Source organism: Leptosomus discolor, chromosome 4, assembly GCF_034619465.1.
Source record: "Leptosomus discolor isolate bLepDis1 chromosome 4, bLepDis1.hap2, whole genome shotgun sequence".
NCBI classification, from domain to species: domain Eukaryota; kingdom Metazoa; phylum Chordata; class Aves; order Leptosomiformes; family Leptosomidae; genus Leptosomus; species Leptosomus discolor.
The window spans coordinates 80,683,740-80,922,200 of record NC_141394.1 but is presented as its reverse complement, the minus strand read 5'-3'; the positions used below and the strand labels follow the sequence as shown (position 1 = coordinate 80,922,200).

General features: G+C 46.8%; 2 protein-coding genes across 3 annotated transcripts; one reads left to right on the top strand and one right to left on the bottom strand.

The window, feature by feature from the left end:
- Positions 1 to 17,952: 17,952 nt before the first annotated feature.
- LOC147415699 (kyphoscoliosis peptidase-like) lies at positions 17,953 to 30,300 on the bottom strand. Its single transcript, XM_086463731.1, has 6 exons — positions 29,665 to 30,300; positions 26,541 to 26,658; positions 25,737 to 25,854; positions 25,146 to 25,337; positions 23,670 to 23,860; positions 17,953 to 19,271 (listed from the first exon to the last, which is right to left on the bottom strand). The coding sequence occupies exons 1-6, from the start codon at positions 30,298 to 30,300 to the stop codon at positions 17,953 to 17,955; spliced, it is 2,574 nt and encodes an 857-aa protein (XP_086319857.1).
- Positions 30,301 to 85,438: 55,138 nt separating this feature from the next.
- SLC4A11 (solute carrier family 4 member 11) lies at positions 85,439 to 224,470 on the top strand. 2 transcript variants are annotated; one of them, XM_086463929.1, is made up of 21 exons: positions 85,439 to 85,580; positions 148,220 to 148,270; positions 159,865 to 160,017; positions 169,664 to 169,710; positions 173,948 to 174,179; positions 174,822 to 174,884; positions 175,424 to 175,505; positions 184,428 to 184,551; positions 188,861 to 189,067; positions 194,019 to 194,103; positions 201,728 to 201,853; positions 202,493 to 202,606; positions 203,491 to 203,623; positions 203,938 to 204,011; positions 208,566 to 208,815; positions 209,571 to 209,677; positions 210,831 to 210,999; positions 214,051 to 214,224; positions 218,980 to 219,175; positions 221,300 to 221,469; positions 224,323 to 224,470. In XM_086463929.1, the coding sequence occupies exons 1-21, from the start codon at positions 85,439 to 85,441 to the stop codon at positions 224,384 to 224,386; spliced, it is 2,763 nt and encodes a 920-aa protein (XP_086320055.1). In that variant the 3' UTR covers positions 224,387 to 224,470. The 2 variants fall into 2 exon arrangements, with proteins under 2 accessions (XP_086320055.1, XP_086320054.1); XM_086463928.1 differs by lacking the exon at positions 85,439 to 85,580 and adding an exon at positions 134,460 to 134,685.
- Positions 224,471 to 238,461: the final 13,991 nt, after the last annotated feature.

Sequence of the window (238,461 nt, the reverse complement as noted above, 5' to 3'; positions counted from 1 at the left end):
ATTGTGTGATTGAAGCTTTTTGCCTAATGTATTTATTACACAACTTGATTCCGTAAATATAAAATGACCTTTCCATTTATTTTTGTATTGTTTTACATGTTTATACCTGCAGTTTGTGTGACTTTTACACCTGTAACTCAGATGTGATGGAAAGAACCAATAAACAGTATCCATCGGCTGCCCGTCTTTGACTTCTTTAGTAAACTGACTGTTTCCTAAACTTGGAATTTTTAAGCTTTGAGTGATTTTTTTTTTTTCTTTTAAAATATGTTAGCTTTCTAAACTGGCAGCAAGGTGCCTAGTTGATATTCAAACTAAAATGTGAAGATTTAAAGATTTAAGGAGGGTTGTGGGGTTTTTTGAAGCTGCTATTTTAAGTTTAGCCCTTCTTGCTTGAGCTTCCGATTGGGTAAAATGTAAAACCCATCGTAGGGTGCAGGGTATTAATCCGCTCCGTGGCTGCTGTCTCTGTCTCTCAACGACTGTACGTCAGCGTAAGGTGACAGCTGCCTGTGCACGAGGACAGGAGCTGAATCCTCCTCCTGGCACTCCTGTGAGTGAGGACGCAGTTTCAGGACCAGCCGCCATCGAGAGGGCGACCCCACCTTACCCCCTTACCCCCCTTTTGCTGCTTCGGTGGCTGACGGGGGAGGCTGGGCGGGAGTCGGATGGGTTTGCTGGTTAACCTGAATCTGCAAAGGATTTCTCTCTGTTGGACAACGCTTTTGCGTTATTTTTTTTCTTGGTAGGAGGGTTTTGCGCTCGATTGATCTTTTCCTTTTTTTTTTTAATGAACTGTTTGTGTTACATTCAGCCTGTTTTGCAGACTCCAACAGTGCGCACAAGAAATAGCAGCTTCTGATTCACGGGCTTTTGTCCGAAATCCAGGAATTCTTCCCTTGCTCTGCAGCTAGGTTTGGAAAGCGTCTTCCACCTGTCGATGCACTTGGGCTGCCTCCTCCCCTTTTTTGGGCTGCCTCCTCCCCTTTTTTGGGCTGCCTCCTCCCCTTTTTTGGGCTGCCTCCTCCCCTTTTTTGGGCTGCCTCCTCCCCTTTTTTGGGCTGCCTCCTCCCCTTTTTTGGGCTGCCTCCTCCCCTTTTTTGGGCTGCCTCCTCCCCTTTTTTGGGCTGCCTCCTCCCCTTTTTTGGGCTGCCTCCTCCCCTTTTTTGGGCTGCCTCCTCCCCTTTTTTGGGCTGCCGAGTACGTGCTGTTTCCTTGGACTTTGAGGTACGGCCGTCAGCACCACGGCAGACGACTTCCCTGTCGCCGTGTAGCGACCGTCTGAGAGAAGCAGCCCGTTGTCGTGTCAATGTTAGGCCACAGCCCCCCCAAATCGCGCCCGTGTCGGCTTCGCCGAGGGCGCCCGGCGCCCGTCACTGCTAACGTGGGCACGTGTTCTCGGCACGAGCCTTCGGGCTGGATCTTAGTCTGGCCAAGCGACTTAGGGGGGTTTCCAGCATCCCTCAGGTGCTTGAGTAGGGAAATCTGGAGTCTCAGCCCGTGGCTTTTTTCACGCCTCACCGTGTTGTTCCTAAGACGCTCTTCAAATGCAGCAAAATTGCTGAAGGTCAATGAAAGAAAAGCGACTTCTTTATTACCTTTGCCTGGATTGTCTTTCAAGTGAGAATTTTGCCCTTTTCTCTGGTGCTTAACTCCGCTCACTACCTTTGTGCCCTGGTTTCTGCATCTTTCATTCACTCTGCATTCTCAAGATTTAACCTGAGATCAGTTTGCGGTTGATGATTAAAATGTAAAAGTCATCACCTGACTAGGATTTTAAGAGATGTTCTTTGCAAAGAAGTGCTGTTACAGGAAGGCTACAGAAATGTCAGCTCAGTACACGTAGTTCTTCGGAGCTCCGGCCGGGAGGAGTGCATCTCTAGAGCTCTGTTCCTAACAGCCCTTTTAGCTGGAGTGGGAAGAGAGAAACTCTGTGACAAGCGATGAGCTGTTAGTGATTTGGGAATTTACAGAAATTATCCCAATACCGGGATTTTTTTCCAGAAGAGACACGCCCCTCACCAGACTAGCTGCAAAATGTGGTGGTGGAGACCACTGGCTTAATTACGATCCCCCTGTGAACATGACATAGTGTTAAACAATCGTTTTGGCCTGAATTTGGGATGCTCTCCTCCACAAAAACACAACTTGCAGCTTTCTTCTGTGCCCATCCGATGCTGGGCACACTTTTAGTTGCCCCCTAGAGGCGCAGTCAGCAGTGCTGGGTGCTGAGCAAAGCTGAGAGCTCAAAGCTGTTGCTTTTGTGCCTCTGTCCAAGTACATGTTGCAGGCGTCAGCCCTGGGCTAACGAAGGCGCGTTGCAGCAGAGTTGTCCTGAGCACTGAAAAGGAGGAAACATCACCTACAAATACAGGGAAAGTTGGTTTTTGTGGGGTTTTTTTCTTTGCAGATGCCAATTTCTGCCTTTACAGTTTTATTAGTTGTACACACTTGTAATGTACCGTGAGATTTGTTACGGGGAAGCTTTTAAAGCCAGCCCTGTATTGCCTCTTTACTTTCTTTTTGGTTTTTTTAGCTCCTGATCCCCCTGCTCCTGTGCTTCCTGTGACTCTTCCATATGATGTGCCTTTCTGCCCGTGTCTTTTGTCCCCTCTATTGTCATCCGGGGGTGCTCCATCCCACTGGATTATTTTTTCCATGGCAAAACTAAGGGAAAACGGGTTTTCTCCATCCCAAGAATACTTGGCTTAAAGCTTTCCCAAAGCGGTGGTTGTAGTTGCTAAGCTTTGAATCTCGGTGATTTCTCCATGGAGACTCCGGTTTAGTTCTGCTCCTGGTGGCCCAGTTTTGTGAACGTTTGCTAAGACACCTCCTGCCACCCAGCGGGATTTAAGGTGTCTGTGAAGGTGTGACCTCACGTCAACAAATCTTACAAGGAAACAGCCTTTGGGGGAAATTCCCGTGTTACAGGATCGGAGGAAATATCCTTACATTGGTGCGTCAGCAAAAAGTAAGAGAGCAATAGAAGCTTTGAGGAGGAGAGTACCCAAGGTGTGATGGGTTTGTCTGCTCCCGTTTTTAAAACCCTTGGCCATCCTCTGGGCAAACCAGTGGAGCTGACTCAGGGCTGTATCTCGCTCGCTGCACTCCCCACTCGCTGCCCGGCCCCGCTGCCCTCGCCTTGGGCCCTAATCTTACAGCTCTCTCCCGCAGGCTGCGGCTGTTGAAATGTCGGTTTATTTTTAGCAGCCGAAGCTTTAGAGGGAGAGGGTGCCACACATCTAAGACACTGCTTGCCATTTTTACAGTCGCCTTTTTTTAGGAACAAAATATAAAGGTCGAAGAGGTCTCTTCTTTGATCCACCTCCTGTAAGGGGCTGTGCAGGTGCATCCTTTTCCACTTGGTCTAAGTAGCTTATTCTTCTCCCCTCCCTCATGCTCTGCTCACTGTGGAGCAGAATGGAACTTCCCAGCTCATGTATTTTTACTCCTCTCACGCTGCCATTCAGCTTCAAAGGTATGGGTCCCGCTGCTCCCCACATCCTTGTTCCAGTCCACTTAAAACTTCACGGCTTCTTTCCTCCCCTTCCCTTCAAAGGAGGATCTCCGCCCCATAGCTGGGCATCTCCCTCCTTCAGCCGCTCTCCTTTCGTTTTCGCTTTCGGATGGGTCGTCTCATCTGGTGGGATCTGCGGGCAGAGCTAGGGTGGAGCTTGGGTTGTCAAACCCATAGCGTGGATGCCAGAAGTTGAGCCCCAGGCTCCTGGGCTTCAGCTGCTTCCAAATTTGACCAGCTGAGGAACGTTTATTTACGTAACGTGTCTCATAACCACGTTTTGGTGCTGACATGGGGAATGTAACAGGTAAAATCTCTTGTTGTGGCAGGTCGGGCACGATCGTAGAATCGTAGAACAGTTTTGGTTGGAAGAGACCTTTGAGAGCATTGAGTCCAACCTTGGTCCTAGCTCTATCAACACCACTAAACCATGTCCCTAAGTCTGTCAAAGCAAGACTCTCAAGATCTTTTCTGCCTCAAAAATCTTAAAATTTAGTTTGGTTTGGTTTTTTTGTTTTGTTTTGTTTTTTCTGGTCCAAAAATAACTTCTTGCTGCCTACAGACATGAGTGGAAGGGATGCACAGGTGAGTGTCCTAGGAGCTGCAAAATCTCGATTGGGAAGGACCTCATGAGGTTGGCTGGCTTGTCCCTCGTATCATTCAGACTGTTCCCTATGAGCTTGAGTTTCTCCTTCAATAACTCCTTTTCTAGGCAAAGGAAACGTGGAAGATCTCATCTACCTGGACTTGGGCGGCATATTTGGTATGTTTTCAAGATGGGAAGCTGTTAATTTGGAGGATGTTGGTGGAAGAGTCGCAAGGTCAGTCAGGAGTTGGCGGAAGGTTTGATGAGAGTGGTCAGCGTTGCAGGAGAATTGCGCGGAGAGAAGGTCACTTTTTGGAGCTCACGAGGAACGTGCGCAGTGAACATTTTACATCAATTATATTATTCACAAAGGGTTTTGTAAAGGAAGTTCACTAAAGCTGTAAAGTAGAGGAGTATTATGTATACAAAGGAGGGTCAAGAAATGGTGGAGAATGAAGCAGAGGACCTAGGGGTAGCAATGAAAATCAGATAATGAAGATATTGATAGAGGGATTTGAGCTCCTATCACCCAAAGAACTGAGGAAGAAAAGCTGAATGTGAGGCTGGTGCAAAAGCACCTCTGAAAGATGCAGATAAGTTCTGGGAATGGTGCTGGTATTTCCAGTGTGGTAGGAGATGACCTAGACACTTATAGATCATGGGTAACCTGTGCTTTCCTGGTCGCTTGTGCTCAGAAAATAAATACTCCAAAAAACACACAAGCAAGAGTGATCAGGGTGGATGGAGATCCTTTCTCACCCAGGGATGCTAAAAACCAGCCTTACTTTGGCCTGCCCCCAAAGCGGGGATGCAATGGCCAAGGATAAAAGCAGATGAGATGCTGGGAGGAAGGTCTCAGGTGACCGGCCGGAGCGTCGCTCTCCCTTGTGAACACGAGTAGGTGACGGGCAACACCCTCAACTAAGGTAAAGCTTCAAATGCTTTGGAAAGGGATAGATAATGGGGATGACTGCTGTAGGAGTTCCATTTCCTAAGAGAGATGAGTTATGTTCTCCTAGATAAATCTGCCCACATCCCTTGTGTCAGCGTTTTCAGTCCTGTTCCTTGCTCTCAATTATCTCTTTTTTTTTTTTGGGGGGGGGGGCGAGTCTGGTAGTATCTGCAGAGGTTTCCAGTTCTGCTCAGTTTTTCATGAGCTCCTCTGCCTTCCAGTGTGAATTCATCTGGAATTTCTTCGCTTACGTGTCCACAGACAAATGGTGCCTTGTTAGCTTCGTAAGTTGCTAGCCTAATTAAAGTAATGAATTCACAACAGGAATCGCATGAAAATGGAGCGCTCGTTAATTGAATAGCCCTGGGTTCGGCTCCCATTGTACGCTTCCAACAAGGTGCTTGTGTGATCCCTCCTATTGAATTTGCTTAAAATAAACCTTCAGGGTAGTTTGATGTCTTGGTAGGAAAGAAAACACCCAATGGGCAAGGCCTGGAGGATTTCAATAGCTTTATTGCTCCAGGACAGGCAAAAAAAAAAAGCATGGAAAGTAAAATCTGAGTGACCCATTCAGGGCTAGGAAATCATTAGGCACACAATGTATTGTATAGATCACTGTAAAACCGCCCGACACGAGTAAAACAGGAAATTTATAATGGTTAAAATTGAGCCTTCAGTTAACCCCACCAAAAATCTTCTATTTTTCTGTGTTATCAAAGTTAGTTCAATATTTGCTTTATATACATCCTGTTCCGGACTTTGAGTCCTCTATATAGCGCACCTTCCTGCCTTCTAATATCTGATTTATTGCATAACCCTTTTTCTTCTGAAGCTTTTGCTTTGCCTGCTTTAACTCTTTATCTTGTCAGCAGAGAGCTGGTTTTGTCCGTGACGTTTCCTCGTGCCTCTGCTTCCTTTGTGAAGCCTCGGAGAAAGAGCAACTGAGGAGATGGCAAAGAGGGGAGGATATAGAGGCTGTAAGGCCAGGATGGGTAGCAGGATCTTCTGGAGGGACATGTAGAGTATCTGAGGTGGCTTGTGTGCATCCAGTCAGAAGTTGGGTGGGTTTGTCCGGGTTGTCTCTGAAGTCAACGGGTTGCGAACGCGCAGGATGCGCTCAGCGTCCAGCTGCTGGAGCTTGGCACAGGCAGGAAAGCAGATCCCAGCCCCCCGTGTCCACCCTCTACATCAGGCTCCTCTTCCCTAAAACCCAGCGTCGGATGGGGAGGCTTCACGCGCCCTCCCGGCTGTGGCGCTGGGTTGGGGACCGCTGCCCTCCCGATGCTCTGGGGCTATTTGCAGGCTTCGCCACGTCATGGGGAGACGGGGAGGAAGCGCTGTGCTCGAGGTCAGAAGGGATGTCACCAGCAGACAGGGAAGGTCCCAGAGGCAGGTTTGATGCTGAAGACTGTTGAAAGATGTGTTTCCTGTGCAACAATAGAGAATTTTGTTGTATTTCCCTGTGGAACCTCTTGAGATAAGGGCTAAAGTTCATCCTGTACCAGCAGACACATCCCTTCTCCCTTTGTTGGCATGAAGAAGAACACAAAAGACAGAATTACAAGTTACTGTGCCTCTTATATGCCTTGTGCTGGCAGAGGTGACCTGCCCCTTTTTAATGTATGTCACCCTGAACGGACCACCAGGGTGACATGCATCCACCTAACGAGCCTCTTCATGTGCTCTCGTGACCACAGATGCTGTTAGAAGTTGCCATGGAGAGAACAGACTTTTGCTTTAAATTTTGGGAAGAAAATGAAGAAGTTCCTTGCTGTTCCTGGCCTTGGCCTGTCCTGAGGACAGCAGAAAGAAGAGGCAGCAACCAGCCTGCTCGCAGGGGAGCATCTTTGCATCCTCCCATGCCTCTCAGCTGCCGGTCCAGCCCAGGGTAGGGATGCAAGGGTGGCTGGCTCCAGCTTTCTGCTCTTTAGGACCGCGCAGCTGAAGGTGGGCACGGCTCAGATCTCTTTCCTCTGCAGAAGCGGTTTGGCTATGTGAGCCTTGAGCCCTTCCTGCAGACCCACTTCAGGTTGGCCAGGAGCTCAGAAGGTGCTAACGGAGAGCGGCAAAGCTGCAAACCGCTCCCTTTCTTTAAGGAAGAAATTGTTTACGGTGAGGGTGGAGAGACACTGGCACAGGCTGCCCAGAGAGGTGGTAGATGTCCCACCTCTGGGAACATTCAGGGTCAGGTAGGACGGGGCTTCGAGCAACCTGATCTAATGGAAAGCATCCTTGCCCATGGCAGGGGAGGTGGACCTTTCAAGGTCCCTTCCAACCCGAAACATCCTGTGGTTCTCTGCAGTCCCTGAAGCTTTGTTTCTTCAGGAGATGGGGTTAAAAAGCTCCTGGAATTATGCCCTTTTTTTTATTATTCCCCCTAAAATAAATCTGCTAAAAGGCCGTGTTGTCCCCCTGCACAAGAACCTGCTCCCTGGCAGTGGGACATGGTCATGATAGAATGGGGCTGATTGATAAGGGATTTCTGTTCTCAGAGCAAAGACCTATGGCTCTTTTCTCTCCCTCTGGCTGCAAGACTGGAGAAATAAGTAAAATCCCGAAATTCTCTTCCCTAAAATGAGAGAGGGAAGCAGGGAAGGGATGACTGTGTTTGCTTGGTTTGTGCTGCGGATTAAAATCGCTGCTGCAAAGCGAATGAAACACAAACATTTTCGGTTTGGCTCGGTTTGGGAAGGGTGTCCCTTCCGCCAGCGGCTGTTTGTTTGGTTAGGTTAGGTGGGTGCAAGCTCTAACAATAAACTTTCCTGGGAACACGATGGCTCACAGGGAGGTCAAAGCAAAGGAACGAGCCCGCGGCAGTGGATGGGATGCTGTGGGGAGCGTGAGAGGATGGGGTGGGTGCAGTGTTGTCATCCCGTCGTCCCTGTGCAGTGTCTGTCGTCTTACGTGTCTTGCAGCCAGCGGTGGGCGTTACTTTGGCTCTTGAGTCCTTTCAACCTCTTCTCCTAAGCTAAGTGGTCATTGAAGGGCTTAAAGGAGCGTAGAGTGAGAGGAGAAGGGATGAAGAGAAGGATGGGGAGACCCATGAAAAGCCATCTTGTTTTTCCCCATTGCCCCAAGTCACTGCTTCTCCGTGGGCATCCAACCGTGGAGTTCTCTCCACCTGAACTGCATATTGCCTTATTCCTCCCTAAAAAACACTTTTCTTGATGTCTGGCTCGCCTGCCGGAATGGCAGAGCTGAACGGAGACCCCAGGAGGCGGAGGAGCAGGGCCTTTTGGTACAGCCAAGCAGTCTGACTCCGAGTCCCCGCCACATGCAGCAGCACAGCTCCTGTGAGCTGGTAAACAACCCTTGGTGCAACTCCTCAACAAACACCCGTAGATCAGCTCTGGGGCAGTATCGCCTGTGTAGGCTGGGAAAAGGTGGTGTGAACCCTCAGAGCCCCTGGTGATGGGGCTGGCTGTCAGGATTTGCTGTCCTTGCTGGGGACCCTGTGGAGCTCCGCGTTCCTGCTTCTCACCGACTTCAGCATGAACAAGCAAACTATTGTTTGATTCATGAAGTGGAAATATCTCCCAGGTATTTGAACGTGGATGGTGCAGATCTGCCAAAAGTGGACAAAAAATGAGAACAGCACCCCTGGAGTGAAGAGGGGCAGATTGGCCGTGGTGGGTCAGGTATGTCTAATTGCTAAGATTCATTGGAGCAATGTGAGGTATGGGGGTGTTTTCGTGGTCTTAGCTGGTTTGGGTTGAAAGGGATCTTTAAAGGTCAAGCCATGGACGTGACTGCCTATATAAGTGCATCTACCCAGCTCCTTGCAGCGATGTTAGCCAAAGGCCAAGCCCAGATCAATGCACCCAAGCAAGGAAAGTCTCTGCCTTGATTCCATTTGCAGGAAAACCCAATGGGGCTGCTTTGCTGCGTTTGGGGAGGAAAGTTGTCAGGATTCACTACTAGAAGCATTGAGGTGTGCAGCATTACCCTGGTGGAAGCCTTCCTTGGCTTTGTTGGGATGGGCGTGGTGTCAAACGGACATGATGGACCAATGAGAAGCTCAGCGTGACCCGGCAATGTGTGCTCGCAGCCCAGAAAGCCAACGGCATCCTGGGCTGCATCCAGAGCAGCGTGGGCAGCAGGGCGAGGGAGAGGATTCTGCCCCTCTGCTCCGCTCTGGTGAGACCCCCCTGCAGGGCTGCGTCCAGCTCTGGGGGCACCAGCACAGGACAGACATGGAGCTGCTCGAGCGGGTCCAGAGGAGGCCACGAAGATGCTGAGGGGCTGGAGCAGCTCCCTGTGAGGACAGGCTGGGAGAGTTGGGGGTGTTCAGCCTGGAGAGGAGAAGGCTCCGGGGAGACCTTAGAGCGGCTTCCAGTGCTGAAAGGGGCTGCAGGAGAGGTGGGGAGGGACTCTGGATCAGGGGGTGGTGACAGGACGAGGGTTTCTTGCAGGTTTCACACTGCAAGAGGGGAGATTGAGATGAGATCTTGGGAAGAAATTCTTCCCTGGGAGGGCGGTGAGGCCCTGGCCCAGGCTGCCCAGAGCAGCCGTGGCTGCCCCCTCCCTGGCAGGGCTCAAGGCCAGGCTGGATGGGGCTGGGAGCGACCTGCTCTGGTGGGAGGTGTCCCTGCCCAGGGCAGGGGGGTTGGACTGGATGGTCTTTGAGGTCCCTTCCGACCCAAACCATTTTGTCATTCTATGTCCCAAGGCAGCACTGTAGGACAGGGCTCATCTCTAGTAGGAGGAAGGGAAATCAAAAATGTTGGAAGCCCAGGGCTGATACCTAGGAAGGGATTACAGCACTGGGGAGCAGGGTGAACGTCTTTTCATGTGGCTAGAGCCAAGGGGTTTCTTTCTCCCTGCTTCAACCAGACTCAAACAGCAAGTTTCCTTCCTCACAGACCTGGATGGCAGCCCACTACCCGATGCCATGGGACATGGTAACAGAGGAGGGACATCCCAGCGTCATCCAGGATATGTTAAACTCCGTCCTGAACTCGCCAGTCTCTCTGGGACGGACGGAAGAGTTCACTTCTCAGAGAATTTCTGATTCAGCTGGCTCGCAGACAGCGCTGAGTTCACCCATCTGCCGCTTTCTTGGCAGCCGGTGAGGGTAGGAAAATAACCATCGTTTTCAATCAGATTTTAGTGTGTGCAAAAAGCAGCCCGGAGGACTCCTTTGGCAAAGCCTGCCGCAGGGGAACACAGCTGCTGGAGTGGGCCAGGAAGGCATTTTCCCCCTGCCCTGGGTCAACTTCTTTGTTCTAAGTGAACATTTCTGATTGTCTGCAGCAAGTCTACCGTGGCCAACTGTCTCTTGCTCTCCACAGAGGTGTCCCCATCCCTTTTCTGCCTTCGGTAGTCCTGCCCGTCTGACACGTCCTGCACAATTTGTGCACTGTTGCAGACAGCCTGGTTTTGGGGCTCATGATCTTCTGCCTGGGTCTTTTCCCAGCGGCTTTCCCATTGCTATCCAGGCTAGCAATCTACACTTTACAGGACTGTGAGGCGTAAATCAGTATTTTCTTCATGCTGTGGACATCTCAGAGGTTTTGTAATTGTCTGATTGCCTGTTTTTCTGCTCTGCATGTGCACTTGTCCACGCAATACTGTCCCTACCCATGTTCTCCTTCCTCACCATTGACCCCAAAGTCCTTCCCATGAAGCATGGGGGTTCCTGGAAGTGGCCGTGCTTGAAGGCGAAAGGAAAGCTCGGTAAACGAGATGGATACTTTTAGCTTTACCTGAGGAAGGCATTTCTTACTGGGTTGCAGCAAACCTGGAGGCTATCAGTCAGCCCTTGAAGAGTTAACTGATACCTGTACAAGACTTAAGCTCACAGAAAGCTGGTCTCAACCTGTCAACTAGGGCATCACGCCACAGATTAATTTTTCTAACTGAATTGAATTGGCCTTTTTTATTTTTCTCTTTCTTTTTTTTTTTTTTTTTTCCCCTTTTGTCTCTGTATGTCAGAGTCTTTCAATTAATTACGTATCACACGCAGCCAGATTTCCTCTTTCATTTCCAATGGAAGAAAAGGGAGCTGGTGAACCCTGTTCAGAAAGAAAAGCTGCTGAGCTCTGGGGGAAACGACAGTTGCTGATCCAAAGTAAAACCCTGGTGCTGAGCTGTCTGCGCCTTTGCCTCATCGCCAACTTTTTGCCGCTGTATCATGCCTGGTTCGCACGATTTGCCTGGTAGCACCAGGGCTGCCGATGGCTGCCCTTAGCTTGCGTGGCTTTGCCACCTTCTGGGTTCGTCCTTCCAGCTCTGCTTCCCCCTAGCTGTGGTGCACATGAAGACTCTTCCTGCTCTCCAGGGATGTGTTGAGGCAGCCGTGCTGCACAGAGGGGGCTTCGATCAATTCTGCTGTGTTAGAAACACGCTCGAAGCCTCAGTGCTGTTGCAGACCTGCCTCCCGTAGGAGAAAAGCAGGAAAGAAAGCAAAATAACGGGCAAGAAGTGTTGAACAAATCTCCTCTCTGGCTTGGAAGGAAAAGAGCAGCTAAAGAATACTCCGAGCACCAACCCCCTTTTTTTTTTTTTTACCAGATCCTGCTTTCTAGTTGACCCTACAGATGATGTAAGGAGCGGGGGACAGCCTTGATTCAGTGTGATAAATCCAGGTCAATGCGCTTGTGAGACCCCAGCCTGTGTCTGAAGCCGTGTAGGGCTGCAGATCCCTGCGTGGAGCCCTTCCCCCAAATTAGCAGAGTACTGCAAGGCCAGGAGCAGAGGTTACTCTGTTCTCCTCCCAGGTGAAGATAAAAAAGAAGGTAGGAGAAAGAAAACAAAGTGCACAGCTGTTTCCTGGCTTCTGTGTTGCCTCTCCGATGGCAGCTATTTTTGGGATCTGAGCTATGTTTTGTTCCCGTTTTGAGATACCTGAAATGTTCAATTCAGACTGTCTTTGGGGGAGGCTTAGGGGAAAAAGAAAAAAAAAAAAAAAGGACAGATTAAGAACATTTCTAGTAAAGAGATACTGAAATAAAACCTGAATTTAGATATTACACAGTGGGACTGTGACAATAATGTGACCTGAAAATGGGCCCCAAGCCTGGCTGTCCTGTCTTGTGATGCCACCTTGACCACAGGGGATCAAGTTCTCCAGGAAAGGAGCATTTCTGGAGAAAAAAACCCTAAGAAATGTGACCAAAAAAAAAAAATAGTTTCTGCTGTGTTTATAAAGCATAGATGAGCAAAAGGTCTGTGGACAGAAGCTGGATGTTCCCTCGTGTCCTCTCTCAGCTCTTGGAAAGGGGAAACCAGACACGTGCTTGGACATCCTTGGAGTCTAAGGTCAGAAAGGGTCCATCAGGGTTAAAGAGCCCGAGGAGGAGGTTTGTTCACTGCTGGCCGCCTTGTTGCTACTTGAGATCATCCAGCCTCTTCCCATGAGATTCACGGGTGCCTGGTCCTTGCTGCTGGATGGTGCTCGGCTGCGCGGAGCTGAGCGCCATGACCAGCCAAGCCCATTGTGGTGAGGAACGAGGGCGCAACATCCTCTCCTCCAGCCAGATCGTTGACGTTGCCATTAATCCATCGTCACACACGAGGACTGAGTCAGTTCTCGCTGCTCCTTGCAGCAGCAACTGCCTCGAGATCAGAAGACCCCGCCGCCGTTGACCTGCAGAAGCAGTGCCGTGTTTCCCCGCAGGGCCGGGTTTAGCTCCTGGGATACTCTCTGGGGTCTCTGCAGTTCAGCTCAGGATCTCCTCGCTATGTGACGCACAAGCTGCAGCAGAAACGTTCCATCAAGAGCCGGTAAGAACAACGGAGAGGCAAACTTGGTGTCCGCCAGGGCGGGGGCTGCAGATTGCTGGAAACCAGACTGGTGAGGCGTGGTGACCATCACTGGCTCTGGCTCCTGCCTGGCCTTGGTGAACCCCTGGTCTGATCCAAGGCAGCTATCGCACCCGAAACCCCTCAAGACAAAAAGAAAATTAGCGATATGTCCGTACCACCCCCGGTGTCCTTCTGCAAAGGCAGGTCCTGGGAAGAGTTGAAAGGATCTTCCCAGGGCCGCAGCACTGTTCCTGGAAGACCTAGCAGGGTCGAGGGGACAGCTGGGCCGGCTTAGCTTGTCCTGGAGGTAACTGGCCAGGAGGCACTGGTCTCCACAGCCAACGTGTGAAGGCTGCCAATGGCTGGAGCATCTCACGCCAGGCTACCTGCTTGTTTCTTGGCTGCAAGGTCTGTTGGAGGGGGCCCATCTTCCTGCGCTCAGGGTTTAGTACAATGGAGTCCTGTTTCATCCGAGGAATTGCTGTCACTGCACCGCCAAAACGAGGGGGGGGGGGTGGGGGGCAGTTGTTGGTTTCTCTGGGAACAAAAATCACAGGAGGAAAACCCAAGTAACCTTGGTTACCACACTTTTATTCGTGGTAAACAGCACGGTTGATAGCATAAGTCCTTTTCTTATGTATGTACTGAGTACGCAGTGTACCCACGGGTGGAAAACAGCAGAGCAAAGACTTTGGTAAAGCAAGGAAGACGTTGTAAATGTGATGTCATGGTTTTCTCATCACTCGAGTGCTCTTGGCGAGCCTCTCCAAAGGAGGTCGGCTCTTTGATACAACGGGAAGTCATTTCTTCTCTCTTTTGTTCTCACCCAACTTACGTCCCGTGGCGATTTGTTTTTTGCAGCTCCTGGAGATAGAACATCTTTGGCTGCAGCCACCAAAACGCTAACGAGGTGTCCATGGTTGGATAGCTTTGTAAAATGGGTTTGTAGCTTAAATCCTTAATAACGTGGGATTTGGGAGATATGTTTGCCTGGTGCTTTGCCTACCCAGGAGCTAATCTCTCGGTTCTGTTGTTATAGAAATGCCCTTTGCGGCTTTCCCACCAGCCTTCAGCTCTGGAAGTTTCTGCACGCCCCTGCTGTGTGTAGAAATGCCTGTTCATCATTTCCTCCTTTTTTTTTTTTTTTTTCTGTGGAAAGTGGGACTTCCACAACCGGAATCACTTGTGCTCATCCTCATACTCTTCTTCAGGGATTTTTTTGGATTCATCTTTACAGCATTATCAATATTACGTTGACAGTCTGGAGAGGAGGAGCGGTACCTCCAGCAGAAGTCTGTTTATCTCCAGTCCCTCTTGCACGCCAGCCTGCAGAGACACAAGCCGCAGCCAAGATTTCTCTGAAAAATATTTTTAACCCTTCCTCCCTCCCACTCGTCCTCCCAGCCAGATCCCTGGGGACTCGCTGAACAAGGTTGTTCTTTCTTACATGCCTCTTGTGACTGTATGAAAGAGCTTAGCTCTGCTTTGAAAAATACACTTCTTACCTATATTCTTCTTGTCTATACCCATTTTTTTTCTTGCATCTTTGCCGTGAAATCCCAGTTGTCAGGACAAAGATGAAAAGTTTGAAATCTAACTGATTTTTTACTTGGACTAAGTTACTTTTTTTTTTTTTGTCTTTCCATATTTTGAAGACATTTGGGCAATGTAAGGGCTGTTTTTCCTGTCATATTCTCTGACCTGATTGACTAAAGTACAGCGGGTTTTGTGCTATTCTCATACTCCTTTTGGGACTTATTTGATCATGTGCAGGCATTTAATCTGGTCTGATCTGGTCTTTCAAAGTCAGCGAATCCTTCCCCAGGGCAGATGTCCCCACAGCTGGATGCTACCCTCGATGCCGAAGCATGTCAGAGCAGCACAGGATGCAAGGACATCCGTGCCAGAGCTGAGCCAGGCTGGTTTGTGATGTGCATGGACACGCAGTGCACATGTAGGCGTAGGTGCACAGCCACGACCTGCTCCAAGGGTGGAAGAAGTGTCGTTGTATTGCCATGCTGACTTGCAGTACTGCAGTCTTGGCATAACCTCCTCATCCAGAAAACCCATGGACACACATGGACAGGGCTGTACTCTGAGCACACAGTTCATCCCAACTGTAGCATGCACATGGGAAGACTTTAACTCCTGTCTTACTCTCTCACTGTTCATTTACTGCAGTCTGACAGCTAACTGCACACCTCTCTCTGATTCTGCAAACTTCCAACACCTTTGCTCCCCATCCAACAAACTCAACGAAATCCAAACACAGGTTGGAAAGGATGATCACCTCAGATTTTAATAGCACTGAAGCAAAGAAGCACGAGAAGCCAAAGAAAACACAGTTTGCATGGACGTCTCGATGAGACAGACTCAATGGATAAATTCAGCCTAAACAAGTATTAACGTAATTTACACTAATGACCAGATAAACACATGCATAGCACAGGAAAGCGTGTGAAGCCAAGGAGTCTGGACGCCACATTTTGTGGATGTTCACAAGACAGAGGAACATGAAAGCTCAGTCCAGTTGGTGACTGCTCTCTTGCCTTATGTAAAAAAGACACATGTTTTCAGTACACAAGTCTCTGGTTCAGCCCTCCCTGCTCTTACCTGCTTTGGTTTTGGTTGTAAGGCAGCTTCTCAACCAAGATGGCCCGTAGAGTTGGCTGCAGCCTCCTGTTCAGTTTTTGGCTGTCCATAGCTTGACGCATGCCTGGAGGCCTCCTAATGACTTTTTGAACTAAGTTTGCTCAGAACTAGGTGTGTTTTATAGCTACAGGTATGTGTTGTAATCTTATCTTTACCTAATCTAATCCTGCTGGCAGAGGGGGCGAGAGGAGGAGAGACGTACAGGTTTGTTCTTTTGCTTATCACTGTTTTTTCATGAGTGATGCTTGCCCCAGGGCTGTTATTTTTGGAGAGCTGGTGCTCGTGTTTATTGCGAAGGCTTCTAGAGCTGGGAGCACAGGCTTTGAGGTATGTAAATCTAAATGAGAATGACATTTAAAATAGGTTACATGCTCTACCCGAATGTGCACAGAGAGGAAATACGAGTAGATTGACTTCAGATCCTTGAAGTAAAAAATCCCCCGTGGGAGTATCATTAAAGTTCTCAGCACCTCCAGGTAATTATATTCTGACATAAATTGTTTGGACCCCAATTCAAGGTAACTCTAATCTGGACCTCATTATGGTGGATAAAGAAGAATTAATCACTGAGCTGGAAGCTGGATTTTCCCTGGAGGCATGTGATCATGACCTGCCTGCTTAAATTTGGGCAACGATGGGACCGTTTCAGCTAGCAACGTGTGTGTACGCACGGATGCGTAGAGTGGCTCGACAGGGTCAGAGGGGCACAGGTGAGAAAAGTGAACAGCAAAACTGGCTGGAAGGGAAAAGGACATGGAGAGGGAGATGGCAGTGGGAACTGCGAGTCATTTCACTTGTCAGTCATTTTTGCCAAAACATTTCCACAAAACGTAAGCAAAAATACAGACTTTGGGACTGCAGATATGATTTCACTACCGGTGCTGCCTGTGGACAACACACAGGTTGGGGAGCACCAAGGAGGTCTGGAGAGTTGAGCTCCTCATTGCTCTGGGAGTACAGCGTGGTCAGAAGACCGTTGGTCATGGAAGGTGCGTGCAAACGTACTCAGCTGATGGAGAGAGTTTGGAGGCCAACACCGACTGGCAGCAGCTTTCCAGGCTCTGACTTTTGGGGCTGGGCTCTGGATTGTCTGCTCAGTCTCACAGGGAGCAGAACTTTTTTTCTCTATGGTTATTCTGAAAGACATACAAGGGAGCTGAGTCACATCATGCTTCTCCTTCCCATATCCATCCAAGTGGATGGCCCAATACAGAGAAGCCAGAACATGGGTCAGAAGAGAAGATCCAGAGATCTGTACTACTTAACTTGTTCTCTGGCAGCACAGACAAGAGTTTAGCCTGTGTCTACAACTGCAAGTGCTTCCCTTAATTAAAAGTAGTCCTTGTACTTTGTTCTTCGGGGGAATCTTCCAACATGTCAGTGTGGTTCCAACAAGTTTGGTGTGAAATGCGGATCCTGATACCTTAGCTGTGTTAACTGATTTTCAGGCCCAGAAAAGGTTCAAATCTACTTGAACTTTTGCTACAAGTCAAAATTAAATTGCCAAACCTGAAGAAAGCAGGTCGCGTTCCCCCACTATTTTTTGTGCAGCATCCGAAAAACAACCCACAGTTCTTGTTCTTCGGTGCTGCAACCAGAACCCCCATTTCCAGCATCAGTCCGGTGTGGCTATGGAGAGAAGTGTTTCCACTGTGTATTTTCTAGCCCATGCTCTTCCACCTAAGTATGAAAATCCAGTTTGCTTTCAGTAAGTCAGTGTTTGTGGTGCCTTGCAGCATGTGTCAGAGTTTAGGAGCAGAGTTGCCTGTGCTTTCTGCTCAGCTTTGGCTACAGAGCTGCTTCTTTGCATGCTCCCTCTCTTTGTTTCAAGCCCTCAATGCTCTTAAGTATGTATCTACATGTCATCCTTGATAACAAAAAGCTAGAAGATATTTTGAAGACATAGATGGTAAAATGCAGCATCTCTTTACTTCCTTTCTGCTTTCCTCTGCCCAAGCACAGAGTCCTCTGCAAGGAGGTCTTACTTGCTTTACTATAAATTTAAATTTTAAAAAAAACTTACTGCCATCTGAAGTGGTTGGCTCCAGTTTGGGCTTTTTTTGCTTTGAGTTTTTTTGTTTTGTTGTTGTTGTTATCTTCTCGAGAGAAAGAAATTGTGTGGGTTTCCAAGTTCCTGAATGAATGTCAAATAAAACATTCCAAACAATTATTCAAGCTGGTAATAAGCAGTGAGACATCCTTCCTGTAGAGAAGCTGAACAATGGTTTCCTCTGACAGAAGCAAAATATTAGGAGCCTTCCATATGTTGGTGCTGATCTAAATGGCGGCAACGTCTCCAAGTGGGATAGGAGGCCCCAGAAAGTATCTGGATATCCTGCGGGAAGAAAAGCTCTGTGGGTAACACCCAGTCTCCTCCCGACATGCCACAAAGTTCGGGGAGTTTCGTCCGTGTGTCCTCAATATCCTCCAGTTTTGAGAGCGTTTGCTTCCTTCCCTGGCTTTTTTACTCCTTCCCAGCACATCCAGCACTTCCGTGGCTTACCCCGAACACCCCAGGGAGGCAGGTGAGCCACCCTCCACCTCAAATGCCAGGATGACCTCCAGGGAGGAGCAGTGCTGGCTGAACTTGGCTGCCAGTTTGACCTGCGTCCCCACAGCCCCGGTGAACACATCCCCTTCCCAGACTGCGTTTGGGGTCTGCTGCAGCACCGTCTTCTCTTGCCCGAGGACAACCGCTTGGTAGGCTTTTGGCACCTTGACCCTGAAGCGGACCCAGCTCTGCTCTTGGAGCATCCCCGTGCGCGGCTCTAGCAACACGCACCCTCTCCTCCACAGGCTGTACACCCTGGGGAAGGGAGGCCAGCTGGGGTCGGAGAAGCAGCGTACAACGTAGTCACAAATATGGACAAAGTCCTTGTGGTCCTCGCTTCTCCCAAAAAGCCCCACTTTGTAGACACCCGACTCGGGGAGGACAACGCACACGCTGACTTTATTCCTCAGGTGGGTGACCAGGACGTACCTCTCCAGGGGGTACTGGGCACTGATGACTTTGTCCTTACTCAAGCTGGCGGTCACCTCGATGTCGGCGGGCGTGTGGAAGGTGATGTTGCACTTCCCCAGCTTGGTGGTGATGATGGGGGCGGAGTGGCTGGGGTTGGAGAAGCCGTGGCTGCTGGAGCTGATCCCGCTCCCGCAGTGCATGCTCAGCCCCAAGGGGAAGAGTTCGTTCTGGTTGACGGGCCTCAAACAACGAACGAGGAAATTAGCTGCGTTCCTGAACGTGATGCCTCCTAAATCTTTCACGAACACGGAGAGCCGGTAGTGACCCTGGAAAGGGCAGAGCACGTGGCAACTCAATTTCTCCTCCTCAGCTTGAGCAGCCAGGCATTTCTTGCTCAGAGCAGCATCTAAATCTTTATTAACCAGCTGGTACATGGCAAGCAAGGGTCGGGATGTCTGGAGAGTCAAGAGCCAAGTTCCCTGTGGAGCAACAACCAGCTCCCCTTTGTGGCTGCTCTCCTTGATGCCAAACTCTCTCACTTTTTGATGAAGGCCCCAGAAACGAAAAGGGTTTTCAGGCAGTTTCTCTCCAATGTGTGGCTCCAGGCATTGGATCTGGTAAGAGCACACCCAGTTGTAAGGGTCCTGAGAGTCGGCGTGGCGCGCGAAGATCATGAGGTCGAACAAGCCCTCGGTTGGGGGAGTCACTTTGATGGTCATGTTCTTCTCAGACATTGTCATCATCCCATGAACTGCACCTACATCCTCTCCATTTGTGGTGCCCTCGAGTTTGGAGAGCTGGTAGGTGAACTCTGTTGGGTGGGTGCTCCCCAGCATCACTGACACCTCCCCATGGGCTGTGGAAGGGTGAACAAAACAACTTTTACAACCCTTTTGTAACGCATTCACTTTTGCAGTGACGAACCAAATCATCTGCACAGGAGACAGAGACCTGATTCTCCTGGTTTTGCCTCTACCTGCTGAAGGACCTTAGCAAGACCCTTCTTCACCTTTGACTGTTTTTCTCCCCTTGCTGAAAGAGAAATGGTGATACTACTAGATCTGGAGATGAAGGGGATGGGTACCAGTAGTTATCCTTTGGGCCCCAAGACACCCAAAACTAAGCTAATGTTGTCCCATACGGGGTCATTCTTGCATGGCTTCTTGAGCTGGAGTCATTCCTCTAAGCTGCAGGTCTTACACTGTGGTGTCAAACTACCAAAGCAGCTGTGAGGATCAAAATATCCCAGCCTGGCTGGTAAGAGAGCCTACATCACTGCCACATTTTAGGAATTAATTTAATTTTTCCCATTATTATTATTATTCAAAAATTCTTTTCTAGATTTTGGCCTCACCAAATCACAAAACTCCGCAAGCTTCTGGCTTAGAGTGTGTGCTAGCCAGGAAGGAGGGGAGAGCAGGAGGTTGAAAGGAGATGTGTGTTGGTACAGGTACCTGCTGGTGGTACCATGGTGGGTAGGTGCTGGGGTTCGTTCCTGTTGAATTTTGTTCCTCAGGTGCACATAAGCAGTCTCCTGCTCAGGGCCACCACGCACCACCCAACGCCTCCCCAGCAGCAAACCAACCTGCTCCCCCAGGCAGAGCAGAGCAGGCGGCTCTAAAGCAAATCTGAGCCCACCTTCACACCTAGGAACAAAGCACCTTCAGGGAAGGTCACCATGGAGAAGTGTCACGGTGGCCTTGGTTTCACCCCCCACACTCCGTGTGCCACGTCTTGCTGCTTGTAATATACCACAGTAAGAGGGTTTTCCATCTGCTCCTGGGCAGAAGAGGCGGTTGGTTGATTTTGCAATGGAGACAGGGCAAGGTTTCGCAAGCCCTGAAGTCTTGGCCCTGAAGAAGACGGGACAGACTAGCCAGCAGGCTCCTTTCAGCACCTGGTGAGCTACATCATCCCATGTGAAGCCGCAGGTACTGGGGCAGCCTGGTTAGAAAACCCTGGTTTGACAGTATTTTATACCTTTTGTTTCTCCAGGTATAGATGAAAGCGTGAGAAAGGTGGCCGCAGAGACCAAGGCTTCGAGTCCTTTTGCCCTTGAAGGATCCCAGAGTGCTCCACAGAGCCTGGCACTGGCACACAGATGTGCCGAGATGCGTGCTTATACTCACCATCCTCAAGGTCTGCAAAAATTAAGCCTGCTCTTTGTTACCCAGGGTCCTTAAGTGTCCAAGGAGGGTTTGTCTCACGTCCAGAGTGCGGCTGCTCTGCATCATCCTATCCTCACCACGGTTTTGCTGGAGAGAGGGGAGTCCCCAGCAATGGCACCACGGGAGCCCACGGCTGGTATCAGCACCCGCGCTGTGCACAATGTTCATTTGTTTTGGGTGCTAACACAAAATGACAAAAGACTCCAGATCCATGCTGAAAAAATTGTCCCTTGCTAATTATTAGATTATGAAACACGTTTCATAATCTAATGAATAATGTGGGGGGACGACTTTTTTTTTTTCTCCCCTGTTTGAATCTGGATTTTTTCATTGTTTGCCCCGCAGTTTTTGTTGGTAGGTTGAAACAGAGATGTGAAAAGAATGGGAAGGCTGGGTTTTATTTGTGCCTTGCCTGTTAAAGCTGTGACTTGGCTCACACAGTAAGTGCAAACAATTCTCTCCTGGCAAGTGTTCAGTGGAGACATTACTGATGACAGACTTTATTAACTGCAGGTTTGCTTGTTATTAAATTCGCTCTATGCTAGTTTCCGAAGCTGCTGGCCTGGCCGGCTGCATCGTATTAGGATCTTTAGGAAGAAAGAAAAGAACAGAACATTGTATGCAGCGGAGCCAGCGATGATGAGATAGGGAAGCCAGCGCTGCATTTTGCTGTGGGAAGGAGACCTAAAGAGATAATTAATGGCTACGTTTAAAACAAACATTTGTTTGCTTTATTGAGTTAATTCAAGCCATGTGCTAGAGATTCCTGGTTTCCAGGGAAGCCAGGTGAAGCTGGGGATGCGTTCCCATGCCAGCACGCTCAGTGCTGCAGGAGGTCAATGTATGTTGCGTTAATCGTTTGGGGGGAAATAAAACCCACCGTTAAAGCCCAGGCATGTTTCTAATTTCTCAAAGCCTTGTTTAAAAGTCTTCCCTTCCCCTCTCCCACCCTAGCCATTGTATCTGCAGCATGCCACCGATGACTGCCTTTCTGTAAAAAAAAAATAAATCTTATAAACTCTTAATTCTGTAGGACTGAATGCCCTTCATCACTGCACTTACCAACCCAAATGGCCCCGGCAACATCGGCAATTAAAAGGGCTGGGTTTTCAGAGAGTGGGTGCCAGGTATTTCCTGAAAATCAGGTCTCTTTGCAAGGTGTCCCACCCTCAGCTCCCATCAGATAGTGATTTGTGGGAGGAGTCTTGGCTGAAAGCAGCTAAGCATTTTAAGTAGATGGGAGCTGCTCAAATATAATAGAGCAGGAATTGAGCCAGAGTAGCCCAAGAGGGAAAATAGGCTGATTCGGCGCCGAAGGTGTCGAGGTTTTTTGCACTGACGCTGCCTTAGATGCCAAAGTGTACCCAGTAAGGTGACGGCTTACTTCCATCAACCTCGATCAATACAGCCATAATTTGGCATCAATGGAAGCAGACATCTGGTTTGGTTCACAATCTGGATTTGCAATTTGGTGTGTTAAGCACAATTCTGATATGAGGCTGGCTGTTGCGGCTAATTGCAGTTGTTAAACTGTTCAGGTTAGGTCCAGGAATACAGCTCTTTCCCTTCACGATGACGAGAAATTCATAGGGGTACAAAGACGGCATTTTTTTTACCCTTGTTTTAATGGAAAAATCTCCTGTCATCACAGTTTTGGAGGAAAAAAGAAAACTTGTGCCTGTAGCTCTGGTCTCCTGGTGAGTTTTGTGGTTGAGGGACAGAATTTCCTCCAGCCAAGGGGGTACAAAAGAATGATGTAGTTGGGATGTACCAGGCAGGTTTTCTTCCCTGACATCTTTCCCCACGTCCGCTTTGGCTCATGGTAGCTAGCGGCCAGCAAGGATCCAAAGCCTTGAGCTGCTTCTGGGCTCCATTCCTATGTTTTTTGGCTATCAAAAACTGGGATAGGGAGGGGAGAGAATAGTGAAATACTTGGTTTTCCCTCATTCTTTCCTTTGGGCTTTTGTACCACCACTAACGAAATTTGGTAGGAATCTATGTTTTGCAATCTATCGCTTTGGCACACAGATGAAGGGACTGGTTGGACTATTGATCTCCTCTTTTCCCTCTGAGACCACAGATGTTGTGTTGTTTGGTTTTTATGTCTTGGAGCCTCCCTGGTGACCTGGACCTGAAAGGGGTTTCTCCAAGTCTCCGTTCCTGCCACGTGAGTGTGTGTGACCTTGGGTAGAGGTAGACAAAGCCCCCTTCCCAGGAAGCTCTGAGGTTCTGCAATGGAGAAGCACAACAAGGGCTTTGCATAAAAGGCAGCATCACCCTTTCACCTCTTCCCAATTTGATTTGCTTTGCACAGGTCACTTGCCGCTCAAAAAGTGCATAATGGCCCGTCTTGGCAAAGCCCCAGCATCCTGGAAATACTGGAGGAGTTTGATTTCCGGGTAAGTAATAATGTCTCTTGATCAAAAGCTTTACAGGGTGCCTTATCTGTTGTACGTTTATTTTCTGTAAGCCTGACAACTCCCCTCAATCTGAGTTTGCTTTATCTCCTAGCTTGCTGTCTTGATAAAGCCAATTGCAGGAAAAATCCAGATATTCTTGGGACCATCCAAGGGAATGGATGTGCAAAGGGTGTCCAGGCAAAAAGAAGATCGTGTTGTATCCAACCTGAAAAATTGTCACGAAACTACAATCAAGGAAGCCCAACCCCACCTCCCTCCCTTCGTTTTTTAAAAAATGGCACGTGAACATTTCAGGCCATGTTTTATCTGGGAGTCTCCCTCCACAGCTTTTGAACACAATGAAGATTGTGTCTCAGGTACGTTGAAGCTATTTTGCTGCTGTTGGTGAATTTAGATGGGAAAAGCTAGGCACTTAAGTAATTTGCCTCAATTAACTCTAATTTATGAATCCTAATTCCCAGTTTACTAATCACAGTATCACACAATGGCCATGATTTCAGAAATTGCTTCAATATATGCCTCTGCTCTACTAGATGTTAAACATGTGCGTAAAAATAGAGAGATGGACCACTTTTGAGGGAGAAATGTTTTCCTCAACCCAAACTAATTTCTTAAAAGCAAGCGAGCTTTTATATCACTGGAATTCAGCCCTTGCTTTGCATTTACCTGTTTTGAGGAGGGAAGTGTTTGGAGACAGGAGGGAGAGCTGAAGTCTGAAAAACTCTGAAGTTTTAAAAACTCTCTGCTCGAAGTCTTCTCTCAGGACAGGGGGTTGCAGAAGCTGCCATTGGGGGTCCTCTGGCCAGTGGGTCTCAATGAAGTGCTCAGGGTCAGTAAGGAAGAAAAAATCGTCATGCCTGCAAGGTGAGAGGAGAAGACACCATGGAAGGAGCAAGAAAACCCTTAGCATCCTGAGTGGTCAGGATGCACCACTGTAAGGGAAGGGAGCTTCCTCCACATCATCAGAGCTGCAGCAGCTTCGGTAAGGGAGAACCGAGCTCTCATTTGCCATTTCATTTTTCTGCTGCCTTTTATTTTCTCTCTGTTTTTCCTGCAGAGATGCCCAGAGCTGAAACTGCTGTTCCCAGCCCTTTAACAGACCTCTTCGAGCAACCAGATGACCATGTGAGCTGCAGAGGAGATAATTCTACTGAGTGATTCCTCTACAGAGGCCTCTTACTTGAGGATATATTTCAATATAATATCTGATCTTGGTTTAAGGCTCTTCCAAGAATTTAAGTATGATTTAAGAAACAAAATGCATCTTGGTTCCAATGTGAACATGCCTAACCTTTCCAAACATCACCCCTGCTTAGGTGTTTGCTGAGCAGGTCAACCTGCAGATGCATGCTCAGCCTCATATTGGGATCATCCTGCACAGCCCTGCTGCATATGCTGACCTGAAGTTTTTCAGGACACTGTACTGGACCCACAAGAAGCTGTTATCTCTGCCTGTTGCTCTAGGTGATGTTTCATTCTCCATCTCCTCTTTTCTCCGTGCTCAGCTAAAAACAACCCACACTCATTGGTGTTTTAAACTGTTCTCAGCAAGATAATTACCTGCTAGAAATGCCACAATTAGTTCATTATGCATTATTAGAGAAAAGAAATTTAAAATGCAGTCCCATAATACTGTTAATGGAAATTATTAAATTGTACAAATAATTTTCATGAGAGTTGTTATTTGCTCAGCATAGGCTGAGACGTCTCAAGTGATTACATATGGAACCACATCAGAGCAAAGCTGCTGTGAAAATGAGGATTTGTTACTTCGTAAGCGACGCTCATCGCAGTTTAAAAACAAGTTGTGGGGGGAAGTTGTCATCTGAAAAGTTACTGCCCCAGCTAAGGGAATAAGGCACTTAATGTAGATGTTTACATGTAGAGGGTCCATGGCTGCATGAGGTCCCTGAGCACCCACCACAGTTGAGGCTGAGCAGAATAGCTCTTCGGACCTTCTGCAAGTACCTGTTGGGGGTGTACCTGAAAATAGGGGCTCAAGGCCCGGTGAACCCAGACTTTAAGGAGTATATTGGAAAGGTTGGGATGGCCATTCTGGGGTGTATCCAAAGTCAGGTTGAGCCTTGTCCATTTGTGTTGGGGACCATGTCTCCAGTGATGGCAAGGGAAGAGGTGTCTCACCTGGGCATGAACAACCTGCTCTCTGCATCCACGGTCCCTGCGCCCCAGCAAGCATCCAGGAGGCACCACTGTCCTTCCAGCTCCACCGCGTTCCACATGTGGCTGCTCTTCTGCTGCTGGCACCACCGGCCTCTGCGGGAGCCCGGGCTCCGGCCAAACCCTGGGACCTCCACACAGCTCAGACCCGCCTCCCTGTCCAGGGAGAGCCAGCAGGGGAGATAACTGCAGCCCGAGCACTGCTTTGTGCTTGCTTGCTTAGAGAACAACCCATCCTGCATGGTAAAGAAAACCTCCTTCTTCTTAAAGCCAGGGCCCCACTCATGCAAGCTTTTGGCCAAATTCAGCTTTTATCCAGCCCCCAGCTTTCCCCATAGCTAGTCCCAACCCTCATCCCTCATATTTCTGGTTCTGGTTAAACTGACAAAGCCATATATACTTCTCCTTTGAAGCAGAGGAGGATGGAGGCAGCTGCTGTGCCTGGGGACGTGGTGGGTAAGTGATGCTGGTTTTGTGGCAAGCCCCACGCTGCATGTATGTCCCCACCTCAGATCTTCAAGGGGGCAGGAGAAGAAAGACCGAGGTGAGTTTTACCTGCACATTTCCCGGCATAAATGAGCATAACCAGAACACACAGCTCTTCCCGTTTGCAGGACCTGCTCTGGCATGTGGACCTTCTGAGACAGCCCCAGGAAGCCATCCACATCATATTCTAGGAAAGGGAGAATACGATGCCATTTCAGGCCAATGTAAGGGCTTATGTCCAAATCGATCCCATTCCTTCTCCTGCCCAACCCTATTTCTGTGTCTACCCACCCTGGAAGCCATGACAGCTCTTCTACCCATCATTATTCAAGAGTTTGACAATTCCCCATATAAGCAAAGAATTGCCAAAGCCTTGGGGGAGTTGGGTTCCCAGTGCATGCAAACAGCCATTGCACCATTCAAGTGAGGTACAGTGACAATCATATTGTCTCACACACATGGATGTAGTAGGGTAAAGTAGCACGAAGCGACTCCATTGTGCTGAGATTCCTGTGTCCCCAGATGACTGCTGCCAGGCATAGCTCAGCCTCGTTGAATTCGCATTATCAGGGAAACAGCCTCCGCTGCGTTGAAGCTGAGCGCACTGGAGGCAGGTGGTCTTTACCAGTGTCTCTGGGGGTCTGGCACTGGAGTGCCAGCGAAGGAGGTGTCATTTCCAGGATGGAGGTTCCCTTTGTGGGAACCAGTTCCTACTCCAGGCATTTTCCTGAATTCAAGAGGGGGACGTTTCGATTTATGACTGCAACAGGGATACTGTGGAGTCTCTGCAGGGCGTGAAGAGCCTAAATCCACGAAGTGGCGTGTGAAGAAAGGGCTTTTCACATCTCTGCAAAACAGCGGGACCAGACTTACCAATGTTGTGGCAGAGCCAGAACCATATGGCCCGCACCGTCTCCAGTTTGCTCTGGGATTTGGCGGTGATCAGGGGAACGATGGCCTGGACGGACAACCCGGCGTGCCCAGACTTCAGCTGCAGTGGAGAGGATGGGTGAGTTAAAGGGAATCTGGGTGTCACCGCCGCGTGGGTGGGTGACCGCTCCACGTGGCAGGCTCGCTGGAAAGAAAATGTATGCCACAAAAACCCCAAAGCTGCGTATTTCCTCCCCCCAGAAGTTAAAATGCAAAAATACTGTTTGTGGTAGAACAGAGTGTTTTCCCCATTCCCCTAGGCATGGTTTTATAAAAGCCCAAGGGCTGGAGTTGCAAGCTGGTGGAAATGAAGGGGCATTTCTCATTCCTTTGGAGCTGCTGGTTGGGACATACAGTGTCATTGCTCTCGTGCCCTCTCTGTCCAGTCTAACGTGTCCTCTGGCCCAGAAGGTCTTGTCCTAGAGGTGAGTCTCTCCAGTGGTGCTACTTTGCAATACTTAACCAGGGAAAGCAGGTTTCCAGCCCTGCCCAATTAACATCTTAATGTATTTACATGGAAGAGGACAGGACTCATGGCTCAGATACTCTTCTTGAGGCTGTGAAACCTCGCTCAAACCCATGTACGAGAATGAGTGGAAAGATTTTGCCCGTACCACTAAAATGTCACTAACTTTTTAATCCAAGCCTGACCCCAAAGAAAGCCTTTCTAGCCCTTTCCTCCCATTCATGCATTCACATTTCTGGGCTCTTCCCTCCTTTGTGATAGCACAAGCATTTTTAGCAGCAGGCTTTTCTTTCACTGGGATAAATTTAGTCCAGCTCGTTTCTCCAGCGTCCTGCCCCTGCTACTTCATTCCTCAATGACTTTCCTGCCCCAACCATCTGTAAGATAATTTCACATAGATGGAGATTTCTTTCTGTTCTCTTGGGAAATGTTGCCTTTGTAAAGGTCAAAGATTTTCTTTGGGATGTGGGTTTAAAAATGATAACGCAGCCAGGAGAGCACCTATTGCAAAATGATGCTCCTCCTGCTGGTCCCTTGCATTTCTGTCATGAGGTTGTTATGAGTGTGCAGCTTCTAGGCAAACAAATGATGTGAATAATTCCCAGGGGAAAAAAAATAATAGCCATTAAATATCTAGCTACCTGATTCCCTTTTGGCACACCTTGGTACAAATTCAAACCAAGTCCATCTTATCGTTGTTTCAGATCGGGACATTGAAAAGTAGATCCTAGGTTGAGATGGAGAGTTGCAATGTTCCCCAGTAATCCCAGTCCCAACTATGCCTGAGGACCTTGAAGAACCTGGTCACAGCACCTTGTGTGCAGTAGCTTCTGGCCCCACTGAGTGTTTGGAGTTGCAGGATGGAGCCATTTTCTCCAAAACCACTCAGACAATGATCTTGCCAAGACTTTTTCACATGGTTAAGGTGGATGCATGCAGGGAACCCACGGGCTACTCCTAAATGGCCAGGAAACACGTTCAGCTTTGTGCTTGCGCTACCTGGGGCTCTGCCATCAACCACCTTCTCCCTGGGAACTGGCAGCAGGGCTTGGTGCCTGGGGAGAGGGGACGATCCTGTATCCCCCCAGTACCACTGGCCAAGCAGCAGCCATCACCAGAGGGTGATACCCTACTCGTAGGTGGTCAGTAAACTGCTCTGCTGCTACTCTTAGCACCGATAATTCATGGCTAAGAGGAAGAGACAAAGTGCACCGGGTTTTAGTGCAGCTAGCACACTGAATAAACAGGGAAACAAGTTGTTCCCATGAGCCCCCCACTGCCTTGGAGGTATTTTTGGTTGTTTATTACCGTCTTTTTCGTATCTTCCAACTCCCTCCCCCTCTCTTTTCTTTTTAATAGACTAGGTAGACTCTGAAATCCTCGAGCATCCTTCTTCCCAAGGGAGATTAGCCTCAGGCTAGGTACAAATTACAGGTTTCAAAAATAACGGAGAGCACAATTACTCCTTATGCCTCTTCGCTCTCGCTAACGAGTTGACGTGTAAGCTGCAAGTGTTGCGTTGGCTCAGCATTCGCTGCTTAGGCAAATTGTGCTGACCCGGGTGCGGGGGGGGGAGAGATTACACCAAGAGCGTGTGGTTCAGGTAACAGGGAGGAATTACAAAATTCAGCGCTCGCCTTCTGGCCTCCTGAGCATGCAGAAAGTGGTGGCGTTGTGTAACGGCAGATGGACTCAGCAGAGGACACCACCAATGCCTCCTGCTTGAGAAAAAGCGGGACTTGGGCTGCCGCAGATACGAAGGGGTTGGTGGACACGGCCAGACCACGTGGTTATTGCTGGCTCCTTGTGCTTTTTATGCAGGAAGCACGTTGGCTCGCCAGCTCCCAGGCTAACTAAACCCAGCCTGAGCTGCCTCGGGGTATCCTGTGATCTAAGCCCTTTCCTCTTCCCCTTGCACCCTTCCTAGAAGGTTCTCCAGGATCCTTCTGCCCCACGGCAGTCCTGTTTGGGACCCTGAAAAAAAATCCTGTCCCATGATGAAATCATCCTTTTTCTTCCCAGTTTTGGGTGGTGAGCTGCTGCAAATGCTGTATATCGCAGCTACACACCGGTGCTGGCTGGTAACAGGCAGCAGTGGGTCCTGGGCGGGCAGCAGATCTTCAGAGGTAGCAGAGTGATCTCTGGTCATGGCTAGGGCAAATTCACAGCCCAGGGCCTTGTGAGATCCTCTAGTTTTGCTGTAAGTAAAGTACTGTTCTCCCAAATTCTCCCAAGTAACTAATGACAGGACAAGAGGTGATGGCCTCAAGCTGTGCCAGCGCAGATTTAGATTGGATATTAGGAAAAATTTCTTTACTGAAAGAGTGGTCAAGGGTGGTGGAGTCACCATCCCTGGAGGTGTTCACAAGATGTATAGGTGTGGTGCTTAGGGACACGGTTTAGCGGTGGGCTTGGTAGCGGTAGGGTAATGGTTGGACCTGATGATCTTAAAGGTCTGTTCCAACCAAAACGATTCTATGATTCTGTAAGGCACCACCCTGTCACTGCTGTCATCAGAGCACATGGTGAAAAGCTGGATGTTAGGATGTGGATCTGCTGATGGCACCATCTGCGTTCCTGTTGAAGGGCACTAGGACCTACCTGCTGGCTCACGTGTAGGACATGGGTGTCGACATGGCTGAAAACCTTCGAGTCAGAGAAGAGATCACTCCTGGTCTTTCTCTGGGGATTTTTAGCCTGCTTTTTTTCCTCCAAGCTAAGCCCTTCCTCAGGAAGGAGGGCTGGAGAGCAGCTTTCTGCAGTCGCGGATGACTTCTGCAGTAGCTTTTGGAACGTGGTGGTTGTGCTGCTGTTGTTAAGTTTGTTGGCCCAAAACATGAAAACTGCCTTGGAGGGGGAATCCTTGGGCTCATCTCTAATTTTCTGTGTAGCTAAGACTTTCTTTAGCACCCCCTCCGTGTTCCTGTTCGCATTGGTGACTCGATGAGGGAGCTTCTCTGAGGTCTTGCAGCTGATCTCTTCAGAAATGCGTCCCAGGGGAAAGTTGCCATTACAGACATCTGACATCTGAGCTCCCCTCCAGCCAGGCAAGAGGTTTTCTGCCCGGGATGGCATCGCGTTATCTCCATGGTTCCTTGGATGGGCCCTTCTCGATGTGCTCTGGGTGGTTTGTTTTTCATGGTGGTTGCTATTCCTGGAGCCAAGGGAAGGAATCGTCTCATTTGCTTTGATAGTCTGGGATTTGGATGACTTGCCTCTGTCATAGCTGGTCTTCATCCGTGCAGTGGGTAAGGGGATGAAGAAACCACGGAGGTCTGCGGATGGAAAGACAGATGATTTTTTTTTCAAAAGAACAATGTGGTCTGCACCGATTACTTCAGAGCCTGCCTGTCTATATGGTTAATTACAGCAAATCAAGATTTGGTCAGCTGGCTTTAGCCAAAAGTACTGATTTTTTTTCCTAATTCCAGAAGTCAGGTGGGGTGGCAATGCCACAGAGAAGCCCTTGGCCTTTTTCCACATGCAAATACTTTTCTTTTTTGGATAGCTGGTGATCCAGTGGTGGGCATCAGCAGTTACATCTCTGCACTGGAAAAAAATGGAAGAATCAGGGTTGTTCCTTGCACAAAGAAAAGGCAAGGAGACATTTAGATGTGTCGGAAGGGTCTGCAAGTGGGTGCAGGGAATGGATGGCTGCCTCAGTTTCCCTGCATGAAGCTAGGACTAATCACGTAGCATTTCTCCTTGCCCCCAGAGCGAGGAATCAAGGAGAAGAATTAATATAACTACTGTTTTGGTGCTCCCGAGAGGTACATCTGCCAGAAAACCTTTCCATTCGAGTGACCCCCACCTCCCACCCAGTATGTTTTTGTTTTGCTCAGATTCACTTCTGCCATTCATGTTCTGCAGAAAACTGTCATTCTTTCTATTATTGCTTTGCACTTGAAATGTAGGTGTGTTGAGTGAGAAATTTGCAGGAGAAAACATGTGAAAAAGTCGAAGGAAAGGTGTAATCCAGGATTGATGAGGTTTTGGGGTTAAAGCTGTGGGTAGAGCCAGCTCTTGCACGCCCTCAACATCTGCACAGCGCTTGCTAGTTTTATCTTGGTTTAGCTTCTATTTGCTGTTGTTGTTTTTAATCATAAAATGACTATTTGTGCAATGCAAATAGCAGAGCCTGCTGTGAGCCACTTAGCATAGCCCAAAAATGTCACTCTCCGTATTCATCCAGCCTCTCCCATTTGGAGGCAGACTGGGTTTTCAACAGCTGCACTGGGGCACTGGCCTCGTTCTTCCAGGAAAGTGGGATGTCACTCATCCCTCTGTCTGCTACCCTTGTTTTCCCCTCCCTCCTTGGGACTGAGGCTTGCAGAGGTAGGACAGCCTTGTCCAGAAGGGATAAGAGACCATGACCACTCCAGATTTGCCAAATATTTTTTCTCATTAACACACCCACGCACGTGCAAGCATTGAGAGGACACAACAAGCACCAACCCAGTGCTGGATGCTCAGATAACCAGAGGGTGCCCCAACGGGAGGATGTCCCCAAGATAGGTCCTGAGTCCGTGGGATGTTTTTCTTTGCAGGACGGCCACACCGGAGCCCAGACCGCCCCGTTGCCGTGGGGTTTTTGCACGGCCTGCCGAGGCCGTACGTTCTCTATTTACTCCCGGACCACATCTGAGCCCGAAGAGACGAATTGTTCATGCCCAGCTGTTGACACGTTCAAGCTGTCCTTGTGCGTGTGAGCTGCGGTCACTGCTGGGCTGCTCTCCCTTCCCCGGGCACAGACACCCGCTGTCACAGGCAGAGAGGGATTTTGCCTGCCACTTTCTAAGTGAGCAACAAGAGGCCACTTCTGAATCTATCATGGTCATTACCTGACATGAACTGGGGCATGGTAACTTAAAAAAACCCCCGAATCCCAGCAGATGCCAGGAACACCAGCCTTTCTCCCCTTGCTGCAGCAGGGCTGGATCCTGCAAAGCGCACCCTGCGTTGGAGGGATCGAGGGGCTCTAAGTCCAATTTTTCTATAGCTGTGCTTTCTAAGCACAGGTCTCTGCTGCCTCCCCCCATGGCATTTGGGAGGGGAGTAGGCTGGGACTGGGGTGGAAGATGCCGCCTTGGCCTTAGCCACAGTCTCAGAAACACTGGGGAAACAGGGTTTTCTTCAGATAACTGAAAATGTGAAAATACTCACTTGACCACTTCTGGTTTTTAATCTAGGAACTTTTTCCTGGGTTCAGACCAAATGCCTCATTTCTATTCTGTATCGCTTCTGTATATACGGCTTCAAAAGAAATTTAAGCAAAAGCACTCCTTTGATATTATCCTAAACAGTTTCCTCTCCCATACTTTAAACACAATGCTTCATACATAACTCCCACCTCAGAAATCCCTAAATCACTGCTTGCCGACAGTTGGAAAAGAGGATAATGCTGCTTTCTTACTTTCTCACAAGTTCAATCTGTGATCAAAGAAGACAAGTCTTTGAAACCATTGATCTTGGTGCAACCTCCACTTGCACCCGCAGGGTGGCCAGCCCCTTCCCCTTGCCCTGTAGTGCCCCAGAGATGATAACACGTTAATCCATGAAACACCAGCTCCAGAGGGGATGTTTCAGCCCAGAGATACCATTACAGAGGGCTCCAGGAGAGGTGGGAGAATGGCTGGCTGCTGCTGGGGTTTGAACAGGAGAAGCCCCCCATGCCTTCCCAGGGATGGCTGCGTTATCAGCAGGCTCTTGACTCACCTTCCCAGGCAAGCGTTTTGGTCTGCCCTGACCACGCTCCGAGAAGAAAAATGCAATTTTAAAGTACCCCTGGCGACATCATCGCCGGCAGCTTTGTGCAGTTTCAATGTCGGGAGGACAGGAATTGCTTTGCCTTACGAGCTGCAATGGCAGCAGCTTAGAGGTATAACGGGTCGAGTGGAAAACCTCCACAAGATGAACAGAGAGAGACCATCTGACACCCCTGCAGCATCCCTCCCGTGGTAACCAGCCTGGCAGGGGGTGGAGAGGGGAAGGGAAATGCCTCGGGGAGTGCTGAGTTGGCAAAAGAGCTGTCGGGGCGCGGAGTGTTTGCGGTGAGGAAGGTGGAGGTGGCCAGGAGATAGGTCGAGGACTGTAAAGAGGCCACCAAAGCAAAGCCACGCTGGACCCCTTCCACTCTACACAGGGATGTGGCACTTTGTCTTGCCATGGTACAGGCAAGAAAATGGATGGAGCCGAGGGAATAAATGCAGAAGGGTGACAAAACCCTGGGACATGATCTCCAGAGGGTCTGTGTGGTGGTGCGTGTCCCTGGAGAGACCCAGAGCAGCGTGCACAGGGGCTAAGAGCAGAACCTTTGAAAAAAGGGGGACGTTCCTACTCACCCTGCTCGCGAGACAGCCGTGGCTCCCCACCGCTTGCGAAAGGCAGGCAACTCCTGGCAGCCCCCTATCCCTTTTATATATGTGCCAAATCAGGACCGTCTTTTATCTTTTTGCACCTTGCTAATGTCAGGAGGGCTAAAAATACTGTAAAGAGCCGGTGAACACGCTAACGCTGCTGCTGCCAACCAAAGCCTCTGCAGGCTTGACACTTCTGCAGAGCGTAGGGGCTGGGGTGTATTTACAGGAGGGATAGGGGAGAGATAAGAGGCTTCCCCTTATCAGCAGCCAGGCTTTGGCAAGGCAGGCTCTGCCCGGCTGGCTCGTGTCCGTGCCCCCTGCCTGGGGAGGACAGCTGATTGCAGGAGGTAGTGCAGCGTTTTGGTTTGGGCATTTCTGCAGTGTTGCTCCTGCCTTGTGTGTTTTTTTTTTTTCTGGGCACCTCTCACTGTGTCCTCCTAGTGCTTTGAATTTCACCATCCTGACTTTGCCTTGGTAGGGATCTGGGGAAAGCCAAGAGCAGAGGTATCCAGCGAGCTGGTGGGGTTGTCCTCTCTCCCCCTCTGCTCACTAGCACTGCTTGGAAAGATCTTACTGTTTTGTGAGATGGGCAGGGAGCAATTCACACCGCCTTTGCAATCATCTGCATCTGCCCTGAACTTACTGCATCCCTGATTTTCCTACTCTTCTGCAAAATTCCCTGTGCCATTGGGCTGCATCTGCAGGATTGGAAGGGGAATTTTTTATTCTGGCTTGGCACAGCACAGGCTGGTTTGCAACCCTTGTCTTCAGCTTGGTACCCTGGGAAGTCCCCAGTGCGCTTTGGGATTAAGAACACCAGCCATAGAGGTGACCAAAAACTTGAAACATGGATGTTGGAATATTGTTCTTTATTATTATCTAACTATGTTCCACTAAGTGGCATCCTATCCCTTGTTTCTGTTCACTCGTATTAACTCTGACTCCAAATATTGAAAATTTTCTTAATCAAACAGACAGGAAATAATAAGGGAAGAAAAATATTTGCCAACTGAATGGAAATGTATTTTTGGAAGAATTTTTCCCGTTTTTTGGCTGGAAGGGGTGTGTGCGTGGAGGTGGAGATTGCTTTAGAAAAGAGGAGAAACGTTTAATTTAAAGTCCCCCCAGATCTTAGTCCTCCAGGCTCAATCCCTTTACCTGGGGTTCAGAAACCACAGCCTGCCGATGCTGCAGTTTCCCCCCTCCCCGGCTCCCCTCCTGGTGCAGGGTTGGCTCTGGTTTGGATGCAGCAGACACCACACCCGGCTGCTGGAGAGCACAACGTGTCATTTGGGTCCCAGCAACGAGACCTTCCTAATTTGCAGAAAATGGTTTCAAAATTAAATTTTCACAGCGAGTGGGTTTTGGCAGCAGACGTTGGCAAAGGAAGGTTCTGGGTCTCTGGGGAGAGAGCACGAGATGCCACAACTCAAAGATGTTTCCAGTTATGTGTGGCCATTATTGAGGCTGTTTTGCAATTAGTGACCCTGCACTGGTCTCTACCTGATCCACAGACCTACTGAAACACTTCAAAAGGCTCTGTAAGTCATTATACCCCCCTCACTAATGTAGTTTTGGAGCCAAGGTATGAGATCAAGCCTCTAGGCAGACCTATGGACAGCAGTCTGGCCATGGTGGAGCCCACTGTCAATGGGACCCTGGTTCTTTAGTCTGGGAAGTCAGTGACATCTCACCTGGGTGCTGGACACGTCGTTCCACTGGCTACAGAAACAGATGCACCTCGTCCGTGTTCCCCAATGAGACAGCTAAGGTAAGGTTGCTCTCTGATAAGCAGCAGGTTGTCCCTGTCCTTGCTGTGGGACTCCTTCATTAGATGATGTCCAAAGGGGGAACTAAAAACTTCTGCAGTTGAAATAGAAGGGAAAAACCCACAGCAGACAGACGAAAGGATTCACCACAAAGTGGTGAGCCAATACGAGTCACCATGGCTGGGCAGCTCGGTTGACCTTCTAACAGAGACAAAGGGGTTTTGCGGGTGTTGCAGCAAAAGGTGAGCTTGCAGGGAGGGTTTGAAGCAGAAAACAGCTTTGCTGTGATGGTATTTGGGGGCTTTTCTCAGCATGCAGACAGATGGGGAGAATAGCACAAGGTTGCTGGCTTGGAGATTCAACAGCTGGTAGAGGATGAACCAGGTGAGCCTGGAGTTGGTGCTGGGAACAGAGGTGAGACAGGAAGGGGCATAGAGGCCTTAGATAACAAAGCCAAATCACTTATTCTCTCCCTCCACAGGAGAAACAATGGAAAGAGAATCAAGATCCAGAAAGAGTTGACCTGACCAAGGCAAGGAGCTAAAAACACTCTTACAGAGAGGTATTTTGCATGTGCAATGAAGGCAAATTTGCATCAGATAGGTCCAGATAAGAGGCTGTGGCAGTAACCCTGTGCAGAGACAAGGGCCTCGATGAGCTGGTGGGCTGTGTGGGTGGGGAGGGGAGGGCATCGCTTTGAAATGCCAGGAAATGTAAGAAATGTAAGAAAAACTGCTCACACCAACTAAGGCTGCTACAGATTGGACCCTAATTATCCACCTATGGCAGGAAGGGCCAATTTCTATATTCAGCTGTTGCTGTAGGTGGGTGTTTGCGGGTCAGGCCAAGACAGATCTAGCTGCGCCATCCCCACCTTGGTTGCATGGCATGGCGGAGAGCAGATAGAACTACCCCGTTGGGTTGGATGCAGCCCCCAGGCCATACCCACCCCTGAGCCGTAGCATTGCTAATATCGCTGAGCAAGGAGAAATTTCAGACAGACAGGTATCTGTCTCGAAACCGGGGCTGGTCTCATGCTGTTTGCTTCATCTCTGCAGAGCCACGAGCAACGTGGGAATTGCAGGACCGGAGTCAAGCGCGGTGCCTCTGAGAGGGACGAGCCGTGGGCTCCTGACCAAGGCGTACGGATCGTGGCAGCAGTTCTGCAGCCTTCTCATGCAGAGCGTGGTTGACAAAGTAATTTTCATTGTAATCTTTTATTTTACTTGTGAAGCCTTCCAGACTCAGGGAGTCTCTTGGCTCGAAAGCTGGGAGCTGGTTTTTGGGTTATTTTTTGTTTTGGGTTTTTTTTTTTTTTTTTTATAAAACACTCAGCAGGAATCCAGAATTTAAGAGACGGGAGAGAATTGCTCACTCTTCAGATTTTGGCAGCGACCCGCTTTTCCAGTTTATTTCCCTGGAAAGAGGGGATAAATACATGGAAATAAAGCAAAGGCAGTATTTTAAAATCCTCCAGACAAGCACCTCCACCTAATGCAGGTCTGGGCTGGCTTTTCAAGCCAGCAGCTTTCCTAGCCTGGCAGATCTCAAGCCCAGAGCAGGCAGGGCAATCCACAGCTGGGTTTGAAAGCAGCAGTGAGCTGTGTTTGAACAACAGCGTGTCTTTCAGGAGGGAACCCCAACTCAAATCAAAGCATCCAGGAGGGGCTGAGTTCCCCCCAACCACTCAGAAACTAACACCGTGTGGTTCTTGCAGCTAAAACCCCCCGGTTTACTTGAAGTCTGCAGTTTTTCAGTCTGCAAGGGACAGCCGCTGGACAGTGGTTACCCATCCACCCACTTAATTCAAAAGCCATTGGCCAAGATGTGCTCTTTTTGTGGGTGAAGGCCACCTTGTTGTTCTGTTTGTACAGCACCTGCTGGGTTGGGGTTAGTGTTTAAGTGATGCTGCTCATGTCCAAGAAGTTTACAGCAATCCCAGCTGGGGTGGCCTTTGAAAGCGTGAGATTTAAAAAACAAACAAACAAACAGAGGCAAACAGGCGATGTTTTCTGATTTGGAGGTCTCTCTAACACTGTATTTTTAAAGTTGTTTTTTTTACAATATTCAGGAAAAGAAGAAATCAGAAGACCAGAAAAAAAAGAAATTGAAAGCTGGGATTCCTGCTTTCTCATCTGAGGCTGGAAGATAAACCGCAGACGCTTGGCGTCTCCTAATCAAACGAGGAGCGCTGGTGAGAATGCCCATGTTTCTCAGCTTCTTTTATTGCACGCTTGCAGGGACTGGAGCTCACAACCTCCTGCTCTGCCTGTGCCTTTGGCTGCTCGAAACATGGGACCCAGTCTCAGGTAGGACCTTTCCCCGCTGCTGCAGCACAGGGAGCAGAATTACAGCCTTGTGCGAAGACCTCTTGTTGGGAGTGAGCTCCCGTGTGGTAGAGCTCACCCATCTGCAAGTGGGAGCTGGAGCTGCTGTGGTGCGAAGGTACCTTTTAAAGAACAATACAGGAAACAATGCATCAGGCATGTCTGTCACCAAGTTGCCTCATCTTATGCATCACTGTCTTTGATGACCTTTTTCAAGTGCTTTCTCTTAATGAATAGTTATTTTTCACAGACTGAGGAAGAACACGGTTTTTCACCGTTCCCTTCTGTCACAGTTTCCTTTCCTTTTCTTTGTTTTGTTTTGTTATTTCTTTCAGGTGAATACTTGAACCAGAAATGAGTCAAGTCTTTTTTTTTTTTTTTTTTTTTCCTTTTCTTTTTTGATCCAAACATGAAGTATCCCGCAGAGACTGGGCAAATTCTGCTTTCTGAACTCACAGCACTGGCATCTCACAACGACGATGATGTGTTTGACGAACTCCTAATAACGCTTCAAAGAGCCATCCCCTCTTGAAGCCCACCTCCTGGCACCAATCTGACGCTAAAATCTTTGAAGCTTCGACAAGCATTTAATTGACATCACTGAGCTGGCCCGGATCTTCGTGCCAAAGCTGTCAAGCTGCTGCAGACAAAGTGAAGGAACAATGTAAGTGACCTTTTTGTTTAGAGGAGGCTGGAGTAGTGGAGAACAGCCAAGAATTAGAGCATACATGCTCCCTGGTGCGTTTCCACGCTTTGCTGCCCTACAGCATGTCTTACCATGCCATACGATCGTAGAATGGTTTGGGTTGGAAGGGACCTCAAAGATCATCCAACCCCCCCGCCATGGCAGGGACACCTCCCACTAGACTAGGTTGCTCAAGGCTCCATCCAACCTGCCCTTGAGCACAACTTCCTTAGGCAACCTGTTCTAGTGTCTCACCACCCTCAGGGTGAAGAACTTCTTCCTTGTATCTAGTCTGAACCTGCCCTCTTCCAGCTTCCAACCATTACCCCTCGTCCTACCACTGCAGGCCCTTGTAAAAAGTCCCTCCTCAGCCTTCTTGTAGGCCTCCTTCAGGTACAATCCCATAAGATTTCCTGACAGTCTGGTAATATACACAGCAGTAGGGCTGGTTTTGGCTGTGGTTGGTTGCCTGGAGATATAAAAAGTCCCCATGGCTCAGCTGATGCGCAAGGACACACAAAGGTTGCATGCAGGTCTGCCAGGGAGAATGATTGTCCTTTATCTCTGGTTGCAGGTCCCAGTCAGGAACTGGTGCACCGTGAAAGACTTCATGATGACGCAGCATCCCAAAAGACATGAGATGTTCTGGGTATCTAGTAAGGCTCTCAGTGTTGGGAAAATTTCCAAACGTGAGTGTCAGGGAAAAGGTGGGGAAAATTATGGACCAGAGCTCTGAGTCCTTGAGGTCTGTTTGCCAGACAAAGGCAGAAAGTCCATGGGATTCATGTGAACGCCACAGCAGGTTTCCAGACATGGTGTTGGGCTGTGACACTCTGCAAAACAAAACTGCCCATACCACCACCAGCACATCTGTCAGCAGAAGAGGCCACGCGATGCCAACGCGTGTGTAAGGGTAAATACACCTCCCAGCTTGCACTGGCAATGTTCACCATGTTGTATCTTCTGGTTTTGCACTGGTTCTTGTCCCCTTTCCATCCGCTGTGGGTCGTGTCTGAGTCAGAGCAGACAGGGGAGGCTGCGACAAGAGACGAGCTCCCAGAAATGTGCTGCTGTTGTTTATTTTTACTCGTCCTTGCTTTGCAAGGATGAAGCGTGTGGGAAGAACAAACGATCTGTCCTTGCAGATTGAAAGGGAGGGAGAAAATAAACAATATTTTACTGCAAGATTGTGCTTGAAAACCAACAAGCTTGGATTTTAGGCTTTGATTTGGCTCAGAGGTGACTTTGTAGGAAAAATGGACAACTTCTAGTCACTGACACAACTGCCAGGCAGGAGAAAGCTCTGAGACAAGTAGCCAGCCCTGCTCCAAGAGTTAAGTGGAAGGATTCACCTTCCTCAGGAGCTTGGCCATCAGCACGGCAGGTATTGGCTGAGCTTGGGCTGTAATGTTGGCTTACGGTTTCCTTCGTGGCCTAGTGGTCCCTAAACAACAGAGAAGGGACCTTGGATGCCATCTATTGGAGAGGTGGAGGAAGGAAGAAAACAAGTTGGCTTTATCTGTGTGGGTGATAAACTACCACAAATGAATTGGCTGTTTTGGCTCAAAAATTCACTTCCCTCTGGAGTGAGTGGGTAATAAAGTGTCTCGTCTCTGTTGTACAGCAATAAGGCAAAGGTACCGTCTGTAGTATGGGGTGATCAATGTGGACATCATCTCAGTCAAACCCTCTTGGCGAACAGAGCAACACAACAGAGAGATTTCTTAGCAGGGAGTGGTTTGCTGATGCTGTATCTGGGCAAAGGAGAAGAGCCAAGGCCATGGCTGGCTGGTTCTGCTCAGCGGTTGTGGGGCTGTTGTTTGCTCTGAGACCAGAGACTTGCTCCCGTCCTGGTGTGGTGACCAAGGAACGGCACACAAGCTACTGACATTGTGGGGCTGGAGTGTAGGACTGTGTCTGATGTAACGTTACCTTGATGGTCCCATCGGTGTCCAGGAGATCTGAGACAGCGAACTGGCCAACAAGCTGAGCAGAGGGGTGCTTTTACTGTGCAACAGGGTTCAATTTAGTGTAGTGCCTTGTTCTTTTCCTCTTGGGTCATGCAGGATTTGTGGGGACCCGGGGATGCTGCTTAGATTTTCCAGGGGTTTTGCTCCCTTTAAGAAGACCATGCGTGTATTTGGTGCTTAAAAGCAATAGTCTGATTCCAGCTGGCATCAGCTAGGGATCCAATATACACACCCCAGGACTATTTTCACTGGACTAATTATTGTTGCTAGTGCAACAAGCGGCTCTGTAATCATAACTTGTTCTTCATGGATCTCCATGGACCCGTTAAACCCAATTGTAATCTGAAGGATTCCCTGGGGTACATGAAAATTAGTAGCAGTGCCTATGCATTACAATTACCACCAGGCAAAACTCACAAATTCCTTTTTGCTGGAAAGTCTGATTCTCTGGAAAACAGTGATTCAGAATTACCGACTCTTAGGAAAACAAGAATCCTGAAATAAAAGTTTAGAAATCCTCTTTCTTGGCTTTTCAAAAACTGCACGTTGAGATTCTCTAAGAGAGATCAGCCTCTCTTTTTCTTTCAATTTACTCATAGTGTTATATTAAAAAAAACCCCAACCAACCACAAACCAGCTGCTACTCTAATTAGTAGTGAGTGAAACAGCTTCTTTTACCATCTAATTCAAATTGTCAAACAATTCCCTTCCAGCAGCAAGACACACCTCAGACAAGCAGATAAGATGTTTAATTAGAGCAGTAGCTGCCTTCAATATTGTGGAAAACTGATTGCAGGCTAAAATAAAAGCAGAAAAATATGGAGCTGGACTGGCAGGCAGGCTGGAGAAATCAGAGATGAAGTTAGCACCCAGCTGTTCTCCCAGACAGACCATTAGGTGCAGGGTTTTTTCCTTTGTTTTTTTTTTTTTTTTAAAAAAAAAAAAGTGTTCTTGTTTGGTTGTGTTTTTTTTGTTTTGTTTTGTTGCTTTTTGTTTGTTTTCTGGCAAATTGATTGATTTCCAAGAGAAAATGTCAGTCTTGCCAAAACTTCATTTTCCTGAGCAGCTGCAGTCCTGATAAACCTGCAGCCAACAGGGGAACTCCGTTTGCAGTGAAGTACATGCAGCTCCTCTGCAGACCCCCAGGAGACGGATGGGACCATCTGTTTTCTGCCCATTTTACAGAGAAAGAAACAATCCATGCATGATTTAGTCCCAATCTTCATCCAGGTTTAGTCACCGGCTTGTAGGAACTGCAGCTCCTGCTACGGAGCATGAGCTTTCTAATTATCCAAAGAGGACAATCACTACTTTGAAAAATCCCATTTTAAGTTTAAACACAGTCAGGGATTAAAACAAAACTGATGTATGAACAAAGCAGCATTATTCCCTATGGGCAAGCAAATGAATGGAGACTTCAAGGGTATTCCCGAATTAGGTATGCCAGTGGAGCTTCAAGCCTTGCGTGCAGTCTCTAAGGTGACAAGCAGGACCTCACCCTTGTAGGGACACAGCTGTGGAAAATGTCTAAACCAGGATAATACAGTAGATACTGTGTTGAAATGGTTATTTAGATGTGTTTGCTAAGGTGGACCTGGACTTCTGCTCGGCTCTCCAGAGAGCAGAAGTCAAGGTGGGGCTTGAACCTTGGTGCCCAGTGACTGCTCCAGCCGTTAGATGTGGCTGTGGGTCGAGTTGGGAGAGCGAGTGTGGACCTTTGGCACAGAACAGAGATGTTCCCACAGCCTGACAACCTTTTCATGCAGCACCACGCTTTCCCAGATTTTGGGGGGTTTGGGTTGGTTTGTTTTTTCCTTTTGAACAGTTGAGGTTTTCTGACAAAAATTGTTTGAGGGATTCCTGATCTACTCCAACCTGTGACAGTTTCTACCTGCTTGTGAAGGGGATGTGGGCAGCAAGGGTCAGAGGGGTTTTGGCACTACAGATTGGGTGAAAAAAATGGTAGGAGGAAGCAGCACAGACATGTTTTACTTGGCTGGAAGTTATGGGAGAAGCTGGGAAGCCAGCTGGAGAGCTCTCCCTTGTAGGAGGTGAGGAGTTTTCCCACCTCCCTTGAGCGGGGTTTTTTTACAGCTCCTCCAAGTCTGACAGACACAGACAGGTTTGCTGTAGGATGCTTAGCCCACGAGTGCTGGTGTCTGCGGGGTAGCTGTTATCACCGGAGGGCTCTGTGTCCCTTTCTGCTGAATCAGCAATGGTCACAAAGTCATGGTGCAACCACTACAGTCATCTTCATCTCTGCTCGGTGTTGCCCCCATGGGACAGCCAGGGACCAGAGGACAGCGGGGTGAGCACCGCACATAAATAGAGGGCACTTGTGCATTGCTGCTAGGAGTGAAACCAAGCCTCTTTATATTGTTTGAGTAACAAACAGAGGAAATATCTGTAATCTCTCTTCCCTGCCACTCCTAGGGAGCTATCTTGTTGCCTTTCCTGTGGAGTCCTCTGCTCTGGGTCTGCCTGTGGGAACTGCTACCCAAACAGATTATTTAAGCTTTGCCCAGCTCTTGTCAGAGGTTTTTACAGGGTTCCACTTTTGCGCATCTGTCTTTCATAGCAGGCGGAAAAAAAATGAGTGATCTCCAGTTTCTACCTGTTTTGTGAGTGGGGATGATCTGGCAGCTCCTCTCCTGCAAAAGCTCAGCTTGTGCAGCGCTACCACTTCTCAGTGGTCTGTCTTCTTGCTGACCCTTCCCCAGCAGTTACGTGCTCGTGGATGTCTTTCTCCTAGAATGCATCCTCTTCAGCAGATCACACCTGTTCTGGGAAAAAGCCCTGCCTGGACCCTAAACCGCAGGGTTTGGGGCTTGACTTTTGTCACCAGCTCCTTGTTCAGGCACTGAGGCATGGGCTGCTCTTCCATTTTGTTGGTTTGCGACAACCATACCCTTATCGGAGAGAGGAAAGAGCCTTGTTGTGGTGGAGACAGGCGCAGCAGCTAGAAACAGCGCTGTTTGTACGGGGATGAGGATAGGTCTCTGCAACGCATCATTGCGAAGGCTTGTTACGGGATCTGTCCCTGCAAACCATCTGCTGAGTAGATGAAGTCCTAGAAAGAAGCTGTTCCTGCCTCTAAGAGCCGGGACCAAGGCAGGTAGCGGAGGCAATGGGTGCAGCAACACGCTGGAGTCACAGCGTGACACAATTCAAGGCAGCAGGGAGCAATCCCATCTCCGTGCCCTGGCACAGGAGCCACTGGATCGTGTAGGTCTGGATGAGACTCTGCTGTCGTAGATCAACGTGCTGGGCAAACTTAAAGCAGCTGAAAGCAACTCAAGTCATGCCACAGTCACTGAGCTTGGAGGGCAGCTAAGGATCCTCGCTCCTCTCAATATAGGTTCCAAATTAAATTCCTGCCAATTAAATTCCTGTGTATATTCTACCCTTGAGCAGATTCCCATCCTGCTAGCGCGCTGCATTCCGATCTGCCCCCAGCTAAACAAGCCTTCACCCTAGCTGACACAGAACTGCTTCACTGCATGGTTTTGGGAAAAAACCCAGTCTTTGCTGGGAGCCTGGATGCCTTGCAGCCTCTCCCAGCCATTGCACTTCACTTCTCTTCCAGGAGCATGTACCTAGATGCCAGACACCCTGGGATGGAGGGAGGACATGTTTCGGCTCCTCCAAGTCCCCTAGCTTTGATGCAAACTTTGATTTTTCCTTTCCCGCGCACTCTAGTACCACTCCAGCAACTTTTTCCTCTAAGCAAGACAGTTTGGGTTCAGCCTCTTAAAACAAGCAGAATCAGAACTATTCAGGATGCTCCAGTTGTGGTCTCACAAGTCTGATACAATGGCATCAAATTTTCCTTTACCAGCACTGAAACTCCTTGCCCAGTAGACCCTAGGATGACATTTTCCACAGATGCCTCCATTACTTTGGTTATAAATATCCTATATCTCCATATCTTCTCCTCTTCCATTATTTCCAGACGGTAATTTTTTCCCTTTTAGTCAGACTTTTAGTTTGATCCCCTCAGTGCACACTCTCATTATTGAATTCCTCCTTTTTTAGCTCTCAGGCTCAGGCATTTTGTCTTTTAGGGTAATTTCCAATTCTTCCTTCTGCAGTGTCTTTATTTCTGTACCTACAGAAATCATCGGCTCCCGGCTCTTCCTTTAGTCAAAACAATTACTGAAAAAATATCTTTTTAAAAAAGGGGAACAATGTCTCACCTTTCAACTCCATTAGAAACTTTATTCCCATCCCTCGGTTCGCCTTCCATCAAAAGCTGGTGTTGTCTACGTCTTGTCCTCAGCTTGGTGCTTACTCATCTTCACAGATTCTAAACAAATCCTCTTTTTCAGGACATTAGTGAATAAATGAGATGTCAGGCATGATGTCAGCAAATAGATCGGTGAGGTTCTCAGACAGAAGACCTCTCATATTTCGCTTTTCTGAGAAGACACTGTTTTATGGCAACAAATTAGGGATGGACGTATAGGAGGAAAGCAACCGTGGCAGCTCCTGCTGTCAGGTAACACATGCTCGCCTTGAGCAATAACCGATTGCCTACCACAACAACTAGGGTTCATCCTACCTGGTTTTTGATGTCCATGGTGTGGATGCAAGATCCAACATAGCTACTTCAAATCCCTGGTGCTCAGGAGGGAGAGCATGTCCTGGTGGGCAGCATAGGTCTGATGAGCTGAATGCAAGGAAGGAAAGTCATGATAAACCTTAACCTTGTGACTAGCTTGTGGATCCCTCAATCCTCTGTGGAAATCACCTTCCTCCTCAGCAGACTTCTACCTTGGCTTTGCACAGCAGACCTGACAACAACCTGCAGGATATCCATCTTTTCAGACTTCTTCCAAGAGCAAAGTCTTTGAGGGCGCAGGTCTGGACCCACTGTGACACTGGCTGATTCTATTGATGCGATGCCAGAGATTGATTTATCCCCTGCAGCGTGAGCACTAAAGCTGCAGCTGCTGGGAAGAACGGCTCCAGGCTCTGTCTTGGCAAGTGTCTTGGCATGTGAACATTTTAAAGGTGACTTAATAATTCAAAAAAAACCCAACCCCAAACCATGGAAGGACCAGAGAGCCTTATGTATTGGCAGGACAGGAGGTGGGAGGTGGCCAGCGCTACACACCTGCAGCCTGTGAGGTACGCACGAGCCCACAGGGTTGACTCTGTGGCCAGCTAGCCCTAGCTAGGGGCTCGACAAATAAAGCGTAGAGCTGAAACAGCTGAGGATCAGAATATTGTGAGGTTACAGGCAGAGAAATTCATAGCCTAGCCCTTCCAGTGTCACTGTCTTTATCTGAACTCAGCCTTCTCTGTGTCCTTGGTGTTTTTTCACATGAACCAGTTCCCGTTTTCTTGGTTAGGAGGATTAATTGGATCATCCAGTTCTTCAGATTCTTCATCCAGCCTCTCGTCCGAATGAGGGAGTTAAAAACCCTGCAGGTTTTATTGATGCCCGTTATAAAAGAACATAATGCCTTTGAAAATGTGCGCTGTAGTTTGTGGGCTTTTTGCATCCCCACAGCGTTTCAACATTACGCAGTCGCACGTTGCCTCTGTCTTTCTAGTGCAACTCTAGACTCACATGAAGGCCCCAGATAAACTTTCCCACAAGGCCCAGGAAGAGAAGAAAATATTGAATGTATCTATGTCAAATGTAAGTAAAATGTTCACTGGGGAATGCACCAATGTATAGGGTCAGAAACCCATGATTAAAGGTGAGAAGAGAGTTAGGGAAGACTTGCTAAATTTCTCAGAGCACTGAATTTTCTTTAATTGTCATTTTCTCCATGCTGACATGTTTGTGAGGGTCCCCAGGACAGAGGAACTTTGCTAAATCTCTGCTCTCTTTTATCATAAAATCTTTCAGACGCAAGCTGAGGTGTATTTTGTCACCCCAGGTGGAAAGGATGCAGACACCACTGAGAATTTATATTTTCTATTTCCTTGGATGCTTTCCTTCCGGGGCTGGCTTCTTAGCGTGGCACTAACGAAGCCCACTCCCAGGCAGAATTGCCTCACCAGCCTCATTTGTGTGCTGTGAGATAAGGGAATGACTTTGGCTGGTTGTCAGTTAATTAACAGACCGCTGATGAATTTGTGCCACTATCAGCAGGGTGTTAGCACTTTCCTGGGCACCTGCTGTCCATGGGAGGTGGAGGACAGAGAGTTTCTGCAACACCCCGGGCTACGGAGCAAGCAAACCCCCAGGGTCTGTACCCCCCCGCCCCCAAAAGGTGAGCATTGTTGCTACTCCCAGGTATCACAAAGCAATGGGTATTTCTAAAGAAAAAAAGAAAGTCCAGGGCAGGATGGCCCCATGGCCTCCACCCGGGACAGACAGGCTTGTGTGTACACCTGAACTGTAATTATTCAGGCTGAACACTTGCAAGAAAATAACATATTTTCTTTCCCTTTTTTTTTTTTTTTTTTTTTTTTTTTTAACCTGTGAATAAATGATGAAAATATTCCAGCAAGTGGAAGTTGAAGTTTTCCCTTTCCTGGGAGGTGTTGCACCACCCCATAATGCCAGCTGCCATGGGGGTTTGAATACTTCAGATGGAGAAATAATAAATAAATGGATTTTCCCCAATCCTCATTCCTTGTGCAATCCTTTCACTCTTCTGGGGTACCAAAATGAGCTCAGCCCAAGAGTCAGGGCAGGTTTCATTGAAAACGGGCAGCATCTCCCAGGGTTTGGCAATATGAGCCCACTGTCAGCAGGAGACACAGGGCTTCGCTGTGAATAGATGTGGCTTTGGGGAAATCTCTTTGTGGCTGCATGTTTTGGGGACTGAAAACCCTTTGCTGAGCCCTTGCTGAGCAGGAGGTACATGAGGGATGAGCAAGAAGAAAACACATGGATGGGGAAGGAAACTTGAGCACGTGCTCCATATGTGCAGAGGATAATCTGAGCTCAGGTATAAAAATAACAATTGTCATGTGTGGGTTTTGTTAACCAATCCTTAATTCTTCGAATTCTTCCACTCAAAGAGCATATCTCTATCTTGTTCTTCCTCCTTTACTTATACCCTTAAGGAAAGAATCAGAAGAAATATATAATTCAGCTCATTTGGAGTTACAAATTACCTGCAAATGCAGGGCCTATACTTTCAGAGCTGGTGCAACACATTAGTGTTGCGTTGCTAAACAAGACTTTAAAGGAGCCGCAAGGGGACTGAGACAACTGAAACCCATGGGATTTCAGCAAGGGGTAAGTTCTTTACTCTCACGGCAAATGGGTGTTTTTTCTCTGTCATCTGTTTTGCCCTCTCAGCTAAGTAAAAGAAAGCATCCTGAAATGAGGGGGAAAATTTGTGCAGGTCTCCCTCTTCTCGGGTGATCCTCGGCCATTTCTGGTTTGTTGTTTACTTTTCTTTCTTCTTTAATTGAAGCCCTGCTGTAAAGAATTGAAAGCACACTTTTTTGAAGAAGGGTTACAGTTGTTCATCAGTAAATCTATGCAAGCTTTACCCACCCCTTTCAGAGCTGCTCAGAGCTCTGGGATTTACTGGTTTTTCTGTACTGAGCTGCTTTAACAGAAATTTGGTCTTTGCTCCTCTGTCTTCTAAATGCATCTGCAACCCTCACTTTCCTGTGCTCTCTGCCAGGCTTGGAAATGCATCATCTCTGATGGATAACCTGCTGAAGAGGGAGCAGGAGATGGACAGCAGCATCCCTTGTGGTGCACCATGCTGGTGGTCTCCCATCAGCAGAACATCTCCTTGTCAGCAGCCCTTGCCTCTTTGCTCCCCCAGCCGTGGCCGTTAGCACCCTGCCTCGAAGCAAGGGGCTGAACGCCGAGGATAATTAATGAAATGAAGCAGAAAGACTGACAAGGAGGCAGAGGTGAGGAGCAGGGAGGATGCTTCCACACTTGGATGGGAAGGTCTAGGGTTCAGTGGAGGAGGAGAGGCCAACAAAAGGGGAGCTGTCCGGAATCAGAGCTATTCAGTAACTCCCTTTAGCCCAGGATCATCCTCTGTTCCAGCACGTGGGCTTAGCGTGAAGGTGAACGCCTGGTTGTGAAATCCCCTCCTGGGATGTCACCCTTGTGGACAGATTGATGAGTCTTGGGAAGCCCATCTGTCCTGTACAGCCAAGTGCAAGAATAAATAAGGCTGCGGTGTGGAGATTTCAGTCTAAATGCTGCAGGAAAGCCAGGAGGCACCTGGCAGTGCTTGCAAGGCTAGTATTTGTCTTAAAATCTGCTGTACTGTGGGAAGGTTCAGCCCTCTCCCCTCCAATACAGGCGAGATCCTCCACCGACAGATATTGGATGCCTCTGCTCGGTTCAGTTTCAGTTTATATCTAATAAGATCTTGCAATGAGTTTTTAACTGCACTGGAGAAGCCAACCCCAGGCACCAGAGAAAGCAGAAAAAGGCAATTTCTGCTGATGGAAAGGAAAAGTGGCCTCTGCAGGAAGAGGATGTGCAAGGACAGCCATGGAGGAGAGCAGTTTGGCAGCGATTTCTCCCCGGTTCCCATTATTGGGGTATCGATAGCAAGGCTAATGGCCCTACGGTTCCAGATACAATGTGCAAGACTGTTTATAGCGTCTGCTGAGAGGCAGTTACTTTTACTCTCGTTGGCAAATCACTGTTTGCGTCTCGTGTTTCGAAATGCAGCTGGGTTCCAGCCTTTCCTCACCAACTGGCGGAGGCGAATCCATGCCCATGTGCTGCTCTTTAGCAACACAAACAGCACAGCCAGATTCCACTTAGCAGGGTTTGCTCACTCCCCAAACACGCGAGGCTTGGCTATAAGCACGCCAGCTCGTTCCCGACGGCTCCTTGAGCACAGCGAGCACCGCGGGAGGGTCACAAGCGGGTTGAAGGATGACTGAGCACCTGTGAGACACCCTGGAACAAGAACGGGCTTGATTCTTTTGTCAAGGTCAGGAGGTGCTGTGGTTCATCTTCTTGGCACGATCAGCTGCCCTTTCTGGAGGTGTCTGTTGACTTGTGTAACCCTCGTTTCATTTTGGCCTTCTCTCTGCCTTTTCTGGGTCTATCAGCAACACCAGGTTGCTTTGTCCAGCCTAAATTTTGTAGTAAAGAGCCTGAGAGCCCAAACAGCACTTCAGGCTGTGAAGGTGGAGATGAAAGGCTGAAGCTCTGAGAAGATCTACATAGATATTTAGGGTCAGCTTGGATAGATGACATTCTTCCATTATGAGCTGCACGTGCTGCCTTCTGCTGTGTGTTATTTGGAGTGGTGCACTAAGGCCACCCTTGCTGTGCTGCTTGTTCCAGCAGCAAAGCCCCGCTAGAAAGCTTTCTCGTTCCTCCTTGTCATCAGCTATGGGAAGCAGGGACACGGTGTCCAGATGATGATGAGTAATGGGAGTTGTTACTGCTGGACTTCACCTGCTCACTGCCTAAATAAGTCCCAGATGCCCTTTTAGGCTGAAAGGTCTCCTGTGCACAGCTCCAGCAGTGGTACAGACAGATGTCAGCTTCTCAGTACGTGCACGGGGACTTAAGGCACAACAAGCACTGCAGGCATCATCTTTAAGATCTTTTGTGTGCAGTTAATCTACAGTGTTTACACACAACTTAGAGGTGAAGACCAAGCTGCAGGCAATTCCCTGTTTATTGGTGGGAGCTGCAGATGAGATGGTGGTGTACAAAACCCTGAAGAATTGCAGCATAAGTGTAATAGTGATGGGTAAATGCTGTATTTTAGAGAAGTGGGCGATGAGACGTTATTCAGGGGCCAGATCTGAGAAATAGGAGCTGAAGCTCAAAATTGAGAGGGGAAACAGGGAAAATTGAGAGGAAGCAAGGGCAGAGCACTAAACCAGGGAAAATTGAGAGGAAGCAAGGGCAGAGCACTAAACCAGCCCAAAGCTTGTCTGTTCATCTTTGCACAGGTGGGAAATCGGAGGTCTGTTGGCCACAGTCAGACCCAACTCCCCAAAAAGTGGCATTTTGAGTGCTGGAGCTGCCCAGTGCACCGTTCCTCCTCGCTGGGAAGTGACTGGGGCTCAGAAGAGAGGGGAGGACGTAGGAGAAACCACTACTTTTTGTTTCCCAGTCTCGTCCCAGGTTTGAGTTACCGATGGAGCAGTGAGGGACAGTTGACTCACCAGGCATTGTGTTGTTTCGCAGGAGCCATATGGAGCTCCTGACACCCTCTGGTCTCGTGTGACAAAAAGTAGATACACCCCAGTGCCAGATGTGCTATGTCTCATTCCCCTTCAGCAGAATCCTTCGGCTCTCCAAACCATGTCATATTTATGTAGACACCCCAGCACCAATTATGCAATCTTTCCCATTCTCTCTAGCCAACAAACATCCAAGTAAAGTGTGCAGTTACCATGGTTTCTTCCTCACCAGCCTAGGTAGTTTAGATGTGAAATTTGGGGTTGGGGCGGGCGGAGGGGGGCAGGGGGGGAAAGAATTACTTTCTTGTTAGGAAATGTTCTCATTAGACTGATGATCCTAAAATGTTCTGTGCAGCCCACTTTGTGTTTGGGGGTTTTGATGATGTTATTTGGGGGTTTTTTGGGTACTCAAATCCACGGAAAAGGGAAGAGCTTGGAAATGGTTTACTATGACAAATACGTTGTTTTCAGAGTAAATTTAAGCAGCCAGAGAGAAGGACTGGAGCTGGGGAATATTTGCTAGAGTATATGAACGTGCTGTTGGAAATTGTTGTTGGTAAAAGCTGGGTTTAATTGTAGTCTCTTACAATCCCCGAATGTCATATAAAGGAAAAAGCTTTACAACAAAACATGTCTTTTAGGGCAGAGTTGAAAATGACTGTAGAGCCTAGAAACAAACTGGACTGGATTACAAAACCATGACTTTTGTCATGCAGCATGTCTCACCATCCTGCTTTTCAGGATCCTTACAAGGCAGAGAAAACTCAACTCAAAACCCTGACTCCATGCAATACCTTAGGGATCAGGCGATGGAATCCAACTAATTTCTCCATTTCGCCCCGCAAGGAGGTCAGGAGGCCATTGCAGGCAGGTCAGAGCAGCTGCAGAAGTGGAAAGCAGGATGTGGCAGTGATATGGTAAAGTCAAGTTCAACTGAATCCCATGGCATGGTGAGAGAGATCAAAACTTAGCCTGGGCTGTGGTAGAGACAAATAGCATAATTCACAGCTCCCCAAGCCATTGGTTCATACCTTCTCCCTTTGCAAACCTAAGGGAAGGCACGGGGCAGGGGTTAAGGCTCACTGAAACGTTTGGAGGTCTGCAGAGAGTAGCAATTCATCATAAATAATTACCAGGAAATAAGTGATAATGAAAGCTGAGCAGGCCAAGCCAGGTAGTTGGCAAGGCCCTGGTGGAAATTTCATCTAGACAGCTTCATCAGCTTTGGCTTCATCCTTTTTCTTCCTCCTCTCCATGTTAAAGGGAGATGAACTGAAATGGAAAGAGGCACAGAGAGGAAGTAATAGGATGACCTTAAAGGGAGATTATTCTACAAAAAACAAAACCCAAAAAACCCCAAAAAAACAACCCCCCGAAAAAAATTACACACACAAAAAAAAAGATTATTTTTTCCTGGCCAACAGAAGGCCATGAGAGAGATCCAGCAGCTGGCTGGTCCACAAGGTGCACTGTGCCACTAAGTAGACATAATGGCATAATAAAATAGGATGGAAAATGGGTTAAAAAATCCTGTCGAATGATCATCCAAATGGTTTCATCTCCACAGTAGGTTTTGGTCTGGTCTGTACCAGGTAGTGCTCTGCCTAACAAAGCCTGGAAACATTGCAGGGGACAGCCAGAGCCAGGGGCTGTCACCTGTAGGAAATAGGGAAAAAAATGATCCTATTTTGCAGTAAAGGGGAAGACTGATTACAAGCCATGCTGCTTCACTTGTCTTCAAGACCAGAGAAGAGGCCTTGGCCCTGTTTAATTTGCTAATCAACATTGTGCTCTGCCTGACACATTGTTTTTCTAGAGCTTGGTTGAACTGAGAGGGTACTTTTGGGGTGAATAATGGGGAAGGAGGAGAGTTGTGGAAGAAACAGACTGTCTGCACAAGCACTGGTGGTATGACTTGTAGAGGAGTATGTTTTGGATGAGGTTTAGAAGGTGGCTTTTTAACACCACAACCATGAGGTGGTGAACAGGCTGCTGAGTCAAGTGGTGGCTGGAAAGAGCATGAGTGGACATGCCAACCCTGCTACCGCCTGGTTTTCCCCTGTCCCTCCAAAGGGAAAAGCTTTGCAGCGCTTTTCTTCATCCTACAATTGTCAGCAGGGTTTGAATTTGAGGAGCGAGTCTTTGTTTAACCTGGGAAATGAAGACTGACTCCTGGTGCATCCTCCTGGTGTATGTTCTTCCCTTCTGTGCTGATTTTTGCAGAAGGGAAACCTGAGCGCAGAAACCCCAAGAGAGCTGTACTGCACCATCGGAGACAAGAACTGGGTGCTGAGCCCAGCGTGAACATGGACCTGCTGCTTAATGGAGGGGGACCACTGTTACGGGAATGCACGCAGGATCGAACCGATACCTTGCAAGGGCACTGCTGGTAAACTGCAACGATCCTCTGGTTTTATTCCTGCGCAGAGTAGAAGTTGACTGTCCTGGTTAGGGGAGAATCAAAAAGCGCAGACAGAAGTCTGCACCTTTGCAAACAAATTCAGGACAGAGCCGGCTCCTCCAGAGGCCAAGGCATATCACAGTTTGCCTTCCTCCAGCCCACTGCAAGGGGACTGGAGCTACCAGCTCTCCCATTTCGATAGGCTCTCTGGTAAGCGTGGCCTGTGCAGTTTCAGCTCGTGAGATCATCTGCTTCCCTAAGGTTAGGATGGAACAACATTTCACCACTGGTGGAAACCTCAAAGCCAAGCAAACCCACTGAAGCCATAATTATGTCTTTATTGTCCAGGGCCAAGCCGTGTGCGGCCTGGCAACGTGCCTTTCATTCTGCAGAGACGTTTACATTTATACTGCGTTACAGACTGTGGGTTGGGGTTGCTAGTGCTGTTGTAATTCAGCGAGGGTCATCTCCATTCAGATCACTCACTTGGCAGTGCTGTGAAGGCCATGTGTATGTAGATCCCATAAAGAAGGACTTTGTTGCTTTTCTCCCAAGCAAGTCCCTCCTGGCCACCACATGGAGTGATGTAAAAGGGCTTTGTGTTGCCTGTCAGCAGGAACGCTCCAGCTGAGACTGAAAAGGGCATGGATGAGGTGGGTGCGCAGTAGAGACGTGGCAGCAGAGAAGGAGCAGTGAAAAGGTTGTCGCTATTTAGGCCGGTGAAGAAGCGTGGGGCTGGGGTGTCACTTGTGGAAAAGAAATTTTGGAAGTGGAGCAGTCTAGTGAGGAAGGTGAAAGAGCTGCAGGAAGGAAGATGGGTTTGCTGAGAAAGCCATCCTCATGGCAGGATTATGGCCATATGAGTGGAAAGATGGTAATAGCACAGAGACGGATATGCGGTGTGAGCCAGGGCTGGTTGGTCAGGTGATTGTGATGCTTGAGGACATCAAAGGAGACAAGGGCTCCGGTGTGTGGTCGGGGAGGCATCATTAATGTGACCAAGAGGGACTCTGATGGAGACAGCTGGAGAGGGAGAGTGGATAAACTCTTGAGTGGAATGGTGAAAGGTGGAGTAGAAGGAGGGCTGCTTGTTAAATGAAGAGGAATGATTCTTCCAAACCCTAACATTCTGTGATTCTGTGATTGAGAAGATCCAGAGAGGATGAGAGGAGAAGGGTTTGAGAGTGACTGTGACATCAAAGCGACAGATGTCGCAGCAAAGAAGAGAGGCAGGTGAAGGGATTTGAGGCAAAGGCCCTCAGAGTAGAGGAGAGAGGCTGGATGAGGGATGAAATGTGGAGATTGGAGGAGAAGTGATGAGGAACAGGCAGGGCTATTTGTTGCAGGAGGCTAAGGTGAGGGAGCTGTGAAAGGGTCTGCGTTTGACATGGTCAGCATGGGATGGGATACAGGGAGAAGGGATGGGATACAGGGAGAAGGGATGGATTGAATGCTGCAGAAAAGCTGTGGGTATGATGCTTTCATACTCTCCCTCCTGCAGAGCTGGAGAGATCAATCCTGCACTCACAGGGCAGGGGTGGTCCTTTCTGCTTGGCCCTACAGCAACTGCTCTCATCCACAGCAGGCCTTCCTGCTACACCAACCCTACTTCTTCCCTCTGTTGAAGATTTCCTCCAAAGCCAGGAGAATGTCAATGGACTGTTGAATTGTTTGGCACTTACCTGCCCAAACCCATCCCTCACCCACCCTCCAAGACCCCATGTGCATGTGCATGTGCAGAACAAGTAAACTCCAGGTTCTTTTATATTTTTTTTTTCCCACATCTCAAAATTTTGAAGACATTGGGGAAGGAATAAAGTGTTTATGTTAATGCTAGATGACAGAAAATAGAGGATCAGTTCAATAACTCCTAGGAGACTGAATTTTATGTTGACAGGCATGAAGCGATGAGTTTCACAAGAGTGTGTAATGAGCCCCGGGTATTCATGACCACAAGGAACTCCATTAACTTTGCAGGAATGACAAAGGACCACCTTTGAGTCAGGGATCTGTGGTTGGCCCTGACTGAAGGCAAAGTGCAAGATCTGATGAAGCTGATGTGATTTGACAGCTCCTGTGTCAGCTTCTGGTCAGAAGGCTGCAAGATGGTGGTGGTGGTTGGACCACAGAGCATCAGAAGATGTTGGGCTGAACCAGCAAGGGAGGGCTGAGAAATTGGCACAGGCTTTGTCAGAGGAATATGCAACACTCCGTGCGATGAACTGTTGGGCTGTGGACACATGTGTCTCTATGCATTGAACAAACAATGCAAATCCAAAGTAAATGTAGACTAGGCTAAGAATAGCATGTCAGCCTAATCCTCAGACACCAATGGCCAAGGGAAGGAGAACACCACACAAACCACATCAGCTAGTTCAAGTGGACAAGATCTCTGCTAATCATCAGATGTTATCATGCCATTTCTGCAAAATGTGCTTCCTTCCCATAGAACAGGCTGTCCTGACCTCCTTCCTTGGGAGGGGCGATCGGAAGCTGAACTGGCTTTGTGGGACAGCAGTGGTTCATGAAAGTCCCCAGGCTCCTCAGTACGTCTTGGCCATGCTTTGACTCCATGTCACGAGGCAGGGCCTTGTCCAGTTGAATTCCTAAGGGAGATCTGGGTGTGTGGGCATGGGATGAGATGCAGAGCACTGCAGTTCATCCTCCAGTGGGGTTTATTAGGGGAAGGACCTAGGGCATGCTCTAAAGGACACTTTTGGGACGTGTCTGGCGCATGCTCCTGAGACACAGCCAGAATGAGTAGGGAAAAGCTGATTATGGGAAGATGCTGGAGATGCTAAGACTGCTGAGGATGAAGTAGTAATGGGAAATTGTTGGGTCCAAAACAACACATGGGCCAACAGTATATTATATTTAGACACCACAAGGTCCATTTACCCACCAGGCTGGGACTCAGAGGCTCTTCCGAAGTTCCCTCATGCAAACTTGAGTAAATCATTTCACCTTGTGTCACCTCAGTAGAACAGGGACATCACTGCCTCCTTCAGCAAGATTGTCAGCATTTCTACATGGACACGTCCTGCTGTGCACCACAAGTGTTGACAGCAGTCATGAAAAGCAACAGATCTCTTGATGCAGCTGAGAGGTGGCAGAGCTAAATCAAATGACAGGAAATCTAGACATTGGAGTGTGTTGTTTCAGGACGTACCTGAGCTGAGGGGAATTCATAACAACATCATCAGTATGAAAACACCCACTGTAAAATGCTCAAAATGACCCAGGTTGAAACAAAAGCCGAGGAGAGGTTCCCTGCAGAATTGACCCATGTTATTCTGCCGAAGATATCCAGATCCTCCTGGAGGCCTCGCCACCCTGTCCTAGAGGAAAGATAATGGATGAAATGACCTGATTCCTACAGGCAATCCTGTGTCATCTAATCAGCGGACAAACGTCCTTCCCATCCCCAGCTCTGTCTGTCCTGGCATGACAGGGAGGCTTCTCTGGTAAGGTAAAATGCTTTGTGCAACGCAAATGCATGTTGTCACATTAAGGGCAGAGTATTTCCGAGTGTCTTGGCTCTTCCACATTTAGGGAAAGGATAAATTAGCATCCTGAGTTGCCATGGTAAATAACACAGCAGCACCCCTGCTTAATGCCACTCTGCAAATACTTTAATATTGAATGACTGTAATTTTGCTTTGGAGTCTGGAAAATAGATTCTGAGACCAACTGAACAGTAGCTGATGAAAGTAATTTTGCAGCGGTCTCTTAAGCATCCCCTAGCCCAGCCAGTCAGGCAGAAGCCAGAAAAATAAGAAACTTTATAGTCTGATTTTTTGGAAGTATCTTGAAACAGAAATTGGATTGTAGATGTGCTATCAATGCACTTACTGGGAATGCGGATTTGCTAGTGATTAATGGCAGGATTGCCTTCAGTATACATCTTCGTTATTTATTAAGTATTGACAGTGGGTTTAGAGCAGCACACAGCAGAGAAGTCCCAGTTCTCAGCACAGTGATTTAACTAGCTCTTAGGAGCAATGCTGCTTCAGGCAAAGTGTTGAATGTAGTGAATACCTTTGGGAAAACAAACTCCTCCAGGACCCTGTTCCCTTTCCTGATGCTTTCTCCCCCATTTCTCCTCCATTCCCCTCTCTCAGCAGTCTTAGCAGAAATGCTGGGGTGACTGGAGAGCATAAACTGTCCTCTCTGTGGCATGGTAGAACGTAACTTCATACTCCATAACTTAACCCTTGTCTGGTGTGCAGTCAGTCCATGCTTGCTCAGGCTTCTTTCCAGGGGAGAAGTTTCGTGCCTTGGTTGCAATGAAGAAGAGGGACAGCTCTAGCAGACCTTGCTGAGCAAGGAATCAGGGGAGCAAGGCTCTGTCATCTGCTCTGCCACTGCTGTCCTGTTTCTCCTTGGTCAAGTGATACCTCTCTGTGTCGTCTCTTTGGGCAAGGAAGGTACGTATGGGTTCAGGATCCCACATCCAGAGATGCTGTCCCTCACCGGGTTTGCTACCTCCCAGCACGGTATGTGGGGTAATAACAGAATGAGGTGACACTGTAGCTGCTTCACAGCGGTTCTGCCAAGATTCTCAAGACAGCAGCTTTTATCAGTGGTAAATACTCTTTAAAGATAAAAGGCTTCAAAATGTCCCACTAAAACTCAGTTCAGCTGAAATTGTATCTTCTTAATCCTCCCAAATTCAGGCTGTGATGAATGAGAAGGTGTTAGGCATAGCAGAAAGCCCTCACAGACACCTAGCCTAAAGAAGGGGTGACATGCTTTCCTCCAGCTGGAACCAGTTGACAACACCAGAGCTGGAGGTGACGGCAGTAAAGGAGTAGAAGAGGGGACCACCTGCACAACACTGTAGGGGAGTAGGATCAGTCTTGGTTTGTAGGCTGCACCTCTGCCCTGGTCTGTGGGTGGAGGAGGAGGTAGCTGGAGAAAGGCAAAGATAAAGGGAGTGTCTGTCTCCTTTCAGGCACAGGAAACATCATGGAGCATCTCTGGACTTAGAGCAGAGCCAGACTGAAGTTTGATCCTAGCACCCTCTATGCTGTGGGTGAGAAGACCAGCATCAGTCAGATCCTTAGGCTCTATCCTGGACTAAGTGGGGGACCACTGGAAGGAATGTATGTAGTCTTTATCCAAAATTTGATCAGCCGACTATCAGCCTGAAGTGTTGGACTCCAGATCACACACGTATTCACTGAAGAGCATTAGCAAAGGGAAATACAAAAACTCTTCGTAAAATCTTTCAGTTATCCACTGAATAAGACTCCTGTGAGTGTTGAGTGTTAAATGTTAATTTTGGGCGCTGAAGAAATACAGGCCCCAAAACCCACCGCATTTGGAATATATTCAGTGTCTTGTCCAGTGGCTGAAATCAGCATTTCACAGTAGGAGAAAGGCAAAGCAGGTGTTGGCTCTTTGTCTCCTGCCTCTGGGGGTCTGAGAAGAGTGGGAGACTGTGGTAAGCAAGGGGTGCAGACATACATGATTTCCTTTTTTTGCTTTTTTTGAAAACAGAAGCAACTGAATGACTCATTTAAAAAAAGTAATAGAAAAGTTGTGCACCAAAAAAAGGGCCCCTCCAGAAACAAGCTATATCTTCTCTCCTCTGTCCTCATGTCGATAAAAGATGACAGATTCTTTCCCTTGACAAAATACCAGTGGTAGGTCTCAGAACAGCATGTTGAGACACCAGTTTCTCTGGGAGATTTCTCATTCATTCACAGGCCTGGAATACATGGTGTGCTTCAACAACTGGGCAGGCTTGTACAGTCAAGTTTTCATTCTTCCCTGTGGTTTTGGTGGCTGAGGAAGATGGAAATCAGGATTACTAGATATTCTTCTGCCCAGCTCCAAATTGTCCTCCTCTTTTCCTGCAGCAATCTCTTCTTTTAAAATGCACCACCACCAATCAGAGACAACAAGCCGCTTAAGGACTTCAGAGATGGTTGGAGACAAATCAGAGATAAGGACCTCAGTGCTGGCTGGAGCATTTGCATGCAGAAGAAAACCTCATCTCTAAAACTTGGGTGAAGATTTGGACAGCAATAAGAGAATGAACATCTATTTTCCAGAGCCTTTAGCTGAATTTCTGTGTAACACAGCCTGGTCCTATGAAGGGTTCAGCACTGCTAAAAGGAGCTGGCCTCGCTTGGCGTGTCATCGGATTGGTCTTTTAATGAGTCAAGTCTCAGTCTCCAGAGAAGGCTGGGATGGACTCCTCACATTGCTAGGACCATTTTCTGTGATGTGAGTGCCCACGGTCCTTTAAAAGCACCAGAGCTTGTCAGCGGCACCTTTCCCCTGTGGAGTTACTCCAAGAAGGGCATAGAGGTAAAGCCAAGCGTTTGGGACAGCAAGGGTAAGGCATAGGCAGGAAAGAGAAAGCTTCCACCCATCCCTTCCCAAGGGCACGGCATCTCCCACCTGCACCCTCCCGAGATGGAGGCTATGGTCCCAGGAGCACTGGTTTCCACCCCTTTCCTCCCAACGCTGGGCAGCTGTGACTCCTCAGCCTCTGCAAAGCACACCGCTTTGGAGGGCTGTAGCTTCGCTGTTCCTTGCCTCTCCTCTCGGCCTCTGTCATTGCTGGCAATGTACTTCATTGCTTGGCCTTCATGGTGGTATTCATGTCCTACAGAGAGGGGTTTCTCTTCCTTAAAGGGGGCTTATATGAAAGATGGGGACAGACATTTTAGTAGGGCCTGTAGCAATAGGATAAGGGGTAATGGTTTTAAACTAAAAGAGGGTAGATCTAGAATAGAAATATGGAAGAAATTTTTTATTACGAGGGTGGTGAAACACTGGCACAGGCTGCCCAGAGAGGTAGATGCCTCATCCCTGGAAACATTCAAGGTCAGGTTGGACGAGGCTCTGAGCAACCAGATCTAGTTGAAGATGTCCCTGCTCACTGCAGTGGGGTTGGATAAGACGACCTCTAAAGGTCCCTTCCAACCCGAACTATTCTATGACTCTATGATTCCCCTTCTCTTGGAGCAGCAGAGACTGCTCTCTGGCTTGTGGGTTGCACACAAAATATCTCTGAGAAGATTTCTCTAGTTGGCAAGACCTTCTCCTCTTCTCCTGGCGCCCTCATTCCACTTATCCTGATTGCTTCAAGGCCATCCCTGCACGACCAGATATGTCAACAAGAGAAGGCTGTCATGGCTGCTGATAGCAACCCAGCAACCCCCAGTTACAGGGGACATTTGCTGTGGAGATGGTTTTTAAGGCAGGTTTTCATTATGTGGAAAGTGTGTATCCAAGCCTTCCTGCAGGGTGGCGTGGTGCCTGTATTTACAGTGCTGGCAGCTTTCAATAGCAATCTATTTTTAATGAATCCAAGCTGGAATGTGGTGCCTAAACCCTTGATTTAAGGCAGATTTCTAAAGGGAAGATTTACGCAAATTTGCTTGATTGGAAATTAATTACTGCAACAGTCAAGTTCAGCTCAAATAATCTTGCAGAGACAGCCGCAGGAGTCAGATAATTCATGTCGGAGAGAAGACATCAATTTACATTCCTTACATTTCCATTTGGAAGGTTTCCTAATTCTGGAGCGAGCAGGAGGCATCATAAGGAAAGTGAAGGGCAAGGGGGACTGGTAGCAGATTGAGCCGTTCCCCGAAACCCTCCCGAGAGAGGCATTGTGCCTGAGTTATAGCAAACCCGGTTTCATAAGGGAGGCAAAATATTCTGGACCTATTTGGTGTGCCAAGCTCTGCCAGATGCTCCCGTGAAGTCAAAGGGATGCTTGGGGGCCTAGGTGTGAGAGGGAAAACACGAGTCAGTCTTGGTGAGTGAGTGGCTTTGACTTGCAAGTGTGGGCTTTTTTACTTATTTTTATTTTGCTGTGAAGAGCCTTTATCAGGTTTACTGCTGAAGCGGAGGGGTGTTGTGGGCATGAGAAGGCTCTGTTGGTCTCTGGTCTCCCTTGCATTTCCCAGCTCCTCTCCCATTTCCTGAGCCACTAGCCAAATTTTGGGAATGGGAGAGGAACTGAGTCAGCTCCAAGGCTCAACAGGTAATGGGGGGTATGCAATGTTTAAAGTCAGCCTGCATTACAGCGTTGTTCTTAGCCACCTAAGTTGATTATTTCCTATTTAATTGCACTCCGGTCCTAAAATGCGGTAGGAAACCATCAGTCTGGTATACATGCAGAGACGCTAGTCCCTCACCATCCCAGACAGGGCATGCCAGCCTGGTGTTTCATTTATTTAAGGCAGGTTTGAGACATTGTGCTTTTTCTCCTCGATCTGTGCGTTGCACGATGAGCTTAGTACCACACTCCCAACTCCTCACTGTGACCAGGGGCCCCCAGCACTTACTGGGTTGTGTACCCCTCATACCAGATCTGGAACAGGTTTAATTGCCAGTGAGCATCTTCAGAAAGCTTGAAGGTAATGTTGTCTCAAGTCCTGACCAGGATAGTCTCTGGTTTGGATTTTTCTGAGAGTCAAAATTTGCCCCTATTTGCAAGGTCTGAATTTGGGCATCATTGTGTCTGAACCCGAGGCAGCAGGGAGCAAAGAGTGGCTAGAAAAGGATCAGGCTGGGAAACCTGGTGATGCCTTGGAGAGGTGCCTGTCCTTAGCCCATCTCTCACAGTTGGAGTGATTAACGAGACGAAGTTCTCTTTCTTCCCCCCGCTGCGTCCCACTGAGCTGTCCGGGTTGGCGGAGACTGTGGTCTGCATTTCTCTTGTTCCCTCGGCTGAAATGCAGCTCTGGTGACAAAGAGGGAGGCTCTGGCTAGATTACTTCTGCTGTTTTCAGCGGCGTCTGCACATCCTCATCCTCTCCACTACCTCTAAGTGTAGTTCTCTCTCACTTCCACATGCTCTAAGTCCATTTTCCCTGCCTTTGTCCCTGCACTGCACTTCAGGAAACAGACTCAAGGTAGGAAGGATGCCCCAAATCTCTGGAGCACTGAAGGCTACTTTTCTCTTTGAAGCTGGCTTGTTTTTCCAGCCTTTTCCACTTTGCTGATGATCAGTGTGACATCTCTTCTCCCCCACAAACTGCACTTCAGGAATTTCTCTGATCCTTTCCTTAACCAAAGGGGAAAGAAGGACATGTCATCCCTTCTCCTTCCAGAACTCAAATACAAAGACTTCTAACAGAGCTGTTGCACCCCTGAACTAGAAATGACAGCTTGTGGAGGGGTATTGAGGTTCCCCCTGTTTGGCCACAGTTACCAAGAGCTTCACGATCATTGTGGCTGCAGACCACAGGCTGGGACCTGCTGAGGCACCTGCCACCTCCTTGAGGGATTGCTCTGAGGAAGAGCTGCTGGGTTTGATCCCAGACACCCGTCTTGCTAGAATGGTTGACATCACAACGGGGCCCAGCTCAAGCCTGGTGCAATGTTTTTAATACATTAAAAAGGAACTAACTGTTTGCAAATAAGGACATAAAAATGGTCATTTGTCCTGGACTAAAATGTCACCTTGCCCGTTCTCTGCCAGTGGACAATAGTGAAAATACAGGAAGGTTGTAGTGATACTTCCCCAGATACCCTCTCAGCCTCTAGCAATTTGTTTAGGGTCTTCCTGAACCATAAGGCTCTTTGTGTTTATATCCTGTGACACGTTTTTCTCCCCTGGATTTCTCCCATCACATCTTGAACACATGGAAAGCACAGGGAGTATTCAGCTAGAGACAGCCATTCTGCCCCTACCTCTGCTGTAGATTTCCTCAGTGATGCCAGGAAATCAACCCAAACATTGCCCACAGATTCTTGCTTCCAGTGAACGCAGCTTGGGATGCTGAGGGCTAATCCACCATGGTGCCAAGCAGACAAGAGGATCCAGACTTTTCTGGAAGATCATGTGGCATTTAATCAGTGCTAGCTCTCCTCCAGTTTCTTAGAACTGACAAGTGGCTTTGAAACTCATTAAGGGGGCAAACAGATGGAGCACACCATGGAGCACAAACTGCATTTCTTAAGGAGATCTGGATAAGAATAAATAATGGTAATATTAACAATGATGAGTAGACAAGTATTTTGTTTTCCTACCACAGGATGCTATGTGTACAACGAATAACATAGAATACTAATTCTGCTTTGAGAAAGTGGCTGAGAGCACCCTTTTAAGCTAATTAAAGTAATTCTGGGTAGCTTTTTCTTCTTGAAATTAGGGTAATTTTACCAATATTTAGGTCACTCTCAGTGCACACACTGTATTTAGCAATGCAGGCTTTTTGACTAATGTGACTGTCTTTGCCTGCATTCATGAATATCTACAGATTTTTCTTTGTAGATAAATTTATCCCTGAACAAAAGATGAAAGATGAAATCTTGAGGATTGCTGCTGCTTGTTCTAGTCAATGAATATACACCCTCCTCTGAGCTTGAGGAACGAAAGGATGACCTATATTTTGTGTGGAAGATCATGAATAGTTTTACACAGATACAAAGATTGTTTTCTCTTTTGTTGTTCACCATGCTCTAATTAGTTCAGCATTAATGGGAATTAAGTGTCCTATTTAGCTGGAGTAGGTGCCCATGCTAATATCATTAGTGCAGTCAGCTGCATTTGATATTTCAGAGCACGGGGTCTTAGGCAGGAGAAAGCACCTTGGAGTGATTGTCTCCTTGTTGAGGGGTCCAAGATTTCATGTGTAAGTGGACTTCCACGTAGGCACCACAGACTTTCACGTGGCTTTGCCTTCTCATTCAAGGAGCAGTGCTTGCTCTGGAAAACTGAACGGCAATAGAACAGGACAGGGGTTTCGGCAGGTTTATAACACTTGGCTTTACATCAAAGTTTTGGGGAGAACTGGAAAGAACGACTCGGTGTCTGGGGAAGGTTGCAGCAAGGATGAAAAGCAAACAGACCCTGACCTGATGTGAAAAAGGCACTTACTACACCTGAGAAAATCTTGACTAGCACCAAACAAAGGGTCAGGGGCAGAAGGACATCAAAACTTGGTCATCCTAAGGTCCATCTAGCACAGTATCCTGTCCCCAAGAAGTAAGGAAGGGGTGATAAGATAAACAGTGAAAGAAAGGTGACAAGTACAGTGGCCCATCCTGGTGACAACTTGCCATTTGAGGAGGCTTACTGATCTCCTGTAACACTACTAGGGTGACCTTACGCTTCTTCTGGAAGGATCTTGGTACTTACTGTTTTATTTTTGTCTTTGTGGTCCCAGAACAGAGTATGTGTCCATGTGTTTTCCCCTTATGTATTAGATGACACTGGTTCATGGTTAAGGACTACGATTCTGTATGGATTCCTACATCCGTTGCAGCTCTGGCAATGAACCTGCTGTGTTGCTCCTGATCTATGTTCACACTTACATGTAAGTGACAAAAAGATCAATTCCGTGAGATGTAGATTTGTGACAACTGGAATCAATAACTACAGCAGGCAGCTTTAGTCCATGTGTACATCAGTTTACAAAAACAGCTGAAGCAAGGGCAGTAGCATCTTGTTCATGACTTAGTATGACACTTTTTCCCTATGAAAAACTTGATTTTTTTTTCCATTAAAAAAAAATAATAAATATTTTAATTGAAAAAGTTCCAAGTTTTGGAAATATTGCTGAAAGCTGTCCCTTTGTAGGCCTTCTGCACCATTCAACTGCAAGGGCTCACGTTTTTTTTCCCATCCCATGCCAGGTCCCCTCAGGGTGTATGATGAGTTTCTGGGGCCATGGTACATCAGGGAATCTTTTGTCCAGCTGAAGACCTTTCAACAAGAAACAAAAACACTTCTTCCAGGAAATGGGGGGAAAAGAAAAAAAGTTGTTAATTTCTTTTGTCCAGTTTTATTATTCATATTATTGTAGAAAACTCAAAAGTACCAATTATGGACCCAGCTAGAGCTGTGCTAAGTGCTGCGTACAGGCTGGAAAGACAGTCCCTGGCCCAAATTGCTTACAATTGATGTGCAAGACAAGAGACACTAAAATGGTTTTCCAGGAAGGTTCCTGACCTCTACTACTGATAATGAGGTTGACACCTTTGTTGGTGGATGTCACAGGTTCTTTTATCCAATTTGTAGGGCTGTTATGGCCTGGAAAACACAAAGATCGTTGCAGTTCCTTATATTTATGACTAAGAGCAACATCTCTCTTCTGCTGTCAGAGTGCTCCCTTGGGTTAAAATCCTCTTGAGTTGTAATCACGACATCATTGTGTCACCAAGGCAACCTCAGCATCCACTTTGGGAATGCGGGCACACGTAACTTTAGCTTTGCCTTTCGGCTCTGAAACACTTGGTAAAACTGCCTCCGATCTACTTCCATAGGAGGGTCTGTTTTTCCAGGGATAAGCCTTTGGAGAAGGCAATATTCTGCACTCCAATGGGAAGTCCTTAGGAGAATGATTTAACTCTGTCCTGGCCTGCTGAAGTTCTCCGAGCTTTAATTGCTCAGTGACACAGAAAAAACCAATGTGTGCCAGAAGCAGTGGCCAGCCTTACTCCAGATATTTTGACATGAATCATTTCCAGCTGTTTGAAAGAAAGATGTAAGAATCTCTATGCTTGATAAATTATGCAATTTTCCCACAGGGGAAGTTTCATTTAATGGGCTGTTGGTAGCTTGTTTGTGCTCTGCAGTATGAGAATTTATATCCTTTCTCAGACCAGTCTAACGTAGCAGAAGATGTTCCAATGGCCAGATAAATGCCATTTTCTCCCTCCCCCCCCCCCCCCCCGCATCTTTCTAACCTCTGAGCTTGCATAATGGCTCTTGGTGATGAGTTCCACAGCTTCATTAGGCGTTGTAATCACACATTTTAAATTGATGAGGTGCTCTATGTGCCTTTTTACTGAGTTGGGTGGGTTGGTTTGGGTTTTTTCTAGATATGATGAAAACAGTGAAGTAAGGGATTCCCAGCCTGCTCTCTCAGAATCATCCATTATTTTAGGCCCTTCTTTCATGTCACCTCTTCTCCCTCTCTGCTCAATGATCTGTGAATTCCCCAAGGCAGGGGAAAGCCTTCCTCTATTTTCTGATCTGAAATCCTTTTGAAACACGAGCAGAAAAATCCACCTTTCTTATTAGAGATGGGAAGGCTGGGAAAAGCTAGAGAAAATATCTGACGTGTGCTTCAGCAGAAGGGCTTGTGTCTCCAGGAGGAGTTTTGCAGGAAGGGAGCGGTTTCACAGGGGTACACCAGGTTCAACTGCATTTGCCACGGAGGAAGACAAAACCTTTTCTTTCAGCTTTTTCCTTTGAAAGTGGGAGGAGAGAGGGAAACTGCATTCAGACTTCATCATCCCATTCTATTTTGACTTCTGGGCTAAATCGAGTCAAAACAGGATGAAGCATGACATTGTGAAGTTAAAATCAATTTTTTTAAAAATCCCAACACGTGATGAGATTAAAAAAAAAAAAATCTATGAGAAATTTCAAACTTCCAGCTTGGAATTTATATTTTTTGATAGAGATTTTACATTTTTTGGAGGAACAAAAATCCCTTTTGCCCAGGAAGCCCAGACTAAAACCTACAAATATCCCTATCGGGAGGTAGGATAAATTATATTGTGGTTAGGAAAACTTATTGGGGCTCAGGGAATGTGGATTTATTTCCTGGCAGGGTTACAAACCCCCTCTGTAGCTCTGAACAAGCCATTTGGAAGTAAATCTTACCATGGAATTAAACATCACAGTCCTGAGCGCTTCATTACCCTTTTTTGAGGTGTTTACTGCCTGCGATGGGACTGAAGTCCCCAAAGAGAAGGGAACAGAGGCCAGGGAAAACATCCGTATGGGAACAGCAGATTTTGAGTATACCAGATTTTCTCACTCCATATTCCTCATCTGTTCTAAGCTGGCAAACCTTTCCTGAAAAAAACCACCATCCTTCCAGTCCCCTTACAATGCACAGGGCAGGGCAAAACGGTAAGATGTGTATAATTTGTTTGTGCACAGAGATTTGAGGTGCTGGGAGAGATTTTTTTGCCCTGCAGTTGTAATGAGGTTTGTGACACAGGAAATCTTGTGAGTCTCTTTGCTTTAGAGTAATAGGGTTTTTTTTAGGTTTTTGGGACTTCATTGACTTCCTTCTGTGATCTATGCAGATATCATGACTTCCAGTTCAAAAAATTACAAATTATTCTTTCCTCTACAACCACAGGATTTTCCCTGCACTAATGTTTCACGGATATGGGTCCTACCTCTCCCCAGATGGTTTGCAGACTGAAGGGGAGGTTACACTTACTTATAGGATGGGCATGCACAAGGTCAGCCCTGCAGCTCGCATTACAGAAATAGCAGATGGGCCCTAAATACTACCACCATTTTTTATGGTGATGGATTTTTCGTGCTGGAAAAATGTTCTTGGGGAGAAAGATGACCTGCAAAGTTGGATAGCAAAGGAAAATCTGACTCCTCTCCCGCTGCGACATGGCCAGCTCTTTCCTGCTCTCCATGGAGGGATGCCACGGCGGAGCCCGGGCGCCGTGTCTGGGAGAGCGTCTCGATCCTGCTCCCGCCTGCCGACAGCAAGCCAACACACAAGTTTGTCTTTGAGGCAGAAGATCTCAGCTGCCAGGGCTGGAGATGTGAGACCTGACTTTGCAGTCAAGGCAGGACCTTCAAATCAGAGCATATTTCTTCTGAAATACTTAATGCAAACCAGAGCTGCGGGACAGGTCCATGCTCCGCCACGCCTTAGGCTGAGTGATGTGTCTTGCTAGCAGATGAGAGCTGCTGGGGGATTGGTCCCTCTTGATGAAGGGTCATTTAATTTGAAACTTGCTGCTCTGTCAGGGCCTAGAGCCACCAATCCCCTGGGCATGGTGAGACCCATCTGTTTACTGAGCTCTGCATGTCCAGGGCATGACAAGGAACTTGGCTGGGTTGGGTTGAGGAGGCTGTTTTGAATCTAGCCTCTTTCTTGTGGGATTTCGTCGGGGCAGAAGTGAATCCAGAGATGGTCTTTGATGCTGCCACTTTCTGGCAGCGTGCTGCAAATGTGGACGGGTGGTTCCCGCGCTGCGAATGTGCTGAGGGCATGGGCAGTGGGCACAGTGACACTAAAATAAATTAAATATTTCTCAGGAATGGGGTGGGGACATCAACAAAACCTCTGCCTTATGCAATTGCTGCCAGCATTACAGCAGATTTAAAGCAGCTGCTGTTGGCTTTCCCTCTTTGCTTCCATAAACCAGTTGTTTGTCTGTTTGCTACATCCTAGTGGAAGAGGCGGTGGGGGAGGGAAAAGGATATGTGTGGGTGGTGAGCACAGAGGTGGTCAAATGAGGGGATGGTCCCCAAATCTTCCATCTTTGGCAGGAGAGAGCTGGACAGCTTGAAGCTTGGCCAACCTGACATGGACAGCAGTGCTCTTGTCATCCCAGGCAAGAAGCGTGAGCTCAGGAGGTCCATGGAGGGCCACAAACAAGAAGTTGTAGGGTTGAGCCAAAAGGATGTTCCTGGAAAAACCAGCTGGAGATGAGCAAGATGTTACCATTGAGGCCAGACAAGAGGCAGCTCCTAGAAGCTGAGGTGCAGGATGAGAAGGGTTGAAGCAAGGCCTTTGCTTCCTCAAGCAAACAGAAAGAGAATTTTTTTTTTTTTTTTGAAGTATCAAGAGGTAGAAGTGGTAAGATTTGAACAGAATCCGAGTGGGTGGTTCAGCAGAGAGGACTGGGTCTAGGGTGATGCTGGGGTGGTGACCTCAGGTTGCAGAGAGGTGACTGACCCTGTTTGGCTGTGCTGGGCCTGATCTGGTGGTTGAATACCTCAGCAAGAAGCAAGATGGAGAATGGGATGGTGCAAGACCCGTTGCAGCAGGGAGGGACGACATGACAACGCTTGTATATGAAGACGAGAGGAGCAAGAGATGGGGTGAGGGAAGGAAGACAAAGGAAGGGAAGCAGGTGGCCCAGGAAAGTCTACAATTGAGCACTTGAGTCCCCTCTCTTAGAATCACAGAATTATTAGGTTGGGAGAGACCTCTAAGATCATCAAGTCCAACTGTCAACCCAACACCACCATACCCACTAAACCATGTCCCCAAGTGCCACATCTACATGTTTTTTGAACACCTGAAGGGACAGTGATTCCACCATCTCCCTGGGCAGCCTGTTTCAATGTTTGACCGCTCTTCCCTGCAAGCAGGAAAATTCCCCCATTTCAGACACAGCAAGGCTTTAGTTTTGCTGGTTCGAGCAGCCTGCTTGAAACTCTCCGCAGGATGAGAGAAACCCCAGTGCCCAAACCAGTCAGCACCTACACATGCAGAGCACCTGCCTGTGGATATGGTTTTGCCTGCATGTTCTGCAGGGAACCCTGGGATGAATTTTCCATCTCACCCCAGAAACAACATCTCTAACACACAGCACTGTAGCAACACCCTGAGCTGTAGCTTCAAAACTCAACCATTAACAGGAATGACTGGATACCTCTGATCCATGTCCTTCCCCAGCCCAAATATACTCACCTTCAGCCACATATTGCTGCCTTTATTGAGCCCAAATATTCACCAGGACAAGGTGACAAATATGTCAGGACAAGGGGTAACGGGCACAAACTGGAACTCAGGAAGTTCTGCCTCAACATGAGGAAAATCTTCTTTCCATTAAGGGTGGCAGAGCCCTGGAACAGGCTGCCCAGGGAGGCTGTGGGTTCTCCTTCTCTGGAGATATTCAAAACCCGCCTGGATGCGATCCTGTGTGACCTGCTTTAGCAGTGGGGTTAGACTAGACGATCTCCAGAGGTCCCTTCCAACCCCGACTGTTTTGTGATTCTGCGATTCACCAGCTTCTTTCTGTTGGAATAATACTAAAACCATGTTCTTACAAGGGTCATCATGTCTTAATATACAACTAGTATTTCAGCAAAACCCCAGGAGCAATCAAATCATCACTCAAATAGAAATGGTCCAGCCAGATATCCACAAAGAAGTCTTTTCCATCATTCCAGGAAATAGTCCCTCAGCTGTCTCTAGCAATCCTATTGTGAATAGATGTCTTTTGCCACTTTCCCAGAACGTCCACAAATGCAGGGGGTTTAAAATCCAGAGAGGACAGCACAGGAAAACCAAGATTTAGAGTTTCAATGGAAGCAAAGAAATTGCCCTGACATCCAGCCCTCTCTCTTTGATTGAGGTGGAATGAGCTCCAGCCCTATCAATGACCATTACGGTATAAGACAGAGAAAAAGTAGGTCTTCTGAATTTCTTTTGGCCTTGATCAGTCCTTAAATGTATAATTGGTGCCGTTTAAGTGTTGCTTGGCTTGACAAGGGGTCTGAGAGTCCAGTCCTTGATGAGGTTTGGAGATAGCGTGGCAGTCAAAGACTGCAAAGGGGTTTGAGCTTTCTTCTCCCTTCCATTCATTTCAAGCCCAGCTGTTCCTTTGCAGTGAGTGGGCAAGTGATATATCATGGAGCAATTGCCATGGAAAACACCTCCCAGCACATCATCTCTCTGTTTTCCAAGGCTGGATTTTATCTGCATGTTTCATTTGCTCCTTGGGCTGGTAGTCACATGTGTGTAAGGTCTCTTGGTTTTGCATATTGTTCAAAGCAACCAGCTCTTTGCCGAGCTTTCTGTTTCCAACCTCACTGTCTCTCTCATCTTTGCGTGCTAAAAAAGGAGCAAACACCTGCATGGTTGTGGTTTTGTTTTACTCTCTGAGCTTCTCTGGTGGGAAGGTCAAAAGGAGGAAGAGCTTGCTCTGTACCCTGGGTTTCTTACCAGCCTGGGTTTCACATTAGAAAAGCTTCATAGACAGATCTTGTGCCCACCAAGTGCCAAATCCTCACCCATCTGCCCAAGACATCCTTCTTGCCCGCAGCCATGTGACCACTCCTTTTAGGAGAGGCAGGGAAATAAACACAGGAGGATTCTGCTCACCTTCGCCATGGTCCTCCTGGACCCACAAGGCAACCCCATCCTGGGTCCAGGAGTTACATCAGACGGAGACTCCCCCACAACCCCCAGCAAAAGTGCTGGTTGCACACAGTCTTTGAACCCTTGAATCCTTCCCCTTGCCCTTGTCAGGCTTTCCTGTCCTGGCATAGGAAGGTCCAGATGTGGGTCTAGTTCAACCAGAGGTGAACCCTGCATGCTGAGGGCAGGAGTCACCGGGTCTGTCTGGTCCATCAGGCAGTTGTTCCCTGTGTCAGACCATCTATTTTGCAGCCTGGCCTAACAGACAAAGCGAAATCTGCCCTTTGTGGAGATGTCCTCTCCATCTCTCCCCTCTGCTGCCTCGCTGGCCTGAACACATTCAACCAACTTCCCACCAAACACCCCTCTGGGATTTGCAGTGACAACCATGCCAGACGGTGGAAATCTTTTCCTTGACTTACCTCCTCCCAGCGAGAAACTTTCCCATCTGTTTGTCACTCAGTTTCTCCCCATTGCCAAGAGGTCCTGGCGGGGTGTCCCCACCTCCATAACTTGCCCTGTAGATTTTTTTTGGGGGGGGGGTGCAAAACAACTGGGCAAATTAATAGTAGAAAAAACATTCCATTGAAGACTTAAATACAAAGACCTCACTTTTGGCTCAGGAAGTCTCTGAGCTGCAAATTGCAGACTGACTGAGTATTGTGGGGAAGTATTTCTACATACTGCCCCTTTCCTTGTGCTCATCCTTAGGCATCGGCTGTTATCGCCACCACCAGGAGACAGGACGCGGGGTTACTTGGACCTTGGCTCTGACCTGCTGTGGCTGCTCTCGTGTGCAGGGCTCAGTCTGTGCTTCTTCATGTACGCTAGAAGTACCTTGCAAAGACCTAGAGAGAGGTGAGCTGAAGCCTTCCCTCCCCTTCCACATTTTCCTTGCTGCTTATTTATTCCAAGATTAAAATTTTGCATTTTGCATTGTTCAGTGTTTGTATTGTACTAGTACTGAGATTGATGTTCTCTATTGTTTTTGTATCACGCACCTCTTTTTCCCTTGTTTGTTGTTTAGCATTAGAAACAGGAGCACTATACATTTCTAGTCACGTTATCTAGCTTTCACATGAACTAAAAGTCAGAACTGGAAAGTCCCTAAGGTGAAAGCAGAACTATGTTACGTTACCAAAAAAACCTTCTTTCTCCTAAAGGAGACTTCTGAGCAAATGAAGACTCAGCTGAAACAAAGGTTTATAAATACTCTGAATAGAAATTGCTTCTCACTTCTTTTTGTCGCAGCTTCACTCTTGATTTCACAGCTGTCCTAGTTGAAAGAAACTACAGCAAAAAACAAGGCTGGGAAGCATATTAGTACTGCATATTAGTAACAGCAAGAGCAGCAAGTGCAAAAAAATCATAGAAAATCTTATAAAAACTTAAAATACATTATGTACCTCCAAATTAATTAGAAAAGGAATGAAACATTGCCTATCTTTTTTTTTTTTTTTTTTTTTTTTCAAGTGCGCAGGGATTTTTTCTCGCCTAGCTGAAGTTCCCTGTGCACCAGTTAGCTCGAGGGTTGTAGAGAATATTTTGGCAGCTGCTTCAGCCAAGCAACCTCTCCAGAGCTCTTGGTGGGTTGTGTGACCTTGTCTTGGACTATTGTTTTGTCCTCCTTTTACTTAGCATCTCTTTCCTTGATGTTAGTGAAAGCATTGGGTGAGGGATGCAGCGAGGGGAGGCTTTAGACTAATGCCAGCCAGAGAGGGGACTGGCAAGCTAAAGCGTTGTGCAAGAGGTGAGGCAGCTCTATCTACATCACCTCAGCATTAAAAGGCTCAGAAAAAAAACCCACAAAGATGAAAGAGGACTTGAAACAAGAGCCTGTAGTGCTTTCTCCCTTACAAGAATATCATGAGAGTATTGAGGAGTTCTAATATAAATGAAGAATTGAGCTTTCCACATATTACCTGCAGTACTTTACTATTTAAAAAAAGAGATGGACTAAGACAGGGCAGCTATTCTGTTATTCACAGCTGTTATTTGAGAACAGTGTCCACATATAAAAAAGATTCTTACTTCAAATGATTCCAGTGCCTTTGAAGCAAATTTGGTTGCTGGTTTGATCAAATATTACTTGAACACAAACAAAGCCTTCCTCTTAACATCTATGGTCTTACCTTGTTTACTCATTTACTTACTTAAGAGCTGAACACCGAGTGCGAAGCAGCTAGATTTTTTTTTTTTCCAGTGCAGCATTTGGATTTCTTTCTAATATATCACTTTTCAAACTGGAGTGTGAAAAAGTAATCATTGGAGGATATTTACTCTGGACAGACACTCTGGGTCTAGGCGCACACCAGCTCCGTGGAATCAGAGCAAGCACCCAGCAAGGTCAATGCTCCAGCTGGTAACACCCAACACTTTTAGGGAGATGCCTCCATCCGAGCAGGGCCACCACCGACAGATTCCGCTTCCCTGCCTCCAGGGACTTGCAGCTCCCTTCTTTATCCAGAGATGATGTCTTTGTATGTAATGATGTGCAAGGGAGCTTCTACCTTTGAGCTGCCCAATTGCTTCTGGAGCTTGGGTAACCTTTTCTGGTCTAAGGGCAAGGATGTGCCCCATCAGGGCATGGAGGTGAGAAGTGCAGGGTGTCTGCGGTGGGAGCAAATCAACACCCCCTCTGTCATGGACCCCAGCACAGTCTCATGGGGGACCTAATGCCCCTCACCTGTCTTGCACATTCTTCTCGCTGTTGGCAAACGCAGGGTAAACTGAGGAAGCCCCACGGTCACAGAGAGAAAGGATGCGAGGAGAGATCTGTAGCCAGAAAGGCTGAGGACAATGGGGAGTCTCAAAATGACATTTAAAAGCAAAAGAAATTTTCACAATGGTATTGAGCCATTACCAGATAGAAACAGAAAAAAAAAAAGTGTTGATAACGATGAAAGCAGAGAAGTTCCCTAAATATTTCTGCTTTATAGTTGGGAATAGTCACATAATGTAATCACAGCCTAGATGGTGAAATGCTTTCCATTCCAACAGTAACCCCCTAAGGGGAGTTTGGGCAGCAGCTATTAATTCTTGACATGGCTGGGTCTGGATAACTGCACCCAAGAGTTTTAAAAAAGCCGCCTGAGGAGGTCCCTGGAACATTAATGATGTTTTTTTTTTCACTTGGTTTGGGTGGTTCTGAAAGATGAGAGTCTGGCTAATGTCATAACTATGTTTTTCAAAAGGTAAATGGGATATCCTAGGAAAGTGTAACTCCGTTACCCTGGCATCAGTCCCAGGCAAAATAATACAGAATCTCACACAGGATGCAATAAATTAAGGGACGATAATTAATAGAGGAAGGAAATTAAAGGAGGATAACAAAACTAAAGCCAAGTAGTAATACTGTCAAGTGATTTTCGTACCTTTTTAAAATAAGATTACCAATTTTAACAAAATTGTAACAGGCTTGATCTTACAGGTTTTGTCAGAAGGTTACAGAAAGTGGTGCTTCGAGTTAGTCGTGGTTTTAGCTTGAATTAGAGTTAGAATGGTGCACAACGCGTGCGGAAGACATTAAATAGCTTGCAAACTAGCTAATTAATAGGATTCAAAGGGTAATTGTTAATGCAATAATAAATGTAGTGGCTGTGTTTCCACTGGGGTTGGGCAGAAAGCATTTCCATGCTGTTTAACATTTTAATTAACGACCTGAAAAAACCATCCATTTGCCACTGATAAAACCTTTCAGACGACCCAAAGAGCAGGGAAGTCGTAAGCGCCGAAGGAAGGAATTCTGCAAGACAGAAAAATTTTGATTCTTTTATTGCCACACGATGAGGATGCGTTTGAACACAGGCAAGTATGCAGGTAGACAGTAGTGATCCATGGGCATGGGCTTTGGGAATTTGGGGATGCAGCGGGAATCACGTGAATCTGGGCTCCCACTGCTGTTTGGTGACCAGAGGACTGATGTGACCAGAGTACGCAGAAGTGGTATGGAAACATAAGGTAGGAATGGGAAGACTGTGGCTTCCATGGGACGAGTCCTCCTGAAACCAGCACCAGAGGGTGTTCTGCAGTTCAGGGAGCCGCTGCTTGTGAAAAGTGTTGACAACTGGAGAGGGCTGATAGAGTCATGGGATGATTCATGGAAAGGAGACATGCCTTACAGTCAGACCACAGGATTTCAACTTTGGATGAACAAACAGGGCATTTTCCCGCTTTTGGCATTTTAGGCATTCAGCAAATCTGGGCCACTAAGTGGACTCTGTAGCGAACCTTGCTTTTTCTGCTCATTGTGGAGGGTCTGAGCCTGCTAGCTTAGATATTTCAGAGTTGTTCCTAAATTTAGGCAATGAGAATGGCCCCTTCATCCTAAAATGGGCAATGAAGCTGGTGAAAGGTCTAGTGAACAAGCCTTATGAGGAATAGCTGAGGGAACTGGGGTTGTTTAGAATCGTTTAGTTTGGAAAAGACCTTTACGATCATTGAGTCTAACCATAAACCTAAGACTGCCAAGTCCATCACTAAACTATGTCCCTCAGCACCACATCTATAAGTCTTTTGAACACCAACATTCAGCATTCTCAATCTTTCCTTAGAGGTCAGCCTGAGGAGTAGAGAAGGTAGGCAGGGTTTCTTGCTAACATTGGCATTGGTTATCCTTATCTGCTTGTTCTCACCCCACCAAAGATAAATTCTCCCAGCCCCTCTGCTTCTTCTCCCAGGAGGCTTCTTGTCACCTGAGATCACAGCTCCTACCTCAAAGGTTATTCCCTTGGATGGAGTTTCATGTTGGCAAATCAGACTGCCCTGATCTCCAGGCTAGTTTCTGCATGTCGAATCCGCATTGCACCTTACTATGTGATGCAGAGAAACCTTTCTATCCCCTTCTGACTGCCATAGCTTGTGTCCTCCAGTGTCTCCCCCAAACAGACCCTAATCTTTGTACTTTTTTAACAGCCTGCACTGCGGAGCTTTTCAGGTCACTCTGTTCCTTTGAGGCAGTTGTGGTGGAGGAAATCATCACAAAACTCAGGGACTCCTTTTCAAACTCTCCCCTATGAGCCTGAGGGCAAGATTTGTCATCCTTTCACTTTTTCTCATCTGATGTTTACCTTGGGAGGAGCTGTAGCTCCTATATCTTAGTGGGCAAATCCTTTGGGATTGGAAGAGGTCAGGTCCCTCTTGACAGGACTTTGGTGTTTTGCCTTGTTTTCCATGGCCTCATGCCTATAGCCTTGCCCCTCAGCTGTGTGGTCACTGTGGAACCTTGTCCAAATCTGTACGAATAAGATCCGAAAGACAAGTGTATCTCCAGAGCCCAGTGCGAGCCTTAATGTAAAAAAGTAGACTTTCCCAGTTTTATCCTGTTCCTGGTTTTCTTTTTTTCAAAAATTATTTTAGTACTGTTTAAAGATGATGATATTCATGAATTAAAATTTTGACTGATTTGTGGGACAATGTCAGGAAATAAGCAAGCTGCTTATATGTTCTTTGCTACTTTCCTTGAATCAATAAAATCATAATTGTTAAGGCTGCATAAAATTATTAAATTAAGAAGACCTGAACTCCTGTACAGAGCAGACCTTTTCATTTTACCCTATTAGCCCTGTAAGGAGACTGATAGCTCGTGTTTGTCCAGGGCATCTCTTGCAGAAAGACGTTTAGCTTTGAACTCAAGAAGTAAAGCGAAAGAAGACTCCACTGCCCTCAGAGAATTTCACTTCCACTCTGAAAAACTGAGACTCTATTTCCCATTTCACATTATCTGGCTTTAATTGTTGCTGAGAGAAAGCTGAGCGATTCATGTAGCCCCAGAAAATCCCCCTTCCTCTGTTCAGATCCCTGCAGAAGTCGTAGGGCTCTGTGCTGCCATGCCCTGATGTTCTGGCTCTCGCCATCCTCACTGGACAAGACCTAAAAATCATAGAATCATAGAAAAATGGAATGGTTTGAGTTGGAAGGGACCCCAAAGACCATCCAGTCCAACCCCCTGCCCTGGGCAGGGACACCTCCCACCAGAGCAGGTCGCTCCCAGCCCCATCCAGCCTGGCCTTGAGCCCTGCCAGGGAGGGGGCAGCCCCAGCTGCTCTGGGCAGCCTGGGCCAGGGCCTCACCGCCCTCCCAGGGAAGAATTTCTTCCCAAGATCTCATCTCAATCTCCCCTCTTTCAGTCTGAAACCGTCACCCCTCGTCCTGTCACCACCCCCTGATCCAGAGTCCCTCCCCACCTCTCCTGCAGCCCCTTTCAGCACTGGAAGCCGCTCTAAGGTCTCCCGGAGCCTTCTCTTCTCCAGGCTGAACACCCCCAACTCTCCCAGCCTGCCCTCGTAGGAAATTTGTTCCAACCCTCTGACTACCTTGGTAGCCCCGCTCTGGACTTGCTCCTACAGCTCCGTGTCTGTCCTGTGCTGGTGCCCCCAGAGCTGGACGCAGCCCTGCAGGGGGGTCTCACCAGAGTGGAGCAGAGGGGCAGAATCCCCTCCCTCACCCTGCTGCCCACGCTGCTCTGGATGCAGCCCAGGATGCCGTTGGCTTTCTGGGCTGCGAGCGCACATTGCCGGGTCGTGTCCAGCTTTTCATCCACCAGCACCCCCAAGTCCTTTTCTGCAGGGCTGATCTCGATCTACTCATTGCTCAGCCTGTATCCATGTTTGGGATGGCCCTGAGTGAGGAAGCTCTTACATAGGCCAGTAGCACAAAACAGCGTCGTTAGCACATATGCCTTAGCATAGGAAACTTCTTTGCAAGGAAGGCTGATCTCAGCTTCTTCAGCTGGAGAAGCATGTCTTCTTGAGCTCTCAGTTAAACAAAGCTGGGAGTACCAGGGAACAGAATTTCAGAAACAGCATTAAATTCACCCTAATGATTGGACTAATTAACAAGCAGTGGAGCCTGCCTCCGCTGGGAGGTTTCCTCAGCCCTGTGGTTATTCATTATGGCATTTGTGATTTTCCGTCTGAGGTGGCCTCAGAATTAGGGGGTGGAGATATTATTTCCTAGACACAGCATGGTTCTGCTGTGCTTCAGAGGCAGTGGGTTGGGAACTGCATCAGACACTGTGACCTCCAACTACAATGTGAGTCATGACAGAAATTACTCTCCTCTGTCTCCAGAGGAGACCTTCGCCCTGCACAAAAGAAGTCCAAGCTCATGAGGGCCATGAAGCAGGTTGTGAAGGGGTGGGATGGTACAAGAGGATGTTTTTGTTGGTTGGTGTGTTCTTGGCTGCTCTTGGATGCCAGAAAGGGGAGATGCAACTGCCCTACAAACAACAGGGAAGCCCCAGTTTGAAGGGACAGTTATGTGCTGCAACGGAAAGTAATTACCCTTCAGCTTAGGTTGCCTTTGGTCTTCTTAGGCCTTGTTGCTGGGAAGTAAGGAAATCGGCTCTTTTCTCCTAGATGTTTCCTACCAGAGCTAGTAGGGATCAAGAGAAAGAAGGCAAAACCCAATTATGTCAACAAAACATGCCCTCACATCAGCACAAAAGTGAGCATCACAACACCCCTGATCATTGCCCAAGAACAGGTCTGGCACAGAAAGCCACGACTTCTAAAGTTCAGTTCCATGCCTTCAAAAGGCTGATGGGCACCAAACTCCAGAAAATAACTTAACTCCAGTAAAATCAGTGAGAAAGTTCTATATTTACCCAAGATCAGAATATGGTCACAAGGGCTGGTTGCTCGAGCTTAGTTCCAGTGGGGGATTTAAAGCACAACCCAAAATGCATCACAGCATTTACTGCCACATTGCTTGATTATATAAATCAAAGACAACTTGGTTTTTTGCCCCCTCTGACCCACTGTAGCTGAGTGATCCCCATGTCATCGAGCTGTTTTGTTGCATTCTCCCAAGAGTAAGTCCTCACCCAAAGCTCACTGAAGTCTATGAAAAGACCTTGTGGAGGCCAGTAGATGTTAGACATGGCTGTGCTAACCTGCTAGGAGATCACTGGAGCACGCGCCGGAATGGTTCACTGCTTGCTTTCATGCCCACTGGCAAAACACTTGCATTTATTTGCTTATCAGATTGATATATATGATTTCACAAATAAATAGGGAAGATAAGATCATAGTAAGAGCCTTAATGCGGACAGAAAACCATTGGAGAGAAATGGAATGTGATTATTGTTTGCGAGGAGATTATATACACCATCAAACAGAAACGCTGTTGGTTTTCTAAACCTTATGTAACACTTTTTGTGGTCACTGCTTTCTGGGATGCCACAAAAGAGCTTTTGTCATCAACACCTGAAGCTTTTCTAGCTGCCTCTTCAAGCTTTTCTCAAGTAGGGACTGCAATGGCAGACCCAAATATGCCTGACAAATTCTTCTTTATTCTGCTTCTTTTTTTCTTTTCCCTAGGCATAAGTGGTTCCTTCTAATAACGCTTAATCAACCCACCGCACGTAACATTCATTCAGCATGAGAGAGGAATCAGGCGCGCAGAGCTTGTGGCAGCAGAGTTCGGGTTGGAAGTTCAGCTCCAGCTTTGTTCCCGATTCACACCAGCACAGGACAAGTGTGGTGGGATGAGATGCCTGTGATATTCAAACAACTCTCCCCGTTTTTCTTGCAACATCAGGCTTGGGGAAGAGTGGCTGGAAAGTTGCCCGGCAGAAAAGGCCCTGGGGGTGCTGGTCGACAGCCAGCTGGACATGAGCCGGCAGTGTGCCCAGGTGGGCAAGAAGGCCAACAGCCTCCTGGCCTGTGTCAGCCATGGGGTGGCCAGCAGGAGCAGGGAGGGGATCGTGCCCCTGGGCTGGGCACGGGTGAGGCCGCCCCTCGAATGGTGGGTGCAGTTTTGGGCCCCTCACAGCAAGAAGGACATGGAGGGGCTGGAGCGTGTCCAGAGAAGGGCAGCGGAGCTGGTGAGGGGTCTGGAGAACAGGTCTGTGAGGAGCGGCTGAGGGAACTGGGGGGGTTCAGTCTGGAGAAGAGGAGGCTGAGGGGAGACCTCATCGCTCTCTGCAACTGCCTGACAGGAGGGTGTGGTGAGGTGGGGGTCAGTCTCTTCTCCCAAGTAGCAACTGACAGGACAAGAGGAAATGGCCTCAAGATGCACCAGGGGAAGTTTAGGTTGGACATTAGGAAAAATTTCTTTACTGAAAGAGTGGCCAAACGTTGGAACAGGCTGCCTAGGGAGGTGGTGGAGTCACTATCCCTGTTCACAAGACATATAGATGTGGTGCTTAGGGACATGGTTTAGTGGTGGGCTTGGTCGTGTCAGGGTAACGGTTGGACCTGATGATCTTAAAGGTCTTTTCCAACCAAAATGATTCTACGATTCTATGATCTCCTCAATGAACCCCCTCTAGGATGAGACCCTTCACCTTTTCAGTGCCTTCTCCAGTACTGACATTTCAAACAGCCCCAGTGAACTCAACAGCAGAGTTAGCACAGGGCTATTCCCACCAGCACTTATTCACTGTTGTCTTCTTGTAAATGATAGTGTTTTCTCTAAAATGTAATTGCGTATTATCTGGTGAAACTGGGGGTTCTATCCTCATTGGGAAAAGGGGAAGCTCTTAAAATTAAGTAATGGTATTCCATCAAAAATAAACACAGCTGAAATCGCTCAGTTTGGACTACGCTACAAGGATTCAGCAGATGATGACTGCAGTTACTTCTCATTTTCTTGGAGATAAATCTCTTGGCTACTGGGAATATACAGAATTTTTTGCCAAGTTCAGAAAAAAAAACCCCACACTTTGTGCTGTGACCTCGATTGACCATCAATTAGTGGTGTTTGGGCACCCTTAATTGGCAAACTGTCACAGATGGGAACTCATCCTTTGATTCATGAGCTTCTGCAGGTGACACCAGGGCAGGGTTATACCCTCCTATGTAACAGACATCTGCAAATATTGTCAAGAACACTTTCATTGCAACTTCCTCCCTTTGATTTGTTTCTTTTTCCTATTGTAAGCAGCTTTGGAATTATATGCTTAAATCTAATAATGAAATTAGGAAAACAGTTATCCTAATTAGGAGTTGATGACAAATCTACATAGAGCCTTATACAGCCTTCTTTCATTTTGCCAGTGAAGGCTGTCATGAGAAGATGTCCACACTGACACATTCAGTCAGCAGCCTTGATCCATGAGAGAACATCTGTTTGGGTTAATATAACAAAAGCAAGTTGGTTTTACTCTTGGGAGAAGGTATGAGTTTACATAAAGAGCTGAAAGCCGAGTGTCTTCACTCACAGCCTTGACCAGGCTGCTAACTGCAACAAATACTGTCAAAATATAGTCTTACTGAAAGGTGATGAAAGGAAGAGTTTGGGAGCTACAAATGTTTCTCTGTCATTCACTGTTTCTCCAAACCACATGGAGAGATTGTTTCTTTGCTCCAAAGTCAGGGTCCGTGTCTCCTACGCTCCTTGCCAGTTGTTAGCCTTGCAGCTTTTGCTTCCCTCCTGCTGTTTTCTTCAAGGACAGATATTCAGCTGCATAAATATATCTACTGTGGCAAATTCACCTGCACAATCTTAGTCTTTTAGCACGTGTCATCTTGGCTACTTGATAGCATTGGAGAAGCTAGGTCTCAACATTGACTTGGTTGTCCTATCAAGGCACATGGGTCGATCTCATGCTGTGGGGGACATAGTAAGCTGCTCTTCCAGACTTTCTGTTCTGCTTCCCAATCGCTTTTCCTCAGCTCTCACCCCACTGGACTCATACTGGTGGAGCAACCAACATGCTGGGCATCTGCTGGTGCAGTCCAGCTCAAGCCTACTGTGAATTCAGGAGGCTCTCACCGGGAGCAGCGTGAGGAAAAAAGCTATATCAGGTCTGTTTTGATACGATTCAGTGTCCATTTGTTGTTGTTGTAAACCACCCTGATTTCAGTTTGCATTTCCACAGCAAACTGCCCTATAAAATAGTTCCCAGCAGTGTGAAGACATTGACAAATGCCAGCACCGTGACAGAGCAGCGTCACTACAGCTGGAGATTTTCTGTGTGTTTATGTGGTTCATGGAGAATGCACTCTACAAAACTGCAAATACTTTCTAGGAAAATGTCTCTGTTGACAATTCACAAGAAAGAAATGTATTATATGGCACAGTGTACTCAGCACGTCCCAGTTCTTGTGGTCCAAATCAAGTCTAGTCTGCGTGCATCATGCTCCTTTCTCACTTCTAGCCTTGACCCCATCTTTGCCACCACATTGGCCATGGTGAAATGCCATGTAGGGTATCCTGAGAGCCACACAGCCACACTATGCCATGGGAGACCCAAATGGGGCTGGTCAACTGCTGGATGGGTCCAAGATGTGATGCAGCCATACAGAGGACACCAGTATCAAACCATGCTATAGTGGTACCACTTCCTCTAAAGCTATGACAGCAAGGTGGATGCAAATGGTGCCCGGGCTTTGAGCCAATCTGAAATCCTTCCACAGAGCCTGGCTCCTGGCTCAAAAGCCAAGCTTGCCCAAAATGTCATGCACAGGCCCACGGTTCCCATTAAATTCTTGCTCCTGCTTAGTGGATAAGGACAATTCAAGAGCTGTAAGACTGCAATATAATATATAACTAACTTTCAGAGAGGCTTTATCTTGCAACTGTCTTTAAAAATATATTTTACAGCTCAACACCCTTGATTTCCAGGAACTCATGAATAGAGAAGATATATTGTTCTTGGTAACTAAATAATATCGTTAAAACCATTATGAATCCTGCAAAAATTATTCCTGCCTATCTAATTTAATCATGTAACAATGACTATCATTAACTTGCCTTCTGCTGTTACCATTTGAGATTATGGCCCTGGATGCATGGGTAGCTATTACATGATTCAGTTATTGTAAATGTGCACTGCTCTTAAGTGCTCGAGTAACTATCTTTCAGTTAGCTCCCTGAATTTATCCATTCCAGGGCAGCATGGTGAAATTGAAGAAGAAAATGAGGACTTCAGGGAACAACAGAAAGATTGACTTCCGTCCTCATCATACAGATTAGTGTCTTATGGCTGAGTTCTCGTGTCTAACTACACAAGAGATCCAGTGGAAGCTCTTCCTATGATTGGCAATAACGTCGCTCTGTGTAGTTTCTTGAGTGTCTATAAAAGGCTTGAACTCCTCAACATCATGGTCACCCCCATATATCTGTAAGGAATGTTATATTTGTGGAAACCACAGGTTTCAGCCAATTTTGGCTCCATACCTTCAGGCTCTGTCCAACGAGTCCCTCAGCTGCAGAGGACAGAAAGTGAGTCCCTGTCCTCATCCTCAGGTCTTGATCGCATGCTCCCAAACTTCACTTCTAAAATGTGGCATTTTGAGCAGACGGCACTCCCTAATAGTGTGACTGTCTGACCTCCTCCTCCACACACAGCTTAATGGAATAGGCCTCATTTCCTTAGGAAACTGGCTTCTAGGGAAAAAAATTATATATCCTCTACCTGTTTCTCTCCTTCCTTGATAATAAAAGAACAATGTGTTGCTTCCCTGATCACAGATTTGAGCTGAACCAGACAAATCCACTGGAGTCCCCAAAATAAAAAAGAATGATAAATATAAAGTCAGCCTTACTTATGGATTAAATCACTGTGAGGACTGTATCAGCCTCAGTAGAACATGTTTCATGAGGGCAAAGTCCCTGCAGAGAGCAGGGCAGGACTAGAGCTGGGGCTCACCTGTGTCTGTAAGGGTGACTGCTGAAGTTGCTAAACGTGCCTCCACCTAACTCATTTCTCTGCTGCAGTGGTGTTTATCTGTACTACAGGGGCAAATAGCAGTGGTATCTAGGCACCTCCAGCAGGAAACTATGGTGTTTCTGGTGTAAAGAATGGAAAATGGGAAATTAGCTTACTTTTCTAATGCAATGGGGTACGCATTTTGCCAATTCCAACCAAAACTACCGAAGTTCCCCAAGTTTCACAAAAACAGGCAGCTGAGCAGAGGTGAGAGACCTCTGAAGTCTCCTACACACCCTCTCTCCCATGGCATGTCCTTGTAGACAGCAACACACACACACACACACGTCCAAACCTATAGGAAAGCAGACATCTGTGCTCAGTTATTGCCACAACTATTTGTTTTTCAATCCGGTTTTACATGAGAAGGGTTAAGGATGCCAGATTCTGCTCTGGATATAGGTGCCCACACAACAGAAACTCAGGTACTCAGTTACTGAGACGTGTGATGGTATCATCCTGCCTTCTTGAGACTCTACATGTCTTCATTAGTCTCCTGAAAGAAAGATGCTCCATCTTTCACACTAATAACATCTCTGTGAAGTTATTGATGTCACTATCGAAAATTGCATGACAGATCCCAATTAGCGATTGTAAAGGAGACCAGCCGGAGGAAATCCCTCTTGATGGGTGACCTGATCTCTGATTTGAGTCCAATCACACTGCCGCAAAATGCTGGCACCAGTTGTGATGTATAGCATAACCTAGCTGTCAGGGACAACGTGTTTGAGAGCTGAGGTAATTTCCAGGCTGGGTGGAAACTATTTTCACAGTGGAATTCTTGCATTTCATTAATTACGAATTATTTTGTGAAGCAAACGAGTTGGAGGATATCCCCTCCCCGTTTCTGGGCGGTGCGGTAGATATGTACGGTCAAGGCCCTGCGCCTGTCAAGGCAGGGATCAGTCCCTGCAGCAATTGGCCACAAAATGGAGTCACCTGCAGAAAACAGGGGCTCAAATTGAGCATCTCCCCCTAATCTCCCAGGCTCACTGCAGCAACGAGGGGGCAATAACATTGTCCCCCCATTTCAGAGCTTTTTGCAAGTCCATACGTACTACCATATAAAAACCAATGTGGAGTTTGGTCTCCAAGAAAAGTCATGGCATCTTCAGAGCAAAATTTGTACAGTGGGCTTTAAGACTTCACACTGAGGACGGAGGATCTAAAGAAACAGCAGATAACTTCCCTTCTACTTGAAAACTCCAACGAGAGGAGGAACCCTTACTTGAGCAGATCGAAGCAAAGAGACAGAATAAAATACAGCTGTGGTAAAGCTCATAACTTTGCAAGTTTAATGACATTTTTAGATTATTTTTTTCAGGCTCAATACAAGGAGTAAGTGATGAACATTTGCACCTGGTAACAGGAGGGCTGCCTGACACAGCCCTAGGTCATATAACACGAAAGAATAAGCATGTCATTTCCTGTCACTCGAGTGGGTGCTTGGGTGTACACTTTTTTTCTCTTCTTAGAAACCTGGATTAAAGCCTCTACCTGAGATATGGAGTCTGTAATGATACTGACCAACTGATCATTGTTTTTTTATATGGTTCCTTGACATTTTTCATTTTAGTTACCAGGACCCCAGTACTCTGAGACAAAGTATAAAGAAAACATCTCACAGACAGAAATCCCAATTCTTTTGGAGATCTTTCACCTTACTTATCAGTCACCATGTCTTCCCTAAGCCTCTCCAATCCCTAGGAGATGCCATTGGGAGGAACTTCAGGGGAAGAGCCCTTTCCTGCCCCTGTCTCCAAGTGAGCCAAGTTTCCCCATTAGGCTGCCCAGCATCACCTGTGCAACCTCCACCCCACCCCAGTGCCTTGTCCCACCCCAGCACCAGCTGCGTTTCCAAACCCCGGGAACATTCTAGGAAGCAGCAGTTAAATTATTTGATCACTACTGCTGCCCCAACGGACCACCAAGCTGAACATCTCCAGCTACTCCTCATGGACCCATCTCCCTGCCTGAAGGAGAAATACTGCTTGGCACCCTAAATACTTGAGTGTTGTCCTTCCCAGGCAGGTCAAGCCTGGGCTGTTGGGCCACTGGGCTTTAACCAGTGAGCTGAGGATCTTCCCCCCACCACAAAGTGTAAATGAGTTTATAGGAAATAGCTGAGGGAAAAGGCTAGGGTGGGCGGGGAGGTTGTCTTCCTCCCCACCCTCATTAGAGGACCTGGTCTTCTTATTGTGTGTCCTCTTTTTTTTTTCCTCCAGTGGTGGGGAGGAGTTGTTTCTCCAGGGCTTGTGGTGGGGGGTGATGAAGGGGGTAACCCCTCTGGGAGCTAGCAGAAAGGAAGGAGAGGAAGGGGATTATGCCCTCCATCCCCTGAACCCTGGGAAGATGGAAACCGAGTCAAAGGAGGTCCTGAGTAACGAAAATGAGCTCTCTGTTCAGCAAGGTGAGTTTTGTCTTTTGCTGCTTTCTTGTCTTTTTGTGGTTGTTCGAAATGAAGGGAGACAATACAAGTGATGTGGTGAGTGGCTGGGCTTTGTGTGGGGCTGGTAAAGCAAGTGAAGTGGAAAGCTGCTGAAGGGCTTGGTTAAAAGGCATCTGGTTTCTGACTATTCTTTTTTTTTTCATGGATTTGGGGGCTTTAATCTGTTCTTGAGGAGTCCTGTTTGTCTGCTTTTCTCAGGAAAAGCAGAGCAATGCTCGGGGTGATAACTGTAGAGACCTCACTATAAAGGGGGGAAGGTGAATGAATAAAGCTGTGGGACAATGTGAATCAATGAAAGGGACAGAGGTGAGCAATAACTTTTTCCCCTAGAATACACAAGCTCATGTAGGAGCGGGTATCATTTGAAAGGTCTTCCAGTATTAAGTTGCTATTAAAAAACCCCACCCTGTTATGCGTCCCAAAACTAACTTGTACTTTCAGCTAATAAAAAGCTGTTGGCAGAGAAACTCCACCACAGCCTGGGTAGTGGGGAAGCCAAGGTGATTAAAGGCTGTGTTTCTTCTCCCTTAAGCTGTGGTATCTCTAACTGTGCTCTTCAAGAGAAAAGCAGCTACTGCCAATAGCTCCTGGGAAGAAATTTCCTTGCCATTTTTCAGAGGAACAGCCAAGAAAGTTCTCTGTGCCTCCTGGGGTAGCGTAAGCTTGTGGACAGGGTGATGTATGAGCTATTTGAGCTGATGCAGCAAGATTTTCTTCCCCAGGAGAAGCAAAACGTATGGGCAGTGGACCAGGCAACAACGGTGCCTAGGGATTCCACCTCATTCCTAGTGAGAGCCTGGGCTGGAAGGGGGTGGAATGAACAGAGTGTGAAAGGAGCTGCAAGCCTCTTGTCACCAGGGATGAGGCCACAACCTCTGTAATGCTGCATTGAGTGACCTGGCACAGCTGCCTCAGGAGAGATGGGTGAGAGATGAAGACGTTACGGGGATCGACCCCATGCAATGATTATTCCTCCATCTGCTTATGACAGCAGCCTTCGGGCTGTGCCTGTTACCTTTGGCTAAAGAGCCACCTTTAAATGAATGCCGGTGGTGGGGCAGTGGGGAGACTTGTTGCTCCAGGAGTAGTTTCTTTTCCTTCACTCTTTCTTCTGGATAGATCTTGGTGGACCAGCTTGCTCCTGAAGGGAAAGAAAGAGGGATGTGGGTAACCACCGGGTGGAAATTCATAGGTAGCAGGCATGAAGGGGATCAAATGTTTGGTCCCTCTTCTGATCAATGCATTAGGTCTGGGGTACAGGCAGCCAAGATGAGCTCGAGGTGAAATGTTCCCAGGTGTGCAACTAGATGTTTAGGAAAATACCCCCAGCCCCTGCTGATGATGTGGGGTGCTCTCCTACCTAAAAGGGTGTGTTGTAGCTGGTGGATTGCTGTTTGGGAGAGGCTCAGGTGTGTTTTATCAAGTAGTAAGTAATGCAGTTAGCTGCTGTGCCCACCTGTGTGTTACTCTTGCTCTGGAGTTCAGATATATTCTGCAAACCAGCAATCCCATACTCATTTCTGCTGCTTAGGACTTGCCTCGAGGATAACAGCTGTGAAAAGAGGCACTTCCCCCCTTCCTAAGGGACCTCCATCTGTCTGTGTGCCCTCTGCTCTTGCTGGGGAGAGGCTATAGAGGAGCGAACTGTCCTCCTCCCAGGAACTGAAAAACTGCTCTCTGCAAGGCCCTGGGAGAAAATGTGGAACTGAACTTCCCCACAGTTCAATCTTCAAAGCAATAATCTAATTTCTTGAACAGCTGTGAGATATGGAACTGACCCAGAATATTAAATTGTCTCCCTGCCCTGCAGTGAAGAGGAGCTATATTTCAAAAGTTGACGGCCCCTGTTATCTCCCATGATGGATGCTCCCTCCTCGTGAATGTCTCCTGTGATGCTGCGTGCTGTCCCTACAGGTCACGTTGGGGGTGGGACTCACATGGGAGCCCCAAAGGAGGCCTCTGCAGAGCAGAGAAGATGTTTCCTTTTCATAAGTCAATTGGTTGTGACAGAGGAGCTCCTTTGGGGAAGTCGTGGTTGGGAACCTTATAATTACTTGTGCCCAGCTGGGCTCGCCTTTCTGGAAAAGCCTTGGTTCAAAGGGTGGCCTTCAAAGCTGAACTTCACAGTTGTCTGGTATTTGAGTGTGACCTTAGTTGGAACTCTAGTCTATGGCAAGGGTGTGTTTTTTTAAAAAAAAAAGACTGCAATTGAAACTCAGCCCTTAAAATGATCCTTGCCTTCTTATGGGATAAGGCCTCTGCATCGTCTGCTTTCTCCACAGGTTCTACTCCCGTTTTCCTGTTGTCCATCCTCAAAAAGCCAAATATCCTCTGTTATTTAACCCACTGACCAATCTTAACTAAATTTGGGAGTAGATGCCTCAAAGGCATTTGGGTTCCACCGTATCCAGTGATGACTCAATCCAATCACTTCTGTAATTATTATTTCTGATAAAGTGGGAATCTTTGATTCCCAAGACCTGTCAGCAGAGGTAGGGAAAGTGGAGCTGGCTTCTTGATTACTTTCTGGATTGCAAACCCAGGAAAGGATTTCTCCTGGCAGAACCAAGGGTGGATGCTGTAAGCCTTCTTGTCTGCATTACCATGCAGTTGGGCTTTTGACCCTCCCTCCCAGAGACCAACCCAAAATACAACTTCCTAGTCATACAATGCACTAGAGGATTTACCAGCCACAGTCACCTGCCAAAATCTTCTACTTCACACATGCATGCACGTACAATTTGGCTAAAGCCTTGCCCGGAGAGAGCTGGAGTGAGCTGCCCTTTGCCAAGCCTTTCCTCAGTCCCGTAACTTACTGGTATTGATGTAGAACTGACTGTTCAAGTTTTGCTCTCCCAGCAGAGAACAGGGTCAGAAGTAGGTGAAGTAGAATATAATGTAATTATTCCAGCTGCATGCTTGTGGTAGGAATTGAGGTAAGACTCATGCTGATATCCTCAACCACACAATATATATGCTAATGTAGGAGACTGAGGGATGGGATGAACTCCAGCTTAGCCAAAGGCTTCTCCCAGGCTGGGTAGGGGAAAGAATTGCACAATGTAGAGGTCAGGACATCTGTGGATGTCCCATCACATGGAAGCAGTGCCTGGGATCACTCTTATTTCCTCGTGTCTGACATCTCTGGTGTCACCCCTTGGACTGATGTGTGGTATCTTGACGTCAGCTTGAGGGAAACTGGGACAGGATGTTTTGCCTCATGGGCTAAGAGTGAGAAACACTTAACAGTCTCTGGTCTGGGATATCAGTGGCCTGTCTGAGTAAAAATGGAGGATGGTGTTCTCAAAAGACCTCAGACAGTTCTTAAGAAAAGCCAGCTACATCCTGCTGCTTATCATTGAGAAGTAAGTTCACAGATCTTCTTTCTTTTTCCTTTCTTTTCAAAATGGGATATTCCAAAGGAGGGAGCTATTCTTTTGTGGAAGGTTGCTGTGTTGTAGGTTGTTGTAACTGGCACCTGCTGACCCCCACCAACCTACTGAGCGGGCACGGAGGGACTTGGCATCGTGGCTCAGCAGCACGAGTGCTGCATGGGTTGCTTCTCGGTGAGAAAGATATGTGGGTGTGGGAGCCTCCAGCCACACACCTAGTGTGTAGACAAGATGATGTAGTTCTGTTGGGAGTCGAATCTGCTGTGTAAATTCTATGGCAGAGTAGCTTGAAAGGTCTGCTGGAGCTTGGAAGGAGCCTTTTGCACATCTTCCCCCTAAGCCTTGGCAAGGGGCTGAGTCATTCTCATGTCTGGGGTTTTCTGATCTCTGTGTGGCTCTTTCTAAAAGTTCTGTGCAGTTGGAACTAATGGATGTATGTTCCCAGAACAAAAAAAATGACATCAGCCGTTCCCATAAATGGAATTAAGGCCAAAGCCTCCAGATGTCACGCATTGGGGTTTTTTTATCTCCGTTTGACTATAGGAACCCTTCCTTAACAATTCACAGCTAATGAATAGAACAAAATGCAGAAATCTGCACTGGGTTAGAAAGAAATGAATGTGTTTTTAAAAACGTAATGCATGTTGACATGGGTGTGTTAAGGCTTGTGGCTGTATCCATCTAGGCAAGGGGTATATTAATAACACATGGTAGCTGTGAGTGGTGCCTGCAAGACCAATCAAAAATAGCCTATAGGTATTCCGTCTTAAACATCCTTTCTCAGCATGTGCAGAACATCTTTGCTGATGGTAACTCTCTTCCTGGGGGTGGTACTCATGCTGTTGTGCTCTTGCTGCTGTGATGGCAATGTGATGTGTGTCTGAGCCCATTAGCTGAAGGACTGGTCAGGACTCACCGCTCCTGCTGTGAGAACATCTTGATTGCTAGCTTCCTCGTGCTAATCAAATCAAGCTCACTGCTTAATTTAATTGAAACAAAGAGGGATCTGATATGTGGCATCTGTCAGCAACCTCAGAAGGAGGTAGGGATGCGATTTGTGTGGTAGGCAAGAGCATTTGAAGTATTTCCTAGAATGTCATATTTCATGGGAAATGCCTTTAATGAGGTTTGGATATTTCCACCCTTCCTCACCGGACTGGGAGTGGGTTGCTCAGCTTGATGCCGGTAAGGAATACCTCCTTTGTCAAGTTAACAAAGAAAAAAGTCTTTAAAACAATTACCTGGCCAGGCCTTCTGTATTCATAGTTGGCTCTGTGGTATCGTCTTCAAAACACAGTAATGGATTTTTAATTGGTAGTGAAAAAAAATCCCAAAGCTTGTAGAACAAGGCTAGTGCAAACACATTAAGAGGTCTTTTTGAGGAGGAGAGGGTGAGGGGTGGTTTTCCTACCCAGCGTTGACCGAAACTGCAGCCAGCGATAAAAGGAGGCTGAAGTCTGTGAAACTTTAATATCCTGGTTGGTGAAGTCCCGCTGGTGAATGCCAGTTGAGGATCCAACTTCTGCCTGTTGAACAAGGTGCTGATCCAGTACCAAACTGCATAACAGCCGGCTCCAATTGCCCTCCTGGTTTTGTTGTAGGGCGGGGGGAAACAGGCTTTAGCTTCCCTCAGAAGTCTCTGAAAAGCCTCAAGTAAATGGGTAGCTCTATCACAGCAAGAGAAATGCTGCCCGTGTACCCAAGTAACTTCTTGTTCTCAGAGGGATGGGCGAGAGACACGAGAGCAGAGCGACTCACAGCTCTCACGGTTGGCGAAGGTGTTACCGGTGGATGTGGTGTATCTGCCCCACTAGCCTGGGCTTGTGCGAGCTGTGATGCGTGCTGAGCTTCCCAAGTCATTAAATAGGAGCTGAAATTGAACTTGTACGAACCCGCTTTGCGCTAAGAAGTTGGTGCCGTGACACATGCGAATGCTTAACTGGCTGTGGATCCTTCATGAAACTGTTTCAAGCGTTGCTTTTGCCTAATGCTTGTGTGCTTGACAGCTCCTGATGTGGGGCTGGGGGACGCTGGTCCTCTGCTGAGGGTGGTAGAGCAAATACCTGCAATAAATGCCCATCTTGATGGCCCAGCGCTGCTGGCAGCGCAGCTCCTCTAAACGGTGCAGGGGCAAGAGGCTGGTGTGATTGGAGCCCTGGAGGCTGCAAATGGGCAGATCTGCAAGGAGCTGCCCCTCTGCTGCTTGGTTCAGCTGCACCAGCAGCTCCTTTTTCCCCCTCCATGCACTCGTTTTGTAATGTTTACATATAACTTTAATACTGTGAAAATGGCACAGGCTTTTTCCATGCGGATTTAAGTTCTTGAAAGGATAATGGCTGATAACTACACACTTTAGTGACTTGGTAAGAAGCCCTGACTGGCTTAGCTCCATTTGTCTTACTTTTTTCAGGAGAGTGTTGCAGCTTTAAAGCTCAGGCTGCCCAGCGTTTGAGATCATTTCTGTGCTAGAACAATGCATGAACTCATCTTTGTTTTAACTGAAATCCAGGCTGGGTTGTTGGGAGCTCCTGTTTCTCCTCTTAACTGTGTAAATGTTTTATGAAGTGAGTATAAAGTCAATAAACACTTCCTGTTTAATGTTTGCCTCGCTGCCTTATGAAAGATGCTTTAGAAAAACATCAGATCTCTCACCCAGCACACGGCTTATCTCTGGTTCCCTGCTAAGCATGATATCAAAACTCATCGGAGGGGGGGAAATATCCCAACTTAAAGAGCAAATAAACTTGCATCTTCCTCTTAACGATGCTGCACAGATTGTGCAGCAACACAACATATTGAAATTGCTGTGAAATAGGATTTCGGAGCCAGCTGAGCTTCAAATCTTGATGGGAAAGCTCGTGGGGAAAGCTGGTCTGCACGTACTGTGGAGAGTGAGCACCCAGCTTGTTTCTTTCTTGCCGCTCTTCAGCGTGACAAATGAAATTTGAATAATTGCTATGTAAACTGAGAGCAGTTGTTGAATCTGAGAGGGCTGAAAAATATGTGCTTTTCGGCTTTGTTTGCTCTGTTGCTGGTTTGCGTTGATCGTGGCTGGAATCTTAATGCTGTGGAATACGACGAGCATTTCTATTAAGTTAAAGGCAGATTCCTGTTGTGCATGACTTTGCAAAGTTGCAGTTGGCGTGGTCAAATTGGGCACAGGCTCGTGGCTGGCAACTGTCTGATACCGGTAAGAGCTTTGTGCTGCCAGCATCTGCCTGCGCTTGGCCAAGGCAGTCCTAGACCAAGGGTGGGTGCAAATATAAGTGACTAATGTGACAGAGCTCCTAACCTTGTCTTTGCTCTTCCTTACGTGCGAGTTGTTGGCAAGCGTGTCTAGCAGGTATTGGGCTTTGAGTTTGCTCTACATATATATGTGTACACTTTTTTTCTTGTTCCCAGACCTCTACAGTTCTTTCCTTCCTCTAGTTGAGGGGAATGGCACCTGCAGGAGATGTTATTTAGACATGTGCCCTGCTCCATCAGGTGAAACGTTACCTTAAGAGAGCAGCTAACACACAACCTATGAAGCAAGGAAGATGACTTGGTGGAGTAAAACACATATTTATCTTAATGGTTGTGTGTATGTCTGTATTGTATCTTAAGACAGTGATTATTTTCAAACTGTCTGATCCTCTGGAAGAAACTTCCTGACAATAACAGTGCCATAGCTGGCTTGCTGCTGAAAGCCACCTCCTGAGCCTTCACCAAGACCAGCTTATTTGTAGTTCCATGTATCAGACCAGTGTGGGGTTGAAGGAGGTATGAACAGGTTCCTAGAGACCCTCTACTTTTCTCCCTTCTTTCTGGAAAGTGTCTTGGCCACGATTGCAAATAGCAGGATCTGTGGAATCTCTTCTGGGGCAGAAGTGCTAAAATCAGATTTGGTTTAGCAGAAAAAAAAAATAGAGGAAGTTACTTCTCATTATCAGGGGACTCGATGCTGATGCCCTCAGTTTTGGGAGTGCTCACGTGTGTGACGCACTGAGCTGTGCATCCACTGAACATCTAAAGCAAACGCTGCTTGCTCTGCGAAATGGTGTCCAGTGGAAGCGAGCTGGGAGATGGGCGTTCTTCCTACCTGTACCTGATGAAGCTATTCTGCGCAGCCTCAACTCTGATTTCCAGGACTGCTGCACCATGGGCTGTCTCTGCTCAGCAGCTGAGCAACTTTAACCTGACTTTCATCTTCACATAAGGCTAAAAAGGACTCCAGATTTGCTGCCTGTAGCCCAGATACTAGCCATGAATTTAGTGACTTTAAAAGTCTAGCTTATTCTTCCCCCAGATTCTTTTCCTTTCTCCACCTAAAGCTTGGAAACTGCAGCTGAACCTCTTGTGCTCCTATTCTAGCCTGGACTGCTGAAGCAGATTTGCTTGAAAAGTTTAGTTGGGGCAAAACCTAGTTCTTACATACGCTTTTTTTTTTTCCCCTGACTGCTTCTCCTGTAAACAACTGCATCAGACATGCCTTTTCTCTTGCAGGAGAGCCCCTGCTGTTCAGTTACAATGATTGCTCTGATGAGACCTTAGAGTTAATGACCTCTGTGTTTTGCCCCATGTAGGAGAGACTGCGTCGAGATGAATTTAACAAGCAGCCCGTAGCATAGATGCTGTTTTATTGCTCTAAAGCTCTTTTGTGCTATTATAGTTAAAACTAAAGGACAGACTGAAGAGAATGCCTTGTGCTCTAGATGTGCTGTAACTTATAAAAGTGAATAAGCTGTGAACAGACGAGGCAGCAAAGCTCTTGGAGAAGCTACCAGGATGACATTACTGTGCATGCATGACTGCTTGCTAGCTTACGCAAATCCGAACTTGAATTGGGTTGGGCGCTCTCGGTTCAGAGGATATCTCCTCAATAGCCTCTCGGATCAGCTGGAGGTGGCTCCCTGTCTCTGAAGGGCACGTGAGGAAGGCTGGAAATAGGTGCTGACAGCATCCCGTCCCTTGCCAAGGGTAGTTATGTGCAGCCATGGTGAGTCTGAAAAGATAGAATCTGATATTCATTAGGATGTGGTGAGGTCACGTTGACAACAGAGACACCACGTTTCACAACTTCCATCTCATCAGCTCCCAGTCTGAAGGAACTGGGATGTGTGATAGTTGGAGCCTGAAGAGAACTTGCTTTTGAATGGCTCTCAGTCTCGGTGCAGATACAATCTGCTGTTGCTTTTTGAAACAGCTTGCATGGCAGAGGAGAAATGTCTTGGTCCTTTTCCCACCTGGAGGAGGGACTTAAGCTGATGGGCTTAATGCTTCATCTGGCTGGGAAGCCTGTCTCCCCTGACGCCTTTAGGTGATAAGATCTGGTAGGTAGGCTCCAGAAACCCTACAGCAAGTCCTAGCTAGCTGCTCTTGCTGGCATCCAGTTTGCAAACTGCAGTGCTACAAACCAATGCCCAGGAGACCAGTTTAGCGTGGCTCCAGGACAGAATATAAGCCACAGTCTAGCCTTGGTTAACACTTTTCTGTTTCATGTCTGCATTCACAGCAGCCTGCAATTGGGCTGCTGTTTGTGATCTTTGATCTGAGGCTGTGATGCTCCCAGTGTGACCATACACATCTTCAGAGGTCAGCTCGCCTCTTGCCTGAGAAGGCTGCTGAAATCCCAACTGAATTTTTTGGGTTTGGAGGGGGGGGCTACTGTTAACTTGTCACTGCTGATGAATTTGGTGACTGTGGGCTCTGTGAAATGCAGGTCATAAAAAGACAGTTCAAAGGAAAATAGTAACTTGGGTGTAGCTCTTTCTTTGAAAGACCTGTCTGGTTTCCATTAGTGTTTTGGGGCTCTATTTTAAATCCCTCTTGCTTGTTAAAAGCCCTGAGGTGAGATGGAGGACTCTTGTTGGAAAAAGTGCGGTCACAATGGCAGTAGGAAAGTAAATGTTTTGCTAGTATGCGTTGGATAAGGCATACAATATGGCAAGGGAAGCTGTTCAAATGCTACTTGATCCTTTTTAGGAAGCCACTGCTGTGTAGCCAGTCTGTTTGCACGGTCTGCCTTGGCTTGAGGTGCTTGGGTGAGTGAACACCACTATTTCAGATCAACGTTTTCTTGCTGAGTGGTGCTCATTTATGCCCTTAGCCTTAGCAGATGAACCAGTACTGTTTGTTGGAGATTTGTGTCTTGTAATGTGTCCTGTAAACGGAGAATTTGCATCCTGGAGTAGAAAAAAAAAAAGGACAAAACAAACACAAACCCCCCACAAATCCCCAAAACTAACAAACCACCCCCCAACTTTGCCATGTTCTCTGCAAATGGATTGTATTTTCTTCCTCTTGTTCTCCTGGAGGATTGTGTGTTGTCTGCCTCTGATCACTGTCTCCTGGCAGGCGAGTCAGGGTTTCCTTTGATTTGTCTGCATTTACAAACTGTAATTCTGCAAGGAAAGCTTGTGATCTGCAGCTGTCAGAAATGCCACTTGCTCCAAGTCCGAGTGCTCAGAAGCAGAGAAGCTGGTATGGGAAGGTGTGCGTGCGCTGCTGTGGCCGTCTTTATTCCTCCTAAGAGAAAGATTAGGAGGATGTGAGTAGGACAAGACAGAGGGTGTTTGGCAGGGCTTCGATAGAAACTATATATATGGTTTCCCTTTCAACCACACGGCATAATTTCTTTCTCTGTGGGACCAGCTATGGCTACGAGGCTGAGGGTAGGACGTTCATGTAAGTCGTGGGAGAAGAAATGTGAAGCCTGTGAACTTGTGCCGATCCAGGCTGACAAAGCTAATGTGGTGCTGTGCCATGGGTGTCTTCATCCCCCTTTCTGTGCGGGCTGAGAGCAGGTCCCTCCTGCTCCATGTTACTGGGGCTGTGAGTTGGACAAGTCAGTAGTGGCCCTGGTAGGATCTAAACCCTCTGAATTGTGGTGTGGCATGCATCTCCATGGCTAAGGCTGTCCCGAGGACAGCCAGCATGTGCAAGCAGCATGGTGTTCACGCTCTGTGGGACTGCAGAGCTGTTATGAAGGCTGGCAGGAGGTTCTGCACTCAAGCAATCCTCTGCTCCAGCAAGGCTTCACCTGATGACCTCCCCGGTGTTGAGACTCAGCTGTGGTGCTCGAATGGTCTTAGAGGAGCAAGCATATGCAATGCTTTCTTATTCCAGTCTCACCTCAAGAGCTGCCTGCCTCGGGGCAGCTTTCCTGCAGTGCCCACACTGAGAGAGAGAGTGTGCCCATCTTTGCCTTGGCCATCTTGCAACTGAAAGAGAAAATCCCAACCATAACATCCCTCTAGCCCTGTTTTGCATAAAAGTACCCATCTTGAGGTCACTCCAGGTAAACTTTCAGGCCTGTCTTTAAGTTTCCTTTGGGAACAGGAACTGTTGTTTGGTCTCATTCTGTGACAAAGCTCACTGGTGCTTTCAGCAGCAGCAATGGCAGAAATAGGCAGCGTTTCTTACAATGCAATTGTTCTTCAATTGTGCAGGACAGAAGTTTGGCGTGGAATTGATCTTTACCTGTGTGGCTGCTGTACTAAAGGGAAAGTGCCTTTAATTCCTTGAGCAGAAAGATTGGCAGTCTTATGTTAGTAAAAATTTAAATTCAAGTTGTAGAATAAATGAGGTTGGAAAGGAGGTCTGGAGCTCTCCAGTCCCACCCCTTGCTGCAAGATCAGTGGCTTTTATAGCTAAGTTGGGTTTCTTAAGAGCTGTGTCCAGTCAAGCTGTGTGTACTTCCAAGGGTGGGAGATTCTCCCACCTCCCTAGATTCTGAACCAGTGTTTGAACCCTGTCATTATGGAAGAAATAAAAAAAACCCCAACCCTCAACAGTATTGAGTTGGCATTTTCATTTTTTACGGCTAGAGTTTGTGTGCACCTCTGTCTCCTATATTGCCTCGTGATAGGTACCTGTATGCAGCTGGGAGATACCTCCTTAGCTGCCTCTCCAAGCTGAATAGACCCATTTCTCTCACTCATATGCTGTGTGTTCCAGTCCCTGGTGGTACTGATATTTCTCTGCTGGTTTCACTTCAATTTGCCTCTTGTGCTGGAGACCCCAGGACTAGATGCAGCACTCCTGATGTGGTCTCACCAGTGCTGAACAGAGGGGAGGAATTGCCAGAAAGGTACGGAAGAGCTTCCATAACCATGATACCTGGCAGACAGTGCCATGGCTGGAGATGGAAGGGAGAAGTCTACTGCTTCCTGAGGTCAGAACTAGCGTGTTGTCCAACAGGGGTGCTTTGAGATGTTGTCAAGCAGCAAATCTGAATTTGGGGGTGTGTTGACTTCTAATGACTGTTAGAGCTGCTTGCTTTAAAACAGTGGTTAAAAGCCTCGCAGCACTGTACAAGGGGAGTGTTTGTTTACTGGCCTGTTATCTTTTCAAAAGTTCCTCCTGTTCTAGATAAGGCAGAAGACAAAATCAAATAAGATCAGACAAGAGCTTAAATGTTACTATGAATCTACAAAGGACTGGTAGTGATGCTCCTTTGCCTTGACCTAGAGATAAACACCATGGGCTCCTGGTTGCCTGAAAGGAAAATGCATCTCTACTGTGACCCGGTTCACATGTCTGCCAAAAGGAGATGTCCTGTTGAGACATCCCTCACCCGTAATGAGCAAACCCCCGGCTTTAGCTGTTTCTCTGGATCTTGCTAGGTCAAGAAACTGGCTGATGGCATCAGACATAGATATTTCAAGAATAACAACGACCACCCCACGTCTCTCATATCAGTGCATTCTTTCAATAGTTGCAAATAACTGGCATTTCCCCAAATAACTCGCTTCCTCAGTTCCTTTAAGAGACATGACGCACTTGCTTGTGAGTGAGGTGAACTGGTGCTCAGGCTCATTCTTGTCTTGCATTAAGGTGATAAACAAAAGGTTTAAGTCTACAGCAAACAGGCTGTAGCTTGGTCTCAGCTCTCAGATTAGTCAGAATTGAAAGGCATAAAACTTTATGCATCAGCTGCTGCTTTAGCACTAAAACTGTGGGCTTCTCCAGGCCATGAGCCTGTTGATTTTTTTTGAGTTTGAAGGCTTTCACCTGCACAGACAGTGAGACCAGAGGACAACTCAGGTGATTTCCTGGATTCCTTTGTATGTGGCCAGGCTTGTTAATGTGGCAACTCTGCCTTGGCCCTGCCTTGTTTCCTAATCTGGTGGTAACTTTGGCATGACAGATGATTCTTTCAAGTACAAGTGTCTGTATCTGATGTTTCATTAGGATTTCAACAGCGTTATGCAAATGTTGGTTATTGTCCTAACAAGATGTCTGAACCCATGTCTATTAAAGTTTGTGTGTGCTTATTTTTTATGTTAAGAAGTCAGATTAGTAGACTTCTTGCTCCAGGACCAGTTCTGCTCCACTGGGAGAAGTTCAGGCATTGCTGTATCTGCCTATATGCAGTGGTGGTACAAAATGGGTCTGTCTGGTATGGCTGGTTTATTGCAGGCTGAGGAACATGCCCTAGATCAGAACAGTTGGACACGGCTGTATGTCTGCTGAAGCTGTCCTCAGGACAACTGTATTTTAAAAGCTAGATAGCTAAGTCATCTTGCTACATCAGCAGCCAAAGTGAGTGCTGGGATTTTCCTTTCTTCTAGCACATGGAGTTTCTCCCATGTTTGTCCCTGACACTGCTACAGTCCCAAAACTTCCTTTCCCTGTTCCTGACTGATGGGTTCAGCTGCAGTTTCCCTCCGTTCCTGGGAACGGGGCAATGCACTGCAGCTGGTCCTCAGGGCAGAAGTGGTGGGAGATACCAGTCCCCCTCTACCAACATGCCTGGGTCTGCTGGTGTTGATGACAACATGTATTTGCAGTAAGGCCTTGGGTTCGAGTCCGACATCTGAATAGTCAGAGCTTCCACACATCTCCACAAACATGCTTCTATGTCTGCTTATGCAAAAAGATCCTTGGACTAATCCTGGAGGCTGTTGGTTTATTAATCTCTGGATTCCTGTGTTCTTGCAGTTACAGCTTCCCTTTGAGTTAGCTATTCTCCTCTTGAAAAGCAGGAGCATATCTCCTATGAATAGAAAGGTTCAGGTGTTCACACCCCATCAGCCCACTGGCATTCCCCCCACCACCCCCAAACACAAGGGAATTAAGGAGTGAGTTTGTACTAACAAAACAGCACAGCGAAGCCCTGTGCAGCAGAGATGCAATGGCTGCTTTGTGTGCTGGAGGCTTGAAGCTGACAGCTTGCTCAGCCTGGGGATGCCTTTTATTTTAAACCGAAATAAAAACAAACATCCAAGTCTTCACAAGCTGCTATTGTGACGAAATGAGGTACTCCATCCTCAGGAACGTTCCCCTGCACTTGTGTGCGCCACGAACTGTCACAGTCCTTGAAGAATCAAACTTGATCGAGCCCCTGGCACTGTCTGCATCCAGATCTTGTCAGTCTCGAGATCTATTGTGGTCTCTGCACTGGGTATTTGAAGCAGGCTAATAACTATGTAGGAGGTGCTCTTAGTTGCTTTTCCCCCTGAAGGAAGCTAGGTTTTATGTAATGGTACCACGTGTGTCCTTCCTCTAACAACCGGCTACAGCCAAACTTGACAGGTGAGATCAAAGCCTTTTACAAGACTAAAAGGGAAGGGGCATGCAGAGGGAAGTAACTAACTAGTATCTCTGCTAAAGGAGTTTCCTTGCCCTACAGTGGGTGCTGAGGAATCCATCTGATTTTTAAATCCAGGGATAGATCAAAGTCACTGACTTTTGTTCTGCTTCTCAAGGAAACCCTTGTTTATCCATCACTAGTCTCAAATACTAGAGTCTTGTCCAACTTGGATTATGTAGCCACTTCTATCTAGCCCCCTCTCCCTAGCTCCTTGGTGTAGGGGAGGGTTGGAGGCCAGCCTTTGAGCACTCAGAGCACTGCAGTCTCATTAGATAGTGCTCCCTGGAGGGACCACCGTTCTATTAAACTTTGACAAACTCCTTATTTCTGTACGGTTGAACCTTTTCTCCTTGGCTGGCATCTTTAATGGTGAATAATGGTACGTGACAGGATAGCAAAACCAGCTCACAGCATAGCATGGTTGATGTGAGATGGGCAACAAGCTCTGCTGGGAGTGGGTGCAATCCCCCCCTCTGAAACTCGTTTGCTCTCATCTTGGAGCATGTGCACAAAGCAGTTGTGCAATTGGGTTTAAGGATACTGGCTGGCAGGAAAAACAAGCTGTTTGGAAGAAGGATATTTTGGTGGACATGCAGGCATGTTCCTGTTGCTTCAGGGAAGTGGGATACACCCAGGGTGTTTAAGACCTGAGAGCAGATGGATGAGCCCAAGAGACTCTTCAGGTTTGAGAGGGCTTGCTGAAGTCCCCTGAAGGAAAGCCTTTGTGTGCACACAAGTATGTGTAAAACCAGAAGCAGCACGTGGCTGAGCTGAGACTTGAACCTTCCCCAATGTTAATGTCAATGAGGCTCTCAACTTATTAAGGCAATATCAGTTTGTGTAAGAAAAAGGGGAAGCAGGTGAGGTTATTCTTAAAACAGGGATAACTTCCTATGATTGGGATGCTAAGATGGGTAGAGGTGCCCTTCTAAGAAACAAGGGAGCAAAGGAAGAGCTCTGTAGCTGTCTGTCCTGCAAGAGAACGGGCCTTCAGGAGTTTCCTGCACAAGCACGGAGGGAGTGGTAGTGTTGTTCAGCTCATCTGTCCATAAACCTCTGCAGCTCAACCTTGGTTAATGAGACTATGCTAAAGCAAAACACAGCTGGAGGGAAAGGACCTGGCACCTGCTGCTCAATCCCTTTCCAGTAAGGAAAAAGTTTTGATGAGCTGCAGCGACTCATACTGGGATGAGAGGATGGATGTAGGATTGCTCTTAATGTCAAGCACGGAGCTATTGGATTTGGGCAGAGCAGCACTCAAACTGATCTTTGTGGCTGAAGTGGGAGCAATGTGACATACATGAGGAACTTAGGTTGGACTCCTTAAAGCTGAATTAGAAGGCTCTGGACACTGTAAATAAAGAAGTGATCCTTAAGGATGGGATTGGGATTTTTAAGAAAGAAGCTGATGTGAGGCTTCAGGATCTCCTGAGGTAACGTCTTGTGGAGAAAGCTTGAGGAGTGACAGCAGTACCCCAGCTACCCACAATGGTTGGAAAGCAGAGATCATCACCTTAACTGGGCGAGACACAATCTCTAATTTGGTATCATCAGGTTCAGAGGGTGTCCTTTTAACCTTCCTGCTAGTCTTGTTATTACCTTTTAAATTTACATGACAGGTTTAAAAAAGGGATTTGCTGTGCCCAGCAGTTGTCATAAGGATGATCTTGCAGAACAAGTTGAAGTTGTTTGACGTATTTGGGTCTGAGCTGAGACCACTAACAAGCACTTGGCCTGGCAGAGTTTGGGAGAATGACTGTTCAATCTATTTTATACTAAAAGCACAGCTGTCTAAAGCACAGTAGGATTATAGGATTGCTAATGAGGACTCTGTCTAGGCTGGGGATCCAAAAAACCTCATTTATGAAAGCAAATCCCCTTGTAAACAAGTTTTTTGGTCTCGGTAAATAGACAGAGTCCTGTGAACTTGCAAATGGTGAAACTGAAATGAAAGGGGTAACGTATAGGGGTAGGCTCCTGTTCTGGACAGGCTTATTAGCTTTCTGCAAGACATTAATTCAATAAAGTAGTATAACAGATCCATTTCTGCCTCATTTTCAGATGCTATCATATGCTTTTATTCTACCCTGAATAAGGTATGAGAAACTTTGTGTGGACGGAAAGCTGGCAAGGGCTAGAAAAATAAGATAAACATATAAAACTGACCTTCTCAATAGTGTGGGCTGACAGAAGGTGTAAAAAGACCTGCTGGGGTCAGGATTGAGGTTAAGTTTGCATAATGTTGCAAACTCTAGTTGCTTACACTTCTAACATAAACCTCAAAACACTTGACAGAATTCTTCCTCTTCAGCTCCAAAGTGAGATTGAATAAACTGAGGAAACCCAGTCTCCACAGAAAGCTGTGGTATGTTGCTCTTGGTCACAGGTAGATTTTTCTGCTTGAAAGATCTGGTATGTCATTGATCAGAAGCTGGTACACTTGATGTTCATCACCAACGAATGGTGAAATACTCAAATACTGCAATTAAGCCTTTGCAGTTGCATTAGCAGAGTTTCATTTTGAGCATGAAGCGTCATAGTCAGGTGTTACCAGACTTTGAAGCTTCTTTGTAGGAAGAAGGTGAGATCAGAGTTCTGACTTTTCATACAGCCTCTACCCCATAAGAAATAGTAGACTGCTTGAAACTTGTGTATTCATCATTCATGTTGATATAAGCTTAGGACTGGAGATGCATCCTTCTTAATGTTCTAGACATCAGATGGCCAGGCACTTAACTAGGTAGTTGTATTTATAACTTTTGCGCTCTGTGCGGCTAGTGTACAACTGTGACCCATCTTTTAGCACTGTGTAGACCCCTCACTAGAGCTGGGAATCTCTGGAGCAATCTGTATCTACAGCAGTAGAATCGTCTGTTGCTGACTTCATGCAGGACGGTGTGACCATAGCTCATGCTTTTCCATCTCCGTTGTGAAACGTAAAGGCAAACTGAATAATAATCAGATATAAGGTTATACAAATGTTGAATGAGGCTTAGCAAACACTACTGTTTCAGATCCGTTTCCCTTGAGCACAATGCCAAACACTCAACTTTATGCCAAACTGTTAAAAACGCGCAGGCCACAAAAGCAGCGCTCCAAAGCACAGAATAATGGAGCTAATGCTGTATGTTTTATGGTTGAATAATTAAAGACTGACTGACACTCTCTCACTCACAAAATAAGAAAAACTTGCAGAAGCTAATTCTTGCCTGCTACTGTGAAAGTGTTTCTCAGCATGCCTCTGGTGTCACTGTTGTCCATCAGCAGGTTTGCATTTCCAGAGCTGCTGGACACACTTTGCTCCTTAAAACAGCAGCAGCCAACAGCAAAGGCCTTTTCCAGCTGAGCGGCACTAGACATCCAAGACTTTGGCCAACTGAGCTCTCCTGACAAGGAGAATGGGTGAAATGAGGATCCCCCGCCATGGTACAGAAAGGCATGTTCTGTGGTGGAGCCAGAAGAGGACTTCTTTCTACATTTGTCTCGACACTGTCCCTTGTTACAACTCTTTGGTGTTCCCAACCTGCTACTCCAGCCTACTGGCTTCAAACCTGGGTTTTGACTCTCCTTCAATCCCCTGTTCTCTTGGTCTACCTCCTGCTGCTGTGTATTTTCTCTTCTTTTTTTTTACTGGCTTCTATTCCTCATTACCTCCTGCTTGCCCCATACCTGCTTCTAATTTCACTCAGCAAAGCCAAAACCCTTGAGTCTTAAATCCTAAAGTCTAAGGGTTGTTGAGCATATGCAATTTAGTTGCTTTTTCTCCTCCCCTCAAAAGGCTTATAATTTGCCTAGATTTTTGGCGATGACAAAAATTAAATTTGACACAAAAAGCTATCCCCTGCTCATTAAAGTCCCGGTTCTAAATCATGGGTCCAAGGCTTTTCAAAAAAAAGTCACCAGAAATTGAACAAAACAATGTGTTTATTCCCATGCTGCTTTCTGAGAAGCAGTTGAATTCACATGTTCCAAAACAACTCTGCCCGAGGCAGACCCGGCTAGCATGCAAACTCCTATCTTGAACAGCCAGGACTTGGTGAATTTATAAGCAACTGAAAACAGTACTGGGAAGGGTTAGGCAGCCTTAATAATATTGTCTAAAGATGCAGTCTTGGAAGGAACTTTTAAAAGACAAAGTCCTAAATAAATAAATATTTTTTTTCCAAAAAGTCTTGCTGAATTCCCATAAGAACACGAAGAATTTAATTCAGACTTGCCACACTCTTGCGCAGACCTCCACAGACCCCACATCGTTCCTGTTTAAATAGCCCAGTATTCGTGCATCTACCACAATAGCACAAAAGACAAATGGAAGCGATTGTGTGCTTGCGAGTATTTTCTTTAATGGATGCATTTCAGGGGTCATGGGCCATGTGGCCCTCCCTTAGATATACAATCAGACCCTGAAAGAACATTGTCTGCTGGAGAACTTCCTCTGACACACCACCCTGCTGAAACAGCATGACAACAGCCGTGTTTCATTTTTCAAAGAGCTGCATTCAGCCAACTTTGTAATTAGGACAATGAGGAATACGTATCTCTAAAGCAGGGTGTCTTTTAATAGTTGATTTATTTTTAAGAATGGGTGTGATTCAACAACTTCTTAAAAATTGATCTCCTACTGTCTGTGTCTTAAGGAATAAGCCTGGTGTTGATCTAGTGATTCTTTAAATGGAAGGCTGGAGTTGGCTGTCTTCACTGTTTTGAATGTATTTTTATCAATGTCATACCAGTGTCTGGGTTCTTGAGACTTGCTCCTTGGCCTCTCTATTACCGGCAGTCTCACGGTGTGTTCGTCTGATCTATTCAAGCAAGCGCCTCGCGATGGAGATGTTTCCTGTGAGAGGTCAGTGACGTTTGTCTAGTCTGACATCGGTGCGCGAGCTCTGCAGTAGCCGGCACAAATCTGTGTGTGTGTGTGTTAGCTCTGCTGCAAGGGGCTTGTATTCCCCCAAATTTGGGGACTGAGGAGGAGGAGAGATGCAGAGTGCTCTGGGGCTTTTGCTGCCTGGCTGCTCAGGTTGGGTGTTGTGGTGTATTTCTTGGTGCTTCACAGTGGGCTTAGAGAATGCTTTTGAAGCCTTTTTCCCTCTCTCCCCTTGGTTTGGTCATCATTTGTGTAGCGGCTGTAGCATGTTGGTAACTTCCTCAACCCAAACTCTCCATAGGCACTGGAGAATCCCTGTTATCCCTCAGCCTGGATGGTAAAGGGGGAAGAATGAAGAAATAGTAGTTGTGATGCTCAACTAGGGGTTCCTCTTCTGCCCTTGCTGCCTTTTTAATGCCATACCTATAGTACTGGAATATGAGGAACCCTTGCCCAGATCCTCTTGTGTGCAAGGGCTTTCTGCCCTTCTGTTTCCTTACGAGAGGGTGATGACATTGAGTAACTCTTTCTGTACAACACCCCTCAAGTCCCTTTCTTCGGCCTGAATTGTGCTGGCTGATGCTGGAAATTAGGTGCTGCCAATAGCACCGGGCACTGGGTTTTGAACCAGAGAAGATGGACTGCAGTAGGTGATCTGCGCCTGCTGAAATGGTTTTGTTTTCTATCAATTCAGCTGCTTCTGTTCCCATCAGAAGAACTGTCCCTCAGTACTCCCTGAAGCTTTGGCTGCTTGGGTACGGTCGTCAGGCTGTTGTTGTGTACAGCTACTCTCTTCAAAACTGAAGCACCACATCTCCTCTGAAGTGCACCAGGGTATCTTTTGCCTTGCTTAGTGCTTTCCAAGCTTCTCATGCTCTCAGCCTCAAAAGCAGTTGAGTGTTTAATATGCGATCTGGGGTGAACATGGGTGCCAAGTTTTGAAATGAAAGAAGTTGACCGCCAGCTTCCACCCTCCACCCCACTAACTGGTCACTTCAAATTCAAGCTACGCTTCTTGATGGAAACTTAAATTGCTCTTGGCATCTTGGGTGGGCTGAGTATGTCCCTGACAAGTCCTTGAAGGGTCTTGCTTGTAATAACGTTCCTCGGTGCTTGGCGTGGGCGAACAGCACTGAACTCGCAACAGAGCTCCATGGTAACAAGCAATGGGACTAACAAGAAAAATAGCCAGTTCTCCTGCTCGCTAGCTCTTACAAAATAGCCTTGCAGCTGGAGGAGCACATGCCTGGATCATGTGAGACCTGGGTTCAAACTCAAGTAGCCACTACCACCACTTTGCGGGCCTACAATCTGAGTCTCGCTCTTGTAATAGCGGGGGAGTTCTTCAGGCTGGGGATGAGGTCTGCTCTGCAGGGCTCCTCTGGAGCTGGAGTAAGTTCAGAAAGGGCACAAGGTAGGGCAGACTTTGAGCACAGTGATAGGTATCCATTTCGTGTCCCCTCCAGGTATTGCTGACACATTTGGCACCACAACAGCTAGAAAAACAAGCTCTTTGATTTGGATTAAAAAGTGCTCTTTGCTGATTTGGATTTCAGCACGACCCTCTTAAAGGACTTGCTACTAGTGTGGGATGGGGAGCAAGCAGGACAAAGGATAAGGAAATTGTATTTTCTCAAAGCCATGGTATTTCCATAGCTGGCAAGTGTTGGTGAGGTATTTCTTTATCTCCTCTAACTTTCAAATGCTACTAACAGTACATCTTGTACTCCTAGTTGGTTTCTCAGTTGTCCAAGTTTGTGTGTGTAGTGCCACCAAGTTGCCTGCCTAGAAAGCCTTCAACTTCTCTGCTGAAAGAGTTGAGGGTTTCCCTTGCATATAGGCAGACTTCTGTCTGAAGGTGAACACCTCCAGGTTGGGGAAGACCAGTTCTTCTCTACTGAAAGTGCTGTTCGGTGCCTAGAAACTGGCCAGGACTTCAGCTGACCAGACAGTGCAAGACCTGTCTCTAGATCACAGATTTCCGAGGTTTTCTGCCAACAGTGCATTTGAAATACTGCGTTGCTTCAGCCTTTAACCCTCCCCAAGGAAAGGAGTCCTTGTGCTCATCTCTTACCTGTTGCATATTAGTTGTATGAGTATAATCTAATATAAAAACAAGAAGGGTCACAAGGCACAGCAACCAAGGAGTTTAGGTACTGAAGTTTGAGCCTGGGTTTGGGGTAAACAGTGCAGGATCAGCTTGAGAGGGACTTGGACAACAATTCCCTTCGCTGTCAGGTGTTGCACTTGGGAATCCGCACCCCTCTGAAAGAGGCAACTCCTTTAACTGCGCAGTTACTGGGCAGTGCTCTAGGTCAAATTTGAGGGCATGCCCTGGACACAAGTGTTTGGATGCTGGTGGCAAGGGAAATTGTTGAAAGTCTTTCACCCTCTTGGTGGGCCTGACATGCAGGGAGTCAGTGTGGTAGCTCTGGCCAGGTTTCCGTGTTGTGTGGTAGTATGGGGAGGAGGAGGTCAAGAGTAAGTATGGGCAGGGAAAGGACGGTTCATTCCCCCACTCCTGCATAGAGGACACTTAATTTTGAACATTGGGTTTCTCTCAGCAACAACAGAATTTAGCTGCTGATTTTTCTTATTTAATAATTCTGTTCATGCAGATTAGAGAAACAGTTAACTTGAATGGTGGTAACTCTGCTGACAAAGCAGAAGAAATACTCGTTTCTGACAAGTTAAGGGGGTTTTTTATTTGTTTCTGGTAATGAAGATGTTCTAGGCTGGCTGAAGGGTGACAACTGGGCATGGTACTGCTTCCCACTGCGTTTTGTTTCAATGTATACATGACTTCCATCTTGATTAGGGGATGTATCCATGAGGTACCTCTTCTGCAAAGGCACTTGGAAGAGGGATCCTTTCTTTATGAGAAACTTAAATGACTTTTCCCTGCTGAACTATCTTAGCTTTTCTTAAAATGGCTTTTTTTTTTTTGAGCACTTAATGGTGGCACTTAAATAACACTTTATATCTCAAAAGTACTGAGTGTGCACTAAATTCAGTTGTAACTGTTAGGAACGGAAACTTCTGGCAATTGGCAGAAAATGAATGCGATGCTTCTGAATTTGAGTCATTTAATAACTAAAATAGTAAAAGATGGGGGTCTGGCAGACAGTTATGCAGCCCAGGTGTGACACACACTTATCTAGTAAGGAGACCAATACAGACAAGCACAGGAAGGTTGACATGATGAGCACTAATTCTCTGAGGCAAGTTTCCATTAACATGACTATTTCTTGAGTAATTTTCAGCTGTAGCTCTTGTCTCAGGCTCTTCTATGTGGATATGTGGATATATTAAATGGTACATGGTGTACCAGAGACTTGAGAACTGTACTGCAGGGAAGGGATGAATCCACATTGTGTTGTAGACTCTTCCCCCAGCAGATAAGGTTTATAACTGGGATTGCCAACATACAAAGATAGCGACTAGCCATGTGAGGATGTTACTGTTTTGTTCAAGTTGCTTTTTCTTAAGCAAACGTCCTTTGGCAGAGGGGAAGAACAGATTCCTTTAAATACCAGGGATTTTAGCTTAACTGGCATCCTTATTAGTTCATCAGCACTGTGTATTTGTGGGTGACAGCTCCTTTCTCCTGAAGGAAGGAAAGTACGAGTAGTGACCACATGTCTTGTTTCTGTTCTTCTTCATCACCATGACTTTACCCTCTCTTTCTCAGCTGATACTGACATTTTGTTAGCTTAGCTTTCCCTTTCCCTTTTTGAAAACACTGCATCCTTCAGCTCCTCTAGCAAGTTGAAAACCAGATTCATGATTAATTCTTGCTGTATTTTTGTGTTGATACTTACACATCTGAAGTGTACCTCATTCTTGTTGCTGATTTCTGAGGTAGGACAGCACTGTAAGTCCATCTGCTTTTTCTCTTGCTGCTATTTGTTGGAAGTAGAAACTTCAGCTCTCTTCATGCTGACAGATACATCAGTAAGTTGTCACTTCCCTGCAGAACTGAAACTCTGCCTCTGATATATGAAGTGAACTATCAACCTGAGCTCGGCTTAGCTTAATCTTCATCTGCGGCACTCTCTTCATCGCCAAATGCCCTAACCCTCCTGCTCAACTCTTCCACTGTTTCCTGTGTGCTGTGGGTCTCTCGATATATTGTTCACTGTCTTGGAGAGAGAGCTTTTGTCTGCTCCACTTTCCACCTCCTGGAAGGTAGACTGCTTACTGATCCAGGTGTGGGGGTTTTATATGCAGGCACCTCTTCGTGGTGTTTCTCTTGCTATACCTGTACCTCGCCTGGGAGGCCGGCTAATTACAATGTCCCTGATGTAAGTCAACTACTCTAAGAGCTGGGATAGTGTTTGTCAGGAATGATACCGAACTCTGAAAACAAAGCAGTTGGAAGCTGAGCCTCTTAGGAAAGCCTAATGGCTTAGAAACGGGAGTAGCTTTGCTTTCACCTTCAAAAGGTGACAGCTCGGGTGCAAATTATCTAGAGTCCGTGTGCAAAGCATCAAGAAACCAAACGCCTCGATCCTGCAGTGCTTTGACTAGCCGCCCTTAACTCTGTGCTTGGTACCACATGTGTCACTGACGCTGTGTATTTAAAGTTCAATAGGAGCTCTTTAGAGGATTAGAGTCTCTGCAACGTGAGTATTTCCCTGCGAGGCAGAGGAAGCGATGCCCCTTGGCAATATGTTTGCAAAACTTCTAGTAGAGATCCTAAGGATTGGTCTGGGAGATGGGTGACTTCATTGCTGGTCAAATTCCAGCTGAGTTCTGCCTGCTGGCAAGCTGCGGGGGCTCTGGTAGAATATGGTTGTCATCCTGTGCCGTACGAACAGTTACGTGGATCCTGATGTGTTGATGCTGGACTGTTGCTTTCTGTCAAAAATAGTAGAAGGCGTGATGTAGGTACTGCCTGCAGCAGTGCAAGGACTCTTGGAGGAGGAGAGGTCTGTGCGTGTGACTCTGACCCTGACTCAAAGTTCACGTGCAGATAAAAATTAACTGGAGAGTATTCAAATGTCATGAATGCGCTATGGTCGCCTGGTGTCTCCAGCTTTGCAGATGAGAGAATGTGAGAATGACATGTTTTTGGAGGAGTCTTAAAGGGTAGACTGCTTTGATATTTAAATACGCATCCGGGGAGGCGGGTAGTTGTGTGTCTTGGAGAAGAATTCAAGTTTATTTGCTTGCTTGGATGATTGCTTGACCACCACTTGTAGTGTGAAATATGAATTTGGAGAGCAACTAATAGAACGGCTCCAGTGACTGCAGGCAGATGTGGGGTGGGGCATGCTGCCTCTGATGCCTGTTTAATGAGCTCTGTTTTAAAGGTTGGATGTAGAAACACAACTATGCATGCACATCCTTGGTCACCCTTACAAGGTGTTTGACTGTTGGATTCTTACTTAATTGCAACCTCTAGTTATGTTGAGCAGGGTTGTGCGAAAGAACTGAGGGAAACCTTGAAAACAGGTCCTGGGAAGTCCTGCAGAGCAGCACTGAAGTTTGGCTTTATACTTCTGAGTTTTGGAGGCTTTTGAAGTTTTTAGCTGTTTGAGTGCATAAAAGCGAAGAGTATTGCTTTTTACCTCCTGTGGTTTGAGGAGCAACCTTGTCCTCTGGGCAGCAAGCCATCCAGCAGCTCTTCACGCAGAGTTACTTCTGAGATGGGGTGACAGGGTCTGGTCTACCTGACACGGGGCTGGATGACAATGTGGAAGGGCAGCATGAAATACATCTGCAATACAAATTCAGATAAAACGCACCACATACGTGCGGTTTTTAGCTGCATCTAGAGTCCAACTAAAAGCCATCTGGCACTGACAGCTTAAAAATGCATTGATGGTAGGATTTTTTTGTATGCTGTCTTACTATGAATAAATACAATTGGTTTTCTCTATCCAAGTGCTAGCAAAAGAAAAGCAGGAGATAAAAAAGTTAACACCCACCCTATTTTGCCTGAAAACCTTTTAGAAAATAAATAGTGCTGCATAATAGACTGAACTATTTACAAGTCTGCTTTCACTGCAGATAAGAGTGGATGGGAAGAAAAAACATCTTTAATACTTCCAATATCTTTTTGACTTCAGCACAAACCGGGGACAATCCAGAGCACTCGGCTGCAGGTCTATGGATGTCCTTAAGATGAAAAGGTCAATGTCCATCAGCTAGTTTGTCTGCCTAAAAGAAACTCTGTGACTGCCTGTAGGTCCCTCCAGAATGGTGGGTTTCGAAGTCTGAAGGTGGAACCATTCTAGGTGCTTTGGCCACTTGTATCGGAGGCAACAACGCTTCCAAAATGGGGGAGTAAGTCTGCTCATGAGGTGACTTACTGGGGTACTGCGGTGTTAATAAGTTTTGTGTTAAATGACAACCAGTGATGACCTTAACAAGTGTATTTGCCAGTGGAAAAGTATGAGGCAGTTGGCGTTTAAAACAGCATTCTAATACCTGCTTATGTTACCAGGCATTTTCTTAATATACTGGTATCATCTGAACACTTAAAATCAAATTTTACTTCAGTCCTCCCCCAGGGTAAGGCCGTATATCTGTTACATAGCACTCAAAATAACCTCTCTTAGGTATCTGAACTTCCCTGTCGGTAGCTGAGCCTTTGGTTTATCCCATGAGTTGTTGCAGCAAGAATTTTCTAACCAAAACCTGCCTGATCCACTCAAATCGGCTCTTCCCTCAATGTCATCTGCCATTTGGGGTTCTCCTTCTCTTGAACAATAAGCCTGGCTTTCTGGTCCCTCATCTTCTGGGGAAGCTGGGGAAGAAGGGATCAGCACTGTGGCTTCTGCCACTGTAGGTGCTGCGATGACCAGACGTGTTCCCTGCTCTCCTCTCCTCTAGCAGCGCTGATGTCGCTTCGGGATGCTGTTGGGCCCGTGAGCACTCCTCACCTGCAAAATGAGGGAGGATGACTGCATTAAGGAGGATTTTTCTGTAACAGGGCAGCCCCTCAGCAGAGCATAAGAAGGATGGGCTATCTGTGGTTGCACATCTTGCATGAGCCTTCAGTTAATGCACCGGGATGTGTTAGCCTAAAGCATTCCTTCTGTCTTCTCTGATGGTGATGTTTCTTTCAATCCAAATGAACTTTGAGATGAAATGCAAAACAACTCTTTGAAATTAAAGCTCCTTAAGCTTAAAGCGCTGCAAAAGCCATGCTGGATTGCAAGATAGGTCTGTGGCCGCAAAACCCCCCTAAATTCTCCCATGTGAGTAATTTCTGCTTATTAAAAATCTAAAATTAACCCCTGGGATAACACCCCATGTTACGACTGGAGAACAATTTATCTTTTTCTGAGGCACTGAGTGTTTAATCCCTACACACTCTCTCCCTTGAGACACAGCTTGGCAATTTACAGCAAATCTGAGTCTTTTGAAGTTGGGCTCCGGCAACCCTTTTTTGGCTAAATGTCCAGTTTCACATCTGACAAACTTTGAACTTGGAGTGTGTGAAAACAAATTCAGAACTTGCCCGTCCGCCATCCAAAAGGGCAGGAGTTCAGGCCCACTTCAGAGGGCTTTTTTGTTGAGCGGCCCTGCTTACGGGTTTGATGGCCAAATCGTACTGCAAAGCCTGTAGGCTAAGGTGGTGGTGTAGAGGCGGCATGAGAAGTGGCTGTGATAATGATGTGTGAGGTTGGCAAGGTTGCAAGGGCTAAATCATGTGTGTAATCTCACAGGAGACTTTGCTATGAAACAACAGATGTCATAGCAAGGCCAAGAGGAGTGCTAGCCAGAACTGAGCAGAGCAGACCATACGTACCTATTCTGGACTTCGTTTTGTTGGCTCACAACAGCAGGATTATTGCATGGTGGTTGGGGTTCCTCCTCACTCTGTCCTTGGCTCTTCTGGCTGTAAAAACATGACGTCCCCAGAAAAGCCTCTGACACTCAAAGGCGCTCATGCTGGGAGATGTCAGCTCTCTAAAGTGTTCTTTCAGGGGGAAAAAAAAAAGCAGAACTCTGCAATTAAATTCAGTCAAATTCAAGATGTGCGCAACAGGAATCCTACGGTGCAGGACAAAGCAGGACATGCTGTGCTGTGTATTCTGCTGGGGTTTCCTTTCTTATTAAATGACTTAACAGAAGGAAGTCATAACCCGCTCAGTGCTCCCTCTTTTGTCTGGAAGAGTTAACTTTGCAGCACAAAAACAATCTGGCACAGCAGAATGACTGCATTGAGTGCAACATAGAAATCCATTTGCTAAATGGTGGCTTTCTCGGTGCTTTTGCAGAGTGCCTCTCTAAAAAGAAACTATTGTGCTACTGTGGGGGTCTTTTAGATGTAGCAAAATCCATTTTGACAAATTCAAGACGCAAGTGTGTGACCTTGCTACAGACTGCATTAAAGTGCAGCTACCTACCGAAATGGCCTCGGTCACCACCTTGACTTTAGCCACCCCAGGAGCATGGATCTGTGCGCCAGGATGGAGTGGGCAGGGGGAGCTGGATGTGAAAAACTTGTCACTAACAAAGTGAGGGAACAAAACAGACTGCGTGTTGGTTCCTACCTCTAGAAAAGACACTCTCAGCTTGTCCAAGAGCCTTCTGGTTTCCCTTGAAGACCTTACCAAGAGGAAAATAACTAGACAGCTTATCTGGCTCCAGTTAGAGAAGTGCAACACCAGTGGAGATGGATGAGAACCCATCCAGAGGCAAGGTTATAAACAGGAGTTGAGAGGTGTTGGTAGCTCTGGTGTTCCTTGCTCTTGAGGAGATGAGGAGAAGCCCAAATGACTTCTCCAAGGTCAGGCAATGCTGTGATGTAGGGCTAAAGGCTACAGAAATCGGGGGAAACCTGGAGAGCAATTTTAAATGAAGATGAACTAGCTGCAGATGCTTTCTTGCAGAGCATTTGCTTCTGTCTACTGATTTTTATTGGGCACCTCGAAGTCTGTTACAGATACCAGCTGCTTTTAAGCATGTATGTGTGTTTACTTTGTGTGTGTCTGGCTTCCTCTGGACAGCTGAAAGCCTAGAGAGCAGCTTTGAAGGCCTGCTGTCGGCTCCCATGCCTGCTACTTCAACATTTCTAAGAATTGAAAGCTACAAGCAGACTGCGTTTGTGCTGGGAATATTGTGACACTCTGAAGTGACACCCTTAATTGGGATCTGCCTTAGACAAACTTGTTCAGTAATAAAACACAGTGTTTCTTGCACACAATTCTTAACTTTTAAACATTTTTTTTAATTACTATTATTTCTCCCCCCAGCATCCCCCTGACCTAGGAAGCTTAAAGTGAATGTGCTGTTGTCAGCTGTAGCTTTCTTCCCTGCTGCTCCTGGTAGGGATAGCCTCTGTCCAAGCAACAGCCCCTCTGGGCAAAGAACAAGCAGGAATGAGTGTGTCAGGCTTATCTGAGCAAGAAATGAGACACAGGACATTGATAAGAGGTGGAATGATCACCTGGATGCATAGCTGGGACTGGAGAGACCTACTTCTAGCTCCTGCTGCTCTATTCCCCTCATGAACTTGACCATGCAGCTTTATCTCTGCCTCAATCTCCTCAAAACCTTTTTTCTTTGAAGCTTGAGGGTAGAGGGAAGCCCATGCAGGATCTGGAGTGCCTCCTCAGGAGATGCTGAAAGGATGAGCCACTTTTGGACACGATTATCTTGCTCCTGTGGCTTTGTTCCTGATGCCCAAGTGCAGCCCTGGGGCCGTCCCTGGATGTGGGTAATTGTTATAAGCGGAGATGAAACACGGTGGCATCCCCCGGCCAGGGCTGCCAGCACAAACAGCTTCCTGGCCGGCCGAGCCAGGAAGCCACCGAGTGAGTGCTTCCCCTCAGAGCTCCTTCCGGAGGCAGGGGGCCTTCCTGCACGGGGACGCCAGCCCTTTCCCGGCTATATTTGGAGGATCTGTGCAGCACAGCCCTGGGTAACCCTTCCAGCGTCTGTCCACTGTTGTGGAGAAGAGAAGAACAACAAAAAACCACTTCTGGGTTAGGACAAAGCAGGAGGCAAGGTGGTTGCAAGGTGGTGGAGTGGCCTATGGCCATGGTCTGCTTTCCCCCAGTAGAGGTGGTGATGGTAGGGCTGATAACTAGCACTGTCTCTTTTTTTGTATGTTGAGGCTGGAGGCAAGGCTTAGCTGTAGGAAATCTGCTCAGCTTGTGTCTTTCTGCGACCTCCTTGAGATTAGAAGTCCTGAGCAGGCTATGAAGCAGATGGTGGGAGCTTGTCCTCATGCGAGTTGGCTCTTGTTGCTTTGAAAGTCATCAGGAGTAGTCATGAAGATACGTCTCGTTTTTCTATTTTTCTGAGTGGTGAGTGCTCTGTGGGTCAGATGGGGTGCTATGTGGTGGGGCGTGCAGTTGGGGATGAGGTCTCTGGCCCTGTAGAGCTACAGGGTGGATGAAGGAGGAGCTGGAGGGCTTTGGGGATACCCTGGATAGCTCCAGGGCTTTGTGGTCCTGCAACTTCATTCACGCTCTTAGCATGGGTATGCAGGCAGTGGCCCAAGTTGGCCATGACTGGGATTCCCAGCCCTTGCCAACTCTCAGGAGTTTGGGTTGGCCAGGAGTTTGGAACCCACCCAAAAATTGCTGGTCTCAAACTTACGGAGAGGTTCCAGCTCTGAGGAGCTGGGTCCAAAGGATGCAGGTAGAAAAAGGGTTGCTTTCACTTTTTTCCTGCGCCAATGAGCCTTCATCCACGATTGTACTGGTGTTAAGAGGAGCTTTTGGCAGCCTTGGGGTCTCTTGGATTTTGGGGGCTACCCGGTCACCTTGGGCAGGTGTGGTGTCCTGAGCCACTTCCCAGGACTCCAGTACCCATCTTGCATCACCACAATAGTCTGGCAATGGGAATACCACCCTGAGGGCTCTGTCTGCCCAGGGCATTTCAAAGTCCCTGCTGTAAAGCGCAGGAATTGCACAGGCTGGGAAGACTTGTTGCTTCTCCTGTCCTGATCCCCCCCCCCCCCTCGCTGATCAGCCTGTTCTCCATGATGGTTGATTGGAAGTACGTCTGTGTACCTCTCCCTCTGATAAGACTTTGACTGCAGGAAGCCTGCTTCAAAGCATCTCAGCTGTTTCCCCCCAGAGCTTCCCCTTCTGTTCTTCTGGGCAGCCATGCTTTGTGCTTTCCAAAAAACCTCTTCCACATGGCTGAAATCACTGTGCAGATCTCTGCACTTTGAAGCAGAGGTGCTACCGCCTCAGCAAGCACCAAACTGTTTGGAGAAATCTTTCGTGTTAGCAGCAAGTATTCACAGAATCACGGGGTTGGAAAGGACCTTAAAGATAGAGATCCAACGCCCCTGCCATGGGCAGGGACACCTTCCACCAGACCTGTTATGGTCGTAACTGGACAAATACTTAAGTCCCAACTTTGGTTCTGTGGTGCTCTCCTTTGCACTGTTAATCAACTCTATCTTCGTTAAACTGTGCTCCAGTGTCATTACTGGGGCATGATTTGCAGAGGGAAGTGGAACATAAACTTGTGTTATTGAGCCAAATGTGCTTAACCTACCGTAAACAGTCTGTCAAAGTTGTATTCCTTCAGGCTGCTGTTAATTCTGCTTGTGCTGCTGAAGATCTACATGACTCTGTATGATCTGATCTTCCTCTGATTTAGGTTGTCTTGGTTACTGGAAGTGCAGTGAGAAGTTTCTGGCTTACCCAGACAATAATGGAGGAAAAGCACTGTGACCTCTGGTAGGCAAGGAGAGGTGTCCTCGTGTGTCTTTGTTCCCCTTGTTGCTTTAAGCCTGGCTTGCATTCCTGTAAAATGCAGTGTTGCAAAATGGGGAGGTGCCTGCACTGCCCCTCCAGCAGCCCTAGGCATCACTGGAGGGTCAGAAAGGCAACAGTGAGGGCCAAGATCAAAACCAGCTTCTGTACAAGGAATAATAAAAAGTTAGATTATCTCCAACCTGGAAAAAGTGCCAAGGAAAGAGACTGCAGAGTGCAGATAGAGCTGGGAAATGAAGGCACATTATGTTGGGGTTTTTTTGCTTAAAAATCCAGCAAAAGGAAACTGTTCTTGTGACACCACACTAAGCTGTGGAGCTCTTCACTGCAGGATTTTGCAGATGCTGAAATGCAGATAACCTCAAAGAACGAGTGAACCCTTCTATGGAAGGAACATGTGCAGCAGGCTGTGAAGTACAGCGACCCACCTCTAACTCTCAAAGTTCTTGGGCTCCAGACTTGTTGGAGGATGCTCTAGGAGGCCTCCTTATAGGCTGGGCTGGTGCTAAAGCTCTCTCTAGGTACTTGTTGGTAGCTGTTATCCAATCCAGGATACTAGGCTGGATGCAGGTTTTGTTGATGAGTGGAAGGAGCTGTTCTGGAGATCCTGAGATACTCTTGATTTCCACCATGCCCATCACCAGCAATTGCCATTACATTCAAAGGTAACGTACTGATAGCAACAGTGCTCCAGGCCTTGGCTTTCTCTGCGGAATCAAAACCTTAATGGCATGTTTGTGTGGGAAGCGTGGCCAAGGACACTCACTCTGTGTGGATGTTGTAAGGAGATGGGCTGAGTCTTCAGCTGTCTGCATCCTGCTCTCTTCCCCAGTTCTTATTAAGCTGTTCCTTATGTTTTTTATAGGGCTTGCTAAACTCTTTCCTCATAGTTTCTATTGCTTGTTGATGATCATAATGCTTCTTACAGAGGAAATGTACCAGGTGAACCTCTTAATCTTTCAGAAGGTCAGATAACAACCTTGAATCCAGCTAGGACGGTGCTCTCAGCACTTCAGCACGCTTTGTGGGATCACGGCACTGCTAGTTAGGGATTTCAACCCTTTTAATGAGTGAGGTTGAAAGCAGTCTGGTGACTCAACCCACACCAGATCTAAGCAGTGATAAATTTGGTATAGACTGAAATCCACTGCAAACTGGGCTAAACTGTTCTAAGCTGGAGCGTGTACCTTGGGCAATGAGGGATAAGAATTTGATAAGGTTTTGAACTTCTGTAGAGCTGTTGGATCTCATTTACCTTGCTTGGCGTAGAGCTTGAAACCCAAATTGGTTTGGATATGGAGACAGAACCAGCCTGTCTCTGGTGAGGATGCAAATTCCTTCTCCAGTCTGCTGCTGGGGGACCAAAACCAGGGACGTGATGTCTAGGCAGGCTGCCTGGGGAGAATTGCTTATGATGAAGATAGCTGGGTCAGGCCAACTCTTCAGTGAGGATTTCTTGCTAAAACAAGTAAGAGCACTTAATTTATCAGTGTGGACCAAGATGGAATATCTTTGTCCCAATCTGTTGGGTGCTGAATGCCTGTATCCCAAGGAGGTGAGAAAAGGCCTGGGGAGATGCTATTTCTCAGCCAATATGACCACAACTGGCTCTCAGTACTTTGTAATCCCTGTAGCATTGCTTCAGAGTGCAGGAAAATATTTTGACTGTGACAGTTCAGGTAGCAATCACCAAAATAGCCTAAGTTAGAGGGGAGTCCTGGAGCACATGTTGACAGAAGATGGCTGGCAGTTAATTGCTGTGGTGCTCTTAGTATCTAGTCAATAAAATACTCGTTATGGCATGCAAGCCCTCTATTCAAATGCACAATGGGTATCTGCTTTGTATCTCCAGGCTGAAAACACCACTGCGCGAGAGCAGCAGCCTGCCTGAGTTGCTCCCTTGAAACTCTGCCTTGATTTGCTCCCCTCTGTTTTTGCCAGCTGACAGCAGTACAGCCTGTTGGCAGCTTAGTCTGACAGTGAGAGAAAGATTCGACGGAATAAAGCTCGTGGCAACCACAGCCGGGATGGGGAGAGATAGACAACCACCTTGAAACAGCTGCGTGGCCAAGGAGATGAAATAGATACAATGCAACTTCTTACCTAAAGGTTTTGCTTTGTTTTAGGGAAGAGCATTGCTAGCTCCTTAACTTAGAACGTGAGTGCTTGGCATGCTAGTGTATAAAGGCAATTATTCTTGTAGGAATTTTTGACAAGGTGTCTCTTGTGGATCAGCATATTGCGTACCTGGAAGCAGATGGAAGGTCAACCTCTTGCTGCTCTGCAGGAGGATTGCTCTGGAAAAGGCATCACTGGACCTTTCCTACCCTAAAGCTTAGAACAGTATGGAGTTACGGTAAACTCGATCACTTAAGGACATCCTCCACTTGGCAGCATCATGCATTAGTTGGTTTAATACTGTCAACCCTGTGACCCCAATTCTAGCTACTTATCTGGTTCCCAGTAGGTCTCAAGTTCAAGATCTCAATGTTCAGAGATAAAATGATCTGAGGCTGGCATTGTCTTGGGGAAAGAAAATGCTGTAAATAGACTAGACATTTCTAGCTCTGAACTAAAATGTTCCCAAAAATCAAACTGCTGTCTAGCTTACCGGGGTGTAAAAATATTCTCTTGTGGGAATAGAAATTGCAGGCCAGTCTGATAAGCTGAGTCTAGCTGCCTTTCTTCATGTCTGTTGGAGTTTCTCAGACACCAGAGGTGTTCAGAAGACTTGAGATGCATGGTTTTCTCAGAATTTTTTTTTTCCATCAGGGAAGGGAGGAAAACTGTTAGACTACTGAGAGTATTTGGCTTTATTTAGAAGCCAAATGGTTATCTGTTGTGTTAAACCTGCAAGGGAATATTCCCTCTCTAAATGAAAGCCTAGTTTTGGTGGTTCTGGTGCTGGAAGGTCAGAAGTTACGTCAAGGCTCCTTACAAGCCCATCCTTGTGGATACCTCAAACTAGTTTAACTTTTGTGGTCTTTGACCACACCCCCCCCCCCTCCAAAAAAAAAAAGATAAATGAAGGAGTCCTGCTCCTGACGTGCTTTACTCTGTCTTTAGGTGTCATTGCTTGCTACAACCTAGGACTTCAGGACCTTATTACTCACTGGAAGGCTGGTAAAAGGGCAGGGTGTGTGGGAGCTTCCCAGAGAAGGAAATTACTGTCAAGTTACTCTTTGCTTTGATTTCAGTCTTTTCTTCTACCTCCTTTCTCAGGATTCCTAGCCAGGAGCCAGTCTGTCTGCAAGAGAACCATCTGAATGGATGATAGTGTGCCAGCGTTTCTGTAGGTGGCTCTTTGAATTCTACTTGTTATCTTCAGCTAGGACACACAAAAAAAATCTAGAAGTGGAGGGCAGGGAGTAGGTGTTGTAACTGCAGCTGTCTGCAGAACAGGATCTGCAGCTTGGTGTACACAAGTCAGTCATGGTGAACAATTCTGAATGCAGCTCTCCAACTGGCAAGTAAGGGTTGGCTTTTGTCAGTTTGGTGTATAAAACTTGTTTCTGCTCATTGTTGGGGTAAGAGACCTACTAAAACAGGACTTTAAATAGTTTCATATAATTCTGCAACCTCCAGTGCAGAAGGAGGAAAGGAGAGTATGGATGGGCTATTTAAAAAAAAAATATATATATATAAAAAAATATTTAGTGATGGAGTCTCAGAGACATTAAGTTGAAGCTTTCAAGCTTGGCTGGACACTTTGTGGGTTCAGTGTTGTGCACTGAGGCTGAATATGCATCTGTATGAGTTGAAACTATCTGGATGGCTTAAACTCCTGCCTACATAAGAAAATCTCGTACCAAAGAGCTTGCAGGTGTCTTGAGGTGTCTGTGCATCTGAACAGTCATACAGTTGTGTGCAGCTGCAAGGTTTCAGAAACGAATCCTGTACTGAATGTCTGGCATCCCTTTGCATGCAGGGATCTTTCTTGTGACGAGGACGTAATTTTATATTCTTCTGGCACAGGACTGATGGCAAGACACTGAATTCAGAGATAAGAACCACTTGTTTTTCTTCTAATTCTCACTACTGGAGGAAAAAAAACCCACACCCAGCCCCCCACCCCAAAAAAAACCCTTGTTTGCTATATGGCAGCCTCTGAGTTTTTCCAGTTTGTGCAGGAATAATACTCTCCTGGGAGAGGGTGACTACACTTCAGTCTTAACTGGCTTAATAGTTGAAAACCTTCCTGCTAGTGAGCCGTAATTACCTTGCTCAGTTTCATTCTGTTCCTTTCCTGTTCCTCTGTCTCGAAGCCTGTCCACAATTGGTTTTCCTAAAGGTCAATTTTCTGAGAAACCAGAGTCGTTTTATTGTTCACTCTCAGGATCCTGTTTAGCTCTGCCAACAACGTTGGAGTGAGTGATTCTGACTGTAGGCTTTAAACCCACCTGCCCAATGCTTTATGCCAAGCAACAGAGCTGATTTATTAAAATGCTGACCGTTAATGTTAAGCTGCTTGATTATGGATATGAATGGGACAAATGTAAACCACAAAACAGGAGCTGTAAAACATGGCAAAATCTTAGTCTACCTGGAATTTTTCATGGAACAGTTTCTCCTTGAATCCTTTGCAGACTGGCAGGTGATGTCAAGCTTGTTACTAGAGTGCCAGATGCTTAAGAGTTTCCCTTTCTGCCTTGCAAAGACCAAGAAAGCTACAAGCTTCTAAATTACCCTGAAACCATTTCTCCCTTTATAAAGGGTTGTAGAAAGGAGATTTAATCATCTCACAGTTGGGCTGGATGATCATTGTAGGTCCCTTCTAACTGAAAATATTCTTTTCTCTCTTAAGAAAGGCTTGTCCAATAGTTTATTCTTTCTTCCCTCCCATGGGAAATGGAGTTGTGTGTTAAAGAGAGAGGAAAAAGCCCCCACAGTGAGGTGGTATTTGGTGGTGGATAAGGTGTAGATGGTTATGACCCAGCCTGAGATAGGTACATCTGGTGGTCTGCAGACCCTCTGAGCTCATGCAGAAGGTCTCTTTGGAAAGTGAGCTTAGCCTTGCTGGCAAGAAGCCCATTGCTTAATAGTTAGGAAAGCCCTGGGTTGAATGAAAACTGGCTGGTTCAACACAGGCCGTGATAGCTCACAGTGGAAACAGTGGACTGCAATGCAAGGTCAGGCAGGAAGGCCCTGGGCTTTGAGTTAACTCCTCCTACGCTTAAAACACAGCTTTGTGGCATGATTACTTGCATTGACTAACAAGAGAAATGTGAATGTCTTTTTGAGCAAGAAAGATGGCTATTTGTAATGCTTTCAGACTCTTTGTCACTTGTGCTTTGTCACTATTCACAGATGGAATACTGAAGTCCCTGATGGCATCAACAGTCTATGGCATTTAATGCAAAAAATATAATTATATATGTACTGAGATGTTTCATAATAGCACCAAGAGCTTTATTCATCTGGTTCTCCAGGCAGTGGGAATGTTACTGGTCCAAACTAGTTCTAAGAACAAGTGCTATCTAATGGCTTGTGTATTTGAGTCAGCTGGGCTTTTAACATCAAAGAGCTTGGTTTTGTTTAATCTGCCGGTAGGGAGAGTGACTCTTTCTCCTTGTTTGGGAGGTGGATTACAAGTCTTTGCTGTTGCAAGGTGTTACTAGCGTTCATGCTGGAGTGATGGCGAGGTCTGTGTACTGGTGTCCTAAACCACATCAGGCGATGGTCCCTCTGCAACCACATCACCTACCTGTGTGTGGAAATGAGGCACAACTGCGGCTGTATCTTCAGGCAGTGGCTCCTGCAGTCTATTGTGCCACTGACCATCATGCAGCTGATTTAAGTTTTTGATGGAGAGCAGTATTTTAATGGTCTGTGCTTCAGTAGGTGCACACCCAGCTACTGCTTTCGTGCTCTGATTAGTTCTGAAAGGCTGACTTGTAAATGAGAATTTCTATTCCGTATTTGTAGGGCTGGAATAGGATGAAAATCTTTTATAATTATAAAACCGGAGTGATTTTGTTTTATTTTAAGGAGGTAAATGCTGCCTGGCTGCTCTGTGCTAAAGCACACCTTACCAAGGAAAGTGGTGAAGGTGGCAAATGCCTCCTTAGATCTGCCCTGTAAATGACCCAAGTGTGTCCCTCCATTCCCTAGTGGGAGTAGGGGACTGCAAGCTACACAGCTCTATGCTTGTCCCTTAGTGCCCCCAACCCAACTGAAACAGTTTGGGTTTTGTCCTGTAGGTGCTATTTGTGGTGCATTGGTAACTCCTATGGGCTTTTACTTAACAGTGGGGAAAACAGCTCCTTATTGCAGCCTGGAAGTTGTGTTTGTGCCAACGGGGTGGGGAGGTGAAGCCATGAATTGTTCTGTGCAGAGGCGAGACTAAACTCATCCATTAGCTTGGCTTAATCTGAGCACCTATTTCTAGGCTTAGTTCTAGCATAACCTTATTGCTGGTGGGGCTTTCAGCTGACCGTAAGCTTCTGCAACTTGCTGGCCAGGAGGTCCTCCAGTCCCTGTAGGGACCAAGTATCAGCATCCTTATTCCCTTCCGACCAGATGAGCAGAGTCCCAAAGCGTCATTCTACTGCTGGGTTGTGCTGTCGGATCAGCTTTTACTGTCACTTTGCTGGTTTTAGAGGGCAATCTCCTTAAAATTGATGTTGCTTTGAAGTGATGGGCTCCCAAGCCTGAGCAGTTGTGATAACCCATGGGTACGTGGAGACCCTCTGCTCTCAGTGAATCCACAGAAGACAGCAACAGTCCTTCTCAAAGAGGACCCGAACAGGGATGCTGCATTTCCCACAGACAAACCCTTTGTTGGCGACTTGGACTTAACACGTTGCTTGAAATGTCTCTTCTACTGCAACCTTTTCACCAAATATCCAGTTCTGATCCCAGTCTGCAGTGTCAAAGCCAGAGGTGTCAAGTGGTAATCACTTAACTTGGGAAACCAGTGCATCCCAGTAACTTGTACCCTACTGTCCCATCTCTGGGGAAGGGGGGGACTTCAAGGGGAGAAAAGTGAGAGGCCTTTATTGCAACTCAAACAAGCAGAAAACTGTGAATCTGTTTTAGCAGGGGGTAAAACACTATTGGGCTTGTGGAGCTTGATGGGCTTTTTTTTTTTCCTGTTCCTGTGTATTTGCTGCTAGCAATTTTTTTTTAATCTGCTTAGCGAGGTGAAAGCTGTCATCCTGAAGTGTGAAGAACCTTCACAACTACATCCCAGAATAGGATCCATTTTTGTATTAAAAAATCAGGGTGGGGTTAGCCTGTCTGGAAACTGTTACAGTTGCTCCCAGCTTCTCTGTGCTGCAAGTCCTCATGAACCTGCTGCTGAGCCCGTTAAAAACTACTTTGCCTGGAAAATGTTGGTCTTTGTTAGGCTTGTTTTCATTTCTGGTGCTTCCCGTGGTTTTTTTTTTCCTTGGTGTGAAACTGCATTGCTGCCTGGTGCCCTCCTCTTCTTGGTCATGAAGGTTTCAGGTAAATATTTACATCCGTGGATGCCTTGGGATCTAAGTGGATGGGTTAGGCAAGGGACTTTGCAAGGGTGCTTAGCTCAGATGTAAGGTTATTCCTTATTACATCTCTTGATGTTGCTGAGTGCTCCTGTTTTTTATCTATTGCCTTCAGTTGTGTAATTCTTTATTGCTCCATTACATGACATCATCTGGATCTGCTGCTCTAGTCTGTTCTTTGAGCTTCATAACATGTTCAGTTGAGTCTTGGGTAAGGACCATCATTTATTTCTAAATCCATTAGCGTTCTGAAAATAAATAAATGCCATGCTAAACCCCTTATCGCCAGCACGTTGCCTCCAGCAGCAGTGAAAATATTCACATTGTTTGAGTTGCTGCTAACTGCAGAGGAGAGGTTGGGTTGCCAGTGGGTGAACTAGTTACTGAGGTTTTTTCTTTAAATTGCACTCTTGCACAAGAAAGGCTGGCAAGTGCGTTCTCTACTGGCATCAACAATCTCTTAATGCTCTGAGGCTCAACCAAGGCTGAAGTCAGCTATTCAGCTGTGGCTCTAAATCCATTGTGTGTTTATTTCTGCCTGAGACCTGCTCACCAGGCTAGCAGGACTCTGTGTATAGCTGTAACATCATTTAAGAGTAGGCTTTTCCATGATCTTACCCACATTGGAACCAAAGCGATGGAAAAACCATCCTTTGCTAAACGTCACCTCTTAGGTGACTTCAGTGGCACAGCTGGGTCCGAGAAATCCTGCCATACCAGTATATGCTGTGTCCTGTAACAATGAGATGTGTTGGTTCTCAGGCATGTGCTGGCAGGAGGGAGATGGAGCCTGGGTTCTCTGGTCCTTGGTCAACTGCTGCTACAGGGAGGGATGATACAGGTGGAGAAGCTGCGTCCTATTGTTAATGAGCCACGAAATGGAGATGTGCTTGGACAAGCTCCATGGAGATGCCCTGTGTTTAATGGCTACAGAAAGGCAAACTGGCACTCGGGTGTTGAAGTGGCAGGCTAGAGCAGAGCTTAAGCTACTTCTTGGGAGATGGGTTTCAATACCACGCTCCCTTAGGAGTAACTCTTTACACCAAAGTAAACATGAGCCATAATCCTTTGCATCCTGCCCTCGGGTGGAATGTACTCAGGAGCCTGAGGACAGACCGTAGCTATAAGAGCAATTTAGTCCATGTGCTATTGCTCCTCTCTTAAGCTGCTCTCCCTGTCATCTCCCTTAGCTCTCTTCAGCTCTCCGAACTTATTTAGGTGTGATGTACTCCTTCCCTACAAGAGATGGAAAGACTTGAGATGGCATTTGATGTGTTGTAGGACTCCAAGGTCCGTGTTAGACTTAGATTAGGCCTTGTGTTGGCACTCTCCTGGGCAAATCTCTCTCTCCTGCTCTGGAAGCCTGGGAGGTCCTGTGATGTGCTGTACCATACAGGGTGTTTTAATCAGTCAGCCGAGGCGAGTGCTGGGCGCTGCACTGGCTAGTGGAAGCTTTCAGTGGCCAGAGGTCCATGTCAAACTTACAGCTTGCCAGTTGCAGCCTGGAGACACCTCCAGACCAATCTCATGCTAACTAAGCTTTTCAGCAGACCAACAAATGTCCCTCCTTCTCCCTTTTGTTTCCAAGATAAGCCCAGCTAGTGGGGACCTATGTCTGAACATGTCTTGTCTTAGTGTGCTATGACCCCTTCTTCCTAGTAAAGTGTGTTTGGCCAGTCTTGGACTGCCTGACCTCAAACGTTGCTTGTGAAATGTCCCGTGAAAATACAGCTGGATGAGGAGCAACATTTTTAATGTTGCTACTGAGGGGAAAGCCTGAACAACCCCTTTCCTGGACACATGGGAAGGGTATAGCTTTCTCACCCTGTGGTCTAGACAGCTTCCAGGGATGGCCAAGTTGTCACCAGTTAATGTTTTGGCCCTTAGGGCACCAGACAAGAACAGGGTTCACTCAGTCCCTGCTAACCAACATGGTCAGGAGACAAAAGCCCAGGCAGCATTGGTGTCTGTCACAGGAACCACAGCTTAGCATTGCAGGTAACCAGCCATGCTGGCTCCTGCTCTGCTGGCAGGTGGGTTTTTCACGCTTGCAACACCTTCCAGTCAGGATGCTGAGGTTTTGTTAGGGAGTCCTTATTCCTGCTGCTCCTGTAGAGGTGTGATATGCTTGAAAAATTCTTCCAAAGAGGAAAAGGTTTATTCCTGCTGCTATCCCCTGCCTGAAATGCATGCTCCTTGGGAGAAGTGGAGCAAGGACTTTGCAGTCAGACCCTCTCCAAGCTGAAGTTCCCTCCTGTGGCGTTCAGCTCCTTTCCAAGAAGGTGATGGTTTGGTGAAAGTTGCTCCCCTTGTGTGCTTGCAAGGGACCCTTAAACACCTCCGGGAGGTGAGAGCATTTTTGTTCGAGGCAACATGAATCGTGTTTGGGGGGTATGGGGAGAGGGCTGTGCTTAGGGTAAGGACTGTGCAGCAGAGACTGTTACGATGTATGAGCACTCGGTCCTGCTTGCATCTCCCCGTTCTGGTTGGTGGCAACACAAGCTGGCTGCACAGTCCTGGCCTAATAAAACCTGCGTGCTGGCGTGACTTCTGCCAGGGAGTTGCTGCCTCTAGCTGTGGCAGAGCATGCTGGAGAGAGACTGCCTGCCTTCCCTAACTCCTAGTGCCAGGAGGAAATCACCATCTGGGTGCAGTTGGCATTTGAAGGACTCTGATTATCCCAGTAGTCTTCGGTCTGAGTGCCAGCCCTGATTCTTGCTGGTCCTGCATAGCTCTAAGCAGCTGTAGAAGACAGCTAGAAGTGCTTGAGGAGCTGTGGGAAGCTGTAGGTAAAAAAAAAAAATAAATTACAGGAGCGAGACAAAGGAATGAGCATGTATGTACCTCTTAATCAAATATAACTAATTTGTCAGGCACGACTGGTTCTCCCTTTTCTTAGTTGTGAACATGAGCAAGGAGCAGCAGTGTTGTGTCTTTGTTTGCCTTAAGGCATCAGGCTGCTGGGTCAGCTCCTTGTGCTGCTGCCTCTTAAACTCCCCTGATCCCCCTTGTGCTAAAGGGACTGTTGTGCCTCTCCCTGGAGTTGTTCTGTGGCTGTTTCTCCCGTTTGGATGAGTTTCAGGGGTGAGAGGGCAACCCTAAAAGATCTGACTCATAACTGGAGATGTGCTCCCTCGCATCTGGAGGGACTGATACTGTTGTGGCTGATATTTATTTGTGCTTTTGCTGTGGGCTGGAGGACAGGCACCAAAAAAAAAAGACAGTTGCTAAACTCCCTCCAATGTCTCAACCTGCAGGCGGCCACTGCTCAAACTGCAGGATCACTAGTTACCTTGGCCTCTAATACTGGATTTCCTTGACTCTTAAAAGCAAATCTGGTGCCCCAAACCAGCCTGAGCCTCTGCAGAGCAACTTCAGATGCGTGTCCTGGAACGGCATCTTTAGTGCTGTGGTTGAGACCCCTGTGGGATTCAGCTCCAGGGGTGAGACCAAAGAGCACTGAAAGCAAATGGTGGTGGGACAAACACTTAAAACCCTTCCAGATGACAAGAACTCAAAAAGGAGCTGTTAGCTGGTGGTTCCCCCCACCCCCGCCTCGCAGGGGGGGGGTTCCCAGCAGGACCCTGTGCTCCCTCTGCTGTGCTGCAGCATTTATTGCACTGTCCTGCCGGCAGAGCTGACCTCCTGCAGCAGATGGCACGAAGCAGGCGCTGCAACAGGAGCTCGATTTGTGAAGCAAGCTGGTTTCCCTTGAGCTGCAGTCACAGCAGCCAGGAGGTGCGGGGAGGATTTGAGGAGTTCGGGGCACGGTTAAAACAAAATAAACCAACTATGACTGCAGGTACGGTGGTACTTCAATATTATTAATTTTTGTGATCCCCTGAGCAACTCCTTTGCTGTGTCTTAAAGTCTTGGCCGTGTCACAGGTGTGGGAATCCCAGTGCTACTCCACGCATGAGTGTTGGGTTAGGGTTTCTCTGCAATGCTTGGGTCCACCTAGTGTTTCTTTGTGGGCTCCCAACTGTTGCAGCCTCCAATGCTAGCCCACCAGAACAATCACAGTCTTGGTAAAAATGTCCTACTAAAAAGCAAATATGCCTGGTATCTGTCGCTGGCTTGGAGGAAACCCGAGTATCTTCTGCCCAGACACATGGCTGATCCTGCTGGACCAGGAGATCAGGTCTTGTGTGAGCTGGTTGTTGAAGGCAAGCAAAAATCTTTTTCCTGCTGGTTTCTAGCCACAAACCACCCTAGGTACAAAGAGCTACTCGGCACCAATCAGACAGTTAATAAGAAAAAACTTAGTGAGGTTAACGAACATCTGCCTTGAAGGGAGGTTGTCTTTGTGCATAAAGGCAGTGACCTGCTGGAAGGGAGTATTCAGATGAATCTCCTCAGAAGCTGAAGGGCTCAGGGTAGGGTGTAACTCCTGCTGCTTGGATCCAGCTCCCTCTGGGTGACTGTGCTTAGCTGGGACAGTGGAGACTGCCTGCAAAAAGCAGGTCTGGAGACACTGGCATGGACCAGATAGTGCCGGATGGAAGGCATCTGATATCTTCTCTGGTGCCTGGCATCATATCAGATAAGCTGATACCTTCCAGAAAGCTATACTGGTGGTGGGGCTAATATTTCTAGCAAGGGACACCTACTGCTATAATAATTCTTCATCATCATGGGGCAATATGGTTTGGGGTATAAAAGGAAATTGATACAGGGCTCAGTTTTCTACCATTAGCTGTGTGCCCAAACGATAGAGGTCTTGAGGGAATCCTACAAACCCCTGCAGGAGACTTGTATGAAACACAGCTCTGCAAAGCTGTCCTTGTGTGCTCTTGCATGTATTCCCTCAGTCCTCTCCTTCCTGGGCATTGTCTTCCAGAAGCAGCTGGCAAGATCACCACTTGGGAGACTGGGCTCTGTGTGTTCAACTTATGGAAGGAGTTAAATATTCTATTAAATATGTCCAGTTTAAACCATTAAAGCAACTATTAACTTTGGTGTAGTAGGCATCTTCCAAGCCAACATAATTGGATTAAACCCAGATCTCCTTACTTTCTTGTGATGATTTTTTGGGTGGGAATGTGAGCTGAAGGAGCTGGCACTTAGCATCTGAAACTGGAAAATGAGTTGATTCCTTGAAATTAATCTAGGCGCTAAACAAGCGTGAATGCTCTTTTCTCTAGTGTTTGCTGGATCTATATAGTAGTTCAAGCCTTCAAATCTTGGCAGGGGGTTTCCCACTTCCAGCTGAACTGGTGTCAAATGGTTTTCTAGGTGGTGAGTTTCTTTCTCTGGATGTGGTTTGCTGAGTTAAAGGATGGAGAAAGTTTTCTATGGATATGCTGTCTTGAGACCTGTAGATCTGTAGCAATCAAAAGCCAAGATGTCTTCAAAATTTCTTTAAACCTTCCCTCACCCTTAACTTCCAAACTTCCCAGATAGCTTGCTGTAGCTGGATCCTTCTGGAGGAAGGAAAGATTGGGAAATAGGTAAAGAAAACAGTCCAGCCTTTGTGGCAGTATAGCTATTTACCTCAATAAGATATAGTGCACACTGGAGGTGATGCAAATGTTCTCCTGCCAGTACCTTGCTTTTATTTCAGCAGAGGAGTGTTAAGCTTCGTTCCCTTCTTCCCCAGCTGCTTCATGGTCAATGCTCCAGGTGTTGGTACCTGCCTTCTGGGGAGAGTGGTTTGAGCAGGGAGGCGAAACACCACCAAGGCTTGCTCGGGTTGTGAGCAAACAAGGTAGCAGTGGCTGGGAAAGTCACACACACGAAAAAAATGCAGCCACAAAACAAGACAAAACAAATAAAAACCAAAACACAAACAAAAAACCCTCATCAAACAGCAAAGTGTTAGAACTTAAGAAATGTGCCTGTTTTTTCTTAAAGTAAAGGCTGAAGGTTGGGGACCATCACTCCTTCACCCGCTTTTAAAAAGCGTTGTTGTTGTGGCTGCTTGGTTTTGTAAGGAAACTCGAGGTCCAGCACCGTCCTGTGCCCCGGGGGTTCATCCTGAATCCCAGCTGGCTGCTTTTCCCTGTGCCAAGTTATTTCAGAGGAAGCTTTGAAGGGGCAGAGAAAACCGCTTGGGATGATGGGGGACCTTATGGTGCCCATCAGCATGCTTGATGGGAGAAGCAAGATTGGTCAGCTCGATGTGAATAACTTCAGAACTGGGGGGTGGGGGTGGGAAAGCAGCATCTTGCTTGAAAGTGAGAAAAATGGAAGTGCTTTGTGTTTTGGTGGTGGTTTTGGTTTTGTGTGGGTGGTTTTTTGTTTTTAAATCGAAGTGGTGAGCCTTAATACGTGGGGACACACTTGGAACCTTCCCGGGGCTGTGCGGTGAGGCCGGAACCCGATGCCCGGAGGGCCTGGAGCAACGGGGACGGGCTGCGGGGCGGGCGCTAGGACCCGGGCAGGGGTGTGACACCGCTCCGTCCCTTCCCCTTCCAGCCCACGGCCACTGGAGTGGTGTTATTGGGGGGGGGGGGGGGGGGGGGCTGAGCTACTTCTTTTGGGGTTGTTTGGTGGTGGTTTTGGCGGGGAAAATAGAGAACACACACACACACCCCCCCTCGAACCCACCAGAAACCCCAACAAGTGTCGGGATGGTGCAGACGGGATGAGAGGAGGCGGCCATGGCAGCGCGGCGGGTGTTCCACCTCCAGCCCTGCGGTGAGAGGCAGAGCTGGCAGGAGCTCCTGTGTGATGAGTTTGGGGGGGTCCTCTTCCCCCCCCTCCCTTCCTTTTTTTTTTTTTACCCCAACTTTGCCTTTTGCAGCAGCGGGGAGGGGGCCGGGGCTGGCGGTGGGATGCGGTGGGTGGGTGGGATGGGGATGGCTCCTGCTTTCCCTTCTTGGAAAGGTGCTGGAGGGGTGAGGGGAGCGGGTGGGAATGTGGGCAAGCATTCGGGAATCATTGCTGGAGGCTTTTTTTTGTTGTTGTTGTTGTTGTTCAGCAGCCTGTTGTCTGCGGGGATGTCCCCCTCCCAAATCTTGGGATGTTGCAGCCCAGGGAGCGCAGAGGTGATGTGAAAGAAGTACCGGGGGGCTGTAAAGGAGCGATGTCAAGTTCGTGGCTTGTTGTTTTGGGGGTAGTTTTATGTCCCAAACCCCCCCCCCCCCTCCTTTTGGGACTTGTTTTACTTGTTTATACCTAACCAGGGGAAGAGGGCATGGGGTGGTGTGTAGCTCCGCTCCGGCGCCTCGCTTGCGGATGCGGTTGCCTGACTTCATGTTGGTGATGGTGTAAAAGCCACAATAAAAAGAGGAGGGAGGGGGGAAAAAGAAAAGGTGAAACTACATAGCTCAAGCTGAACTAGTGTGAAAGGCTTGGGCGATCGTGTGCGTTGGCAAAAACCTCAGCGATGTGGGTTTTCTTGAAAGGCAGCGAGAGGGTGGGTTTAAACGCGCATGGGAACGCGCTTGGTGATTTACGCTGCACTTGAAAAGTTATTTTCTGAAGTTCCCCCACCCCCCCGCAATACCAAAGGAAGCACTTCCTTAATCAGCATGGCTGCGTTTAGTGCTGGTTTGACACTAAATTAAATGACAGGGACTTGGGTTCGTGTAGGCAAGTTTGTTCTGGAGTAAAAGCAACTGTAGGTGGCACAACAGCTTTGCCTGCAAAGCTGCGAGCGGGAGGCTGGTCCTCAAACCTCTCCTGAAGATCTTTTCTTGGGGAGGATTGTGCTTTGCCTTTTTTTTTCACCCTTCCCAGTTCAATGAAAAAGCTTTGCTTCAGATCTGATGTTCTTCCCCAAAGCTTTCTCCTGCGCTGCTGTTTTTCATGTCCGGGGCTGTCGTTCTCCCTCAAGACCCGCTGGTGGGGACTGGTTGTCCATCAGCAACGTGCACATGAACAATCTTCTGTGAAAATATAAGGTTTTTTCCCAGGTTGTTGCAATGTGCAACGTGTGCAGGGCTTCTCATGTGGGTTTTCTGCAGGTGTGTACGTAGCCTTGTCCCTCCCTTGCTGGAGTTAATGCCCCTCAAACGCCGTAACTGAAACGGGATAAACTGACCCAGGGCTGGGTAAATTCTGGTGGTATTTCAGCCTTCTCACCTGGGTTGCTGTTGGAGTTGGTTTTGGGGGTGGGTTTTTTGTTTGGAGGCTGGAAGGAAAGAGTGATGCAACACTTGAGTCCTGTCTGCACTGCGACCTCAGTCATTGCTGCCAGCCCCGAGCCGCGCGTCGCCGTTTCCCTGCTATAATCGAAACGCGTTGGCTAATCCATCTCAGCCAGAGTCCTCGAGTTCTGAAATATCTGTGGCTTTCATACAGTTGCCACTCCGTAAGAATTATGGTACCGCAGAGGAAGTCCCTCTCCGGCTCTCGTGTTGTTCCTTGGCATTCTGAACGCTTCAGCTTGTTTAAATGAACGCGGCTAGAAATAGGAGTTGGGCTTCTAAATGGAGCGCTCGCTTGACTCCCCCAGTGGCATAAGATATCTGTATGTAAACTCATGGTGCCTTGACTTCTAGTAAAGCTGTAGTAAATCATTTGAGGCTGTAAACAGTTGTTAAAGCAAGCTTTATTTTTATGTTGAGTGAATACGAGAACAAAGCTGTCTTGGCTTTGCAAGCAGAAAGGGTCTGAAATGGAAGCTTTTTGACTGTCTTAAGAGTGTCAGTGAAAAGTTTGATATTTGTTGCAGAAGGGAGCTTGAGGTTAGCTGCAAAGTTGGATTTTTTTTTTGTAGTCCAGAGTTATCAGACTTAACCTGGTGCTGTTTTATTTGCCTGTATAAGCCTAAAACTTCAAACCTTGTCCTTGCAGAACTGCGGCGGTGCTCTGTGTATGGACTTTATGCCTGAAGATAGGTGCTAAATAACATTACCTGGGGGAAAGTTGTTGGTTCTTTTTTGGTTTTATTTTCTTTAAGTGAGTGATTGAGACTGCTGTGATCCAGGTGTCTCTGGGAAGCCTCAGTGGTTGCCATCCAAAAGCTTTCTGTTGCTGTAGTTTGGGTGGCACTTGAGTTGCGTCTTCCTAATGCAAAACCACTTCTGCAAAAGTCCTGGTGCCTTCTGTAGGTTTTCTCTGGGAGTAAACAACTCCCTGGGACGCTTTAATGACTCATCATCATGAAACTGTCATCTACCCTCTAAATATGCAAATTACTGCCAAGCACACCAGCAGATACCCAGCACATGTTACATCCAAGCTACCTTTGCTGCTAGCAGCAGCTGAGGCATGGTGTGGTGCCCTCGCTGCCAAGGGGGGGTTGAGGAGTCCACTGAGAAGGATGCAACGCAGTAAGGTGAAAAAACTGGGAATGCTGAGGCAATTCTTTGAAGTTCATCCTAATTTGAGTCTGAGCAGTGCTCTGTGATCATGAAGTCGGCAAAGCAGCTCCTGCAGGAGTTTGTGCTGGGATGTAGTGAAACTGAAAAACTTCGCATTTTTTTTTTTTAATGTAATATAACTTTCTAAATATGATCTGGGATAAGCTCCCCATAAAGTGTTTCTGCAGAGCACGGTGACATGCTGTCCTGGAGCAGAGCACTGCAGGCTTCTGCATCTGTCAGTGTTGGCTTTGATATCAAAGCGCTTAGCTGTCACTTATTACTCCATGGGTTTTTCTATTCCCCCTTTCTAAATTCATCCCTGGCACTCTGACTTCCAATTAAAAAAGGCAGTACAAAGGGCTTGAAGTAACTCTGTTATTGAAGAAGGGTCTGCAAGCTCTGATGGACCAGTGAGAGCTGTGATTTGGGTCGGGCACAGAGGGAATAGAGTCCCGTTTCATTCCTCATAAACACCCTGCTGAGAAATTGCAAGAAAAAGGGGAGAAGAGCATGAAAACCTGATCTAAGCCACTGGAGTGGGTAACACTGACTTTATACTTGTGCTGGGCAGCAACTTTCTTCCCCACGGGTGTGTTTTTAGCTCTCTGGGTTTGAAGGACCTGTTGCAAATGGCAGCAGAAGGGCTTGTGGGGCTGTGGCTGCCCTGGGGGCACCCCTGCAGCCATACCGTGGTGGGATGGATGGAGACTAGTGATAACACGGGCTGTGGCAGTGGGGAAAGCTCGGATTCGAAGCTGGTGGAGAGATCTCAGCTGGTCAGCGCTTGGAGCTGTGCAACCTCGGTGTCTTGGGATGCTGTGGGTGGATTTTGAACAATGAAGGTGGAGTGAGTTGTTGCTGCGCGCTACCTACTCCTGGAGACAGAGGAGGAGTGGTAAATTCGGGGGACAGGGCAGTCTGGGCGCTGAGGATGAGGTGGCCTTCCTCCCTTTCTGGTGTTGGGGCAGGTGCTGGCCCCCTGCAGCGGTGGGAGCTGAGGCTTGGGCTCACCCCCCTTGGGGAATAAACACCCCACGGGGCACAGTGTCAGGCATTGGGTTTATTCTCTTTTTTTCCTCTCGCCCGCTGCCATCTCCAGGAGTTAAACGCCTCTTCCCCCTGCTCCGAGCCTAATTGCGTCCCCAGGGTTTAACACGCGTGTGTTTGTTTTATTCAACGTGTTGGCTGTTCCCACCGGAACAGGCTGATTTTTTTTTTTAGGGATTGGGCTTTTTTTTTTGCTTATTGTGCACAACAAGCTACTGCACAAGATATTCATGGGGGGGGGGGGGGGGGGGAATTGTAATAATGCCAATACTTCTTGAATATTATAAACCTGGCTTATCAGCACGACGCAGAGCTGGAATTTGTCTCTTCCTGTGCTGCATCTCTGCTTTCTGAGAGGGGCGTTTAAATACAGGCTGGAGACGCAGCCTTTCCAGTGTGCTCTGCTGGGCTGTGACAGCAGCAGCGGGGCTGCTTGAGCGGCTTTTTTTTCTTTTTTTGGTGTTTTTTTTTGCACTAATTCCTCTCCAAAAAGGAACTTCTCGGGGAGAGGGCTCTGAGACTGCATGTCCCAACAGTACCCGCTGAAGGAGGTGAAGGGAGACGCGGTTTGCTTCGTACCTGGCTCTCCTCTCTTCTCCGTCCTAATGGAGCCAGCTTCTTTTTGCTACCCCCGGCTCACCTTTCTCCGCTCGCCCTATGGCCAGTTCGGGGCGAGCGCTGGCTCTTCGCAGGATTTGGCCCCATGGCCACAACGTTTGGTGACGCAGAGGTGGACCGGGCCAGTGGACGGTGTGTAACCGGGGATGAAAGGGTTGGGAACCGGAGAGGGGTGGCATGGGGGTAGCAGAGAAGCCCTCCAAGATTTGGGGAGGCCTTGGAGATGGTGGGTGAGGAGGGAAGTGACAAAGGTAGGACTTGGTGGATGCACTGGCGTGGTTGTGTTGATGCGCTCTGCTCTCGGACCTCTCCTGGTGGTGCTCGCTTGGCCGCTGTCATCTCTACTGAAGAGCAGCTCCGGTCCCTGAGACACTCTCCCACCCGGGCAGGCTGGCTGGGGAGAGCTGATAAACAACCTCAGCATGGAGGGGGGAAAAAAAAAAATAAAAATAGAAACTGAACTTGGCCAGTCTTTTGTTTCGTAAGCTTGTTCACTTGCTGAAATGAACCTGCCAGGGTTTGAAACCTGAAATACCTGCTGGAGGCTAGGCGGGCTCGCTTCACCTCTAGGGTCGTGATGCTGTCAACTCTGTCCTTTAAATGGTTATTATGGGTATCAAGTGTGGGTATAGGGGAAAGTATTAAGCTCTTGTACTGCAGATTCGTGTTACTTTCGAGGTACTTCCTTGTAGCATCAGCTCCGTTCAAAATTTTGCATGTTGCTTTACTGCAAAGAATCTATATGGGGAAAAATCAGTGAATCCTGCTGGTTTAGGGGCTGAGCTCTGTAAGTGCTGATTCCAAGGGCAGGAGTCTTGACTTTCTGTACAACTTTGTTGCGGACGGTATCGGGCTTGATGAGATGAGGTCCTGAGCAGCCTGATTTAGCTTTGAAGGTGGTCCTGCCTAGAGCAAGGAGCGGGGCTAGAGACCTCTGAGGGTCTCTTCCACCCTCAAATACTTTATGAACCGTGGTATACTTCCTTTACATCTTGTGAACTGTCTGAATATGGTGCACCTTACCTGGAAAAGCTTGTCAGGTGGCATGTAAAAAAAAAAAAATGGAGGAGACTGGATGAGCAGTCTCAGCAGAGAAGATGCGTAGGAGGTGTTTAAAAACATGCATTGCCTGTGGTTTCATGCAGCGGAAACAAGTCTGTAGCAGCGACTGAAAAACGGGGGTATGTGGCTCTGACTGAATCCCTCTGCTCAGAGCGATGCCTCTTCCTGAGCTGTGCCCAGCCTCGCCTTGCTTTGCGCTGGGCAACATTTGCTGCCTCCCGGTAAATATGATCCCTGGGAAATTTTTACTCGAGTCACAGTAATTGTCAGAGTTACTGTAGGGGAGTGACCCGGTCTTGCCAGCATTTGCACAACTTGCTGTTTATTTCTGTCTTTTATTTTTTTTTAGGGTTCTGTCTTTTCTAAAGCTGACTTGATGCTGCTTTGGGGAGTTAAGGGGTTCCCCCCGGCTCTTTTGTTTTTTTGGCCAGCGCAAACCGTTCCTCTGGGCTTTAAATACCCAGCTCGGGGAGACTTGGCTTATTGTTATGAAAATCTTGAATTGTAAGGAAAGTGAAGCAGCAGAATAGGCTGGAGCCGGGAGGGGGGAGAGGATGTGGCATCTTCCCTCCGAAGCTCTTTAGGCGCTGCACGGTCAAATGCTGGGCAGCCAGGCTTGGATGGAAGTCTCCTCGGATGAGGTGAGGTCTCTTCAGCTCTGTTTTCTACAACTCGCTGTTAAAACACAGACTTGCTGCCCTCGTTCCCTTCTGCAGGCTCCTCGCTGAATGCATGCATTAACCCTTGCACTGCTGCTGCCCATGCAGCTGAACTGCCACGCCGGGTAGTGTGGAAAAACCATCGGAGCCTGGCACCGCGCTCGCGGAGTACAGCAGCTATATCTTTAAGAAATAAGCTGTATCTACCTCTCAGCAGTGGGTCTCTTTTTCACTCCCTCTCTTCTTCCTGCATCTTCACATCCTCTTGTTTTCCCTGTACTTCTGTCTGTAAGGTACAGTATCTTCTCTTTTTTTTTCTTTTAAGGAGGCACACAGGCTTTCTACATCCAGCATCCAGCAAAACCCGCCGGCTCAGAAGCGCAGGGTCACTTTAATTATTCTTTTTTATCTTTTTTTTTTCCTCCTTGCTACCAGAGGCAAATAGCACCGAGAGGCAGCGGGACCTGGGTGGCTGGTGGGGACAACCCATCGCCCAGCCCTGCCCAGGGCTGCGGTGGCATGCGGAGCGGTGAAGTTAGCGGCTGGCCAGCATCGCTGGTCCAGTTGGGAGAGCTGGGTTGGAGGTGCCCGTCTGGGAGCTAATGGGTCGCTTTCTCACTCCACCCATTCGCCGCTCGCCAATTGGAAGTGAGGGAGAAAGATGCTCTGGATGGATTAATATTGGAGCCATTGAAAAAGCACGAGCCACTGCCGCCTCTGCCACCTGAGCAAGTGGCACTTGGGAACAAGTGTGGTGGCTTAGGGGGAGCAGCCAGGAGGGGAGCGGAGGTTGTTTGAACAGCATCTCTCTTCAAGAAGTAGTGCAGGTAAGTTGTGGTCTTAAAGAAAAAAAAAAAAAAGCAACCCAAAACTGAAGCACTGGTGTCGCTGGGCGATGCATTTGGACAGGAAATCTAGAAAACCAGCTCTGCCAGCTCTTTAATTATTTAATTCACTGAAGTCAGGCAGTACTTGATGTATTTTTCAATGGGCTTTGCTGCTTAGTGATGGTATCTATTGCCTGTGCCAGATGTCTCTGTGCTGTTGTGTTTAAGGATGGAGGATACTTTTTGAATTCGATTTACATTAACCAGAGTGCTGCCTTGCAGGGTTTGAATTTAGTTTTGAGATATGCATGGAGCACAAGAGATCTTACCTGTTCTGTTGGTTTTTTTTTCCTAATTAATGCTAAAACATCCTAACAGCCTGTCTGTGAGGCTTTACGTACTGATGTTTCACGTGGGGGAAGTGCAGTGCTGAGTGAAAACAAAATGCATGTATGTAATCTGTCTAAAATGCTAGCAAACATTGTCCCTGTAGCTGTAGCCATGGAAGCCATGTAGACGAACCATAAACCATGTCCTAATGAATAACACCCTCTCATGGATTGTCAGTCTGCTGTTATTTTGCCACCGGACCGGGGCATTTTTATTTTGGATTGATGATGGACAGTAAAATCGGATCTGGTGCTGCTGGCTGCCCTCCCTGCCTGTGGTGGTGTCACCGCTGCTGTTTGGTGGCTCCTGGACATGGAAACTGTATGGGGTGGTTTGTGTTACCCTGTTGTGATTTGAAATGCCTGTTTCTGAGGGGGATGGTTGAGGCTGTGGAGGGCAGCTGGGCTGCCACGTGGGGTATCCTTTGGGCTGTGTTCGCTTTTAATGGCAGGGGGAGGTTTATCTTTCTGCGTCTTGCCTGGAACCACAACTGAAAATGGGTTTGGTGATCAGGTGGCTGGGTTCACCGCTCTACTTCTGTGTATTTTCTGTGCTTCCAGTATAGATCTTGGTTTTGACTGAACTTCTGGTTTTGTGTGAGTTAGAGCTGGTCTCCTGTTCCATCCAGATACCTTTTGGGGGATGGTGGTGGGAAGCGGTGCAGGGGTAAGTTTGCTGCAAAAGCTTGGCCTAGCCACTGCTGCCTCTTTAATTTCTGGTGGTAATAAGATGGGATAAAAACTTCACAGAAGTGTACTTTATTCCAAAACATGCTCCTGGTACCCTGAGGGGATGCTGGAGTGTGAAACAAGTGGTGCTGGAGCATCTCTTCCACCTAATCCTAAAGAAGAGATCTTACAGCTACTAGTTTACACCTTGCTGCTGCTTTATTTTTACAGTATTTAATAGTTGAACCACTGCAGGGAACAACTCTCTTCCTCTGAATAGCAAGTGAAATGTTGACAGACTGTCTCTTAAACATTTTTGCATGTTTTGCACAGTACCACTGCAGATAAATGGCAGGTGGTGGCCTCTGGAAGACCTGCCTGCACAAGGAAAGCATTTCAGCAAGGAAAAATATCTCAGGCACCTTTTTGAATTGACATTCAACCCTGACCAAGTTCTGGGGCCATTGCAGTATCTTTTTTTTTTGATGAAGTTAGGAGGTTTTTGATAGGGTCCTGCAAGTGAAAGAGCCTTCTGAAAAGCTGTCAGTAAGAGTTAATGCTTTCTAAATTATTTAAATGTTTCAGGCCAAGTCTACTGAAAAGCCTCAACTGGTCTTGTCTTGGGCCTTTGCCAGCTTGTGGGATCTCTGGAGGTATTTGCTTTCGCTCCTTTCCATGTAGCACTTATGCAAGAAATCCTCACGAGTCTTAAATCACTTTTTTTAGAGGGCCCAACACAATGAAACCTCCCCCTTCAACTTGGAGGGGGGGAAAAGAAAAAAAGGCAAATAGCCCAAACTCTCTGTCTGCCAGCCAAATCCCGCAGTTGTTGTCGTTCCCCAAAGTTGTTGTCCTGCTCACCTATGAAATGCTGGCCAGGAAACCCAGCGGAGGAGGAAAAGCTATCCTGTTAGCAAAGCAGCTGCACGGCTCTCGGTTTACAGGGTCGCTTCCTCGTGCAGCTCACCTCTGGGAGGCACCCTTGGATATTAATTGCTCGGGTGGGCTAAATTGTGATAAGTCGACCTGGACAGCCTGGTGCTGCTGGTAAATCCAAGCACTGCTCACACTGACCTCTAGTGTGCCTGGGGTTTTTTTTTTGGGGGGGAGGGTGGGAGGTCTCTGGTAGCTGTCACTGCGCCAGCCAGCGATCTTTTCTTACGTAGCTTTATTGCTGTGGGTGTTCTGGAGGAAGCTGGGGAGGGGGTGAAGAGTGGAATTGCTTGATGCAGTGAGGAAAAGGCTTTGAAAGCAGACATGTCTGATCCTTGAGCTTGTGTGTGGGTGTGTGTTTGCCTAGGAGGGAGCAGGCAGGAGGATGCTTCCTCCTTTAGTCTTTCTACATGATGCTTTCTGTTTTCACAGCCAGCAACTGTGGAAATCAGTTCTAGGGTCTCGTTTACCAGAGTGACCGTAGCATGATTTAAGACCTCCCCATGCCTTTTCCCTTCATCAGAAGAATATCCAACTCCTTGTGTATAATCCCTGATTTGATACTTTCAGTGTGTGCTGTGCTGTGAAGCTACGAAGTTCTGCGTTCTGCGTGGATCGGGGCTGGCATGCCAGGGTGGTCACCTTGTGATGGAGGATACTGTTTAGATAGATCCATGTAGGAAAGCTTTGTGTCCGAGTGTCTAGTGCACCATGGGATAGCCTAGGAAATGTCAGAGGGCTGCTGTCATGTCCTCTAAAAATCAGAGAAACGGGACACTTCCCAGGGGTGTTAGAGATGTTTAGTTTTGGTAATCCAGACCTCTTAGGCCTAAAAGTGGGAATTCTGGGGAAATGAAACACTTGTGGCAAGCAAAGAGGTGATGAAAGTCCTTTGGGGATACTTCTAGTAGGGCGGCAGGGGAGACAAGTGTCACATCCGTGCAATTCTGTAGCAAGCAGAGCATGTTAAACATCCATAACTTTCTTAAAAATGCTCTTTGCTAACAGAAACACTCTCTCCTGATGCATCAAAAGGGGTGTGGCCAGCAGATCGAGAGGTGATTCTCCCGCTTTACTCTGCTCTTGGGACCCACACATCGAATACCGTGTCCAGTTCTGGTGTCCCCACTGTAATAGGGACATAGATCTGTTGGAACAAGTCCAGAGGAGGGACACAAAGATGATCCAGGGGCTGGAGCATCTCTGCTATGAGGATAGGCTGAGGGCACGGGGATTGTTCAGCCTGGAGAAGAGAAGACTCTGGGGGACCTTATAGTTGCCTTCAATACACGAAGGGAACCTACAGGAAGGCTGGTGAGGGACTTCTTACAAGAGTGTCCAGCCACAGGACAAGAGGAAATGGTTTTAAACTGAGGGAGAGTAGGTTTAGACTAGATCTTAGGAAGAAGTTCTTCAGTACAAGGGCGGTGAGACTTTGGAACAGATTTGCCCAGAGAGGTTGTGGATGTCCCCTCCCTGGAGGTGTTCAAGGCCATCTATAGGGCCTTGAGCAACCTAGCCTAGTTGAGGTGCGCCTGCCCACGGCAGGGGAGGTTGGTTTAGATGATCTCTGGGGTCCCTTCCACCCTAAGCCCTTCTATGATTGCTAAAGGACCTGGCTGTGTCTACACACAAGGAGGGCAAACTTGTGTCCCTGCAGGTCTGAGGCACTTGGCTAAAGCAGCCATTTGCCGTTGGATTGGGCTACTTAAAAGCGCCATCCTTCTCTGTGTCTGCTCTGGCCAGTGCTTTATTGGCTTCTGAAAGCTTACCAAGGTGAAAGGGTTTGGAGTAGACTTAAATTTTTCCTGGGTCGTGGCTGTCCTCTAGACTGTTTTCAGAAGTTGATTTCTTGTAGGTGTTTGCATGCAGACAACGTTTTAATCAACCCGTTTAGGTGGACGTGGTATATTGCTGGTATACCGTACTGCTGCCTGCATTAAACCTCCAGGCATGCCATGTGGGGGATGAGTCCCTCATCCATCCTTCAGTGCCTGGCTGTGGTTTTTTTTTTTCAAAGGCTTGACAGCTTCATGAGGAGGAGGATAAGCAAAGGAGAAAAGTGGGGGGCAGCAGTGCAGGAGGGGAATGTAGACAGAGGGGAGTCTGCCCTTCCCATGAGTCCTGGCTGGAGGGTGCTCTTAGGCTTTCACCACGAGGACTGGTACGTTGCTAACTTTTTCACTCTCCAAACAGTGCTGTTGAAAGCAGTATTAGGAAGTTATTTAGGTGTGTGATGGGCATGTGGATGTAGTTGGGAGAGGAGGAACACAACTGGTCCTTTGGAGCGGGGTAGCTTGCTGTGGGGCTGTGCTTAGCCCATTCCCTTAGCTATGCCACTGAGACAAAGGATAAGTTGAGGAAGAATAGGGCTCTGGTGTGCCTTGAGAAGGAAAGGTTTATTCCCCTCAGACTCTGCTTGGGATGAAACATAGATGGATAGGTGTCTGCACTGAGAAAGCGTGTGAGGGGCTTGCAGGGGAGCAAGGGTGTAAAGCTGCAGTGAAGAAAAGCCCTTTAATTCATCTTGACTCTTAGCCCTTCAAGATAAAACTCCTCTGGAACACAGCAATGCTGATATTTCTCGTTTAATGACTTACAGAAGGTGGTTTTGCCCCTCTTGAGGTGGTTTTTTTTTTCTATTATGTTGTCCTTTGCCTTTATCAATGCAAACCGGTGCTTTCCGAGGAAAGGTCTATGTTTGGGCTTGCCACAGGCAGCAGTGCTCATACACCATACCTACCAGGCATTTCCCTGCCCAAGTATTAACAAGCATGCCTTACTCATCTTGCACTTCCTTCAATTATGGTGATGGGTTTTGAAACACTGACTTGTGTGGCTTGTGTTTTGCTCTTTTTGTCACACCTCTCTAGGTATAGAGAAAAACAAGTAAAATCTCCAGCTCTTGTCCTGTATGTCAATTGTTGTTGCCCAGAACAGCAGCATAGGAGCATGCTTCTCATCTCTGTGCCAGTATGAGCTGTGCTTTCACCAGCGTTCTCCAGTATGCGGGGCTGTGGGAAGGGATCAGCTGCTTAAGGTGTAGGTAGAAAGCAGAAGTGGTAACACAAGGCAAAATAGCTTTTTGCATGCTGCTGTCCATTTGTTCTTGCTGACTTGGATGGTTTTAAATAATTTGCAGCAAATGTCTCCGCCAGGAGACCTTGCTGCTTGGTTCTTCCCCAAAAAAATGCCAGAATCTCATGTTTTAAGAGCGTAAGCTCTTGCTCTGCAGGAGAATCCTGCAATATTGATATACTTGGAACTGATCAGGTAGTCAGTGTGATCATGTTTGCTGCGTGTTGAGCTCTTCCTCTTCTCCTGCGTGATGCAGTTGTGTTACAAAAGGAGTTTGAGGCTTCCTCATCCTGCTGTTGAGCTCTTGCTGCATACAGAGATTTTTAAACTCTCAGCTGCAGGCTACTTTCTGTCAATGCTCCACATAATTAAAAAATAGTCTCCTCCTGCAGGTTTCCCTTGGGATATTATTCCTTGTATGTGGGTGTTTTTTTTTCCTCATGAGTCTGGTTTTCTGCTGACTTTGGGTGGAGGAGTGGAGCAGCATCCACAGGTCATTAGGTGTCCAAAGCATGTAAATTGTGGCTCTCCCCCTGCCCCAAATGGCACGAACGTGGGTGCAGCTCCCTGGTCACTTGTGCAGGTGTGGACTCTGTTGTCCTGTGATGTTAATTCATGGGGAGGTAGGGAGAACAAAGAAAAGGTGAGCTCAGAGTTTAATATTTGAACACCAGGTCTGATGGAGCCTTGGGTAGGGGTAGCTTTTTCGTCTTCTCCCAGATCTAAGCCTTAGATAAGACAATACTTTTTTTTTAAGCTGGACTTGGCCCTGGATCTGTTTGAGGTAGTGCAACTAACTGCAATGTCCCCCGTCACGCAGGGGAGCTGGTGCGCAACTACTTCATGGTAGTGATGAACACTTTCAGCATTGACTGACAAACTCCTGGAAGTCAGCTTCAAGTGGCCAAAGCCTGGCTTTAAAGCTAAAGCCCTACATGTCTTCTGGAAAGTAGATTTCTTTCCAGATAACTGGGCCATTCAGTCTGTTGCTGAGAATCAGTAATTACTCGTGGGAGTGAACTGGGAAAGTCTAAAGGCTTTTTTCAGCTGAATGGGTGATTTTTGTTGCGACGTTTTGCTGTATCGACTTTAAGGCGAGACATTGCGTGTGCTGATGAGTTTCAGAAATGTCCTCAGAGCTCCAGCAAAACAATGTTGAAGGCGGCAGTGGAAACTGGGATATTGGAGCATACCTTGAGTAAAAGATGATGACGGTACCTAATGTTTTCTGATCAGTACTTACGGGGTAACTGAGTACTCCAGATGTACAGGCTGCCTGTGTTCTGAGGTGACCAAAGAGCAGACAATATTAAAGGGCCTGTAAATGAAGAAGTACCTTCCTGGTAACTCTCAAAATGGTGTTGTCTCAAAATAAACTCCAATTAAATATCAAGATGCTAGAACATGGAGAGGTTTACTGGAGGGAAGTCATAGAAGCTGAAGTCTGTAGTACCTCTTGTAGAAAGCTTGTTACAGAGCTATGTTTTGCTTCAACGTAAGGCTTGTGCTGCAGAGGGCTGTTTACTTGGAAGATGCCAGCAGCAGAACACTGTAATTGAGTTACCGAAGTATCCAGAGAATGTGTTTTTATTTGTAATCCACTAATATTGCAAGGCTCAAGAGATCTTATTACTAACCTTAAAACAAGAGAGTTAAAATGGCTTATTAGATCTGAGACACGTTTCCCACAGGAATTTAATAATGGAGGATGGCGTGGTGGGGTTTTGTCTGTTTTTGTTGTTAAATGTAAATGTAAAAATGGTAAGAATGTAAGAAATCAGGAAGTGTACCCACTTCTTGTCTGATCTTTCCCACTGCAGATCATCTGATTCATCCTAGTCCAAAAGACCAAGCACCTTAAACTACAGCAAACTTGACTTTCCTGCTGTTAAGAAGTAAACTTGGTGTGCCTCCCCCGTGGTGGCTCTTGGAGTCACTGCAATTGCTTAAAGTCAAAGGGCAGTGGCTTACTTCTGAAATCTTAAGCTGTATCCCTGAATCTAGAGAAGTAGCCTTTGTTTTCTATTTTGCAGCATTTCAGTGCTTCAGCTCTTCACTTTTGCCTTTGGCTTCAGTGCTCACAAAGGGATGAGGAACTAGTCAGCAGCTTCACCTTGAAAAAGCAACTAAGTGGTGACACTTCTAATGCCTGTCCAATTTAGCCTCATTTAAGACACCCCTGCAGGGAATAGGGTGGAGTGGCAGTAGAAACTTATTTGCTGGAGTAAATTAACTCTTAAAAATTAATAGTGCTGCTTAAATTGTCAAGAGCTATACAACATGCTTTTTGGCAGATAATGGAAGATGGCATCTCTTTCTGCCGTTGGACGGGGAGAGCAATTGGAGAGTCTGGTTGTCCTTGTAGGTGTTGGATGAGAGAGAGTCTGGAGAGTGAGGACATGGACCTCTCGGTGAGAGACACCAGAGGCATGAGAGTGAATCCCTGTGTTGTGTATTTTAGCTCCTCGAGGTAATGCCTTCCAGCTTCTGTTTTTATAGAAGCCTGACCTTATGTCTTGCTGAAATTGCTTTGCTTGGATTTTTTTTTTAATTACTGAAGTCTCGGGGGGAGGGGAAACAACATCAACAAAAAACTCTACCCGAAACCTGGGGGAAAGCAAGTAGCAACGTGGGTTTGGTGGATCTGAGGGAAGTGTTGTGCTGGTGTGGAGAGGGGGAGCTCCCACCCTGTGGTAATGAAGTGCTCCCCAGCCTGTGGGTCTTTCCCTCCAGCCTGCAAAGGGTAGTGCAGGGTCCGATTTATACTTCATGGAAACACTTCTGCAATGTCAGGCAAACCCTGGAGCATTGTAATGTTGATTTCTAATGTATTTAGGGACTCTTATTCCTGCCCAGGCTTCCCTAAACTGAACACTTGCAACAGTTACTGCGGTGTTTTATAACCGCCCCTTGGTTGAGCTCTTTTAATTTCAAGACTGGAGGCGAGATGGGGAGAGGAAAAGCAGGTTGGTGTGTGTGTGAGGCTGTGGGTATGTACTGTATTGCTAGAGGAAAGTGGACTCTGTCTTGCTGTCAGTTCTGCACAACTCGAACCCGTCGCTCTTGTCCTCAGCGAAACGTGACTAAGGAGCCAAGACCTTGGATATTAAAATCCCATAAGCCTTGTGGAAGGAGAGGCATGTGGAGCCTGCTGGTATGTTTGCCTTGCTGACTGCTACTGAGCATGCACTTAAGCACAGTCTGGCTGGCCGTGTCCTCAGCTAGCATCCCATAAACACAAGCTGTGCTTGCTTGGGCTAAACTGGTTGGGCAAATATGGGGAGAAGGGGACTGATGTGTAAGGAGCAAAGGTATTAATTGCGCTGTCCCCCACATCAGTCTCCTTTGTTCTGCTTGGTTAAAGAGTTAGGTGGATGCTGCTTTCTCCAGATTCTCAGAGATGCAAATGATGTAGCCCCCAGTTCACCCTTCCTACCTCCACTTCTCCTACGTTGACCTTTAAGCTAGTCCCGTAGCCCTGTGCGTGTGTCTGGACTTGTGTAAACACCCCATCACCTTTTACCTCCTGGGCATGTTACACACCGTTCCTGATGTTAATGTGCGTAGCCCCTTCCGTGGGGGTTGTAAGAACTTTTCAAAAGGCTTCAACAAGACTGTTTTGAAGTCTGCATCCCATTGGTGCCGTGGGACAGCATTACGTAGGGAGGAGACAAATTACCAGGGCTGGATTTTAGCCAGGACATAGTAGGGTGAACGCCTGACTTTTTTTTTCCCCCCCAAACGTGCCATTGCATCTCTAATTACAAGGTTAAGACCTCTGTTTTATGACTCATCTGAAAAAACAGCACCTCCAACATAATTGCCTGAGCATGTTGCCTAGGGGACTATTGCTCCTTAGTGACTCAGAGGAACGAGTGCCACCTAATGAAATGGCACTGCCCGCTGTAATACCCCAGCCTTGCCCTTTTCATGCCTAGTCCAAGCAGCAACCAAACCAGAGTCTCCCGTAAAGGGGCAATGTCAGCCCGGGCAATGCTGCAGTTAGAAGGTATTTCTAATGGGAAAAAAAAACCCCAACCAACCAACTCTGAATCCCTGTTCGTTAGGCGTTATCAACCCATGGAAATAAGCATGCTCAGTTAAAGAGAAAGCAAATGGTGTCTCATTTTGCCTAGTGAAGGATGAACATGTTGCTTCAGGCTCCCTCAGAAGCCGTAATAGAAATGAGAAGTTGATATATCATCCTGGCGGGAATGTCAGGTCCTTGGGTAATCCGTCTGCCTAGGCGTAATTTGTTTGTTTCTCTGAAATACGTAAATGCGACGGTTACACAAGAAGAGCCTCTTTAAAAAAAACTTTCCTTTGATCATTAGCATGTTAATCAGTCTGGATGGATCTTCTCCTTCCCTTCCAGGTGGAGGGGAACAATTGACTCGTGTAATGGGTACCCGTTGGCCACTGCGCATTTGTTCCTCCAACCCATTGTTCTGGGATGAACTTGGAACATTGTGTTTCTCGCTTGGACAAGACACTTGAATTGCCCTTGAGTTTGTGTGGTTTGGTTTTGTTGTGGGTTTTTTTTTCTTTTTTAAAATGGTCATCAGAGTGTCCCTCCAGGAACCCGTGCAGCGAAATGCTGTCTGCACTGAAAGGTCTGAGCCACGCTGGGCTGTGACAAGTGTTAGGGCTGGAAGGTGCTGCCGTCAGTGGTGTGACTTGTATCCGTCTGGCGCACAAAGGCTCCCGGTGGACCAGGTTGATTTATGATGCTTGAAAACGTAGCACACTGTAAAACAGGGAAACAACAAAAAAAAAGCACATAACCCGTAAGCCAAAAGTTATGGGGTAGAGAAAGGGTCTTTGGGAAACTGTCTCATACCTCCAACGAAAAGCAGGAAGCCTAATTTGTAGAACAATAAAGCAGGCAAAACCTCTTTCCTTGTTGGCCCAAATTCATCCCAGGCTTGCGTAGGTAATATCTGATTAGCTTAATGAAGTGGGGAAAGACAGAGCAAATCTATTCCTCTTTCTGATTGCATTTTGGCTGGGAGGAAGCAGACAAAGAGGCAGCACCTAGTAGCAGCAGCTTTCGAAGGGACTGCTTGGGTGTCTCTTGCTCAAGGCTTGAAATGAAGAGCTCTGCTAGCTCACCGTAAAGTGGGGCATGCACCTGTACAGAAAAGCCGGTGCTTCTAGCCCACGCAGTCTGAACTGTCAAATTCTGTCAGTATTAAAAACAGCCAGGCTGGGCTTGGGTACCAGGCTCTGATCACACCTGAAAGCAGGTGCCTCTGTGCTGTTTGAACATCTCTCTGCATGGTAAATACCCGGGTTGCCAGCACTTAATTGTAGAACTGACTCACTAACGAATTAAATACGTTCCATAATGAATCATGGGGATTCGGTCCTGGTGCTGTTGTGTTTGTGGGTTCGCTCTGGGTCAGCGTCATTTCCCATTTGTGGCTTCCTCATGAGACCCTGTTGGTGCAGATGGTGTTTGCTGCAGGACCCCGGCACAGGAAGCGGGCCAAGGAAGACTACGCTGTTCTGGTGCTTATCTTCAAGTGCCAAGCACTGTTTTGGGGTATCCTAATGATTAGGAGCAGCAGAATAGGATGTGGAACCCTGTTCTCATCTAAATTGAGTTGGGGTGGTTTGTTTTTTGTAAATTAAACTGGTTCTTTTGATCTGAGCATAAGCTACAACCTGGACTTCATTATAGCTTGTATTTTCTATAAAAGCCTTAACTTGTATTATTTTTGGATGCACTTGTTCAGGTTTGATAGGTCATGGAGATGATCAGGCTTGTCCTGATCTTTAGTCTTGTTGTTCTGTGGTCCCAGCCCAGGATGTCTGAGATGACTTAACTTTTTTTCAAGCAGTGACCGTATAGGATATTGTGGTAAATGCTAAAGGCAATAAACAAAAGGTTAGAGTTGCCACATTCAGGAAAATTTAATGCCTGGAGTATTTTGGGGCTGGCTTTCTGCTGTAATCCAGGCTTACAGTGAGTTTAGCAGTAAGGTGAAGACGTTCAGCATCTCGATGATTCTTATGATTCCTTTTTTTTTTTCCTGTCTTTATTTAGAGTCTCCACCAGCAGCGATGTCAAGAAATGGATACTTCTTTGAAGAAAGCGGCAAGTATTCTTTGACTTTTCTGCATAGTATTGCCTTATTGGAGGGAGAGCTGTGCTCTACAGGGTTAGCTGAGAATTTGAAACAGGTGATATGAAATCCATTTAGCTTAAGCAGCATGAGTAGAGTCTTGCGTGGTGGTTGTGTAATCTTGTACTGGAAGCAGACTCTGCTTTTTTAAATCCTGTAGATGTTCTAGATATTCAAAGCAGTAAATAATCATCTTCACATTTGTCATCAGTGACTATTCTGGGTGGCTCCTTGTTTTTCAAGTTCTTTCACGATGTTTTCCTGTAATACAGGCTGGCAGGTGCATTTGCTTGTCTTTCTCTGGAGTGGAGATCATGTGTAGGTGTCCGGATCTCTTTGGAGACATCCTGCCTTCAGCATCAGGCAAATGTTGGATGGCTCTGGTAAACGCATCTTTTAGTGCAAAGTGCTCTCTTAGGATTTTTCTTTGGAGCAAGGTGAAGTTGTGGCATTTGGAAGCTTGTGTCATTTGCCTCAACAAAGGTGGCTGAGCTCTCAGATGTTGTACTGTCAAAGGGCTATAGTATCATACAACCAAACTGGAAGTGCAGTGAAGTCTCAACTTTACTGGTTTTGGAGAAACAGTATGTGTAGGGGTTGTTAGGGAGAGCTCATCTTGAGAGTTCAAATCAAGACCAGCCTCTTCAGGATGTAGCCTTCAAGGGCCTGGGGCTTCTTGCCCTTGACAATGTGTAGTGCTTGGACTATTCAGGACTTCCAGTGGTGAGAGAAGAAGGCTAAAATGCTCCAGTTATTTGGGCCTGTAGATGCTTGTAGCTGTCACAAGGCTCATCTTCCCTGTTCCAGGGGCCAAGTCTTATGTTAACATCTGGGAAGGGGAAGCTGGATGTCTGCCAGATATCAGCTGCAGTAAGTCCAAATTGCTATTGACAGTGCTTCCTCTGGCACTGGCTCGCTGGCCTTCTCTGAAGGCGTTGTATGGAGCCAACTTTCTAGCAGGAAAAGGATGAAACTGGAAGCAAGTACTCTTCTCTTTAGCAAGAGGTCTTTTCTGAAGACTGGGTTGAGTTGCAGAAGGGCAGGAACTAATGCCTGACCTCAGGGAAGTTTTCTGAAGGCGTGTGGGGCGTGAGGGGTCTGGATAGCCCTGCTCCTACCTTCCCTGGCTTGCTTGTGGTCCCTTGGGATGCGGTTGGTGCTCTCTTGAGCACTGGAAATGTGAGAGGGTGATCCAGGTTGGGACCTGGAGAGATGACTAAGCCTCCAGCTTCTGGCTGAGAGCGGTGTAAGGGCTTGGGGGAAAACACTGCTGTATGATTTGGAAGAAGGACAGAGGCGGCTGCCTTCTGGAGCTACCTGCTCCATCACAAGCCCGCCTGCCGCAGGGAACACAAGTGCAGCTGTCTGTCCTAGTATCTTACGTGGAAAGGCTCTACATGCCCCCTTCCAGGACTCAATGTCTTTGTCTTCCTCAAACTGTCCAAACCATTAAAAAAGCAGATCTCTGGATGTTCTTACAGCACGTTTGTAGCTGTGGCATTCCCTGCACAGAGCTCTCCTAGGAGATACGCTTTTCTGTCAACTTGGTGCCATAGCAGAGAGCATTTATTTCTGCCCTGTTGGTGTTATTACTCAGCTTCCTCCTTTGTCTTGAGGAGATGGCCCCCTAGAGCTACCATTAAGGACTTAATGAAACTGCACTGCATATGCTTCTTTTGTTATGCTGCTGCATGGGTTGGGGGAAGGAGGGAAGGCTGCTCGCGAGTTCCTCTTCAGCCCGCATGCGTTATTGAATGCTGTATTAATTGTGATTTGAAAATACAGTGGATTTTTTGGTTATTGCACGCTCAAATCTGCTGTCGTTCTTGTTCCTCATTACAAACTGACCTTTTTAAAAAGTTCAGTTGCTGCTGAGCGATGAGTCACCTCCTACTGCCTGATTTCACTGGGGGCTTGTGTGTTTCTGTGCAGAATATATGGACAGCACATCTCAGGGGTCGCCGGTGTGATTATTCACATCCCTCCGCGAGGCAGTGTGCTTCGGCTCTCTGTGCAGAAGTTTCATGCACTCAGATTCTTGAAGACTTACCCAAAAACTTAATTGGGCCTAGAGGAAACCGCAGAGGAAGAAGTTACCTTTTCACATAGTTTCAAAACTGCTTGTTTTGAAATGGAGCTACGTAATCATTAGGCTGTATCTTGGCATCACTTGTTCGGATCTGCCAGTTCATTACGGAGACCAAGAGATGCTCTTGCCCCACCTTTAGAATAAAAATACCAATCCCCTAAGCTGTGTGGTGAAGGAGGGCAAAGAAAAAACCAAAACACACCTCTACCTTTGATTCCCTTTTCGATTCCCTTAACGCTTACTTTTTTCCCCTTTCTCAGTAGAGAAACATCTTTTGATACTATTGCTCTTAGCACAGTTGAGCTTTTTCCTTATCTCCTCCTGAGATCTTGCATATACATATGGTTTTCTGTATTCTCAGTAATTAGGATGTTTTTGTTTCTGACCGTATCTGAGGCTCTGTTCAGAGACTGTGTCTGTCTTTGCCAGCTAACTTTTTTCCTTACCCTTGTTGTGTTCTCAATAGCAGCTGCAGCAATGTTAATGAAACTTAAAAGTTGAGACTTCAGTTTGGGTTTAAACCATTGTAGTGAGGGTAATCTTGGCTGCAGCACTCTGTAAGGTTGCAGCAGTGCTTTGTAAGGATCTCCTGGATATTTGCATTCATAAAAATGTACTGAAGTTACTTATTTGTAGCTCTGTTAATTACTGAGGAGCTGAGGAAAGCTCAGGAAGGATTTTCTAGTGAATGGATGTGAATATATGACTATTCTGGAAGCGCAGAGGGTTGTTATGGTCCCAACCATGTACTAAACCATTTGGTAACGTCTTAGCTGGCTAAAAACCTGGGAAGTTAATCAAAGGAGCCCTCATCTTTAGCTAGAAGTTCCAGTTTCAAGCATACTCTGGTTTTCCCATATTGCTGTAAGAACTTGACTGAAAGCCATTTTTGAGGCCTTTAGTGTGTTGGAGAAGGTAAATGCGTGCAACATGACTGGGGGAAAAAAAAAATCTGTTCAGTACCTTGCTCTGTAGAGACACCATTAAGAGGAAAAGTAAGGGAATAAGTTTATGCCTGCCCCTTTAGGAGTTTCTGATGGAGAGTGTGGTGGCAGCAGGTACGATGGCAGCTGTTGGCCATGTTCTGTTTTCCACCCAGGTATAGTGTCGGTTTTAATAGTTGTCCTCTGACACATCTTGCTGGTGAAAATCCACGGTTTTAGTCATTCTTTTGAGTCTGTAGAGCAAGCCTCTTGTATAAGCAAATGGACAAAATCTGGCATGGCCCAGTAAAATCCGGTGTCCCCCTACCGTCCCCAGCAACAGTCTGTGCGTTTAAGTCACTTAAGTCTTCAGCAAGGTGGTTCCTTCAAAGGAGTTTTCTTCCTGGCAAATTTCAGTGACTGATGAGATGATTGTGTAGACCCAATCCAAAGCTGAAGATAATTGGAGTCCTGATGAAATGCAGCTCAGCAATGAATGTTCAGAATAACTGCCCATCAAGCCTCACATTGTCTCTTGGCTGTCAGCCTCCTGCGCCCTCCTTGGTGGGGGGGGGAGTATCCAGTGTCTGCTATGAGTGAATTAGCTCCAAAGGCATTGGGATGAGCTGCAAGTGATTACATTCTGCCAGTGTACGATGAGCTTTTTAATTGACCCAAGAACTTTCTCTGATAAGACACAAAACCAGAGGCTTTCTAGTTCCTCTTGTGAAATCCAAAGGAAGGAGTCCCAGTGTAGTGCTGGGGATGTCTGAATTGTTGCGTTGTTTTTAAAGCTGGCTCAACAGATATTGCAGCATGAATTTTTGTCTTCCAGAGCAAATCCCTTACTGCTTGGTCTCCTCTGACTTATTAATTGGTTTTGCTGGCACAATAAATTGCAGTTGTGTTGAAGGGCCCCAAGGCCCCAGTCTGGCTTGGGATGTTTGGATACGTTCTATCTGCTTGTTTTTGTTTTCCAGTTTGCTGTTCAGTTTGGTATGTGTGCTGTGGGGTTTTTTCTTTTTTAAAATTGTCTGTATCTATCTTGGAATTGTTTGCCTAACTAGGAGATTAATCTAAATGTCTTTGTGAGACAAATCCTTTTGCAATGGGTTTCTCCTGATGAGATGCTTGGTTTACCAGCAGGACGTGTGCTACTGCTATCGATGGACAGCCCAAGGGAGTGGCTTGTAGGTCTCTTGCAGACTTTTATTTCTGAGAACTGCCTATTGGGAGGCCTATAATAAAATGAACACTCCTGATCTCTGTGGGTTCTGGTACAGAACTGAAATTCCACGTGCTGCTGTGTTTTGTAAAAACAAAACAAAAAATAAAAACAAAACCCTACTGAATTACTTGGATTATTCACAATGTTTCCTAGAAATCTGGCTGCAAAATACAATACTGGAATTAATTCAAATGTGCCTGGGTGTTTGGTTTTTGGGTGTTTTTGTTGGGTTTTTTTAGCAGATCTGTTCTTTCAGTTCTGTTACGAATTATTCTTGAAGTGGCAGGGGAAACTTTGCGTCCATCTGGCTCTTCATGCCAAAAGACTGACTCAAAGTGGGGTTGGAAACGTGCAACTGAAGTTATGGTCAACCAGTAGTGGAGGGATCTGTTGCTTAAAGGATGCAGGTCTGGTCTTGGTGACTTGCCTACTAGACAATTTCTACCTCTTTTTTTCTTTTGTGGTGTTTTTGTATGATATGTGTTTGGGTTTTATTTTACAAGAGGAGGTTGTGGTTTAATCTGTGGTGTTGAAGCACTCTGAAGTCTTAGGTAATGGATTGACATCTCCATAGCAGGTGGCCATTACTCCAAAAGGCTGCAAACCCATACCTGATGGGGTCCCAGTGACTGCTCAAGAGCCAAGAAGAGTCACCCAACAGTTCCCTAGCTCTTCTGCCCCTTAAGCTACCTGTGGAGGGGCTGGCGTTGGAGGACACCTCTCTCAATCCCATCTAGATGACTCAGAGAAGTCATTAGTCTACCTGTGCCAACCCATAATATTTGGCTTAATAAAGGAGGCTGTCTGATGAAAGCATGGGGGGTAAGATGTGGACCCCTCTTGCCAATTAATTGTCAGTAGCAAACCCTCAGCAGTCCAACAGTGCAGTCGGTGAACAACCCTTACCCTCTCACCCCAAGTTGTCTTCTCCTGGGCTGGCATAAACCACGTCCACGTGGCTGCCTGCCGCACGATGGGTAAATCTCCTTAGGACAAAACGGGGGAGCCTTGCCAGGGAATCTCTTGACTGTGACCCAAAGGAAAAGCTTAAAATGCTAGCAAGCATCCAGCTGTATGCAGAACTTGATTTAATCAGCATGGCTTAAATTTTTAATTTTATGGGAGGCAGCTTTGCAAAATGTGACTTGATAGCAGCCTTCGGAGGGTATTGCTCTGTGGCTACAGCACTGCAATTGTTCTTGGCTGTGAAATGGAGTAATTTGTTAGGAAGGAATTTTTCATGACTGCTTTTCAGACTCTTGTGATTCAAAATGATAAATAACCCCCAAACTTCGAAGCTTAACCTCAGCAGGAGCATGTAAAATTTAGGCAAACGTTTACCAAGATGATACTGTTCTATCAATACAATTGCTCTCTTCTTGTCTGAGAAAGAAGAGCTGTTTTGGGAAGTAGGTGATGATGCTGAAATCAGCAGATGAGATGTGACCAGAGGGTTGCCTTTTGGTTAGTGCGTGAGAGTAGGAAGATGATTAAACCCTTTCTTCTAGAATACTGTGCAGATTGGAGAACTGATAACACTTTGTACGAAATTCTTCCTCATCTCTCCTGAATTCTTCGATTGCTTTATCCCTGCCAATATTAACTAACTGTAAGGTTATCTAACCTTTGGAGGCAACATGAGTCCATGTTTTTGTGCAGAATGTAAAGGTCAAAATGGAGGTGGAGGCTCCATTATTAATTGGGTTTCCTTTTGCACCCCATGTTGGGGATTTTGAGTGACGCAGTGAATCTGCAAGCCTGCAGTACTCGGGGGAACAAAGGAAGCCTTCTGATAGCTTAAAGCTCAGGCTGATCACTTTAGCTCAGGTTAATTAGAACTTCATGCCTTTCTTGAAAATTAGTGTCTATTGTTGGTTAGAGCAAGCTGAAAATCCACAGGAGTGGAAAAATCGGATGAAGCTGACTTCTTTTTTTAACTTAATGCCAGTATCATGACTAGTTTTTTAGGTAGATGCAGGATTTATTCTCTCTTGAGTTCCTTAACACTATATTACAGCTGAGCACTGGGATGCTCCAAGAACCAGACCTGATTTTAGGGTAATGACCATGTCCCAATGCCCTCTTACCTTTAAAAGCTATTAAACAAATATTATTGTTGCTTCTGTTGTCCTTCTGTACTTGAACAGTAATTCTTCAGAGAAAATGGATGCAAGTAGCTCTTGGGCTCTTCCAAACCAAGAACTTGCAAGCTCCTGCACTTGGCTGCAACAGAGCTGGCTGTTTGGCTGGATAAGGTTTATGACTTGAAATGCTGAGAGTGGGGTCACCCGCTGGATTTCAGTTCTGAAGGGATCAGGATCAGTGACAAAATTATCTACAGCGCTGACATGAGAAGGAGAGCCTTTACTTTTTTGCAGGGTAAAATATTTGAGGCTGTTGAATCCGGCAGGAGCACAGTGCATACCATTGCCTCTGTGTTCTGGCGAGGTCACCACAAGTGCTGTTTTGCAAAACCAGTAAAGGACTGTCCCGCAATTTGCTGCCTTCTGTGCGTAAAATCTCATTTGAGCAAGCTGGAAAGCTGGCTTTTCACGTGGCTAGCTGATAGTGTTGGCTTGCCAGTCATATGAGCTCAAAACCTCTTTTAATGTAGCTTCAGCTTTCTGGCTTTTTGAAGCGACTGTGGGAGGGGGCAACTACCACTCCTGAAGAAGAGGAGATGCTGTCCCATGAGTCTGGAAGCAGGGGCTTGGATTTGGCTGAGGGAATAGGCATTGCTGTGCAACTAGGTGCTCTAAATGAGGACACTTTTCCAGACTTGTAATGTTGACTACCTTGGAAATTGAGGGTAAAAATCTGTGGTTTCCAGAAAACTGCTTTGAATATTTAAACATAGCATATGTGGTCCTTCAGAAATGAAGCCAAGCAATTTTTGCAGAGACTTGGCAGAGGCAAATAACTTTTGACAAGCTTTGATTTTTAGCTTTCCTATTTTGCCCTGCTAATCTAGCTACGTGAAAATGTACCTCAATCTCACGTGTGTAACTTCTGCTAAATCAGGAGCAGCAACATATCTGCCTAAACAAAACGTGTAGCATCCCCGTGCCTAGAACTGTGCAACATCTGTGTAATGCCAAAAGGAAAAATGCCTCATCTCCCCCCAAAACCTCCTCCTTGGCTGTTTTGTCTGGCTTGCTGTGCTAAGCTGAGTCTGCAGCAAAGTGTGGGTAGATGCATTTGCGTTACTAACCTCCTGGTTACTGTGCATGCTTACAGATGCAGATGTTGATTAAAACAGCGTGATTGGTTTTGTCTCCTCAGAGGCACATGGAGAGGTGGTGCTGGGGCTGTGTCTGCCGTAAGTCTTGTAGCCTGGGATGTGAGATGATATGGTTAGTAATATAGCTGCTTTTGTCCCAGGAAATGGAGTTTGGTGATTAAGATTTTGGCTTTCTTGGAGTCTGCAGCCCCTGGGCTGTGAGTGCTGCTCCCATGGATCAGTTAAACTTTTCTAAGGAAGATACAAGATGTAGCTGAAATTGTGTTTCCTGCTAACTACTACTCTGTTGATGTTATTACCCCAGGTGCTGCTGCCAGGTGCCACTAAAGCAGTGGTGGGAGAGGTCGTGCCACCTCCAATTGCTGCAACTCAATTCACTGCTTTTCCAGACAGAGCCTGGGGCTCTTAAAACTCAGCTCCAAGGCAAAATAGCTGCAGGGCAGGCAGCTCCTCAGAGTTGTGAGAGGGTTGATAGGAGTGGGATTGGGGAGATGGAGTGGATCTGAGGAGATGGTGGGAGTAAGGAGAGAAGGCTGGGGATGGATATTGAGATATTGGAGCAAGGCAGGCCTGGGCCAGGCATGATTTTGGGGGAATGGCTAGAGAAACTACTGGGTGTTTTTTCTTCTTCCCAGCACCTGCATAAAATGGGGGGATGGCTTATTTTCCCGTTGCATATGATGAGCTGAGGTACAGAAAGACTTAGGGTCAGGGCACCTGCTGCGTATGGCTGCCCAGGGTGAGGAGTGGGTTTTATTCCTGTAGCACTGGAAGGTGGTGCTCGCTGTCCTTGGCCTTCGTGCTTTTCTATTTCTCTTTGCTGTGAGGCGAGTCCCGCAGGGTGAGCTGACGGGAATCATCCTGACGACAAGGTGGTCTTCAAAGGTGTGGGAGGGCTGCACTGGTCTTCTCTGCCAACCTTAACTCAATTCCTGCCTCTGGCCGCCGCCTCTGCAAAAATCTCTTCTCTCTAGTGCTTTTTAGACCATATTTCAGGCTGAAGTGGCACTTCCTGTGCTCAGAGGTCTGACTCACCCTGTCATGTAGCTCATGGCGCTTCAGCAAATGCTGCCTTCGTATGAAGCTGGCAGTCTGCAGGAACAGAGATGGAGGGGGCACCACTGTGGCAATGTCAAACTCTTCCCCAGCCAACCTGAGGCAGTATGCAAAGGTGTCTAACTCTGCCCTTCACCTCACTGCAGCAACTGCTTACGGCACAGGCTGTGAACTGCTACTGAGACTGTGCTTCCATATGGAAGCCTGGTTGATATTTACACACATTGTGCAACAGCCACTTCAGATGCCGCTCGGAACTTCTGCAAAACACCAGTCAAACTTTCAGAGGAGCTGAACAGCTTCTGCTGTCGCTTGCGGCATCTGCTGCCCTTTAAGCGGCGGGGGGGGGCACTCGGTGATCATCGGGCAACTGGGGGAAAAGAGCTGCCAGGGCTGGAGGCAGCTATTGAGCGGTGCTCAGAGGGAAGGGAAGGTGCATCTGCCATGCAACACGGCTCATCTTCTCACCTCGAGGTGACCCTGCATTTGACAGGCGTTAAGTTGCTTGTGTTTTAAAAATCCTGGCAGGCGAATAGGCTGAAGGATTCAAAACAGGAGTGGTTTGAAGCCTTGAGGTGGTTTAGTGACAAAGCAGACACCTGCCTGGGACTGCAGTTCCTGTATAGCCCAGGTCTGGCATTATTTGCACGCCGACTGTTTTGTCCGTCCCTTGCCCAAGGGACGCGAGGCTCAGCTGCCTTTTGTTCTGCTCTTTCCTCCCCTAAAGAGGGAGGAACAGAGGATGCTTCCCTTGCCAGAGTCCTCGCTGACCTCTGCCCAACCCTCTGATCCTACTCCACCCTTGCCCTTCTTCCAGCTCCTGTGCTGCTTCTCTCCTGTCTCCAGCCCTCTCCGCTTGCAGGGTGCAGCACTGCTGTGCTCTCATCAAGCTTCAGTTTCAGTAGGCTTGGGAGGTGAATAAATAGTTTTCCCTGCTTGGCTTTTACCCATCTGTGTCTTGACTGCGTTAGGACAGTGTGAAAAATCTCAACGGTTTTCTGAGCTGTGGCCTCAAACCATCTTGCCCTCGTGTGCCTCCCATCTGACCCACCAAATGGGGAGGATGGAGAAGCCCACCTGCTGTGGTAACTTCCCTGGGGCTGCAATCCTGGATCTGGCTGAGATGGAAAAGCTGGGCGCATGGATTTGAGCCTACCCTAGGCCGAATTTCTTTTGCTTTGCAAGGCTGCCCAAGCTCTCCTGGCACTAGGGGGGGATGTCGGCGCTGGTGGGTGCTCTGCTTTGCTGAGGAGAGGTTTTGGTGTCAATCGTGCATTTTGGAGGAGCCAAACCCCAAGTTTGGCCTTTTGAGATTGAGATGCGCCCTGTCTGGCTGTTGTCCATCCCTCCAGGACACAGGCTGCCCCTCAATCCTGGCACATCTGCAAGCCTTGTACAGATGTTTCATACCTGGTGGTGCCCCCAGTGCCATGATACTTCAGGTTTTGTGTTCAGGTGTTTCCTGTATTTCCCTCACCTCATTTCTTTCTGTCTGTGGCCAGCTTTCCATCCTGTAGGGGTGGAAACAGCTGCCTAAGCTCCACCAGCAGCAGAGGCTGGCACCCTTGGTGCGTTTGGCTGGCTGGCTGGCAGGCTGGATGGGGACAGCAGCACCTTGGATGCTTTTTGAAGCCTTCAGAGCAGTATTGATAGGACCGATTAATGTTTATTCCTGTCAAGCAGGTAGATGGAGGCAGAGATTGGGAGGAGGATTAATCTGAGTGTTTTGTCAGGGTTCCTATGCCTCAAGACAAGCAGCTCAGAAGTCACCTGAAGGCTTGAAGCCCCTGCAGCCCTCCTGGGCAGATGCTGAGCTCTTGGGGCGAGGGACCATCGGCGTGTCGCAGCAGGAAGCGCTGCAGCCCCTGTCCTGCATCGCAGAGTTCCTGTTTGTGGCCTCCCTGCTCGGGGCTTGGTTTTTTTTTTGCGGTGGTGAGCTGTCGGCTTGAGATTCTTCCAAGACTGAGTGTGCTGCTTTCACCTGCTGCCGCCTCAACGCTTGCTTATCCAAGGCTTTAAAAAAAGTCATCAATATTTTAGTTTCCATTCAAGCCTCCGCCTTGAAGCTCACCCTTCTCATTTTGCTGTAGTGCCTAAAGCAAGCTAATGAAATATATCCCTTCTGCTTCAAATTAGGCATAAAAGACTTGTCAGAGATGGGTAGAAGCTGCTGAATAATCCTGGTAATGTAAAAATTGACATTCTATAATGTCCCTAATTCTCGTAATTAAACATGGTGCACGAGTATGCCACAAGAGTCCTCCAGCTGCTTCGTAATGAAACGTTGCAGTGAACCAGCTTACTGCTGAATTGCGGCTAGGTTAAACTCTAATTAGAAGCGTTGCGAAAGGCTAAGGAGTTGTCCGCTGTAATTAAGAAACTTCTCTCGCTTTCTCAGTGCTGCCATCTCCTGCGACCTGCTCCTCTGCCCCGTGGGGAGCTGGGGGGTCTGTCCGTCAGTATCGGGTGTCTCTGTAGAAACCTCTTTTTGGGGGGGGGGGGGTTCCACCCCCTCAGTTTCAAATTGCTGAATGGCAAGTGGAACGGCTGCGCTGCCGGTGACTTGAGCTGATGAGCGTGTTGGGTTTCGGGTGGGCTGGGGCTGTGACGGGGCTCTTGCTTCTGGGGTTGCTGCTCGGTGTTTCCATCGCTTACAGTCTGAGGTTTCTATCCTGGTTTTTTTGGATCTGGTTGGAGCGAGGCGTTGACTCTTGGATTTACTGCTCACGCCGTCGACCTGGCGAGCAGGCCGGTGTGCGAAGCCGGTGGTGTCGCCTGGCCAGGCTCTGGAGCGGCCCTTCGGACACATACCTGAGGCCAACCCAAAATGTACCCGAGCAGATTACTTATAGTTTTCAGCCCTCACCAGACGAGGGCATGAGAGAAGCTGCTCCCAAGGCCCCAAGTGCTGTCAAGGCCTCGCTGCAGCCCTCGGCGGCCATGATCGGTGGGTATGCCCGCACCGCGGCGGCTCTAGGCCCCGGTGCAGCCCGTGGCCCTGCTAACCACCCTCCCCGTCTCGTTGGCAGGGTACCTCAAGTGCGACACAGACGATGGCTGCGAGGCCAAGGAGGAGACCGGGGGCGAGGAGCTCTTCGACGCGGTGAACTCCTCCATCGTCTCGGGGGATAGCATCCGCTTCTTCGTCAACGTCAACCTGGAGGTGCCCCCCAACGCTGCTGGTGAGTGCCAACCCCCCCCCACCTGAAACAGGGCTCTGGGATACCGTCATTCCTTGCTGAGGAGCTACTTTTGGAAAACCTAATAAAAGTCTGGCTGTTGAGCGGGTCTTCTGCCACGCATGTAAAGCATCCTGACTCCTTTGTCCCCATTTTTTTTTTTTCCAAAAGGCCTCAAGTTTGGGGCCTTGCTGTTGCTTGTGCTGCTAAGGCCTGGTCACCGGAGGAGGGCAATTTCTAGTGAGAAATTGGGACTTTTGGGGCGTGTGGTCCCTGTAGGTAATTCAAACGTGGTTCTGGAGCTTCCCAAGGGGTTTGGAGGCTTTTTTGGTCACGTTTTAATTGAAATGCTGGAGGTGAGTTGGAGCTGTATGGGTCAGTCGCGACTCTGCACAGCAGCTGGTAAGGGAAGGAAGTTTTTTGCAGTTGGATATGTACCTTTTGGGTTTAATAATCCTGGCTGGAGGTAAGCAATCCCTGCACCTGCTGTATTGAGGCAGATCGCAAAAATGAGGAGTAAACCAGCCTGTTGGACATCTCTGATGGAGGCTGGGCCCCCGCAGCGCGCAGCCACGTCTGCAGTACCGGGAAGTGCTGTTATGTGACATGCTCTGCTTATAAACACAACCTCCCTGCTCCAAGTAAGGTCCCAAGGGTCAAGTTCTCTCAAAGATGCTTTGGTAGGATCTCTGCCTGCTTCAAGCCAGCTTCATGCAGGGGAGGACGACAGCATTTGCTGGCGGTGGTGCCCACGGTGCTGGGGGTGAACCCACCAGCAAAACACACCCCTGGGGCTTCTGTCCTCGGGGAGCCACAGTGTCAGCTTTGAGTGGTGGCTTGGCTCGTATAGGCTAAGTGGCTACAAAGGAGTTGGTTGTGCAGTCATGTTGCAGGTGGACATGCATGCCCCCAACTGCTCTTTGTGTGCTCCCTGCTAAGCCAGCAGCCTTTAGAGACTTTGCCCAACATGGGGAGCAAGGTGGAGGGGGCTTCTCAACAGCCTAGTTAACACAAATTGTGAAGATATTGAAAATGCTTGCTGTTGAGGAATAAAATCCCTAGATTGCTCTAGAGGTTGCTTTTTGCCTCTAGCACACCCTCTGTAAGGCGTATCCTAAATGGTGAAGGAAGAGGGCTAGCAAAACTTGGCTTTTGTGCTACGTGCCTAGGAGAGTGCAGCTCTGGGACACAGCAGCAGCCTGGGTTTTGTCCCAGCAGCTGGAGGCATCCTGCAGCTTGCCTGTGTGGGCACTGGCTGTTTTGGAGATTAAATGCAAAGGGCTCTGGATTATCCTTGGCGTCACACTACCAAAGAGTCCTTTAAGTTTGCTTACAATTATTTTTATACTACAAGCAAGCCTCAATTGATTTATAGTGAGAAATTATTGGAAATAGTGATGCAGAATAAGCATAGCCTGGACCTCTGCTTGACTATCTTGAAGTATACTTTTTTGAATTGGAGCAGTGACTTTAACTTAGGAGTAATAGCTAGCAATTTTCAAGCCTGCAATTTTAGAAATGCCATCTGAATTGAAAGATTTAAGCAGAACTATACTCTACTATGACAAGTCTGGGCTTAATGCCGTGGGGTGCATTGTTTGGGAATGAGGAATGCAAGTGCTGTGAATTCTTCTGCGTCCGAAGAAGCTGACTTTCCTTGTGTGTCCTCCTGGGCTTTTTACAAGTGTTTTCCCTTCCATTCAAAACAGGACAAAAAAGGCTTCCTTTTTTCCCCACAAGCACTGATGTTTGTGATGGTGCTATTAGTGGTATCCCTCTTCTTCAGCTGAGATGTTTAGAATTTTTTAGGAAAAATGGACTTCTGATGTGCTGTAGTCCCCTTTAAAATGCAAGAATGAATGTTTTAAAAATGAACTTCAGGCAGAATGAAAGTCCAGACTTCCAAGAAAGGCAGGTGTGAAGTGAGGTTTCTTTTTTTTTTTCCCTCCATGACAACATCAAAGTGGCCCAGGTAGCCAAAATCGAGGTTCTTCTCTACCAGGCATAGGATTCCTTAGGCTCCAGGTGTTCAAATGTTCTAGGCTGTCAGCTCTTTCTTAGAGGTGGCTTTATTGAATCATCTTCCAGAGTGGATTTTAGACAGTCTCTGGCTGCAGAGGGCATAGTGGATCCTCCTGGAAAGCTGACTTCTAGGGTGGCTGAAAGTGGCTGAGGTGAGCCACTTAAGCTCTTCTAACAAAAGTAGCTTGAACTGGTGAAAAAAAAACCTTTTTAACAAGCTTCCGAAGCTCTTTCCAGAAATAAGGTTTAATTATGCCATGGCTGAGGTGTGTCTGGGAGTGTACTGTTCCTTGTTCAACTCTGCAAGGGGACGCTCTTCAGAAATGCCTCTGCATTGCTGCTGCTCTGTAGGTGGTTTATTTTATACTCGGGCTTTGCATTCCCACAACAAAACTGAGGAGCCTCAGCTTGTCTCCAGCAAGACAAGCTGAAAAAGCAGAAGGAGGAAAAAAAAAAAGCAGGTTTTGTTTAGGCAATGCAAGATCCCCCAAACACCTCATTTCCAGCTCCCGAGGGTGCTAGAGCTCCAGGATCCTACAAGGGCCTCTGGTGCTCTTTAAACGCAGAGGAAAAGCAAGCGTGGGAATGACACCTTTCCATCCCCATCTCGTTTTCCTGCTTTCTCCAAGCTCCGTGAAACCTTTAAGCTGTAAGGCTTCCTTGTGCCAGAGGGCTCGATATTGCCCTCTTGTGTCATGCGACCCATTGCAACACTTGCTGGGGCTTGGGCAGTCGCTGCCTGGCCGGAGGGGACTAACCATGGGCCATCTTCTGCAAAAAGGGCTCTCCAGAGCTGCCTGTGTCGATCTGCTCCCTAGTGTCAGATGCATTTGCTGCGTAAAATACACTTGGTCAATCTCCAGCAGGGAAAAACCTCGAAGGTGACTTGGAACGAGATAAAGAGCTGCTCTGTGATATCTGTGAGTCTCTGTGTGCGTGTTCTGGCTGTCACAGTTAAGTCTCTTGGCTGAACTTGGTGTCTAAATTCTCTCCTGCTGGAGACCTCTTTCTGGAGAGCTGCTGTGAGGTTGCTGCCTACCTCAGCGTAGGGCTAAAAGATCCAAAAATCCCATCTGGGGAGGGGATGAGTTGGTACCGAAGGGTCTGGATGCTCGTAGGCAATGGAAGTGGAATTACAGACGTGGTGACAGCTCTGCCGTCATCCCGTCAAGCTGTTAATCTCAGTATGATGGATGTACAGCTTGCTATGAGCCTAACTGGATGCACTTGACTATAGTTCTGTTTTAAAAAGATCGCTGTGTGGGATTAAATGTTGAGCCAACAAAACATAGCACTGCCCATAACACTGACAATTAACCATTGTCATAAAATGCTGGGCCGTGTGTGCAGATGTGTATAAAACAGGATAGTTTGAAGAAATCGAGGAGTTTAAGGTATGGTCTTTCCCACTTTAATTAAATAATGGTTGCTGTTGCATGGAATATTAAGCTCAAATCAGTGCAGATGCCTAGGCACTAAAATGCTTCTCGTTCCTGATGCTTGGGTCCTTTCTCCTGGGTGTTTATCGCTTTGTTGTGGTAGCTGATGAAAAGCTTTGTTCTTTACTCTCTTCTGCCTCTCATCCTTCTAGCTTAGGTTTTGGTGGCAAAACTGTTTTCAGCAAAGGTTAATAGCTCCAATGTGAAGGTGGATGCTTTTGGACCTGGGATCTGCATGGGAGGGGGGAGATGAGGATGGTTTTTAGAGCCTGAGGCTTGTACACATTTGTTGTGACTTCAGAACAAGTCAGATGTGTCTGCGCCCTGCTGCATGTACCTCTGCAGGAGTCAATGCTGCATTCCTGCCCCAAAGGGAGTCACTTTTCCCTGACACCCTTGCCTGAGGTTGGAGAGGGAATCCCCACCACAGGGGCAGGGATGTCACCTTCTCTGTGCTGCAGGTGGAAAATCCAGCGTGATACTCTGTTTCCTGGGAATTTGTGGCAGAGGGGATGAGAAACATCAGTGAATTTGGTGTGGAGGGGTGGGGGGACCTCTTTGCTCTTCAGACTAGCAGCTATAAGCCCTGCTTGTTTCATAGCTACTAGGTTAGCTGTCTAGTGGCTTGTGGGCCCATCCGTGGTGCTTTCCTATTCTCTCAGCCAGCTAGAATTAGATTAACCCTTCTGTCTCAGCAGTATCTGGATGCGAATTTGACTGTGTCTTTGTATTATATACGTGGCCTTTTCCATAAATCCCTCTGGAGCCTGGGCTGCAGGCGTAGATCCCACATCCCTTCAGCCTGCCGCAAAAACATGGAACTGGGGGATCCAACCACGTGCTGCTTCATCTGCAGCACACATGGAAATAAATCCCTGCAAGTGAATACAGCAATTTGGTTTAGGTTGAGCCTTAAAGGCTGGCGGAGAGGCAACGTGAGCCTTGCTTGCTGCGGTGGGTCTGCAAAGCGTGTGGGGCCACAGTGTTCCTATCTGCTTGGCAGCTCCCTTAAATTAGCCAGGCGAATATTTTCATCATTTGGGCCTCATTCTTGCAGTCTGGGCTTTTAAACCAATTCACCTTCTTCCTCCTTCCCCAGGTTGCAACAGAGCGGTTTGCACAGGATTTTTTTTCCTAAAATCGGACGCAATTTATCGGGGATCTGTGGAGCTGTAGCTGTTCAACTTTTGCAGTATGTGTTGCCACTTACGGCTGACGCTCGTGCTGGTGGCTTTAGCTGTAGAGAGGTGCCTGAAGGAGTTTTTTTGGGGGAGGAAAAGGCAAAATCCTGATGGTAGCGAAAAGCCAATCGGAAAGCAGGATGTGGCTTTGTCGGGGTGTGCGGGGGAAATAACAGAACACGATTTACGCTTCAGGAGAAATTAAAGCCTGTTCCACCCTCTGGACAATTGATCATTCCTAGATACGGAGAATCAACAGTTTCCTGTAATCTGCTCCGGAGGCACGCACGTGCACGCCTGCCGCCGCTGCTCCGAGCAAAACACGGGGCTCTAACTCCTGGCCCAACCCCTGCCCAGATGACTTTTTTTCTTTAAGGGGACGAGGAGAAATGCTAGATGCTGGCGCCAAGGATATTCCAGAGAGAGTAGCGTCCAGAGACAAGTGGTCTGGGCCTGAATGGGTATCATTCTGCACACAATAGTCACATTTCCTCACATTAATAGCAAGGTCCTTTTTATGTCTCGAGGCACAATGCTGACCCACGCGTTCCATCTGATAACTCCTGTTTTAGCAGTTTGATGTCAGCGTGGGATGTTGGGCTCCCGAAGCTTCCTATACTCTAATGGAAAGTGGATACACCGATTGTGTGGCGGGGGGGAAGACTGCCTCCCTCCGAATTTCCTGACGAGGGTGTTTTCAAAGCGGTGCTTACAAAGCCAAGGGAGATGGGGGCGGGGGGGGGGGGGGTGGTGTTTGGGTAAGGCGGGTGGTTCCACACGAAGGCAGCGTTCTCCCTTTTAGGTGCTTCACCTTGGCTTTGCTTTGGGGCAGCTTCCCCTGGGATTTTGAGCACCCTCTCCCTCCAGTTGGCATGGAAAAAGTCCCGCTGCAGCTCAGCCCACCGCCTGGTTGTGGGAATGTGAGGCAGTTGGGGCACAATTATTCATCTGACAATATTTAATTGAAATTACTCAAGTCTGGTGGGGACGAGTCCAGATTTGGCATGGCTGCGGCAGGACAGCAAAACAAAGGAACCCCTTGAGATCCTGCTTGTGCAGTCCCTCACTGCCAGTGACGAGTTAGAGGGATCTCCGCTGCTCCTAACAAGCTCCTGTCATGCCATGTGCTGATGTGTTGTTATTTATATTTAAGGCAACAGATTCTAAAAGCAGAGCGGTTTTTGCTGCTTGCAACACAAGTGGTTGAAGCTTAGATTGGCTCAGACCCCTGAAGAAAGCCCTGATAAAATAGTGGCTTTTTTATAATAAAACCCCCCAAACCTTCAATACTTCCACTTAGGTCAGAACATTGATATTTTTCTGACAAAACCATGGAAGTGCTAATGTAGTATTCTGCTGTGATTTATTAGCCTGTCTACCGTGCTGATGCACTGGGGAGTGCTCATAGATCTAAGGTAACGTGCACTGATACCTGCACAGCCAAAAAGTTCCTGCTTTCTAATTTCCACTCCTTTATCCCAAAGAAAAATATGTTTTTAAGATGCTACAGTCATCCAGTGGTGGCTTCACTCCAAAGACTTTTGGGTCTTCTCAGGTGTTTAAGGGCAGCACTGGGCATCTGTATGAGGGAAGGGGTGGAAAGAGGACCTTAAGTGAAAGGAGATTTCTTAAGGCAAAAGGTGAAAAGCCTTACACTTTGGGGTATGACTTTCCTGGGGTTTTCTGGGTTGTCTTTGCATAGTAGATGTCATTATCTAAACAGGGAGTGGAGGGGAAGCGAGTGGGGGATTTCATTTCTCTGGGTTGCTATCGGGGATGTTATGTAAAACATAGCTGGAATCAATGTTTGGAATATAGCAAATATAGCAAATTTCCTGCTGCATTTCTCCCTTCCAAGTGTTAAAGAAGTATTTGTGTTAAGAAGCTGGATATGAGTCCTGTTCTTCTGCAAATGATGGGAAATAAAAAAAAAAGAGGCATGCCCTGGCAGGGCTCTGTGCTGACGGGAGGCCACAAGTGTAAGTCTAATGTTGGCAATTCATCAGTGCTGCTAAAACTGAAGTGAACTCCCAGCGAGTCACTTGTAGCGTACTCAGTAACGCTGCGTGCTGCTGTTTGTGCATCCTAGAAATTGGGGATATGCGTGTCGCCTTGATGTGACTGCCAGGACATCCCCTGGCTTGCTGACTTTTTGGATTTCCCCTGGGCAGAAGCTGGAGCACAGCCTAACAGATCAAGTCGGCCACCCAGGCAGCTCTCCTTTAACTATGTGTGAGGACAGAGACAATAATGCCCTTAGTGAGCTCGCTTGCCTAAAATAGGCTTTTGCAGCCTGCTTTGTCCAGTAAGGAGGACCTCAAAAATAGAAATTGAAATTCTACATGACCCTGACCTCTTCTTTCTCTTTAAGCATGCTTAATCCTGACACTCAGGTGTGAAATGTAGGTTTTTACTCCTGATGACTGATGGATAGCTTCCCCTTTGTCAGTAGAGGGTGAATCCATGGTTTTCTGCATCCATTTTGTCCCCATGAAGAGCTCCTCTGTGGAGCTGCGAGGGTCAAGGGTGTTGCATCTTTTCAGCTCCTCCATAACGGGAGGGAAGCTGTGATGGTGCCATGAAGAAGGAGAAAAGGGGTGGCAGGCTGGTGGTGGTTGGTCTTGGGCTTTAGCTAAGCTGTCTCCTGATGGATGTGTCACGGGCAACCTCATGCAGGGTTTTATCCCACGTTGCTTAGTGGGTTTCCCTGCAGTAAGTAAACAGTTCATAAGCTGGGCAGAAGAGCACTTGGGAAGTCTCTGTGTATTTTCCTTCTGTTTTTCATGTTCCAGTGGATTTGCTGCTATTCCTGAGTGATGTTATAGCACTCTAGTGGGCTTCCAAGATAGCATTCCAGAACTGGGATGGTCGTATTCAGCTGTCTCCTTTCCCTGGATCAAATCTGTGTGGCACATTGCTTGGATGAAATGATGAATGAGGCTCTGGGCCTTCCAAAGCGTCACCTCTGCACCTAGAACAGCTTTTCTGAGAAGTTTGAAAGATCCTGGTCCAACAGATGTAATGAGATGTTCTTGCTTGTGTTGATAAAGCAGCACTTGGTGCTCGTCTGAGACGAGTACCTGAGAGAGCTGTCAGCCCAGAAGATTGGTACACGCTTGAAAGTGATAAGAGAAGCCAAGAGTTGCTGCATGATAAAAGGACACCATTAATTTCTGTTGCATTTGCATGTGTCTGTAAGGACAGACTGCAGATATGCAGATATCTTTTCAGCACGTGCTTGCTATTGTTCAGGGTTGTGGGTGGTTTTTGTCTCTCTAGAACTATTTCTTGCAAGAGCAGAAAACCCAAAACATGTTTTCTCCTCAATGAATATTTATGGCTCCCCAGTCTTCCAGCATGTGTAATTAGGCTGTAAGTTGAGTAAGTGAGTGTTGGAGAACTACAAATGTAAGACCCTGGGCAAAACGCTTGATATTTCTGGTTTATTTGGGTGTTTGCTTTTTTTAATAGCGTTTTTTTAGATGAAACAGATTGTGTTTTCCCAAAGATGTGTCAAAACCAGTAATAATTGGGACTGTTGCACCAGCAGACTTGTCTAGTTAAGTGATGCTTTTAATCACATGTGCAGCACCCAAGTGAAGTTTGGGAGAAGTTGGGCGGTGTAACCAAACCTCTGAATCATCTTATTTTGTGCAGTGAGAGACAGGCAATCCTTTCCCTCTTCTCTACTGCAGTCCACTCCGCTCCCAGTTTGAGTTGCAGCCTTCTAACCCCACCGTGGACATGATTTGAATCCCTGTTTGATCAGGGATGGTTTTGGTTAAAGCAGCTTTCTGTGTGCAAAAAAAAATAATTGGGTTTTTTGGAGTTCTGGTGTTTTCATGTGAATTGTATCCTCAGCCAGCTTATTTTTTGGAGAGCAGCAGGGCTGGGCTTGAAGGTGCTTGTGTGCATGGTCAGCCTGTGAAATGGGATTGCAGCAGTTCTTCTAGGTTAGGATTTGGAAGCCCAGAGCTGGAAAGGAAGCAAAAACCTCATCTGATTAGCTGTAGCTCGGTGTTACATCTCTGTACTTTTCCACAGCTTGGCCTCTGGAAAAGTTTTTGGTCTTCGGTGGGTTTTTTCCATGCTGTCACTGCGCTCATTTGAATGAAATCTGTTCACGTGTTTCATGTATAACTTCGGTAGCAGCTCAGCCTTGTGGGTTTTCTTGGAGATTGTGAAGGTGAGGACTTAGGCACAGACAGTACCTGTGGTGCTGGTGATGCTACAGAGAAGCTGTCTTGGATGTAAGCAGTATGGAGTGGGCTTGTGGCAAAAACAACTGGGTTTTATTTGGTTTTTTTTCAGCTTATACCCAAAAAGTTGCCTCAGATACCCTAAGAAAATGTTAATGTTGGCACTTGGAACTTTGGACTGGGAACTTCCCGGGTACCCCCATCCCTGTAACTCAGCTGCATATTAAGTGACACTTAATAGTCTCTAAACAGTGGTTTTCTTTCCCAAGAGCTCTGTTGCTTTATGCTTAGATTTATGGAGGCAGTGTGGTGAGTTGACAGGTCATTAATGTGCTCATCTTCGTGTCGCTGTGTGTGATCTCTCGCAGCCCGCTCCCTTGGAAGTGCCTGGGTGTTATTGTTGACTCTTTAACGAGGACAAGACTGGTTTCCAAAGGAGTGTGACTCATGCAATTTTAGCCTCAATCTATCAGACAACGATGCATTGGATTAAATGATTACCTAAAGGATTAGGAGTTTGATTTTTTTTTTTGGGGGGGGGGGAAGAGTAAAAATACATAGGGAATCTGGAAGGAAGGGGGAAAAAAAGCTGCAAGAAACAAACCCTAAAGGCTGCTTCTGCACTTGGTTTACACTTCCAAAATGGGAAATGTTGTAGAAATTGAATCTCTGCTTTTATCTAGAGATCATCCTCTGCCAAGAGAGTGATACTTCACCTTGCTCTGAGCCTTCTGCTTGGTTCCTGCTGCCTGTCAGGTAGCTGCAATAGTAACATTTTTCTGATTTGATTTTTTTCCCTCCTTTCCAGCTGAAAATGAAAGTGCTGGCTGCGTGTTACTGCACACATCAAGGAAGGTAAGTAGGGATGCTGTGTGATTAAGTTACTTATTTTTTTCTTCATCTAGAAGCAGAGAAAAGGATCTTGAAACACTTTGGGGGCGGGGGGAGAGCTGCTTTTTACTGGCCTAAACAGAAGGCATATATTAATGCCTCGTTCCTTGAATTCATCTGTCTGTCTTTAGGCCTAAAAAGCCATATGCTGCTTGTTCTCCAAACAATTCCTGTGTGATTCTGATTGTTCCACTGCTTTTTTTGTTCCAGACAATTCCTTGACATGTTAATTCATCACTTTCTTTTCTGCAGCTGCCTGCGAAGGGCTTCAAGCATACACCACACAGGCTCAGGCTGCTGAGCTCCTCTCGAGCTGAAAGCAGAAACACCCAATAGACATTGCTGTGATTTGGTTTCCTGTTTACTCCACCTAATCAGATCTGCCTTCACGAGGCTCATCAGGAGGGAGTTCCCTGGAAACATGCAGTCTAGGAGGGCGATTGAGAAAGAATGCTTAGTTTACACTTGCTCTCGAGACCATAACTCAATAATGATAAAGTGAAAATGCAAAAAACCTCGTGTAGGCTGTATTCCTACAAACCTCCCGACTATGAGAGTACCCGGAAAGGAGGCAGAGAGGAAATGGGCTGATCTGTAATACCACATGAAGTCTTGGTCTTTGGGTCTGAGAGGTATGGCTTGTGGCGCCTTTAAGTTGTCTTGACTCTTGTCTCATCTTCTGGTTGGAGGGACCGGCCGTCTCTGTGAAAACTTGTAGCATCGCTGATCCTGGTAAATCACATATTGCAGGCTTCGTTGAAGTCTAACTTGGGTTCTTAAATCTGTTACCAAAGCCTCGGGGGCTTTTTAGGGAATCCCAGAGAGCCTTTTGACTCTGCTCAAATCCTGAAAAGGTATTTCAGCAGGCTGAATTACTAGGGGGAGGAAAAAGTGGAACAGCTTTAGTAGAAGTAACCTTCCTCCCAAGCAAAAAAAATCCCACCCCTAAACAATAACAAAAAAATCCCACAACAACAAAAAAATTAACTAAAAAAAGTCCCAAAACAAACCTACTGCTGCTGAAAAAAAAAAAAAAATTGTTTGATATTAAGAGATAGAAGTTAAAACGAGCTATTCCATGCTCAGGAGTGGGGATCCTTTGTCAATAATTTGTCTTGTCCAATACTAGTGCCAAGGTTCCCTGAGTTGTGTATGCTTGACTGAAAGAAACCTAAGAACTTAATCACTTAAAGTGCGAATTCGAAGCCCAACTGCAGGATCTGCCTCTCATAAGACATGCTTGGAAACTGCAAACACACAAGTCTTCTGTTTTATTTTTCCTTTTCAGAGCTGTAGGATCCCTGCTTTTCTGGCCTATAGTCCATGCTTGAGTACTTTAGCATGCTGTTGAGCAACAAATACCAGAGTGCTCGCGTGCTTTAGCGGGGCTTGAGAAAAGATACTATTGCCAGTTTTTGCCTCCAGGGAGGACAAGTGGAAATTTTGTCCTTCAAATGCAAAGGAAGCTGGGATCCGAGTCATGGAGGAGATGGCTCCAAGTGCCTGGGAAGGGGAATCTGGCAGAAAAGTGGTCAGGTCAGAAGCTTTGTCTGGAGGTGTTTGCCTGCTAGGTTGTCCCTGTCTTTGGTGGTAACCTGTGGTTCTTGTGCCTCTTCAGGAGTGCTGGAAGGGTGATCTGTGTCTCGGGCAAGTTGCTATCTGGCATGGCACTTGGTAGGCATAAATAAGGAGAAACTCCTTGATGTGGTTTGAACTATTTAATCACCATCATGGTGTGCTTCTAAGGGAATTTGCCCAAATGATCTCGGCAACAGCACAGGTACAGCTCTGCTCAGGACAACGTGCTTTTTGGACACTCCTCAAAAGATTCTTGCAGTGTCTGTAAGTGGAGGTGGTTTCCAGAGCAGCCACCCAGCAGAGAACTTGCGTTTTGGGCTGCCTTGATGAGCATTGAAAGCTCTTTTTTGCACAGATCGAGTGTGCGCTGTGGCCAAGAGACCTGCCTGAAGTTACTGGAGGCTGTTCTAACATCTTTCCCCCTCCTTTGGAACAACAGCCTCGCTTCTTGCCACGACACAGTGTGTGGCTTTGCAATGAAGGATACTTAATGCTATTAAAATGGCTATTGGGTAGCTGTCTTGAGTTTCTTGCTAAGTGGTTTCGTGCATCAGGTTTCCAGCATCAAGTATCCTGGTGTGACCTGACTACCTAGCTGTGAATTTTATTTTTATTTTATTTATATTTTATCTAGCTGTGAATTATTTGTGAAGGAGCAATCGTTAACCTCCCCTGAAACCACCAGGTGTCCTGACTGGACAGTTCTGCTCAAGCTATCTCTGAGGTGTTGCTTGTGCCAGTGCTTCCAATAATTTGATTTTGGTTTGTCTCGGGGTGATGTGTTTATAACCTTTCATGGTGGCTGGTTGCCTTGAGCTGTTTAATGTGCGTATCTTCCCCCTTGTTACAGGAGTGATAGTAAGGATGGGTATTGCCCCGATGTCCTATAAAGGACCAGGGGAACAAAACAAGGCTGAGGTATGGAAAATTATTTACACAAGGCATTGCCTGAAGCCTGTGGCAGAGCTGGAGCTGAATCTTTGACTTGTAACCTGCTGACAGCGCTGTCCTGCCACAACAAGCAAAGGATGCAAACAGCTTGCTGGAGGATCGGTGTTGATTGAGGTGATGTGGGCAGATAACAGCCCTCTTCTGAATGCCTTCGATTCGTTTCTGCTGTCCCTCAGCTTCCTCCTTCCACTGTTCTGCTTCTGGTGGCCCCTCTCATGCATGGGAGAAGTTTGATGACGTGAAGCCACTCTTGCTTTTTTGAAAGCTCCTCGGTGCTGTGGAACTCCTGATGCTCGTAACCTTCCTCATACCTCCATGGGTACCTCCTGTGCCATCTGCCTTGTGAAATTCGGTGTAGGTCATTTGGCCTCTTTGCTGATTGAACCTACGTGTTATGTTGTATTCTGCCTGCCAGACAAACTGAAATGAGTTACCTTTGGGAGGTGGCTGCTGGTCATATGGTGACCCCAGGAACACCAGTGTCACAGATGGCGATAGGGGTGTTAACGTCCTCTCATGCAGTGCTAATTTGAGACTGACTCAGCCGCTTGCAGTTATGGTCTCTTTTTTAGGTGGAGTTGTAATGTAGCTGTGTTGCTGTCTCCTCTCCTAAGAGCAGATGGTAACAAAGCCTTGGGGGTGGGAGCTGAAAACCTTCAGAGAATCCTCCCTCTCGAGGATGCTGTGTAAGAAGTGATTGATGTAAAGTAAAACAGTGCTAATTGCAATGGATGTGTACTGACAACTTGATAGTTGCTGCGATAATTATAGTAATTAGGGAGATGTTAGCGGGTTTTTTTTTTCCCTTGTGTCTAGGCTATAAATGGAGAAGGTAGAGAGGGTATGTGTGAGAGGAGGGGATCCATGAGTTGGGCTCTGGGCTGGTCATGTAACTTGGGGGAGAACGTGCCAAGGTCCTGGTTGTGGAGGCAACTTGGTGTCAGATTTGTGAAAGCAATTCAGGTTTGATTCTTCCTGAGCTTGAGGGGAATGTTTAAATGTATCTTGACAGTCTGGTCCTCAACATCATGAATTCAAGCCTGGCTGGTTTCCTCTTGGAGGGAGGATCTGTCTAGCAAAGTGCAGTTCCCATTTCCTCAGTCTTAAGCTGTTGAAGCAGAGGACAGAACTGTCGGTCCTTCTTGACCAGTACTGTGAGTGCGAACTGTGTGTGTGGATTTCCAAGGACTGTGACGTGGAAATGACGTGTTTGTAGTTTGATTGTTCAATTAAAGAACTTCACTGCTGGCAAATACAGAAAGGAGTTGATGTTTTGTAATACCGCATGGCTGTTTCTTCTGTCTCAAGGACAACAAACCTGGAACCAGCAGAGAGTTGAAACAGTATCAGCCTCTGACTTTTTCCTAGGCAAAAAAAAACCCTATTTTTTTAAATTCTGCTTTCTTTGTCAGTTTATAAATGGTGTCTAGGCATTCACCTGCAGGCACTCTCTTAGCCTTGAAAATGCAAACCTTCAATGCTTTCAGGAGTTTCTTGGCTTGATGCATTATGCATTTCTTCTGTAATGTGATCTGAATGGTCCAAGTGATTCCAGAATCATTGCCTGGGTGGCAGTAACCTCAGCAAAACTGCTTGTGAACTGCATGGATCCTAGGCCTTTGCCGTTAGGTGTTGTGTATTGCTCTAATGCTCTCACCTCTTCTTAACACAGTACCTGAAATTAAAGAATTTTGAGGAGGAAGTCAGAGCCCACCGAGACCTGGATGGGTTTTTGGCCAGAGCCAGCATCATCCTTGATGAAACAGCCACCTCTTTGGACGATGTTCTTCGAGAGATGCTGAAGCACTTTGCCGAAGATCCTGAGAACATGGAACCAAGCTGCAACTTTGAAAAAATCATGAGCACTTTATTCACAGATTCAGGGACCCCCCGAGAAGGAAACGGTAATCAACTCTTGATGTGCTTTTCCCTGCGGGTTGCTGTTGTCCTCCTTTCTGTTGCTGGTGTCTTGAACACTCATTACTGCGTGGTCCCCAGACTTGCATTTGCGTGTGACACTGGGGGGTTATTTTTCCATGTCACTCGGACTGAAGGGTCTCATGTCTCCGGTGTTTCTATGTTTTGGCGGAGTCTTGCCCCTGTTTCATTAAGATGACACGTAGTGGTGTTCTCTGGGGTGAGAAGTCTACAGCAGTGGAGTGTCTTCTCTATTTGGACCCCTTAGGTGTGCTTGTCCTCGGACAAGTGTCTGATGCCCTTCGGCAGAGACACATACTAGTGTCTCTTGGGAAAATGGCTCCTTTGCCTTGTGATTCTCCACCTGAATTCACACAGGCTGGGGAATTTTGCCTGCTTTGGATAAGTGATTGATTGGTTGGGGTGGGCTGAGCCTTTGCGTTGCTCCTGGCGCACTGGAAGGGACAAAAGGCACTTTGTTTTCCTCCAGAAACTCATAGGGCAGCCCTAGCCAATGTTGTTGGCTCACATGTCACCTTAAGCTATCAGCAAATGTCATAGCGTAGTCTAAAACGCTACCTTTTAGCCCAAGATGTAAAGAAGCTTAACTAAGCGTTGTTTCTCTGTAGGCACCCATGATGTTTCAGAGTCAACAGGAATGAATATACAAACATGTACATCGCATCTCAAATGTAACTGTCACAGCCTGAGTGAATTTGTTTAACAGATATGTCAAGTCCTGAGCATGTAGTAAGCATGTTCATGCTTTGGTTACCTCTTGCTACCTGTCTTAGAGCTTTGCATTTATAATCTCTTTAATTTAGGCTTTCTGCCAATAAAGAAAAATCAAGCAGTGCCATAAAATAATATGAGGACAGTAGTTGGGAAGAGGGGGAGCGAGGGCAGGGGATTCAGAAGATGATGCCTCTTCCAGTCCTGTCTGTGTTGAATAGTGCTAATCTAATAACCTAATATTGCAGTAGCTTGATGTTGGGAGGAGAAAACAGCTGCTTTTCCAAGCTGCAAGTAGTTTAAAGACAGAATTTAAAAGCATCGGGACAAATGTTTCCATCTTTCTCTGTCATCACCCCCCATCCTTGCATCAATCCACTGTGCAGATAAATAAGTATGCTTGGTGTTAGTACTCAGCTTCCATTTGAAAGGAAATGTTATTTGCAGTTGCAAACCAAACATGGACAGCCTGTAACGTTTCCCTCTCTTCTTTTCCTAGTTCACCTCTTATCAGATACAATTCAAGGGGTCACAGCGACAGTCACAGGGGTGCAGTATCAGCAGTCCTGGCTCTGTATCATGTAAGTACCTGGGTTAGGCTAGCAGAATCCACTGGCTGCTCGAAACTTGTCACTTCTCGTGCTGCTGGGAAGAGCAGCAGTTCAGAATGTGCCCTTGTAAGTCACGATGGTGACGCTGTCTCCATCCATCCTGGCCTGGGGGATCTCAGTCTCAGCATTGGGCTGTTCCTCTTTGCAAATGGACAAGCAGTAGCTTGGGCAGAGGTGACTGCAGCCTCTACAGGGCCTTAAGCTCTTGGATGCTGTCGAAATCTGGTGTTAACAAGCTAAGAATGCTGAAAAAAAATATGAGCCAGAAAATGCTAATTACTGAGAAATGTTAATGAGAAACTTCTGAAAGGGACAAGCAAACTGGTTCATGGACTACTTTGCCTGCCAAAGTCTGGGACCTTGTACCAGAAGATTTCTTAGGTCTTTTGATGAAAACATCTAAACTTTGTAACTGAAAATTGAAGTCAGAAATTCCAACACTATTTAGACACGGATTACTTTGTCTGACAATTAATTCAGATGCTGATTAATTATCAACACTGTTAAACATTGGAGCAGACCCTTAAGACAGTAAGGACTCTGTCACCTGGGATTTATGAAACATGGTGGCTTCACCCCAGCCTCTGCTTGACCAAAACTGGGGTTTGAAATTGTCTGTCGAGCATGTCGGGTGAGCCAAACTGTCCCTTCACAGAGGAAAGCCAGAACCTGAGTCACTGAGCCAACCAAAGCAACGTGATTTGACTTCTGCTTGTTGCTTTTTGCATAGGCAGTTTCTGAGTCAAGTTGTCGAGAAATATGTTAATTCCCAGAGAAATTACTAGGATATGTTGGATAGGTGCCTAAAGGCTTGGGGGGGTGCATGTGCATATTTTATCCTTCACAGCCACTTTGCTAGGACAACTGTCACAATAGCTTTCCTTCTACTAGCAGTCCTCCTGCTGCCGTCTGTTTATGGCTGGAAAAATTGTAGAGCATTTTGCCTTGGAATTAGATGATTTAAAACAACCAACCAACCAAAACCCCAACAAAACTCGCCAACAAACAAGAAAAACCCCACCCCTCTTTCCAATCTCTTGTGAAAGAGATGTGGGCTCCGTAAAAAAAGAAACGGGGTTCTGTTCTGTGAAATAAGTGAACTGGATAATGTCTGTGCTGCATGTGCTACTGTCAGCTCTACTCTCATGCCTGGTGTGTACAGAGCAGTTTGCACAAAGAATGTGAGTTTATATAGTAAAATGGTATTTCTGTACTGATCAAGAAGGCTTTTGAGCAATTTTCTCCACTTTGGACGCCATAGGTAGCATAGTGGCAGTAAGGATATGTACATCCTACTCTAGGAAGGGTAGAGGGTGGAAGTTTCTACGGGGGCATGTGACATGGCTCTACAGAGGGCTTTGGAGAGCATTGACTACATAACAAAGCATTTCTAGAGGTCATGATACAAATGCTGTGATTATATACATGAAATTGAAAAGGGTAGGTTCAGCCTTTCTGTAGAAAGTGTGCCAAAGCTTTAAATGCATCCATGTGAGTAATACTAGCTTCCATGACAAGACTTGATTTGAAAAATAAGCTTATAGCCTGAAGGTGTCTTATGCAAAACTTTCCTTGTTTCTTCCTTTTGTTACTCTGAAGAGGGCGAAGAAAGTGGTGGGAAAGCAGTGATGAGTTATTAACTATAATTATCTAATTATTGCACTGTATTTCTGCTGTAGCTATTGTGCAACAGATTGTGAACCATATTTTTAGATCTTACATTTTTCTTGAAGTCAGATTGCAAAACAACTTCCAAAACTCTGAAGTAAAAGCAATTTGATGGAAAAAAATTTCCATATGAGTGGGATACGTGCTGTTCTTAATCCTTGCATTTAGTCTATACTCTTTGCTAAATTTTAAATTAGCACTGCTGGCTTTTGTGCACCTTAGCTAACTTCTTATTCCTAGTGGATGAGATAGGCTTTGAGTATCATGGTTTATATTAATGAGGAAGAGCAGCTCAGAGACATGGGTTTGGTAGTGTTGCTTCTGCATCGATTTCAAGGGGAAATACTAAAGCCGAAATTAGCTTAGAGTCAGAAAACACTTGTGAGGCATTTTCACTGAGATGTGCAGAGCCTGGCTGCAGAAGAGCATTCCTAATGGACACAGAAGTTTGGTTCCCTCTCTCTTCTGTGCTGGAGAGAGGGCTGCACTTTCTTATCTGGCTTATCCTCAGTGGGAAGAGCAGTGGGGAAAAAAATAGGGTGAAATAGCTATTCTGCTTTTGTTGGAATTGGTGCTTTCTTGACAGTTTCAGGTCTGTTGAACCATTGTCAAGGTCATGTGTACTGTATGGATCTAGGCTATGGCCACGTGACAGAACAAACTATTGAGGAATTGAAGATCTCAAGGTTTGAATGTTCTACTGAAGCCCAGGAAAACAACTGGCTTCTGATTCACAATAGGGTTTAGGGCTTTTTTGGCAAGAATGACCAAAACCTGATCTTGCTGAAGCCATGCCGGGGTACATAAGCTCATGGAAACCTTGAGACTACTCCATTAAAATTCTGTGTAGCTGAGAGCAGCACCTGTACTGCATGTCCCACTAATCAGCAGTCTTCAGCTCTAGAAGAATGAAGGTTGCTAGGTATTTGTGTACGTGATGGCTTTCTAACTAGAGAGGAAATCTTCAGAGTTAGTTATTTAGCACGAGGATGCTCTGCTGTTAGTAGAAACTTAGGAAGGTACTTTGGTACCCCTCCAGCATGCAATGACTGCAGCGGGTAGATGTGCTGCCAGGAGAGTGCCTGAAGTTCCCCATGGACTACCATGATCCCAGAGCCTGGAGGGGGGGTGAACTGGATGCTTTATATGCCTGGATCAGGAAAGGTGGGGAAGAAGCCCCTGTGAGAGCGATTGGGTTTTGTGTTGCACAGTTGTGTCTCAAAAAGCCCGAGGAAGGCTAACCCCCTTATCCAAGTATATGGAGAAGTGGCTCTCATCCCAAGCCAAGTCCTATCACACCCAGTCGTTTCTGTCTGACAAATAGAGAGGCAAATGCCTTCCTGCCTCCTGCCCCTTGGAGTGAAGAATACCTGATGCTTAGGGTGTTCAGGTAACTGTTAACTGACTGCTGGTGGATCTCTCTCCTTGATGTCCTCCAAGGAGAGACACCAGCTGGGTCGGTTATTGAACAAATGCTGCCTGAACTGAGTGGAATTCCCCAGGCATCACAACTTCCAGGCTATGTTCTTCTTGCCAGGAGATGAATGGATATTGCTTTCTTCCAAAGCTGAATCCTTAGAAAAACACGAAAGCTATCTGCTTCATAGTCTGGATTGAGTAGTTGAAAAGCCATTTCCTTTGGCTGCGTTGATAAGGCACATGGATTAGTGAAGGACTTATTTTTGGTGCATTCAACTGATTTGCTAAAGCTGTTTTAACAGGCAAAGTGGAGGAAAAAAAGCCTCTCTGCAAGAGGAGAGTGGTTTGTGTGCTCTGTGTTGCTATAAAATTTCTTACTCTGATATAATGCACCATTGCAATGATTCCTGTGGAGGAGTTTAACTTGGAAAACCCCCGGCAGCCTTTCAAAAACATGTATTGTGAGGTTATTTTGGGCATCAAGCAAGACTGCTGTTCAGAGTAAAGTTTAAGAGTAGTAACTTCCCAGATTTAATGTATAACTGATGGCTGTATGAAACATACTACTAATGGATCTCTCAGCAAAAGTAGTGCAAAGCTGCTTTCACGTCCTTAAGGATTTGTCCAGACCCAGAGGTTTGTGAGTCTACAGAAATATTGCTCAGAATACTGCCCCTTCTTTCAAAGACCAAAATGGGATGCTATGGGAAATTAAACAGTTCAACTCTTTAAAACAAATATTATCCTTTAGAGGAATGATGACAAGATTTGGAGACTTGTAAAGAAGAGCCTCTTCTCCAAAAACTACAACCCTCATCTCTGAAGTGTTCTTTGGGTTCAAAGAACTGATTACTCTTGAGTGCCTGCAGCCACCCTTGTTGGGTTGTCCCAGGTTATGCTGGAGAGCTGAAGCTCTTGCAGGTGCTGCATTATGTAAAGGAGTTCTCCAAATTCAAACCCTCCATTAGGAATTTGGGTCCCAAAGAAGATCTGTTGGAGAGAAGGATGACTCGTTTCAGTGCCTGCAGCACGTGTAGATGGAGGAGGAGATTTGTCCTTATGCATTGACCTGTAGGAAATACTTTCCTCTAGAGAGATTAACTGCTAGAGAGAATGGGTCTTTCTGGAGCCCAGCAAAGCGCGTTCACCAGCTTGGAGCGACTTTGTTGGTGAAACAACCTTGTGCCAAGCTGCGGGTGAGCTGGCTTGCTAGTCCCAGCTTCATTCCTCACTTGCAAATTCTGGTTTCTGAAAGCTAGTGCCTGGAGCTGCTCCACAGAGTAAGATTTATTTGCAGTGGATGAGAACAAGAAGTGTCATTGTTGTTCCGCATCAGGACAGGAAAAGGCTGGCTAGCTGATTACCTCTGCTGGGCACTTTTTCTTACTGCAGGGGATAATTTGTTTCTGAATTAACTTCCTTTCTTGCCCTGGTTAAAGCGGGTTTCTGTTTCTCTTGGGTCTCCATAGTTTGACCCTTTTTATGAGATGGTTGAGAAATGTGTTATTACTCTGATAACATCTTGGGTGTGGGGCAGACCTGCAGCATGTGTGACTCGGTATATCAATGATTTCGGTGGAGCGTTGCCAGTTCTCACCATCGGAGTGCCATGCTTAACGCCGCTAGATCTGCAGCCTGGAAAGAGAGGAGGGCAGTGAAGCAGGAATGCGTGCTATAATTTAAATGCCCTCTTTATGAGCTCAATTAGGGGATGATCAAGATAAAATTGCTGAGAACACAACCTGGCATCTCATTAAATCATAGCCCAGCATTTCCTCGTGTGATTAATACTGGGTGAAAATAGATTTTTCAGCTTTCTGGCCAAACCAAAGGAGAATCAAATTTAGCTCAATGCAAACCAAAAGGGAACTTGGAGGCTTTGGCCAAACCAGACTTGATTTAGTCAGCTGAAAATGTCTTGCTAGTTCTTGATTATTTTTTTTGTGGGCTTTGACTATTTACCCTTCAGATCATTTTTTTCATAGTGGGAATTTACTTAAGTGCTACTTGAAAAGTCACTTCATTTTGAAAGTGACTCTCCTCTTGGGCTGAACTATGCTGGGTTTTACCTGCAGTCTTGCATAACTTGGGATTTCTCCATGTAAATGAAATAACTTTTTTTTCTTGTCCTTTACAAATATTTGCAGTTTTGGTTTGTGTTATATTAGTAGCTGGATTCTGGAATTAAAACAAAAGTGGAAGCTGTAAGTGCTACACCAGGGAATAGGATTTGAGTCAGCAAAATAATGGCTTAAATTTGAAGAAAAGCTTGAGATGCTGGGCAGAAGTGATTGGCCTTGCACTAAAAGTACTGAGACACCATTTTTTTCCCCTCAAATAAACAGATATAACAGAGCATGACCAGGCTCAGTGCAGATGAGGCTGCATTCTGCACAAAGGCACTGCTGCTCCCCTCCATGAAACAATGCTTGGGTGCATCAGACCTTCTTTGTGGCATCTGTTTTTAAATCTGGATTTACTCTGGTTTACCCTTGCTAAACCAACTGAGCCTGATTTGTAAAGGTATTATTGACTTAAATTGTGTCCATACATTGACCTAAACTAGGTTGGAAATTCTTCAGTGGTCCACACTCAGTTTTACTGGTGTAAGTGATACCGGGATTCAGATGCATGTGTCAGTGTCAATAGAGCTCTTTACAGAAGACTTGGAAGAAACTGTCTTGGAGGTGTGAGAAGTCTCAAACTCCAGCACTTTGGATAAAACTATTTCGGATAAAAATGGGTAGTGATGACAGTGGGTTTCTTTGGTGTCTTGTGAACGTGCTCAGTGTTGCTAAATCTTCCAGTACTCCTTAAGCATTGTGAGATCATCTTGTTGCACAGTTTCCCAGTCCCTCAAGGTAAGGAAACAGTGGACTCCTGATTTAGAGAAACATAAGGTTTTGGTGTGGCTCCCAGGAAAATTAGCCTGTGTGTAAAAGCAATCTAATAACAAAGAGCAGCCTTTTAGAGTCAAATTTTCCCGCTATACCCAAGAAGCTCTTGAGCTGAAGTGATGCGGTAGCCTTGTGGATTGGCACTGTTGGCAGGACTGTCATCTCTGGAAAACATGGCCTTAGAGTCAAGTTACTGGAGCTGAAACATAACCCTGTCACTTCAGGGAGAAAGCTAATTACAGAAGAACATGTGGCTGGCTTACTTATTGCACTGTATAATACCTTTTTCCAAATAACTTGCTATATTGCAATCCTGACTTCATGTATTGTAGCTACAGGAGCAGGTCTCTTACCGATTGGCTTTCCTGCCTTGGGTAGGAGCGAGATGAAATTCTGGTTTTTGTGAGGCTTCACTTCTTGGATTTACTCAAGCGGGGTGGGAGCAGGCAAGCAGGTACCGCTGAGCAGCACTGCTGAGAGGTGGCTGGTATCCAGTACCTCCAGGGCACGTGCAAACTTAGGTTCCTGTGCGTGCCTTAGCATCCTGCCCCACCTCAGGCACCGGGGTGTGTGCTGGTGGGATCAGCCCTTGCCCTGTAAAAAGTCCTCTCTGGCCATACTTTGTACTTCAGTAGCTTCTTGCTACTGTCAGGTGCTGCTTGACAGACATGGTAGGAAGGGGATGATGTCTGGGAAGTGTTAGTACAGCTCTGAGCAACAGGTATCTGATACCTGCTCCTGGACATCTCTGGAGTAGAAATGATGTTCAAAATGCCCAGAATAAATCACAGAATACCAGGTTGGAAGGGACCTCCAAGGACCATCTGGTCCAATCGTTCTTGGCAAACACATGGTCTAGACAAGATGTCCCAGCACCCTGTCCAGCTGAATCTTAGAAGTGCCCGACGTTAGGGAGTCGGTGACTTCGCTGGGGAGATTATTGCAATGGCTGATGGAGAAGGAAAGCTTTCTTTTTTGAAACAAATTGATTGGCGAGCTCAATATCTGAGGTATGAAAATACTGAGAACCGAGTGCAAAAGAAGGGTCACTTTTGCTAATGGTGCATTAACTATTCACTGCTGACCAGTTCTGGTAGATAGGGAGAGAACAGAAGGTGCTGGACCACCTGAAGGTTCTCCTGTTAGTGTAAAGCCTGGAGTTTGTGTCTTCCCTGTTGGCTTGTTGAACTGTAATGCCAGGAGACTTGTATGCTGTCCAGCCACAGCAGGATTACTACCAAGGGCTTTGATTTGCTGGTGAAAACCAGTGTTGTCTGTGCTCATCTGATCCCTTGGGAGGGAAGGGCAAGGATTGTCACAAATCCAAACTATGGGTTTAGTTGAGAAGGCAGCTTGCCCTCTATTTTCAATTACTTTATTCCTAACCTTAGGACCTGCCTGCCTTGATCCTTCTCCCTTCCAAAGCCGATTCAAGTAGAAAAAAGACAAGGGGATGTGGTGGAGGGGAGTTAGGAAATAAATGAAATACTGTCATCTTGCTCGTGATCTATATTGTTCTAATTAAGCTGTTTGGTTGCTCTCAGACAAATGCCTTTGTCAGATTGATTTGTGTAAGTAGGCTGGTTCCAATCTGTGATCAGGAAGTGAAACTCAGTAAGAATATAGTTGGTGGTGTGATTTTTATTTTTTTTATATGCAAGTTATTAAGAACTTAATAGAAAATATAATGTTCTCCTGACTAGTACATCTCCAGCCAAAGATCTTCAGGAGCCATTACTGGAACAACCTTCAGGGTGCATGGGTGTGAGAATACATGTTAAAAGGAGAGAAATGGGTTAGGATTATGGAAAAGTTAAAGGAGAGACGATTTAAGGACTGTGATAGATGCTTGCTAGACGAATGAAAGGGAGCAAGCAGTTTAAGTGACGTTGAAGCAAGAAAAAATTAATCACTGAGGTAGGAAAACACACTTGCATACTTCTTTCAGTGTCAATAGGCAAAACCCGAGTATGTGTCTCATCAAATGCTTTTCAGAAGGGTTGAGAAGTAGTAGGTGGCTTTAATGGGAACAGGAGATCTGCTGTCCAGGCTGGTGTTAACCTCTTCCTGCAACTGCACCAAGCCACTTTGCTGCTTTGTCAGAATTTCCCACCATGAAAAATGATGGATACTCAGATCACAGCTCTGTTTAAATATCCTGAATGGAGACAGACCTGGTCTTTCACGGCTTCCACACATGATCTCTATGTTAGTCTTTGTTATGGGAGTCAAACAGCCATTGCAGGCCCAGCAGGGCTGGCTGGATTGCAGCCAAGGATTTCCCTCTGAGCAGTAATTCTGCCTGCTGCAGCCTCTGAGATCTCCAGCAAAGAGGTCAGCTTGGCTTGTCACACACCTGTACCAGAAAGGAGGGAAAAATAACAGCTGAGAGCCAACAGGGAAAGCCATTCAAACAAAGATCTGCCCAAGGCAAAAGTGGAAATGTGTTGGTTTGGCATCTTGCCTTAATGTTTCCAAAAGCACTTGGGGAGATCAGGTGAAACGAAATGAAGTGTAAACTGCTTTCTAGTAATGTAGGTGTTGGATGTTTTATTTCTGAGAGGTTTTTTTTGGAGAAGCTTCTGCAGCACTGCAAGTACTAGATATGTTGCATCCTCTGCCTTTTGATGGCTTGGCTATTAAAAAGCAGATGGGGAAGAGGAAGAATACACCTTGAATTCTTGAACATCCATGTTTTTATGGGAAATAACTCAAATTCTACAAAAGAGCTACCAGAATTGGGCTACCAGTAACTTAAAGTCACTGTTTAAGACTGCAGAAGTGACCCTTTCACAACCAGCAGCGTTTTGTTTCTCAAATTTGAAATGTGTTCATGAATCTTGTGCACCAGCAGAGAGCAGGCGATGTGTTGTAGTGTCAAGTGTAACAATGCCATCTTCCTTGACAGTTGCACTATAAAGTCCCTTCAGCGACGTCATGTTTGCATCAGCCGCCTGGAGAGGCCTCAGAATTGGGGTGAGAACTCCTGCGAAGTGAGATTTGTGATATTAGTCCTGGCTCCCCCTAAAATGGTGAGTATTGCGTTCTCGTTTGCTCTGGGGCTTCAGAGAGTTCTCTCAAGATTGTTTTTCCTTGGTCTCCTTCTAGGGCTAATGGCAACGTATTATTTTTAAAATACAAGGGGATGTGAAAAGGCCCGAGATCTCAGCAGTTGTCAAGATGGCTTTATACTAAGTGTCTGAGAGGAGTAGGTTAGTCAGCTGTGTCCTTGTCTTACTGGAGGATGGCCTCTAGCCTGACTGGGAGGAGAACACTGCAGATCAAGTGTGTCTGTAGTCCTCATGCTTTTTTTTTTTCTAGAGCTACAGCTGTGATGCATTTATTACTGTACGGATTCCCCCCTCCAGCTTTACCAGTTAAGCTATTTAGAGGCAAGGAATGCTGTTCCTGGTTAAAGCCATGCTTGTGAAGTGCTCTTGGGGGTCTGCAGCTGATGCCCCCCTGCGAAAGTCTGGGCTGCTTCTCGGAAAACTCTTTTGATGGGACTGACAGTTACACTGCAGATGTCGTTGCAGCAGCTGTAGATCATAGAATCATTCAGGTGGGAAAAGACCTGTGAGATCATCAAGTCCAGCCATCAACCCTAATTTACCAAGTACACCCCTAAACCATATCACCGAGCACCACATCTGAACAACCTTTAAACACATTCAGGGATGGTGACTCAAGCACCTCCCTGGGCAGCCCGTTCCAATGCCTGACAGCCCTTTCAGTGAAAATACTTTTCCTAATGTCAAGTCTAAACCTGCCCTGGCTCAGCTTGAGTCCGTCCCCTCTTGTTCTATCGCTAATTTCCTGTGGGAAGAGACCAGCACCTGCCTCTTAACAACGTAGGCATAGAGAGCAATAAGGTCTCCCCTCAGCCTCCTGTTCTTAGGACTAAACAGCCCCAGTTCCCTCAGCTGCTCTTCATAAGACTTATCCTCTAGGCCTTTCACCAGCTTTGTTGCCCTTCACTCTCTCCAGCACCTCAATGTCTGTCTTGTATTGAGGTGCCCAAAACTGAACACGGTACTCGAGGTGTGGCCTCACCAGTGCTGAGTAGAGGGGGGTAATCACCTCCTTACTCCTGCTGGCCACACTATTCCTAATACAAGCCAGGATGCCATTGGCTTTTTTTTTGGCCACCTGGGCACACTGCTGACTCAGTCAGATGGACTGATATAACCAAGAGGAAGAGGTAGTTTTGTGAGTTCTATTGCAGTATGGGTGAGACTACTTGGGAGCTGGGGTGTTTGTAAGGTCAGGCTGTCCTGAGGTCCGTTGGGATGTGTTTTCATAGCTTTTGGCACTCGAACCAGCAAGGTTAAAGCTTGCTCAAGTGTACTTACTGGTTCTTTGGTGTAGATAAGGCCAACAGATGACATGGTAGTGCACATTTACTGCAATATCACAGGGGGCATCAAGGTTAATTGGGGATCGCTGTCCTGTCTGCCTAGAAAGCACTGGCTTGATCAAGATGGTGTGTTCTTCTGTCTAATGGTTGAATGGTTCAAAGCTCAAGACCTCTTCACACTTCAGCTGGCTGTTTACACCTTGGAGCTACTAGATCTGTGCTTCTGGGAGGTGCTGGAGAGGTTGGGGACCTTGTCTGGAACAGGACATATCCTGATTCAATTTCCTGCTCTTCAATGCTATCTGTGTGACCTTGGGACCTTCTAGTCTGGTCTGTCTGTCTCCTCCCCCCCTCCACCACCCTTTTTAAATGGAAATACTGGTGTTTCCTTATTTCCCAGGATTTCTGGCAGATCTTTCCCAGCTGAGCAGTTCAATGCTTTTGGCATAGATCTCAAACCCAACAGGCTGAAAACATATTGGTGTTCCTTATGACAAGCAGCAGGCAAACAACTGCACCCGTGCACGATTGCCTTGATCTCTCTTTCATTGTATGGCAGTTTGTTTATCTCTGGCCAGCTACGTGCAAAGCACCCAGCAAACAGCTCTGCATCCGCTTGTGTCCTGAAAGCTTGCAATTCCAATGGACAGCATCAAATTAAGGAAAGGGAGTGGGGGCCAAGCAGAGCCGCAGTTGCCAATGTGCTTTTTATTTCAAATAAGTTTGTCTAGCCAGCTCTAAGTACGCATTTCTGGTACAGCAGTTAAAATAATTAACCTGCTGACAGTAACATCTTAAATGAGCCCTGCTGGGGGGGGGTGAGGGGAAGCCCAGAAAATGGCATCTGTTGTGCTGAGGAATCCAGATCCTTGGCCTTCTCATAGAATCTTAGAATAGTTTGGGTTTGAAGGGACCTTTAAAGGTCACCTAGTCCAACTCCCTGCAGTGAGCAGGGACATCTTTAGCTACATCAGGTTGCTCAAAGCCCTGTCCAGCCTGACCTTGAATGTTCCCAGGGGTGGGGCATCTACCATCCGTCTGGGCAACCTGTTCCAACGTTTCACCACCCTCATTGTAAAAAAAAAAAATCTCTTCCTTATTTCTAGTCTGAATCTACCCTCTTTTTAGTTTAAAACTGTTACCCCTTGTCCTATTGCAGCAGGCCCTACTAAAAGGATTGCCCCCCATCTTTCTTAGAAGCCCCTGTTAAGTACTGAAAGGCCACTCTAAGGTCTTCTAGGAGCCTTCTCTTCTCCAGGCTGAACAACCCCAGTTCTCTCAGCCTGTCCTCTTAGGAGGGGTTTTTCAGCCTCCTGATTATTTTTGTAGTCTTCTCTTAAAAAGTTCTCTTGCAAATCTCTGTGCTCTTCCTCTAAACAGTTTGTATCTCTCTTTGGGAAAGCAAAGGGAGCAGCATTGGGCAGCTTGAAATAACCCCTTGCAGCATCCAGCCCAAGGGACCGCTGCCTCTTAGAGGTGAAAGGAGAAGCCACCCCTGTGATGGCAAATCCAAGTTGCCTCAGTCTGAAAGTACCAAGCTTACAAACTGTGAAAGCAGCTCCCAGAGCAGGTTATCTTGATTTCAATTCCAAACCCTTCCCTAGAAACTTAAGTCGAACATGTCCTTGCAAGCGTGTCTAAAGGGACATACCCTGTGACGGAGGAGAGGTGGAGGCAGGGCAGTGGTGAGTGGTGGAGCAAGTATAGTGTCAGTGATGACTTTGGGACTAGCGCAGTGCCACCCACATGGCTACGCCTCTGCGTCAAGCGACACTGAATTACTTGGTTGTGTTCACGAAGAAATGGTTCGTCTGCTTGGTTATCAATCATGAAAACGAATTCAGATCAATCACATGTGCTCGCTGCTGCTTTTCACAGTAAGGCGAGGAGCTTGGAGGCTGTCCAAAGGAGGGTGGTGGTTTGGGTGTCTCTGGCAGTTGCTGCGTGATGAGTATTGAGTGTAGCTAAGGCAGGTGGGTTAAAACTTGGTGTCAAAAGAAACTCTTAATGAGCTATGGTTCTACATAACTTTGCCTTGGCAAATATCTTATCTGTCCTGACCGAAGTGGTACAAGCAGTTGAGCAGGTCAGGGTTTGTAGAGCTTGGGTTTGGTGGGTTTGTGCAGGGATGGGGGGCTCAGTCTCTTCTACTGTTCCCTATGCTTCTAATTTCCAAGGTGCTTGGAGCAATAGGAAAGAGGGCTTGGATACTGCTGAAGCTGGACACTCAAAGATCAGGCCTGTGGCCCACAGAAATGTTAAAGCATGCAAATGGGCACTCGTTGCTTTCTCATGTTTGCAAGTCTCCTGTCCCTTCCAAGCAATTAATGAAGATAGACAGTGCTGCTTGTGTGCACACTCAGCTGCTTCTTTCCTATGCTTTCCTCCATGCCAGTAGGTATTTTAGCTGAGAGCTCTAAATCTCCACTTGTGCTGCCAGAATTGCCCTAGAGAGGCCAACCAAATGGAGTTTTAATTCCCAGAAAACAGTAAGCTCATGAAGCAGATGTGTAGACTTATCTCAGCCTTCCGGAAAAGACATCAGGACACTTGTACCTGCAGGAAATTTGACTATAGCATCTTTCCACCCTAGTAGCAGTAATGCTGAGATGCTGAAGGTCAGCAAAGACTCTTTTATTTGTTTAGTCTTAGCAGCCTTGAAGGGAGACTGGGGATAAAATGCATGCTCAGCATGATTCAGCTTTGGATCGAGTCCTGGGAAGTTGATCAGGTAAGACTGATCAGTGCTTCTGGTCCAGGCCTGCATGTTGATGCCTTTACAGGATACTGCTGTGGTTGGTGTGTTCGTCTGCAACAGCTTCCATACGTACCCTTCTCCATCAGGTGTCACGGGGGTCCTGGAAGCCAGGCACCTTGCTCTTCAGATGGTGCCCAGTGAGGCAAATCAGCGTGTTTACCTTTCAGAAGTGAAAGAAAATAATTTTACAAGGGTTTTTTTCTGTTCTTTTTTTTTTTCCACTCAGAAAAGTACCAAAACTGCCACAGAAGTGGGCAGGACATTTGCCACGATGTTTTCGGACATAACCTTTCGGCAGAAACTCCTAGAAACCAAAACCGAAGAGGAGTTCAAGGAAGCCTTAGTCCACCAACGCCACTTGTTGACTGTGGTGAATCAGAGACCCTCAGCAATGAGCGATGGGCACAAGTCGCACGGTCCTAAGCCACTCAAGGTAAGGCTAGCCAACATCTGCTACGCCCCTGCCTCAGTGGTGTCCAAGGGCACAAATTCAAGAGGGTTTTGGGTAAGGAGATGAAGCACTTGTGCTGCTTGCATCCATTGGGCTCTCCTAGCAAGCTGTCAGCACTGAGGTTTTTACAAACGGCTGCTGGGTGTCTGTCCACCTTCCCCAGGTCCTGCTGTAAATCTAAAAAAAAACCCAAACCAACACTTCCAAGAGGCAGGTGCTGAAGGGATGTAGAGCAGTAGGGGGTTGAAATGGTTACAGGATTTTGATTCCAGATGCTTAGTCAAGGATGGGATTAATAACTGTGCGTTGTCAGTCCAAGGTACTTAATCCTTACAATCAGAAGTCTCTGAAGGAAGCTGCTGCTTCTCTCCTGCAGCCAAAAGACTTCTTGGCCATCTCTGCACAGTAATTTCACTTAAAAGGTGCCTGTCAGTATTTGGCCTGACTTCTCACTGTTTGATCTGTAGCTCTGTAAAACGTTACTTGCTTTGTACTTTAGAGTTTGAGGGAAATGCTGTAACTCGGCTTTCTTTTCTGGAATTTCCTGTGTATTGGTCATCGCTTTGCTTTTCCGTTCAGAAATTCATTCTTTAACCAGGCAGCATACCTGAAAAACAAACTGTGCCATCTCTAGCTCGCTGCTCTCGTCCCTGAATTACAAACAGCCTTAAAGGCTTGGGTTGCCTGCAGTGCAGAAGCTGGTTAACTTATCACTTTTTTTTTCCCCTGGAATAGACTTAAGGGGTTTTGATCTGCACATCTGGAAATGAGCAAAGCTCATGTTTTTTCCTGCAGAATCCCCTTGCTTATAGGTAGCACTCTGAACTTTCCTAGACCCCATACCTGCTCTTAAGTTTGCAGAACAAGTCCTGAAACCCTCTTTAAACCTAGGTATCTCAGAGCAGTGGTATTTGGAGTAGTTGCAGTCATGTAATTTAGGTACAGTTAGGTTTAACCCTTTGCACTTGGTCTTTCAAAGGAGGTGGTTTTGGGTTTTTTTAGAACAGTTGAAGTGTCTGTCTTCTGCTAAAACTAGCCCTTTTTAAATGTCTGTAGAGGGTTTTCTGCTCTGTGATCTGGTGAGCAGGAGAGCTGGATGCAACACTGAGCTTGTGGATGTTGGCCCTGAGGAGTGGTGGTTCCTACCTGCCTTGCTGGGCAAGCAGCCTTGGCCAGGCAGATTGCTGACAGCTCTGAGCCAGTGCTGTAGATAGACACACTTGTTTCTTTAGTACTTGCTCTTGGCATTGACCATTCTTGGTCTGGATTTGGTAAATTGTTATTTATAAAATGTTTTATCCTTTAGCTCTTGGGAGAGACAGTCTCTGTAGTAGTAACTCAGCTTTCTTGTCTCTTGGAAGAAGCTGTCCCCCACCCTGCCTTGCCAGCATAAACCTTAAGAGCTGGGATGGAGATTTCTTGTCCTGGCAAGCAAAGATTTGTCTGGAGAAGTGAGGTTGATTTGAGATCACAGCCTGCATTCCTCAGTTCCTGTGAGAGCCATCTCCAGCAGCATCTCCTCCCCCTCTGCCTGCCCTGTGCGATAGCCTTCTAGAAAGGAAGCATTTAATAGGAGCCCAAACTCATACGAGACCAGGGTGTAATTTCAACCTGTGAACCACCCTCAGTGAAATAAACACCCGAATCCGGAGCCACTGTATTACTACAAGTGAGCCCTCAGGAGGGTAGAGTCTCTTGGTGGCATAAAAATCTATTTGCTGCCTCCCTTCTTCCCTTGGCCCTGCAGTGGTGGGAGAGAAATGGACCTCAAATGCTCTGTGTGTGAGTGGGATTTTTGCAAGTGCTCGTTTCTACCTCTGCTAAAATACTGAAAGGGGCATGACCGTGGCACACTGTGCTGTGCCTGTGGCACAGTCAGTTTGCTTTGGCTCATCTCAGAGGATTATTTAGGCAAGGCTACGTACTCAGTCATAATTAAGTCAGCCTGAAATCCTCTTGTTTACTGAGGCATCTAATTGTGATTTTGTTCATGGAGGAGCCCCTAACAGTTGTGATGCTTTCTGGCTGTGATTTTTGTCTGTTTGTCTGCGTGGATTTGCCGAGAGGGCTGGGGCTGTGCTTGCTCACCATCAGCAGGAGGGAGGATAGTGTGTGTCCTTGGTCTGTGCAAAATAGTTGTGCAGCCCCCCAGTACTTTAAGGGGGGACTGAGAAAGGGTTAGTGGTGTTGGAGCAGGTAACTTCTGTTTGGCTGTGCAACTCGTAGTGCTGGTTTAACCTCTAACACAAACAATGATTGTTTATGGCAAGCGACTTGGAGGGATTTGCAAAATGGAAAGTGGAAAACTTGTGAGTCTTGCCTAGGTTTTGCGTGTGTGTGCTCCTTTTACTGTTCCTTCCTCCCTTGTGTATGGGAAAAGCACTGGAATGACTTGCAGAAGAGGAGAATGAGGCTGAAGGAGGATTTGGTGCTGGGTACCTGAACTGCAGTTGCTAAAGGCTAATAAGCCTTGAGCTTGGTGTTGGTGGGGGATGCAGCTCTGGCCTCCTGAATAAGGCCACCTAGTCAAAAAGACAACAGGGCCATGAGAGAGGTCCCACCATGAACAGGAGTGGAAAGCCATTTGGTCAGCCAAACTTGACCCCCGGAAGGAGAATGAAGGAGGAAATGGCAGTCCAAGAAATTCCCGGCACTGAAGTGTACGAGGAAGCAGATCAAAAAGGGCAAGAATGAAATGTCAGCGTTGTCCTTCCTGAGATTTTTGGAAACCTCATAAGGGTGCAGAAGTTGGCAGGAGGCAAAAGCCAGACTGAAACACGTCTGCAGTGGAGTTAGTGAAGATGCGTGGTGGGTAGGTTGGAGGGTAAAAGTAAAACCAAAAAGGACAGTAACTTCAGAGGTCAGTAAACTTGGTCTTTAATCTCCTCAGTGCAACCCAAGTTGAGTATGGGGTTGGAGCAGCGAGGAAAGCAAGAGGAGGATGAGCCATACAGAAGCAACAGCTTTCCCATTAGCCACTGATGAGGTTTAGCTTGACACCCCTGTGCTCCACCCCAGGCTAAACTTGCACACATGCAAGAAATGAATGCACGAGGGAATCAGGAGTCTCAAACATAACCCATTGGCTCCCCCTGCTCTCAAATTTGCCTCAATGTGCCTTGCGGGACAAGAAGTTAGGCAGTGCTTTTTTCTTCTGCACGCTCAGCGCTGCCTACGAACAGGCATTGCCATGTGTGCCCCTTCCCCCCCGGCCCCAAACCACCAGCAAGCGTGTGGCTGCTTCCCCAGAAGATGAGACACCTTGAGCATCACTTTCCCTGTACACACTGCAGTGAGACAAGTAAACGTATTAGTCCTTAAAGCTATTGTGATTCTGGCTGACTCGTGCTTTCAGGAATGTCTTTCTAGGGGTGAAAAGTTAAATTGCTTTTCAAGTGCATATGGCTGTGATGGCCAAATATGCCTCCAAATATGGTTTAAGCTCATAGCTTTTTCAGAAATTCTTAAAATGCAGATGTTACGCTGGTGTTTGCTGTCTTTTCATCCTGATTTTTCAGGTTCAGAGAGTTGAAATTGTCCTAAAGTAATACAGGTGTATTGGCAAAATGCAACAGCATTGGCTTAAGTAGCTGAAATATGAGATGTTATAGTCACTGATAACAGAGCTGGGCCTCTGAGGTATCTTTTGCACCCCATACCGTAGCATTTTCCAAGCCCAATGTATTCCTTCTAAATGAGAGGTTTCCTCGTTGTGTTTTCCTCTGATCTTCCAGGCACTGCAAAACAGAGGAGTCCCATGAGAAAAGACCAAGTTGTGTGTCGTCTGTTAAACGAGCACTGTAGCGTTGTCCTTTCTAAAGCAGCAGCTTTTATCAGTCTCCACATAAACCAGCCAAAGGAAGATGTCCGTGCTGTTTTGAGACGATTTGTTGGTGTAAATTTTTGATCTGTGATTTCGTTTCCCACTCCCTACCCGAAGTTATAAATCTTCTGTGTCTAGTTCTGCAACAAACACATGAAATGTTTTAGATGAGACAGCTGGGGTAATTAGCGCTGTATAAAGGTGCATTTGATTTTCAGAGTAGTATGCGTAGTCTGAGTTGGGAATAACAGGGGAAAAAAAAAAATCTGACAGGTGCCTCATTTGCAAGTGTTGCCTACTCTGATGCTTTCCATGTGCTTTCTGTAAGGATGTAGTTGTGAGAATTGGGAGGCTGTAAGTCAACAGCAGCTGTCACATACTTCTGAAAAGCTCCTTATTGCCTGTCACGAGCATCAGATCATACCAACAATCATACTGCACCTCGCAGGCCCCCAAACCAGAAATAAAATGGGACGTGCTGGGTTTTTGGAACCCTTTCACAATGATCTTGCTGTCTTTTAATGGGCAGAAATTATGGCTTGGTTATGTGAAGTTATTCAAGCTTGTTCCCTTCTGGTGGAGTTTGAGGTGTAGACGTAGTTCCCTTCCTACATCTGTTTGAGATTTCCCTTTCCTGTGGCAATGCCAAGGAAGGGAGCCCTTGCTGGGGATCCCCTTTCAGAGGCTTAACGTGGATTTGGGAGAAGAGTAGGGCGCTCCTTGTTTTGTGGTGGCACCTAAAGGAAACAAAAGGCATCTCTGAGATGTTTAACCCCGAGGTACCCAAGGTCTGATGTTGGCCAGGGTATTTTCAGCGGGTCACACTGTGCATCAGCTCCGTCACCTACAAAGCAGGGATGCAGATACGAGTGGGAGGGGGGAAAAGGGAAGGAAGGGAGGAAAACAGGGTGGTCTAGGGGATTTTCTCTTTTACAATGCTTCCGAGGATCTAAATTGAAGTGCGAAGAGTTTATTATCATTACAAAATGCGATTTGAATGCCCTATTCAAAATGACCAGTTTTGCTCCTATCGGTACTGAATAAGGAGGTTAATCTCTTTAACAATACATGAGCCTTTAAACTGACACAGCACTTCCTTCCTTTCTTTAGTTGCACGAGTTTCTCAATGTTGGCAAGGGGATTTCTGATGACATTGCACGAAGATTTCCAGTGTACGCTTTGGACTTCACTGACGGTACGTTGGCCAATGTTTATGAAAGCATTGGCCTGATTTTTGAATTTTTGCGATGCGATGTCCTGTTTACAGTGTGCATTGAATGTGTGCTTTGATACGTGTCATAGCTCTCTTATTTAAAAGACTATTTTGACAAACGCTTGTGAATAGGCAGCGTGGCACGCTGCAGAGGAGAATCTTGCAGCGTTCCCTTAATGAAGATGCTAGCTGGATGTAGACGAGGATTTTCGTTTTTCTTAAGCAATGAGGCGATTAAATGGATTGATTGTTGTCGTGTGTGGACGCTGATCGACTCATTGCGACCTAATTAGTCAGCACTGGCCTAATGGGCCCTTCCTGTTGTCGTTGCAAGCCAGCATCAATAGCAATTACGGTGATACTGCAGGACTTGGGAATGCTTAAACAAAATCTGAGCTGCAGCAACTTCAGCTCAGTGCTTATGAAAACAGGATATAGCTTGTCTGCTGTAGCCAGATCACAGCAGCAGCAATACAGTGTTTATATTGAGCCCCAGGTTTTGGGCTTTATATAGTTCCCACAATGGCCTTGTGGGTTTTGAGAGTCGCTTTCTTCCTTTTCACTTTCCAACTTGCACTTTCAGGGATTCTTAAAGGCTGTGAAAAAGTCTTCAGGGCAAGCTATGATTTCAGAGCCTCGGCCTGACATCAAAACGTGTTCATTTTCTTACAGTTTATTGGTTGGTAAATATATTCCAGTACCAAACCCAGAAAGTTTGCAGCAAATAAAGATGTAGGGTGTAGGCAGGGATAATCTCGGGGCTATACCAGACACTTTCCTGCTGTTAAATCCTCCTTAGCTCAGGCCACAGTGTCCCAGCCTTCCCCACGGCACCTCTGCTGAGGGCTACCTCCCTTGCAGCTGGCATAAGAAGAGATCATGCAGACTGGAGCCCGATTTGCAGACAAGTATTCCAGTGCAAAGCCACCTTCTACAGCAGCTTACGCTTGAGAGCAAGCGTGGGCAGGGCATGGGTACGTGTCCTCCACTAAATTTCAACAAGGATGGTCACCACCAGCAAAGGAACAGAGCAGTCAGCTGTTGGCTGCTCAGCTGAAGGAGGCACCGTGCGTCTGGGGGAATTGCCAAGTCATTGCTTCCCACAAAGATCCAGCTTTGTCGACTAGGAATGCTTCAGCCACGAGGGTGTGCTTTGCAGGTAGCGGTTTCTACTCTGCTGGGAAGAATAAAATGGGGTGAGATCCTGGCGTAGCGCGGTGGTTGAGTGCTGGATGCTTTCTCCAGGTGCTTTGTGACTGCTGGGATGAAGCTTCAGGAGGCTTGGGGTGATAGGAGGGCAGGCTCTGTCTCAAGTCAATGCTATATTCTCTGGGGATTTGAGGGTATGTTGAGTAGGAAGGGAGACCAGAAATTGTTTTCAAGGTAACAGCAACGAGTCTGATAAAACAGCAAAAATATTACTTGGCATGTGCATCACTGGCACCACTGAAGCCCCTAATCTGGACACCTCTGGAGTGGATTAAGGACACTTCATCCCTGGCTGTTGCTTTGTAGGGCTGTAACTTTTCATTATGAAGGGGTACAGAAGCTCTTCAGAAGGGAAGTGCTGCAGAAGCACCTTGTGGGGACCCACGTGCATGTCGAGACAGAGCAGTGTCTGCTGTGGCTGGCTGTGTCCTGAGCACAGCGGGTTCACAGGCACAAAAGCGTCGTACAATGGGCCTGCAGCCAACTTTGGCTGTCAGCAAATTTGGAAATCCATCTCGGGGTCCGTGTTCTGGCTCTGCATGCACCCAAATTAACCTGTGCACGCTGCCTCTCAGCCCTGGGGCTGTCAGCTGTAGCCAGGTCCGCAAGCTTTCCATGAACTGATGTACATAGCAGACCAGGCTTGGCCTAAACAAGGTGCTGGGATGGACTAGCTTGAAAGAATTGTTTCCTTGGGTGCATCTGCCCTGTCGTAGTGAGGATCCAGCATGACCAATACGCCCGAAAAATGGTTTTGGTATAAAAATGCAAGTATATGTTTAAAAGTGTCAGTGCGTTGTTGTATAATTTCTGGAGAGTGGAAGACTCGGAAATGAGCTAACTGAAACTCAAGAGCTACTGCAGCTCAAATGTGAAGTACTTGCCTTAAAAGTAGTTGTGCTTTTTCAAATAAGATATGGAGAAAGGCGATTTTTAAAAACAAACAAAAAAAAAAACAGGGAAAAAAACACCCCAAACCTATCTATATTAGTATGTGCCATTTCTTCCCAGAAACCAGAAATTAGGATGAATTCTTTAAAAATCTGCATGGAATGAAAACCAGATGGAGCATAAAGCATCTGCCATAAACCACCAAGACCGAAGGTGATCAGGAATGTGAAATTCCTGGACCATCTCAAAGCAGCATGTACCAGAACATTGGGGATTTGAGCTATCCAAGTATCTGCACTCCAGACAACCACACGTGCATCATCAAAGGGATCTGAATTACAAAGATGCCTTTTGAGAATGGTTGGAGTCTCTATAATCCTCAATCTGAGAAGCATCCTGGGGTTTTGGTTTAGACAGATAAACCGATTAAGGGCAGGGTGATAAATAATGAGGCTTTTGCAGGGCCAGCAAGTGTGGTGTCAGTTGGACTTTGGGTTTGTCGGATCGGTCTTCTTCACATAGCACACAAAGCTGGCCATTAAATTATCTTTGACCTTTGTGATTTGGGAGAGAAAAGAAAGGGATCATCTTTCTCTCTTTTTTTTTTTTTTTTTTTCCTCCAGATTAGGAACTTTAACGTTAGGTCTGCTTTGGGTTGTGAAGTCTTGTGTGTTTCACTGAACGTGCAAAGGATCAAGGAAGAGTTTTCTAAACTTTTGGTCCAGGACCTTAGTGATTCAGATGGCTTGTAATAGGTGACTTCCAGCAGGAGCATCTGAAGATGAGCAATTGGATTATGCTGTGCCTAAGAACACTTGTAATTTTCCTTTTAAAATCTGATTAACACAATTTGGCATGTAGTCTCCTCATAATGACTACAACCTTTGTTTATGGGATTCTGCTTTCTTAAAATAAAATAAATTGTGCAGAGCTTCATCCTGATCTTGTCAAATAACCTTAAAACACATATATATCAATCTTATTACTCTTCAAGACTCAGTCAAACAGTAGGAGCTTCCTGAATTTTTTTTAAATATATTGAGGCTGGTTTGAATGAATGAGGGAATCCTGTCTGGACTCATCTGCAAGTTTCCTGAAACCCCTTAAAGTTGCTACCCTTATTCTTCAGTGTGTATTTTCTGGTACAACACAGAGGAATGAACACTAATGAATATAGTGCCGGGGGGGGGGGGGGGGGGGCGGGAAATTTGAGGTGCCTGAGACTTTTATGGTGAGCTTTGGTGCTGTGTTTGGCCATGTACCTTCACCTCTTGGGGAGGGAGGGTGAAGGGAAGGGAGAAGAGCTGAGATTTATTGTTTCCTCCTGTTTTGCTGGACTTGTCCTTGACACATGGCTGTGGTGGGCGGATAGTTCAGCTGGAGGGGTGGAGTCCTCCCTGTCCTTGGTCCTGCAGAGGGTCCCTAACCAGCTCCTGAGAGTAAGGGGAGCACCTCTGCTGGCAGCATCTTTGGCATTTGGTGGTGGTGTTTTGCAGGAGGGAGCTCTCCAAAGCTTCCTGTAATGCAGACATGCTTAGAAGGAAGGCTTGAAGGCACTGGAGAAACGGGATTTGCAAGGGAAGTTCTGTCTTGCTGGTTGTCTAAGACAGTATAGAGCTTAAACCTGTGAAAATGTTGCCTGTGGATTGGCTGTAGTGTATGCCAAATCTCCATTGGCTTTCTCACCTGCTTGCGGTGGCCACCTTGTTTGGCAGGATTGCGTTCTTGAGGGAGGAGGAAAAATAAAGGGATTGCAGATAGGCTTTTTCCCTTCCCTTCAATGCCTCTGCTGCCCTAGGTTGGTTAGGTGGTAGGGTCGCTCCCGTGAGTCACTCGGCAGCCCTTCGTTCCCAAATATTACCTGGGTGTAAAGGTTCAATGGCCACTTGAAGACCGACTTGCTGGATGCTTTGGGGCGTCATGACCTGGGTTTCTTTTGAAGTCTCTCTTTGTGTCAGTGGTGGATGGGAATGCGTTAAAGATGCTTAAAAGCATCTTGTTTGGTCTGTGGATGTTTCTCTCCAAGAGACTAGCACTTCATGGGAAATGGGCTGAAAGAAACAAGAGAAGAATGGAAAGCTCTGAGCCCTTGATTTGTTTCTTCATACTTCTCTAGTCTGAGCATATGCTTGGCTTCTCTGCTCCAAAATCAGTAAGAGTGGATTTCCTTTTCCAGTTAAGTTCTTAGTCTCACTTATACTGTGATTTACTGTTCAGAGGACTTGAGGGAAGATTCATCTTCTGTTCATCTTCAGAATATTGGGCAGAGTCCAGCAGCTACTAACATAAGTGAAAGCCCAGCTTGAGGACATTAGCAGAAGTCTGTAATGCTTAGAGTTTTTATGGCTCAAACCCTATGAACAGATAACCTTACTGTGCGTTTTTACAATTGAAAGGTGATTTTTACTTTTTCATTCTAAATCAGGGCTTTAATAGACGCTATCCTTGCTGCCATGTGGCAGATCAGTACAATTAAACTTCTTTTGCATTGGATATTTCAGAGAACTGGGAAAGAACATTAATAGTCAGACGTTACAGAGCATGTCCATCTGTCTCGATTTTGATTCAGTAATGTACAATTAGTACACTTAAGAAGCTCTAGTCCCAGTCTCTGGGTCTCTTGATCATTAACTTACTGATGTGGAATACCAGGCGAAGTGAGGCCAGCAATTCTGCAATTTTCCCTGAAACTCTAACCTTGTCTTTAAAAACTACGACATTTCAGAAATCCAAGCAAGTAAAATAGACATGTCATGTTGATGAGCATAATTGCTTCCCATTTCAATGTGTAGATGTACCTTAATTTCAAGGGATTGCTTCTGTAATAGTCAGCTACTCAAATTTCACAGCTGGACTGAGGGTTTATTTTTCTCCTACGAATTTACATTGTGCAGTTGGAGTGACACATTTTTCAATGGCATTATGAGCCTGCTGCAGATGAAGTGCCATCATAATGCAGCCCACATTCTTTTAAATGAAGTCATGTCAGTCCCGGGGTTGCAAATAGACCCTGAAAATGTTTAGCCAGATGTTGACTTTAAAAAGGCAAAAGGTAAATTGTGGTTAACACTGAATTTTAGTGCTTGTCTCAGGTGAATCTGTACAAGGAGGCAGTATTTGCCTGTGATTGTAACTGCAATTAGAGTGATTAATCATGTTTGTGAAAGGGTATGTTTAACCTGATGTAGTTACTGTCTCCATTATGAAGTGAATTTTGCTGCCCGCTAGAAAGGGTTCTTTGCTCTTTGGATCTCACCTGGCTGATTATGGACTAAAGTACGTACTGCTTCGTACTGGAAGTCTTGGACCCAGCCGTGATGTGGCACAAGGACCTCCCTGGTCGGCAAGGCCTCCTGCTGCTTGCTTTGCAAGGATTGAAGTGGAAACTAAAAGCCATGCGTGAGCTTTTGTGATGCTCTTCAAAGGCTTCTTCCTTCCTTCTGCCCTCTCGTGCTATGGTTTATCCACCCAAAAGGTTTTTTAGAAAGCACCTCATCACTTATGTAGCTTTCTCTGCTCAGCAAATAGCCTTTTTTTCTTTAATATTAGTTGCTTCTCTGGTCCTGCTTGCCTGTCTTTTATGAATTATTTCAAAGCTTTCAGGCATTGTTGCCTCTGACCTTTCGTGTTGGAAAGACTCCTTTGTCCAAAATGTGGTATTCTGGAGTGGCGCAGCGTCCTCTGAACAAGGATGTGACCATCTCTACTTACAAAACTGTCACTCGTTCCGCTGTTTGCCCTGCCAAGTCTTTCCTCTTTGTCTAAAGGTTTTAGGCACTTGGGAGTGTGAGGTAGGAGCCTGCAGCTGGACTGGAGATCACATGAGACAGCTTCATGTGCAAGAAGTAAATTTCAGGCTCTTTGGTTGCCAAGAGTGGTCAGGAATGTGGTCTGTGGTTTCTGAATCCTCACAGTAAATTGAAAGGAATCTGCCTTGAAACAGCTGGTCCTATGACTCCTGGAAGGTCAGGCTCATATTTGCATGCTTGAGATGTCTCTTGTCAAGTTTTAGCCCCTGCCCTTTTTTTTTTTTGAGGCTGCTGAGCATCAGAAGTCCTATTTCTGTCTGTTCCTCTGGTGTCTGCAAACAGGAACCATCCCAAGGTGTCCTTGATTCATGCGGCTGCCTGTTCATTACACATCATCTTTGATTTTTGGTCTTTGCATCCTCCTTCTGTCCTTATCTCTGCACTGCAAACGGTGCAGAAAACAGATGTTAGATAAGATCCTAAAGTCATTGATTATTTTTTTAATTTCATTCGAGTGATATAGTCAGTGTGTTGTGGCAATGTCCAGATTTTCTCAGTGTTGCACCTACAGCCCCTAATGCAAAGCCCTCGCTTCTCTGATTCAACTCCTTGGCTTGTAGCTCCCTCAGCGAGGGACTGATGCTAGCAAAGGCTTAGAGGAGCGTTTGGGAACTTAAGGGCAGTTGCCTTTGCGGGACTTCACTGCTCAGGAGGCTTCCAGAAAGTGGAATTGGGCAACTCAAGCTTGTCCAAGTGTCTTGCAGCAGGAATGCTATCGAGGATGGTGGCACAGGCAGGTTGAAGGCTGTTTCAAGGTCGTCTTTGAAAAGGCCCCCTCTGGTGTATCCTCTCTGAAGAGGCTGTTCAGTGGAAAAACTTCTGTTCTCCTCAAGCAATATCAGCTGTTGTCATCGCTCATCCTTTCTCTGGTGCGATACGAGCTCACTGGGGATGGACATCAGCCTGAAAACAGGAAAGGGAAGCTACTTCAGAGGCCCTTAAATTCATATTATGACACTTTAATTCTCTTTCTGGCTGCTTTTGTTTTGGCCTGGTGTGTTTTTTCCGATGGAGAGGAGAGGAGGGTGAGTGGATGGAAAAGAAAGAAGCCATTCTTTCAGAGGGGCTTTCTATTTTTTTTTTAAAGCAAAACTCTTAATGTACGCATTCCTGACCTCTTGTGCTATTTGTTTTTGTAAGTCTGCTCGCACTGATTGGCTCAGCGTAGCATGTTATTGATTCAAGCCCATAACCTCAGATTTCTGCCTAGGGAAAGATGAAGTGCTTCATGTTTTCCTGCCCAAGGCATCAGGAGTTGTGAAGAAGAGTGATCATAGTGAAGCTCATTAGGGGCATAGCCTAGAACACCTATGAAGCTGGTATTAAAAAGGCCTGGGGTGGGGGGTTTATAAACCCTAAACTTACGGTTTCTGCTTTGATCCTCTTCCAAGCTTTTGGGGCTGGCAAAACTGAACAAAAGGCCTGCAGTATTTCCTGTTTTGACGATGCCAGAAATATCTGTTGGAGCAGTCTGGTGGCATATTGGTGCTTCTGCTTCTGGTCCCAGATGAGCAAAAGAGCATGGTTGTGCAAAAGCAAGCGTTAAAGACCTACGTGTACGTTCAAAGTGTGGACTGACTTTCTACTTCTGTCTTTCAGCATTAAAAGAGCTAATGGTACATGTGGCTGTTTTGAGAAGCGTTTCAATGTTTACAAATGGGCAGTACTAACATGACTTTTGTTATGGTTTACACCAGGTATTATTGGAAACAATAAAGCTATAGGAAAATACATCACGACTATGATCTTTCTGTATTTTGCCTGCCTCCTTCCATCCATTGCATTTGGGTCACTCAATGATGAAAATACCCGAGGAGCTATTGGTAAGTTTATCTGTTTGGTGCATCTGTTGTAGGATCCCATGTATTCAAGCCGAGTAGCTCTGGTCGCAGGAAACTTTGTTAGTTTTTATTTGATCAATAGAACACTTTAACTCTGTAGTTACCTGCACATTTTTCTTAGTACAAGCTCCCGTGCTTTTGATCTGAATTTGATTGCCAGTATCCAAAGCACTGGTATAGCAGATGATGCTTTGCTTTATCCCAGTTGTGGCCCTGAATCAGTTCATACTGCTGTTACTGTTCATAGGAGTCTTAGCTGAAATGTTGTCCTGAAGGCCTCCACAAATACTGGGTATGTTTTAATAGCTGTTTAAAATAAAATTGAAAACAAACAAACCCAAGCCACGAAACACAACAACAACAAACCCCAAACTACACCACCCCCCACCCCCCCAAAGCTTTCATAATTGAACATCTGGAAACCTGATGGTATCCTAAATTATTGGTACAAATTTGCTGGCAAAGGGTTGCTTCTTGCTTTCACAATGTCTCACCTCTATCTCCTCTAAGCATTGCTCTTACTCGTTAGTGGTTGGCTTCTATGCCCTGTGAATGCTCCTTGGTCAGGGAGGTGTTAGTTTAAAAACCCTGTTTGTTTCCATCCTTCCTCATTACTCGTAGATGTGCAGAAGACAATCGTTGGCCAGTGTATTGGAGGGCTACTTTATGCACTCTTTTCGGGGCAACCTCTAGTCGTACTCCTAACTACAGCTCCTTTAGCACTCTACATTAATGGTAAGTATTGAACTTGTATGTTGGGAATGAGGTGATTGTGATGGGTGGAATGGGACTGTGTACAAGAACTTTGCAATCCTGTTACAGCTTTAGTTGCATTCGTTTAAGAAATTGATATTAAAGGGCTGCATCTTGTGCTGAGGGGGAGGGGAGGAATTTGGTTCAGCTTCAGTTAAAGTTGGTTGCTAAAGGTTTCATCTTTCATAGGAAAAAAACCCTTGAGAAGTATTCCTTCTGCTTCGAGGAGGAAATCTTTTTCATCTGATGGTTTTCTGGGTTAAACCAGCTTGAGGATAAGAGCCTGACACAAAGTTTTTTGTTGACTTGGGATTTTGAAGTTTTTTATTGTTGGTCTGTTGAGGTGTGATGGGTAGGTTTCCAGTTACACCTGCAAGTTGATATTACTCAGCCAGGGGTGTAAAGGAGCAAATGCAATATCTATAGGAACAATTAGATGGGCTATGAGTAGCTTGAAAGGTTTAAGACATGAAGTTTTGTCCACAGTGCAGTGACTGAGTACACACGGTGCAAAAGCATGTATGAGATCCCGTGCTCAACAGTATCCCAAAATGTCAGTGAGAGCAAATTCAGGGGCCAATTTTGTGGCCTTGATGGCCAAGAAAGATGCTTTGAGCAGCGTGGGACAATATTCTTCCAAGTGCTTCTCCCCATTTCTAGTGAAGGAAGGGGATGGGGAAGGGGAGAACAGTTTAGGTGGATTCTGTGTTCATCCAGGAGTGCAAGAACAGGGGTTTAATGGTATCTGTCGTAAGCGCAGTGCTGTGAAGTCTTGAAATTGGTTCCTTCTGCCATCCAGCAGATGGGAATCACAGGGTGGTAATGACAAAAGTTTAGTCTGACACATGAATGGTTCGTTTTTGCAGTCATCCGAGGAATCTGTGATGACTACAACTTGGATTTCAGTGCTTTCTATGCCTGGATTGGACTGTGGAACAGCTTTTTCCTTGTGATGTACTCCCTCTTTAATTTCAGTCTTCTGATGAAGCTCTTTAAAAGGTAGCTATTTTCAAGAAGTCATATTTTGATCAGATTATTCAGCAAATGGAAAAATTATACATTCCGCAAGCTCCTTAATTACAAACTTGCTGCAAAATGTATTTTGCAAGATGAGGCTAGTATCATATCAGCTTATTGTTCCAGCTTGAAAGAAGCTTTTAAAGATTCGCTGGGGTTTGTTTCCTGAGTCGGAGTCCTACTAAAATTGGTATATTTTCATGTAAATGCTTGAATACGCTGATTTTTTTTCCTTTGAATGGAGTTGAATGCAGACTCTGCTAATGCCTATATTAATTCCTGGGTGTTTTCCACAGGTCAACAGAAGAAATAATTGCACTCTTTATATCCATCACGTTTGTGCTTGATGCTTTCAAAGGCATTATTAAAGGTAAGTCTTGCAACGGTGTTTTTCAGTGCTGATCTCTGCTTTGCTTCCTTGTCGAAGGAAAATACATAGGTGCGAATATGCCTGATGTTTGCTTGTTCCATCTGTGTTCAGGGTCTTGAGGAAAAAAATGAAGTGTGAGAATGAAGCAACCCTGTGTCAGCAGTTTACCTGGATATGCATAATTTCCATCAGCTTAAATTTCAGTTAGCTGAGACAGAATTAGAGTCTTGTCTTAACAAATAGAGAAACCATATTAATGTTGCTGGGAAAGTCTTCCTCTGATACCAGTCTTTTTGGTGCTGGCAAAAAAAAAGTAGCAGTCCCATTTAAATGCAGCACATCTGGACCTCTTTCTTTGTTGTTAAAACTGCACGGAGAGGAGTTGAAAGATGAATTGAGATTGCCCACTCTTACGTGAGCTCTGAGACCCTTCTTTAATGGCAACATAAGCACTGCAGTGCCTTCCAGTATGCTCCCAAAACTATTCTGCCCTTTGCAGCCACTTGGTCCCCATTTCTGGGTGAAGTTTTAGGTGAGTATCCATGAGCAGCCTTGGGGTTTATCAAATTTCTCTGGCACCTCTTTTCCTCCTGATCAGGATTGGCAGGAGGTGTTTGTGAAGGTCAGAGATGTTAGCAGAAATGCTGTGTGGATGGCAGCCTTTCTGCTCAACCCGGTGAGGAGTCAGCCAAGTCTGTATTCCTTGGGGATTTTTATGACCTATTGTCCAACAGCCCCAAGTTTGGGCTATCTTTTGAAATCCTTCAGGACATACCTAAGCACACTGAGCACATCACTTGTTTTCAAGATTCTCAGGCTTGGGTCATTATGGTATCTTGCATGCAAGGAGAACACCTTCATAGAGCAGGTTTGACACTGCAAAGCAATTGGAAGTGAGATACTTCCTTGCTTCACTTGGGAAGCCTTAATTTGGCTCCTTGGGCATATGCTTTGATTGGGCAATCAGGTTTGGGGTTTTTCTCTGCAGAACTCCTGCATCTTTCAAATATCTTGCTTAGATAAAACTTGGTGAAGGAGAAGCTGTTCTGGGATACTTTGCTTTCTCCTTGCTCCCTATGTAGCTGTGAGCTTTGGTCTCCCTGTGGCACTAAGGTGTTCCTCCACAGAACGTTCAAAAGGTAAAAATCAAGAACGTGAAAATTAGCGAATGCAAATGCTCACAGTGCTTCTGTACGAGAGAGCTGATTTCCCATAGCAGGGGAGTGGGGTGCAGGTTAAAGGGACAGAAAGTTATCTATTGGTCTCGGCTGCGGGACATTCAGGAATATGCAAGCCCTCAGTAGTGCCGTGGGGACAGGCGAGGATCCTGGTAGTTAATTAGTGTAATTAGTGAATTGGTGTAATTCTGCCTTGTACTTGAGGGGCTGAATTTATAGGAAGAATGGTAATAAAATCAAACCAACACTCTGCTCACTTGCCAGCTCACGTTGGCTTCGGCTGCATCTGGGAATGTTCAGTGCATCAACCGATGGGCCCCCAGGCCCAGCCGTGTTGCCAGACGCGGAAGGGCACCCGTGCTGGCAGGCCCAGACTTTACCCTTAACCCTCTCAGTGCTCATATTTAAACACATTGACACCAGTGCAGCTCGTGGGCGCGTGTTCATCTTCCTTTTTCCCCTCCTGTTTTGTAGCAGGAGGTGATGGCTACCGCTGCTGCCGTCTCCTCCCACCCAAAACTTTAACTGAGCAGTTATGTCGGAAGAGAAAGCTGGTACCTCCTCTGTGCTGTCAAATGTGCCCTGGTAATGGCTAGCCAGCTGACAGAGACTTTGGGCTTCCTTAGTGCCGAGGAGCACGCTGCTCTTGCTCAGATGTGTTTTCTGTGGTCTGTTCGTAGCCTTGATTTTCTGCAAGGTACTCATACGCATGCAGGAAAGAAGGGGGGAGGGACGCGATACCGTACAGAGGAATCAAGCCGTGTGCGTTCACGTTATCCTGGTGACACTTTGTTTTTGCCGTGTGGCCCAGCCACCGAAGCTGTGTTTGTTTGATCTTGACATCTGCACTCTGCAGGAAACGGCGGAGAACCGGCTGGAGCAAACAAAGCGAGTTAATGTTGTTGGAGGGAACTTGAGTGCGCGCTAGGCTTGAGAATGGCTCTGTGTCAGCAAGGGCACCACCTGCTTTGCTGCTTTGTGGGCAACAAGATTCACTTAGCTCTGTTATTAAAAACAAACTATAAATCTGCAGGAATCATGCTTTACAGCAAGTCTATGGTGCAAGAGGAAGGCCTCCACTAGCTGTCTTGGCATGTTCTCGTTGCTTTAACTAAAATGAGAGTAAAGTCAAAGTTCCTTCCCCTACACCTAGGATCAAGTGGAGCAATCCTACCTAGTTTTGAGGTGGGTGCCATTGGATTGTAGCTGGAGAGGTAGCGCACATAGGCGTAGTCAGGCTGAATGCAGGGCCCCAAAGACGTGGTCAGCCCTAAATGTCTTATTGCAACGTGGCCAAGTGTGGGAAATTTGAGAAAATCCACAAAACCCCTCAAAAAGTAACTTGTTTCTTATTTGTTCCAGTCCAAAACTCAATACAGAGGCACGTAAATACATTCTGTGTAGCTGCTGGTTTGGATGTGCTGTTGGTTTATCATATGGTCAGTAATTGTGTGTGTCTCTAGGACTTGGTGACTCTCAAGGTGAGCCGAGATGGTGAACAGGCTTTTAGCCCTGGTCAGCTGCTAATCCCCAGGAAATACTGCCATAATCACTTTGGTTATAACAAAAACGGCCTTTAATGTTCAGAGCCAGAAACGGCTCCAACAACCTGTTCTGTGCCGGTGTGTGGGTCATGGCAGCACTCTGTGCCTCAGTTTACCTGTTTGCAAAGCAGGCGTGGGTGTCCTGCCTGGGCTGGCCACAGCTGCAAGGACGGAGGGAGGAAGTGATAGCAGAGCCTCTTCCGCAGCACGCCAGGCAGAAATACACGGTGCTAACGGAGGTCGTAACGAGACTGCTCCTTCCTGGGGGAACCTTTCTCATGCTTTAACGGTGCAATGATCTCCTCGTTGCTGCTGAGAGCGAATTGAAAGGTCAAAACTTGAACCGTAAACTTTTTATGATCTTTAAACTTATATACAGAAGTACTCAGTGTGAAGTAACTGGTCTTTTCTCTTGTGACCTTCATGCCCTGTTGACCCCATCCACTTGTCGAATGCCCAGACTCCTTCTTTAAAAGGTGGTGCAAGGAAAGTTATTGCCACTGTTAAAATGGCAGCATAGCTGAACAGGGGGCCTCTAACACTGGGATGAGCTCCAAAGCAGCAATAACACACACCGTGCTTCGGCCAAATTCAAGGTGGTTGCAAATACCAGTTGTGCTTTGCTGTTTAGCATTTGTTTTGCTCGTTTTCAAATATTTACAGTTTGTTTTGCCTGCTTTCCCTGTAGCTGCTGCAGATGGAAAAGCTGAGGTTCTTGGGATATTCAGAAACTTGCTTATTATTTGGGGGTAGAGGGAAATGTTAGGAGGAGCATTGCAGCCTGAGCTTCAGATCGTTGGGGTTTTGCCTAAAGAGGATGGTCTTGCCCTAAACTTTTGAGTTTCCCTAGGCAAAGTTTGAAGGGTTATTTTGACTACAGCAAAGAAAGGTAGAGGGACTGCAAAGCTCTGACATGCTGGTTTCCGTCCTCCTGTATCTTCTTATTGGTATGGGGGAGAGTGGGTGCTGTCAACTGATCGTGTAACATGGGAGTATCAAGGCTGCAAAGCCCAACTCCCATCTTCTGGTTTTACTTGCTCCTTGCGGCACCTCAGGCTTTTGTTCCTCAAAGAGGTGAAATCATCCCAAAACCACATTTATATGCTTGGAGCCAGCTAATGCCGCAGAAATGGGAACGCAGCTGTCTAAATGCTCAAGAGCAAGAGTGTATTTACACTGTTAATTACTTGTATAAATATAGCCTCTGAGCTAGCGTGGTACATCTATGGATAGTTCCAGAGGCGTTACTGGGTGTTTCACTTGTAGAGGTTTACTCTAGGTGCTCTAACTATTTCGATTTGCAGTGTAAATCTAAGTGTTCTGCCAGGTCTTGCATATCATCAACACTTATCTTTTAAAATCTGGACCAGCCTTGGAGTAAAAGTAATTGTACATTTTGTAGTCCACTTACGGATCCGTGCAGCCTGGCTGCTTTTAATTTTTTCAGAGAGCCTGGTGGGATTTATTTACCAGGATGCTGAAAGCAGGTGTCTATGTATAAATAGATATATATATAAGAGCAGTGATTCCAGTGCTAGGAACAAAATCACATAAATAGTTAGCACTGGAAGTCCTTGCAGTTCAAATACGTTGCTTTAGATCAGTTTAACTTTTACCTGTTAAAATAAGTAAAAGAAACATTTTTAAAGCGCTGGCTTCATAAGAGAAGCAGCTCTCCTGACTTCTTTTCACTGGTTTGAGGGGTAGAGCTATGAACCTGGTGAAGCATAACGTTAATACTTGCATGATCAAGCAAGAAAGAACCACTTTATTTTACTTGCTTTGATTGTCACAAACCTATCCTAATGCTTGCCTGTTGGTTGTTTGTACAGTTTTTAAGAAATATTACTACCATGGGCGCACAGGAGACAGTTACTTGGAAAAAGCACGAACTGATGCTATTCCAAGCCTCGGCATCAATACCACCTTCTTGATGAATTCATCAGTGAGCAGATCCATGTCCCTAGAGAATCAAACAGGCACGCATGATGTGCATTATGGACGTGAAACTGCCGTCCTTAGTCTCATGTTGATGTTGGGTACCCTTTGGCTTGGTCATACGCTCTATCAGTTTAAGAAAAGGTGAGTTACTTCAGTCTTGGAGCTCAGACTAATGATGATTTCGTATTACCTGTGAGGAATCGCTAATCGTTTAGATCTTGATTTTGTAACCCAGAAAAATCAGGTGGAACTCTTCCATTAGTGGTGGTGGAAGCCAAAGCTAGAGATGAACTTGGCTGGCCACCTGGAAAATGTTAGCAGCAGAACAAAATGTACAGTCACTGGATGATGCCCTTCCGTATTTGGTTTGGCATCGCAAGTGACTTTTTAGAAAGCTTTGGGTGAACCATTTATTTCATATTGGATCTCCTGTAACTCCCCCAAATAGGCATTGAACCATTTTGGAGGGCAAAAATCCCTGATGGTGCCGGAAGGTCTACGGGGAACGCACCTTCAGTGTGCTCTTGGGAGTCAAATGCCCAGGTCTAATTCGAGTTTTACTCCCGTTGCCCTTAAAACTCATCATTTGAAATGCTTGAGTAAGCAATTAAACTAAAGTGGAAATGAGACACAAATTGGTGCTTGGAAGACTTTTTTTCTAGCTTGCATCTTAGTTTCTTGTTTCTTTGTGGGTTTTGCTTATGCATTCATCAGCCTTCAAAGGCTATAGATTCCAGACGATTTAGGGCTGAATTAAAGACTAATTCTTCACTCCAAGTATCTCTTTAGAATTGCAAGTTTGGACTTGAATTTTCATTTGTTATAGCATTAATGCTATCTGGATTGAGTGCTTGTCCCTACAGTGTTGATGGAATTTTTTTGTCTTTAAATTGCAGCCCGTATTTGCATGCAAGAGTACGTGAAATTCTGTCCGACTGTGCCTTACCAATTTCAGTTCTGACTTTCTCTGCTGTGGGTTCCTATATCTTCAAGGAAATTGAAAGTAAGTTACACTTTTATTTTCTGGAATACTGGGGTGTATGAAAAAGTGAAATCCTAGGAAGGTTTTGCTTAAATAAAAAAAGGCAAATTCTTCCATATAGTTTCCAAACACTGCTTGTGCTTCCCAGCACCCCAAGAGCTCAGGCTTCCTCGATATTGTCTTTAATTCATTCAAAACCCTAATCAAACAAGGCTGAGTCAAGTTGTTTTCTCTAGAAAAATTATTCCGTGTGTGTCTTTTCACTTCAATGTAATTTGAAGTATGTATCTCTTACAATAAAGAGGATCAACAACTTTTGGCAAAGAACAAAGGGCAGAGTAATTAGCAGGCAGGAAGGGTTGTTGCCAGTCATACAGACATAGAGTTGATGATCCCAGTCTATCCTCTTTGTCTCCAGTTTACGTTTTCCTAATTTAGGTGAAATGGTGCAGAGCATCTGGGCAGTTTGAAGTTACATAAGGAAATCTAAAAATGAGACACCATTCATTGGCCAAATAGATCAGCTTTTCCATACCAGGAAGTGATAATGGGGACAGGAATTGCATTGTCCTGCGGTGACGTGAGTGGGTGATGTGAGGAAATGTATGGAAACAAATAAGAAATGGCTTTTTTCTGTGATGGCCATTCCATCCCGTTGGATTCTAAAATGGTGTGGCCATGCGATTTATCCCTCGTCATGGATTTCTTCCAGTGGCAGGGAAGTAGGACCATTTTATATTAAAATGTCTTGCACGGCTTATTGGATACGAGGAAGTTTTAAACCACTTTTGTCAGCTGATTAACTGACCAGGAGTAGGATACTGCTAGTTAGAAATGAGGTTTTCTAATCTAAAAGTGCTTTGTGTTTGTGGAAAACAAGTTTCCCTCTTCTCTTTTGCTCAAATATGTGTAATACCTCACTAGAACTAGCAGTAATCTGTCAAATCAGGATGGCAGCCAAGTTCTAAGAGGATGGAGGAAAAAAACAAAACAAGCTCAAACAGCCAGATGAGCCTGTCTTCTATGGTCTCCTGGCTCCCACATGCAGGAGCATCATGTCTGGTTTGCTGCGTTGGTTCCCAACAGTTAGTGGTGTGGATAAAACATTTCTTGAGTCCATGTGGATGGTTGGACAAGAAGGTGCCTCCTAACATCATTCCCCTCCTCTTTCCAGTGTCCAAATTTAACTACAACCCATCTGAGAGATTGTTTGTGCTGGCCCCGGTCCAGTCCCTCTCCATTGGATCAGTGATGAGCGCCATGGGGCTGGGGTTCCTCCTGTCAATGCTCTTCTTTATAGAGCAGAACATTGTGGCATCGCTCACAAATGCTCCGGAGAACAGGTAATACTTTTTGGTACTCCTCTTCCTCTCTGGAGGGATGTCCTTGAGTCTCTTCCCAACACTGCTTGTCCAAAGCTTGTCTGAGTATCAGAAAAGGACATGTTCTTCAGAACTTTGGTTGTCACAGATGAAAGTAACTCGACTGCTTAACTCCTGACCATCCCCAAAACCCAGCGTTATGGCAGTGAGTCAAAAACGCAAAGCATCAATGAGCTCGTCACCTCAGCCTGTTTCTTCCTTCCCATGTGTGAATGTTATGTAGGTGGGTTTTGTCTGATTTGAGGTCTGTGGAGGTACCTCCAGATATTTAGGAAGTGTCTGACACATGTGGACACTTGCACTGCTCTTGCAGTACAGAGAATTCTTTGAAAATGAAAAGTCAATGACCTGCATAAATGTCGTAGCGTGATATGCTGCAGCTGAGCATCAGAAAAGAAGTGTTTGGAGCTGTTAGTTTCCAGCTGAAAAGGTCGAAGTGAAGTAAAACAGTATGTCTGGTAGGTCTGATTTATGTGCAAACTTGAGATCTTGCACTATTAAAATATTCCCTCTGATGTTTTTGTGCCAACTGCAATCAGATATGATATCAAGAATGAATGTGTATGACTCTTGTTTCAGGGAAACTACCATGTCTCAGAGGATTTTTTGCTAATGTAATGCGTGGGAGGGTTTTCTCCTTGCATAACATACATTAGCATTCTCCATGTTGTAGCTGGAGTGACACTGAATTAGGGGAGAGAAGACAAGCTCAAATTCAGTTATACTAATTGGTTTTCTTTGACCACGTGATTTTTTTTTCCTGTTATCTTTATTATATCCCTTTAAGTAAAGTGTTGCATAAATCTGTAATGTAAGTGGGTCATGTCTTTCCCAAGATGAATTTCTTCTAAACTTTCAGTGTTTTCCACTAGAGCGTCTTTAAGGAATGTAAAATATTTTTTGGAGTTCTTCATAACGTTTTTCATAATGCCTTGTTACAGGGCTCAGCTTATGCTGATCAAGTATCAGGGCGTGACTTTTTTTAGAGACCGAAAAACTAGGACCTGACACCTTCTGTTTGTGGTACCATCACAGAATGAAAATACTGTCGTCTATACCAGCCAAATGGAGACTGTGCTCTTTGGTGTCTTGCCAAATGTAGTGATTTCCTCCTGTAGAAAAAACAGGGAGAAGATGATGCTTGCCTGAAAGTACGCTGATGTGCTTTCCTAACGAATAATCAAATCATAGAACCACAGGATGGTTTGAGTTGGAAGGGACCTTAAAGACCATCCAGTCCAACCCCCCTGCCTTGGGCAGGGACACCTCCCACCAGAGCAGGTCACTCCCAGCCCCATCCAGCCTGGCCTTGAGCCCTGCCAGGGAGGGGGCAGCCACAGCGGCTCTGGGCAACCTGTGCCAGTGCAGAACAAAGCAAGCATGTAGGACAGCCCAAGAAATATTGATCTGGTTGGGCAGCGTGAAGATAACCTAGGATAAGTCATCTAGATCTTTGTGTGTGTTGAGCTAGACAAGCTCAGTGAAGCCGATCCATTGTTCAAAGCAGGTGTGCTGCGAGGCTGCTGAGACCAAACAGTGTCCCAAGGGGACTGAAAGGATCCTGCTGTCAGATGGATGGCCTTTGTACGCAGAAAGCCCTCTGAAAAGGGCAGACAGCACAATCAGATGATAACCCTGGGGATGCTTTGGTCTGAGAAAGCAGCACATGAGCAGGGGCCGTGTTTTCAAAGCGTGAGCCAACACAGGAAGCGTGTTTACAATCCCACCCTTCCTGCCAGCACCTTCCAGCTTCAGAGGCATTGCAATGTAGACATCTACCTGACCTAGTCACCCCGTGGCCTCCTCGGTCAATGGAGGTGAGCACTTCCAGTAAGATGAGCCTTTGTTCCAAAACTGAACCCCACCCAAGAGTTCTGCTGCCCAAACAATGGCATCTGCTGCTTTTTGAGAGAGGTGTTAGGCATAGATCTTCACGTGCTGGGCCGTGTCTGCTAGCTCCACGCATCCCATGTCTTAGAGCATTTCAGAGGACTCCAAGTCTCTGCTTAGGTATTGAGCAGAGCTTGCTTGGGTGGCATTAAGGCACTAAATGGTGCTCTCTTTCCAGTTGATGGTGCCTGGAGAGCAATTCCAATGATCCCTTGTGTTGTGTCAGGGTGACAACTGCTGTCTGCTCTGCCCAGGCAGAAACACAGCTATGGACCTTTAAGTTAGGTATCGAAGTCTGAGAGCTGAATCCTTCCCCAGCCTTTTTCTAAGCTTTACTCGTAGTGTCTGAGCAGTTGGTGCCAGATGTGTATACTCAGGAAAGGGGCAAACTTTGCAAAAAATGGCAAGGTTGAACTAGTTCAGCATTAGCAAGTGTAGCCCTTGCGAAGTGAATGTGAAGTGGTCAGCTTCCTTGGTGAAGAATGCCAGTTTCCCCCTCCCCTAACAAGCAAAATGGGCAGGCTACCCTGCATTCACCACATTTAGGCATGTTATCTCCTTGGTTGACTGTTAAGGAGGAGCTGAAGCTTAATGAATTCATGTCCCATTTTCTTATCATGCAGTAGCAATTACATAATTAGGGGGTTACTGCAGTATGCCGAGCACATGTTCTGTTCATGGGGAAGGAGGGAGATCGGGGTTAAAAACAAGACGAGTGGGAAACTTCGGTGTCAGTAGGTTGGCAACCCATGCCCAGGTTCCTAACCACTCCCCACGTGGACTCTGCTAGCAGATATATTTTGTGTATTATGTATATTTTCAGTGGACTCCGCAACCAATGTAGCGGCAAAACACTAATGAAATTTTCATGGGCTGTTATTTTAGTGGGTTGCCTTTCTGCTCAGCGTTGTTCTTTCCAGGAGCTGACTGATTTGGGAGCAAACTATCAAGTTTCATTACCTTTCATGTTCGTGTCAGGCAGACTGTAAAAGCAGGAGGAGTGTGATGTTGCTCAGTGCATGGAAGTGCACTTCGGTGTTTAGCATTCGAGCTCGGGTTCAGCGAGAGCAGCCTGTTAGTTTGCAGCGGGTGTAACTGCTGTCAACAAAAACCTCGTTTCAGGTTGGTGAAGGGAACAGCTTATCACTGGGACCTCCTGCTGGTTGCACTGATTAACACGGGGCTATCAGTCTTCGGCCTCCCATGGATCCATGCTGCCTTCCCACACTCCCCAATGCACGTCCGCGCCCTGGCGTATGTGGAGGAGAGGGTTGAGAATGGACACATCTATGAGACGTAAGTAGGAACTGCAGAGCCGTCTTGGATCTCTTGTGGTTTCATTTGTGGTCTCCTAATCCTTTGGGTGCAGCGGGTTATGTGGTTGGGGAGCTGGCTGTCATCTTGAAGACCTGCAAGATATGAAGGTGGAAGGGAGGTGCACCGAATGAAGCCACCTCAGCCAGCATGGCCTGGGACCTGGCTTCATATCCCCCTTCACCAAAGCATTTGTTTTAGGACAGCCGCAAATTTAGGCTTTGGTCAGCGGCTGGCGGCAGCCTGCAGGGATTCTACCCGCTCCGGTGGAAATTCTTCTCTGGAAGAGTCAGCCAAGGCCTTTTTCAGGTTTATCCTTGTGGAAACTGAGGAGATGCTTTGGCTGGATCTTCCCAAATGTCTTCACCAGAAAAAATCCAGCCTGATTCATTGCCTGAAACCTGTCTGGTGGTTATTACAAAGGATAGGAAAAATGCAGCATTATTTCAGAGCTCCCACAGCATCTTCTGCCACGTCTCGGGAAGGCGAGGTGCTTAATGAATTCCCTTGTTTTTAAGGAAAAGGGACTGTGAAGCCATGCCTGGGTCACGGCTTTCTATTTAAGACCCGCTTTTTTGCTGGTCTGAGTTGTCCACCACACTCTTACCAGACACCTATTTAAAAATGAAAATCAAAATTAAAAACCTACTTTCTGATGAAACCTGTTCCAGAATAGAGATTATCTGCTCTGTTTGATCTGAGTCCGTTACAGTTGAGTGCTTTTACCTCAGAAGTGGTAATTTCCACTCACATGCCATTAGTTTTAATTATCCTGCCTTGGTTTCCATTTTCAGAGTTGCCACTTACCAAAAGTGAGGCTAAGTGGTCATTTACTTTGGGGGATGGAGTGGGGTCCGTCTCTTAATTTCAGTCTCACCTTCACGCTGTTCTTGGTGCCAGCTGGCCCAGCCCAACCTGGCACAGCAGCTTTTTGGGTCAGCGACGGACAGATTTCACCTTTCACATCTGGAAATTGCGGAGTCCTGCTGCTCCCTGCAATACTTTTACAGAAGTTTCCTGGGAGAACAGTCCCTTGGGCTTGTATCCCCATTAGTATGTGGTGGTATCAGTTGTTCTCACAACTATATCGGTCTTGAATAAATGCCAAACCCTATTTCAAAAAAAGTAACTTTGTGATTTGAGTTCTATAGGGTTTTAACTCATGCCCTTGCTCCTGGTGTCCATGATCTCCTCTGGGACACCGCTGCGCTCCGTTCCTTTGCGAGATGCAGAAGTTACACTTTGAAACCCACGTGCCAAGCCCCCCTCCTGTGCCTTCTGTTGTCGGTTTTAATATGTGGTGGCTTTTTTCCTGTTTTGTCACCCGCTGTCTTGATTGTGCGTTCTGGCTTCGTGACAAAGTCGAGTCCCTTGCCCAACCGAAGGACTGCCTTCTGCCCTTGTCCTCTGCTCCTTCACCTAGCGGCCCAAAAAGAGCATCGAAGAGCGCTCTTTGGCCGTGCTACCCTAGGTATGGCTCCAGTGATTATCCCGAAAGGGCTGAGGGATGCCCTAATCTCACTAAGCACGTTCCCTCGTGGCACAGCTCTTCCTCTGCTGGAGGCAAATCGGTACGTAGATGAGCGCTGTGAACTGGATATTGGGAGTGAAAAAGGGAATGAGGATTTCGTAGTTATTTGAACTCCCTTTGAGGCTGAAGCTTTTTGTTCTCTGCAAAGCACTGAGCTATAAACAGAAGGCTCTGAGCAATGTTGTCATCTTTTACTTTTTTTTTTCCTCTTAGCCAGCTCTGCTGAAAAAGAAACGTACTGAAGCTCAATTAGAAAATCAGGAGTTCTTTCAGCGCTGGCTCCCTTGGCAGGCTCTTTTCCTGCACTCGAATCAAAGCTGTCAGTGAGGAGGAGGATATAAACAAGAATAAAGATCTGTCACAATGAAAGCAAAATTTTTCTTCTCCCCTGTAGAGTAACCACTTGAGTTTCATGTGGCAAACTGCAAATAAGCTCTCATTACTCATAGGGAGGAGGTCAGGAATGGCTAAGCCTGCGCTAGCCATATTTAAAGGATTCTGGGGAAATGAGCCTGGATTATGCTCCTTAATCTCCATTAATTACTTCATTTCCATTGTAGCACAGACTTTGTGGAGCTGTTTCCTCAAGGGCCAAACCAGATTCTGAACACATGCAAATTGCAGGGTTTCTTCTGTTGACTTGATGTGACTGTTTGTGATGTCCTTACCCTGGAAATAAGAGAGGTGCTAGAATTGGCAGAAGACCAATTTGAAGCTGGGAACTTCAGCTTTAAAGATCTCATGTTTGGTCAATTATGAGCAATTTTAACAGTGTTCTGATAAGAAATTCCAAACTACTTTAATAAGTGGCATTAGCAGGAGCTGGCAGTAGTAGTTGCAGTACATCTTGTATGTGATCAAACACTTCAGTGCTGTGATTGCTGCATCCCCAAGGGATGGCAGCAGAAAATTTAATGAACTTCAAAAATCCATTACCAAAGGGCTGCTACTCTGAGCTGTTCTGTACTTGCAGAACTTGCATCTGATTGGAGTGTGGTGCCTTCATGCCTCACTTTGATCCTGAGATTTTTTGATTTGCATGTCTTCATGCACAGCTCCGCTAGGTTCCTTGCAAGCGCTCAGACTGATGCTTGCAGGTCATGAGCATCCCCAGCAGTGGGTTAGATCTTGGCCTGAAATAGCAGAAATGCTTTTTCCCCAATGATGAAGCCAGAGGAACTCTTGCTGTGCCTGGATGAGGCTAAATCTGTTAGTGCATCCTCTCACTTTTGCTTTACTGGGCCACTTGAGAGGCTCGTAGTGGTTCTGGTAGCACTGAAGTAGTCTGACCACTCCTTATCGGGCTGTCAGATTACTCTGAATTAGCGCTTGTAGTTGCACTTGAGGTTGCTTGGCTCTGTTCATCTCCGAGACTTCTGTTCTGGGGTGATCCAGACCTGGAGGCGGTGGAAAAGGTGCCAAACTATATCCACCTAGGTGATGTCCCAGTTCTTCCAGAGCTGGCAAAAGCAGTCTGCAGGTAAGAGCGAAGTGCTCTACTTCCCCTCGGCTTCTCTAGGCATTGGCAGGGACCTCTTGATGTAGGAGACTTGCAAAAGGATCCGAACAAATTCTGTTTGGAAGGAGGAAAGCTGTAGTTTCTGCTGTTTAGACCTAGCTAGAGGAGGGGAGATGACTTAGAGGTTAACACCTCCCGTGTCTCTCCTGTGCATCCTCGCTTTGTAATCCTGGATAATATGTACAACCTGCCCCACTGCTCACGGAGGAATTCAAGTGTTGTCCTCAGGACTTTGTGTACCGTTTATTGAAATCTGTTGTTCCTCAGGGCTTGTAACCTCTCATGTGAATTCTGCCATGTTATCCAAATCCTGAGAGCCAGCCTTAGGCTGTTACCCATTCCCTCTCTCTCTAAATACAGATGTGGAAGGCTCCCTCATCCCCACAGCTTCGTTATGCTCTTGAATGTATAAACAGATTTGAAGTTCAACCTGACCTTGCTTATAAGGCAGGCTCTCAAAAATTTAATATTGAGATAATTCACTGGGAAGCCATCTTCTTTAGGACAGAAGGGATATGACAGCAGTGCATATGTAAGAGGGAGACGTGTTTTTGTAGATCTTGTGGCTGGCTCTCATGTTAATTCTCAGAGTATTTTGTGTACAGGGTTAATACCAAATATGAGGTCTCGCATGCAGGGAATGAGGCCACTAGATGATACCAAAACAGTCTATGAATAAGAATTTCTCCTGATAACGGGATTTACTCACTAGCTTATGCACTGAATTGCTGGATTTGTCTTCTCAAAAATAAGTTATGTTGAGAATCCTCCTTTTTTTCCTGTTTATAAGTAGTCTGGTAAGATGAGGGTTTTTTCTCCTACAGTTTCTGGTAATTTTTTTTCAAACTAGGAGTTGCTTACAGGTTTAGTTGAAGTGAAAAAAGAAAAAGCAACCTCCCCCCACCCCCCCTAAGTAGGCTCTGAAAGTTACTGCATGCTTTCCTGTCAGTCTTTTTATTTTTTTTACCCATTAAAAAAAAAAAAAATCAATCTGTGGTCTGTCAGCTCTGAAAAATTTGCATTAATTAATTACATGTTTTGCATGGTAATAGGCAATTTGCAGTGCAACTGCTATTATCCAGAGCAGAAGTAAGTTTCTAGCTCTCTGCATAGTGCTCTCAGCACTCCCCTCCATATAAACAAGGAGATCCTCATATACATCAAAAACGCTGGCTCGCAGTCAAGAGTGCAGACTTTTTTACAAGAGGTTCATTAGTTCCTGTAGAAGTCAATGAGTTGTCTTTTGGATAGAAGCCGATGGCATATGCACTGGGTAAATCGAGGAAAAAAAAATACTGCCCAGAAAGAGGATTCTTGCCTGGGTTTTTGGGGGATGTTTTTTGATTTTGGGTGGGTTTTTTCTTCGCAATGTGCTAAAGAGAATTAGTTTAGAGGGCAATTCAGTTCAGGATAGGATCTGTGGAGCTTTGCAGAAGGGGAATTTGGCATTTTTCCAGCTGCTCTGTTTGAGCTGTGGATTAAGTGCCTGGCCTGGAGCCAGCAGAGCTCTGCCTTCTCAGTGTCAGCGCGGGGCCAGAAGTGCTGATCTCAGTGCGGTGGAGATGAGTTTCCCTTTCCCGAGCGGCACGTGTCCTGCACCTACGTGGGGTAGTGAGCCCCAGCAATGCGCTTACGTGGATGCTGCGATGTTATCCTGCTCCCCTAAGCCCCGTTTTCTTGCTTTCAGGATCGTGAGCGTGAAGGAGACCCGGCTGACAAGTCTAGTGGCGAACTTCTTAGTTGGCCTCTCGCTCCTGCTCCTTCCTTTCCCTCTCCAGTGGATTCCAAAGCCGGTCCTCTATGGACTCTTCCTCTACATTGCGTTGACCTCCATTGATGGGAACCAGCTCTTTGAAAGGGTGGCGCTCCTGCTCAAAGAACAGGTACGCAGACCGGGGCACCAGCCTGGTGGAACAGAGAAGGAAACTATTTACAGCCTTGGCACCAAACCGTGCCAGGAGCTAATGGGGAAAGCTGCTGGTGTTGGGAGTGGGGCTACCCTCAAAACTCATGTTCTTAGGAGGTCGATTTCCAGCTCCAGCCTGCCCTTTGCATATCCCAGGGATTGGAACTTGACATCTCCAGTTTAGCCCGGCTGCCACTGAGACATGAGCAAGAGAAGTCTTTTTCCATTCAAGTGGACAAATGAACGGGAGAATAATGCAGCGCCAAACAACAAAAGTTCCATGGTTATTGTTGTGTTAAAAAAAAGGTGGTAGCTGAGTGGTTCCTAGAATGGCACTGCATCTCGTCTGCCTTTCAGATTCTGTGCAAACCGCTTTCTGCGTTTCCTTGCCACAGAAGCTTTTGAGCTTCATGTTCAGAGCGATGTCTTGCATATAATCGTTCTGTTTTCAGTCTGCTGAGAATTGCTCTGGAGCCCCTATCTCCAGAAGGCAAAAATGAGTGTGTGAACGGAGCCAGGGTAGCTGCTACCAGTGGAGACACCCCCTAAACTTTGTGGAGTGCAAACCAAAACCACATTCAAACAATGCCTTTTAAAAAAAAAAATATATCACACAAACTGTTGCTTCCTGAATGAAGGGTTTTTGTGAGTTTTAAAAACCCTCTGTAGTGTCAGCTGCAGAGTACATGCATTAAAAATAATGACAAAAAAATTTGAAAAAGCACGTGCACAAAATGTCAGCAAATGGTGATCTTTGCTTTCCCCAACAAAGCTTCTGAACAGGAGTGTTTTGCTATATTTTAGACTTTCATTTTGACTTGTGTGAAATACCGTGAGATAGGATTTTAAACTCAAATTGAAACCTTTCTGATGTGGGATGAAAACAAATCTGGAAGATGTGTTTTCAAGCCATCTCTATTACAAGTGCTAAGAAGGTGTTAGTTTGCAGCGTAGGCGGTACCTGGAGCAATAGTGAGTCTCCAGCTCACCTTCTCTCCTGTAACAAGGGTCAAGGGGCTTAATAAGCCCAACATTTGGCTCTCCATCTCTGCTAATCTATCTTAACCTCTGGGATGTAATATTAGAGATCAAAACTGTGAAATCCGAGTAAAGATTACATTTGTCATGTCAATCATTGAATGCAGATTGAACAGTTACTGCTGTATGTGGAATATTACTTCTGGTTTTAGTACAAATGATGTGTGGAATTTTCCAAGCTTCGGTTTGGAAAATTAAAAAGTATTTTCAAATATGGAGATCTCCCTTTTCTGGAAACCTTTTAATGAGTCATAGCACAATCTGAAATCCATTGAGTCTGTATCAGTGCCAGCAGACAGTCGCTCATACTCTTCATTGATGTATAGACAATGAGTCAAAGCCTGCGCTCAGACATGAGCAAGTAACTGTCAAAAGAAACCATGAGCGATATTTAGCCTATTAATGTCACTTTTTTTTCCCTTCTCAAAAATGAATAGCTTATGAGTTAGAAAAATGACTGCAGTCTGAGCACAGCCTCTTCCTGTACCTTCCCACTCTCATCTCCTGGTCTTCCCACACTGGGGTTCAGCCAAGACATGGGACCACCAGGGGCAAGCAAAGGTCTGCTCAGCAGAGGACAGAAGGCTATAAAACAACGAGGAGCTGGGTTTCAGGTGGAGAAACCATCCAGCAGTAACAACACCCGAATGCATCTGCTTACCATCACCCCCCTGCACACCCCCACAGGCACTTCACATATCGTTGCAAAGCCCTGATAATCCCACTCAGGGGAATCTCATTACTGTACTTCTCAGGATACTTTAGTGCACTCTAGGTGCTCCCAAAGGCAATCTTAGCTGCGTGGTGTGTCTTTTCTTCTCCAGGTTTCCAGTGCCCAGTCATCTTCTGTGTGTTGCTGCCAATGCTGTGGTTTAAGGCACTTGCTTTAACCCTGCAAATCCTGCATTGGGCTGTTGAACCCTGTTAAGGACTGTGATGCTGAGGCGCTCTGTGTGTAAATTGTTGGCTTCCTTAAACCCCTTGTGCTCAAAAGCCTGTGCCATGTTCTGCAGTCACAAGTCCAGGTCGCTGCATGTCTAACATCTAATCCTTCTCTTCTCAGACTGCTTATCCTCCGACCCATTACATCCGCAGAGTGCCCCAGAGGAAGATCCACTATTTCACCGGCTTGCAGGTCCTGCAGCTCCTCATTCTCTGTGGTTTCGGCATGTCACCGTTGCCCTACATGAAAATGATCTTCCCACTTATCATGATAGGGATGATCCCAATCAGGTACGAAGCTCAGATGCCTTTTTCTGTATCCTGGCTTGGACTGTGGGAGGTCTGGTTGGTCTAGAAGGGCAGCCGGTACTTTCCTGAGTAGCCAAATCCTGAAAGTGGGTGATGGTGACCTCTTTTTCACAAGCTGCTTAGGCTTGAGGAGGAATAGTGTAGCCAGCTTGTGATTTCACTGATGCTGGGTGTTGTGCAAAGGGTTCTGGGCTGGCAGGTATTCTTCTAGCTAGTGGAGAGGCAAATAAGTCTCCTTTTGCAGCGCCTGTGAGATCCTGATCTTCCTGAGGAGCTGTAGTCTGAGCCTTCCTTCTAGGTGGTGTTTGATAATGTTCCCTCTTGCTGCACAATTTGATTTCCTAAGGCCTGTGCTCAGAGCAGAGCTAGAAGCTTTTCCTAAGTGGAACCCTTATCTCTTATCCGGTGCTGTGGTGACCTTACAGACCTGATGCGCTGCTGAATGCCGTTGCCAGTGGTCAGTTAGGTCAAGCTGGCCACATTTAGTCTTAAAACTGGGAGGACTGTACAATATTTTGCAGTCTTCAAAGGGAATCATTGAGAAATTTAACTAATTTCTTCCTTAATGTTCATGAACAGTGACTGCCCATCATTCTCCAGTTAAATCATTCATGCTGTTCGTCCTTTGGATATAATGAGAAGCCATAATAAGATCTTGGAAGGAACAGATCTGTTTCCAGTCCACTTGATTATTTTTAGGCCAACATGGTATCCAGCAATATCTGGTTGTCTTTGAGCTTGCAATCTTGGAAACTTTCTGTCTGATCTCAAAGTTCAGGGCTACCAATGTGATAGTCTGCCAAGGCAGCTATTGTGGTGTTTTCCTTGGGTGATAAAGATGGGTCCAGTTCTTTCTCGGAAACAAAAGCAAATGTCAAAACTGCCATGGCTTTCAGCAGGATCAGGTTAGAGCTATTTGGACTGGATTTTTAAAGATAAACAAAATCTTGGAAAACACTGAAATTATCGTTCCTGTGGTAAGAGTCTCTCACCCACGCTTCACATAGGCGTCACTTTGGATGACTGGTGAAGTGGCTGGTAAATACCTCAGCTGTGGTGTACCTCAGTACAGTGCTGGGTGGTTGACTCTGGGAATTGCAAGTCTCTGCACAGAGCAGCTCAGTACAGAAAAGAAAATGTGGGACACTTTGTCAAACATTCAAGTATCGGAAATAGTGTAATAAGCTAAATTAGTGTGAAGAGAGTGCTGTCAAAGAATCTGGGTTTGTAATAAGAGCTAGGTAATTTAGTGCTGCAAGTATACCTTGAGTAAATAAGATACTGTCATCTTATGCTAGCTCTGTTGCTAACTCGTTTCTCTTTCTGGAGCAGCTCTTTCTGGTTGCTGGGTAATTGGCCCTGCTGCTAAGGGGAAGATGGTGCTACCTGGCACAATACAAAAATTTGCTCTTGGCTTTCTCTTCTCTGATTTCCTTTGCCTTCATGTAGTTTCTGTGGACTCCAACTGAGAAGGCAGCACCGTGATGTGTGAGCTCTGTAGTTAACAATGACTTTCTCCCCAAGATTTGTCATTCTAAATAGATGAGACAGAGTAGAAGAAATAGCTCTGGGAGGAAAAGCTGATGGGAAAGTAGCCAGGGGTCAAAGTCAAGAATCAAACTCGGATGAGTGAGTCATGGGTCAATGTCCCATCCAGAAAACCAGCCATGTTACTTGTCTGTCTCAAAGCCACGCTTCCATCTGTCCGACAGCGTTAGACATATGACTTGTATTGTCAGTGGTGAGGGACCCTCTTTTTCCGCTGGTGTTGTAGTGCTAATATGAAGGATAATGGATTTCAATGGCTTCTCATTATTGCAGCGGGGAACAGCCTGTTGGAAGAAAATGTGATCTCTTTGGGTATCCCGAGTTCATGGCTTTGATTCAGAACTTTGGGATGACTAGCTGTTGGTTGTCCAGAGAGGAAGAATCTTCTTTCCAAGTTCTCTGTGATGCTTATCTGTGCTCCCACAGCTCTCAAGCATTTTATTTCAGGACAGGTCTAAGCAGATCCTGGTGCTTCTCAGTAGTGAGTGCTGTTTGGGATCTCTTGGAAGGGCCTTTTCGATAGCTATGCAAGTCTTAAACTGGCTTTCTAGTGCTTTGTGCCTTATTTTAACAGCTGAAGAATAGCTTCCTTGTTTAGCAAGGAAAAGTGTCAAACTAAATCTACAGTAGGATTTAATGAGAGCAACTTCATAGCATATTGTTAGCAGCACCGTGCCTTTCTCGCCCAAATACATTAATTCATGAGGATGTTCTTGCAAACAAAAAACCCCACCACCACTAACAAAATAATCCCAAAAGTTAGGGAATCACTGTCTCCATGATCCAATGGAGAATCCAGACACCAGGTAGGGTTGGAAGAATGAATGTCACGGCCCTTCTTAGCCTCTTGCCATGGTGTCAGGCCTTGCTGATCTATTTGGTGCTTCTCTAAAGACCAAAGCTTCTGGGTTGTCTCTTAAAGCTACTCTGTGGTGAGAGCTGAAAGGAGTGACCCAGAGTACCTGTAGAACTGAGGAACTGCAAGACAAATAACCCTCGTATGCAGGTCTCTGAGCCAACATTCCCCCTATAGGGAAAGTGGTGAAGGAAGTAGAAATTAGAAATAAATGGTGATTCCTCGGCAAAACAACCCTAACTATAAATGCTGTGTAGTTACTTGCAGGATTGGTTGGGTTTACTTTCTCCCACTTCATCTCCCCTTCAGCTGGGTGAATCTTTTGTATGCATGGCCATGGACAAACTCAACTTGAAGGTCTTGGGACAGACAAGCAAGGTGTTACGTGGCTGTAAACAGGCACTAATGCTGTCTCTTTGGTTCCATCTTAGGTATAACCTGCTCCCTAGGATCATCGAAGCCAAGTACTTGGATGCTATGGATGCAGAGCATTAAACGGGGTCCTGCGGACACGGAGCAGCGAGGACAGCTCTTTCAGAGTTGGAGGGCAGCTTTGCCGAGGCGTAGAACAATCTATCTGCAGTTCTTTCTTTCACCACTTTCTTTCTGCTCTCATATGGTGTTGGTAATGCACACGTATCAAAGACCAACTGAGCGTTGAAGTGTCAGACCAAAACAGCATTGGACTTGGGAGGCCGATGCTCTTTGGAGCTGGGAGGCAAGCAAGCTTTATGGAAAATGCTACTTTCCACATCCCACAACTGGAAGAAACCCCAAAGATCAGCATGTCCGTACGGTTGGAGCATGCAGTCTCATAATTGTTGTGTGTTCCCTTGTTTGAGGGTGGGGAAATCTTTTTTTTTTTTATGCACCATGACCCTTTCTTCCAAAATACTATAAGGACACTGACCCTTCTTTTACAGAATGACAGTCCTGTTCTGGCCTTTGGATTCCATTTCCTATGCATCCAGTATTCCCTAATTGGTATTCTGGGTGGGATGGCCTCATGTTAGACCACTGGCTGGAGAGATGTCTGGCCATCTTGTCAGATTGGGTTGGAAACAGATATAACTTGTACTGATACAATCCACAGCTTTGGATGAATACTTAATTCCTACAGGTGAGCTGGAAATGTTCAGAGGTTGGGCTTGCATGGCGATGTTGGTGAAACCACATCTAGGTCTAAGCTATTTGGGAATTATTTTGGTTCTTTCTACCATTACTTCTCGGTAATCGGTCACAGGAGTGTAGTTTTGCACAACTGCGACGTTCTTGTTGGCACCCGGAGTCAGACGCTGAAACTTGTCAAAGGGCAGTTGTGTTAATGATTGCATATACATATGTACAGTAGTGCCTATGTGTACATATATACATATGGATTTGTGTATATATTTTGCATAGATATACAAATAGGCCTGATTCTTTCGAAATATCAGAAGTGTTTTGTGCAGTCAGTGTTACCCGTGACGTCTTGACCATATACTTGTTCTCTGCTTCAGTGCTGCTTTTTTCTCTCATTTGAGACATGGTCACTTTTTTTTTCCTTTTGAAGCTGCTCAGTTACTGTTTTTGTTCATGTGTTGCTTTACTCAGTGTTCCTTTGCTTTCTTCATCCCATGGCTTGAGACCTTCATCATTCTGTCTTGATGCTCCAACATGTGAATTTTGCATTAATTTTTAATGTACAGCATGCAATGAAAGTTTTCCTCTTTCACCTAATCAATATTTGTTGGTCACTTCATTGTTTCTGTTTTGTAGCTAATCTCCAGTTTTCCCCCCTCCCAGACGTTATATTATATTTCTGGATGAATCTAACTTCTGCTGTCTTTTATATTTCAGTTTATTTAATTTTGCTTGTACTATGGTCAGTTTTCTTATTTGGAGTACTGTGAAACAAGCTGCCGTTTAGTTCAGTGCTTGCCCTTTGCTGCACACTACAGATCACAGGTAAAGTGTGAAGAAAAATGTGGACCTCTGAAGATAATGAACTTTCAAAGCAGTAGAAATGAGGGAAAGTGATAAAGTGAAATGCAAATATATTATTAGCACAGAGGAGTGTTTCTTTACCAATTGCTTGCCCAGTAAATGGTGCGGAGCTTTTATGGGCACGTGCCCTACCCATAGGGCGTTCCTCTATGGGATGAGGAAGACCAACTCTGCAATGAGGGAGGAAGGCGTTGGGTAAAAAGCTCTGATGCTGAAACTAAGCCAGACTCAAGCCGCTGAAGATTCGGTGTGTTTGCGCTACATATCAGATGGTATTTCATCTTAATGTGGCTGCCTATGGCTTTAAAACACGTATGAAAGACTAAATTTTTATTTTCTTATGAAACCCTTCGTCTTTGTATTGATATTTGATGGAGGAGAGCAGTAGGTGTTCCCAAGAACATGGCCATGGCTTATATTTCCCCGAGCAATCGCAGGGGAAAGCACTCAGCTTAGCAAGCAACACATCATCGCGTGACCTTGAAAGCACGACCTTCGTGTTGCACCACCCAACTCTTGGGGGACTGCAGGGAAGTCTCAGGGTCAGGGTGACCACCCCAGTAATGCCACACCTTTGGCTCTCAGTTGGTCTTGGAGGCAGCAGGGATAACTCATGCCATGACAGCAGGTATAAATCCGTGCGTGGTGTCTGACCACCTTCAGTATTTCCTGGCTTTTGAGTCATTTCTGTGGTGAGGTCACTAATTGCTTTTACTAAGGCCTACATGTAGAAACAGGGGGCAAAGAGTCAGCAAACAGGATGTTGGGGGAAGGCGGAGGCGGTCAGAGGATGTCTGATCTTCAGTCAACAGAAAAAAGAGCAGGTGACAGCAAAGAGTTCAGTACCTGTCGCAAGACAGGGAGTGCGGAGGCCTGATGATGCTTAAATAACTCGCTTTTCCCACGGATGTCAAAAGATGTAACCAAAACTAGAATGAGAAGTGTCATCCTCTGGTTGAGTAAGCTCTTAAACACACATGTCCTGGGGTTGCGTTTCTGGTGCCTCAGCTCTTGGCAGGAAGAAGTTTACCCTGAGGGATGGCTGAAATGGTGTTGTGGATGCTGCGGCTGGCGGAAGGAGAGGACGTGCCCAAGGGAGTGGGGCTCTGGTCCTCTTCGAGGAAGAGCAGAGGCCCTGGGTGACACTTCCTCCAGCACAGAGCGTAGTGGGGTGAGCTGGCATGCGGGTCTGGCCAGAGGAAATAGTTTTGAGATGTACCCTCCATTCCCCCACTTAGGAGGACCAAAATGTCCCCATTGAAAGCCTCTTTGAAAGCATCGATTTCGGACAGTGTTAAATGTTGTGAACTGAGATCATTTGAAATCCAGATAGCTTGGGGGGTGGGGTGGGGGGGGGGGGTGTTAAATATCCATCACAACTCTTGTTTCTATCTTTTATTGCTGTTGCTTCACCACTATGACTTCAGTGTTTGTATCTTCTTCGTAGCATCAATAAGATTGCGTTTTGCAGGGTTTTCTTTCTACAGAAGTCAGGGGCCAAAGAATCAGCTGATGGGAAATCAGCACAACTAGGGAAAAGAAGTTGTGCTGGGTTAGACTGGTTGAACGTTTGGACCCATGTCTTGATATATGGGTAGAGGGAGATATGAGACTCAAGGCCTTTTGTCTCATAAGGGGTTGTAATGATCCTGCAGAGGATTTTTTTTTTCATACAAGTACCTTTTCTCTTCTTGTTTGCTTCTGGTTTTGCTGACTTGAGTGCAGGCGTTTCCAGGAAGTAGGCTAACTAGGGAAGGAGAGTTTGTTCAGAGTTGATTGAGCACTTTAATACTTCTGTGAAGGTTAAGACAATTAGAATGTAAAAGAAGTTTTATTATAAGCTCTTTATATACGCACAATGCTATGTTTAACTGTTGCCAAAGAACTGGGTTTGAAAGATGCTGATGGGTGTTAAGAGAGTCCATGATGTTCACCTGGAACCGCAAGGTAGTAAAAAGCTTCTGAAGCAAGTGGATTTTGGAACTTACCTTTTGACAGCTGCCAAAACGATCAGAAACTGGGGACAGAATGAACTTCTACTCTCAAACTTGTAGGTTTTGGTCCTTGCGTTGAATGTAGGAGCTAGAAGTTAGCTTGACAATTAAAATTGGATTTATACCTGAATAGTTGGTTGGTTTTTTTTTTTGGTCTGAGACTGATTTTGTTGCCTTCCAAAGTACTGTTGACATGCTACGTATGGAAATAGATGTGTTTCTCCATTTCAATTAAGGAGAGTTGGTGAAAACGTGGACTGCTGAACAGGCAGCATAGCACTTTCTAGATTGCTTAGGAAGCAAACCTGACAACTTCACTAGCAACAATCCACATTCTCTGGTGTCAACGTTTGAAGCTATTAATAAATATCAAGCTCTACTTGGATATGCACCGGTGCATTGCTGCGAAAGGGTGGCGACGGAGTAAATGAACTCAGCTGGCTGGCTTCAGAGCTGCCGTCTGGTGAAATGCTTCAAGATGAGCCCTGACGAGTGTGCGAGGGGTGTGATACACCCTTCTTTATGACTGGTGTGAACTGGGATGCTCTGAAAAGAAATACAGTAGATGGTCACGGCTCCACATACTGTAGGTCAAACAGTTCTCCCCGGAAGGCCCACACCCCCCGCTGTACCAGAGGACTGAAACTGTTTGTAAATCTTCTGCATATCGTATTTGGCTGCTTTAGAAACTGCTGCTGAACCGTGGGCGCTCTTTGAAGAAGCCTGAAGTTGGCCGAAGCTGGATGTAGCTGGAGAAGGCTGGGGAGGGGGAGGGAAGGGTTGTTTGGGGGTGGTTTTTTGTGGAGTAGTCAGCAACAAAAGAGGGGCCCGAGACACGCTGTGTCACCAGAAGCACCTACCATTTTCCAGTCCATGTCCCACGAAGCATGTATCTACGCTAGCTGTTGGCACATGCTCATGTTACCCCTTGGTCAAGCTTTTTTTTTCCTTCTTCATTGTGTTCTGTATCCGCCTTTGAGGTGTTTCTACCTGCTTGGAAGGTTAACGGGCAGAACCAGGGTTGGCTCAAGCTCATCTCCTGTGTCTGTCCCCGCAACACTTTAGCGTGAGCTGTTTTCTGCCATCTCCTCACCCAGCTCTCCTCTTCCCCAGCCCTTCTCTGGAAGGTGGCTCTTGCACCCCCGCTGTGGCAATGCTGCTCAATTGCAGGGTGGGAATTTCTCACTGGAGAACTCGAGCCCGTGTCTGAGCAGCCGCGTGGCAGCGGCTGCTCCCTGGGGGCTCGCTTTGCCGTAATAAGCAATTAACGAAGGATTTGTAATTGTCCTACGGTTGCACTGTCTTCTGCATCTCTTTAGACGATTACTTTATGGAGCAGTGTTCCAGTTGGGCTGTCGTCTTTTCGTCTGTCAAGCTTCCAAAACAACTTAAATAGACATAATGGGATGGGTTTGCCCCATTTCTGTCTGTGCTGAGGCCTGTGGATGTTCGAAGAGAATAGTCTTCTGTAATTGTTTTCATATCTAATTAAGGCATTTAAGTACCAAACCCTGTCCATTACACTACTGGCTGCAGATCTGGTTGCAAAGAGCAAACCATCAATATATTGTGTAAAGAGCAGACAGACGAGGGCGTTGCCGGAGTACATGCTTCAGCAATACAAATTAGCGCTTTCCTCTTCAGCTTTGGTGTGTTTTCCCTCCAAACGAAGACAATCCGTGGCTGTGTCTGTCTTTCCCTTGTAGAAAACTGCACGAGCTTGGATCACTTGGTGCTGTTCTGATGTCGCCTTAAATATTAAGAGCCTGTCCTGGGGGAGATGCTGCCTTCTGCTCCCCATCTGCATCCCTGCTGCGAAGAGCTGCTTACTTGGAGAGCTGGAAGACTGCTCTTGGAGCAGAAGAGGGGCTGCATGTGGCACCTTAGCTGGTCCACCCGTGTGACAAATTCTTGCAGCTACAAAAGCTATCCGTATCCCTCATCTAGGCACAGGTGGGAGTCCCAAAGGTGAACAAAATGGCAAAAGAGTTGGGAAAAAAAACCAGTCTGCAATTAAATTCTCTCCCTCTCGACCTGAGGGATGCTGGCTTTCTGCTCGTGGCATGCCAAAAGAAGGAAACCCAAAAAGCTCTCTAGCAGTGAAGTATTTGTGACGTGATCAGGGTTTTGCAGAAAACTCAGCGCATCAAATTCAACGGCTGGAGTCTCGGTTCCGGCGCGTGGGAGGCTCACTGGAGGGCTGGGCTCAGTCCTCGCTCTGCCCATCGGCAGCAGTCGGTGTCTCGGCGTGCTTTTCCCAGGCCTCGATTTCAGAGGAGTTTCGTGTGATTTGGGCGACTTGGGTGGTTTCTGCAAGTGTCCATACGAGGGATGGCAGGCCATGCGGGTCTCTGCCAGGCATGGCTGGAGCAGAAGGTGTAGCCCTCGGTGCCCTGAGTGGCGGCATCTCTGGGTTTGCAGGTGATCTCTTTTCAGGAGGTGGTTTGATTGACCTCCGAGTGACACCCAGCGAGCTCATGCAGCATACCCTCCTCTCTGGGAGCAGCGTTAGCCGCCTTTCTGCTGTTTAAAGCATCACGTAGTTCTGAACTTCTCAAATTTGGAACCAGTGCCGCTGGTTTCAAACTGCATCCCCAGCGGAGTCCCAGCCTGCATATAAACCAGCTTTTAAGTGATTTCACACCTTTATTGCGGAGCTTCCTTCGCCTGCTCAGGTGTTAGCAGCTACCTCCCACCCCCGAGACTTCTGAAGCCAAAGTGGAACGAGGACCCTGCTTTGAAGTGCCCCTGTCTGGAAGCCGTGACTGCCGGGATGTGCGTGGGATGTGTCCCTCCCCGGCAGGTGCTGGGCTGCGCTCTGAAGTGCCCAGCAGGTCGAAGAGGATCTGTTCCTGTGGGAGACAGCGTGATTCAGCTGCAAAGCACCGCAGCCGCTGGAAAGCGAGGAGCTTATGGCGCTGTTGACCCTTGGAGGATTTAGCCTCTGGCGTTTGGCAGAGCTGCTCTGATTTAATAAGTGTTCAGCCCCTCCGTTCTCCCTGTCCTCTTTATTGATGCGAAGTTGTACCTTCTTCCCTCACAGATGGTGTTACCCTAGAAAACAGGAATTCTCTTCTTAAAGTGCAGCAGTTCAGCTGCTAAAACCCCCCCACCTTACTTCTCCAACGTACGTGCTCTCCGACTTTAGTGCAAACCAACCCCCCTTCCCCTTGGTCCAACCTGAGAAAGGGGCTGTCTCTTAAATACTCCCTCATTTCCCCTCCCGCTTTCCTTGGAGGGAGTGTAAACACAGAATAAGCTCCAAGCAGATGATTTAAGAGGAGAAACCACCCCGAGGCAGATCCAGCTCCTCTCAAATCCTGCATCCCCTTTCCACGCAGGAGAGGGCTAGCGGAGCCGCTTGGCTGGGGGGCTCTGCAGCAAACCACGAGGAGACCAGCGGTGGGTTTATCTTCCAACTTGTCCCATGGCATGTAACTGGTTAAACGTTTCTGTATTTGGTGACCAGGAGGTTTCTGTCGCAGATTGCTGGGGAACTATTTTATGTGAGGGAAAGCACAGGTTCCTGTTTAGGGAGATACGGCCTATAGACATTGCACTTGCTAAATATGCTCTTAAAGCGCATGCCTCTATCTCGTGTTGATTTTACAGTGAATGATTTCTTTTGATAAGAGTTGCTTGGGGTGGGGGGGGGAGGGAGAGGGAATTCCTTTATTGTATAAGGAAACTCTGTATTTAAAAACAAAATAAAAAGAAATATACTGTTTATATATTTCTACTTTGTTGCCTAATCAGTGTCCTTTATTTAACCTTAAGCTCCCAGCATTGCTTGGGCTTCTCTCCTAGTGCTGATGTACGTATTTCCCTGAGGGAGGGCCTCGTGGGTGAGACGTTTCTGTAATCCCCAACGCTTGTAGCATTTGAGCTTCTCGACTGGGGATGTAAGGACACGTGTTGTCTTACCCGTGTGAGCCTGGGGAGTCAAAAATGGGATTCCTTCATGTGTTAATGGGGAAATGTAAGAAAAAACGGCACTTTTTATCTGACATAGTGCACTGAGAGCATCGAGACCTGCCTAGTATTGCCCTTGTGGCTCCGACTTCCTTGGCATAATCTGAACCAGAGATGAGCCCAAAATTGTGTTGGATGGGAGCCTTGAGAATGATCCATTTCTCCAAGCAGTAAATACCACTAGTTACCTACCATGGGACCAAGCTTGGATCGTTGCTTTCTAGCTCCCTGTAGCCCACCAGGATCCTTGAGGAGCTCACTTTGCAGAAAGAGGGGCTTTTGGCCTGTGAACACAAGCCGAGGTGGAGATAAGGGTAACTTTGGCCCCCCGTGTGTCTGGCAGCATTGTCTGAGAGGAGCCAGAGTCTGCGAACGTGCTCCTTGCCTCCAGCCACCACAGCTCTCCGTGTCCTGGGGGACAACTCCTCCGCACAGAGGACCAGTTCTGGCCTCCATCAGCATGAGCTGTCCTAGAAGCGATCTTGGTGGCCCTCAATATCTTTATATTTGTATAGTTGTGTGTGTATATATATAAAAATACATGTGCACAGGCTGTCAGGAAAAGGGGGAGACAGTCCTTGTGCTGTTAACTTCACAGTGCTCTCGAGCATGTGGGCAGCCTCAAATGTTTTGGGACCTGAGCTGCTGTGGGCTCTGGCATGGAGACCTTTGAGATGTACCCGTCCCTGGGGCAGTGGAGGAGTGCACAGACTGTGTTTGCTGCACCAGTCTCACCCCATCGTCTCCTGGAGCAGGGTGTGGGGAGGCTCATGAGCCCTTTCTGCAGCTCTGTGTTGCCTTCAGGTAGGTAGATTGTATTCCCCCTTCACAGCAAGGTCCAAAATGGGACCTCCAAGAGGAGCCAGATACAGAGATCCTCAAACTAGCGTGCAAGGACTAAGGCCTTGGCAGCAAGAAGCAGCTTGGGAGGGGAGTGGGGCACGTAGGGCCAGCGTGTCTCCCTTTTGAGGTCTCTGGCTGTGATGGATTGCATACAGGGGCTGATTGTCCCAAACGCCTGGGGATCCTCCTGCAAGATCACTGGAGCGTGAAGGTGTGTTCCTACCCAAGATGGATCCCTCCTGGACAGGCAGGAGGTCCCAAGAATGGACACAGAATGGGTGAGAAGTGGTTGTGTGTCCATCAAGTAAATCCACCTGCGAGTCACCAGGGCCCATGGTCTCTCTGTGGCAGCGGTTCTTCTCCGGTCCATGAGAGTCTTTCCCGGGACAACCCCCAGGTCCTTGCCTGGTGCCCAGGAGCAGCCTTGGAAAGCCTGAGAAGCCTGAAAAGCACTTTTGGGGTGAGGTGAGGTGTAACGAAGGGCATGACCATAAACACGTGGGGGTGCAGCGAGCCCATGGGGCTGGGTGCTGAGGGGCAGGGAGGGGGTGGGCAGGCCGTGTTTGTCACCTTCTGGATGGCACCGCGTGGGGTTTAACTGAGGGGCCTCTGTCTGCCACCGCGGGCAGCCTGGCAAGGCCACAGCCCCGCGAGGTGCGAAACGCCCCCGTTCAAAGCAGACGTCTAATAATAGTCGGTTTAAATGCCAGCGGCATTTGGTGCAGATCCGAGGGATCAGATGGGGATGTGTTTCCCTCCACCGTGTCCTTCCTACCCCACCGGGACATAGCGTGCTGGCAGGAGCTTTGCAGGAGGAGTCGAAATATCCATCGGCCAAAAATTACGTGGATAAACAGCTCAAAAAGGTGCCAGGCCCCAGGGATGCAATCTGCGGGTTTGCCCTGTACCATGTCTTGGTATGGAGGGTGTGGAAAAAGGGATTATTTAGGGTGGCTGCATCTGGGCTTCCCTTAAACTGGCATGAGTTTGTCAGTACGTTTCCCTTCCCAATGTCCTGCTTTGATTTAGACTGTAAAGGGAGTTGACTTATTCCTCCCTGCGCTTCCCAGCCCTGTAAAGGACTGAAATATCTTCCTGGAGTGATCCAGGTCTGATGGGGTCTGTCACTCGCCCCAGATGTGCACATGCCATTGCAGCAGAGCTGGTGAGGAAGGACCTCTTAGCCCCTCTCCACTGCATTTGGGGGGGACTGAGGACCCAGAGATGGACCAGAAAAGAAAGCAGCAGCAATGTAGCAGCCAGCAAGGGGTCAGGTATCTCAAGTTCTTGGTGTAAGAGCCAGAAAAAAACAGTAATTGTAGCCGTTTGTTTGTTTGTTTTTAGTGTTTGGGGTGGAGTTTTTCGTTTGTTTGTTTTCTGGCAAGCAGTTTGCAGCCCTGAGCCTTCCCAGGCACCAAAACCTGCTGGTTTTCATCAGGGATTTAATCTGCTGAGAGCAGGTGCCATCTAGGGGACAGACAAAAGAAGACAAGGAGGGTTTCATTTCCAAACCTACACCATTTGCTCCACCACCCCAACCCACCTCCAACCTCCAAAGAGCCTCAAGCCCGCCTCAAGTTCCAGTTGCTTTCGCACCAAGCACAGAGGATCCCGGGCTCCAAATGGGCAGCTGGTGGGTGCATGGCTGGGTGCATGGCTTGATGCAAGCTTAGCCGGCCCCCAATCCCGAGCGGAAAGCATCTGCCTTGGTGCAGCACTCGTGGCCAAATCCATGGAGCAGAAAAGCCTGCACCGAGATTTTTCTTTGGTGGTTTGCTGTAAGGGTACGGAGAAACCACGAGCAAGCCCGAGTGCTGCGAGCTCACCTCTCTGTAGGCACAGCTCATCATTCCAGCTCTGGGCTTGCCGTGGTGTCCTGGAGCAACCTTCCTGCTGCTCTCCAGAGGGCTCTATCCTGCTGCCTTTTAGGAAAGGTTTGGCCAGGAGTGCTCGCTCTGCATCACCCGCTTCTCTCCCTCCCGAATTTGGATGGTCCGGCGGTCTAACGCCAGGACCGTGCGTCGAGGGGGGGGGGCTGGTTCAGTGCTGCATGACTTGACCTGAGCCCAAAAAACTCCATCAGCACCTGCCTCACTGCACATACTTAAAACCAGGCTCTGCCCAAACCTTTGGAGATGGTGGATGGGGGAGCAGTAGGTGGAAATGCTGCACGTCCCTCATTTTGAATAAATAATGAGTACTAATGATACCGCCTTGCTAATAAAAGTCTGGCAAATGGGTGACTGCAGCTGTGAGCTAGAGCTGCAGGGCTGAAAGGTTGGTGTTGGAAACTCCAGCTAAAAATCACTCGGTTTTCACTCTTTCCTCTCTTATTCCAGGCTTTTTGATTTTTCTCTGCTAGCTTCATCAGCCCCCCCACCCCTTGGAAAGCCCTTTAGCACCCACCATAGGCAGCTTCAGGGTGGACAGGAGGGTCTGCGGGGCAAAAGTTTGCTGTTGGGGGCTCCTCTCCCTCCACCTCATCCCCATCCTGTGGCAAATTTCCCTTCAGCTCGTCCCCAGCCTCCCCTGGAGGAGTCTGACACTTGCGGGACAGCGGGAGCAGGCATCGATGCTGCCAGCCCATGGCTTGCCCTGCCTTTAGCTGCAACGGGGCACAGAGATAATTTTTTTGGAGAGCCCTCCTAGCCAACCAGAATTTGCCAATCACGGGCTATTTAAACACTAAAAGCTGCCTGTTGTCTGTGCAGGCTCCAGCAGAGGGAGCGTGGCTGCGTCTGACAGCGTTAACACCCGCTTCTCTTCAGCACAGGCACCCTGTTGGGATGAGCTGTTGGGACATCTCCTTGGGACGGCGTTTTCCCACGAGGTTCCCAACTGCTCCCCATCTGCTCAAACAGCCAAATGCATGGGGTGCCTTTCCAAATGGATGAAAAGGTTCTTTTTTCCGGTTTTTTTCCCTTTTTTTTTTTTTTTTTTTTTCTATTTTGAGCAAATACAGTAAGAAAAAAAACCCAACAACCACAAACCAAAGACCCAACTCTCTAGTTTCAAGTCACAGGTAGGTTGTTAACTTATCGATGCTGCATTGGCTTTTCTCTTCAGGGGTAAGGGATTTTAGGCAGCAAGCCCCTCGCTGAGTGGTTCCCCTCGCTGAAATCCTTCGGCTACCGATGTCACTGCTGCGGGACCGGTCCCCTGGTCGCCACGGGGCACTCTGAGCAGCGTCTCCTCACCGTGCTCCTGCTATTTGCCTCTGTCCTGGAGGATGGGTTTCTGCAAGGAGGTGAATCTCTGTCTTGCTGCTGTGGTGCAGAGGGAAGCTGAAAGGATGGGAGGACGCAGGGGTGCTCAGCTGGGCTGAGAGCTGGAGCCACGGAAGAGGGACAGGGAGGAGATTTTGTCCTGGTCCAGCCAAAACAGATCCACTTCAGCGCTATCTTGCCTTATTTAGGGACTCTTCCTCCAACACCTTTTGTCGTTTTTAAACTTGTGGGTTGATTTTTAAAGGCCTCGTGTGGTTTGAAAGTTTAAATGGAGAGCTTCTCTGCCGCCTTCTGCCTTTCAATTGCCTCAGTTTCCCTCTAAGCTCCGGCTCGTTTGCTGCAGACCTCTGCCAGCCCCATTCCCCAGCCCACATGCTGAGGGGCTGAGACCGGCCGCCTTGGGCTGGACCCCGAGTCAGGGGGTCTACGTCTCTGAGACTCAACCACCTCTTGGGTACCGTGTTGCCACCACGCTGAGATGGTGTTTGCTGGGCGAACCCCTCTGGGGAGCCGGGCTTCAATGCTCATCAGGAGGAGACGGGGCTGGCTTTGGGAGGAGGGAGCCTCAAAGGGAAAGCAGGACACGTGCCCGCAGAGAGGAGGTGATGCTTTGAGCAACTGGGGTCCCTGAAACACCTCAGCCATCGTTATTCCTGATCACAACCACTGGAGCAGCGCCACGGTATCTGCACGTGGTCAAGTTATTGGCTGCCCCGCTGTGAAAGTGGGTTAAGCCCCTCTGTTTCCAAATCAGAGAGGGTTTAGCTACTCCAGACCAGTTCATTGGGAACCTCTCTGGAGGCAGGAGCAGTCCTCAGCGATGCTCCTGGGAAGCTGAGAGCATCGAGAGATTCATTCTCCCCATCTGGGCAGGCTCTGCCTGCTCAGAGGGAGAAATGTCAACATCTGCGATTCAGGAAAGATAGCTTTGGGTTGCCAGTCCTGAAAACACTGGGAGGTTGAGGACATTGGAGTTAATGAGTTTTCTCAGAATTTGCATATTAATAACCGTGCCTATTACCTTGCCATTAGACTTAATAGGGTGTAATATTAACAATTAATAGTTAATAAAACAGCCACTTTGATGGTCATTTGTACATGAAAATGGAAGATATATCTGGGCACTGCCTTCATGAAGCAGTGGGAGGACTCTATTCATCTCCTGCCTGCTGCAGATGGAGGGGGAAAACGTTGGCTATTTTGCGTCTCCAACTTCTCAGCTTTATTTTGCAAGGACAATTTTCTTTGAGCTTCTTCCATCTCGCTCCAGCAACATCCCTGCTCCTCCAAATCTGTGCTGTCTTCTGAGCCAAAGAGAGAAAGCTCTGGTTAGCGGCTAAGCTAAGGCGCCTTGGCCATTTCCTCCCCTAAATTGCCATTAAGAGCAATTAGCGCTTCCCAGCGTGCCCTAGGAGCAAGGGTCTTAACAAGGTCATCAAGGCCTGCAGCTAAAGAAATGCTGCACTAAGAGTTCTAGGGAGAGGAAGAATTATTCTTCTTACTCCTTTCTTCACACAAAAATTGGCATTTTGCCTTCTGTCCTCCCAAAAATCAGCCCACGCAGAGAGCGTGCCTTCCAGCCACTCAGCACATGTCCCTTGAGCTGGCCGCCAGCTTTCTGCCCTTGCTTTTCCAGGGAACTTTCTGCTCCCCTGTCCTGTCCCACTCGGTGGGTTTTGGGGTAGGTGAATCTTTTGTATCCTCCCTTTTAAAAGGGGTTTTCCTCCGCGTGGCAGGGACACTTTGCTCGGCAAAGGTAGCGAGTTCATAACCCTCTTTGGTCAGTAGATTGGCAGCAATAACACACTTCATTAGTAATATGTCACAGATTGGATAATAGTAATATTTCACTTTTGGATACAGGTATGGCTTTCCCTAATTTTTGTCTAATTATATGGAGAGGAAAAAAAAGAGAGGAAGAAAAAGAGAGAGAGAAATATCACCACTCCTGGGGTCCAGCAACGTCTCGCAGGTCTGGTCTGATCTTTGGTTCTTCGGTGGTGGGTGCATGCCTGTGTCTTGATTATTGGTATTTTTCTTGTCCCTTCCGATCAATATTCATGATTCCTGTTCACGTTATCCCCTCCTCTTCTCGCTTTTCATGTTAATTAGGACGCAGGCACGGTACACAACATTTTGGGGGCTCCAAGGGGGTTTTGTTCACTATAGATAAGGGAGTGGACTTCCTCAAGTCCAGTGTTCACTTGCAGTTAAGGGAGTGGGCCTCCCCAAGTCTGGTAACACCCCTCTTCTGCAGGGTTTGTCCATTTGGATAGGGGAGGTTGGGCAGCTGCTCCAACTGAAGCCCCCCCTTATCGATCACCCCAACTACAGTTTCTGAAGGGGAAACACCGCTCCACCCTTTTATCTCCCGGGAGCAGGCTGTACTGCGAAGCAGGCTGGGTTTAGGGCTAATACAGAAAACTTGCACTGTAAACCAGCTTTGTTCAAGACATACATAAAATCTGCCAAACAGGTTGTTTAAGGCAAAAAAAAAATCAGACTGTCCTTCACATCCCCAAGTTATCAGAGCAGCTCATTCCCCTGG

Excerpts from the sequence above, each read along its gene's own strand:
- SLC4A11 (XM_086463928.1), top strand. The coding sequence starts at position 134,460 with ATGTCCCAACAGTACCCGCTGAAGGAGGTGAAGGGAGACGCGGTTTGC. Across the intron at positions 208,816-209,570 it reads CTCTATCAGTTTAAGAAAAG|CCCGTATTTGCATGCAAGAG; the intron begins GTGAGTTACTTC and ends TTTAAATTGCAG. Across the intron at positions 214,225-218,979 it reads AATGGACACATCTATGAGAC|GATCGTGAGCGTGAAGGAGA; the intron begins GTAAGTAGGAAC and ends TCTTGCTTTCAG.
- LOC147415699 (XM_086463731.1), bottom strand. The coding sequence starts at position 30,300 with ATGAAGACCAGCTATGACAGAGGCAAGTCATCCAAATCCCAGACTATC. Across the intron at positions 26,659-29,664 it reads TCCTACACGTGAGCCAGCAG|CTGAAGTCTGGGCACGCCGG; the intron begins GTAGGTCCTAGT and ends TCTCCACTGCAG. Across the intron at positions 25,855-26,540 it reads CTGGCTCTGCCACAACATTG|AATATGATGTGGATGGCTTC; the intron begins GTAAGTCTGGTC and ends TCCCTTTCCTAG.